At 47.1% G+C, this 258,031-nt stretch overlaps 5 protein-coding genes and 1 long non-coding RNA gene across 16 annotated transcripts; 1 reads left to right on the forward strand and 5 right to left on the reverse strand.

The window, feature by feature from the left end:
* Positions 1-44,581: 44,581 nt before the first annotated feature.
* Positions 44,582-72,623, reverse strand: LOC144366848 (uncharacterized). 2 transcript variants are annotated; one of them, XM_078021699.1, is made up of 15 exons: positions 72,182-72,623; positions 71,087-71,218; positions 68,847-68,931; positions 68,348-68,561; positions 62,878-63,065; positions 61,191-61,399; positions 60,749-60,954; positions 59,562-59,676; positions 58,094-58,209; positions 57,697-57,927; positions 56,499-56,613; positions 54,110-54,207; positions 53,833-53,943; positions 52,744-52,858; positions 44,582-50,850 (listed from the first exon to the last, which is right to left on the reverse strand). In XM_078021699.1, exons 4-15 carry the CDS (start codon positions 68,387-68,389, stop codon positions 50,645-50,647), a joined length of 1,752 nt encoding a protein of 583 aa, XP_077877825.1. In that variant the 5' UTR covers positions 68,390-68,561; positions 68,847-68,931; positions 71,087-71,218; positions 72,182-72,623; the 3' UTR covers positions 44,582-50,644. The 2 variants fall into 2 exon arrangements, with proteins under 2 accessions (XP_077877825.1, XP_077877824.1); XM_078021698.1 differs by lacking the exon at positions 72,182-72,623 and adding an exon at positions 71,432-72,165.
* Positions 72,624-77,891: 5,268 nt separating this feature from the next.
* On the reverse strand, positions 77,892-146,423 carry LOC144366847 (uncharacterized). 6 transcript variants are annotated; one of them, XR_013425992.1, is made up of 15 exons: positions 143,364-146,423; positions 132,947-133,159; positions 127,909-128,096; positions 126,737-126,942; positions 126,296-126,501; positions 125,108-125,222; positions 123,579-123,694; positions 123,183-123,413; positions 121,991-122,105; positions 119,588-119,688; positions 119,305-119,421; positions 118,216-118,330; positions 85,997-86,211; positions 84,064-85,770; positions 77,892-81,579 (listed from the first exon to the last, which is right to left on the reverse strand). XR_013425992.1 is itself a non-coding variant. In XM_078021695.1 (15 exons), exons 4-15 carry the CDS (start codon positions 132,986-132,988, stop codon positions 116,113-116,115), a joined length of 1,758 nt encoding a protein of 585 aa, XP_077877821.1. In that variant the 5' UTR covers positions 132,989-133,159; positions 143,364-143,457; positions 144,256-144,343; positions 144,434-146,423; the 3' UTR covers positions 115,947-116,112. The 6 variants fall into 6 exon arrangements, 4 of the variants coding, with proteins under 4 accessions (XP_077877821.1, XP_077877820.1, XP_077877822.1 ...); XR_013425991.1 differs by having other exon boundaries at positions 77,892-82,355; XM_078021695.1 differs by lacking the exons at positions 77,892-81,579; positions 84,064-85,770; positions 85,997-86,211 and adding an exon at positions 115,947-116,318 and having other exon boundaries at positions 143,364-143,457; positions 144,256-144,343; positions 144,434-146,423.
* Positions 134,612-237,786, reverse strand: LOC144366850 (adherens junction-associated protein 1-like). Its single transcript, XM_078021701.1, has 12 exons — positions 237,604-237,786; positions 236,591-236,701; positions 228,293-229,087; positions 221,454-222,317; positions 218,414-220,502; positions 216,478-217,696; positions 216,223-216,380; positions 216,045-216,132; positions 215,153-215,246; positions 212,638-212,821; positions 210,841-210,917; positions 134,612-138,894 (listed from the first exon to the last, which is right to left on the reverse strand). Exons 3-4 carry the CDS (start codon positions 229,081-229,083, stop codon positions 222,203-222,205), a joined length of 906 nt encoding a protein of 301 aa, XP_077877827.1. The 5' UTR covers positions 229,084-229,087; positions 236,591-236,701; positions 237,604-237,786; the 3' UTR covers positions 134,612-138,894; positions 210,841-210,917; positions 212,638-212,821; positions 215,153-215,246; positions 216,045-216,132; positions 216,223-216,380; positions 216,478-217,696; positions 218,414-220,502; positions 221,454-222,202.
* LOC144366849 (small ribosomal subunit protein uS5m-like) lies at positions 146,575-167,479 on the reverse strand. Its single transcript, XM_078021700.1, has 12 exons — positions 167,351-167,479; positions 163,475-163,555; positions 159,270-159,407; positions 158,532-158,657; positions 156,296-156,529; positions 154,659-154,693; positions 152,773-152,863; positions 150,455-150,501; positions 150,151-150,208; positions 149,815-149,877; positions 147,969-148,105; positions 146,575-146,968 (listed from the first exon to the last, which is right to left on the reverse strand). The coding sequence occupies exons 1-12, from the start codon at positions 167,406-167,408 to the stop codon at positions 146,744-146,746; spliced, it is 1,293 nt and encodes a 430-aa protein (XP_077877826.1). The 5' UTR covers positions 167,409-167,479; the 3' UTR covers positions 146,575-146,743.
* LOC144366851 (uncharacterized) lies at positions 166,429-179,375 on the forward strand. 3 transcript variants are annotated; one of them, XR_013425994.1, is made up of 4 exons: positions 166,429-167,215; positions 167,308-167,573; positions 169,098-169,167; positions 174,892-179,375. It is a non-coding gene; the product is annotated as an uncharacterized LOC144366851 (long non-coding RNA). The 3 variants fall into 3 exon arrangements; XR_013425993.1 differs by having other exon boundaries at positions 166,430-167,215; positions 169,098-179,375; XR_013425995.1 differs by lacking the exons at positions 166,429-167,215; positions 167,308-167,573 and adding an exon at positions 167,611-167,735.
* Positions 187,747-201,064, reverse strand: LOC144366846 (uncharacterized). Of its 3 annotated transcripts, XM_078021691.1 has the most exons (11): positions 199,638-199,856; positions 198,468-198,673; positions 198,026-198,231; positions 196,839-196,953; positions 195,356-195,471; positions 194,960-195,190; positions 193,772-193,886; positions 191,388-191,488; positions 191,105-191,221; positions 190,019-190,133; positions 187,747-188,118 (listed from the first exon to the last, which is right to left on the reverse strand). In XM_078021691.1, exons 1-11 carry the CDS (start codon positions 199,697-199,699, stop codon positions 187,913-187,915), a joined length of 1,590 nt encoding a protein of 529 aa, XP_077877817.1. In that variant the 5' UTR covers positions 199,700-199,856; the 3' UTR covers positions 187,747-187,912. The 3 variants fall into 3 exon arrangements, with proteins under 3 accessions (XP_077877817.1, XP_077877818.1, XP_077877819.1); XM_078021692.1 differs by lacking the exon at positions 191,105-191,221 and having other exon boundaries at positions 199,638-199,872; XM_078021693.1 differs by lacking the exons at positions 193,772-193,886; positions 194,960-195,190; positions 195,356-195,471 and having other exon boundaries at positions 199,638-201,064.
* Positions 237,787-258,031: the final 20,245 nt, after the last annotated feature.

The raw sequence follows: 258,031 nt of genomic DNA on the forward strand, positions 1-258,031 counted from the left end.
GTATCCTGAATGGAGGGGGAAATGGCTGTTCCATCTTCTGTTTGTTTCTAAGAGCTACAAACAAGCTCTTGGCATCAGTATTTATACTGGGGTTTCAAACACATGGCAGAAAACATCAATAGCATCTGCTCACACCCTGTCACCCTACCCCACTTTCAGCTGATAGCTCTAGCTGACTGGATGGTTAGATTTCTGCACGTTTTTGTACATCAACTCAGCCCTGTAGACTAACTCCAGCAGAATCACTTCAAAACAGTGGCCAAAAGGCTTCAGCCTCACTCCTGAGGCCCAGCCTGCTTGACCAAATTACTAGCCAAAGGCTGTGGACCCTAGTCCAAGCCTCTTTCTGACTTGCTAAAGAACCATGGCAGCTCATCATGCAGAGTCAAAAGACCAAGATCTAAATCATGATTCTGAATTGGCTAACTATGAAATCTTGGTCAAGGACTTTAATTTTAGCTTTTGTTTTTCTTATCTATAAAAAGGGGACTCATATTTGAAGCCTTATGTATTCCACAAGATAAGAACCCCATTTGAGAGAAATTTTCATTGCTATTTCTAATATGAAGTTTAAATAAATATATACTTCCTAGTTTCTGGTCTTTCATTTGTCCCCTGGAGCACATCTATCTCCATATCACATGACAGACCTCTACATATTTGTGGACTGCTGTCATGTGACTCTGGCATGATTACAATGGAAACTCTGCTGTCACCCTTTTCCAAACTGTTATCCTTCTGCTTCATATCTTCTTAGAGGTGGCTGGATTTCTCAATGTACCTGTTGAGATATGGCATTCAAAACTAAACACAGAACTCAAATTGGGGGTTGGATACACATCTAATAGATCCTTTTTCTGTAGACTTCAGAAGTTAGTCCCAAACTGGCCTTAGCTATTTTTGGCATCTAGATCCACTGACCTCATATCAAGATTTTAGTTCATAAAATTCATAGTTCTCTTTTACATCAACTTCATATGCATCCACGTCAGCTTTCTTTTTTAGCTGGAGGTGGGTACCCGGGATTGAACTTAGGGGTACTCGACCACTGAGCCACAGCCCCAGCTCTATTGTATTTTATTTAGAGAGAAGGTCTCACTGAGTTGCTTAGCACCTTCCTATTGCTAAAGGTGGCTTTGAACTCATGATCCTCCTGCCTCATCCTCCCAAGTGCTGGGATTACAGTTGTGCACCACCAAGCCCAGCTTCACATAGCTTTCTATACTTAACGAGTGAAGTGACTACTAACTTTCACCAAGGACTGACTTACACTTGCAAGGAACTCAGCTGAACAGGTTGCACACAATCACTGTGGATCTCTTATAGTAAACTCTTTGGGAAAATTTAATTAATTTCCCTTTGTTACAGATGAGGAAGCTGAGGCTTACAGAAAACGAAGTATAATTTTCTTATGTTGACCTTACATAACTTAATCCTCCTGAGTTCACATTAATTCTAGGAGCTTTAAAAAAATTATTAGGTTTCTTGGCATTTTGTACATGATCATGTTGTTGGCAAATGGGACCGTTTCTTACCTGTCGAATTTTTTTTGTTTGTTTATTTATGTTTCTATCCTTATTGCCCTGGCTAGGATTTTTTAAAATATTTATTATTGATTGTTCAAACCATTACATAGTTCTTGACATATCATATTTCATACATTTGATTCAAGTGGGTTATGAACTCCCATTTTTACCCATATACAGAGTGCAGAATCACATCAGTTACACAGATTTTCAGGACAATATTGAGTAGGTGTAGTGATGTTATAGAACACAAGGTTTCTGCAAAACTGAGGCAGCATGAAGGCCCTTTTCACCCCAATTCTTGCAATCACTCCAGAAAAGATTTCTGACATGCTGCTCAAAAGGGAAAAGGGATAGGGAAAAGGACACCCATAGCACAAGAGTTAATAACAAGAATCAACAAATGGGACTTACTTAAACTAAAAAGTTTTTTCTCAGCAAGAGAAACAATAAGAGAGGTAAATAGGGAGCCTACATCCTGGGAACAAATTTTTACTCCTCATACTTCAGATAGAGCCCTAATATCCAGAGTATACAAAGAACTCAAAAAATTAGACAATAAGATAACAAATAACCCAATCAACAAATGGGCCAAGGATCTGAACAGACACTTCTCAGAGGAGGACATACAATCAATCAACAAGTACATGAAAAAATGCTCACCATCTCTAGCAGTCAGAGAAATGCAAATCAAAACCACCCTAAGATACCATCTCACTCCAGTAAGATTGGCAGCCACTATGAAGTCAAACAATAACAAGTGCTGGGCAGGATGTGGAGAAAAGGGTACTCTTGTACATTGCTGGTGGGACTGCAAATTGGTGCGGCCAATTTGGAAAGCAGTTTGGAGATTCCTGGGAAAGCTGGGAATGGAACCACCATTTGACCCTGCTATTGCCCTTCTCGGACTATTCCCTGAAGACCTTAAAAGAGCATGCTACAGGGATGCTGCCATATGGATATTCATAGCAGCACAATTCACAATAGCTAGACTGTGGAACCAACCCAGATGCCCTTCAATAGATGAATGGATAAAAAAATGTGGCATCTATACACAATGGAGTACTATGCAGCAATAAAAAATGACAAAATCATAGAATTTGCAGGGAAATGGATGGCACTAGAGCAGATTATGCTTAGTGAAGCTAGTCAATCCCTAAAAAAACAAATACCAAATGTCTTCTTTGATATAATGAGAGCAACTATGAACAGAGCAAGGAGGAAGAGCAGGAAGAAAAGACTAACATTAAACAGAGACATGAGATGGGAGGGAAAGGAAGAGTAAAGGGAAATTGCATGGAAATGAAAGGAGACTCTCATTGCTATACAAAATTACATATAAGAGGTTGTGAGGGGAATGGGAAAATAAACAAGGAGAGTAATGAATTACAGTAGATGGGGTAGAAAGAGAAGATGGGAGGGGAGGGGAGGGGGGATAGTAGGGGATAGGAAAGGTAGCAGAATACAACAATTACTAATTGGGCATTATGTAAAATTGTGGATGTGTAACCGACGTGATTCTGCAATCTGCATTTGAGGTAAAATTGGGAGTTCATAACCCACTTCAATCTAATGTATGAAATATGATATGTCAAGAGCTTTGTAATGTTGTGAACAACCAATAAAAAAAAATAAAAAATTTAAAAAAAAGAAAGCAGATAAAATAAAAAAAAAAGAAGCACTTACAAGAACGGAGCAAGGCACAATGCGCAACTGGAACCTTTAAAAAATATTTGGAACTAGGGTCTGACTCTTGCTGTATACAATCCCAATACCATAGACTTATAAGAGAAGCTGGTGCTTCAAAAAAAAAAAAAAAGCAGAAGAAATGTGTCTTCAGATTAGGAACAGCAAAGAAATAAGTAAGTTCCTTCAGTTTTAGGGAAGCTAAGTCAAGTTTCTGAGGGATTTTCAAGCCTGCTGGCTATGTAGCTAAAATTGCACCATCTAATAAATTAAAGGAGATTTATTCTATATATCTTCTCAGAATAAGGTAGCCAAACTAGCCCAAGGTGCCTCTTGCATAGTTTTGAGTATTAAACAGCATGTTATAAATCAACAGATTGCACATTTTATCCTTATCTTAGGCAGAGATCATTGTTACACTTCCAGGAGTCTCTGAAGATTAGATAAATGCTACCCCATGCCAGGCACAAGCTGACTTTATCCTTATATGCCTGGATAAGAAAATCATTAAAAATAGAAGAAGGCTTTAACTGTTAAAAACTGAGAAAGAAGAAAAAAGTGTTAAAATTGTAAAGCATCTGAAATTTTATTCAATTTGCAAGCAATGAATTAACCTATCCAGGTTCATGGATGCTGGAAGAATTCATGATTCCTGGGTAAACAGACAGACAAGAGGCCAAGCCTCCTGACATTGCTCATTGCAAGGCCAGCAGCAGGAGCTTCAGGCTGCATCACTTCCCTGCCTGCCCTGCATCTCCCTGGCTGCAGAGCCTCCCAGCTTAGTGATCTTCCAGTATATCTCTAGTGTAGTATTTAGAAATAGTTCGCAGTGTTTTGAAATGTGTTAAACAGGCCACAAGAAACAGAAAGAGGAGTTACCCGTTCTGGGGTCATCATCTCCAAGCTTGGTTTCAGTCTAGCAGAACTTCTTCAGCAGGTTTCAAGGAGATAAGGGACACCATTTTGAGTGCTTCTAATCAGATTTGGCCTATCTGATTTCATTGTTTTTGACAAGTTGGGCGATATTTCGCTTTCAATTTTGACTTTCATGATTGCTCCGTCAATTCCGTCTTCTTTGCCTCCGTTATTAATCTACTTTTCTTCAATGGGACCATTTCTCCTTTATGTGTAGGTGTCCAAGATTGAATTATTTGAGACATGTTGGAGTGCCGTTCTTATTTATGATATGTCCCTCAGCATAATCCCCTATCTAGAAGCTGTGAATATGTCACCTATAGGTGATGGAGATCTCCAAATTGTCCCTTTCCACCGTTGTAACTGGCACTTGCTTTAAATTTGTGTGATTATGTCGGAGCCGTGCGATTTGAAAGGATAGGACTGACTGGCACAGATACTTTCCTTGCTTTTATGCCTATCTTCCCATCACAGCTCCAAGCATCATTTTTTTTATGTCATGACTGAATATGACAGTGATTTCTTTTTTGCTGTGAATCCAATTAGTCTGTCTGTGCTTCTGAGCTTTCCAATTTTTTATGTGTATGCCTTTTCTTTCCTTTTTGTCTGAAGAAGTTGTTTACTTTCTCAGAATGTTTGTGTTAGATCTTCATGCTTGTCTGCTTTTCAAATTACTTAGCCTTTTATTCCAGCTTCCTGTTATGGGTCTGCTAATGATCACCCTCATCTCTCTATACTCCGGGCTTTGATTTAGTTTTTTCTCTTCACACATGCATTTGATAATTTGAGGTGCATTCAATAGCTCACTTAAAAGAAGCAGAAAAATAATCCTGACAAAGTCTCCACATTGATTTTGTACTCTGTAAAGGTTTACAAGAGCTTAATGTGAATGTTTTTTGAAACCTAAGGAAATCAGACAACTAATTGTTTCAACCAATACTTTTAAGAAAGGAATAAAAACAGACACAAAGAAAATCAGAAGTCATTTGTAAGGACATAGGAAATCTACTGATACAGCATTAGGGAAAGAAAAACAAACAACAACAACTTGGCTGAAAGTCATCTTGATTCATTCCCATTTTCAAAGAACTACAGTAAGGCAATATGTATTAGCCAACATTCAATGGCCCCCAGCAAGGGTAAGTGTTCACACTTCCCTGTGCACTAATGACTGGAAAAGAAATAACGAATAAATTGCTTAGTAAAACTTATGGTAAAGTTTATTTATGTCACATTTTCTTTATCCATTCATCTGTTGATAGGTACCTGGGCTGGTTCCATAACTTGGCTATTTTGAATTGTGCTGCATAAACATTGATTTCCTATTTCTCTGTAGTATTCTGACTTTAGGCCTTTTGGAAAAATACTGAGGAATAGGATAGCTGGGTCCTAAGGTATTTCCATTCTTGGTCTTTTGAAGAATTGCCATATTGCTTTTCAGAGTAATTGCACTAAGTTGCAATCCTATCAATTCCGTATGAGTGTATCTTTTTCCCCACATCCTGCCACCAATGATTATTATTTGTGTTCTTGATAATTGCCATCCAAACTGGAGAGACACAAAACCTAAATATAGTTTTGATTTTTATTTTCCTGATTTTTAGGAAATGTTGAACTTTTTTTTTTCATATATTTGTTGTCCATATATATTTTTCCTTTTAAGAACTGTCTGATCAGTTATGTCAACCATTTATTGATTGGATTATTGATTTTTGGTGTTTTCTGACTTCTTTATATATTCTAGATACTAATCCCCTTTTGTAGAAAGCAGGCAAAGATCTTCCATTCTGTAGGCCTGCTATGCATACTCTTATTTTTCTCCTTTGCTTGCAGAAGCTTTTTAATTTGATGTTGTCCCATTGAGTAACTTTTAGTTTTATTTCTTGTGCTTTACAATTCTTGTTGATATCTGGGACAATATGTTTGAGTGTTTAGTCTCCATTTTCTTCAGGAAGTTGGAAAGTTTCTGGTATAATTCCAAGGTTTTTGTTTCACTTTGAGTTGCCTTTTGCACAAGGTGAAATATAAGGATCTAATTTCATTCTTCTGCACATGGATATCCTGTTTTCTCAGCACATTTTTTAAAAAGGCTGTCCTGTCTCCAACATATATTTTTGGCACCTTTATCAAGTATCAGATTTTGTAAGAATATGAGTTTGTCTCTATGTCTGCTATCCATGGGTCTTCATGATTTCATGACTGCTTTGAGGCTGATATCATGCTGTTTTGTTACTGTAGCTCTGTAGTACAATTTGAGATCAGGTATTGAGATACCTCCAGCATCACTCTTGCTTGGAATTGCTTTGGCTATTCCTGGTATATTTTCCTTCCAGATAAATTTTAGGACTCTTAATTCTAGTTCTGTGAAGAATTTCATGGGTGTTTTGATGCAGAGGGCATTGGATCTGTATAATGCTTTTGGTTGTATGGCCATTTTGACACTGTTAATTCTGCCTGTGCATGAAACTGGGAGGTCCTTGCATCTTCTGAGAACTTCTTCAATTTCTTTCTTCAATGTTTTATAGTTTTTATTGTAGAGATATTTCACCTACTTAGTTATATTTCTTTCCTGATACTTTATTGGGTGTTTTCCCTTTCCTGCAGGATAATAAGTCAGTTTTTTAAGGGTATATGGAATATGAATTTTAACCACAGTGACAATATTGTTTAGTGGTTTGGAAGAGCAAAATACCTTTTAAAGTCTTTGTTTAAAAAATAAGGTGTTATGGCAGATTTGAGAAAGCAATAGTTTAGAGTCTGAAAAATTCTTGTAGAGCTTATTGAACAAGTCATGTAACGTGCAGTGCCTAAAAGAAAACAAAACCACAGTAACAAAAAAAAATACCATTCAATTTATCTCAGTTATATCTCAATGTTCTTGCACGTGTCTCATTTTATACAGAATTTATCCATAGAAAATTCAATTTTTAGATAAAATTATTTTTTTTAGAAATGAAAACATCAAATGTGTCTCAAAGAATATTTTATTTTTTCATCTTCACATGATAAATTCCTATAGGTCTAGGAATATGAAGAATATGACTTTCACATCCTGGCTTTAATATGTTAACTAGTGTAAAACATTGCTCACAATAATGTTAGTGATTTTCAGTTTTTCTAATGTTACAGCTCAGAGAAGACTTCGTTTTTACCATCAATTGGTAGCTACAACAGTGACTTTCAGTCTTGCTCTCTTTAGCTCACCTCTATTCCTGCCTCACCAGAATTTCAGCCCTGGAGCCCTGTGCACTCTGAAATGTCCCATAGGTTATGCTGAAACAACATTTTGGACACTTTGATTTCATTATTCCTCCCTATACATCTTACTAGGTAGGGATATAATGGCATATTGTAGGGTCAATCCTACTGCCATGTTCCTGAAATACAAAACAAATCATCAGAGATGTGATTATTTGGTTGATTTCCAAGCCATTGGATGTCCTAGGTGGGGAACAATTGATTCCCCTTTCCTTTGATCATTGAAAATGAGAAAGGCATAATTTTAAGAATTGGGAAAATAAATGAATGATAAATGCAGTTCCTTTATCAAAGGAATTAGTGAACTTTAATCTTCCATGAAAATAGAATGCATGTATTGTCCCCATTTGTCCCAATAAGTGAAAACCCTGGACACCCTACATAAAAGAAAACTATAAAAATTCTAAAAGTAGGATGCTGGCTGGAGGGACCCTGGGACTTTAGAATGACATGGTGGTGGCTGTTCTGTCTCACATTGCCCAGACTTGGGACTAGGAAAAAGTGGCAACCAGAAAGTCCAATGGGCATTGACAAAAAATGCTTCAATAAAGGCCAGTTCTGCTCAAGGAGGAGGAAAAGTGTAGCCTTGTGAGGCAGAAAATATTTAGGTGCTAACTGCTCTTTTCCAACCAAAAAGAACAAGAAAAAAAATGTTAGCACAGTTTATGTTTCAGCCCACTTAGGGGAAAAATTATCGAATTATAAGATAAAATAATAGAAATAATTTAATCTGGACAGTAGAGAGAGAAAACAGAGACCCAACTGGGAGCAGAATGGGGACTGCCAGTAAGATTTCTTATAGCAACATTCTGTTCCTTAGAGACAAAGGAGAGAAGGAGGAAAGAATTGTAAAACAGTACTTGAAAAAAAATGCCAAAACCTCTTGCTATTACAGAGATAATATAAACCACAGATGCAAGAAAAGGTACTGTCCTCCTAAACAGAATAAAACCAAAAGAAATATACAACAAAATCGTCATTATACATCTAATAATAAAGAAGAAACGAAAAACTTTTGAAAGTAGCTACAGAAAAAATAAGACCTATAAAGTCAAACTATCTGAGAGGCCATGAGTTTCTCATGGCAAAAGACGGCCATAAGAAGGCTTGGTTATTCTAAGTGCTGAAAGAAAGATCCAGAGCCAGGTTCCTACCCAGAAAAAAAAAATGTCCTTTCGCAAAGAAAGGTGAATGAGTGCAATTCACTGTGGTTACTTTGCCAAACCTAAGCATTTGACTCTTCTTACAAGTGGAAAACATACATTTTCGCCTCACCTTGTGTCCAGGAGCCAAGGTGACCCACTTGTCGGCTTCCAACAAATGCCTATCGTATTAGAACCTTGGGGAAGGCAATATCCAAGTTTAAATTTCCATTTTTGGGAACTATCCATTCTTAGCGCTTGCTGCATTTATCCTATCAGGACCTAATAAGAAGCCCAGTAATTCACCTGGTAATCCGCTTTCAGATCACTTCATTTTCTTTTAGTCACTAAGTTGACAGATGTCCCTTTGTGAATTTTTTTTTTCTGAAAACAAAATACTTATTTCCTGAGCTAAGATCCATTAATCTTTAGAGCAATTCACACGTCCGTTTGTGATATGAACTAATTTGTACTTTGTCACGACCCCCTTGCCCGCAAGGAAGACGCGACTCAGGAATCTTCTTTCAGCAGTTTATTCAGGCCCTTGATATTTTTTTAATAATCCTCGGATGCCCCTCCCAGCCTTAATAAAGCACCGCGAACCCCAATGCGAAGCTGCCACGTGGACCCATCTCACAGGGTGTTAGAAAACAACACGCCAACTCTCTCTGATATGGAGTTGTCCTTCACAGACCACAGCGTGTCAGCGCCATCATGTAATGGCGACCACAGTCCACAGGAACGGCTCACCACAGTACTTCACTACTTAGGTAATAAAAAACACAACAGTATGAGCATTAGGGTCTAATAAGGATACACCTTGGTGATTGTTAAGAATTCAAGTAAGAATTAACTGTCCTTAACTACTCGTGATATGTCATTGTCTGACCATTAAAAAAAAAAATCCCCCGGTGAATTATGGCTATGTATAAAAAATAAAAATAAATGAAAACCACAAAATGAATTTATTTAGATGTGGACTATTGTCATGCAGAGACTGAATAGTGAGGTTTTAGGTTTATAGAAAAATCAAAGTTTTACTGTCTGATAGTGTTCAGTAAACTCTCAGAGGTCTTTGGAGGAATGTGGAAGGTTGTAGTGAGGATCCATCCCTTCCCTGTGGTGTCTCCCTTCCTTCTCAGTCCTGTCTAAGGCTTTCTGACAAGGTCATAGACTCCAAATTCACAGGAATGAATCCTCCATGACAGAATATGAAATCTCTAGAAGCTATTGAAAAAAGAGAAAGAAGGTCCAAATAAGAGATACATGCTGCTCTGTATATTGACAGTTGGTATGCAAAGTATTTTGTTAGCATTTTAATTTGATGTTGAGTAAGCAAGGTCATTTTCCCCTAATGTCCCACAGAGGAAAACATGGAAACTGAATTTCATTAAATTCTTCTTCAAAGGTGATTTGAATAACAATGAATCAGCATCTATCCATATGTAATATATATTTACATATACTTATATACATATATATGTATGTATGTATTTTAAGTCAAATAGATTGCAAATTAAGTTTTATTTATTTATTTAACAAATAGCTGAATCTGTTTTGCCCAAAGTCTTCCTTGACAATTAGTAGTAAAAGTTATCAGTACATCTTTTGACTACTAATCATGACAGATTTAACTGGTTTAACCTATATTTTTATTATAGGTAGTAATGGAAGTTATAATGAATTCAAATTAGCATATGATAAATTCAACATTGTATAAGTTTAACATTCTTTCTCTCATTCCTTTAAAGAACAATCACATTGATCTACTCTAGGAGCCTCTTTTCATGGTGAACAATGGAGAAGAGTAAAAAAAAAAAGTGTCATATCACATGCTTTCTTTGCTCATAGGCAAAATATAGGAGGAACTTCTCTGGAAACTGATTTGTAAGGAACGTAGGCATCCATAGCCAGTTAACATCTTTGTAGTAATTAGGATCTGGTTCTTATTAGCTACTTATTTTACACATAAAAGCCAATTTTTAGCCTGCAGAAAACGAGAGTTTGTATTTTATTTTGAATCCTACAATAGTGATAAAGGAAAAAAAAAGTCTTATCATGCTGTGTTGTCACTAGGTCTCAAGGAGATCTCTTCAGAGGCAGAGGAAACCTCTACTAGGACTTTCCAGGGTCTTGACAGATGTCAAATAATCAGGTTTTAGCCCAGAGGAAGAGCTTTGTGAGAAAGCAAAGGAGAAGGTTGCTTTCCCAGAGCAGAATGTGGGCTGTCTTGTGAGAGAGAAGGGCCACCAGGTTTCAGTTTGGGTTTCTGATTAGCGGACATATAGGTGAAAAATGTATGATCCAAGAGGGTTGGACTTTTTTGGAATTGGGAGATATTTGTCAAGATATTGTTTCTCCTTCATGGGGTCTGGTCTGGCAGGTAGGTAGGTGTCAGTATATAGCACTATGGGGTGGTTGATGGAGTGATCAGCCCAGAGGGTCATGGTCTTATCAAATGTTGGCTCTTGGCATCACCAGGTTACTGAGATACTTTTTAGTTGTTTGTTTGTTTGTTTTGCTTTGGACATTCCAGAAAACCTAGAGAGAACTGGGAAGTTACTCAGTAACAAGTGGGTTGTTTGGTCCATCCTTACATTCCGGTTTCTTCCCTTCCCTTGCGAATCCTTCTCCGACTCACAGATTGTTCACAGGCCACCACCAGTTCCATGTTCTAACACAGATATTTATTCTTTGGAGAGGCCATTGTTATTGCTGTGTTTTGTTTTATCTACCCCTAAACTTCTGTCTCAGTATTAGGTGGGCTATCAAGGACTAACAGTTCATCGAAGGAAACAGTTTCAGTAGATTAGCAAAAAGGATTACTCACTTCCCATGGTGTGTTGCATTTCAATGTTTATGTTTTTAAACATAAAGAACATTCTCTTCACTTTCATGCCTGACACAAAGATTTCCAATTAAACAAGGATTTCTATTCTGCATATACCACTAAAAGACCTTGATATTTCAAAGGCTTTTTGGTCATAAATTAGAAATATAAATAGAGGAGTTTTCGCCAGCTTTTTTGCTGCTGTGACTAAAAGGCCCAAACAGAACAATTTATGGGAGGAAAATTTTACTTGGGGGCTCACAGATTCAGAGGTCTCAGTTCCCCCGAGACAGCTGGCTCCATTCCTTGGGGCTCAAGGTTAAGGCTGAACATCATGGTGGAAGAGTGTGGGGGAGGGAAGAGGCTCACATGACGATCAGAAAGCAGAGAGTGGTCTCCACTCACCAGATACAAAATAGATACCCCAAAGTCTTACCCCCAATGCCCACCTCCTCCAGCTACACCCTATCCACCTTCAGGTAGCACTCAGTTCATCATGTCAGGGGATTCACTCACGGACTGGGTTAATACTCCGATAACCAGATCATTTCTCCTCTAAGTCTTCTTCCATTGTCTTGCACAGGAGCTTTTTGGGGAAACCTCATGTTCAAACCATAACAGCTAGGTCCCCCATCCCCTTCACCACAGGACAACTTTGTGCTTCCTTCTCGCAGCACTGTTTCCTGGAAAAGACTACCTTAGAGTAAAGATGGAACACTGAAGTCATCGCTGGGAGATACTGCTTGTTGCCACAACCCGTGCACTGAGGAGGAGACGAGATAGGACAGGAGGATCTGAAAATCTGCCCTTGCCCAAGTTTACTAACCAGCTGTCCCTGCACAGAGGCTCCCTGGTGGCAGTAGGGGAGAAGACAGGGCCCTTCAAGCCCAGCCACAAGCAATCCTTGGCGGGTGAATGGAGCTGCTGGTGTCCCCTCTGGGTTTCCCTCCCTCCTTCCCCTCCAAGGCCTACCTGGCCCCTATTCTATGAGGGTCCCTCCCACTTTGTGTTGCCCAGCTCAGTGCAATGAGGAGAGAAGGGGTGATTTCCTGAAGGTGACCAAACCAAACTCCAGGAAGGAGAGTTGCTCTGACTTGTGCTCAGACTCCCTGGCTTCCCTACGGAACAATCTGACCAGATCAGTACCTCCGAGGCCAAGGGATGATCTGGATATCCAGTCAGCCATTTGCCCCATGTTCCTCTTCAGGTTCCTGACTTGAAAATTCAGCCTCCTGCCTCCAGGCCCAGCTCACGCCTAAGCTCAAGCCCCAACTTTTAACTCTCCTATAGCAACAGCCCTTGTTCTCAGGTTTACACTTGGAGACTGGCCACACGCTAACCCAAAGCAATTCAAATATGAATTTTCCTGAAGCATCCATTCTACTGGCACTTCATTTAAGCTTAAAAGAGAGATAAAGAGAGAGCGTCTTTGAGTAGAGAAGAAACAGCCTACCAAGCTCTCTTCAAAAAAAATCATATCAGTGTTTGCTTTCATAGTAGAAAAACAAAGAGTTGATGAATGAGGAACATGGAGAAGCTGACAATCTAGTCACCATGAGTGATGTAGTGTGTGTCACCAGTCCCTGGCAAGCATCCAATTTGTTCAGGCCCTGATCTAGAACTCCTCTTCCACATCACAGGTTTCAACTCCCACACAGCCTGGAGTGTGACCTCCATTCTAACACTATAGAGAAATCAAGTTGATATTCAGGGTCATCTAGGGGCAGATGCTGATTCACTCACCTGTCCCTGTATCTGTCTCTTGAAATCACATTCCTCACTGAGCATCAGATTAATCAGCTTTACCCACTGACAGTGCGTCCTAGGTTGTAGGACTATGCAAAACTCACCACACCATGGTGCCTGATCAGAATGAGACTATGGTATTGGACAGGCTGCTCCATATCTGCACATGAACATGTGGAGATCCTCGATGACATGACTAAGTAGTGTGGATGCACACTTCACGGTGAGTACCACACTGTTGCAGCACAGAATTGAATGTGGGCAGCGATTCTACCACATGTCTGTTTGCTCAGGAACCATTTTACCTGTCACAGTGTGATCCACGACGCTGCAAAACCTGTACCACTTGGGATTCTGCTAGAAATAGACTCTCAGCCTCCATCCCATAAGGAGTGAGTCAGTATTTTCATTTTCACAGGCTTCTAGGGTAATTCCTATCATATTAAAGTTTACAAAGTACGTCTTTATTCTTCAAACCTTGCTAACCTCTCAGGGATGAAGAATAATGGCCCACCATGTCATAGGCCCTCAGTCTAGACCACATCTCTTCGGTAGACAAATGCCACAATCACCCAAGCTCTCTATGTGTGTGTCTGAGAAAAGGATGTAAACAGATTTAGCACTGCGAAATGAACAGCACCACTGCCCATGGGACATACCTGCTCCTGTGCTGCTCCTGAGAAGGAGTGCATCCACTGGGGACATGAAAAGAGGATGGTGTTTGGTTCCAACTGCCCCATCCTTCCTTATGTTACAGATAGAGCTGAAGATTCATAAGATAGATGGACACAATACTTTTATTTATTGTTTTTGATTTTTTACTCTAATTTGTTATATTTGACAGTAGAATGTATTACAATTCATATTACACATATAAGGCACAAATATTCATATCTCGGGATGTCTACAAAGCATATTCCTTCCATTCAGGTCTTCATACATGTTCTTAGGTAATGATATCCATCTCATTCCACTTTTTTACTCCCATGTCCCCTCCCCTCCCCTCCTTTTGCCCTATCTAGAGTTCACTAATCTTCCCATGCTCTACCTCTCAACCACAATATGCATCAGCCTCCTTATATCAGAGGAAATATTTGGCCTTTGTTTTGGGGGGATTGGCTAACTTCACTTAGCATTATATTCTCCAATTCCATCCATTTACCTGCAAATGCCATGATTATACTTTTTTATTTATATACACAATGTAATATTACATTGTGTATATATACCACATTTTCTTTATCCATTCATCTACTGGAGGGCATATATGTTGCCTCCAGGTTTATCTATTATGAATTGAAGGGGCTGTGTCTCTGTAGTATGCTGTATTTAGGTCTTTTGGTTACAGACAAAGGAGAGGGATAGCTGGGTCAAATGTTGGTTCCATTTCTCCAGTTGTAGTTGAAAAATAAAAAAAGTTCATGAGATATCAGTTCTTAATCCTGGATGCATATTACAAACATAATTATATATATATATATATATACACACACACACACACACACACACACACACACACACACATACACACACTGGTATCTGTGTCACAACCAAAACCAACTAAATCTGAACCTCTGGGGATAGGTAGTTTTGCAGCAGAAATTTTGTTCTAATTTTTTGGGTGATTCCAATGTAGATTGATGTAGTGTTCTAAGCTTTATTTATTTTCTTTGTTTGATCTTCATTATAATAATACCCCATATAGAAAGAGCCAATCTCCAGTTAAAACAGTCAGAAGCTCCACCTCATTTTCTTTGCTATATGCACACACATTCTGTATATCATCTCCACACCCTGTGTACTTCTTCCCCCGCGAGTTCCACTGAACTTGGTCAGTAAGCATGCTGGATTACCATGGACATTTCCTGAGTTTTAAACTTACAGGCTTTTAACCTTCAAAAAAGAAAAACAAATAGAGAACATATAAAACTCACAGTGTTTTGATGTTAAATTTAAAATGACTCCATATGAACTGTATATTTTATTTTAGTCAATGCAAAGACTTGGGCTGGCCATATTAGCTCAATGGTACAGTTCTAGCCTAGAATGAATGATCTTATTCATCTATGCTCAGATCCCAGATTACCGCAATAAATAAATAGATAAATAAATATTCAAAGATGTACATGAACAATTTAAACATCACAAATGGTAGGTACCCAGTTTTTAATGTGTTTACTCAAATTAGGCAGATTTCAACTCTAGTTATGCAGAGGCAGCCTAACAAATACATGTTAGCACTCTAGTGATAAGGGAGGCTTGGAATGCTACCCTTCTGTTTTCAAATTCCAGAGACAGCAGCAGACTTGGCTGCACCTTTGATAAAGGCAGACCCACTGCCACACAGTTTGGAAGGGAAAGGCACACGTTTTCCAACAGGGCATATTTCTCTGGAGGCAGCATTGCTGAATGACCATCTTTTCAACTTACCCTGCTACAGAGAATATGCTAAAACTCCTTAGAAGTCAATCTGCCACTCTGATTCATTTTCAGAATTTTCAAACTTGAAGTTGATTGAAGAGATGAAAGGATTCTCCTGCTAATAAGTTATGTAATGTATGTACCTAAAAGACAAAATCCACCCCAATCTAACTAATTTTCCACTGAAAACTAATCATAGTTATTCTTTAATAGAGAGAGAAAAAATTATTAAATCGAACTTTTGAGGAAGACATAGGAGCTGATTCAAATGTTATTACTTATACCTAGTTAATGAATTCAGATTCCTATCTTCAAAGAACATCTTAAGATGTCAAAGTTTTATGATAGTTACATAAATTCTAATCTCCCAACGCTTTCAAATGCTTGTGTTGATAAGGCTGTTCTTTGAGATAATGTGAGTTTATCTACATTTATCTAGAATGAGCACTTATTTCTGCTTTGAAATTAAAAGACCCTACTTAACATTTTGCCTTAATGAAGCTAATTTTAGTAAACAGAGGTACTATATTTAAATCAGTTGTGGTTTAATTTAACATAGGATCACAAAGAGCAAACAGATTATTCAATATCTTTCCAAGATGTCACATTTATTTTAAGAAAGGAATATGGGTAATGCAAATGAGGTCAGAATTACACAATTTCATTGATTTTCTACTCCATTTCACAATCTATTTCTGTGACTCTGTTTTATTTATGTTATACATGTGCACATAGATGTTAATTTTGTAGGGAAAAGAATCATTTTAGGACTTATTCAATTGTGCTTATTTTTAAACTAATTAAAGCCAAAATTATTTTCTTCTTTGGTAATAATGTTTATGAGGACAATAAGTGTATAATATCATTCTGAATTCAGCTGCTATGAAAACTTGACATAACTAAAATATCAATATTACCATCTCATGTCAAGTAGTCAACATGGATAATTTTCTGATCTTCACAAAATTAACCATAACATATTTAAATGATTATTTATGCAGATTCATATAAAAATAGTTACAAATATAAAAATGTACACAATTAGTTAATTTACATGATTTCTTTTGTCCATCTCTTATTCCTTAACATATATTTTAGATTTCTAAATTTTAAGATTCCAAAATGTTAGATGCATTTTCAGTGATAAATCAGGGACACATTTATAAGCATAAATACTAGCAAATGTGTGGGGAGTCAATCTGTGAGAAGACCTTAAATAAGAAAGCTTTTATTCCAACAAAATTTTTTGTTCTGCTAAAATTTCTGTGCTCTCATATTTAAAAATTAATAATAGAATGGCTAATTGAAGCAATCAAAAATTATGATTTTATTTAACTTGCTGTGTGTGCTTTGAATTTCAAACAGCGAACTTGATTGAGAGGAGTAAGTTTCAAATATCTGATTAAACTGAGATCAAAATTAAAATTAGAGAAAATAAGTGAAAAATAATAGAAATTCCCAAATTACTATTGTGAAAGAGATCATGTCTGTTGACTGACAACAAAGAACATTGAAAATTTTTGTCCCTGTAACTAGATGGGACAAACCCCAGTATTTTACAAAACCATCGAAGCTTCATTATTCCACACTTGATGGCACTGAAATGGGACAGGAAAGAGCAACCAGAGCCGGCAGACATGTCCGCCGTATTTCAACCTGAGCGTGCATCAGTAGTTCTGCTTATTTCTAAACGGGATGTTTATACTGACACAGTTTGAGTCAGAACTCATTATACCTCCTATGAAAATATACTGTGGCATGCTGGTGGTGAAGCCATTGCATTCCATTTTAACAACAATAAGAAATATTAATGTCATTTTACACATGCAGATTTTATTTCTTATCATTTTTCTAATGATAGGAGTGATAGCTTTTTCTTATGTAATTCAATGAAGTAATTTAAGTACAAAACTTCAGGATGATAGAAGCATAAGAAATACACCTAGATGCCCTTCAACAGATGGATGGATAAAAATATGAGACATATATACACAATGGAATATTACTCAGCAATAAAAGAGAATAAAATCATGGCATTTGCAGGTAAATGGAAAGTGTTGCAGAAGATAATGCTAAGTGAAGTAAGCCAATCCCCCAAAACCAAATGCCAAATATTTTCTTTGATATAAGAAGGCTGATTAATAGTGGGATAGGGAGCCAGAGCATGGGGAGAATAGACAAACTCTAGATACGGTAGAGGAGTTGAAAGGGAAGGGAGGGGGCATGTGATAATTAATGATGGTGGAATGTGATGATCATTACTATCCAAAGTACATGTATGAAGACACGGATAGGTGTAAATATATTATGTACACAACTAGAGATATGAAAAATTGTGCTCTATTATATGTAATGAGAATTTTAATGCATTCTGCTGTCAATATATAAATAAAAAAATTTAAAAAAAATACACACACATATACACGCACAGTGGTACAACTACATATATAATGTAATTAAATACTCTGTAGTCATATTATTTAAATGAGAGCTGGGGGTAAATCCTGGCAAATTGTATATCTCTCTGATTAATCTGTATGTGATATGCTGAAGTGATATATCTTCCTCTCTATGTGAAATATGTATCAATACACACTTAAATATGTTGAAATGTCCATTCATCACTGAGTCAGGAGACTGTAGCTTAGTTTGGAATAATTCCATCTGAATTTCTATATATGAATTCTTAGCCAGTGAGTTTGTGTGAAGCTTTATTGAATCCTTAACTTATATCAGTTAGGAACACTTCTCATAGGATTTTTTAAGGGTGGAAGACCTGGGATACAAAAAGAAGAAATGATATTTGTTGAAGAGCTTGCAATCTAAATGGAAAGGAGAAAAACACAGAAAAATAAATAAAATGTAAATGCAGAATGAAATGAGATTTTTTCAACTTGGAAAGAAAAATCAAAGGTGAAGAATTGAAAAACATTAGGAACAGTGAATAGTATAGTTTGAGTAAGAGATGGCTTTAGGGCAGACATACAGGTTGGCGCAAAAATCTAAATCATAGAATTGGAATTTCTTTGACAATAAAATATGTTACAAGGTGGAGAAATTCCATAAGTTTGAGTACAGGCAATTGAAAGCACAGGAACTGAGAGGTGGAAGGTATATTCTAAACAAGGATTGGCAAGAGTTGGAAACCATGTTCAGATTCACTGAATTGTCTCAATGTAGCCTGATTGTTCTTCATTATGGAAAAGATCAACTTGAAGGGAAAAAAATGAGGAAAAGGTAAAGAAAAACAGAAAAATATATAATCAAAATCTGGGTAGACTAGTCAAGATTTTTTTTGGGGGGGAAACAATTTTTGGCTCATGCCCAACTATGGACTTCTCACAAAAAGGTATCATGATTCAGGTTGTAACCCCCTCACTCTGCCACCTCAAATAAAGACACAGAATGTGACAAAACATTTGGTCATTTTTACTTTCATCCAAATTACAGAAGAAATGACAAATAAGTTGCTGAATCCCATGGAAATGAGAAGCAGTTTTAATTTGGAAGAAATAGCAGGAAGGCTATTTTGAGCAGGGGCAGCAGCTGCCTGGTGTCAACACCCCAGAGCAGATGCAGAGAATTTGTGAGCAGAGATGATGCCGAGAGGTTTCTTAATTCATTGTTTTGCTTAAAAATTTTCAGAGAAATATGGGTGTTTGTCACAATGTTGTGAGATGTATTTGACAAAGTATGAAATATTTTATTCTGATTGAGAATGATTTACTGTGAACGGATCCAGTACTGAATACCAAAATATATATATATATATATATATAGATTTAAGTACAAGGAGAATACAGCTGCTCAGTATGCTGACCCTGCCATTATTTCCATTTTGAGTAGTTTAGTGGAAACACACTTTAGCAACACATAGAAAACTATTCTTCACATCACACCTGGCTGAGAAATGGGGAGTAAAAACAAACATGTATGAAATAAGCTAGAGCCCACATCTGAAAGCCCCTGATAAATGTCACCTACACAAAAAGTTTTGTGACATGGTTGTTATTCTTTCCTCAATTTATATAAAGAAATATATAAAACATAAAATTGTGCATGTTATTGGTGAAGTATGCAATACTACAGTACATGCACATGTTGCCTAATGTTTATATTGAGATCAACATATTACTTCATACATTTCTCCTTTCTTGATGGTGTAAACTTTCAGATCCCTGTCCTGTAGCTTTTTGTATAGTACATGACTCTTATCTGTAGTCATCCTTTATAAATGTTTGTAAACTACTTCACATCTCTGCACCCTAAAATTTCTAAGACAGCCAACAAGAGTCAAAGTACCCACAGCACAGTGCTGTTGAGGTGACTTGAAGCCCTGTTTGCAGGTGACACACATTATTGCTTTTCTTCAGTCAGGACACCATTGTAATGAGATCCATTATTGTGCTGCCTGTGGATGTATTACCATATCTATTAATATGGGCATGTGTTTTATAAAGCCTTGTGTTCAATCATGATATTTTGATGTTTGTTTATTTTCTGTTCTTTACAAACCTACTAGAGTAAGAATTCAGAACACAATAACAGGAGAGAGGAGATTGGGAAAAAAAAGTGCCCACGCACAAGCTTAAGCTGGCTCTCAAACTCTCTGTCCTGTTGAGCATTTGTTGGGTGATGCGATGGCCTGACATTTGAACCACGGTGGCGACTAATGCCCTGTCTGCTCTGCTGCCTGCTGCTGTGTGCCTCACACAGCAGGCTGACCTATCAGAGGAATTCTAGAAGCATTTGCTACTTGAATGAAAGGACACAGAGGGTGAGTGGCAATCTGTCCTCCCTAGGAAGACAGACACCCCTCAAACAGAGTGGAGGAGAGTTAAAGAAAAAGAGAACCACAACATATTCTGATGATGATCTGTAGGATCCACAATTCTCAAGAAGAAAACAATAAACAAACAAACAAGAAATAAAAACAGACTGTCAGCAGTTTCATTTATCATTTTTCAGTTTCTCCAACTCAAGTTTCCTGGTGAGGAGAGAAGCAGAGATGCATTCTGTTTGTTAATACGAAATGTGCTCCTGACTGGCTCTTCTCTCAATGGTAAACAAAGGAGTGACAGATGGGACACACAGTGAGAACTTAAATATTTAGGCTCATGACTAAAATCTAAATTAATCATTTATTCAAGAAGCACTTAACAACAAATTTATACAAGCAGTGGGCCTATGTGTGGAATGAGATATGGAGGAAGAGAGGAAATGAAGAGGAGAAATAAGAACTGTCCCATGTCCTTTAACACTGAATTGCCCACCAGGGAAAACAGATGCATAAAGAGGCAAACCCAATAAAATAGGATTAAGAGCAAGTTTGCACAGAGCCTGAAGGATGAGGTAATTCATGCTGCCTTGGGCATGTCATTTATTAACTCACATCTAAAGTTTATTTCTGAGTGAATGATATTAAAAACATCATGCATTCTGGCTATAATTAAATCCAAATTCAAGTGATAACTTGCAAAAAGTACATTACCCATAGCTTGGCTTTAGGGGACCTATTGATGTCTAGACAGAACTTTTACTCTAGTGGCTTTGGGATACCATTAGCACAGAATCCTATACACCTGTAAGTATATCCCTGAGTGTAAAATTAATGTTACCAGAAATAAGCTTTATAGGATTGAGAACAGGGACCAAACAAGTGATCTGGAGGAATTCAGGGGCTGAGTGTTGATCTGTGGTGTGAGGAGTGGGGTATGCATAATTTGTGCACACACTATGTTAGCAGGAATAACTAACTGGACAGGCTGAGCAGCCCAGGAAGTGCATCTAGAGGCCAAGGGGTGTCAGCAAGACCAGGTTCTGTGCAATGGTGATGTTCGGCAAGCTGCCCCCAGCCTGAAAACTGCTTCCTTGACAGAAGAGCAACTGGGATGTAATTACTTCCAAGGTCACTCACCAGTGATGATCTGAGGGAAAGAACAATAGCGTGAAGAGCTAAGCCATACAAATAGAAACAAGCGTTATTTATTTATTTTTCCTGGAAAACAAAGAAAAGAGAAAGGACTGGGATAATGAAAAAGAACTGAAGGGCTATAAGCTTGATAACCTGATATTTTCAAAGATGAGCTCACCAGCTGCAGGGAACGTGGAAAGCTAGCATTGTTTGCGGCTTGCATGGCATCCGTGCTTTTAAGCTGGAGAAAAAACAGAAGGAGGAGGCAAAAATTTGCTGAAATGAGTCATCGCAGCCCTGAACCATGGCCACCATACTGTAGGTAAAGTCAGTGCTTCCTAGATGCTGTCAGAATCTTCTCTAGTCTTCTCCAAAACTCAAAAAGACTAGACTTGACATGGTTTTTAGAAGAATGGAGGATGTGAATAGTACCGGGCAGAAGTAGGGTGGAAGTCACAGAATGTCATCACCATCAGTGCTTCAAGGGCACCGAAAACAAGGGCAGGAGACAATCAGTGCTTTCAAGTACACAAGCTTCAGAGGAGTTGGAAATAACCAGACAGAGCTCAGCCACATGGATGGAGTTCTTCACAGAGGCCACCAGGAGACTCCAATTATAACTGTCACCTTTGCAGAATCCTCACTGTGTTTTTCTTCTTCAATACCAGCCTTCAGCAGAATGAAGTTTACCTGTGTTTGTATTTATTTTTTTTAGTTTTTAATTTGAACTCCTAAAATATCCCCAAATTGAATGATTTAGATTTTCATTCAAGTTCATATTATGTATATACACTTTTTACGTAAAGATATGCCAATTTTACTAAAAATTAAGGAATAATAAGTGAAATATGCCATGTTTAATTCTTAATCATATAAAACTAAATAATCATGATCGACATTAGGAGTACCACAGAAACATCTGCTAAATCAAAAAGTCCCAAACCAAGAGACAGAACTTCCGTCCCTTCTTTACAAATAAATGTCAAAGAAAAAATTTTAGAAATTGAAGATAAAATGCAAAAAACCCCCACTTTATTATTTTAATACATAAAAAATAATATTGTACATATTAATGGAGTTATAAATATGATGTCTTCCATTAAAGATTCTGATTATGTAGCACATTCAATTCTGATATAGCAATCAAATTGAAATTTAATCAATGCAGTAAAAATAATTTTTAACATAAGCTCAAACAATGTAAGATACGATGTCAGTTTTACCACAAATAGCCATTGCTTGAAAAAACAGGAGACTGCTTCCCTGGAGGCAATGCAATTCTTTGTATGGGTGACTTTAATGAGCTAATTAATGTGGAAAATGAGATAATTAATAACTGTGAAAATTACTATACAAGGTTCAATAATAATAACAGAAACTAATGTTTGCTAAACCGTGAGAAAAATCACACCAGTGATTCAGTATTTGAAATTGAGAGTGTGGAGAGGCATTAGAATGCTGGCATACCCCATGACTTCCTCACCTCTTCGTCTTTATAGAGTCTTTAATATTTATGGTGGACCTTGGAAACACCAGTGGTAACTCCTCTCACATATAAAATTAATTCACTAGCAAGGAGGTACCTCCCTAGGCCCCTACCAAACTCTCCGGTACACGGACATCTCCCTTGGGAGAACCCATCAATTTCTATGGAAGGACCCACCATTAATTCCCAGGTAACATCAGGGCAAAGGGCTCTACATTATTAGCATTCTTGTGAGTCACTGAAAAGATGAAATTAAAATTTGAAAGGAATATGTATAAAGAGAAATAAGATAAAATCTTTATGGCCTTAAGTTGGAGGAAGATTTATTTTTAAAAAATATCAGAAACACAACTATCACATCCCTGAATAAATTAGGTCATGTCAAGATTTACATTTTTTTTCCTACAAAACATCACATTTTCAAGTATATAGACAGGGGAGGATATTTGCCCTCATAAAATATGACATACAAGATTCCAAAATGCTTACTATGTAGATTCTAGAATACATAAAGAAGTTTTACAAATCAACAAGAAAAAAGACTATAAAAGCACAGATATGAAATTTATATATAAAAATAGCTTGAAAAGCCAAAAAGGCATATTGAAAAGATGCTTAAATTAATAGTTTTTTCTTGACAAATAAGATTCTTCTTTTTTTTCTTTCCTGCTCTTCTTCCTTTTTATTTTGTTGTTGTTTCCTGTTCTTTTTCTCCCCTCCTTTCTTCTGCCTTTCTAAAAACAAAACAAAACAAACACACAAACAAACAAAAAACCAAACAAAGTACTGGGAAATGGACCCAGGGTGATTGGGAAATGGACCCAGGGTGATCCACCTTTGAGTTAAGTTCCCAGCCTCTTGTGGGGTTGTTCTATAATTTTGAGACAGGGTCTCACTAAGTCTTACTAAGTTCCTGTGGCTGGACTTGGATTTGCCATCCTCCTGCCTCAGCCTCCCAAGTAGCTGGGATTATAGGCATGTGCCACCTTGCCCAGCCCCTTCCTCACATATTTAATTCCAAATTTACTACCTCAGGTGAAGCCAAACAGACATTATCTTCCTGGTGGGGCAGGCAGTGGCATCTCTGTATGGGAAGTGAGACCCTGAGAAATAGAAGATTTTAGAAACAGGAAAGAACGCGTTGGCTTAATAGGTTAATAGAATATGTACAATAAAATCTTCTCAGCACTATCAGTTCCACCTCAGGCTCCTCAGGAGCACTGACCACCAGGCGTGTGGTAGACCAATCTGGGCAGAGGAGGTGATGTTTCCTTCCCCTAAACCCCCACACAGGAGGCCAGGCAAATCCCTCTTTTCTACTTCCCAAGAATAACCCCCCCTTTGCATATGCAGTACCCCAGCCTCTCCTGCTCCAGTCCCACTGTATCTCCCTCCATGTTTCAGTCAGCTTTTTTGCTGCTATAACTAAAAGATCTGACCAGAACAATTTTAAAGGAGGAAAAGTTTATTGGACCGTTCACTGTTTCAGAAGCCTTAGTCTATACAAGGCCGGCTCCATTCCTTGGGGCTTGATATGAGGCTGAACATCATGGTGGAAGAGTGTGGCAGAAGGAAGCAGCTCCCTGGAGATCAGGAAGCAGAGAGGGACTCCACTCTCTGGTACAAATATATACCCCAAGGCCCGCCCCAGTTCCCACCTCCTCCAGCCTCGCCCTACTACTTTGGTGACCACTCAGTTAAGCCCTATCAGGGGATTAAATCACCACTGGGGTCATGAGGCTCACAACCCAGTTGTATTTCCTCTGAACCTTCTTGCACTGACTCATGCATGAGCTTTGCGGGGACACCTCACATCCAAACCATGACACTCCAGCTCTCTCACACATCCTTTCTGTGCCCCTCACTTGCAGTTTGGCCTAGGTCGGACTTTTGTCCCCACAGGGCCAAAGCCGTCTTAGGAAAGATCAGCTGATGGCCTGAGTTCCAAATCTGGCCAGGTTCTCACCTGACTTCCAAGTTTGCTGCTTCTCACCCTCCACCTGCAGCCACCAGCCCTTTTCTTCACACTTTTTGTTGGACACATTCTTCTTTCCCATTTAAACCTTCAGGCCCACCTACAGTTTTCCCCATCTAGATTTTGACCTGCCTCTTCACTGGGCTGGCCCCTCCATATCTGACAGGCTTCATTCTAAATGCAACCTTCTGGGAGCACAGGGTTTGTGTAGATCCTCCCACCATTACTGACACCACTTGCTCATCACAACTATCAAGTAAGGCTTAAATTTGCTTTTTTTTTTCTTTGCTGACATGGAAGAGTAAGAAAGACAGAAAAAGGTCAACAACACGAGGGTAGAATTTTCCATCATTATTGAGGAGTACTCTGCATAAGCTCCCATAGCTAAGCAACCTGGACCAGTGGCTGAGGCATAGCACACCAGCTATAGCACATATCAGAGTTCAATGTTGTTTTAATTGCAATGCATCTCTTCATTATCATTTTAAGTTACTTCTTGATTATATTATAGGAGCAAATATTTAGTGAACATTGACTCTCTTCTACACATAATTTCTAGGCCATCTATTAACACCTGTAATCTTCAAAATGACTTTGAGAATTAGAAGTGATGATGAGCGCCCACTTTACCCATGAAAAAATGGAGGCACTTTATAGTAAGTGAGCAGCTAGGGTCTGATTCTGAGCCACCTGGCCTACTGCTTGATTCCTCAACACTTCACTATACAGCTTTCCTCCTGTAACTTTTGTATTATAAATTCATGAAGTCAGTGATATGGTCTTTGTGAACTTGTCATGGAAAGAGTTAGACCATAGTCCTTATGTCAGACAGCTGAACATCTCTGACTTTACTCCCCTATTGTTTTGAAGAAATTGAAACTGAAAAATATAATTTCTCCAAGAATGTACTTTTCCTCTAAATTGGTTATACTTTAATTATACCTTTTTAAAACCTGAGTGCACATACCTAATTGAACTGTGACCACTCACCTCCTCGTATCATCAACTGGTCCTTTTTATCTGATGAGTACCTAAGTGCCTGTGACATGCATCATATCTGTAAACTGCTAAAAGGTGGAGATAATGTTGTACTGAAATACACCTTACTCTTTCTTACCTGATTTTTTTTTTAATATAACCTAGGATCCTTGACATGCAGCAATGTTCTGTAATGAGTGAAGCCATCGGCTTCTTCTATTAAATGTTCTACTCACTGGGAATGACTTTCCTGGCAGTGTGAACCAAATCAGGCTCATTTCTTTACCCACATGCCAACCATCCTACTGAGCTCACTGATGAGTGCACCATTTTGTAAAGTGTATCCAAATGTGATCTGAATAGCATTGTTAAATATTTATGCCTCTTGCATAAATGTCATAAAAGTTATACAAAACTCTCAGCAGAGAAGACTAGTCTTTTTGTGTTTGTGTTTTTTAAGAGAATAGCCTGTCTTATAATGATGCAGGTGTTAGTAATATACAGTGGTTTTATTGAGAAAGCCACACTGTGTAAATACTAATTACAAAATAAATTTACCATTTCCCAATACATTTTAAAATGATTTTTTAGGTTTTTTTTCCACTTGAAAGAAATCACAGAATTAGTCCCACTGATCTTCCAGGGAATCAAAGATCAAAGTTGGACTCCACAGTCCCCAGAACGTTTATATTCATCTGGATCTTACTTCATTTAGCTTTCTTCATCAATACGAGCCCTTTTGGTTAGAGCGGCACTTCCTTAGCAGTCTGAGTGAAACAGCAAGCTCACTTTCCTTCTTCCTTTGCTCTTCTTTTTATTTCTTCATAGTTCATTCTTTCTCTCATCCAACTAGAAATCAAGCTCCATGCAAACATAATATTGGCCTTTTAGTCACTTTATCCCCAACTCCACGGGACATTGTACAGAACAAACTAGATACTCTAGAAATGTTTGTTCAGTCAATCAAAACAGTGGGGAGGTTGATCTTTCAGAAGTCACCTTTAGTAAGACTTCCTTCTCCTCTGTCCTTCTCCCCATCACCTGCTCGGGAGTTTTCAGGCTTAGGGATGTGCCAGGAAGACAGGATAAAGGAAGGTTGATTTCTGACTTCTTTTCTCTGTGGGCATCAATTTTTGCTAGTCCAGGACCTTCCAATCCTCCTCACCTGGCAGAATTAACAGGACTCCACCCACAGCTTTAATTTCAATTTATCAGCTTAAGTGCCTCAGCAGCTTGGCTGCAGGTCAGAGAGGAGTGCCCATTACCAAGGTTCTAAGTGGAGCATAGAGGAGAGTGCATTTGGGGCAAAGGAGCATCTCACAAGACAAGTGCCATTGCCATCTGGTCTGTTCCCACAGGAGATGGAAGAGGCTCCGCTGACTGGATCTTCCATCCTGGGTCCCTTCCTGAGAGATCTCTTCCTGGTGCCTCTGTCCACAGCAATATTATGGATGCTGTCTGTGGCTCCCCTCCCTGCCTCCCTGGGCCTCAGGTGCTTCTCTCCACACACCTCCCTGGGCCAGCACCATCTTTCTGGGCCAGCATCATCTTTCTGGGCCAGCACCCTCTTTCTGGGCCAATGGCTTTCACATTAACATGCAGGAGAATCAGCTGGAGGCCTTGTGAATCCAAGCTGCTAATCTGAAAAAGCATTTGGATACAAGAATCTGTGCTTGTAATGAGATCCCAAACAATGTTGCTGCTGGTGGTTCATGGACCCCTTTGAGAATCACTGCTCCAGACAATATTCTGCTTACGATGGAGAATGAACACCAGTCCCCTTTGTCTCACAGTTGCCTTTTGTCTAAGGCAGTTGTGATTATGTTCCTTGTGGTGCTGTACGGCAGCTGGCTCAAGGCACAGCCGTTTCATTGAGCACAAGGTCCATCCATGCCTTGGCATATCTTAGTATTTTGTTCCTTTTTGTGTATAAATAATTTTCTTTGTGAGGGTATATCAAAAAAGTTATCATTCATCAGTTGTCAAATATGTGACCTTTGTAGATTTATTTTTTGTTATGTATCATACTTCTGTGAATATTCTTATTCATTTTTTTGTTTGTGGGTATTTTTCAAATTTCTTATGCATATACCTAAAATTGGAATTTTTGATGAATAAGGCAAATCTCCAAGTTTTTGAGGAACTGTCACACTGTTTCCTAAGGAAATGGTACCATTATAATTTCCCAAGAACAATGTAGGAGTGTTCCAGAATGTTTCCAAACATTCTTGTCAACATGTTTATTATTCACTGTTCATTTTATTATTATATCCATTTCAGTGCATGCAAATTGGTATTTTGTAGTTGTTTACTTTCACATTTTCTATTAACGGCATTGAAACATCTTTTTATAAACATATTGTACATCTCAGATAAATATATATTCAAAATGTTTTTCATCTTTATATTTGAGGGTTTTTTCTATTTATTATTGACTTACACAAGTTCTTTACATATTCTACATACTGGGTTCTTATCAGATATATGATTTGCAAACACACTGCCCCCATTGTGTGAATTTTTTTTTAACTTTTTTCATAGGGTCCTTTGAAATACAAATGGTTTTTCGTTCTTATAAATCCAATTTATTTATATTGTAATTAATATCTTATGTTTCTGGTGCTATATCTAAGAAGTCATTGCTTAATCCTGAGCTATGAAGATTACTACCTAAGTCTCTGTAGTTGCCAACTGTATGTGTGTTCACTCCATTTGATTTGGTCTTGTGTGTGACAAGGGTAGTTGCTCAGCTTCTTTCCTGTGCACTTGGGCTTTCAGTTGCTCCAGCTTCCTTTGTTGAAAATACTACTTTTTCTTCTTTGAATTCTGTAGACAAGCTTGTCAAAAATCACCTAGCCATGAATGTATGGGTGTGCTTCTGATCTTCCAGGTCTATTGCTTATTTGTCTAATTCTCCTAAAAGATGACATTGATTACTATAGCTTTGCAGTAAAATTTGAAGAAGTGGAATAAGGTTTGAAATTAGAAAGAGTCTGCCATAGTTCTTTCTTATGATTTCTTTGGTTGTCCTGGGTGATTTGCATTTGTACATGGATTTTAGGATGAGTTTGTCAATCTCTGTGAACAAAAGCCAGTTGGGATCTTGATAGCAATTCTGGTGCATGCATAGACTAATTGGGGAAGCACTACCAAGTTAGAAATTGTATCTCATGAACCATAAATACAGGATGGCTTCCATTAGTTTGATTAATTTTAATAGTCACCAAATGCAAAATAAAACATTTCATTACATTCCGACTATAATGAATCTATATAGTAATAGTTCAAAATTACCTTTTGCTGATCTTGAAAAATGATAAAATTTTGTGTAAAGTGATGGATTTAATAGTAACTATATTGACTATTATACTTCAAACAGTTAAAATAAATGACATGTACTAAAATTTAATAAAGAGAGATATTTTATAACATGGAAAAACATTTATATTTAAACATACCAGAATATATTTCTACCTTAATTTATTTTCAGATTTCCAGATTTCAAAGAAATAGCTGTGTAAAACCCAATAACCAAGTTAAAACATTTCCACAAATTAGAATTAACTCATAGTTTTCAGGAAACAGATTACTTCATAAGGTTTAGAAGAAGTCTTCATGAGTTTATACTTCCTGTGATCTTCCTTATTCTCTGTGATCAGTTGACATCACTGAAACATTCAGCTGAGAGCCCCCCAGAAGGAAAAAGCATTTTGAAGTCATGAGCACAATTGTGTCTTCACTTCAAGGTCAGCATTGGAGGCAAGAACCTGACTTTTATGTCCTGCGATTTCCACCTTGTTAAAATTACTTGGCAAAATGAACAATGTCAGAGTTGGTTCAGAAAAGAGAGTGCATTAGACAATGTTAATTTTTAAATAATGGGATTGCTCTAGTAACTGCCACGGAGAAAGAGTGAGGATCAACCACATAAGGAAACAAGATTCAGGATGTGTTGACTTATATTCTCATGACAAAGCCAAGGAGTTCTACTGTATCACAGACTTTTAATACATTGGCTGTGACTGCAAGATCAACTGTCTTGAGGGACAACCAAAGCTTTTAAGTCTCATGACAGATTCTGTTCCTCATCTGTGACAAAATTGAAGCTGTCGTTACTGTTGCCTCTGCAAATTTCATTGCGGAAAGATTCAACACCATTCTTGTGTTAAGGCTGATGAGTGATCTCTGTTGTGATTTAAAAAAGGAAAGAAAAGCTCAGTATTTACAATTGACTTATTGGACATTGAAAATATATCGTGTACACAAGTGAATGAAAAGTTGACTTTTGACACCTTTGTTACAATAAGCTCAGGAAAAAGAATTTTTTTTCTGCTGATTCCAGTTGCTTGCATTTTCCTCCATTTACTCTAACTTAAAAACTTCAAGTGAAGCGGACACTCCACCAAGGGAATCAGCAGTCAGCATCTTGAACAGCTGATATATCCACCGCCATTCTCCGACAGATCTCAACAACAAAACAGGTGTGTGGCACTCGGCCCATCCCCCATACATGGGGAACTCGCATAAAATCTCTCCTAGGCTTGCTGGGGGAGGGAGAATTAGAGTGAGCCTGCATAAAGACTAGGGGGGAACTAGAGGCACCTGACCTGCAACCCCCCCTACCCATCTGCAGCCAAAATGAAACCTGTCTAGCTAGCGCTGGGGAGGGGCAAGCAGGAAAAATCCAAAGGACAGAGTGCCTGGGATCCCAATTGCCAACTGTGGGACCCCGGAGATCCAGGCCCACTGATTCGTGCGGCCTGCCCTGCGGCTACAGAAGGCTTGGCGCCCCAGGGAAGCCATTAATTAGCAAGCAAGGAGAGGCTCCGCTGCGATCAGGTGGAATCCCACCAGCCAAGCCCGCACTGACCCCCGGGCTGAGTACGGGAGTTTAGACGGGGAAGGAAGCGGTACAGTCCCATCCCCCACAGCGGACACTCCACCAAGGGAATCACCAGTCAGCATCTTGAACAGCTGAAATATCCACCGCTATTCTCCGACAGATCTCAACAACAAAACAGGTGTGTGGCACTCGGCCCATCCCCCATACATGGGGAACTCGCATAAAATCTCTCCTAGGCTTGCTGGGGGAGGGAGAATCAGAGTGAGCCTGCATAAAGACTAGGGGGGAACTAGAGGCACCTGACCTGCAACCCCTCCTACCCATCTGCAGCCAAAACGAAACCTGTCTAGCTAGAGCTGGGGGTGGGGCAAGCAGGAAAAATCCAAAGGACAGAGTGCCTGGGATCCCAATTGCCAACTGTGGGACCCCGGAGATCCAGGCCCACTGATTCGTGCGGCCTGCCCTGCGGCTACAGAAGGCTAGCAGGAGAAACCAGGAGGCTAGAGGCAAGGCCCTCGAGACTGGGCAGCTGGAAATTGCAGGCCCGCCGGCGACAGTTCACCCACTGCCTGCATAGCTGGGCGGTAGGAGAACACCCGGCCGCAGGTGACCGATCACCCGCCCGCGGCCTGTGATACTGGGCGGCTAGAGACCGCCTGCCTGCCGCGACTGGGAGCTGAAATCAAACAGAGACAGTCCAGTCACACCACCTCATCAGGACACCCAGGCAAGGAACTGGGGCCGGTCATAGCAAAGTAGTGTCGTCACTGGAGCTCGGACGTCGGATCTTCCTTCACAGTGGAATCCACGTCAGCAGGCATAGTTTAACAACACTAAGGAGAGGCATCAGAGTAATACAGAACCAAAACAAATCTATAGAAGAGAGTAGAAACACGACAATCAAATAGAGCTGGAAAGCAACGGGGACAACATGAGAAAACAAGGGAAAAAAGGAGTACAAACAATGCAAGACAACTTAATTCTACAAGAGGACATAGAAACATCAGAAGCAGGGATAGGGAAAGAACTCAAGGCATACCTTACTCAAATGGAAAGGAATATTAGAGAAGACATGAGACAGCAAGTCCAAGCAATAAAAATATATTTTGAAAATGAATTAAACAAACAAATTCAAATGGCAAAGAACGAGCTCTACCAGGAGATAGAGATCTTAAAAAAGAATCAAACTATAATCCTAGAATTGCAGGAAACTCTAAACCAAATTAAAAACTCAAACGAGAATATTACAAATAGACTTGATCAAGTAGAAGTCAGAACATCAGATAATGAAGACAAGGTTTATCAACTTGAAAAGAGTATAGTCAACACAGAAAAGATGCTTAAATCCCATGAGCAATCTATTCAAGAGATATGGGATGTCATTAAAAAACCAAATTTGAGAGTCATTGGGATAGAAGAAGGCACAGAGATTCAAACCAAAGGAATGGACAGCATATTAAATGAAATAATTGTAGAAAACTTCCCAGAGATGAAAGATGGAATGGATTGCCAAATCCTGGAAGCCTACAGGACCCCAAACATTCAAAACTATAATAGACCAACTCCAAGACACATAATTATGAAGATAGCCAACATACAGGACAAGGAGAGAATATTAAAAGCTACCAGAGAAAAGAGACAGATTACATTCAGGGGTAAACCAATTAGGTTAACGACTGATTTCTCAGCACAGACTTTGAAAGCGAGAAGATCCTGGAACAATGTATTTCAAACGCTGAAAAATAATGGATTTCAACCAAGAATACTGTATCCAGCAAAATTGAGCTTCAGATTTGACAACGAAATTAAAATCTTTCACGATAAACAAAAGCTAAAAGAATTTGCAGCAAGAAAACCAGCACTGCAAAGCATTCTGAGCAATATACTACAAGAAGAGGAATTGAAAAATAGTGCCCAAAACTAACAACAAGAGGTATCTCAGTAAAGGAGGAGGAAAATAACCAAAAAAGTAAAACTAGCCAAACTAAAATAAATAAATAAAGAAGCATGACTGGAAGTACAAATCATATCTCAATTGTAACTTTAAATGTTAATGGCCTAAACTCACCAATCAAGAGACATAGGCTAGCAACCTGGATCAAAAAAACAAATCCAACAATATGCTGCCTTCAGGAGACTCATATGATAGGAAAAGACATACACAGGCTGAAGGTAAAAGGTTGGGAAAAATCATACCACTCACATGGCCCTCGGAAGCAAGCAGGAGTGGCCATACTCATATCAAATAAAATCAACTTCAAACCTAAGTTAATTAAGAAGGATAAAGAAGGACACTATATACTGTTAAAAGGGACCATCCACCAACAAGACATAACAATTATCAATTTGTATGCACCAAACAATGGAGCTGCAATCTACATAAAACAAATGCTCCTCAAGTTCAAGAGTCAAATAGACCATAACACAATAATTACGGGTGACTTCAACACACCGCTCTCGCCATTAGACAGATCCTCTAGACAAAAACTGAATAAAGAAACTATAGAACTCAACAGCACAATCAATAACCTAGACCTAACTGACATATATAGAATATACCAACCATCATCAAGTGGATACACGTTCTTCTCAGCAGCACATGGATCCTTCTCAAAAATAGACCATATATTATGCCATAAGGCAAATCTTAGTAAATATAAAAGTGTGGAGATAATACCATGCACCATATCTGACCATAATGGAATGAAATTGGAAATCAATGATAAAAAAAGGAAGGAAAAATCCTACACCACATGGAAAATGAACAATATGTTATTGAATGATCAATGGGTTACAGAAGACATAAAGGAAGAGATAAAAAAATTCTTAGAGTCAAATGATAATACAGACACAACATACCGGAATCTATGGGACACAATGAAAGCAGTTTTAAGAGGGAAATTCATATCCTGGAGTTCTTTCATCAAAAAAAGAAAAAACCAACAAATAAATGAACTCACACTACACCTCAAAAACCTAGAAAAGGAAGAACAAAACAACAGCAATTGTAGTAGAAGACAAGAAATAATTAAAATTAGAGCAGAAATAAACGAAATTGAAACAAAAAAAACCATTGAAAAAATTGATAAAACTAAAAGTTGGTTCTTTGAAAAAATAAATAAGATAGACAAGCCCTTAGCTATGCTAACAAAAAGAAGAAGAGAGAGAACTCAAATTACTAATATACGGGATGAAAAAGGCAATATCACAACAGACACTACAGAAATACAGAAGATAATTAGAAAGTATTTTGAAACCCTATATTCTAATAAAATAGAAGATAGCGAGGATATCGATAAATTTCTTAAGGCATATGATTTGCCCAGATTGAGACAGGAAGACACACACAATTTAAACAGACCAATAACAAAGGAAGAAATAGAAGAAGCCATCAAAAGACTACCAACCAAGAAAAGCCCTGGACCTGATGGGTATACAGCAGAGTTCTACAAAACCTTCAAAGAAGAACTAATACCAATACTTTTCAAACTATTTCAAGAAACAGAAAAAGAAGGAGCTCTTCCAAATTCATTCTATGAGGCCAACATCACCCTGATCCCAAAACCAGACAAAGACACTTCAAAGAAAGAAAACTACAGACCAATATCTCTAATGAACTTGGATGCAAAAATTCTCAATAAAATTCTGGCGAATCAAATACAAAAACATATCAGAAAACTTGTGCACCATGATCAAGTAGGATTCATCCCTGGGATGCAAGGCTGGTTCAATATACGGAAATCAATACATGCTATTCACCACATCAATAGGCTTAAAGACAAGAACCATATGATCATCTCGATAGATGCAGAAAAAGCATTTGACAAAATACAACATCCCTTTATGTTCAAAACATTAGAAAAACTAGGGATATCAGGAACTTACCTCAACATTGTAAAAGCTATATATGCTAAACCTCAGGCTAGCATCATCCTAAACGGAGAAAAACTGAAGGCATTCCCTCTAAAATCTGGAACAAGACAGGGATGTCCTCTATCACCACTTCTATTCAATTTAGTTCTCGAAGTACTAGCCAGAGCAATTAGACAGACAAAAGAAATTAAAGGCATAAAAATAGGAAAAGAAGAAATTAAATTATCGCTATTTGCAGATGACATGATAATTTACTTAACAGACCCAAAAGGATCTACAAAGAAGCTGCTAGAGTTAATAAATGAATTCAGCAAAGTGGCAGGATATAAAATCAACACGCACAAATCAAAGGCATTCCTGTATATCAGCAACAAAACCTCTGAAATGGAAATAAGGAAAACCACTCCATTCACAATATCCTCAAAGAAAATAAGATACTTGGGAATCAACCTAACAAAAGAGGTGAAAGATTTATACAATGAAAACTACAGAACCTTAAAGAGAGAGATAGAAGAAGATCTCAGAAGATGGAAAAATGTACCCTGTTCATGGATAGGCAGAACTAACATCATCAAAATGGCGATATTACCCAAAGTTCTCTACAGGTTTAATGCGATGCCAATCAGAATCCCAAAGACATTTCTTGTAGAAATAGATAAAGCAATCATGAAATTCATATGGAAAAACAAAAGACCCAGAATAGCAAAAGCAATTCTAAGCAGGAAGTGTGAATCTGGAGGTATAGCGATACCAGAGCTCAAACTGTACTACAAAGCAATAGTAACAAAAACAGCATGGTACTGGTACCAAAACAGGCAGGTGGACCAATGGTACAGAATAGAGGACACAGAGACTAATCCACAAAGTTACAACTATCTTATATTTGATAAAGGGGCTAAAAACATGCAATGGAGGAAGGATAGCATCTTCAACAAATGGTGCTGGGAAAATTGGAAATCCATATGCAACAAAATGAAATTGAATCCCTTTCTCTCGCCAGCCACAAAAGTTAACTCAAAATGGATCAAGGAGCTAGATATAAAAACAGAGACACGGCGTCTGATAGAAGGAAAAGTTGGCTCCAATCTACATATTGTGGGGTCGGGCTCCAAATTCCTTAATAGAACGCCAGTAGCCCAAGAGTTAATGACAAGAATAAACAAATGGGACCTACTTAAACTAAAAAGTTTTCTCTCAGCAAGAGAAACAGTAAAAGAGGTAAATAGAGAGCCTACATCCTGGGAACAAATTTTTACCCCTCACACCTCAGATAGAGCCCTAATATCCAGAATGTACAAAGAACTCAAAAAATTAAACAATAAGATAACAAATAATCCAATCAACAAATGGGCCAAGGACCTGAACAGACACTTCTCAGAGGAGGACATACAATCAATCCACAAGCACATGAGAAAATGCTCACCATCTCTAGCAATCAGAGAAATGCAAATCAAAACCACCCTAAGATACCATTTCACTCCTGTAAGATTGGCAGCCATTATGAAGTCAAACAACAATAAGTGTTGGCGAGGATGTGGGGAAAAGGGCACACTTGTTCACTGCTGGTGGGACTGCAAAATGGTGAGGCCAATTTGGAAAGCAGTATGGAGATTTCTGGGAAAGCTGGGAATGGATCCACCATTTGACCCAGCTATTGCCCTTCTTGGACTATTCCCTGAGGACCTTAAAAGAGCACACTATACGGATACGGCCACATCAATGATTATAGCAGCACAATTCACAATAGCTAGACTGTGGAACCAACCTAGATGCCCTTCAATAGATGAGTGGATAAAAAAATTGTGGCAGCTATACACAATGGAGTATTATGCAGCACTAAGAAACAACAAAATCATAGAATTTGCAGGGAAATGGATGGCATTAGAGCAGATTATGCTAAGTGAAGCTAGCCAAGCCCTAAAAAACAAATGTCAAATGTCTTCTTTGATATAAAGAGAGCCACTAAAAATAGAACAGGAAGGAAGAGCATGAGGAAAAGACTAACTATAAACTAAGACGAATGGGGGGAGAGAAAGGAAGAGAGAAGGGAAAACATATGGAAATGGTAGGAGGCCTTCAGTGATACACAAAATTATAAGAGGTTATGAGGGGCAAGGGGGTGGGGGGAAAAAGGGGAGAGAATTGAACAACAGCAGAGGAGGTAGAGAGGGAAGATGGGAGGGGAGGGGAGGGGAGGGGGGATAGTAGGGGATAGGAAAGGTAGCAGAATACAACAGTCACTAATATGCCATTATGTAAAAATGTGAGTATGTAACAGAAGTGAGTCTGTATTATGTATTTGGGGAGTTCAAAACCCAATTGAGTCGAATGTATGAAAGATGATATGTCTTGAGCTCTGTAATGTTTTGAACAATCAATAAAAAAAAAAAAACTTCAAGTGAAATTTCTGGGTTGGGTTTAAATAAGAAGAAATAATAAAATAATTTGAAACTTCTTTAGGGCAACCTTTGAGTTTTCCATACATGTCTAGGTCTTAACACAACTAACCAGGGTTAAAAATAGAAGACCATTATCTTCTCCCAGCACACTGCCCCCAAATCAGACTTGTTGAATGGAATGATTTGCAATTACCACAGACTATTGGTCAGAGTGGACATAGGATGATTTGAAATAGTTTTCTTTTGAGGTCTTCCTCATTTGCTCTGATTATTATATTAGCTGTGATGCTCTTGTGTGTGTGTGTGTGTGTGTGTGTGTGTGTGTGTGTGTGTGAGTCTGTGCTACTAGGCACTGAGTGCAGGGGCACACCACAAACTGATATAACCCACCCCATGCCCACCCCACTTTTTTAATTCTTAATTTTTAGAGAGGGTCTCCCTAAGTTGCTCAGGGTGTTCTTAATCTTATTATCCTCCTGCCTCAGCCTCCAGAGTAGCTGGGATTACAGGCAGGCACCCTCACACCTGACTTCTGCTTGTTTTTGTTTGTTTGCTTTTTCAAATTTCTAACAGCAGCTAATGTTCTATGCTAAGTTGTGTGCTGACTGTCCCATGCTCCATGCCTACTGCTAAACCCATTGGGAAATAGCCAAAATGCTGAGTAATGTAATTCCACAAATGCTGAATACTGGCTGTGTTCAGACACAGGGCACTGCTATTGTCTTCTCTCTCTTATGGGGTGTGTGCCTCCGGATGTCATTCCTGGCACATTGTTGAAGGGAATACTGTAAATGGTTCTTGTAGGAAGGCGAGTTTGATGACAGTGAGGGAAAATTCATGGTCTTATCCCAACAAAAAGTGAAAGATCCTGCTCCAATGGGGACAGTGTTTATTATCAAGAACGTCTGAAGAGCAACTGCCACCTGCCATCCATTGATTTGCTTTTGACATGGAAAGCCACAAAGCACAGCAGACACCAGGGTTTGGGCAGAGAAGAATGATTGAGCTTAAACAATTCCACTTAAAACCAGTTAGAAATTGTTTTAAAAATCACGTTAAAATAATTGACTCATATGAAATTGGTTTCACTAAGTCTATGTAACATAGGGTAACACCAGTTTCATTGGTAGGTGTGACACATTTGCATCTTAACAGCACATTTATGGATTACTTTCCAAGTAGGCATCAACTAGAAAATGTTTTTATATATCAAACTAAGTAATCACCATCTTAGAACAATAAAATGTGGAATACATCTACTTATACTCTTCATTTACTTAGTATACACAGGAATTTATAACTTTCATTACCAATGATTCCTTTATACAAAATTTAAATTTATGAGGGATATATATCAAAAAAATCAAGTAGATGAGAAAATAATAGTCAACTATTTAAAGTTAATGAGACAAAGTTTTGATGAACAATTTACAAGATAAAGCTATAATTCAGTAATAGGAACATACATTTATTATTTTAAAAATAACATACTAATTTCCTAAATAGATCACATTTAAAAAAATACTAATTTTTTTTCAATCTTTAAAATAACTATTTGTTCCATGGTGACAAAATCATTATTTTACAATTATACATATATATTGTTCTCAAGGTGCTTACTGGTGGCAATCCATTTCCTCTGTTTGGGACATCAGGGAGGCAAAAAAATCTGGTCCAATAGTCTCGTGAACTCATAACAAACCTCTTCTCCATGAGTAAGCTATCCATGGAGGTGAAGGTACAGTTTTTGTCTGTGAAATGACTTTTCAGGGTAGCTCTTTATTTGGTTGCTTGTGGTAAGCAAATGTAGACTATGGATTTAAAAGTCAAGGCTCCTTGGAGAATACCCTGCCACCTAAATATCTAGGTATAGATATCCCAGATGTCTAAATATCTGTGACGTGAAGACTTTTTGAAAAATAAATTGTTTCTTGTCACTTGAGTGACAGCCCCACACGATGAGACACCTCATCTTTAAATCCAGAAAGCACAAGTGGGCTGTGAGATGACCTCAGCACCTAAGGTTAAGCTTCTAGGGCCCTCGGTGGTCCTGAACTTCTGGTTTCTCGTCATTGGGAAGCTCTGACTCATTCTAGTCTGGTTTGTTTGTCCACTCTGCATCACAGGCTCACTCACTTGCTCACTCATAAATTCAACTCTGTTCTAATTTTCTATTTCTTCCATGATCTTTTTCCTCGACTCACTTTCATCTTCTCTGACCTTATATACATTGGTTAAGCATCTGCTGTGACTTGGCTATTAAAGTTAGGGCTTTATCAGGTAACGGGAAACTTTAACTATCAGCGTACAAAGCCTCTTAACCTATGAACAGTGAGTTAGAATAATTGGGGACTTTTTCTCTTGTGCTGGCTCTTGCTGTCCCACTCAATCTCAAGAATTCCCCTATCTTCTAACCAGATGTGGCGGCACACAACTGTAAACCCATCCACTCAGGAAACCGAGGCAGGAAGATCGCTAGTAGGAGGCCGGCCTGGGATAATTAGTGACACCTTGTCTCAAAATATAATAATAGTAATAATAATAATAATAATAATAATAATAATAATAATAATAATAATAATAATATAATGGTCTGTAGCTCAGAGATGAAGTGCCCCTGGGTTAATTTAAATTCCCAGTACCAAAAGGAAAACAAAATAAACCAGAATTCTCCTATCTTCTAAGAGAAAAGTACTCCTTGTGTGTTGATATTCTAAAGAACAAGCAGACGAGATAGGGATGTCTCTGTTCAGGATGAGGAGTTCATCAGTGTGTCACTACCCACGTGCAAGGGACCTGCTCTCCACACCAACTTCTCTGCATATAGACTGTGTAGATAGTCAACAGAAAAGAAAGGAAGAAAACCTTTGGATTCAATTCATCTTTGAAATAAGGTTTTCCAGCCCTTCTATTTTAGTAATCTCCCACCTCCCTCCCTTGACAGGTATCTCCAGTTCTTGAAACTTCCACCAGGTCAGTAGTGGAAATCAGGCTACTCCTTTTTGATTCACATTTCTAACTACTAATGACTCAGCTAACCCTGGCTTTGGAGAAAGCTAACATATTCATCTGTTTCAGTTTTCACATTACTGACTTGTCCTTGAAATAATTATTGATCGAGCTTCTGTAATCTTTTTTTAAGTTTATGCTGTTTAATAACTTTTTTTAAAAAAAATTGATAAAGTTAACAACAAAAATATGTGTTCTTGAAGGCAGGTTTTGTTCATTTTTCAATGTGATTCCAAAGGATCAATTTCAAGAAATTTAATTATGGAGCCAAACAAAGCACAGGTGAATGTTAAAAATAACTTTTAGGACTTATTGACAAACTAAATGCAAAGCATGCATAAAGATGCACCTCTTCCAGAAATACGTTAAGATCACTTTATAGTCAGATTCTTGTTAGTAATAGATGTTTAGCTTTTAAGAACATATCTCATGATAATTATTTCTGGGTAAATCTTAGATGGTTTCCCCACTATTGAGCACATTAAATTTCTCAAGAACCTTGAGGTGAATGCTTTCATCTATAATACTTTTATAGATGCAAATGTGAGGTAAATAAATGGCAGAGTATTAATTCAAGCCACAGATTGTGGCTCCTTTCTTTAACACTTTATCCTTTCTCGTACAAAGGAACACATGCAGTGTCTTGCTTTGATTTGTGGATTGATGTTGACAGTGCTATTTCTGCTGAATCTTCACATATGTGTACCTTGTGTGTAAGTCAGCTTTTTGTTGCTGTGACCAAAAGACCTGATGATGACAATTTGGAGAAGAAAAAATTTATTTGCTGCTCCTGATTGTAAAAGTCCAGTCTATAGGTGGCTGTCTCCGTGATTCTGAGCCTGAGGTGAGGCTGAATATCATGGCAGAAAAGTATGGAGAGGAAAGCAGCTCCAAACATGGGATCAGGAAACAGAGAGAGCTCTGCTCCCTGGGGACAAAATATCAACCCCAGTAACCCATCTCCTCCTCCAGTCATACCCTATCTGCCTACAGTGATCACCCAGTTAATAAACTCAGTGAGTTGAGACATTGATCAAATCATACTTCTCATAATCTAATCATTTCACCTCTGAATATTCTTGCATTGTCACACAAGAGCTTTTGGGGGATATCTCATATCTAACCTTTTCACCTTGCATGTCTTCATCTCTGCCTTCATTTCAACTCTCTTCTTATTAATCTTAGCATGTCTATTTTTGAGTGCACTTTTCTTATGTTGGTCCCTGAAACATCTGATAGAGGAAGATGTGCCAGACCACAGAGGGTAAGATGACCCCGACATCCTTCTCCACGTCCTGCCAACTGCTAACCTTCTAAGAACTGCACAAGCAAGCACGGGGAATAGCTGGAAAACTTTTATGAATTCTAAAGAGAAATGCTACAAACCCTGGTCCATGGTGTCTTACTTGTCTGTCTGCCAGAAACAGTTAGAGGTCATTAATCTTTCCTAGGAAAAATATTAAAAACACAAGAAGTGTATGCAAGTTTTTAATGCAAACATTACCTTTATCAGAATAAATTCCTGTTTTGTCTAAAAGATATTTAGGCGTAGAAATAGTTCACAAAAATCTACTTAATAGGTATTTTTCCACTTAGTAAATAGGTTGGCTTTCTCTAATTACTAAAACATGATTACTTTTTAGTTACGACAAAGGAGGTAGGAGTAAGACTTCAGAAGCTCTTTCTGGATGGGTATCTACACATGGCATCAATCTCAGGGCTTGTTTACTTTAAGAATAATGAATTAATCATTGTAGCTAATATGCAAATAATACATAAAACATACACAGTTTACATCCATGGAATTTTTGCTTTGACATTGCCATGTCTCTGAAGAAAAAAGTAATAGGCGCTAATTTGCTTTGTACCTTCATAATATGCCCAAATGGTATTATTTATTTGTGTTGAGAAACAGAAGGCAGCCTCTGGAATCCAGGAGTGGTCCCAGCCTTCAAGCAATGTCATGGGACCCTTCCAGGGCCACATTGCAATCTTACAAGCCCTCACCACCAGACGAGTCCCATCTGACACCAGAATGGGTTAAGGGGGAAAAAAGCTTTATTCCATACTTACATTTTAATAAAAAGACAAAATATTTTCCAAACTGCACTATGACTAAAAGTTCCTGTATCCTGGCTTAAGTGACTTCCACTTCTCCATCAGTTACAGCTCTAGTATGTCTTCATTCATCTCAACTTACAGATAACTTTTATGAAAGCACAGACACATTTTTCCTGAAAGCATCTATGATTGACCAGATTCTTGGTTCCTTGATTTCTCCCCAAAATTGCCTAGCACAGGCCCAAATCTTCTAATTCCCCCCTTCTAATAATTGTGATGTGCAGTTTCTCAGGTGGTACTCTCCTTCATTCACCACAATGAGTTATAAGACCAAATTCTTCACCCTCAGATATGTTCCTGGTAGTCTTTGACTCAAGAGCATTTACCAGAAGTGAGTTTTCTATGAGCTACACACTGAATATTCTAAGGTGATCTTATAATCATTCTAGTCCAATCCTCAAATGCCCACTGCAAAGGAAGCACTATTTCATACTTGGTAATGGACAAAAACAGGCTAGCAATAATGTTGAAGAGTTACCAGAGCTTACAACAAGATAAGTTTACTTCAAAAATCTCCCTTAATATATTTTAGTAAATTTAATTAGTACTGCAGAGTCTATAAAAATTCATATTTAATGGTCCTTACTTTACTTACTCCTAAAAGAGTAATAGTCACCACAAGATACAATACCATTGATTTCACATGTACCTGCTACAAATTAATGAGTACTTGGCATATAAATATGTCTAGCAGGATATAAATAGCAAGCTGGAATGCTTCAGATGATTATTGCATTTGCAGTAAGTTGGGGGTTATTTTTTAAAATATTGTTGGCTAACTTGAGTACAGCTATGCTAGACCCTGACTTAGAAAGGAAAGTTAAGAGTTTCGAATGCTTTTATAGATACACAAAATTCCATTAGGTTGTGGGGTCAAAGAGGTTTGTATGTAGGGAAAGGATCCTGATAATGTGTGTTAATGTATTCAATAAGTCATAAAACTTGCTGTATTAGTACATGTTTACACAAAAATACATTTGTACAATATTGAATCATGATCAAATTTGGATACTTTGCCATAGTAATTTTCAATGTGTTGAATATTTTTTTGTAAACATTTGACTCATATTTCACTTCTGGCCCACCTAAAGCTAGAAATTCATAATATTTTAATTTAATAATGTTGACTTTTTACAGTGCCACAACAATCGTCTGGTCCTGAATATGATCTTACCATTTGGGACTAAGTCCATTTTGATCTTCATTTATTAAAATAATATGTTGTCTTATATATACATCACTTAATACCTGCCACAATAAAAAAGTTGCTCTGTTTATATTTATTTCTGTACTTATGCTCTATCATTTCATCTAATTATTATATATAATTAATTAAGACAACACTAATATATAGTGCTTATAGTATTACCATTGTATTCTTATCAAAGATAAACATTATCACTGGGCACATCTACTAATGAAACATAACTAATATGCATATTTGCTTAACACATAATTTCTAATTTATTCTTTTGAGATAATTACATCATTCATAGCTTTAATTTTTACTATATTTCATGTTTTTCAGTATTTTAAAATATGGAAATATAATTATTACATCAAGTGACAATTGTCTAAATATTTAAATCCCCCAAGTTTCCAGAGCAAGAATTTTCTTGCCTCAATGATAAAAATGGATTTTATAAAAATATTAGGTTTTATAAAAATAATTATATATAATTCAGTATAGACCCAGCTAATGCCCTTCTCAGACTATGCCCTGAAGACCTTAAAAGAGTGTACTACAGGGATACTGCCACATAGATGTTCATAGCAGCACAATTCACAATAGCTAGACTGTGGAACCAACCTAGATGCCCTTCAATAGATGAATGGATTTAAAAAATGTGGCATTTATACACCATGGAGTATTACTCAGCACTAAAAAATGACAAAATCATGGAATTTGCAGGGAAACGGATGGCACTAGAGCAGATTATGCTTAGTGAAGCTAGCCAATCCCTAAGAAACAAATACCAAATGTCTTCTTTGATATAATGAGAGCAACTAAGAACAGAGCAGGGAGGAAGAGCAGGAAGAAAAGATTAACATTAAACAGAGACATGAGGTGGGAGGGAAAGGGAGAGAAAAGGGAAATTGCATGGAAATGGAGGGAGACCCTCATTGTTATACAAAATTACATATAAGAGGTTGTGAGGGGAATGGGAAAATAAACAAGGAGAGAAATGAATTACAGTAAATGGGGTAGAGAGAGAAGAAGGGAGGGGAGGGGAGGGGGGATAGTGGAGGATAGGAAAGGTAGCAGAATACAACAGTTACTAATAGGGCATTATGTAAAAATGTGGATGTGTAACCCATGTGATTCTGCAATCTGTATATGGGGTAAAAATGGGAGTTCATAACCCACTTGAATCTAATGTATGAAATATGATATGTCAAGAGCTTTGTAAGGTTTTGAACAACCAATAAAAAAAAACTAGGGAGAGAGGGAGAGCACGCCAGGGAGTGAGCTTTTATTGGTGAATAAACAATTCAAGGGAAAATCCCATCCAGTGAAGGTTAAGGGGGAGCAGAATCCCAAGGTCAAGGACAATGATTGGGTCTTCAGGTCAGTGGCCAGGAGGCATCTGCAGGGACAAGCCCTGGGACCTTGGAAAGGGTGGGGAATGGCTCTGACACATCTGTGTTTGAGCGTCTCTCACTCTGCCAGGGAGGTAAGTCAAATCACGTAGGAGGATGGCCTCTCACAATTGTCGGTGTTTTTTCTTTTTGTTGCTGTTGTTGTTAGAATGAAATTCATAAGTTGGCAGACCATTTTTTTCAGATGTGTAACTAGATGCCATTTAAATTACCCACTCTTAAATGGTAGACATTTTGTACATGAGCACTGACTGTCTGCACCTTTTTGAACAGCCAGTCTGGGCTCAGGAGCCCAAATACCAATGGTCAGCTGGAACATGTTCTTTATTTGGCCTACCCGTCAGTATCCCCTGAGGTCATCTGTTCAATGAGCTTCGTTACTCCTGCTCCCTCACTGGCTTTCATAGAAACCACATACTGTCTATGAATCAGGGACACCAATCCCACAACATTGTGTTCTTTGAGTATCCAAAGTCCCACTTTTCACTTCACCATGCCTGACATAGGCAGTAATATTTATCAGCAAATGTGAGATTTTCAAAGATCCAATTCTGTGTGCTCCTTTCTCAAGGAGCATTAGGCAAGGATATAGCATACATAAATATTAAAAGGCTGTAGTTTTTAAAATGTCATCCATTGAATAGTTGATACATGTCTGAGATACTTTTTATTTTGGAGGAGGTATTATTTAATAGGGAATTCCAACAGTTACATAATAGTGAAATGAAACACAAAGAATAAAATGCATCCATTTTATTCTTTGTGCCTGATGAATTTTATGAGTAAGGATAAGATACTTCCTTGTTCCAATGCAGATGTTGCCCACTTCTGTGAATGGATGTGGGGTGTCACCTGCTACTTGCATGTCTGCATGTTGTGCTTGACATTAATATCGTACTTGGAAGGTGGCAGAAAGTCAATACTGAAGTTAAGCTCTTGTGTTCTAGCAGCTGTGCTGCAGATCCTTGGTGTGCCACCTTCTGCAATTCATGCTGCTCTGTTCGAGTCCTTTAATGACTTCCAGGTGATGAGCATCATGGTCTCCTGGTCTTGAGAATGGCCAAGCATTGCTCTGTGAATGTGGAAGATGGGCATGTGGAAGGCTCCAGGGAGGAGGGATCAATGATCATGTACTCTAATCCATGTGCCTGTTTAATGACCTGTTTTTCTTCTTTGGTTTTAAGGGAGACAAGGCCCTCAGACACTTCTGTGCAGCTGGGAATGCAGGCTTCTGCTTCACCTTGAAGGAAGCGAAAATGCTCTCTAAGTGTACATCATGCTTAATTTTATGGAAGAATTCTACATCTAGCCAAACCACACGAGATTTCAAAAGCCAGCCCAATAACATTTAGAAGATTCATTCTCCAAAGCAGAGTCCTCCCTGTTGAGAGACTTCAATGTAGAGAAAGGAGAGCCCCTCTCTCCTCAGACTCCCTGCTTTGACAACAAGTGCACTGGAGAAGTTTGAATCAAGTGGGAGGCACATGGGCAGGCTTCCTGGATGAGGCCCTATTGAAGGGAGGATGGGATCTGAGGAGTGGACCAGAGAGAGGAAAGATGGGAAAGGGAGGGAAGCTGGCGAGGGCAGGGTGGCAGCATCACTGGAAAAGAGGCCCCAGGAGGAAATGCTACGGACTCTCAGCTGAAGACACCCGTGAGGGCTTGAGGTGTTTTCAAGCACAGCCTTCCTTGCCAATATGTGAGCTTCGTGTTCTGCTGGACTTGGATGAGTTTAGTGATAAATGACATGCAGGGACCCACATGCAACAAACACATTTACTGATGGCACAAGGGCTTCAAAGTGAAACTGTGTCTGCCAGTTATTACACATCATTCTGTGGCACTCTAGTTCAAACAGGGACAGCCACAAATTGCTCACTGGGAACCCTCTTTGCTGCCGCAAGTGGACGCTGCTTGCATGAACCGCTTCTCTTCTGAACTTCTAAAGTTCTCCTGAGCAAGCACATTCAGAACCCACTTCAGGCCCAATAGGAAAAGTGTACCTAGAAGAGAGCCCTTGTAGCTCTGATCACCAACTTTAAAGAGGAAAGCTGCCCTCTGAAGAAAATCCATTTGCCAATGTTTCACTGAAATCAATGGTTCCCCCTTACTCAGAAAACAAAATACAAACGCAGAAGCCTTCATGAGGGGAACCTGCATTTCTAATGGAACATATACTTCAGAGAGAAAGTGAGAGTGCCGGCTCTGAGAAGCAGTTCTGCTTCATGCAGCTTCAACCAGAAACAAAACCCAATGTGCTTACAGAGAACAAGACCGTTCCTTCAATTGGAAGCTGCCTGCACAAAATGCTTCCATTCTGCACTTCCAAGCTTTTCTCAGCCAGCACGTTCAGTCAACACTTTACACCCAAAGTGCAAATTGTGCTACCCAGAGAGCCCTTGGACCTAACATCATCACAAGTATTCACATGGAAAGTTGGATGGTTGACAAGATCAATGGCCCAGAGTTTCATTGAAATCTTTTTCTCAATTTTTTTGAAAACTCACTGGAAATGAAAGGCCCACAAGCAACAAACTCTGCTATATACAAGACACAGAAACTTCTAAGTAAAGCCCGGGACTGCTGGCTCTAAGAAGGGGTTCCAAATCCTCCTAGTTCAACCAAGCCCAAATCCCAATGTGCTCTCTAGGAACACTTTTACATCTTGCAATTGAAGCTGTTTGCATACCCTGCTTCTCTTCTGCACTTCACACTTTAGAGCTGTTTGCACACCCTGGTTCTCTTCTGCACTTCACACTCTTCTCACTGAGCACATTCAGAGAGCAGTGCAGGCTCAATATCCAAAGTGCACTAGCTGGAGAGCCCTTGTACCTTGGAGCAGTTGCTCAGATAGGTCTGATGGGTGGTTCAATTCCTCCATGATTCTTTGGAATCCATTCCTCAAACGGATTCTAAAAACCATCTTGAAATTGCATGAGCCTGACTACAATGACCTCTGCTTTATTGAGCGCATAGATGGTTCCAAGTGAAATGGTACCATCATCTCTGACAAGAGGTTCTGCTTCCTGCATGATCAACCAGGGAAAAATCGCCACGTGTTCACTGAGAACAAAGCTACTTGTGCACAAAATTTTTCTGTTTGCCCTGTACATATGCATCTCAGGATGCACATTCAGAACACATTTCCTGCAAAAAACATGAGAAAGTATCCTTGCAAAAGTCCACTCTGGTGTAGCATCACTAACATTGATTAGGAAATGAATTGCACAGGTTTCATTGTATTCCCTTGGTCTCCTTTTTCTAAAAACTTATTGAAACTGCAGGTGCCTGACAGCAACCAACTTACCATTTACCAAGAGCACAGTTGTTTCCAATGAAAACTGTGCCTGTTAGCTCTCAGAAGCCATTGGATTTAAGGCTACTTCAGCCAGGATCAAAGCTCAATGGGCACGATGAGAAAAATGTCATTTCCTAATGTGGAAGCTGCTTGCCAAAATTCTTCTGTGCTGCACTTCCAAAATATTTTCAGGAAGCACACTCAGAGCACAGTTTCAGCCCATATGCAAAGAGTGCTAGCAAGAGTGCCCTTGGACCTAGGTCAGCAACTTGGAGAACTGTGAGCCCACTGGGAAGAGCAATTCCCCAAGGTGGATTGAAATCCATTGCTCAATTGTTTGTCACAGAATTCACTTGAAATCCAAGTGCCTGCCTGCATTGAACTCGCACTGACCAATTGTACAAACACTTCAAAGGGAAACTGCCACCTCTGAGAAGCGGTGGTTCTTCATGCTAGTTTAAGTAGTGACAAACCCCAATGTGCTCACTGAGAATAAAATGAGCTCCTGAATGTTGAAGCTTCTGAGACTGCTTTACTTTTGCACTCCCAAACTACTCTCAGCAAGCACATTCAGAAGCGAGGTCAGGCCCAAAATACAATGTTGGCTGACAAGAGAGGCCTTGCACCCAGGATCACCAATTTTGAGAAGGCAATGAGGACTGCTGAAAAGATGAACTCCACAAAATTCCATGGAAACCCACTCATCGGACCTTTCTGAGAACACTTGAAATGCAGGTTTCTGCATGCAAGGAACTGTGTGTGACAGATGGCAAAGTTTGCCAAATGCAAACATGCCTACCAGCTCTGAGAAGCCATTCTCATTCACACTTCTTCAACCTGGGAAAAATCTCCATGTGCTCACTGAGAACAAGTTAGCTGTGCTACTTGAAGCTGCTTCCACAAACAGTTTTACTTCTGCACTTCTAAGTTGTTCTCATCAAGCACATTCAGAGCACAGTTCAGGCATGAAACACAAAGTGCACCAGAAAGAGATCACCAACTTGCAAGAGGAAAGAGGACCAGCTGAGAAGATCAGTTCTCCAAAGTCTCATTGACATCCACTTGTCACATTTGTTTACAATATACACTTGAAGTGCAGGTACCCAAATGAGTGAACTGTTTTTGATCAATGGCACAGAGGCTTCAATGTGAAAGCATGCCTGTCACCTGTAAGAAGCAATTTTTCTTTCTTCTAGCTCACACAGAAAAAAACACCATGTGCCTACTTACAACAAAGTTAGTCTTGCAAGTTGAAACTGCTTGCAGCAAATGGCTTCCATTCCCCACTTGCAGCCATCAGTGGTTGACAGATGGCACAGAGGCTTCAATGTGAAACCGTGAATGCCAATCATTACAAGTGCTTCTGACACACTTTATTTGAACCAGGGAAAGCCCAAAGTGGTCAATGAGAACACACTTTGTTCCTGCAAGTGGAAGCAGCTTGCATAAACTGCTTCAGATAGAAAATTCCAAGCTCTTCTCAGCAAGCACATTCAGAAAACAGTTCTGGCCCAATGGAAAAAGGGACCTAGCAAGAGGATCCCATACATATGATTACCTTCATAAGGTAGCTTCCCAACTTCTGTGTGGAACTGTGTTTCTCCTTGGCCCTTATGCTGTTTTGGAGACCACTAGCTCAGCTTTGTGCAGGATCATCAGACCTGGACTTTTGGCAAGACCTGTACAGCCCTCACACATGCTCAGATGCTACAGGACTTTGTAGACCAGTCCAGACAACAGTAGGCATCCATTCATTGTCTACAGTCTACAGATTCCTAGATGCATGGCATTCATTATCATCAAATGCAGAATTTTCATCAAAAACCATATATATATGTGTGTGTGTGTGTGTATATATATATTTCCAATCTGAATCAAGAAAATCAGAAATATCCCCAAATCCAAAGAGTGGATCTCCATTGAAATGCTACCAGTGGAAAATTCCACAGCTGACCTCATGGGATGGTTCACAGTGAAAACACAGCTGCATGAAAAATATTACATGACATGACCTTCTGGTTATGTAGAAAGTGGCATGTGAAGTACACATCATGTCTTCTTCAGACATGGGATTCATTTGCAAGACACCTTATCAATGGAAAATACTCCAAAATGGGAGAAATCAGAACCACATCTCCAAAGTATTTCAGAAGAGACCAACTCCATCTGTGTATCTATCGCTCAGTCAGTGTGTGTGCTCTAGTGTGTGTGTGTGTGTGTGTGTGTGTGTGTGTGTGTGTGCGCTCTAGTGTGTCTTTGTGTGTCTTTGTTTGTATTTGTACCATGATAGCCGATACTTCATTGCCCCCATTGGAAAACTGACTCAGATAATGCCATCTGCCAAACTCCTAAAACCCAAACTTCTTGCTAATATAAGAAAACATTCCGTCCTGTTGGTTTGGATGTGTCCTTTAGGAATCACTGCTACATTTAGTATACTCAAATCATCACAGTAGATCAGGTAACAAAAACATATATATTTTTAAATAATAATATATTAATGGAAACAACAAATACAGGATAGAGTAACAACTATGTTACTAAACAAGGTCAAGGACAATGGCAAACTATAGATACAAACTTTGAAGAAAATAATTATCAATGTAAATATTCCTGGGCTGCCTCAGCCCTGCCCAGGCACACAGCAGCAGAATGGTTTTGCAAGCATCCTCAGGAGGGCTGCAGCCTTCTTTGTAGGATGAGAGGGAGGTTGAGGCTGGATCCACTCATCATTCTTTTGGGAGAGGCTCCTTTTCCTCAGCACGAAGTTGGGTTTTATGTGAGGGTTCTTTGCATAAAATACGTTGGCCTGAGCTGGAATCCTCAGCTCTGGGGAGAGAGGGGTGTACAAAATAAGGTGGCTCAGGAGGTGCTCTCTGGGACACCCCAACATCTGAGAGCCTGTGCCAGAAAAGGCCAGAGTCACACACCTGAGAGCTCTCCAATTCAGCATCCATACCAACAAGACAGCCTCCACAGTCCTCCCTGAGGAAGAACTAGGCAGAGCACTTCCACAGACCTAATGTCGGTTCCTACCAAAGGCTTTGGACTCCAGAACATCCCAGGTCCTCTTACATCTGCCAAAGTATACCACTAGGGTTTGCATCTGAAATCTCCCACAAAAGGCTCCTGTGCCGAAGATTCAGTCCACACATGAGCCATCTTCATGAGTGGGTTTGGAGGGAAGCATTGGATGGTGAGTGCTCTGGTGTCAACATAAAATTCTCATTCAAGATTAATACACTACTGGGAGGTGGGAAGGACTGGAAGAAAGGTTGAGCATGGTTGGAGAAAGACCTAAACAGGGGTGCGCCCTGGGCAATAATACCTTGTTCCTGTAGGCTCCACTGAACCCTCATTCTCCAAGTAGAGGTCCTCCTTCTCCATCTTTCTCTCTCTCCCTCTCTCCCAGCCTTGTTCTCTCTCTCCCAGTTTATGCCTGTTTGGCAAGGGCTGAGGAGCTCTCCACTGCCACACACTAGAGCTTTATGGACAGCCTCAGTACACAACCAAAGAGAAAGTTGTGAAAGCCAGAGAAAAGGCCTAGGATTCCTCAAGTATGGCCACAGTGAGGACAGGCTGACCAGCACAAATACCACATTAGAGCCATGCTTCTGCATTGGTGGAGCCCACCTCCATGTGAACCAGGCTTCTGAGAATGGAGGCCACATTCCAAATGCTGCCCTATTGAGAACAATGGTTCCAAAGGCCAGCAAAGGGAATGCTTCCCTCCAACATGGTGTATAATCCAGTGGTGCCATGACCCCAAGTGGGGGAATACAACAGCCCGCTTCTCCTTCCTCTGAACACGTGTTTCCTGTCACCCTCCTCTAACCTAGAGCCTGTTCTCCATCCCTTCTGGGTTGGATGTGAAGATCTCTGCTATGAATTTCTAAGGCTACCAAGGCCCCAGACAGACTTCCTCTTCCATTGATTCTACTAACCTAACAGTAGGTTAAGATAGGAGACAAATGATTCTAGAACTCATAGGGATGGTGGTCTTCAGCATACATAGGCTGGGATAATGGCTGCTGTGGTGTTTGGCTCACAAAAACCAACCAACCAACCAACGAAAAAGCGCTGGCATTATTATCAGATGAGCTTTGTGGCTACGTGCTGAGGAAGCCCTCATCTGACTTTAGTTAGGGATCATAACCTGGCTATTGTGATCACTCCTTGGCAAGTGAACTCAGGTACAGAAGACCATGGAATTTATGCAAAGACAGATGATTCAAGCTGTCTCCCAGGCTGTGTTTTCTTCCCAATTTCATCCTGTTACTGCTTGCTAGAATCCTGGCAATGCTCTGCCAAGGCAGTGGTTTTCTGGTCACACAGAAGGCTTTCAATCCTACTGCTTCAGTCCACAAAATGCCAGTTCCCTCTTTAGCCCATGCATTCCATGTTCCTCTGAAACCACTCCTATCCCGGACCATGAAAGCATACTGCTCCTGGAAAGAGGCTTTCCTCCTCACTCCTCAAAGATGTCAGTTTGGATGCCTGTTCATGTACAGGGGAGGCACCTGGTGGGGAGCCACAATATCCACTGGGGTATACCATTGGACCTCCAGACCTTCCACCAGCAGAAGTGCAGTTGGCTTTGTGCACGAACCCAATACACCTATTGGAGTGTTCTTGGGGGTCAGAGACTACACTTTGGTGCTAAGAGTTGACCTGAGTCCACATCCTGACCCTTGCTCTCTGCCATCTAATTGTCCCACTTACTGTGACGGTGAGAGATGATTTGGCCCAGCTCATAATCCTCCGGCTTCTCCTGAGTAAGCAAGTGCAGCTCGAGGGCCCTGTGGATGACGACAGGAGCCCGATCTTGGCAGGTCACCTGGAGCAGCATGGGAGACAGGCCTTCAGGAAATGGGCCTTGAAGTGACTACTCAAGGACAGTGGGCAGGGGCATTCTGGAGGCACCTCCACTCTAAATACAAGGGCAACATCCATGACCCTACTACCTGAGGCTGACCTCCTGCTCATCGCATGGGCTCTTCCCATAGGCTACTAGCCCAATCCTTGTACATAGGACTTCTTGGACCTGCCATTGCTCTTTGTGGAGCTGCACTCCTCTAGAAGTGAAAGGACCCCACTACCTGCATACAGATGCAATCTCATCCCACAAGTTGAGAGGAATTGGACAATAGCCTCCAAGATCCCAGGTCCGCCCGAGGATGCAGGCGGCATTGGGAATGGCCTAGGCACAAAACCTACAGGCTTTGGTCTGGATTGCCAGGGCCCAAATCAGACCCAGGAACATGACCACACACAGGAGTGACAAAAGATAGCCACGAGAGCTCCTGGTCTCCAGAGGCTCAGTGCTGGCTGGGGTGTAGGAGGGCACCTCATCCAGCAAGGGTGGTCACTGGGTTACCTGGACATTTAGTGTGCTTGCTCCACATCCATACTGACTCTGCAGAGAGACCCTCTCAGCTCCTTGTTCAAGGAACATGCAGAACCTCACACTGCTGTCCTCCTCCATAGACCTTAGCATCCCATAGAGTGGAACCTGCAATCTAGGTCTTGGCCTGTTCTCATCTGTCACCCATACCTGCCTCTGCCCTTCTGGACTGCATGCTGCCACCTGATACAAAGATTCCCTCAGACATGACGATGGACAAGCTGCTGCTCTCCCTCATCTCAGCTCCAGCCCTTCACACTGACCTCTCCCTTCTTGATTCCCATCTATCCTCCTGATCATCCAGAAGCTCCAAATTCAAGAGGGCATGAGTAGTCCATGGTATTGGACCAGTGTCTGCTCCCCACCCAGGTGTAAGCACCAGGGGACACCCCTGCTCCCAGGCTTACCAGGACCTTCTTGGCCATCTTTGGACTTTGTGTTTCTAAGTGGACATGAATTAAGCAGGTGTCTCCCACCTGGAAAAGCGGCCTGGAGCACTTGCAGGTTGATTCTGAGAACTGTGGGGGATGGAACATCAGCAAACCCAGAAACAGAAAGCTACCCCAGCCTGTCAGTTGGCTCTATGGGCTTCTAGCACATATGTCCAGGTGCTGAGGCTTCTTATTTCCCCAGGTGGGAGTGGAATGGCAGCACAAGTACAGCTTGAATAAGGTAGGTGTTTACCTCCTTTCTCTTGAACTCGGGGCGTTTCCTCACGATGAAATATTTTATCCGCGGATTCATGGACTGATACATGAGTGAGTGGTCAGGGACCTTGATTTCTGCAGAGCAAAGTGGAGAGAATTGTTAAATGGCACTCAAGGATTTTACCACAAAACACACACAACCCCTGAGAGTCTCCACCAGGGTGAGGCTGCACCAGAATTGAGAGCCCTCCAATCCAGCTACAGTGCCACCAAAGACTCCCTCAGTGATTCATCCCTGGAGAAGATGATGTACAAAATTCTAAACCAAAAGAGCACCTGGCAATGGAAACAGCACCTTGGGCCCAGAACTTCTCAGTGCATGTTGGATCTGCCAAAGGGACACTGCTAGGCTCTGCATCAGGATTGGCAAAGGCTCCTGTGCTTAGGCCTTTCTCCCCAGGGCAGCCATGCTCACACATTGGCATTCAGGGAAGCGTTGGATGGTGGGCAAATTTATCCCCTTGCCCTGGATGAATCCACTCATGGATGAATATGCGGAGGGGAGGTGGTATCCATCAGAGGTGTGTTGGGCATGGACATGGGAGGACTTCAGCAGGGTGGTGCCCTGGAGAACTCTATTGTTTTCTAGGTTCGCTCTCCTTCCCCTTGTTTCTCATCATGAGCTGTCTGCTTGGTACTTGTATTCTGGTTCTTGTTCTACTTCTGGCTCTTCTTTCTGTCCTGCATCTTCTTGTAGTTCTTTCTGGGTCTTTTCTTGTTCTTACATGGTTCCTTCTTGTTCTTCTTCTTGTGTATCTCCCTCCACCCTTCCTTCTGTTCACTTCCTTCTCTTTCTTCTTCTTCCTCCTACTCTTCATCATGTGATCCTCTCCCCACTCAGTTGTGTCCTCTTTCTCCTCCTCCTTCTCCTTCTATCTCTGGCAATGGTGGGGTGTCCTGAGGAGTTCAAATCTATCACACTCTTCTGCCCAGATGCAGCCTCTGTTCAGTAGTCCAAGATGAAATCAGTTCTCAATCAATGGCCAGGAGTGAAACCAAGACCAAAGACAAGTGACTTCCTTTCTTTGTCATTGTCACAGTCAGGAAAGACTTCCTAACAGACACCGTATTCTGGATAGGCTTCTACCTGTGGAAGTCTGCACCTCATCTGGACCAGGATTGCTAAAATAGATTCCACCTCCATAAAGCTTCCCCAATAAAAACAAGGTTTTCAAAATCTAGGAGAGGGCCAGCATCACTGCCACCCTCCTGCCATAAGGCATAGATGCCATCACACCTAGTGGGTTCCAGGCCCCCCGTAGTCCTCCCTTTTGACATCTGTTACACACAAACCTCCCCTGGTCTGGAGCCTGCTCTCAACTGATGCTTGGGTTGAAAGTCTGTTTCTGAAATCATCTTCGTAGATTCTCAGTTTGGTAATTCCTTATTGACTGGCTTATTTTTGTACCAGGGATAAAACCAGAGGCACTTAAGCACTGAGACCATTCCCAGGCCTTTTTACTTGGGTACAGGGTCTCCCTAAGTTTCTGAGGCTGTTTGGAAATCCCCATCCTCCTGCACTGCCTCCCAAGTCCCTGAGATTCGCAGACACTGCCCCTTGCCCAGCTCCTTGCACCTCAGTCTTCCTCATGTGTGAGACAGAGGCAACCCAAATGAGGTGGTGTGGGAAAATTGGAAAACTCACTTACGTGCCTGACAGATGGTGGGTTCTATTGTGGACAGGCTGGGATGGTGAAGGCTAGGAGTGTCTGCCTCACAAGAAAAGAAAGAGCACTGGAATTGTGGACAGCTCAGCATTGTGGCCTCTGTTCTTCAGATGCCCTTCTTTGTTGCTGGAAGGAATAATAACCTGGCCATTCTGATATCTTCAGGAGATGGGCACCCAAGCACAGAGGACTTGAAATTGTTCCCAAAAGAACCCAAACAGGCTGTCCCCTAGCCTTGACTTCCTTTTCACTGAGTCCTGTTCCCAGTTGCTGCAATCCTGACATTCCTGTGAGTAGGCATATCCTGGCCATGGATTGGGACCTGTGCTGCTTCTGTCCATAGCAATGCTGATCCAATCAGGACCCATGTTCTCCTCCTCTTCATTTGAAGGCATCCTTATCAGTGAGCCATAAAGCAAACTGATGATGGATTGAGCCTCTCTCTGCCTTGCCCTCATGGATATTAGCTTCGCATTGCCAGACCAGGTCCAGGGGAGAACACATTTAGGGAGGTTCAGCAACCCCCTTGGGCCTCATTGAGCACCTCCACATTGAACACGCCCATCACTGCACTTGGTCTCCTGAACCAGGCCCACAACACTTTGGTATTTTGTGGCCAAGGCCCACTTTCTCTTGGCTGTGAGTTATCCTGAGCCCACACTGGATCATGTCTCCCCACTGTCTGATTGTCCTACTTACTCTCATTCTCAGAAATCATTCTCAGCAGCTCAAAGTTGTCCACATCCTCCTGCTGCAACAAATTTTGGTCCAAGGCCCTTCGGATGAGGCTCGTCACCGTATCCACACAGGTCACCTGGATCAGGGTGGGATAAATGTCATCAGAGAATGGCTTTTAGAGGAGCTACCCAGAAGACTGTGGTCAAACATTCAGGAGAAATCTCAGCTACATATACAAGGGCACAATCTTGTTATCCTGCTACCTGAGTGTAGCCTCCATATACCCCCTGGGTTCTTGCAACGTGCTACTAGAACAATCCTGGTACAAATATCTGCCTGTACCTGCCATCTCCCCTCCCCCTGGGGAGCCACATTCCACTCAGGTCAAAGGACCAAACTGCCTATGCACAGACACACTCTCATCTCACTGAGACGAGAGCAATGGGCCAGGGATCTGCGCACCAAGTGTGCTCTGGGGTGCAGGCTGCCTTTGTGGGTGGAAGAGGCAGACACACTGAAAATTTTGGTCCTGACTGCCACTACACAAAACAGACTCAGATACAAGAGGGTGCACTTGAGTGCTTCATGATAGCCTTGAGAGGCCCTGGCCTCTGGAAGCTCGGTGCGGGTCTGGTTGTAATGATGTACTTGACTCAGTACTGGCAGTCACTGAACGTGTCTCCTCTGCAGCTGGACACCTGCAGCATTAGCGTGTCTACTGCACATCCATAGAAATTCTGCCAAGAACCACTTTAGCTCCGCATTTACATACATGCAAAGGCTAACATTCCGAAGCTTTGGCATGACCCCCCAGGTGATCCCGACCCCAAATTCCCACACCTAGTCATGCTAAGGAGGTTTTCTTCCCTGCTACAAGGAACACATCCCCTCCTATACATGTGACAAGTCACTGCCACCTCCTCTGCTCCAATCTCACTCATTGAGAATACCAAGTTCTAGGCATTGCAGCCTGCACCCTGGACATATCTCTGACTTCATCTGTCCACAGAACTTCCGTCTGCACTTCTGGCCTGCAAAACCCACACTACACACACCCACTCACCACTGGAGCTGGGCATGCTGAGGCTCTCCCTCCTCAGGTCAAGCCCTTAAGATGGACCTCTCTCTTCTTTATTTCCCACCACAGCCCCGGGGTTGGCTCTGTCTCCTGCCTTCCACTGTGTGGACACCCAGGAGGCAGCCCTACTGTCGGGCTTACCAGGATGCGCTTTGACTCTCTCAGGCTCTGTCCCTCTAGGAGGACATAAACAAAGCGGTTGTCTTCCACCTGCTCGCTGGAGTAAAGCAGTGAGGAGCTGCTACTGGTGACTTTTCTCATGCACCACTCATTGCTTTGGGTGGCCTGGGGCAATGGTCCTGCAGCCACTGCAGAGCTGCTGCTCACAGCTGCTGGGGTCCTGGATGCCACTGCCACAGAAGGCTCCAAGAACTGTGGGGGATGACAACATCAGCAAAGCCCAGCACCTGCACCCCACCCAGCCTGGCAGTTGGCTCTGTGGGCATTCTACAACATCCATCCAGAACCTGAGGTTCTTGTCCCCTTGGAGGATGTGGAATGGCACCAGGAGTAAAGACTGAAGAAGGTGACTGTTTACCTCCTTTGGCTTGACCTTCAACGACTTGCTGGCATCTGTTTCCCGAAGAAGAAAGTTATAATGCACTCCTCCAATCAGGCCGTAATATACTTTCGCATCAGCAGGGACCCTCAGCTCTAGAGAGGCAGGGGCAGAGGTGTGGTAGGTGACACTCAAGGAATACACTACCCAACATCCCCCACAACTGAGAGCCTCTGCCAGCTCAGGTCTAACACAGACCTGAGAGCCCCCGAATCCAGCTACTGTTGCACCAAAGACTCCCCACTGATTCCTCCCTGAGGACCCTCTATGCACAGGAGGTCCAGTACAGGAACACCTTTCAAGGAAATAGCCCCTTGTACCCCAGACTCTCTTAGTTCACGTTGGACCCAACAAAGAGAAACAGCTAGACTTTGTATCTGGATTGGTCACCAAAGACTCATGTGTTGAAGGTTTTCTCCCCACTGCAGCAATGATCACAGGTGGGTTTGGGGAAAAGCATTTGATGGTGGGTGCCTCCACCTTGCCAGTGGATTCATCCACTCATACAGGGCTACACTAATTGGAGGGGTATGGTTTGGAGGTGTGTTGAGCATGGGTGGAGGATGTCCACAGCAGGGCTGTGCCATCCAGAGCAATATATTTCTCTTGAGTTCCCCACTACTGCATTTCCTGCTCATGAGTATAATTCTCATTCACATTTTTAATCAATGTATTGTTATACTTCTTGTTCACCTTGTGTTCCTCCTTCTTGTTCTTGTTCTTCTTCATCTACTCCTCATGCTTCTTCTTATAGTCATCTTGAACTTCTTATTCATGGTCTTCTCCTTCAACTTATTTTCATTTTTCTACTCCTCCTCCTCCTTCTCCTCCTCCTCCTCCTCCTCCTCCTCCTCCTCCTCCTTCTTCTTCTTCTTCTCTCTCTCTCTCTCTCTCTCTCTCTCTCTCTCTCTCTCTCTCTCTCTCTCTTTCTCTCTCTCTCTCTCTCTCTCCCTCCCTCTCTCTCTCCAAGAACAGTCTACAAGCTGTGAAGGGTTCTATTCTACTACACACTTCTCTCTAGAAATGGCCTCTGGTCCTAAGTGGACTCAGTTTGCAATGAATTGAAAGATTGGAAGCCAGAAATGATTCTTCATTGAACTTCTTTTCTCATGTACTCATCTAGGTCAGGAAAGGCTGCCAAAGTAGGCACCCTGTGGTTGTCTGTCTTCTTTGACACAAGACAAAGAAGCCTCTCTTCTTGGCCCCTTGTGGATAATAGCTTTGCAATGCCTCCTCAGGCCAAGGAAAGAACACGATAGGCAGGTCCACAGCCCCTGGGGAACATGAAGAACCTGCAGATTTATGCCCCATAATTACACTTTGTTTTGTGCACAAGTCCCACCATACTCTTCCTGGGCATTGGGCCAACGCACACTGTGTTTTGTCTCCCAGTTATCGTGAGCCCACTGTGACTCACTGCTCCCTACCCTCTGATGGTTCCACTTACTCTGATGGTTCCAGACAATATGCAGAAGCTCATAGTTTTTTGGATCCTTCTGCTGGAGCAAGTGTACATCTAAGGCCTTGCGGATGACGACTGGAGTCCTGTCCTGGGAGGTCACCTGAGCAGGGTTGGAGAAAGCTCATCAGAGAGGAAATTTGGAAGTAGCTACCCAGAGGACAGTGCTCAAGGACAATCAGAGACAAGAGAGCTCTCAACACAAGGGCACCATCTTGATACCCTGCTACCTGAGGCCTTCATGTGATCATGTGGGGGTCTTCCTATGAGCCTCTAGTCCAATCTTGGTACAAGAGTTTGCTTCAACCTGCTATGCCCTACAGGGACAAGAGAATAAGGACCAAAAGGCTTTGTACAGACACATTCTAGTCCCATCAAGATGGGAGGAATGGTCCAGTGGACTTCCATATCCCTGCTCTGGTCTGGGATGCAGCTGCATTTTTGTGTGGACAAGGCACAAACCCTAGGTGCTTTGGTCTTGACACCCAGGCACAACACACACTAGGACTCTTTAATGATAGGCATGGAAGCTGCTGGGCTCGAGAGTGTCAGTGCTTGCTGGGGTGTCAGGAGTTTTGGACCCAGCAGGTGCAGTGGTTCAACATGGCTCCCCTGGAGGTGGACACCAGAGTCTCATGATGGATACTCCACACCCAGGAAGATCCTGCAGAGAGACCTGCTAAATCTCTATTCATATACATGCAAACTAGGACACTAATGGGCCCCTCCAAGGCCCCCAGTTCTCTGTGACCCACACCTACCCACCCTAATCATTCTACAATGGCTCCCTTCCCTTCAACCAGCAACATATCCCCTCCCCCACACAAGAAAATGACTGCCAACTCCTCTGCTTCAACCTCCAAGGTTCAATATACTCCTCCTCAATACCAAGATCAGTAGAGGATGGCCTGTACCCTCTATATTTCTCTGACCTCCTCTGAACCCAGCACTCACTCCTGCACTTCTGACCTGCACACCCCCAAACACGCAGGCCCACTCGCACCCAGACCTGGCATGCTGCTGCTCTCCCGCCTCTCTCTTCCTCACTTTCTGCTCTCCTTCCTGGCCTTCCAGAAGCTCCAGTTCAAGAAGACAGGCCTAGTCCAAAGTGTTTGCTGTGGGCTCGGTCTTCCCCACTGTGGGCTCCCAGGAGACTCCCCTTCTCGAAGACTCACCAGGATGTTCCTATACTGTGTTGTCCTTTCGTTTTCCAGGTAGATGCGAATGACGCACCTGCCTCTCATCGGATTGGTATATTTGGGCCATGGGGAGTACTGAGTGGAGACCCCTGATGTCCTGGAATCCAGCTCTGCCCCTTCCCTGGGAGAAGGCTCTGGCTCTGGGGTTGGCTTAGGAGCCATGACAGGAACTGAGCTTGTAGCTAGAGGAGAAAAGATGCCAACATGACTGCCTTGCCCTGACCTTCACACAGACAGACAATACCCCTGCTGCCAGGAAGAACTCAGGCCCTTAGCCCACACAGGACCTCTTTTCAGACTAGGGTCACTTCCTGAATGGACAAAGGCTTATCCTAATTTCCAACCCAACACCAGGCATACAGACTCCCTGCAGTGGAACAACAGTCGAACCTTTCCTCATATACCCTTAGGTACTCACCACAGTCCACCTGGCTCTCAGGCTCTGCCTGGCTTGATATGCCATCTTCAGTTGGGGCCAGCAGGTGGTGTGCTTGGTGCTCCAGGTTAAAGCCACTCAGGAGGAGCCACACATACGGCAGCAGCTGCTGCAGACTCAGAGAGCCTGGAGGCTGATGGGAAGCCTCAGTGTGGAAGTTCACCCAGGTCCCCAGGAAAGAAGATGAGGCACTGTGGGGAGGCAGGTGTGGAGTCAGCAAAACCCTGGCCTTGCCTTCGCCATGGCCTCCAGAGCAAACCTCTGACCCTACCCTCCTGAACCGTCCCTGGTTCTGAACACACCAGTCCACCTCAGGCAAGACACAGTGGCTGTTCAGGCAGGGACAGGACAGGTCGCTAGGCAAAGAACCTTCAACGAAGGAGCGTTAGATTCATGGTATGACCAGCTCTCCCCTCCTCTGGGCAGGCCTGACACTCTACTTCCTCTTGGCTACCTGCTCTCCAACCTGGAATGCACCTTCCGGGAGTGTCTGTCCTCCTGCCCACTCTTCTCAGGGCTCAAGAGACACCTCCTCCCCTGGCGAGGGCTGCAATACTACCTCATTCTCTGTGAGCTCTCACTGAGTCCCCCTGAGTAGCGGTGGACCTCTCTTTTCCCATGAGTGCAGACCACATCTCTGTGGCCCTGAGGGAGGACAGGGAGGTGTAGAGTAGGGGATCCATTATCCCAGGGCCTTCCCCAGAGGACCATGACTACCTACAACTCCCTGCCTTACCCCTCCTACTGTTGAAGCCCCACACCTTACACTGCAGGCAGAAAACTGAATTAGGGAGAGCAGTCTTTCCTCAGCCTTCCAAAGTCAAATCACCTTGCAGGTCCCTACTCTAGAAACAGGAGCCCACCCTCTTGACCCCAAGCCCATTCCATGTTGAAGTTGGTCCAAGGGTCCACCATAGTCACTGAAGAGGACAACGTGCAGTTATGCCCCATGGAATCAGGGATGCAGTCACATGTAGGATATGTACTCATGGCACCTGCGGTTTGAGGCTGACCCCCATGAAAGGGGACACAATGGCAGTCATTTGCACCCCATTATTCACTGAATTATGAAACGTGACTGGAAACGTGTCTTCACACAGTGGGTGCTTTCTCCATGTTCATCAGTGAATGAGCCCAAACTGCTGATTCCCACATATCTCTGGGTGTGGGAGCTGCCATGTCCAAAGCCCCTGTCCAGCTATGTCCCAGCTAGGACGCTCTGTCCCACTATGGAAACTAACATGTCTTTATTAACCCAAAAGTGCTTTTCCCAAGGCCCGAGTTTTGAGACGCCTCTGGCACAGATCTACGTTCTTCACAAAGCCAACATCACACCAGAAAGACCACCTGGCCTCGCTGAGTCCACCTGGGAATGAGCTCAGTGCACACCATTGAGCTGTGGTGCTCACTGTGTGGGGACTGCTCCATGGACCTCTGTGGATCAGCTGGAGTCAGGATGGTTTCTCTGCCTGAGAGGGGAGTTCACTCCCCTTGCAAGGCTGTGGCAGGCACCTCCAGGACTCGTCCCATTTGGGGCTGACATTCCACTATGAGTGTGGTCCTCTATCTCATTAGGTATCACAAACCTTTGGGTCCCTGAGAGGCACATGGCAGCCGCAAGACAGGCATGAGGGGGCTACACACTTGGGCTTGGTGGTCTGGTGCTTACCTTGGGAACAAAAGATCCAGCACCTGCTGGGTGGGGATGAAATCCCAGGAGATTAACCCCATGTTGCTGCTGAAATGTAGGTTTCTCCCACAAATGACAGGCAGGAGCTCATTCCTAAGCTGGTCCTGCCTGTAAGGTTCAAGGCTCTGTACCCTGAAGGGCTCCTCCGTGTTCTCATCATTTTCACCCTGGGTTGGGACCAAGAATGGTGGGTTCAAAATGGAAATGGTGACAAACAGAAAAATGACTTGTGCCAATACACTAGAGTCAAAGCACAATGGGACAGTTCCCATCAGTACAAACACACACACACACACACACACACACACACATACAGAGTCAGAATAGGAGTCCTGGGCCATTCATCAGGGATCAGACTAGAGGGCCTGCTGGGCTCACCTGCCCTGTGCTACTTACTGTTACTCTTGAGCTCCTCTGCGACAATCTCCAGAGGCTCTGGCATCTAAGATGAAGCCTCACCCAGTGCATCCACAAATGGGCTAGTTGGCCCCCCTGAGATTCCTGGGAGCCTGAGGCTCGGCATTGTTTGCAACCACAGGAGAACATCCTTCTCACTCCAGTTTCTCCAACCAAATGAGCTCGGATGGCTTGGTCAGTGAAGTGGGTGCCTGGATACCAGGGTTCCATGTTCTGTTTGATCCATTGTCAAGGCAATGATGTCATTTCCTGTGCCCATACCTGAGCCTCTTTTCACATAAGACCACTTTCAAAAGCCCTATGGGCTGCTGATTTCTCCTCCATGCCTACCCATCTCAGGTGCGCAGGTGTTCACCAACAACTACCCAAACATCCCCACCAAAATCTGCCCTGCTTGGTGCCACTAGAGTTCCAGCTTGGAGCCTTCAAAAATGCACTCACAACCAGTCCTTCCCTCTCAGCAGTTTTGGACCCTGGTCCCATTAATGTGCAACTCATGCTGTGCCCAGTCTTTTCTGGAAAGTAGAGTAGCATCTAATCTCTAGGGTTTATTGTGTCTATTGGCCCATAACACCCTCTATTCTCCTGAAACCAGAGATGGGACTCACAGGTGGCTAAAGCACAAATGTAGAGATGGGACAATCACAAGAAGGGGAGAGACAAAGAATGCACCCCAACTCAATCAGGCCTGTGTCCCACACAGGGACGTGGCCAATGTCCGTCCCATCGTGGCTGCAGTTCCCTCTCTACACCATGGCAAGTTGGAGGGGACTGAGATGCAGAGGCTGCTCCCCTCTGCCATACAACTTCCCAAGGCTTCTCCTAAGATTTCTAAAGGGCCATGTATGTCTAGTGTTGGGGTCTCACAGAGACTCCGAGGTACCACAGCATCCTGCTGCCCAGAACCGGTTCACCCCTCACCTCAAGGGGGCTCAGCCTCTGGATTCATAAGAATTGAAGTGGGTACAGGTGATGGGATATCACCTCCAAGACTGAGTTATGCCAAGTCCATGACCCCTGTCTGCATCCCTGTCTCCAGCAACACTCCCCTCTCTCTCTTTCCTCCTCAGAGCAAACAAATCCATTTAGCAAGTGTGTCCTGTGATAAAGACATGACAGTCACCCATCCTCTCATTGCAAAAACACTGAGGCTCAGCCAACATGGATCCTACCAGGAACACTGGCATAAACTCAGAGTCCGATCCTCCCAGCCGAGCCTCAGTGAAGCCTGGACTCCCAGCCTCCTGAGAAGAGGAAACAGAGGTGCCTAGCCAAGCCACCTTGGATGCAGCCACACACAAACTGAACTCATCAATGCCCCTTGCTCTCAGTTGTGAGTAAGAGGGGAGATGGTGTTTCACAACCCTGGACAACAAATGCAGTCTCCAGGCTTTGGGGTGTGCCCTGGCCTCTCTCTATCTGCCCAGGCCCTCCAACCCATACTGGCCTCTTACCCAACCTCCTCCTAGGGCCAAACTCAATCCTGCCTCTCAATTTCTGCTGCCTTCCCCAAATGGAGAAGGGCTGGCTCTCTGTTATCATGCTGGTGTCAGCAGCAATGCCACCCCACTGACATAATTCTGAGTCCCAACCTAGGCACTCCAGCTGTCTTTGCCACACCTGGCCTGTTTGGGCTCTGGCTCTTGCTCTTTTCTTTCATGTGCATGTGTTTTGAGGTTTTGAGTTTCTCCCACTGCAGAACTGCAGCTGTAGCAGGGTAGAGCTCATGAGGGTGACATTCTGAGACACATCCAATCCCATCAGGACTGTTAACTTGGGTGATGCTGGAACACAGAGATGAGTGAACACATGGGAGGTGGTTGGACCCACCTTGCCTCTGAGTGGCTTCCTTTCAGGACAGGAATGTAGGGATGGGAGCCCCTGGCGTGGGATGCTTTGCACAAGGCGTGACCACGGGCTCTCTTTCCTGGCAAAAATGGCTCCAATCAGCATGGAGAGCACTGTCATTCCTGGTGGCTAACAACAGCCCTGGACCCCAGAAAGGAACCCACACTCAAGATTAACGTCCGAGTGTGCGTGTCCTTGAGGAAATGAGGTCTCCTGATCCCAGGTGCAAAGGGGTAAGTCCTCTAACTCCAGGGGCCATGAAGGGACATCTGAGTTTCCCTTGTCCTTCTTTCCCTCTCTGAACCCAGTGTGTCCTCACACTAACCACAGTTAGGACCCTGGCCTCATTCCCCAATGAAGATCATTAGGCTCCATAAAGGACAGTCTCTAAGATGCTCAGTGGACCAACACCCTCTGCACAACCCATAACCCTATTCACCCAAGAGGCAAGAGGATTTCTATTCAGGAAAACCAGGAAAGGGAGAGCCTTTCTCAAGGACACAAGGACATTAGTGAGTGAGGGAGTGATTAATGGATGGATAACTATTTCCACCACCAACTTCCAGGAGCATATATGGCCCTTTGGAGAATTCTGCAGTGTGTTGGTGATTAAGGAGAATGTGTGAATCCAGGGGTCACTAGGTCCTCTCAGCCAGAAGGAGGGAAACTGCCATAAAGGAACTAGGACAAGGGTGCGAGGAATGCTCACTGGTGGGAGATCGGAAGGAAGGAAAGTTTACTCATTAGAAAAGTGTAGCCTGAAAATTCTTAGCCAGCCAAAAGTCGTGCAAACTTGTGTGGGAAAAGAGTCTTTGCACAGTGATGAAGCTAGGAGCTCACATGATGGAACACAGCATCAACTGGGACCAAATCCAATATCTGATATTCTTGTAGGAAGAGGAGAGTCTGGACCAGATACCAGGGAGACTGGGGGATACCGGCTATGTGAGGTTGGAGCCAGGACGGGATGCCCATATGGGAACCACAGATCGTGGGCAGCAATAGGACAGTGGGCAAGGGCTGGGAAAGTTGGGGGACAGTCCCCTAGGAACCTGTGAGGTGTTTTGGCAGTGGGACCGCCCAACACCTTGTGTGTTGAGCTCCTGGAGCTTGAGAGAAGGCCCTTCCTCTGTTGTTGGCCACCCAGTTGACAGAGTTTGGTTGTAGCAGGCCTAGGACCCAGATGAAGGTCTGAGCATGTTGGCCATGCAGGGTGGATCTGGACCTCAGACACACTCTGATGACTGTAGGGTCTCAGCCCTGCATCAACACAAGCACCAAGTCAGGCCAGGTGGGGAAGGGCTAGGAACACACTCTGGGGGCTGGTGCCTATATTACTAGGAGCACTTCTGACCCCAATTCCCTGATCTGCTGCCAACACAAGCTACAGAGGAGGGTAGAGGGACACAGAGCATGGATCGTCCCCACTCAGTGGGCCCAGGCATGTACCATGGCCAGCAGCCTCGTGCCTTGCCCGGTGAGTCCTGAAGCGGCCCCCTCTACCCTTCCTCATGTGCTACTACCTTTCCACTGTCTCTGGAAATATCTACTTGCTGTGGTCCTCAGGCAGTTTATGATTTAAGTTAAAAAAAAAAAACAGGTCTTGGTGCTCAAAAATATTTTATTTGCCCATCCTCATCCCCCAACCCCAATATTTTCATTATTTCCTCAACATATGAAATTTTACTAGCAAAAAGTTAATTTTGAATTATACAAAGTTGATTCAAATAACATTGATATACATAATCAATCCCCGTACTTTCAATGTTTGTTCTCCTTTCCTGTTAGAAACTGCTCGGAAAAAAGAGAACAGAGGGGGCTGGGGATGTGGCTCAAGTGGTAACATGTTTGACTGGCATGCGCAAGTCAGTGGGTTCGATCCTCAGCACCACATAAAATAAAATAAAGATGTGTCCACTGAAAACTGAAAAAATAAAACAAACAAACAAAGAGAACAGAGGACAGACTCATGGAAGTGCTTGAACTGATAAGAAGCTGCCACTCAAGCTCAGCATTCAGTCCTGGACAGAGTAAGACTGGTCCATTTTGACATCTACTCCAAAGAGTCTACCAGACAGAATCCTCTGACTGATCCCTGACTGAGCCATAGGAACTGGCTAGAAAAGCCTTCACATCCTCAATACATTCTTCACTTCAGAATACTGGACAAGCATTGATATCCATCTCTCATTACCTTGCTCCCCAGCCAACCATTCTTCAACAAATTCAAAGGAGCAACACATGCAAGCACACAGAAAAAGATGTTCACTACACACATCCATGTGCGAAAAAGACAACTGGTATTTTTTGTTTTGGGCTATTTCAAATGAAATCACTTCTGCATGACCTCCACAAACAAAAAAAAAAAATTGTGAAATTCCCATGTAGAAGACAAGATACACTTGCCAAGGAGGCAGTGCCAAGAATTTTGACACTCCAAATGTAGAGTGTGTGTTTGGGAGGCAGTCACAGTTTCCATGAGAGAGTCCCATGAAATCAATTAGAAAGATCCATGCTCTAGCCCTACCATGCAAGTGATGTGACTTGAAAGAGTCACTTAGTCTCAGTAACCATCATCACTAACCACTAAGTCAATGAATAAAGGTCCTCAGGTGTCAAGCTACAAAATGTGGGATGAGCATGGATCAGGATGGGTGGGAGAAGTCTCCCCCTCTAACACAATTAGGGAAGGCTGTGCCTGTCCTCAAGTGGCTGGGGGGCCTGGGATCCTGCCACAGAGGGGGATTCCAAACCTCACATCCCCTGACCCAGGCCAGAAGACCAGGTAGAGTCCAAGAATCCTGGGGTGGCCCAATGGCAATAAAGGTTAAAAGGAACTAGGGATCTGCCTGGACCCTCAATCCCCTACTCTGAGCAGGGCTGCATGACGAGGCCAGAGGCCATCCACAGCAATCTGCCTTTACAGGAAAACAGGGACTGCAGGCTGCCTCTGGCTCACTGAATCAGGGTGGTGTTTTCATAAAGCAAGACCACTTCCTCACATTTGACCAGCAGCTCATGTGCTGACAGCACAATGACTGGCTTGACTCAGGCCCTGATGAATGAAATAGAAAATTCATAGCAAACCCATCTTTAGCTCTTCCACATCATCAGGGGCTCTGATTCAATTCCGTCCAGACCAGAAAGGTATCTGAAATGATTTCTAAACATGCTGGGGACTCACCCGTGTGTGGAACTTTTCAGGAAAAAGGGGATCAAATCTCATGAAGCAACTCTTCTCTCTTCTAACCCATGGGCAATGCAAGGAACCTGCATGATACCAGAGGCTCACTTCTCCCTTCTCGTGTCTTCTGGAAATAAATCATTAATGCGTCCTTCAAGGTGAAGCAGAAGCCTGCATTCCCAGCTGCACAGAAGTGTTTGAGGGCACTGTCTCCCTTAAAACCCAAGAAGAAAAAACAGGTCATTAAACAGTCACATGAATTAGAGTACATGATCAATGATCCCTCCTCCCTGGAGCCTTCCACATGCCCATCTTCCCCATTCACAGTGCAATGTTTGGCCATTCTCAAAGACCAGGAGACCATGATGCTCATCACCAGGAAGTCAGTAAGGAACATGAACAGAGCAGCATGGATTGCAGAAGGTGGCACACCAAGGATCTGCAGCACAGCTACTAGAACATAAGAGCTTAACTTCAGTATTGACTTTCTGACACCTACCAAGTACAATGTTAGTGTCAAGCACAATATCCAGCATCCAAGTAGCAGGTGACTCTCCGCATACATTCACAGAAGTGGGCATCATCTGCATTGGAACAAGGAAGTATCTTATCCTTACTCATAAAAATCGTCATACACAAGGAATAAAATGGATGCAAGACTTCTCATTTCACTATTACGTAGCTGTTGAAATTCCCTATTAAATAATACCTCCTCCAAAATAAAAAGTATCTCAGACATGTGTCAACTGCACAATGGATGACATTTTAAAAATTACAGCCTTTACTTAATAATTATGTATTCGATATGCCTAGTAAGACTCTTTGGGAGAGGAGCACATAGAATTGCATCTTGGAAAAGCTAACATTTGCTGATAAATGTTACTGCTGATGTCAGGCATGGTGAAGTGAAAATTGGATTACTTTAAATACTCAAAGAATGCAATGTTGTAGGACTGGAATCCCTGATTTATAAACAGCATGTGGTTTCTATGAAAGCCAGTGATGGAGCAGGAGGAATGAAGCTGATTGAACAGACGACATCGGGGGATACTGAGGGATAGGCCAAACTGAAGAACATGTTCCAGCTAACTACTGATATATGGGCTCGTGAGCCCAAACCTGTGTTTGATAAAGCACTCATGTAAAAAGGTCTACCATTTAAAAGTGTGTCATTTAAATGGGATCTAGATGCACATCTGATAAAACGGCCTGTAAATTGATGAACTTCATGCAAGCGAAAAAAACAGATGATGGTAGATATAAAGATAAATCCTTGTCTTCACCAGGATGCCTAGAAATAGATTTTATTTGGCTAAGATGCAAATATCTTTAAACAGAATTTCTGAGTTCTCAATGACTTTATTCAATATTATACTGCACAGATCACAATGTTTTCTTTACAGAATAGTCTCTTCTTCTTCAAGCCTCACATAGAAAATGTCTCACAGGACATATGAGGGGAATGATCCAAGGGATGAGAAAATGGCTGGAACCATTCTCAAATGTGCACATTGAGCCTGAAGGTTTGGAAATGGGACAGACACATTGCCTCTTCAAGACTGCACTAGGGTTGCAGGTTACCAACAACTGTCATGACTCCATGTCACTAACTATGCCTAGCTCTCCTCAGAAACCTGAGGACAGCCAACAACCTCAGTTTGAAGGCACCTAAGGTAACCTAAAAGAATTATCACCCTATTGGATCCATGAATTAATACATATCACAACTTGACCACTTAAACCAAATCCCAGAAAACTGGAAACAGATGATCATTTCCTCAGATACCCTGACTTCCATTTCATTGCCCAGAGATATTTTGGAAAGAATAAAATAGAATTTCATGCTTTGAATATATCATCCAATACTTTTCTTCCCAAAATGCCAGCACAATGGGTTCACTTTCTCTTTAGGAATTTTACTAATTGTTTGAAAGTTCTAGAGGGCCTGTGTTGGTCTCATAATGGACAAACAATCCAACATCCCCAGAGAACTTACACGTGCGATAAGAAGAAAACAAGGTCAAGCGGAGGAATGGGCAGGGGGATCCAGAGGAAGCTCATTTTCATGGGAGAGAATTCCCCCAATGAAAAGCATCAGAATAGAAACTAAGAAATATACCAACAAAAACAGTATGCTAGCTATTCAACATGCACAAGTCAGAAACCTAGAGAAGAGAATGCTGGCCATGTATGGACAGGTTGAGCTCTTCAGAAGAGCCACCTGGCACTGCTTAGTCAAAGACGTAAACAGACATTCTTTTACCCAGAAATTCCACCTGTCGTACTTTACCTACATATTGCTTAAGCAAGGGGACATGCATAGGGATATTTATCCTCATGTTCCTTATAGACTTGTCTGTGTTGACAGGGAGTTGAGGGCCATCAGGATGCCCACAGCTGGGAAAGTCAAAAGCTAAACTGTGACAGCTGCCAATCTGGATCTATTCAAAGAAATCAATGAAAAACAGATGGACACATGACAGTCAAATCCCTGAATTCAAGTTCTTGCTATCCTACCTACCAACAATCATGCTTGGTCAACACAGTGGCATACCTCAAGACAAAAAAAAAAAAAAATTTTAAAGAAAATATTGTGTCATGATTACTTTTCTTCAATGCAACAAAGGAAATGGCAATTTTTCCCCATCCGAGATCTGTTACTCTCTTATGCATACTACATGAGATTATTGTGGACATGCTTACAAATAATTATCTACTCAGATACTTTCTGTGACTCACCAAATGCAAATATCTAGGAAGAATTAAAGTCTCCATACGTGAATTCATCATCAAAAGCCTTGAGTCAACAGGTGCTTCACAAAATGGCTTCTTTGCCAACTTGATGACCTCCTCCTCTGGCAATGTTTCCACCTGAAAGATGTCACCAACTTGTTATCATTCGTATTTCCACAGTGCCAGTAAAAAGAAACAAAGTCTGATATTCCATTGAATAAATCCTCAAGTGGACCAACCTCCATACTTCCTTCCATATTTTAAAATTAACAAATGCAACTTCAAGTCAATAACTTGTATTACGCAAAATGCAACCCTAACCTCTTACACTGTACTCTTTTATAGACTCACATGTCCTAGGTTCTGATTTAACTGTCCATTGAGCAGTCAGAACACGTGCTACTTCACATTCCTTATGGTGTCCAATCCATTCTCTGCCAAGCTGAATACAAACCCCTGGTCACAGGAGAAAGAAAGCATATCTCCTCCAACAACATGCATCAGGAAATAGGACTATCCATCTCATGGTTTCCATGGAGTTTCCTAAAGGAATCAGTGCTTAGGCTAGTGTCTGAAACCAAGCATGCAAACAACACATTTTAGCAATCAACCGCCATCACTGGGAATCATCCCATGGCACATATTGCAAAAACTGTCCTCAGGCAACTCTCTCACACACAGTGCAGAAACTGGAGCCCGCAGGACTCACTCCCTTGATTCCTACCCAAAGTCGCTGCTCTTTCCATGGCACTTCCAGGAACTACACTGCTTTGTAGAATCCTTAAAAGACCTTAGGATCTCTTCCCAGTGTTCACCAGGAGCAGGAAGTAAACACGAAAGGGTTTTTAAAGGGAGGACTTAAAACAAAACCCACAGGTGCCACAGGAAAACAAAAGGACACAGAGTCAGAGACACCTGACACCCCTGGGCGGGTCTCCCTTCTAAACCACCTCCTGCCCCCAGGTCACCTGGGCTCCCCCGTCGCCCTCCCCTCTCCAGGGGCCTGCGGGTCAGGCCACCTCTTCTCCTCTGAGGTCCACGGCGCAGGCCACACTGCTGAGGCCACCGCGTCCTGAACAGGACCCTGCAGATCAAACTCACCCGCTGTGACCAGCAGCTCCGCGGAGGAGGGCCCTCAGGTGAGAACCGGGACCGCGGGGTCCGCGGTGGGCGCTGAGGGGACCGCCCCAGCGGCTCCAGGGGACAGACAGCCGGGACCGAGGCTCCAGGGCGGCGGCAGAGTCCTCCGGGTCCCCCCTCGTGTGGGCGCCTAGACCGGGGCGGCTCCCAGCAGCGCACCTTCTCCTGTCACCGACCCAGCGAGCCGGACCCTCCATCCGGGACCTCCAGTCCCGCGGGCGCTACTTCCGGGCTTCTCCCCCTCGGAGCTCCCCGCGACCACGGCTCAAAGTTCCCGCCCTGCATAGGCCACGCCCCCGTCTCCCTGGCGACGGCTCCGCTTCCCCTTTAGGGTTGGCCTGCTGGGGGCGGTGCCCTCCGCGCGCTCCGCCTGCTGGCCTGTCCCCTCAGCTGGGGACCTAGGTTGCCACAAGATCCTCACCTGGATACACACTCCCTGGTGTGAGGCCTGCGGCTGCCCCCTCGTGGCCGTGGGGCCGTGTGACTCGCGCTGATGCTGGGCTTTCTGGTCTGAAAGATCTTGTTACACAGGGTGATAGGACTGCTGCACAGGAGGACAGGGCCCTGGGAAGGCACAGCAGGACCATCTATATCATTGTGTTTGTCTCTGCTTAGTGGTTTTATACTTTCAATGTGTGTCTCCTGAATATGTTGTGTTAACAGGTGGGGACATTAAGAGGTCATTAGGCCATGGAGACTCCTTCCATGAGAATGGCATTAAGGTCTTTACAAAGGAGGCTTCTCAAAGCAGCCCTTGTCCCTCCCTGTTTTACCTTCTGACACAGGAGGTCACAGCAAGAATGTTCTCAGAACGTGGTACCTGATATTGGATTTCCAACCCCCAGAACTTTGAGAAATAAAATCTTTTCTATAAATTACACGGTTTTTGCCATCACAACACAAACAATCCCAAGAGAGTAAATTAACAATTTCTCTAATTTTATAATTGTGTAAAATACACAAAACATCCATTTTGTAATTTTAGCCTTTTTTACGTGCACAGTTCAATGGCATTAAGTACATTCATGTTGCTGCACAGCCATCACCACCATACATCCCCAGGACTCTCATCTTGCTGTCAATACTGAATTCTAGTGCCCTCCCCAGGCCCAAGAAAAGAAAATTATACTTTATGTTTTTATGAACCTGATTACTGGGAATGTGAGATAAGTGAAATTCTAAAAATAATTATGTTTTTGTGGAAACCATCATTGAAATTGGATGCAGTTTACCCCTACTCCTGGGAATGCCAGATCAATTTCAATTCTGCAGGTGTCTCAATTGAATTCTCAGTGACAGGTAGTGGTGACTATGTGCTCTGACCTGTTTGTTCATGTCAGGGAGCAGCTCTGATCATGGGATCAGCCTGTGGGTTCCTTCCTCCTCCAGGTGTCTACAGGCCGATATACAGACATGAGCATGCTAAGAAGTGGGCTGGGGCCATCCCCATGGTGCAGAGGAATCTGATTTTGTCCATCCACACACTGTCTTGTGGGTCATGAAGGCTAGAGGTAGAAACACTACCTGGATTCTCTTGGGATCTGAGTGGGCCCAGTCTGTGGGCTAAGAATTGGTATTGTCTCCTAAAGAACAGGGACTAGGGAGTCCAGAGGGCAGGGCTAATTCAGACCTGAGTGTCTTTAAGCCCACTTTCAGAGGGGGTTACACTGTTCTGATGATCCCTGAGGCATATACACATGCTTCAAATCCAGATAGAAGTGCCCAGGTGCAGCCTGGGATGTTATGTGGACTCCCCACCTCCACACACCTGGGATGTCCCAGGGATCTGAGAAGCAGAGCAGCATGACTAGACTGAAGGAGTCCAGTCTCTTTGCATAAAGGTAAATAGGTTTTCTTCAGGGTCCCCAGAAATTCCACATGAAACTAACTCTGCACCCAGAGACCTGGGCACCTTTTTGAGGCTCAGTCAGTTCTCACACCTGTCTCTATCTGGCAGAACCTTTCTGGCTCCCTTTCTACACATTACCTTGAAGATGAAAACCTGGAGGGTGGGACTTTCCATCATACAAAGGTTCCCAGACATATTCCACAGTGTCACCACTTTCTCTATAGATCTCAACAGTTGACCCCAGCCAGGTAGGGTGGGCCACAAGCCCCCTGGGTTCCATGAACTAACCATAGAAGGACAATCAAGGAACTGTGGCAGGAAAGAGGTAGGACTGTTCAAGGCACATGACAGGGGCAGAGTCCAGAGTGGAATGTAGGGCTCTCACCTGGGATCTTTGCATGTGAAGTGGAGAAATGCTATGCTGTTTGTGGGATGTCCCCCAGGTTCCCGAGGGTCAGGATGGGCTGGGGATGCTCTCTGCATGCTCTTGAAAGACATGGTATGAGGTCCATTGCCCACCACTTGTTCCCATGGAAGACGCCTTAGTGTTGGGGTGCCACATGAGAAAGCCTCACTTCCTTTAAAAAATCAATGTGGAAAAAAAAAATCCAGGTGCACGAGCCAGGGATGCAAGGTCCATATATGCTCCCAGTAGTTTCTGGTGGTGACAGTTCACCATCCATGAATCACTCGCCTATCATGATCCTTGGAAAATTCTCTTCCTTTCCTGGTTTTCTCAAGAGCAAGAAGCTTGGGGTTTGGGGAAAGAGGGACCTGGATTATGCAAAGGGTATTGTTACAATACTCTTCCTGGTATTGTGGGGCAGGTCACTCAGAAAACACACCACGTCCCAGTTTTGTCCCAATTGAAGAGTCTTTATTTAGCCAGACAGCCAGTGACTCTCCCCACACTCCTATCACTGTCTCTGCAAGGAACATCCCCGAGCATGAACATTTTAGGATTTTTAAAGGCAAAAAACCATCTGGGGTGATGTAGCTGCAAGCAAGCAGGTACAGAAACTGAATTAGGCAGTGAGCAAGACAATGCAATAGGCACGTTGGTATTTTCCATGGGACTTTCCAGGTTGGCATAGCAGCAAGCAAGCAGAAGGGAAGTGGGTCAAAATGACCCTAGTTCAGACAAGTTAGAAAATGGTTACTAACGTCTAGACAATCGATCTCTGAGAAGGTACATTGCCCAAGAAAAATACAAACAAACCAAAAAAGCCAATTTTACATTGTATAAGAATTGCTATTTTGTTTGCCAAGTATGTTGTGCTAGGTAATATTAATAGGTACAGAGGCAGGGCTTTCCCATGGAAGAAGCATTTGTTACATGATATGGAGTCTCACTGTAAAATGGCATCTGTTTGGTCATTGCCCATATAGCCTGGCCCATAACACTGGGTCCAGTGAAAGGACTGTCCTTTAGAAATCTAATGATCCACATTTGGGTATGGGGCCAGGGTCATAGCCCTGGCTGAAGTGAGGACAACACTCTGGGTCCTGCAGAGGGAAAAAAGAAACAAGGGAGACTCTGATTTCCCTTCATTTCCCCTGGAATTTAGAAGATTTACTGCTTTTTGCTAGGGACCCTGAGACCTCATTGCCTTGGGAATACCCACACTCAGGTCAAGGTTTTGATTTGGGGTTTCCTCCCTGGGGCATAGTGTTGATGCTGGCCACTAGGGGCTGCAGTATTGTCCATGCTCAGAGGGCCCTGGTCATGGTATGTCCAAAGTGTCCCATGCCATAGGGCCTCCCATCATTAGCATTCCTGTGCATAGGAGGAGCAACTAAGAGGCAGGGGGTTTCTGAATTCATTTCTTCACTCATCACTGTGTTCCAGCGCTCACCCTACCTAAAGGGGTCATGTTGGGCCTGTGCAGGCTCTGAAAGTCACCACCATGAGCCCTACCCTCTGGTAGCTGCACATCTGCAGCTGGAGGTGCATAAAATCACAAAGCAGATGCAAGTGAAAGAAAAGAACAAGAGCCAGAGCCAAAATAGGGCCCGGTGTGAAGGAAAGCTGGAGTCACTAGGTGGAGACTGAGAACCATCTCAGTGATGTGGCATTGCTGCAGGAACTAGAATGACAAAAAGAAGCCAGTTCTGCTCATTTTGGGAACAGTGTGTTGAGGAAGGCATGGCCACATAGAAATTGGAAGTCCTGATTCAGTGTGGCCACAAGAGGAGGATGGATAAAAGACCAATATGGCTGGAGGGTCTGGGCAGATAGGGATAGGTTAGGGCACACCGCACAGCCCAGAGACTGCACTCAATATCCAGAGTTGTGGATAACCACCCCCTAACTCACAACTGAAAGCCATGGGCATTTATAAGGTCAAGTTTCTGTGCAACTGGGTTCAAGGTGGCTCAGCTGGATGCCTCTGTCTCCATGTCCCTGGAGGCTTTGACTGCAGACCCCACTGAGGCTTAGCTGGGAGAATCTGCCCCTGAGCTCTCGCCTGTGATCCTGGTAAAAAACCAGTTTGGCTGAAACTCAACACTTTTCTGATGGGAGGACTGGTCTTTATCACAAAGTTGTATACAAAGACAGCATATCATTTCATTCCTTGGATCAAGATTGGAAGGGAGACAGAGTGGGGGAAAATGCTGGAGAGGGAGCCAGACAGAAGTCAGGCTTCCCATAACTCAATCTTGGAGGTGACAGCCCATCACTTTTGCCCAATTCTATTCCTTAGACACAAGAGTGAAGAGTATGATCCACCTCCAAGTGAGGGGTGTACTGCCTTTGGGAACCAGGAAGCTATGGTATCTTAGAGTCTCTGTGGGTTACCTATCTCCTAGACTGAGAAGAGGCGCTTGGGCCAATGTGAAATCTCACAAGAAGTCTTGGGAAGTTCTATGCTAGAGGGTGACAGTCTCTGAATTCCAATTGCTTCAAACTTGCTATAGATCAGAGTGGGAACTGCAAACAGGAGGGAAAGTGGCATTGCCCAGGTTCTTTAATGAGTTAGGTTTTATTCTTTCTCTCCTTCTTGTAATTGTGAATTCTGTCTATGGGTTTCACAGACAATACAGGCATTTATGGGCACATATGCCCAATTCCATCCTAGGAAGTGGTGTGACAGTAATTCCCAGGGAAGAGTTGGGGACACTGGAGCACCCATAAGAGGCACAAAGGTAGGTCTAGCATCACAAAGCTGGTGAGGAGGGGGACTGGTTATGGAATCCAGTTTTTGAATCCTCAAAGCAGGAGCTCTAGCTGAAGCCAAGCTGGGCAAGGGATGATGGGAGTTGTTAGTGAAAATCTGTTCAGTTGTGTACTTGATGTGGTGTGGGGGACAGTCAGCAGTCCATGGGACTCTGGAGTGGTCTCGTGTGAATAAAAGGCTCAGGTACAGGGACTACAGAAAGTGCTTTCATTGGTTGATGGTTCAAACAGAACATGAAACCCTGGTTAAAAATAAAAAAGGTACCCACTTTCCTCAGAAAGCTGTCCCAGCTCTCTTGCTTGGGGAGGCTGGAGTAAGAGGGATGTTCTGTTCCACAGCATGCTGAGGCTCAGGCCTCAGGAAATCTCGGGGGTTCCCCATCGCCCAAGTGTAAGAACTCTGGTTGGGCCTTTGCCCTAGTTGCCAGAGCCTCTGGCGATTTTTCCAGAGAAGCCCAAGACTAACACTGAGCAGCAAAGGGAAGGTTAGCTGAGGCAGGCCTTCATGTCTGACCACTCATTCATGGCCCAGAATTCCAACTCTCTCTCCTCCCCCACCCTGTATGTGTGTGGTGTGTGTGTGTGTGTGTGTGTGTGTGTGTGTGTGTGTGTGTGTGTACACACTGAGGACAACTGTTCCGCAATGGTTTTACTTCACTTTATTGGAGTCATGTTTCTGTTTGCTGCTATTTCCATCTTTAAACCCACCATTCTTGGCCACCCCAGTGTGAAAATTAGCCCACTCAGAACACGGATGGCATCTGTAGAGACCATTGAGTCAAATAGGGAGGAAGAGCTCATGAAGCAGTCCATGCCTGTCTTGTACGCAGGAACCCAGACTTAGGTACCACCTTTGTGTGCAACTACTCAAGGTTCATCACGACTCAGCAGGTGCTGCGCCTGCGGAGCTCCCAAGCTAAGCTCCCAACCTTCTAACCCAAAGATGCCACCACCTAGCTGAACTTGAGAATGGCCTGTAACTTTCTAAGTCCCAATTTGCTGTGTGAAAACTGAGGAGTTTAGGAGACCATCCTCATAGGGTATTGTCAGGACCAATGGGATGAGTCCTAGAAGTGTCTGCCACAGCCTTGCATCAGAAAGTGGATTCACCTTCTCAGCCAGACTAAACCACCCTGTCTCCAGCTGGGCCACAGAAGTATGTGGAGCAGCCTACTCACACTGGGCCTCACTCCTTGATATTGTGTTCCCAGCTCATTTCCAAGTGGACTCAGTGAGGGCTGTGGGTTTCTCTAGTGTTTCATTCTCATCTGCAAGAAGAAGGTATCTGCCAGGGGCCTCACTTAACTTGGGCAAAGCAATTTTGCATTCATAAAGGATGTTCCAGATTCCATAGAGAGAAATTCCCATCCTAGTTATAGCCAGAGAAGGGCCGGTGGGCTGGCAGCTCCCATGCCCAGTGAGATATGTGGTAAGCAGCTGGTTGGGCTCATTCTTTGAGGAGCATATATAAGAAGCACCTATTGTGTGAAGACGTTTCTCAGCACATCACATAATTTAGTGAAAAATGGGGGGAATCCGTGCCATCTTTCTTCAGAAAGCTGTCCCAACTCTCTTGCTTGGGGAGGCCAAGTAAGATAAAATTGGCATATAATTTTATCAGTTAGACAGAAACCTCGGGTGTCATATTCTAATGACCACATCAACCTGTCCTCTAGGAGACATGGCTACATCTTGTCCTACTCCAGTGAAGATGGTGGACCACTGGATCAACTAAAAATGGAGTGGACTTGGGGTCAAGATGGAGGGCTCCTATCTCCAGTGTGGGGATATATAAAGTTTTGTGGCTTGGGAAGACTGCAAAAACATTGGTTCTCACAATTTTTTTAACATTTTTATTATTATTTTTGAGTTGTAAGTGGACACAATACCCTCATTTTATTTTTATGTGGTGCTGAGGGTCGAACCCAGTGCCTCACACATGCTAGGTGAGCACTCTACCTCTGAGCGGCAACACCAGCTCTGGTTCCCACAATTTTGAGTCCTGCTTGCAGTATAAGGTCTGGAGCCTCAATTGTAGAAGAAGGTAAAAGATGTAGGTGGAATCTTGGTCATTTGGGGAACTAAAAAGACTGTGGCCTCAGAGCCAGCTCATGTGCAAATCAACCCCCCACGCCCATCCCATTCTGAATGCACCACCCCTGTCCTCTCCCCTAGGGCCACAGAAATTTGGAGAGTAGTAGCTCTCATCCCAGGCCTCACTTTTTGGAAATGAGAGCTAGTGTCTTGCTCCCCATGACACTATTCTTCAGAGAGTGCCCTCTAGAAGAATAGTGTCACTTGGGAGCAAGATATACAGATCACAAAGAGTGAGATAGCATGGCAGCAAAAACCTGGGTATGAGGTTCAATCAAGCCCTGACAATGATGGACAGGAGGACAAACCCTCCTGGAGATTGCCAGAATGCAAACAAAAAGAAGAATGTCAGGCCTCTCCCACGGTAGGGGAGAGCTGGTCACACCATGGATCCAGAGTTTGGGTTTTTTTTTTTTTTTTTTTTTGGAAGGAGAGAGACCTGTCTTGTCACTGCCTGTATAGCCACTGTGTCTTGGCTGGTGTGGACTGGCCTGTGGAGAGACAGGGGAGTTACAGAAGTCAAGGTCCATAGGGGTGCTATAGAAGGCTGTGGGAAGGAAAGGCCAGGCTTCTGCTGACTACACACCTGCCTGCCCACAGTGCCATGCCTTTCATTCTGAGCACTGGGATAGAGAGGATTTCCATCAGCCTCCAGGCCTTCTGTGCCTTCAGCTGCTGTTGCCTTTCATGCAGCTCAACATGGGTGGCTTGAACCTGGAGCACTGTGCCCACTACCTGCAGGCCCAGCTTGAGGACATGAAGCGTAGGCTACGAGGCAGAGCCTGAAGGCAAGGAGGCTTAGGGTAGGTACAGAAGGGTAAATGAAGAAACAGTTATATTTTAGCCCCACTGAATGGAATCTCTTAAGTCTGGTGTTGGACTGGGAACAATTATAAGGCTTTGACCACTCAGGCAATGGCCCCAATCTGGGAAAAGGTCCTGAGTGGGCTCTGGGGCTAAGGTCTTCCTTAGCAAAAACAGATAATACAGAGGTATTATCTGTTTTTGCAAAGCTGAAGGCAAGGCAGTCATGCTGGAATCTTTTCTCCTATAGCTGCAGCCTCAGGTCCAGTGCAAACTCTAAAATCACCTGCAGAGAGAGAGCCTTCTCCAGGAGCTGCACTGCTGCCCAGTCAAATGGCAGCACTAACGTCAGATCCAGAGCTCAAGTCAGCTCCAGCATCTCTTTGGAAGCAAGAGGCGGTTCCAGGGTTAGATTTAGTGTCAGCTCCAGAGCTCCAGGTAGCTTCAGCTCTTGCTCCACTGCTGGATCCAAGTCTGTCCCCAACTCTAGATCTGGAGTCCACCCTAGTGCCAGTTCTATCAGTAGAGGCTTGCCAGTCTTATCCTTTGGCCACAGAGAAAGCGCTAAGGGAAGAAAAGCCTCATGTGTTAACATTCCCTCCAGACCTGGGGGCAGAGAGCTTTGTGCTGATGGATGAGGTGTCTTGGCATGGCTGAGCAGGGCGGTTGAACTTCCTTCTGGTCTCTGCTGCCTAGACCTGCTGTTCCCTGCTCCAGAGCCTGTGTTCCTGCCCCAACCCCAGGTTGCCATTGCAGCCAGGGGTGCTCACTCCTGGGAGGTGATGAGGTTCCAAAGGAAATGATATGTCCATGAACTCTGAGCAGGGCAGGTGAATCAGGACAGCATCAATGGCAGTAAAGTGACAGTCCTCCCAATGTCAGTGGGGTAGGTGTGCCTTTGTACCTTCCAGAAGGAGCAGCATGCAGAGAGAGGCAAGGTAACCAAAAGTACAAGCAGCATTTTGGGGGATAAAGAACCTTTAGAAGCAGACCCTGTGCAAAGTTCAGCTTCCCTGTTTGGTGGCAGACTGTGAGGACAATGCTGTCTCTGATTGCATCCTCAATCTTTGTCTAACCCAAGGAGCCAAGATGGCTCAGTGCATGGGTATAATTTCCAGAACTCCCCAAACAGAATTGTGAACCTATGTATCCCGCAGTTTCTGAGATTCTACTGATGTTGCCATCCCCATGTTTCTTGGAGTCAAATTCAGAGTTCTCAGCAATGATGTCCAGCATCACTGCATCTTTGAGCAGCACCTCTTCAGTGTCATCCAGGACCTTTCCCATGGCCATCAAAAGCAACATTGAGTCCAGTATCTCAGGGGTATCCACTAGCACTTCCTCACTACCACATATCCAGTTAGAGGAGCAGAGCATGGAGCGCAAGAGCATCCTAGTGTGGCTGACAGCAGGGGTGTCACCTGGGTGCCCATACTGGAAAAGGCAGAAAACATAGCAAACACCATGGACGAGCCCTGTCCTCAGGAGTGTCAGAGTCTGCATATCCCTTGAACGGGGAATCAGAGGGTCTCTTTGTAGAATTTTTATGGATATGCAGTATATTCCCAATATTCCAGGTGTCCAGCTGCAGAGGAGCCATGTTCAATCCTCCCCCTGCTGACTCACTTGTTTGGTGTCTTGGCTGTCAGGACCAAAGCCTTTAGAGTTTCTACCTGTGATAAGCACAGATTCATCCTGCATCCCAGAGCAAATCTGGCATAGAGGGTGCCACTGGCCCATTCCTCTGATCTCAGTGGAAGTGGAAAGTAGAATGGAACTTCTACTCGAGTGAAATATGGCTCCACATAGGACAATGGCAGGTACAGGCAGTCTTTTGTATGAAGATTGGGCTAGTAGCCCATCAGAAGACCTCATATAATTACATGGAGGCCAGATGCTAGTAGCAGGATAACAAGAAGGTGCCCTTGTATTCATAGCTAAGGTGTCTCCTGAATGTCCCAGGCCACTATCCAGTGGGTATCGCCTCCGGGGCACATACCCTGATGACCTGTCTCCCACCCTGATCCAGGTGACCTGCCAGGGTAGAGGGCTTTGGACCAACACTTGCTTAAGGAGGAGGGTCTGAATAAATTTGAGCTTCTGCAAATCATCTCCAAGCATTAGAGTAAGTGGGACAATCAGATGGTTGGGAGAAATGATCAACGAGCAGGCTCAGGACAACTCACAACCCAATAGAAGAGTGCCTTAGCCTAGAAAAACAGGCAGAATGTGTAGTGGGCCTTGTGCACCAAGGAAACTGCACTGAAGTGGGCCTAAAATCTGTAGTAGATTCTCTGCGCTGCCCCAGGGCCTGTTGGACCTCCCTAACATGTATCCTCCCCTGCACCTGATCAGCCATTGAAAAGCTAACATCCATGAGGGGCAAAGAAGAAAAGCTCCTTCAAGCAGCAGTATACACCATGGGTCACTGATAGGGATGATTTAACAGTAACATGGGAAAAAATGGGCTACAAGTGGAATCAGCACTGATGTGGACTGAAACAGCACATGTTAAAAACCAGGGGTAGGACCTGAGAAGCCCTGCATATGGGGAGAAATGTCAGTATTGTAGCAACTGGGAACAGGACACAATAACACATAAAGGCCAGGAGACAGCCTGTTTGGGCTGTGTTTTGAAAATTCTAAGTCCTTTGTGCCTGTGTGCCCATCTCCAAATAAGATCAGAACAGCCAGGTTATTATCCCTTCCTTTGTCAGCTAAGGGCGTCCTAAACACATAGGCCAAAAAGCTGATGTGTAAGTAATTCCATTGCTGTTTTCTTACCTGTGAGCCAGGAACTCATAGCAGCCACGATCCAAGTCTGTCCACAGTGAAACATACCATCCCTATGGCTCCTATGACCAGTTCTCTAACATTTTCATAAATAACCAAGTCTGAGGTTGGAGTGTCTTACATGCAAGGCCAAGATTGGCTAAGTTGCAGGCATGGTGTCTCATGCCTGTAATCCCAGCCTCTTGGGAGGGTGAGGCAGGATGATCACAAGTTTCAAGCCAGCCTCAGCAACTTAGCAAGACCCTGTCTAAAATGAAAAAAGCTGGGAATATGGACCAGTCGTTAAGGGACTCTGGGTTCAACCCCTGTACCAAAAAAAAAAAAAAAAAAGAATAGGCTAAGAAAGTGGAATCAAAAGTAGACACATCCAATCCATCATTGATTGAGAGCAAGCTCTGGGCCAGTGAGGATTGTGGGTAACAGATGTCCAAAGAAAGGACAAGCTGGATGCATGAAACCCACTTTGTGTTATGACATATGAATTATGGCAGGAGGGTTGCAGTGATGCCAGACCTCTCCTGGTTCTCCTGGTTGTTGGAATGCTTGTTTGCATTAGGGAAACTCTGGAGATATGGCCTCTGCTTTAGAAAGCCTGGTCCAGTTGGAGGTGGTTACCACCAAAAAAGGAAGCATGGTCACAGTGGGGTGCCTGGTTAGTTCATGACTGTGACAAATATTTGAAAAAAATACTTAAAAGAAGAAACATTTCTTTTGGCTTCTGGGTTCACTACTTTCCATTCTTTGTGAACTCATTCCATTTTGGGGTCCTTAACAGAGGCCATACATAGGCAGAAGTGTGTGGGAGAGGCAAGCTACTCAGAGCAGGTCAATAGGTCATAGAGAGAAAAAGAAGAAGGATAAGGGGAAGCAAGATGTGAAGGGGAGGAGAAAGAGGAGGAGGAGGAGGAATATAAAAAGCACATGAAGATATAAAATAACCAGAATAAGATTACAAATCAGAAGGATAATGATGAGGAGGAAGAGGAAGTGGAGCTCATCTAAAAAAATATATAGTTCCTTAAGTCATCCTTCATCCATGCACAAAAGACTTCCAATTTATACCACCTCCCAGGACTGTATTCATTTATGAATGGATTAATCCCCTAAGAAGGTCAAAGCACTCACCATCAAATGCTTCCCCGAAAACCCATGTGTGAACATTGCTTCACTGGGAGAAGAGCTTCAGCACATGAGCCACTGGGGCAAATCCTGATGCAAACTCCAGCAGTGTCTCTTTAGCAGGTCCAACCTGAACTGAGACATTCTGGAGTCCAAGGTGCTTTTTCATTGAAAGGTGGTAGTTTGGTTTAGTTCCTATGCACAGTCTTTCCTCAGGAAAGAATCATTGAGAAAGTCTTTGGTAGAACTGTAGCTGGATCAGAGGGCTCTCAGGTCTATGGCTCAGGCCTGACCCTGGCAGAGACTCTCAGGTGTTGCAAGTGTCCTGTGGTGTACCCCTTGAGAGTCACTTACCACCCACTGGCCCTCTCTCTTCAGAGCTGAAGATCCCTGACAAAGGAAATGTCTTTTATTCCATGAATACTCAAGTCAAATATTCCTTCAGAGAAACAACCCACCAGCAAGTGAGACAAGGTAAAGGGAAGGAAGATAAACACCCTCCTTATTCACTCTTTCCTCCTGGTGCCACTGCACATCCACACGAGAAGGTAAAACCCCTCCGCTCCTGGATATATGTTCTAGGAGCCCCATAGAACAGGCTGGGGTGGGTTACGGTTTCTGGGCTTTGCTGATGTTGCCATATCCCACAGTTCTTCAAATCAACTTTGGAGTCCTCTGCAATAAAACCTAGGTTCATGGCCACCAAATGGATCAAGAAGTCCAGTTTCACTGGAGTCATTATTTGCAGATCCTCAAGGACCTTCTACAATAAGCAGGTGGGAGACAGCTGTTTGGTTCATTTCAGCTCAGAGGAGCAGAGCAGAAAAAAGTACAAGAATGTCCTGGTAAGCCTGGCAGCAGGGGTGTCTCCTGGTTGGCCCAGGGCAGGAAACTAACACATATCAAAGGCCATTTAGAATTGAAGCTTCTGGATGGTCAGAAAGGACAGACAGAAAAAAGAGAGAGGTCAATGTGAAGGGCTTGACCTGAGATGAGGGAGAGCACCAGCATGTCCACCCCACATCTGGGGGAGTCTGTGGTTTAGATCCTGTGCATAATCTTCCTTCAGGGAAGAATCACTGAGGAAGTCTTTGGTGGAACTGTAGCTGGATCAGAGGGTTCTCAAGTCTGTGGCGCAGGCCTGCCCTGGCAGAGACTCTCAGGGGTTGGGGGTGTCTCGTGGTAGAATCCTTGAGTGTCAGCTACCAATCCTCTCCACCTCTCTCTGCAGAAGTTGACCATGCAATCATCTATTTCTCCATGCATCCTCAAATGAAGTATCATTTTCTTGTAAGAAAACATCCCACCATGAAGAGGACCCAGGTCAAGGGAAAGGAGGTAAGCACCCACCTTATTCGTACTGACTCCTGGTGCCATTCCACATCCACACAAGTGATAAGAAGCCTCATATGGACATATGTTCCAGAATGCCCATAGAGCAAACTGGCAAGTTGGGGTGGCGTTCAGTTTCTGGGCTTTGCTGATGTCCATCCCCCACAGTTCTCAGAATCAACTTCCAAGTTGTCAAGGCTGCTTTTAAACAAGCAGGTGGGAGACACTTGCTTGATTTGCATCCGGTTAGAAAAACAAAGCCAAAAGAATGCCAAGACTGTCCTGGTAAGCCTGGGAGCAGGTGTTCCTTCGTGTTTACCCCTAGGCCGGGAACACTCATCCAATACCATGGACTACTCATGCCCTTTTGAATTGGAGCTTCTGGATGGTCAGGAAGGATAGATAGGAATAAAGAAGAGAGAGGTCAGTGTTAAGGGCTTGACCTGAGATGAGAGAGAGCACCAGCATGTCCACCCCCGTGTCTGAGGAAGTCTGTGTGTCAGGTGGCAGTGTGTAGGCCAGAAGTGCGGGGGCAATATGGGTGGGCTCTGATTCAGTTCAGTAAAAAAGATATCTTAAATGGTTTCTAAGCATGTTGGAGACTCACCTCTGTGTAGAACTTTTCAGGAAAAATGTTATAAAATCTCATAAAGCAACTCTTCTCTCTTCTAACCCATTTGCAATGCAAGGAGCCTGCATCATACCAGAAGTTCAGTTCTTTCTTCTCGTGTCTTCTTGAAATGAATCACTACCACTTCGTCAAAGTAAAGCAGATGCCTGCTTTCCCAGGTGCACAGCAGTGTTTGAAGAAACCCTGTCTTCCTTAAAACCAAAGAAGAAACAGCAGTTCATTGGTGGGGCACATGGATTAGAGTACATTATCAATGATCTGTCCTCCCTGGAACCTGCTACATGACTATCTTCCATACTCAAAGACCAGGAGACCATGGCGCTGATAACCAGGAAGTCAATAAGGAACATGAACAGAGCAGCACGGATTGCAGAAGGTGGCACACCAAGGATCTGCAGCACAGCTGCTAGAACACAAGAGCTTAACTTCAGTATTAACTTTCTGCCAACTACCAAGTACGATATTAGCGTCAAGCACAACATGCAGACATCCAAGTAGCAGGTGACACTCAACATCCATTCACAGAAGTGGGAACTATCTGCATTGGAACAAGGAAGTATCTTATTCTTATTCATAAAAATAATCAGGAAACAAAGAATAAAAATGGGTGGAAGACTTCTCATTTCACCATTATATATCTGCTGGAATTCCCTATAAATAATAATATATTTTAAAAACAGTGTTCTTTACTTAATTTTTATGTATGCTATATACCTACCTAATGCTCTTTTGGAAAAGTTTACATTGACTTTGTGTGTGTGTGTGTGGTACTGGGGACTGAACCCATGGCCTTGGGCATGCAAGGCAAGCACTCTACCAACTGAGCTAAACCTCCAGTGACACACTGACTTTTAAAAAACTAGCATTTGCTTGTAAATATTACTGGCTATGTCAGGCACAGCTAAGTGAAAAGTGGGACTTGTGATATTCAGAGAATGCAATGCTGTAGAACTGAGGTTCCTGATTCATAAACAGTATGTGGCAACTATGAAAGCCATGAAGGCAGAAGGAGTAACGAAGCTGACTGAACAGATAACAAAAGGAGATACTGAGGGATATGCCAAACTGAAGAACATGTTCAAGCCAACCATTGGTATGTGGGCTTGTGAGCCTAGATCTTCTGTTTTGAAAGAAAAGAATACAGTGTTGATGCAAAAATATCTAAGAGTTAAAAGTGGGTAATTAAATAAAATGTCATCAAAATACACAACTGATAAAATGAGCTGAAAATTTGTGAATTTAGCTCAAAGAGAAAAACAGATGTTTATAAAGAGAGAAAACCTTTGTCTTGTCCAGGATACTTACAAATATGTTTCATTTAGCTCAGATGCAAATAACTTTAAATAGATTTCTGATTTCTGAATGAACCTATTAAATATTATACTACACAAATAACAAGGTTTTCTTTATAGAGTATTCTTTTATTCTTAAAGCCTCACATATAAAATATCTCAGAGAACATATGAAGGGAATAAGCCAAAGGATGAGAAAATGGCTAAAACCCATTCTCAAATGTGCACATGTAGCCTGAAGATTAGGAAAAGTGACCAGACACATTGTGTATTCAATACTGCACTGAGGCTACAGGTGTATCAGTATGGCTATCCTGATAGTGATGGCACCAAGTCACTAAACATGCCTAGCTTTCCTCAGAAATATGACGCAAAGCCAACAGCCTCAGTTTGACAGAACCTAAATGTTTCCTAAAACAATTACTGTTATGGTTTGGATGTGAGGTGTCCCCCCAAAGTAAGACAATGCAAGAAGGTTCAGAGGACAAATGATTGGGTTGTAAGTATCTTAACCCAATCAGTGATTTAATCCCAATAGGGATTAACTGAGTAGTAACTGAAGTGGTAACGGGTGGCTAGAGGATGTGGGAATTGGGGAGTAGCTTTAGGTTATATATTTGTTTCTAGAGAGTGGAGTCTTACTCTCCCTGCTTCTTGATCACCAAGATGTGAGCTGTTTCCCTCTGCCATGATGTCCAGCCTCATCTCAAACCCCAACAAATGGAGCCAGCCTTCTATGGATTAAGACCTCTGAAACCTCAAATAAACTTTTCCTCCTCTATAATTGTTCTGGTCAAATCCATTGGTCACAGCAGTGATAGAGCTGACTGAAACCACCATCAACCTATTTAATACACTAATTAATACAATACCACATTACCACTTACTCCAGAAAATACAATTTTAAACTGACAACCATTTGCTTTGATACCATTACTTCCATTTCGTTACCCAATGTTGATGAATTCAATACTTCAAGTGATACAGTTTTATTACAGAATGTCTAAGATCTCATATTTTAGCTCTGCCCATGTTATTGTTTAATTATTTTATAAATAATAAAATATAACATCCAAGATCTGTTAAGTCAGATTGTTGTGAACATTTCTGTAAGTCATAATCTACTCAGATACTTTCTATGACTCACCAAACACAAAGATCTATGAAGTATTACAGTTGCCATAAATGAATTTATCACCAATAGCCTTGATAGTCAACAAGAGCTTCACTAGCTGCATGTGTACTTGGCACCCATCCAGCCCTGGTAAAGCAGAATCTGTAGTTTTATAAATTCCCAGGGGAGTTGAGTAAACATCGCAGCCAAAATTTCCAGCAAGGAACATTCTGATGGTGACTCGCATGTTACTAACAGAGTTTCTTCTTCTGTGAGTAGATGTGACAGACCAAGATGTAAGTGAAGAAATTGTGCATATTAAAATTAGAATAAGAAAACTATTTCCAATTAATGTCCACCTACCCTATGCATGGAAGCAGTGTCAGAGGATATGTGATTAGGAATGCATAAAACTCACTATGAGTGTCAAGAAAAAACCTTTATTACAATAGGCAATTTAACACTGACTCCCTAAAATCTTCTAAAACATTTCTGTGATCACATTGTAGAACACCCCTTGACCATAGTTCACACACAGCTCACAGTTTTCAGTATTCGTTGTGAGTCTTATTCTGTGATTCCAGGGAAATTAAGCACAATTGCTATTCACAGTTTAGAGCATTAGCCCACCACAGACACAGTGGTCAGCCTAGGCCCTTCTACTTTCCCTCTCCTCAGGGGATTCCCACAACCACAGTGGTGTCACAGGGTTGTGTGTCCTTCTGATGAACAATCAGTGGCCATGCTGGAACTGACCTCAACACCAAATCAAGCTGGGCCCAAGAGTCACTAGTCTTGGGTACCTTGTCAGAAACATAAAATATCTCCCCCTGCCTCCTGCCACCACATGATATGGCTACTGCCATGGTCTGGGGACATTTCTATCAAAGTTAGAAATACATTACAATTCCTTTGGGTCAGATCTATGGGATCTCCCCGTTAGATGTCTAGCTGACTTAGATGCCCTGGCCAGAGCAGGAGTTCTGGATAGAGCTCTGGACACAATTCCATACTGAGATATTGACCAGGTACCTTATGTCATTGTCTGGTAAACATTTCAATGAACTGAACTAGTTGATATTTAAAACTTACTAAGAATAAAAAATGCTTCATTATTCCCAATAAAAACAAAATAGTTATCAATTGCCATGTTAAAAATGATTCAAAGTTCAAGGCCAACCTCATAAACTTAGCAAGTCCCCATGCAACTTAGTGTCACCCTAATAAAAAATGAAAGGGGCTGGAGATGTGCTCAGTGGTAAAGTACCCCTGTGTTCCATCCTTAGTGTGAAAATTAAAAAAGAAAAATGAGTTGTTTCTGGAAGGTTGACCATTTGTGAGATAAGTGTTCTTTTTTACTAACTCATGATATCTTACTGGTTATTGTCATTAATCCATTTCAATATCCTTTCTACCCTCTTTTGTATCAAGTCTTCACTTTTCTCTTGACTATGATTGTAGAATATAGAACATGAAACTCAGAATCCAGCAGAACTTATTGGAAAGAAATCAGATGACAAAGTTCCAGATAAAGCTATCCATTATACCACATTTGATGTTAAAAAGCAGAAACCATGCCAAAATATTCATCATGTCCTGCTGAAATCATGATATAATTTATGCCTTTGTCATGGGAAAAGGTTTTCATATTTTCTTTTGGTCAAAATAATTTTTTAAAAAAATTGCTGAATCTATTATTGATTCCAACATGGTGGTGGGCGCGGAGAGATCAAGTCTCTGACCTCTTCAGCTGTGCAGGCATAGGGAGTCGTAAACAGCCTAATTCTGTTTGCTCAGGATCACTAGGCAATGCTGAGCTGACGTGGATCTGGAACGAGCAGTCTGGGCCTCTCAGAGCACACACTGAACCTGGATCGGCTGAATTCAAGCTCCCGTTTGCCTGCTTCCCGCAGACAAACAGCTGTGACTCAGCACTAATCCATCCGGCTGAAACAACCGGTCAGCCCTTCTGATCCTACAGAGGTAAATGCCAACCGAGCCTTCATAGGTAGTGGCCACAGGTTTGAAACGGGGCTTGGGAGAGACAGTAAGGACCCACCCGTTGCATTGGTCACCCGGCAAAGGGAAACAAACTGTCGCCATTTGCAAGAGATACCACCATGGCAGACAACTGACGTCATCAGACTGTGGCGGAGGAGATAACTTCATTGAAACCTGCGGCTACAGGTGTGTAATTCCCTAGCCTTCCCTCTCCACACATCGGGGAAACCTTAAGGGCCAATCTCAGCTCTCCTGTAAGGGCCCCTCCTAGCTCTCCCGTGAGCATGGTACCCATACCGAGGGAATTAGAGGTGGCGCGGGACCTGCGGCTCAGGACTACCGCTCCCACCAGTGCTGACAGCTGAGGTCTCTTGCACCAGCTACCGGGGGTGTGGCTACTGGAGGGGCAGTAAAATTCGCTGAGGATTCTCAGCCCCAAGCTCTACAAACTTAGGGTCTGAGGGATTGGCAAACTGGAAGAGTGTGCCCAGCCATTCATGACAACAGGGCTCCCGGGAGCAGAAGACCTGGCGTGTACCCAGTATTGTGGTGAGCAGCACCCGTGAGAGGGGCCTGGCTAGAGGAAAAGTGGGGAAGTGACTAGACACAAGAGGACGCCCTAGGCACCCAGGATTGGAGACTCGCCCAGTCTGGGAGGAGGAGCTGCTGCACAGTGATTGGTTTCTGCGTATTGATAGGAGAAACTTGGCCTGGTGGTCACAGCGCCACCTACTGGAAGAGAAGTTAATCAAACTCTAAGACTGCATTTATTAGTTTTGTTGTTGTTGTTGTTTTTGTTGTTGTTGTTGTTGTTGTTGTTTTTAATTTTGATTTGGGGTTTTCTTTCATTTTCATTTTTCTTTCTTTTTTTTAAAATTTTTTTTTACAATTTTTTTTTAAATTTTTTTTTCCAATTTTAATTTTTTTTATTATTTAAATTTTTTTTCTTTTTTTATTTCCTATTTTTTTCTTCTTTTGTCTTTTCATTTCTTTTCAATTATCTTATCCCCCCTTCCTTGAATTCTACCTGCTTACTCTCATTCTCTTTAGTGACTTTTTCCCTTCCCTTCTAATACCTTTCCTCCCAAGCATCAAATAAATTTATAGGAGTAAACAGTAACTCAGCAGTCAAACAGAACAAGAAGTAACATGAGCAGCTTCAAAAAGCAAGGAAGAAAAGGAGTACAAACAATGCAGGAAAGCCTAAATATTCAGGAGGACCTAGAGTCATCAGAAAAATGGTCATATAAAGAACTCAAGAAACACCTTAGACAGATGGAATGGAACCTTAAAGAGGATACGAGACAGCAAATTCAAGCAGCGAAAGAACACATTGAGAATGTATTACACAAACAGATAAAAGAAGAAGTTAAGCACCTTTAACAGGAGATAGAGATTATAAAAAAGAATCAAACCATAATCTTAGAAATGAAGGAAACTATAAACCAAATTAAAAACTCAATTGAGAGTATCACTAACAGAGTGGAGCAAGTAGAAGCCAGAACGTCAGATAATGAAGACAAATTATTTCATCTTGAAAAGAGTCTAGCCAACTCAGAAAGGCTGGTAAAAAATCACGAGAAAAACATCCAAGAGTTATGGGATAACATAAAAAAGCCAAACTTACGAGTCATCAGGATAGAAGAAGGTACAGAGATTCAAACCAAGAAAATGAGTAACCTGCTGAATGAAATAATTACAGAAAACTTTCCAGAAATAAAAAAGGAAACAGATATACAAATTGAAGATGCATACAAGACACTGAACACACAAAATCACAGTAGACCAACGCCAAGACACATTGTTATGAAGATATCCAATATACAGAACAAAGAGAAAATATTAAAAGCTACAAAAGAAAGGAGACAGATTACATTCAGGGGTAAACCAATAAGGTTAACAACGGATTTTTCATCACAGACACTGAAAGCAAGAAGGTCATGGAACAATGTATTTCAAACACTGAAAGACAATGGATGCCAACCAAGAATTCTGTATCCAGCAAAATTAAGCTTCAGGTATGACAACGAAATAAAAATCTTTCATGATAAACAAAATTTAAAAGAATTTGCAGCCAGAAAACCAGCATTTCAAACCATTTTGAGCAAAACACTACACGAGGAAGAAATGAAAAACAATAACCAAAACCATCAGAGGGAAGTGCCTCGATAAAGACAGAGGGCGAGGGGAAAAATAATCATGGAGAAACAAACTAAATTTTTTTTAAAAAAAAGGATAAATAATCAAACATGGATGGAAGTACAAACCATATATCAATAGTAACTCTGAATGTTAATGGCTTAAACTCTCCAATAAAGCGACATAGGCTGATATCATGGATTAAAAAAACAAATCGAACAATATGCTGCCTCCAGGAGACACATCTGATTGGAAAAGACATACACAGGCTGAAGGTGAAAGGATGGGAAAAAATATACCACGCACACGGTCCTCGTAAGCAAGCAGGGGTGGCCATCCTCATATCGAATAAAATCGACTTCAAGACTAAGTTAATCAAAAGGGATAAAACAGGACATTATATACTGTTAAAAGGAACCATTCACCAACAAGACATAACAATTATCAATATTTATGCACCAAATAATGGCACTGCGACATTCATAAAACAAATTCTCCTTAAGTTCAAGAATCAAATAGACCACAACACAATAATTATGGGTGACTTCAACACACCTCTATCACCATTGGACAGATCCTCCAAACAAAAGTTGAATAAGGAAACTATAGAACTCAATACCACAATCAATAACCTAGACTTAACTGACATATATAGAATATATCAACCATCATCAAATGGATATACTTTTTTCTCAGCAGCACATGGATCCTTCTCAAAAATAGACCATATATTATGCCACAGGGCAACCCTCAGTAAATATAAAGGGGTGGAGATAATACCATGCATTTTATCTGATCATAATGGAATGAAACTGAAAATCAATGATAAAAGAAGGAAGGAAAAATCCTACATCACATGGAAAATGAACAATATGTTACTGAATGATCAATGGGTTACAGAAGACATAAAGGAGGAAATCAAAAAATTCTTAGAGATAAATGAAAATACAGACACAACATATCGGAATCTATGGGACACAATGAAAGCAGTTTTAAGAGGAAAATTCATCGCCTGGTGGTCATTCCTCAAAAAAAGAAAAAACCAACAAATAAATGAGCTCACACTTCATCTCAAAGCCCTAGAAAAGGAAGAGAAAAACAACAGCAAATGTAGCAGAAGGCAAGAAATAATTAAAATCAGAACGGAAATTAATGAAATTGAAACAAAAGAAACTATTGAAAAAATTAACAAAACTAAAAGTTGGTTCTTTGAAAAAATAAATAAGATCGACAGACCTTTAGCCATGCTAACAAAGAGAAGAAGAGAGAGAACTCAAATTACTAACATATGGGATGAAAAAGGCAATATCACAACAGATGCTACAGAAATACAGAAGACAATTAGAAATTATTTTGAAAACCTATATTCCAATAAAATAGAAGATAGTGAAGACATCGATAAATTTCTTAAGTCATATGATTTGCCCAGACTGAGTCAGGAGGATACACACATTTTGAACAGACCAATATCAATGGATGAAATTGAAGAAGCCATCAAAAGACTACCAACCAAGAAAAGCCCAGGACCGGATGGGTATACAGCGGAGTTTTACAAAACCTTTAAAGAAGAATTAATACCAATACTTTTCAAGTTATTTCAGGAAATAGAAAAAGAGGGAGCTCTTCCAAATTCATTCTATGAGGCCAACATCACCCTGATTCCGAAACCAGACAAAGATACCTCAAAGAAAGAAAACTACAGACCAATATCTCTAATGAACCTAGATGCAAAAATCCTCAATAAAATTCTGGAGAAACGAATACAAAAACACATCAAAAAAATTGTGCACCATGATCAAGTAGGATTCATCCCTGGTATGCAAGGCTGGTTCAATATACGGAAATCAATAAATGTTATTCACCACATCAATAGACTTAAAGATAAGAACCATATGATCATCTCAATAGACGCAGAGAAAGCATTCGACAAAGTACAGCATCTCTTTATTTTCAAAACACTTGAAAAACTAGGAATAACAGGAACATACCTTGACATTGTAAAAGCTATCTATGCTAAGCCTCAGGCTAGCATCATTCTGAATGGACAAAAGTTGAAGGCATTCTCTCTAAAATCTGGAACAAGACAGGGATGCCCTCTATCACCACTTCTATTCAATATAGTTCTCGAAACACTGGCCAGAGCAATTAGACAGACGAAAGAAATTAAAGGCATAAAAATAGGAAAAGAAGAACTTAAATTATCACTATTTGCAGATGACATGATTCTATACTTAGAAGACGCAAAAGGGTCTACAAAGAAACTACTAGAACTAATAAATGAATTCAGCAAAGTGGCAGGTTATAAAATCAACACGCATAAATCAAAGGCATTTCTGTATATCAGTGACAAAACTTCTGAAACGGAAATGAGGAAAAACACTCCATTCACAATATCCTCAAAGAAAATAAAATACTTGGGAATCAACCTAAAAAAAGAGGTGAAAGATTTATACAATGAAAACTACAGAACCCTAAAAAGAGAAGTAGAAGAAGATCTTAGAAGATGGAAAAATATACCCTGTTCATGGATAGGCAGAACTAACATTATCAAAATGGCGATATTACCAAAAGTTCTCTATAGGTTTAATGCAATGCCAATCAAAATCCCAATGGCATTTCTTGAAGAAATAGATAAAGCAATCATGAAATTCATATGGAAAAATAAAAGACCCAGAATAGCAAAAGCAATTTTAAGCAGGAAGTGTGAATCAGGCGGTATAGCGATACCAGATTTCAAACTATATTACAGAGCAATAGTGACAAAAACAGCATGGTACTGGTACCAAAACAGGCGAGTGGACAAATGGTATAGAATAGAGGACACAGAGACTAATCCACAAAGTTACAACTATCTTATATTTGATAAAGGGGCTAAAAGCATGCAATGGAGGAAGGATAGCATCTTCAACAAATGGTGTTGGGAAAACTGGAAATCCATATGCAAAAAAATGAAACTGAATCCCTTCCTCTCGCCATGCACAAAAGTTAACTCTAAATGGAACAAGGAGCTTGATATCAAATCAGAGACTCTGCGTCTGATAGAAGAAAAAGTTGGCTCCGATCTACATATTGTGGGGTTGGGCTCCAAATTCCTTAATAGGACACCCATAGCACAAGAGTTAATAACAAGAATCAACAAATGGGACTTACTTAAACTAAAAAGTTTTTTTCTCAGCAAGAGAAACAATAAGAGAGGTAAATAGGGAGCCTACATCCTGGGAACAAATTTTTACTCCTCACACTTCAGATAGAGCCCTAATATCCAGAGTATACAAAGAACTCAAAAAATTAGACAATAAGATAACAAATAACCCAATCAACAAATGGGCCAAGGATCTGAACAGACACTTCTCAGAGGAGGACATACAATCAATCAACAAGTACATGAAAAAATGCTCACCATCTCTAGCAGTCAGAGAAATGCAAATCAAAACCACCCTAAGATACCATCTCACTCCAGTAAGATTGGCAGCCACTATGAAGTCAAACAACAACAAGTGCTGGCGAGGATGTGGAGAAAAGGGTACTCTTGTACATTGCTGGTGGGACTGCAAATTGGTGCGGCCAATTTGGAAAGCAGTTTGGAGATTCCTGGGAAAGCTGGGAATGGAACCACCATTTGACCCTGCTATTGCCCTTCTCGGACTATTCCCTGAAGACCTTAAAAGAGCATGCTACAGGGATGCTGCCATATCGATGTTCATAGCAGCACAATTCACAATAGCTAGACTGTGGAACCAACCCAGATGCCCTTCAATAGATGAATGGATAAAAAAATGTGGCACCTATACACAATGGAGTACTATGCAGCAATAAAAAATGACAAAATCATAGAATTTGCAGGGAAATGGATGGCACTAGAGCAGATTATGCTTAGTGAATCTAGTCGATCCCTAAAAAACAAATACCAAATGTCTTCTTTGATATAATGAGAGCAACTATGAACAGAGCAAGGAGGAAGAGCAGGAAGAAAAGACTAACATTTAACAGAGTCATGAGATGGGAGGGAAAGGGAGAGAAAAGGGAAATTGCATAGAAATGAAGGGAGACCCTCATTGCTATACAAAATTACATGTAAGAGGTTGTGAGGGGAATGGGAAAATAAACAAGGAGAGTAATGAATTACAGTAGATGGGGTAGAGAGAGAAGAAGGGAGGGGAGGGGAGGGGGGATAGTAGGGGATAGGAAAGGTAGCAGAATACAACAATTACTAATTGGGCATTATGTAAAATTGTGGATGTATAACCGACGTGATTCTGCAATCTGCATTTGAGGTAAAATTGGGAGTTCATAACCCACTTCAATCTAATGTATGAAATATGATATGTCAAGAGCTTTGTAATATTGTGAACAACCAATAAAAAAAATAATAATAATAAATTGCTGAATCTTTCAGAAGATTTGGAGAGTTTTCTGTGGGTCAGAAAGATAACATATGTGATGAACAAGTCAGTGAAAAGAACTATTTAAAAAACAATAAATGTAACAAAAGTGTTTCATCAGCCACTACAGGAAAGGGAAGTTTGTGGTCTAAAACCACAAATCACCTGTCCCCAGTTTCCCTCCAGAGTTCTGGCTGATAAGGTAAAAATACACAAAATTTAGCCAGAGGTGGTAAAGACACTTCACAGAAGGCTTTATATATCAGAAGGATTCATTCATTCAAAGATACTTATTGAGGGGTCGTTGTGTACTTGGCAATCTTCAAGGTACAGTTTAAGGCAATGAACACAATCAAACTCTTTTCTTGTGAAAATTACATTGTACTGATGAGAAAAATGAACATGAATAATATATGTTAGCTGGATGTTTTAATATGACACAGGGAAAGGTACTAGGGATTACAATAAAATAATTGAAGGAATCTCTTTTATTCTTCCTCAAAATTATACCTTCGACTTCCTAGGCTTGGTCAGATGATATGCAACAGGGAACCAGAAAAAGACAACAGAGGCCTCTGACCACTTATTCTTCACACAGTGGTCTCAATGCCCAATACCCTTGGCCAGCCAGGCAGTAGCCTCTCCCTGAGTCACAAACCAGTCTCCCATTGATTTGGGTTTGAATGAATGGAATCACAAGGCCACCTGCCTCCTGGCTATTGGTGAACACAATGAAAAGAATAGGCCAACTCTGGACAGGGCAGACGGGTGAGAGGGGAAGAGAGGGCACAGGGTGATGTGGAATGATGGGGACAGCAATGATGGTGGAATGTGATAGACATCATTATCCAAAGGACATGTACGAAGACATGAATCGGTGTGAACATACTTTATATACAAACAGAGATATGAAAAATTGTGCTCTATGTGTGTAATAAGAATTGTAATGTTGTAATGCATTCCACTCTCTCGTTGTTTAAAAAATAAAATCAATTAAATATTTTAAAAATAAAAAATAAATAAAAATAAAAAAGAAGTATATGTCATAATAATTGGAACTTAAATCTCATGAAAGAGAAATAAAAACTCATTCTCAGGGCCCAAATGACCTGGAGAAGAGGAAAACTGCAACTTCAGGCTGTACAGGCTGGCATGGGGGGAAGGGAGATTATGAACCCCTCTAACCTTCCATGTGGAGGAAAAGAAATTCTAAACATGAATCCCCTCTAACTTAGTCCTCTACAACCTAAGGGAAGGGTGGAGGAGGAAGTAAATTTCACTGAGGATGATCAGAATCCCACACACATGCTCTCCAAAACACTAAGTTATAATCCCAGGACCACAGAAAATTCCCTTTCTTCGACATCTTACCCACACATTACTCAAGGCCTATGTATCTGAATTCTTTTAACAAGTACATCATGTCCAGATTTCAAGAAAAAATTATTAGGCAAAAATCACAGCTTGTAGAGACAGTGCATGCATCAGAAGCCAGACTCAGATGGCAGGCAATGATCAGACCAGGACTGTCAAGCAACTGTGACTCATAAGCCAAGCCTGATGATCTGCTATTTATGCCTATGCTAACTCAGGTCTTCGGGAAAAGGGGTGAGGGAACTGAGATCAGGGCAGGCAGAGGGAAGAGGCCTCATTAGCATGAGAGGAAAATACACCTCCTAGGTCAGGGAGAGAAAATATTGAAGGGACATGAGTAACTAAAAATAAGTGAAACTGAGAGGACCAGGAGACCTGTAAGTTTCAGGGTTTAATCAATGCTTAACTTGTATATGTACTGCACTAGAGGAGAGTTAGGAAAAAGACAAAAGGCTGGTCAGTTTGTGTGTTCATTGCACATTCTAATACATATTATGTCCCATGTGAGCATGTGGCTTAATAAACATTTTTCTGATGTCCATCTGTTACAATTCGGGTATGAAGAATTGTAACAGATGGACACACACACACAAAGCTTCTATGTTAACACCACAAATTTCAGAAGTGAAGTGATTGGATTGTGAGAGCTCTGACCTAAAGAGTTCATCCTAGTTGGAATGACAGGGTAGTAACTCTAGGCAGGTGGGATACTACTAGAGGAGCAGGGTTACTGGGGCTGTGCCCTGGCAGAATGTGTTGAACACATGTCCCCTTCCCACTTCTCTTTGCTTCCTGATCCTACTATGCGCTGAGCAGCTATTCTCTGCTGGGCTCTCCTCCATGATGAGCTGCCCCACTCCAGAGAAATCGAGTCAGCCATCTAAGTAGGGACTGAGTCCTCTGAAGCCATGTGACCCCAATAAACTTTATCTCTATCAGTTGTTCTTATTGGCTGCTTAGGTGACAGTGGGGAACAGCAAATGACTACAACAACAACAAAAAATCCAATAGACTGGAGGCAAGTACCAAGATTTTACATAGGTTTGCTAGATTATGGGTCCCCCTGCTGGACACAAAGGATGCAATAATTCTGAATCACCAGATCCTCCCAACCACTTGGAGTCACCTATAGGGATTAAATCTGGAAAACCAAAGTCCATTTGCAGAGGATTAAGAAAAAAAAATCCCATAGACATTTCCTGTCCCTGGAGTGTTATGCAGTGGATGCTTTCTTCTTTCTATAGAGTCATGCTAATTCTCAGGCTTTTAAGTTAGCCTCATTTGGATAAGACACATCCAGAGTGCACATTTTCCAGCACTATCTGGAAAGCAAAGATTTCTGGACACATGTACTAAGTCCCCAGACATTTGGGCTTATGGAATACTAAACAATGACTAATTTATGAGTCAATAAAGCTGTCCAGGTCATGTTTACATCAAAATGGGAAAAATCTTGATTATTCCAATTAGTGAAAAAATGCACACGGACACAATGTCAGATATAAGGAATCCTTAGTCAGAGGAACATTTTTGCATATAATACAAAACAGAGAGAGAAAAAAATGCAACACTCATGTACCCACTGCTTAAGATATCACCAGCACAAGGGGAAGCCAATGGATACCATCTCAGAGAGCATTCCTTTTCCTTCTGTCTGATATTTGTGATTCTCATTCCCATGTAGTTTTGATACTTATTATAACCAAGCTTACAGATTTAAATCATCATACTATAGATACATATTCTTCCCCAAATTTCTTTTTCTGTTGGACACTATGTCTGGCATATTCATCCATGTTCAAACAGAGTCCTGGTTCTTTCACTGCAGTTTAACATTTCAGAAATGAGTAGAATAAACCCGCTTCTCTCTTGGTTTTATCATAAATCATAATTTATTTAGATATCTATTCCCCTATTGCTAGGTGGTTAGGCTGATTCCAAGACTTTGCCCTACCCTCAATGCCACTCTGATTATTGCGACCATGTTGCCTTGGGAGTTTATATCCAGTTTTCCTGGGTATAAACCAAAGTAGGAAATTCCTGGGTCACAGTGCTATATATTTACATACAGCATGACCAGATATTGAACAAAGGCAAAGTAGATTGAACCAGTTTACACTCCCAAAGTTGAGAAAGGTAACCTTTTCACTTCTTGACTGGTCAGTGGTTTAAAGATCTCATTAAAATTCAATACTTTTTTATGATTCTATACCCTTAATATGAATTCTTGTTTTTCAACACTTTCCTCTTTGCAGACATCATTGCCCACACTAAAATACCCTCCTCCCTTTTTAGACCTTAACGTTATTTCACATTCAAATATCTCCTGCTCTTTTTCCAGTAGAGAATGTCATAGACTATAAACCTAAGATACACAGAAATATAAATCTTCAAATTTTTCTATAATTAAGCTTCACTTCTGACTATGAGCCTCATGTTATTAAAAAATAAGAAATCAGGCTGAAATCATGTCCTGGTGAATATGATTAAGTTGACTATTGCTAGATCACTTTGAAAATTATTACCCAAATTCAGAATTTTACCATTCCCTCTCTGTCTTCCAAGGAGATAATCTATATTAAGGGATGGAAAGGAAATAATTGATGTTACTGGGGAAAAAAACTGCATTTAGAAACATGGAGACTACTTGGAAAGAAAATCAGACCAAGATAAAATGGGTCAGCAGCAGCAAAGACAGTGAAGGAGATCAAAAAATTTTGCCCCAACTGTGAGCTGAAAACCATGCCAGAAAGGTAAGACATTTTATATAGAATCTACAGCTAGTCAGCCTCCACAGAAGCAATTAAATAAATCCAACTTATGCCTATGTATAAGGAATTACAAATAAAACCCAAGGTAATGCCTCTGAAATGGGTTTTCTCAGTAATCTTTCTAAAAGGAACTCATTGAGGGATCCTTGCTGGATGAAGGCTATGGAACACCCTTAGTGGGGTGGAGCTGACCCCAAAGCAAATGGTTCCCAGGCAGTGCTAACCCCACCTCGTGCTACAGTCACCACAGGACTCAGGTGAGGGCCAGCCAATTGACACCCTATCCACTTCAGGATAAATGGTAAAAACCAGTGATCTGCAGGATCCAGCATAGAAGCTTCTAAACCACAGAATGCCTGGCCAGCCTGCACCCACAGGTCCTGCACTTGTACACAGGTAGCAAGCACTTAGCACTGCTACACAGAAGCCCCACTGGAGGGAAATAGGTGCACAAGTTCAAAGCTGCCAGTCTCAGGAGCTCAGATAAGAGCAGGTAAACGGACACCCCACCCTAGTCACATATTGATACCCAGGTGATCCTCATCAGCTAGGGTGCGGCTATTATGCCACAGACCACCCACAGAGAGCTGGCATTCACAGGGCCCACAGTTGCAGTCAGACACCAAGGCTACTGCTACTAAGTCGCCCCTGCAGAGGGAATCAGTGCTCAATGTTCCACAGCAGCCAGGGACAGTCCTGCACCCCGCACTCCTGCCTCCAAGGGAAACGCCAGCAGATGTGAGGCCCTCCAAGTATGCAGACTCAGGACGCTGGGCTGACTATCAAGCACCAAGTGGCAGGAAAAATCACAGAAGCCAGGGAAGTAGCTCCTATGATCCAGCACCTCTAAGATGGTCCATGGCTACAAGCCCCAGAATTGCTAGTCAACTTGATTCTCATTCAAACACATGAACTCACAGAAGGCAATGGCTGAGGAGAACCCCAAGCAGCCAGCGGAGAACACTGCACAAACATAACAGCAGTATACCCCACAAAAAGGCTCACAGAGGAGCATCACACAGAAAACAGCCACCACCCAGTGTGCCCAGATATAAGCCCACCAACCTGCATCCTCTGCACTCCAGAGGATGCAAAAACTCAATTCATAAAGGAGAAAACACAACTTTTCAAGCCCAAGTTCAAGGTTTAAAAAACTCATCCAGGAACTGCATGAAAAGAGAAAGGGAGAAAACAGATGAGTCCAGACACTAGATGATGTGGAGCCAGATCCCATTGCTGCAGATGAGGCTGCTCCCATGAAAGCAGCAAAAGTTCCTCAAAACCTGGAGAACTTCAACATGAAATGCAGTTTAGAGGAGCAGAACATTCTTTGGGCAATATCCTTTTACACTTATTAAGTTGTCAACATTTAAAACCTAATGAGACGTGAGAAAACCTATAGCTGGTGTAGATATGGATCCTTAGGTTCCCCGTACATTACTAGTTGAGGTGAAACTTATTTCAAATACTTTGCCATTTGGCAATATCTTCTAAAGCTGAATTGTCATAAATTTTCATGCAGCAATTCATCCCATTTTCCTGTGAGTATACTTTTCACATTCATAAAGAAGACACATATTACAAAGTTCATGGCCAAGTACTCTAATTGCATGAACTCTGGCATGATACCAGTGCCAGTAAGCAGTGTAGCAATCATGGTGAAGTACAATGATACAGATGGGCTTTAGGGAAATAGTAAATGCAAAAAAAGCCCTAATACATCAGAAACAACATGACATGCTATTCATGAAGTTAAAAACTAACATGGAAAAACATTTTCAATGATACTTACAGATGCAACAAAACTTCACACAAGGCAAAGAAATCATGAGCATGAATTTAGGATGATGGTTACCTTGGGTGTGGAAAAGTAGTGGGTGGGATAGGAAGGGGTGGAGACCACAGAGGAAGATGCATATCATTTTTTACATCCTAGCCTTTCTTTTGCATTCACAGCTGATTCAATTACAAATATTTCACTATGATGGAATCAGAGACTGCAAAAGTAAAAGTCAACTTTAGAAAACATGAACTTATTACTTCAGAAAGACAGAACATGTTCTATATTTTAAAGATATATGAAAGAATATTCAGATATCAAGAATGAGCTTTTTAAAATTAAACATTTAAATCCCAAAATAGAGTGGTAAGAAATCAGAAGTCAGTGACATTTCTTAGACAAAATGAAAATGAAAATCAAATGGACAGGGCCCCTGAAAAGGAGCCTGCCATTCTCCTTGTCTGCAAGGGGATGCTGTGACATAGGCCAGGCAGGGAGAGTGGTGGCCCAGAGCAAGGCCCAGACAGAGCGCTGGATGGGCATTGCTTGTAAAATGACTGCTGTGGGTCAGGACGCCAACAACCAATTGCCATCTGCATTAATAGTCATTAGGAAAATATCACTCACAACCATTTTTCTACCTCTATTTTGTGACTGTATTCCATTCCCCATGAGCAAGGTCATGGGCATGTGTTATTCTGTGCTTCCTCTGTTTCTTTGGGCTCCAGGACTGGAAGCTCTCTTACCATAGGGTTTTTTTTTTTTTTTAATTCGGTATATGTGACAGCAGAATGCATTTGGATTCATTGTACACTATTGCAACACAACTTTTCATTTACCTAATTGGACACGATGTAGCATTGCATCCTATGTTACTCATCCATGTACCTGGGGGAATAATGTCCATCTCATTCCACCATCTATCCTGCCCCTATGCGCCCTCCCTTCTCTTCCCTCCTCTTTGGTCAAAATTTCTCCATTTCTCACATTCCCCCTATTTTGGATCAGCATCCAGTTCTCAGAGAGAACATTCAGCCTCTGGGTTTATGGGATTGGCTTACTTCACGTAGCATGATAGTCTCCAACTCCATCCATTTACCTGCAAATGCCATCATTATATTTTCTTTTAATGCTGAGTATTAGTTCATTGTGTTTATATAGGACAATGTTTTTGTATCCACAGCAGAACATCTAGGTTGCTTCCACAGTTTCGCTATTGTGAATTGAGTTGTATAAACATTGGTGTGGCTGCGTTACTACAGTATGCTGGTATTAAGTTCTTTGGTTATAGATCCAGGAGTGGGGTAGCTGGGCCAAATGGTGGTTCCATTCCAAGTTTTCTAAGGAAAGATAGGGTTTTGAACTGGCCATTGGTCACCTGATGGTACTTCATGGGTTCCTCCAAGCCTGGCTTGCAGCTGCCTCCCCCCATTCTCTGGGATGAGCCAGATGCTCAATCGTGTCATCTGCAGTAAAGATGGCTTTCCTATGTCCTGTTCCTCATCAGCTTGCAGTGCTGGGTCTGCCCCCAAGATGGAACTGAGCAGTGGATGCACAGGCATTGCTCCAATGTCCTGCTACCTCCTGAGATGGAAGGAATATCTCTGAGGTTTGTTGTATATCCACCCCTGCCCCTGCATTTGCTGTCTCTCCTTGAAGTCTTAAGTACCCTAATTCCACTTGTTCTAACTTGTTCCCCTTCTCCAAAACAATGACTTTTCTACTCTGATAAATACCCCTCATTCAACACCCACATTTGCAAGTTGCTGCAAAGACGAAAAAATTAGGTGCTGTACTAAAATTCTCAGAACAGATGCTCTAGCATTGAAAATGCTGCAGAGACACTTGGCTATACCACGAACTAGCTCTGCCATTGACTTCAGATCCTTCCCTGCTAGGAAAGGAGGCCAAGTGCTATCCAGGTGCAGCTAATAGAATTATCTCTGTTCTCTGGCTTTGATTCTTCAGAATCAAACACACACACATTCTCTCTCTCTCTCTCTCTCTCTCTCTCTCTCTCTCTCTCTCTCTCTCTCTCTCTCTTTCTCTCTCTCTCAATGAAATACAATTTGGACCACAGCACATATATCAATATGTTAAATACTAATTATTTACAGAAGAAGGTTCTAGACTGTGTGTTTGCTTGATGTTGTTTTTATTATTTTCTCAAGAGGCTAGGAGCAAAGAGGATCCTGTGGCTGTCCTCTTTAAAGTCTTCCTTGGCTCTTCCTTTCTGGAAAATCTCATGGGTTGTACAGCCAGGAAGGGGAATGACTTTGGAGACTAGAGCTAAGGACAGCCCAGCCTGTGAAATCAGATTTGGTGTTTTCTGGCACAGTTTGGAACACTGACCACCTGAGTCCAAAGATTTGTCCAGAGAGTCACCTTTGAAAACACTTGTCATTACACATGGAAGGCACATCTTCAGGGAAAGATTAAAAGAAGGAAATGTGACTTATAATTACTGTTAAGCATGTGTTAACATGGCCCTTGATGAATGCCAAATTTATGCCCTTTTTCCAAACCACACACACACACACGAAAAAAAATTCTAACACTTAAAACATCCATGACATCTTTTCAAATAATATTCAAAAATAGGTAAAATTAAATGTATAGCAAAGGAATTTCAGAATAAGCTGCTGAATTTATAAAATGAATCAATTTTTAAAACACATCAATATGATGTCTCAGGATAAACTATATCAAATATATGTTTATTCAGTGCAAAGTGTTCATTTCCTTCAAGAAAATGTTTCATGATACATATAGGCCAAGAACCAAAACCTGGAGATTTTTTCAGTTGAGAGAAGCCAGGAACTTTGTGTTTCATTGGAGAATTTCTGCCTAAATCTCAGAAGTTGGACCTCAATGACATGACCAGATAGTGGGTTTATTGGAGAATGTCCCCCATTCCTAAAATGATAGTATGGACTATATCCCGCTAGGCCAAGGGTAGTTTTGGCTTCTGCCTTCTATTTGATAATATTTTCCCCTCTCTGCTCCCCCCAGCTCACTCTTGAAAGGCCTTCTGTTCTGCCAGCCATAGTGACATCTGCTGGCGGACATGGGAAGTCACAAATCTGGGGGACCCTCTCAACCAAACCTTGTTAATGTTGCCATTTATCATAGGGGCAGGGGTACGGGCTCTGGAGGGCTGGGCGTCCTGTCATTTCTCCCATACCCTCTCCCAAGAGAGCATCCATGTCTCAAGCAGCCAGTTTCCACCTTCGATTTGCAGAACTGAAAGTCAGGCAGATGCAAACCCCAATGCTAGCGTGGGCCCTGGAGAAGAAGCCACCACTCCAGGTGACAATAGACTTGACTGGATGCTTGGGGACTGAAGCAAGGCAGTTCTCACCCACCTCTTCTCCCTCCTCATTTTCAGCAGGCCTCTGCCTGCGGTTAGGAGAGGAGTGGAGCTCTGTCCCCCACCTGGCCCCACTGTCTCAGCACTGCTTTAAGGGCAAACTTGCAACTAGGTGAGTCCAAAGAGGATTATTCCAACTCAGAGTTTCTTTTCTTCTAAATTAACGCAGTAGATGTCCACTTTGCGTTTCTGAGAAGTTCATGGTGTCCTAAGAACTCCATGTCACTTTTGCTACTCAAAGTGGGGTCCCTTGGTCAGCAGCACCAGCATCCCTGCTCAGAGCCTGTGAGAAACACTGCTACTCAGAGGTGCTGGCGTTTTGCACTGACAGAAGACACTTTGAAAGAAGCCCCGAGGCTATATCTGCACATACCCAAGTTCATGTGCTTGTACTCCACACTGGGTTCCTCACCTTGGCGCCCTTGGCCCATCAGGCCATATCCTTCTTAGTCTGTAGAGGTTTTCCCCGTGCAGTGTAGACATTCAGCAGCACCCATGGCCTCTACCTGAGTTGTGCACCAACACCCCTGACTTGTGATAACTCAAAAGGTCTCCAGGCATTGTCAAATGACCCGAGGGGAGGGGGAAAGTCACCTGTGTTGAGACCCATCAGCTTCAGGGTCACCTGAGACCTTGTTACAAACACACATTCTCAGACCCCACCCCAGACTGGCAAAACCAGGAGCTCCAATGGGGACCAGGAATCTGATTAAACTCTCTGCAAGACACAGGAACTCTGAGGTAGATGAGGACTCAGGAAAGGCCCTGTAGTGAATCACTGTTTGGTGACAGACAAGTCACAGGGGTGCCAAGGTCTGGGCTTGGCACAAGATTCAGGAGGCACCCACACTTTGTAGGTTCAAACAGCAATTCTTTATTCCAGCTCTCACACCGCCTCCACACAGGTCCAGGGGCAATCGCGTTCTGCCGTCTCCCGCACAATCCACCTACTCCACGAGGCTATCTCCAAATCCCATTTTAATCTCACGAGAACTCAACGGGAACAAGCAGCAGGAACACCCTAATCCCAGCAATAATCTTCAACCACCAACTTCCCTAAAACCCATTATCTTAAACTGGCAACGCCTTAAACTCAAGGAGCAGGTTACTTCCTCAAACCTGATCAGCTCTAAACCCGGATCCGCCTTGGTCCTTGAGCAAGGTCACCTTATTAAAGCATGCATGCAATGTCCCATCGAATGTCCTCTAAGCAGCATGGGGTACGCTTGGCAAGGAAATTTCGATGCGTCATTCCTACTTGGTAATGGCTCTCAGCACAGGGGCCACAGCATGACCAAGAGGTTGCAGGCCGTGGGGGATAAAGAGCCCAAAGCTGGAGCCACATGGGAGGGTTTGCAGCCACACTTCCCCCTGTACTATCTCCATGACCTTGGCCAAGCGACCTGATCTGTCAGTGCCTCAGTTGCCACCTATGGACAACAAAAGCACTGTTCCTCCTGCAACTATTGAATGATGAGGAAGTTTTTACGTTAAGGTGCTTAGAAGAGTGCTCCATACCAAGAGCTTCGGACACGTCACCTACTGGTCTCATCTTCACCATCACTTTCCTGTCTTGACCTGGATTGTTAAGTCCCCTACAAGCCAGCCAGGCAGGTGCTTCATTCTCTGCCACATCCTCGGCCGGGAGCCCTAGCCTGGGCTAGATCAGGCTCTCAATGAACATCAGTGGAGAAAGGCATTGCAGTGTGGGAAGTCGTTCTCGCACGTGATTGGGCAGCTCCCTGACTGGGTGTGAGGCCTTCCGGCTAAACTGTGTCAGAACTAATCCCCACCCTTTCTAGGTGCGAGAGCCCATCCGTGTGGGGGTGTGACTGACCATTGACCCTGAGACCAATCACTGACCCTGACCTTGGAATGCTGTCCCCCTCGACCTTCATTGGATGGAATTTTCCCCTGAATTTCTTGTTCCCCAATAAAAGGCCATCCTCTGGCGTGCTCTCTGTCTCTCCTGATAGTCTTGTGTAACCTCACTGCCCACCCGGTGGCTCGAGGCAGGAGCCAGAGGGAGAGCCGTCTCAGACCTGTTGAAAAAAAAAGGTAAATTGAGTTTATGTGTGTTTATTTTGATCTCACTAGTTAACTTCTATGCTTAGAACCTCTAGTATGAGGCTAGCGTGCTGGTTGCGCGGCTGAATTTGCAGTGCCCCCAAGGACATGAGGACACCAGCAGAAGCCCTCTGTCTCAGGGACTTGAACTTTGCTATGGATCCTGTATGTTCTGCAGAGGGACCCCAGCTTCCTGGATCTGATTCTATTAGAAGGTGGCCTTGCAAATGTGGCAACTGGGCAAAACTGAGCTTTTCCGTCCATGTGGATTAGACGGAACCTCAGGTAGATCTACAGGCATGCTGTAACCAACAGTCAATCAACACACGCTTAGAAAATCATGGAAAGGCTAATGATGGGGGCGGGGTGCTTCACAGATGCTGTGTGTTTTCTTCCTCTACTTCTAGGAGTCTCTCTACACTCCTCCTGAAGTCAGTCATACAACTATCCCCATTTCAGATATGCAAATACTGAGGCCCCAAGAGGTTACAGACATGCCCAAGGTCATTGTCTAGTAAGCAGTGAAAGTGTTCTTCTCATGCTGGTCTCTGATTCCAAACCCACACCTGCCTTTCTTCCCAGGGCACTTCCTGGTCTGCACACAGGGATTATATGCCTTAAGATTGGGAGGACAATCCTACTTTCAAACCTTCTACCTCATGTTATGCTGAAGACAATCCTAAGCAGCAGAGCACGTGTCTTATTTGGTTTAAAAACTCCATCTCTGGTAGTAATGAGATCTCTCTGCCACAGCCCCACCAGACAGCCACCTGGGATGAAGGCAGAGTGACCACAGGAGTGTGAAGAGAGAGGACAAGATTCAGGAAATTGCGAGACATAGAAGCAAGAACTGAATACACTAGCACAGACAGGACTTGCAGAGAGTGCAGCTGAGAGACCTGGAGCAGGGTGGGAGCAAGCCAGCGCATTCCACGGGTATTGATGAAGGTCTGCTGTGTTCCTGGCACTATGCTGAGAAGTAGATGCTGCATTGAGTACAGTCTCTGACCTTGCCCTGCTAAAGATCCCAGTCTGGGAATTTAAAGCTGGATGATATTGTCTAGCACTATGCCATTTCTTCACACTCCAGCTGACCTCTAGCCCCCAGCACCATGGCCCATTTGCCTACAGTGAAGGCCAGCAGCAGCTTTCCGTCATGGCTAGCAGGAGTGGGTGGAGAACCCCAGCTCTCTCACTCTGTAGGAAGGCTTCTATTAGTAGCATGATCTACATGGACCCCCAGCACTCCTTAGCAGGACTGTGCTTAGTGGCTCAGTGACAACAACTGGCTGGTACACCCTGTCTTCCAGTTCCTAATCACTTCCTGTTCCCACCTGGAGTTTTCTAGCATCACCTCCTAAGAAAACTACTTGCTAACAAATCTGGATCGCAGGTTCCCTACACTTTAACCTCAGGGAAGCCAGAGCACAAAAGAAGGTTCTAGAAATGTTTGCAGTGATCCCAGTCTATCTAGCCATTTTACCCCTGTTGTTGGTTCTCCTTGGCTGCTCTGACTGCCCTGATAGGTTTAGGAGAAAAGACAAGCTGTATTTTGGCATGTAAAAAGAATTCAGGACAAGTCTCTTTCACACAACTTACCAAGTAGGGGCATATGATGTACCAGAGTTTAGGACTTCAAGGCTGCTGTCAGGTGGTTCCCGGGCTCTTCTGGTCCTCACCCTCACTCAATGTCTTTTTGTTGGTGATGTAGTTCAGCAATGGATTACTGGCCCAGAGACTTGTTCAATATTCCTCAGCAGTAGCAAAACGCTGTTGCCATTATAGGTAGCCAACTCCAGTAGTAGCATGATCTACATGGACCCCCAGCACTTGCCCCCAATCTGCCCCGCAAGCAACCATGCTGTCTAAAATATACATCATGCTTAATTGTGTGGAAGAATTCTACATCTAGCCAAACCACAAGAGCTTGCAAAAGCCAGCCCAATAACATTTAGAGGATTCTCTCTCCAAAGCAAGCTTGCCAATGCCTGAGTGCCCACACACTCTATTGGCACCAACCTCACTTCCTTTTACAATGCACATCCACCAAGATATCATCGCCTGTGGTGGTTGAGCAGGCCTCTCCAACAAACAAGGTGTTTTCAGATGCACATGAATGAACTTACCAAAAATACTGGAAGAAAAAAATTCACTCTCTAAGATATGATGACGGAGCTGCTCTGTGATCTAGACCATCCCCCTCTCCTGCATTCTTTCTGTTTTCCTCTGTCTGGCTGGACCTCCACCTCAGCCCAGAAGGATGTGTCCTTTCTAGTCAGAAGCCCTGTCATGGCTTCCATTTCCAGGCCCTGCTTCCTGGTTATCTGCAGCCAGGTCTCAGTTTCAAGGTAGTCTCTTCAGATCCCTTCCCTACCCTAACCACAGTGTGGGCTTTGGCCCCATCCTTTACTCTCTACACCACCATTCTACATTATAGTCTTTCTGTCCCTCTCTTTGACCCAGGACTACCCATGACTGACTCCTCCAAACAACAAGCTGTTGAACCAGGTGGCATCAGAAGGTAGAAATGACCTGATTGCTAACTTGAAGATTTCACAGAATAGTTCAAGAGACAAGGAATATCCTGAACCAGTGAAATGACATAAGAGGAAGTCAATGAATTCTAACCTCAAGGATAAATTCTACAGTACACTGGCTGTCAAATTCAGCTACACACTGGAGCCACCTGGGAGCTGTGCATAGTACTTACCGCTGGACCACCCACTGGCCCTGGGCTGATGGAATGGCTCTGGGCTAAGATGGGACAGTGGGGTTTGTAAATTACCAGTTGAGTATAATATAAAGCAAACTTTCAGAACACTGCTTTTTCCCCACATGAAGAACTGTGTGCATACAGATGCAGAAGTACACAAATCTGCAGCATAAGGCTCCTTGAGGGCCATAGATTAAAAGCACTGTAGTTACCAGCACCCTGGCTAGGCACACCACCAGCCCCCTGGAAGCCTCCTATTTCCACCTTCCAGGTTTTTGCAGCCCTGCCATCCAAGCATGGAGGAGTCCTCCCTGCTGAGAAATTTCAGTGTGCATAATGGAGAGCCCTCTCTCCTAGGAGTCCCTGCTTTGACAATAAGTGCACTGGAGAAGTTTAAATCAAGTGGGAGGCACATGGGCAGGCTTCCTGGATGAGGCCCTATTGAAGGGAGGATAGGATCTGAGGAGTGGACCAGAGAGAGGAAAGATGGGAAAGGGAGGGAAACGGGCGAGGGCAGGGCGGCAGCATCACTGGAAAAGAGGCCCCAGGAGGAAATGCTACAGACTCTCAGCTGAAGACACCCATGAGGGCTTGAGGAGTTTTCAAGCACAGCCTTCCTTGCCAATATGTGTGAGCTTCCTGTTCAATAGACACTTTACAATTTTTTTTTTTTATTCCAAGAACCACTACCGTGTGGAACTTGAATGAGTTTAGTGGTAAATGACATGGAGGGACCCGCATTTAACAAACAGGTTTACTGATGGCACAAAGGCTTCAAAGTGAAACTGTGTCTGCCAGTTATTACAAGTCATTCTGCGGCACTCTAGTTCAAACAGGGACAGCCACAAATTCCTCACTGGGAACACACTTTACTGCCAAAAGTGGAAGCTGCTTGGATGAACCACTTCACTTCTGAACTTCTAAGCTGTCCTGAGCAAGCACATTCAGAACCCACTTCAGGCCCAATAGGAAAAGTGTACCTATAAGAGAACCCTTGTAGCTCTGATCACCAACGTTAAAAAGGAAAGCTGCTCTTTGAAGAAAATCCATTTGCCAATGTTTCACTGAAATCAATGGTTCCCCCTTACTCAGAAAACAAAATAGAAACACAGGAGCCTTCATGCAGGGAATCTGAATTTCCAATGGAACAGATGCTTCAGAGAGAAACTGAGAGTGCCGGCTCTGAGAAGCGGTTCCACTTCATGCAGCTTCAACCAGAAACAAACCTCAATGTGCTTACAAAGAACAAGACTGTTCCTTCAGTTGGAAGCTGCCTGCACAAAATGTTTCTGTTCTGCACTTCCAAGCTTTTCTCAGCCAGCAAGTTCAGACGACGTTTACACCCAAAGTGCAAATTGTGCTACTCAGAGATCCCTTGGGACATCACCGATATTCACGTGGAACATTGGACGGTTGACAAGATAAATGGCCGAGTTTCATTGAAATATTTTTCTCATTTTTTTTTCTGAAAACTCACTGGAAATGAAGGCGCCCACGAGCAACAAACTCTGCTTTATACAAGACACAGAAACTTCTAAGTAAAGCCCGTGACTGCTGGCTCTGAGAAGGGGTTCCAATTCCTACTAGTTCAACCAAGCCCAAATCCCAATATGCTCTCTAGAAACACATTTACATCCTGCAATTGAAGCTGTTGCACACCCTGCTTCTCTTCTGCACTTCACACTCTTCTCACCGAGCACATTCAGAGAGCAGTGCAGGCTCAGTATCCGAAGTGTGCTAGCAGGAGAGCCCTTGTACCTCGGAGCACTTGCTCAGATAGGAAGCCATGGGACTGCTGGGTGGATCAATTCCTCAAAGATTCTTTGGAATCCATTCCTCAAGCAGATTCTGAAAACTATCTTGAAATTGCATGAGCCTGTCTGCAATGATCTGTGCTTTACTGAGTGCAAAGATGGTTCCAAGTGAAACGGTGCCATCAGCTCTGACAAGAGGTTCTGCTTCCTGCATGTTCAACCAGGGAAAAACCGCCACGTGTTCACTGAGAACAAAGCTACTTTGTGCACAAAATTTTTCTGTTTGCCCCCTACAAATGCATCTCAGGATGCACATTCAGAACACATTTCCTGCAAAATCATGACAAAGTATCATTGCAAAAGTCCATTCTGGTCTAGCATCACCAACATTAATTAGGAAATGAATTGCATAGGTTTCATTGTATTCACTTGGTCTCCTTCTTCTAAAAACTCATTGAAATTGCAAGTGCCTGACAGCAAGCAACTTACCATTGACCAAGAGCACAGTTGTTTCCAATAGAAACTGTGCCTGCTAGCTCTCCGAAGCCACTGGATTTAAGGCTACTTCAGCCAGGATCAAAGCTCAATGGGCACGATGAGAAAAATGTCATTTCCTAATATGGAAGCTGCTTGACAAAATTCTTCTATGCTGCACTTCCAAAATATTCTCAGGAAGCACACTCAGAGCACAGTTTCAGCCCATATGCAAAGAGTGCTAGCAAGAGAGCCCTTGGACCTAGGTTCAGCAACTTTGAGAACTGTGGGCCCACTGGGAAAAGCAATTCCCCAAGGTGGATTGAAATCCATTGCTCAATTGCTTGTCACAGAATTCACTTGAAATCCAAGTGCCTGCCTGCATTGAACTTGCACTGACCAATTGTACAGATGCTTCAGAGGGAAACTGCCACCTCTGAGAAGCGGTGGTTCTTCATGCTAGTTTAAGTAGTGACAAACCCCAATGTGCTCACTGAGAACAAAATGAGCTCCTGAATGTTGAAGCTGCTGAGAGACTGCTTTACTTTTGCACTCCCAAACTACTCTCAGCAAGCACATTCAGAGCCGAGGTCAGGCCCAAAATACAATGTTGGCTGACAAGAGAGGCCTTGCACCCAGGATTACCAATTTTGAGAAGGCAATGAGGACTGCTGAAAAGAACAATTCCACAAAATTCCATAAAAACCCACTCATCAGACCTTTCTGAAAACACTGGAAATGCAGGTTTCATGCAAGGAACTCTGGGTGACAGATGGCAAAGTTTGCCAAATGCAAACATGCCTACCAGCTCTGAAAAGCCGTTCTCATTCACACTGCTTCAACCAGGGAAAATCCCATGTGCTCACTGAGAACAAGTTAGCTTGTGCCACTTGAAGCTGCTTCCACAAACAGTTTCACTTCTGCACTTCTAAGCTGTTCTCCTCAAGCCCTTTCAGAGAACAGTTCAGACATGAAACACAAAGGGTGCCAGAAAGAGATCTCTTGAATCTAGCATCACCAACTTTCAGGGGAAAAGAGTACCAGCTGAGAAGATCAGTTCTCCAAAGTCTCACTGACATCCATTTGTCACACTTGTTTACAACATTCACTTGAAGTGCAGGTGCCTACATGAGTGAACTGTTTTTGATCAATGGCACAGAGGCTTCAATGTGAAAGCATTCCTGTCACCTGTAAGAAGCAGTTTTGCTTTCTTCTTGGTCACACAGAAAAAAACAGCAAGAGCCTACTTACAAAAAAGTTAATCAACAAAGCAAATTGAAACTGCTTGCAGCAAATGGCTTCCATTCCCCCACTCCCCAGCTATTTTCAGCAATCACATCCAGAGTCCAATTCCAGCCCAATATGAAATGTGTGCTCCCAAGAAAGCCTGTATAATTTACATCACCCAACTTGGGGAGGCAAGGGGAATGCTGAGAAGATCAGTTCTCCAAAGGTTCATTGAAATCCAAAACTCCTATTTTTTCATAAAACTCATTGAAAGGCAGGGGCCTCACCTGCAGCCATCAGTGGTTGAATGATGGCACAGAGGCTTCAATGTGAAACCCTGAATGTCAATCATTACAAGTGCTTCTGACACACTCTAGTTCAACCAGGGACAACCCAAAGTGCTCAAGGAGAACAAACTTTGTTGCTGCAAGTGGAAGCAGCTTGCATGAACTGCTTCAGTCAGGAAATTCCAAGCTCTTCTCAGCAAGCACATTCAGAGCACAGTACTGGCCCAATAGAAAAAGGATCCTAGCAAAAGGGTCTCACACCTACAATCACCTTCATAAGGTAGCATCCCATCTTCTGTGTGGAAGTGGGTTTCTTCTTGGCCCTTATGCTGTGGAGGAGACCACTAGAAGCTCAGCCTCATGCAGGACCATCTGACCTGGACATTTTGCAAACCCTATGAAGCCCTCACACAAGCTCAAATGCTACAGGACTTTGCAGAATAGTCCAGGTAACAGTAGACATTCATTCATTGTCTAGAGTCTACAGATTCCTATATGCATGTCATTCATTATCATCAAATGCACAATTTTGATTAAAAATCATATAGCTAGCTAGCTAGATAGATAGATAGAGATATCATTCCAATTTGAATCAAAAAAATCAGAAATATTCCCAAATCCAAAGAGTGGATCCCCATTGTGATGCTACCAGTGGAAAATTCCACAGCTGACCTCATGGGATGGTTCACAGTGAAAACACAGCTGCATGAAAAATATTACATGACATGACCTTCTGGTTATGTGGAAAGTGGCATGTGAAGTACACATGCATGTCTTCTTCAGACATGGGATTCATTTGCAAGACACCTTATGTAATGGAAAATACTCCAAAATGGGAGAAATCAGAACCACATCTCCAAAGTATTTCAGAAGAGACCAACTTCATCTGTGTATCTATCGCTCAGTGAGTGTGTGTGCTCGTGTGTGTGTGTGTGTGTGCTCTAGTGTGTGTTTGTGTGTGTGTGTGCTCTAGTATGTGTTTGTGTGTCTTTGTTTGTGTTTGTACCATGATAGCCGATACTTCATTGCCCCCATTGGAAAACTGACTCAGATAATGCCATCTGCCAAACTCCTAAAAACCAAACTTCTTGCTGATACAAGGAAACATTCCTTCCTGTTGGTTTGGATGTGTCCTTTAGAAATCACTGCTACATTTAGTATACTCAAATTATTACAGTAGATCAGGTAACAAAAACATATATATTTTTAAATAATTATATATTAATGGAAACAACAAATACAGGATAGAGTAACAACTGTGTTACTAAACAAGGTCAAGGACAATGGCAAACTATAGATTCAAACTTTGAAGAAAATAATTATCAATGTAAATATTCCTGGGCTGCCTCAGTCCTGCCCAGGCACACAGCAGCAGAATGGTTTTGCAAGCATCCTCAGGAGGGTTGCACCCTTCTTTGCAGGACGAGAGGGAGGTTGAGGCTGGATCCACAAATCATTCTTTTGGGAGAGGCTCCTTTTCCTCAGCACGAAGTTGGGTTTTGTGTGAGGGTTCTTTGCGTAAAATACATTGGCCTGCGCTGGAATCCTCAGCTCTGGGGAGAGAGGGGTGTACACAATAAGGTGGCTCAGGAGGTGCTCTCTGGGACACCCCAACATCTGAGAGCCTGTGCCAGAAAAGGCCAGAGCCACACACCTGAGAGCTCTCCAATTCAGCACCAATACCAACAAGACAGCCTCCACAGACCTCCCTGAGGAAGAACTAGGCAGAGCACTTCCACAGACCTAATGTCGGTTCCTATCAAAGGCTTTGGACTCCAAAACATCCCAGGTCCTCTTGCATCTGCCAAAGCACACCACTAGGGTTTGCATCTGAAATCTCCCACAAAAGGCTCATGTGCCAAAGATTCAGTCCACACATGAGCCATCTTCACAGGTGGGTTTGGAGGGAAGCATTGGATGGTGAGTGCTCTGGTGTCAACATGAAATTCTCATTCAAGATGAATACACTACTGGGGGGTGGGAAGGACTGGAAGAAAGGTTGAGCATGCTTGGAGGAAGACATAAACAGGGGTGCGCCCTGGGCAACAATACCTTGTCCCTTTTGGCTTCACTGAATCCTCATTCTCCAAGTAGAGGTCCTCCTTCTCCTCTCCATATTTCTCTCTCTCCCTCTCTCCCAGCCTTGCTCTCTCTCTCCCAGTCTATGCCTGTTTGGCAAGGGCTGAGTAGCTCTCCACTGCCACACACTAGACCTTTATGGACAGCTTCAGTGCACAACCAAAGATAAAGTTGTGAAACCCAGAGAAAAGGCCTAGGATTCCTCAAGTATGGCCACAGTGAGGACAGGCTGACCAGCACAGATACCAAATTAGAGCCATGCTTCTGCATTGGTGGAGCCTGCCTCCATGTGAACCAGGCTTCTGAGAATGGAGGCCAAATTCCAAATGCTGCCCAACTGAGAACAATGGTTCCAAAGACCAGCAAAGGGAATGCTTCCCTCCAACATGGTGTATGGTCCAGTGGTGCCATGACCCCAAGTGGGGGAATACAACAGCCTGTTTCTTCTTCCTCTGAACTCGTGTTTCCTGTTGCCCTTCTCTAACCTAGAGCCTGTTCTTTATCCCTTCTGGGTTGGATGTGGGGATCTCTGCTATGAATTTCTTAGGCTACCAAGGCCCCAGACAGACTTCCTCTTCCATTGATTCTACTAACCTAACAGTAGGTTAAGATAGGAGACAAGTGATTCTAGAACTCATAGGGATGGTGGTCTTCAGCATACATAGGCTGGGATAATGGCTGCTGTGGTGTTTGGCTCACAAAAACCAACCAACCAACCAACGAAAAAGCGCTGGCATTATTATCAGATGAGCTTTGTTTCTACGTGCTCAGGAAGCCCTCATCTGACTTTAGTTAGGGATCATAACCTGGCTATTGTGATCACTCCTTGGCAAGCACTCTGGTACAGAAGACCATGGAATTTATGCAAAGACAGATGATTCAAGCTGTCTCCCAGGCTGTTTTCTTCCCAATTTCATCCTGTTACTGCTTGCTAGAATCCTGGCAATGCTCTGCCAAGACAGTGGTTTTCTGGTCACACAGAAGGCTTTCAATCCTACTGCTTCAGTCCACAAAATGCCAGTTCCATCTTTAGCCCATGCATTCCCATGTTCCTCTGAAACCACTCTTATCCCAGACCATGAAATCATACTGCTCCTAGAAAGAGGATTTCCTCCTCACTACTCAAAGATTTCAGCTTTGGATGCCTGTTGATGTCCAGGGGAGGCACCTTTTAAGGAGCCAAAATATCCACTGGGGTATACCATTGGACCTTGAGACCTTCCTCCAGCAGAAGTGCAGTTGGCTTTGTGCACGAACACAACACACCTGTTGGAGCATTCTTGGGGGTTCCGAGACTACTCTTTGGTGATAAGAGTTGAGCTGAGTACACATCCTGACCCTTGTTCTCTGTCATCTGATTGTCCCACTTACTCTGACGGTGAGAGATGATTTGGCCCAGCTCATAATCCTCCGGCTTCTCCTGAGTAAGCAAGTGCAGCTCGAGGGCCCTGCGGATGACGACAGGAGCTCGATCGTGGCAGGTTACCTGAAGCAGCATGGGAGACAGGCCTTCAGGAAATGGGCCTTGAAGTGACTACTCAAGGACAGCGAGCAGGGGCATTCTGGAGGCACCTCCACTCTAAATACAAGGGCAACATCCATGACCCTACTACCTGAGGCTGACCTCCTGCTCATCACGTGGGCTCTTCCCATAGGCTACTAGCCCAATCCTTGTACATAGGACTTCCAGGACCTGACATTGCTCTTTGTGGAGCTGCACTTCTCTCCAAGTGAAAGGACCCCATTACCTGCATACAGATGCAATCACATCCCACAAGTTGGGAGGAATGGGACAATAGCCTCCAAGATCCCAGGTCTGCCCGAGGATGCAGGCGGCATTGGGAATGGCCTAGGCACAAAACCTACAGGCTTTGGTCTGGATTGCCAGGGTCCAAATCAGACCCAGGAACATGACCACACACAGGAGTGATGAAAGATAGCCACAAGAGCTCCTGGCCTCCAGAGGCTCAGTGCTGGCTGGGGTATAAGAGGGCACCTCATACGGCAAGGGTGGTCATTGGGTTACCAGGACATGTAGTGTGCTTGCTCCACATCCATACTGACTCTGCAGAGAGACCCTCTCAGCTCCTTGTTCAAGGAACATGCAGAACCTCATACTGGTGTCCTGCTCCATAGACGCCAGCATCCCATACAGGGGAACCTGCAACCTAGGTCCTGGCCTATTCTCATCTGTCACCCATATCTGCCTCTGCCCTTCTGGACTGCATGCTGCCACCTGACACACAGAATCCCTCAGACATGGTGGTGGACAAGCTGCTGCTCTCCCTCATCTCAGCTCCAGCCCTTCACACTGACCTCTTCCTTCTTGATTCCCATCTATCCTCCTGATCATCCAGAAGCTCCAAATTCAAGAGGGCATGAGTAGTCCATGGTATTGGACCAGTGTCTGCTCCCCACCCAGGTGTAAGCACCAGGGGACACCCTTGCTCCCAGGCTTACCAAAACAGTCTTGGCCATCTTTGGACTTTGTGTTTCTAAGTGGACATGAATTAAGCAGGTGTCTCCCACCTGATTGTGGGAAAGCGGCCTGGAGGACTTGCAGGTTGATTCTGAGAACTGTGGGGGATGGAACATCAGCAAACCCAGAAACAGAAAGCCATCCCAGCCTGTCAGTTGGCTCTATGGGCTTCTAGCACATATATCCAGCTGCTCAGGCTTCTTATTTCCCCAGGTGGGAGTGGAATGGCAGCACAAGTACAGCTTGAATAAGGTAGGTGTTTACCTCCTTTCCCGTGACCTCGTGGCATTTCCTCACGATGAAATAATATTTTATTTGTGGATTCATGGACAGATACATGAGTGAGTGGTCAGGGACCTTGATTTCTGCAGAGCAAAGTGGAGAGAATTGTTAGGTGGCACTCAAGGATTTTACCACAAAACACCCACAACCCCTGAGAGTCTCCGCCAGGGTGAGCCGGCACCAGAATTGAGAGCCCTCCTATCCAGCTACAGTGCCACCAAAGACTCCCTTAGTGATTCTTCCCTGGAGAAGATGATGTACAGGATTCTAAACCAAAAGAGCACCTGGCAATGGAAACAGCACATTGGGCCCAGAACTTCTCAGTGCAGGTTGGATCTGCCAAAGGGACACTGCTAGGCTTTGCATCAGGATTGGCAAAGGCTTTGGTGCTTAGGCCTTTCTCCCCAAGGCAGCCATGCTCACACATGGGCATTCAGGGAAGCATTGGATAATGGGCAAATTCATCCAATTGCCCTGGATGAATCCACTCATGGATGAATATGCGGAGGGGAGGTGGTATCCATCAGAGGTGTGTTGGGCATGGACATGAGAGAACTTCAGCAGGGTGGTGCCCTGGAGAACTCTATTGTTTTCTAGGATCGCTCTCCTTCCCCTTGTTTCTCATCATGAGCTGTCTGCTTGGTACTTTTATTCTGGTTCTTGTTCTACATCTGGCTCTTCTTTCTGTCCTGCATCTTCTTGTAGTTCTTTCTGGGTCTTTTCCTTGTTCCTACATGATTTATTCTTGTTCTTCTTCTTGTGTATCTCCCTCCACCCTTCCTTCTGTTCACCTCTTTCTTTTTCTTCTTCTTCCTCCTGCTCTTCATTGTGTGATCCTCTCCCCACTCAGGAGTGTCTCTTTCTCCTCCTCCTCCTTCTCCTTCTTTCTCTGGCAATGGTGGGGCATCCTGAGGAGTTCAAATCTATCACACTCTTCTGCCCAGATGCAGCTTCTGTTCAGTAGTCCAAGATGAAATCAGTTCTCAATCAATGGCCAGGAGTGAAACCAAGACCAAAGACAAGTGACTTCCTTTCTTTGTCATTGTCACAGTCAGGAAAGACTGAATGACAGACACCGCATTCTGGATAGGCTTCTACCTATGGTAGTCAGCACCTCATCTGGACCAGGATTGCTAAAATAGATACCACCTCCATAAAGCTTCTCCAGTGAAAACAAGGTTTCCAAACTCTAGGAGAGGCCCAGCATCACTGCCACCCTCCTGCCATAAGGCATAGATGCCATCACACCTAGTGGGTTCCAGGCCCCCCGTAGTCCTCCCTTTTGACGTCTGTTACACACAAACCTCCCCTGGTCTGGAGCCTGCTCTCAACTGATGCTAGGGTTGAAAGTCTGTTTCTGAAATCACCTTTGTAGATTCTCGGTTTGGTAATTCCTTTTGACTGGCTTATTTTTTTACTAGGGATAAAGCCAGAGGCACTTAAGCACTGAGACCATTCCCAGGCCTTTTTACTTGGGTACAGGGTCTCCCAAAGTTTCTGAGGCTGTTTGGAAATCCCCATCCTCCTGCACTGCCTCCCAAGTCCCTGAGATTCGCAGACACTGCCCCTTGCCCAGCTCCTTGCACCTCAGTCTTCCTCATGTGTGAGACAGAGCCAACTCAAATGAGGCAGTGTGTGAAAATCGGAAAACTCACTTACATGCCCGACAGATGGTGGGTTCTACTGTGGACAGGCTGGGATGGTGGAGGCTAGGAGTGTCTGGCTCACAAGAAAGGAAAGAGCACTGGAATTGTGGACAGCTCAGCATTGTGGCCTCTGTTCTTCAGATGCCCTTCTTTGTTGCTGGAAGGAATAATAACCTGGCCATTCTGATATCTTCAGGAGATGGGCACCCAGGCACAGAGGACTTGGAATTGTTCCAAAAAGAACCCAAACAGGCTGTCCCCTGGCCTTGACTTCCTCTTCGCTGAGTCCTGTTCCCAGTCTCTGCAATACTGACATTCTTGAGTAGGCAAAACTTCTCATATCCTGGCCATGGATTGGGACCTGTGCTGCTTCTGTCCATAGCAATGCTGATCCAATCAGGACCCATGCTCTGCTCCTCTTCATTTGAAGGCATCTTTATCAGTGAGCCATAAACCAAACTGATGATGGATTGAGCCTCTCTCTGCCTTGCCCTCATCGATATTAGCTTTGCATTGCCAGACCAGGTCCAGGGGAGAACACATTTAGGGAGGTTCAGCAGCACCCTCGGGCCTCATTGAGCACCTCCAAATTGTACATGCTCATCACTGCACTTGGTTTCCTGCACCAGGCCCACCACACCCTGGCTATTTTAGGGCCAAGGCCCACTTTCTCTTGGCTGTGAGTTATCCTGAGCCCACTGTGGATCATGTCTCCCCACTGTCTGATTGTCCTACTTACTCTCATGCAGAGACATCATTCTCAGCAGCTCAAAGTTGTCCACATCCTCATGCTGCAACAAATTTTGGTCCAAGGCCCTGCGAATGAGGCTTGTCACCCTCTCCTGACATGTCACCTAGATCAGAGTGAGACAAATGTCATCAGAAAATGGCTTTTAGAGGAGCTACCCAGAAGACTGTGGTCAAACATTCAGGAGAAATGTTAGCTACATATACAAGGGCACAATCTTGTTATCCTGCTACCTGAGTGTGGCCTCCATATACCCCCTGGGTTCTTGCAACGTGCTACTAGAACAATCCTGGTACAAATATCTGCCTGTACCTGCCATCTCCCCTCTCCCTGGGGAGCCACATTCCACTCAGGTCAAAGGACCAAACTGCCTATGCACAGACACACTCTCATCTCACTGAGATGACAGCAATGGGCCAGGGATCTGGGATGTAGGCTGCCTTTGTGGGTGGAAGAGGCAGATGCACTGAAAATTTTGGTCCTGACTGCCACTACACAAAACAGACTCAGATACAAGAGTGTGTACTTGAGTGCTTCATGATAGCCTGGAGAGGCCCTGGGCTCTGGAAGCTCGGTGCGGGTCTGGTTCTAATGATGTACTTGACTCAGCACTGGCAGTCACTGAACATGTCTCCTCTGCAGCTGGACACCTGCAGCATTAGCGTATCTACTGCACATCCATAGAAATTCTGCCAAGAACCCCTTTAGCTCCGTATTTACATACATGGAAAGACTGACATTCTGAAGCTTTGGCATGACCCCCCAGGTTATCCCGACCCCAAATTTCCACACCTAGTCATGCTAAGGAGGTTCTCTTCCCTGCCACCAGGAACACACCCTTTCCTACACATGTGACAAGTCACTGCCAGCTCCTCTGTTCCAACCTCACTCATTGAGAATACCAAGTTCTAGGCACTGCAGCCTGCACCCTGGACATATCTCTGCCTTCATCTGTCCACAGCAGATGCCTTCATCTGTCCGTCTGCACTTCTGGCCTGCCAAACCCACAATACACAGGCCCACTCACCGCTGCAGCTGGGCATGCTGAGACTCTCTCCCCTCAGGTCAAGCCCTTAATACTGACCTCTCTCTTCTTAATTTCCAACTACAGCCCCAGGGTTGGCTGTGTCTCCTGCCTTCCACTGTGTGGACACCCAGGAGGCAGCCCTGCTGTCAGGCTTACCAGGATGCGCTTTGTCTCTCTCAGGCTCTGTCCCTCTAGGAGGACGTGGACAAAGCGGCTGTCTTCCACCTGCTCGCTGGAGTAAAGCAGTGAGGAGCTGCTACTGGTGACTTTTCTCATGCACCACTCATTGCTTTGGGTGGCCTGGGGCAATGGTGCTGAGGCCACCGCAGAGCTGCTGCTCACAGCTGCTGGGATCCTGGATGCCACTGCCACAGAAGGCTCCAAGAACTGTGGGGGATGACAACATCAGCAAAGCCCAGCACCTGCACCCCACCCAGCCTGGCATTGGCTCTGTGGGCATTCTACAACATCCATCCAGAACCTGAGGTTCTTGTCCCCTTGGAGGATATGGAGTGGCACCAGGAGTAAAGACTGAAGAAGGTGGCTGTTTACCTCCTTTGGCTTGACTTTAAACAACTTGCTGGCAGCTGTTTCCCGAAGAAGAAAGTTATAATCCACTCTGCCATCCAGGGCGTAATATACATTTCCATCAGCAGGTATCCTCAGCTCTGGAGAGGCAGGGGCAGAGGCATGGTAGGTGACACTCAAGGAATACACTACCCAACATCCCCCACAACTGAGAGCCTCTGCCAGCTCTGGTCTCACACACAGACCTGAGAGCCCCCGAATCCAGCTACTGTTGCACCAAAGACTCCCCACTGATTCCTCCCTGAGGACCCTCTATGCACAGGAATCCACTACAGGAACACCTTTCAAGGAAATAGCCCCTTGTACCCCAGACCCTCTTAGTTCACGCTGGACCCACCAAAGCGAAACAGCTAGACTTTGTATCTGGATTGGTCCCCTAAGACTCATGTGTTCAAGGTTTTCTCCCCACTGCAGCAATGATCACAGGTGGATTTGGGGAAAAGCACTTGATGGTGGGTGCCTCCACCTTGCCAGTGGATTCATCCACTCATACAGGGCTACACTAATTGGAGGGGTATGGTTTGGAGGTGTGTTGAGCTTAGGTGGAGGATGTCCACAGCAGGGCTGTGCCATTCAGAGATATATATTTCTCTTGAGTTCCCCACTTCTGCATTTCCTCCTCCTGAGTATAATTCTCATTCACATTTTTAATCAATTTATTGTTATACTTCTTGTTCGGCTTGTGTTTCTCCTACTTGTTCTTGTTCTTCTTCATCTTCTCCTCATGCTTCTTCTTATATTCATCTTGACCTTCTTATTCATGGTCTCCTCCTTCAACCTATTTTCATTTTTCTACTCCTCCTCCTCCTCCTCCATGTCCTCCTCCTCCTCGTCCTCCTCCTCCTCGTCCTCCTCCTCCTCCTCGTCCTCCTCCTCCTCGTCCTCCTCCTCCTCCTCGTCCTCCTCCTCCTCCTCCTCCTGCTCCTCCTCCTCCTCGACCTCCTCCTCCTCCTCCTCCTCCTTTTTCTTCTTCTTCTCTCTCTCTTTCTCTCTCTCTCTCTCTTTCTCTCCAAGAAAAGTTTACAAGCTGTGAAGGGTTATATTCTACCACACTCTTCTCTCTAGAAATGGCCTCTGGTCCTAAGTGGACTCAGTTTGAAATGAATTGAAAGATTGGAAGCCAGAAATGATTCTTCATTGAACTGTTTTTCTCATGTACTCATCTAGGTCAGGAAAGGCCGCCAAAGTAGGAACCCTGTGGTTGTCTGTCTTCTTTGACACAAGACAAAAAAGCCTCTCTTCTTGGCCCCTTGTGGATAATAGCTTTGCAATGCCTCCTCAGGCCAAGGAAAGAACACAAGTTAGGCAGGTCCACAGCCCCTGGGGAACATGAAGAACCTGCAGATTGATGCCCCATCATTACACTTTGTTTTATGCACAAGTCCTACCATACTCATCCTGGGCATTGGGTCAACGCACACTGTGTTTTGGCTCCCAGTTATCCTGAGCCCACTGTGACTCACTGCTCCCTACCCTCTGATGGTTCCACTTACTCTGATGGTTCGAGAGAATTTGCAGAAGCTCGTAGTTTTCTGGATCCTCCTGCTGGAGCAAGTGTGCATCTAAGGCCCTGCGGATGATGACTGGAGCCCTGTCCTGGCAGGTCACCTGAGCAGGGTTGGAGAAAGCTCATCAGAGAGGGAATTTGGGAGTAGCTATTCAGAGGACAGTGCTCAAGGACAATCAGAGACAAGTGAGCTCTCAACACAAGGGCACCATCTTGATACCCTGCTACCTGAGGCCTTCATGTGATCATGTGGGGGTCTTCCTATGAGCCTCTAGTCCAATCTTGGTCCAAGAGTTTGCTTCAACCTGCTATGCCCTACAGGGACAAGGGAATAAGGACCAAAAGGTTTTGTACAGACACACTCTAGTCCCATCAAGATGGGAGGAATGGTCCAGTGGACTTCCATATCCCTGCTCTGGTCTGGGATGCAGCTGCATTTTTGTGTGGACCAGGCACAAACACTAGGTGCTTTGATCCTGACAGCCAGGGCACAACACACACTAGGACTCTTTAATGATAGGCATAGAAGCTGATGAACTCTAGAGTGTCAGTGCTTGCTAGGGTGTCAGGAGGTTTGGACCCAGCAGGTGCACTGGTTCAACATGGCTCCCCTGGAGGTGGACACCAGAGTCTCATGATGGATACTCCACACCCAGGAAAATTCTGCAGAGAGAGCCGCTGATTCTCTATTCACATACATGCAAACTAGGACACTAATGGGCCCCTCCAAGGCCCCCAGTTCTCTGTGACCCACACCTACCCACCCTAATCATTCTACAATGGCTCCCTTCCCTTCAACCAGCAACATATCCCCTTCCACACACACGAAAATGACTGCCAACTCCTGTGCTTCAACCTCCACGGTTCAATATACTCCTCCTCAATACCAAGGTCAGTAGAGGATGGCCTGTACCCTTGATATTTCTCTGACCTCCTCTGAACCCAGCACTCACTCCTGCACTTCTGACCTGCACACCCCAAAACACACAGGCCCACTCGCACCCAGACTTGGCATGCTGCTGCTCTCCAGCCTCTCTCTTGCTCACTTTCTGCTCTCCTTCCTGACCTTCCAGAAGCTCCAGTTCAAGAAGACAGGCCTAGTCCAAAGTGTTTGCTGTGGACTCGGTCTTCCCCACTGTGGGCTCCCAGGAGACTCCCCTGCTCGAAGACTCACCAGGATGCTCCTATACTGTGTTGTCCTTTCGTTTTCCAGGTAGACGTGAATGAGGCACCTGCCTCTCATCCGCTTGTTATATTGGGGCCTTGGGGAGGACGGAGTGGAGACCCCTGATGTCCTGGACTCCAGATCTTCCCCTTCCCTGGGAGAAGGCTCTGGCTCTGGGGTTGGCTGAGGAGCCGTGACAGGAACTGAGCTTGTAGCTAGAGGAGAATAGATGCCAACATGACTGGCTTGCCCTGACCTTCCCACAGACAGACAATACCCCTGCTGCCAGGAAGAACTCAGGCCCTTAGCCCACACAGGACCTCTTTGCAGACTGGGGTCACTTCCTCAATGGACTAAGGCTTATCCTAATTTCCACCCAAAACCAGGCATACAGACTCCCTGCAGTGGGACAACAGTCGGATCTTTCCTCATATACCCTTAGGTACTCACCACAGTCCGCCTGGCTCTCAGGCTTTGCCTGGCTTGATTTGCCATCTTCAATTGGAGCCAGGAGGTTGTGTGCTTGGTGTTCCAGGTTCAAGCCACCCAGCAGGAGCCACATGGATAGCAGCTGCTGCAGACTCAGAAAGCCTGGAGGCTGATGGGAAGCCTCAGAGTAGAGGTTCACCCAGGTCCCCAGGAAGGAAGGTGAGGCACTGTGGGGAGGAAAATGTGGAGTCAGCAAAACCCTGGCCTTGTCTTCGCCACAGCCTCCAGAGAAAACCTCTGACCCTACACTGGGGAGAGCAGTCTTTCCTCAGCCTTCCCAAGTCAAATCACCTTGAAGGTCCCTATTCTGGAAACAGGAGCCCATCCTCTTGACCCCAAGCCCATTCCATGTTGAAGTTGGTCCAGGGGTCCACCACAGTTACTGAAGAGGACAACGTGCAGTTATGCCCCATGGAGTCAGGGATGCAGTCACATGTAGGATATGTACTCATGGCACCTGCGGTTTGAGGCTGACCCCCATGAAAAGGGACACAATGGCAGTCATTTGTACCCCATTTTTCACTGAATTATGAAACATGACTGGAAACGTGTCTTCACACAGTGGGTCCTTTCTCCATGTTCATCAGTGAATGAGCCCAAACTGCTGATTCCCACATATCTCTGGGTGTGGTAGCGGCCAAGACCAAAGCCCCTGTCCAGCTATGTCCCAGCTAGGATGCTCTGTCCCACTATGGAAATTAACAAGTCTTTATTAACCCAAAAGTGCTTTTCCAAAGGCCTGAGTTTTGAGACGCCTCTGGCACAGATCTACGTTCTTCACGAAGCCAACATCACACCAGAAAGACCACCTGGCCTCGCTGAGTCCACCTGGGAATGAGCTCAGTGCACACCATTGAGCTGTGGTGCCCACTGTGTGGGGACTGCTCCACGGACCTCTGTGGATCAGCTGGAGTCAGGATGGTTTCTCTGCCTGAGAGGGGAGTTCACTCCCCTTGCAAGGCTGTGGCAGGCACCTCCAGGACTCGTCCCATTTGGGGCTGACATTCCACTATGAGTGTGGTCCTCTATCTCATTAGGTATCACAAACCTTTGGGTCCCTGAGAGGTACATGGCAGCCCCAAGACCCAGGCATGAGGGGGCTACACACTTGGGCTTGGTGGTCTGGTGCTTACCTTGGGAACAAGAGATCCAGCACCTGCTGGGTGGGGATGGAATCCCAGGAGATTAACCCCATGTTGCTCCTGAAATGTAGGTTCCTCCCACAAATGACAGGCAGGAGCTCATTCCTAAGCTGGTTCTGCCTGTAAGGTTCAAGGCTCTGTACCATGAAGGGCTCCTCCGTGTTCTCATCATTTTCACCCTGGGTTGGGACCAAGAATGGTGGGTTCAAAATGGAAATGGTGACAAACAGAAAAATGACTTGTGCCAATACACTAGAGTCAAAGCACAATGGGACAGTTCCCATCAGTACAAACACACACACACACACACACACACACACACACACACACACACACACACACACATATAGTCAGAATAGGAGTCCTGGGCCATTCATCAGGGATCAGACTAGAGGGCCTGCTGGGCTCACCTGCCCTGTGCTACTCACTGTTACTCTTGAGCTCCTGTGAGACAATTGCCAGAGCCTCTGGCGTCTAAGATGAAGCCTCACCCAGTGCATCCACAAAAGGGCTAGTTGGCCCCCCTGAGATTCCTGGGAGCCTGAGGCTCGGCATTGTTTGCAACCACAGGAGAACATCCTTCTCACTCCAGTTTCTCCAACCAAATGAGCTCGGATGGCTTGGTCAGTTAAGTGGGTGCCTGGATACCAGGGTTCCATGTTCTGTTTGATCCATTGTCAAGGCAATGATGTCATTTCCTGTGCCCATACCTGAGCCTCTTTTCACATAAGACCACTTTCAAAAGCCCTATGAGCTGCTGATTTCTCCTCCATGCCTAAACATCTCAGGTGCACAGGTGTTCACCAACAACAACCCAAACATCCCCACCAGCATCTGCCCTGCTTGGTGCCACTAGAGTTCCAGCTTGGAGCCTTCAAAAATGCATTCACAACCAGTCCTTCCCTCTCAGCAGCTTTTGGACCCTGGTCCCATTAATGTGCAACTCATGCTGTGCCCAGTCTTTTCTGGAAAGTAGGGTAGCATCTAATCTCTAGGGTTTATTGTGTCTATTGGCCCATAACACCCTCTATTCTCCTGAAACCAGAGATGGGACTCACAGGTGGCTAAAGCACAAATGTAGAGATGGGACAATCACAAGAAGGGGAGAGACAAAGAATGCACCCCAACTCAATCAGGCCTGTGTCCCACACAGGGACGTGGCCAATGTCCGTCCCATCGTGGCTGCAGTTCCCTCTCTACACCATGGCAAGTTGGAGGGGACTGAGATGCAGAGGCTGCTCCCCTCTGCCATACAACTTCCCAAGGCTTCTCCTAAGATTTCAAAAGGGCCAAGTGTGTCTAGTGTTGGGGTCTCACAGAGACTCCGAGGTACCACAGCATCCTGCTGCCCAGAACTGGTTCACCCCTCACCTCAAGGGGGCTCAGCCTCTGGATTCATGGGAATTGAAGTGGGTACAGGTAATGGGATATCACCTCCGAGACTGAGCTATGCCAAGTCCATGACCCCTGTCTGCATCCCTGTCTTCAGCATCACTCCCCTTTCTCTCTTTCCTCCTCAGAGCAAACAAATCTATTTAGCAAGTGTGTCCTGTGATAAAGACATGACAGTCACCCATCCTCTCATTGCAAAAACACTGAGGCTCAGCCAACATGGATCCTACCAGGAACACAGGCATAAACTCAGAGTCCGATCCTCCCAGCCGAGCCTCAGTGGAGCCTGGACTCCCAGCCTCCTGAGTCAAGGAAACAGAGGTGCCTAGCCGAGCCACCTTGGATGCAGCCGCACACAAACTGAACTCATAAATGCCCCTTGCTCTCAGTTGTGAGTAAGAGGGGAGTTGGTGTTTCACAACCCTGGACATCAAGTGCAGTCTCCAGGCTTTGGGGTGTGCCCTGGCCTCTCTCGATCTGCCCAGGCCCTCCAAATCACACTGGCCTTTTACCCAACCTCCTCCTAGGGCCAAACTCAATCCTGCCTCTCAATTTCTGCTGCCTTCCCCAACACACTGCTCCCCAAAATGAGCAGGGCTGGCTCTCTGTTATCATGCTGGTGTCAGCAGCAATGCCACCCCACTGACATAATTCTGAGTCCCAACCTAGGCACTCCAGCTGTCCTTGCCACATGTGGCCCTGTTTGGGCTCTGGCTCTTGCTCTTTTCTTTCATGTGCATGTGTTTTGAGGTTTTGAGTTTCTCCCACTGCAGAACTGCAGCTGTGGCAGGGTAGAGCTCATGAGGGTGACATTCTGAGCCACATCCAATCCCATCAGGACTGTTAACTTGGTGATGCTGAAATACAGTGATGAGTGAACACATGGGAGGTGGTTGGACCCACCTTGCCTCTGAGTGGTTTCCTTTCAGGACAGGAATGTCGGGATGGGAGCCCCTAGCGTTGGATGCTTTGCACAAAGCGTGACCACGGGCTCTTTCCTGGCAAAAATGGCTCCACTCAGCATGGAGAGCACTGTCATTCCTGGTGGCTAACAACAGCCCTGGACCCCAGAAAGGAACCCACACTCAAGATTAACGTCTGAGTGTGCGTGACCTCGAGGAAATGAGGTCTCCTGATCCCAGGTGCAAAGGGGTAAGGCCTCTAACTCCAGGGGCCATGAAGGGACATCTGAGTTTCCCTTGTCCTTCTTTCCCTCTCTGAACCCATGGTGTCCTCACACTAAACACAGTTATGACCCTGGCCTCATTCCCCAGTTGGGATCATTAGGCTCCATAAAGGACAGTCTCTAAGATGCTTAGTAAACCACCACCCACTGCACAACCCATAACCCTATTCACCCAGGAGGCACGAGGATTTCTATTCAGGAAAACCAGGAAAGGGAGAGCCTTTCTCAAGGACACAAGGACATTAGTGAGTGAGGGAGTGATTAATGGATGGAGAACTATTTCCACCACCAACTTCCAGGAGCATATATGGCCCTTTGGGCACAGGTCCGTACCCTTTTTTTCCAATCAAGTTTTTCAGAGAAGTGAGGCTGCCTTCTAGATGGCACCTCCACACTAAGGGGGTCTCCTACTTCTTCCACATGTACATATTGCAACGGGCCTCCCACTGTGCATCTGAGAACACTCTGTGGGCATCTGTAGCCTTTCAAGACCCCAGAAACCATGCGGGCACCCCAGCACCAGCAGAGCATTTGTGCACATCACAACAATCACCCCAGGTGAGAACTCTCCATTCCACTCTGTACTATGCCCTGCCATCTGTACTGATCAGTCCAACCCCTCTCCTTCCTGTTTCTTGATTATACTACCATGGTTCCCACACATGGATGCCAGGGTGCTTGTGGCCCCCCCAACCATTTGAGTTCCAGGAATAGTGAAATGTGTTTGGGAACTTCTGGATGACGGGAAGTCCCACCCTCCAGGTTGTCATCTTCAATGTAATGAGTGCAGAGGGAGCCAGGAGGGCTCTGTCAGGTAGAGAGAGGTGGGACCTGATGGAGCCTCAACCAAGTGCCCAGGACTCTGGGTTCAGAGCTGGTGCTATGTGGAATTGTTGAGAGACGTGAAGAAAACCCAGATCACTGTACGCAGAGACAGCAGATGCCCTCACGTGGTCAGGCTGCTGTGCTAATCAGAGCCCCAAGATGTTCCACAGGTGTGGAGGTGGGGAACCCACGTGCCAGCCCAGGCTGCTCCTGAGCACCTCTACCTGGATTCGAAGCACGTGACTCTGCATCAGAGTCCTCACATCAATGTATCCCGGCCCCCCACCCCAAAAGTTCTCTCAGAGACACTGAGGTTCCACTGCTCTGGACTTGCCCTTTTCTCTGGGATTCTGGGGGCCCATTAATTAGGAGGTCACAACAATTCTCAGCACACAGGCTGAGCCTACTGAGATCCCAGGAGTATCCAGGCATTGCTTCTATTTATAGTCCATCATGTCCCACGACACTGTGGACACGTATTGCACTCACCTAAAGAAACCACCAGGCCCAGGGCCTTCATGCCACTGGCCTGCAGACACCTGGAGGAACAGGCAACCTATAGGCTGCGTGGAACCAAAGACCCTAGATCCTGGGATCTGAGCTGGATCACACACAGCTCATGTGCACACAGTCACCACTGTCACTGAGAGTGCAATTGAAACACCCGCAGAGTTAGCAGTGGACCTGATATGCCCATGAGTGGGGGTGAACTGCATCCCTTGAAAATGATCGTGTCCAGAGAAAGGCAAATTTTGTAGGATTTCACTTATCTCAGATTCTCAATTATCAGGTTCATAAAAAGATAAAGTACAATGTTCTTTTCCTGGGCCTCAAGGGCACTAGAATTCAGCATTGATGGCAAGAGTATGTCCACGTGAGTTCTGGAGATGCATGGTGGTGACGCCTATACACCAACATGAACATGCTTAATGCCACTCAACTGTGTCCTCCAAAATGGTTTAATTACAAAACGGATGTTTGGTGTCTATTACCACAATGTAAACCCTTGGGAGACTGCTGATTGACTTATCTTAGCAGAAGTAAATGAATAAAGGTCCTCAGGTATAAAGCTACAAAATGTGGGATGAGCATGGATGAGGATGGGCGGAAATATCCTCCCCCTCTAACACAATTAGGGAAGGATGTGCTGCCCTCAAGTGGCTGGGGGGCCTGGGATCCTGCCACAGAGGGGGATTCCAAACCTCACATCCCCTGACCCAGGCCAGAAGACCAGGTAGAGTCCAAGGACCCTGGGGCAGCCCAATGGCAATAAAGGTCAAAAGGAACTGGGATTTGCCTGGACCCTCAATCCCCTACACTGAGCAGGGCTGCATGATGAGGACAGAGGCCATCCACAGCAATCTGCCTTTACAGAAAACAGGGACTCCAGGCTGCCTCTGGCTCACTGAATCAGGGTGGTGTTTTCATAAAGCAAGACCACTTCCTCACATTTGACCAGCAGCTCATGCGCTGACAGCACAATGGCTGGCTTGACTCAGGCCCTGAGAAATGAAATAGAAAATTCATAGCAAACCCATCTTTAGCTCTTCCACATCATCAGGGGGTGTGATTCATTTCCATCAACAAAGATGTCTGAAATGATGTCTAAACATGCTGGGGACTCACCTCTGTGTGGAACTTTTCAGGAAAAAGGGGATCAAATCTCATGAAGCAACTCTTCTCTCCTCTAGCCCATGGGCAATGCAAGGAACCTGCATGATACCAGAGGCTCACTCTCTCTTCTCATGTCTTCTGGAAAGGATTCATTAATGCTTCCTTCAAGGTGAAGCAGAAGCCTGCATTCCCAGCTGCACAGAAGTGTTTGAGGGCAGTGTCTCCCTTAAAACCCAAGAAGAAAAACAGGTCATTAAACAGGCACATGGATTAGAGTACATGATCAATGATCCCTCCTCCCTGGAGCCTTCCACATGCCCATCTTCCACATTCACAGAGAAATGCTTGGCCATTCTCAAGACCAGGAGACCATGATGCTCATCACCAGGAAGTCAATAGGAACATGAAAAGAGCAGCATGGATTGCACAAGGTGGCACACCAAGGATCTGCAGCACAGCTGCTAGAACACAAGAGCTTAACTTCAGTATTGACTTTCTGTCACCTGCCAAGTACGATGTTAATGTCAAGCACAACATGCAGATATGCAAGTAGTGGGTGACACGGTGCATCCATTCACAGAAGTGGGCAACATCTTCATTGGAACAAGGAAGTATCTTATCCTTACTCATCAAAATCATCACAAAGAATAAAATGGATGCACTACTTCTCATTTCACTATCATGTAGCTGTTGGAATTCCCTATGAAATAATACCTCCTCCAAAATAAAAAATATCTCAGACATGTGTCAACTATTCAATGGATGACATTTTAAAAACTAGGCCTTTACTTCATATTTATGTATGCTATAGCCCTGCCTAAGGCTCTTTGAGAAAGGAGCACATAGAATTGGATCTTTGAAAATCTCACATTTGCTGATAAATATTACCGACAATGTCAGGCATGGCGAAGTGAACAGTGGGACTTTGGATACTCAAAGAATGCTATGTTGTGAGATTGGTGTCTCTGACTCATAGACAGCATGTGGTTTCTATGAAAGCTGGTGAGGGAGCAGGAGTAATGAAGCTCATTGAATGATGACCTCAGGGAATACTGACAGATAGGCCAAACTGGAGAACATGTTCCAGCTAACATTGGTATTTGGGCTCCTGAGCCCAGTCCTGTTTTAAAAAAAGTTGCAGACACGCAGTGTTCATGTACAAAATGTCTACCATGTAAAAGTGGGTAATTGAAATGTCATCTAGGTACGCATCTTATGGAATGGTCTGCCAACCTATGAATTTCATTCTAAGAAATAAAAAGAAAAACACAGACATGAGACATGAAGATAAAACCTTGTCTTCACCAGGATGCCTAAAAATAGGTTTTATTTGCCTCATGCAAATAGCTTTCAATTGAACTTCTGATTTCTGAATGAACCCATTCAATTTTATAATGCACAGATCATAAGGTTTTCTTTACAGAATATTCTCTTTTTCTTCTTCTTCTTAAAGCCTCACATAGAAAATGTCTCACAGGAAATAGGAGGGGAATGACCCAAAGGATGAGAGAATGGCTGGAACCTTTCTCAAATGTGCCCATGTAGCCTAAAGTTTGAAGGCACCTAATTGTACTCTAAAACAATGATGAACCCATTTGATCCATTAATTAATAAATATCACTGCTTTACCATTTGAACCAAATCACAGAAAAATGGAAACAGATGATCGAATTCCTCTTCTCCCATCACCTCCTTGCCCAGACTCCCCCCAGAGGTGGATCTAGTCATCTGTTTGTGAGGGAGTCACCCGTGGTCCCCTGTCTCTCAGAAAAGAAAATCCCCTCAGCTACTGTCCCTAAAGCCAAGTGATGGCTGCAGTTTCCACACTGTGTGGATCTGGAGAGATGCACAGTGCCGCTGGACCAGCCTATGTTCAGGGCTGTGTCTGTGTCCCACAGCTGAAACATGTGGTCCAGGGTCTTCTTTCCACCCACAGGTCCTAAGAACTTGCAGTCAGCACGTGCCTCCTTATTCACTGTGGCCACAGACTTCCTGCCAATGGCCATTGCATTGTACATATCTTATAATTTAACACAGTATTGAAATGAACTTCCTTCTGGGAGCTTCCCAAGACCTGAATTTCTGTGTTGTAGAAAGCATAGCATTGGTGCATTTTTTAAGTTTCATGGATAATGTTAAATGTGCCTCCATAGTGTATGAAAAAAGCTTATCTTCCTATCCCCTCCAAGCACATATTATCAACATCCTTAATTTTTGTAAAAAATAAATAAATAAAACACATCATTTGAGCCTGTGTACATCTTCTTGCCAACTGTGTTCCAGTGACCTCCTCCCATGCATAGTGCTCATCTGTGTTTCTCCTCGTGCCTCCTGTTCTACTGGGTTGCCATTTCCTCCCAATCGGTCCCTCTGTTTTGACAATGTTTGGGGCATATTTCGTTGGAGAGTAGTTTCTAATGTAGATGGTCAATTGAACCATCTTGACAGCTTTGGGTTTTGAGGATTGAAGCCAACCCTCCCCATTTCTAGGCCACAGCCTCTTCTAGATTTCTACCAGTATTCCAGTAAATATTTCATTTAATTTGGTTGGTCTCTGTGTCTGGGTTCAAGACTTAGGTCCTGGACTTGCTAGCAGGGACATTGTGCTTTCTGGTTTGTTGTGTTGGCTTCTTGGGGACACTGTGAGGATCAGGTAGGCAAGGCAGGTAGAGTGGCTGGCCTAGAGCATGGCCCAGAGGGAGCGTTTGATCAACATTATTTGTAAAATAACAGCTGTCAATTATCACAACCAACATGAAAGGCCATCATAATAATCATCATTATTAAAATATTGGTCACAATAATGTTTTCTACTTCTATGGTAAGACTGTATTATACTCTCCATGAGAGAGGTCACAGGCCATGTGTCATTGTGTGCCTGCTTTTGTCACTTAGCCTGGAGGCCCCTGGCATAGTTTGCGCTTCAGGACCGGAAGCTCTTTTACCATACAGTTTTGAAGTGGCCATTGGTCGCCTGATGGTACTCCATGGGGTCATCTGAGCCTGGCTTGCATCTGGCTCCTGCAACCAACATCCTGTTTTGCTAGAAACTCCATCTAAAGAGGCTTGGAACTCCTGCTCTCTTGTTCATCTCTGAAGTTCTGCCATTTCTTCTCAGATGGCTCCATGTCCAAACCTTTCAACCCCCTCCCCTGCTCCAGGGCTTTGAAGTGGTTTCTTTGGGAGCTTCTGCACAGGGTTAAGGACAAGCCATTCCTCACATGCTCCTTCAACAGGAGGAAGGGAGGGACCAGAGGGGCCACAGGGAGCAACCTCCTGCTCTGTTCCATGCAGCCACTTCCAGGCTGGGGCTGCAGCCTGGGGCTGTCAGGATAGCTCTGGCTAAGGGGGAAGCCCTACCCAAGCCTGGGTCACAGCCTCCCATGCCCCAGGGCAGCTGGTGAGCACTGGTGGAGGGTGGAGGGGAAGGCTTGCACCCCAGGAGTCGGGTCTGGACAGCATTTAGGTGGGAAGAGACCACTGGTCACCAAGGGGATGTGAAGCAGGGGGTGACCCAGGGCAGCCATGAGATCTCCTCTAAAGACCACTGTGGTCCCAGCAGTACAAAGGGACTGAGTGACATTATTACTCTTCCCTGTTTTAAGGACAGAGGTGTGGAAGGGATTCCTGAGAGTCACAGAAAACATGGCTCACAGGTTTCATTTTGCCATCTAGGAGTGACCTTGACCACACTGGTGGCAATTCCCTGGACCTTTGATTAGCCCCCTGGCATTCTCCCAGTGAGTCCTCCCAGGCCCAGTTTCAGGGGCAGACAGCTGCTCTGACTGCTCTCCCTGGACCTGAGGATGACATGGGGTTTGAAATTCTTTTTGTTGCTGCACTGGGCATTGAACCCAGGGCCTTGCACATGCTAGGCAAGTGCTCTACCGCGGACCTAACCCAGCCCTGAGGGTGACAGGATTGGAGAGCATTTGCTAACTGAGTCTTGGTGAGGTGAATCCCCATAGCCCTGAAGTCAGCACGTTTCTCTGTTTCTCTACCAGCTGCGTTTGCAGAGTTTAGATCTTAGCTTGAGTTTTGTTTTCCCTTATTTCTTCACTTCTCTCTCTCTCTCTCTCTCTCTCTCTCTCTCTCTCTCTCTCTCTCTCTCTCTTTTGGTACCAGGGGTTGAACCAAGGGGTGCTTTACCACTGAGCCAAATCCACAGCCCTTTTTAAAATACTTCATTACAGACAGAGTCTCACCGAGTTGCTCAGAGCCTCACTAAATGGCTAAGGTTGGCTTCAAACATGCCATCCTCCAGCCTCAGCCTCCAGAGTGGCTGGGATTACAGGCATGCACCACTGCCCCCCAGCTCTGCACTATTCTTAATCAGAGAACCTGTGGGGCTATGTTTACTAGGTATGAATTGAGTTGCCCTCCAGAGAAAAGAAAAAGTAACAAAGCACTGCTGTGTGGGCAAATCAGGGATGACCCCAGGACAGGCTCAGCTTTCTCTCCAAGGAAACCCCACTGCCAAAAAGGAGCCCCTTGGCCAACGCAGTGGTGCGCTCCTGTAATCCCTGCACCTCGGGAGGCTGAGGCAGGAGAATCAAAAATTTCAAAATCAGACTTAGCAATGGCAAGGCACTAAGCAAATCAGTGAGACCCTGACTCTAAATCAAATTCAAAATTGGGCTGGGGATGGGGTTCAGTGGTCAAGCATCCCTGAGATCAATCACCGGTACCACCCCCCACCCCCCCACCCCCCATGAAATAAAAGAGCCTCTGCTAAGGACTTCCATGTTGGCTGAGGCAGCTGCCTGCAGTGGGTATCCTGCAGAATGCAGTCAATCTCCCCAGGCCTGGGCTGTGGGGAGGGGTTGGCCCGGTGACCAGGGGTTAGCCCCCAGCTAATGATCACTTGGTATTGTGGTTTGGATGTCAAATGTCCCCACTGCCCATGTGCTAAAGGCTTGGTCACCAGCCTGTGGCCCTTGGGACATAATAAAAACTTTAGTAGGTGGGGCCTCATGGAAGGAATGAGATCATTAGGGGTGTGAACTTGAAGGGGATATTGGGACCCAGCCCAGTCCTACCCACCCTCTTCCCAGTTACCCAGAGATGAGCAGCCTCCTCTGTCTTGTGCTCCAGCTGCCAGGATGTCCTACTGTGCTGCCACAGGCCCAAAGCAACAGGGCTAAGGTGCCATGGACTGAGACCTATGCAGCCATGAGCCAAAAGAAACCCTGTTTCCTTTTAAGGGGATTCTCTCAGATGCTTTGTCACAGCAACAGAAAGCTGACAGCACCCTTAGTCTGTGACCTTGCTTTATACATAGGGATGCTGAGGGCCCACAGGAAGCTGAGCAGCACCAGGTCACATGGTCCTGTAAAAACAACGATTATCCATTCATTCACTGACTACATGGCAGGAGCTGGACTCCAGATCTCAGTGTTTGAAAAAGTTGTGTTTCCTTCCTGCCCTTTAGTCCCTCGCTCTCTCTTTTTGTATGAAACCAAGAAGGACCTTCAGGAGATTGCAATGCCACCCAGTCATCCTAGCCAGCTTTGTACTTGAACATGAAGTTCATGGGATGTTTCTGCTTCACATTGTGTTAGTCACTAGTCATCAGAGAGCTCTGTGCTTTCACTACAGAGTGCCACCCCACTTCCCTGCTGCAAGGGCTCTTCCCGCCAGGTCACCTGCTGGATGGAGGGCACTGCCCAGTGCCCTAGATCTCTCCTGAATGTCCTGTGACCAACCCACTGCAGGCCAGGCAGACATCCACAGAAAAAACAGCGAGAGGGTCTGGCGCCCCCTGCAGAAAGCACCCCTGTCCAGGTACTGTTATATAGATGCCCAAAGAACATTCCCCAAACCTGCAGTAGCTTGGACTGCATCCAAATGCAACCACAGACCGAGCACAGTGGCACCCACCTGTGATAGAGTGACTCAGGAGGCTGAGGCAGGAGGATTGTGGGTTTGAGGCCAGGTTTAGCAACTTATTGAGGCACTGTCTTAAGATAAAGAATTAAAAGGGCTGAGGATGTAGCTCAGTGGCAGAGCCCCTGGTCCAATTCCCAGTACCAAGAGGAGGTGGAGACACAAGAGATGAAAATTTCTGAGTTGGGTCAATGGAAAGTCCAAGTCCAATGAGACTGAATGCACAGGGGCAGCTCTAACCCGGAAAAGAAAAGAAGGCAGGGAACTTCAGCTCCAGGTAAAGGACTAGGAATTGAACCCGGGTGCCTTACCACTGAGCACACCCCAATACTTTTTATTCTTGTTTTGAGAAGGAGTCTTGCTACGTTGCTGAGGGTCTCACTAAATCACCAAGGTTGACCTCAAGTGATGCTCCTGCCTCAGCCTCCCGAGAATCTCTGGGATTACAGGCATGCACCACCATGCCCAGCAGGAAAGGAACTTTTATCAGTGCAGCCACTCGGGGAAGGCAAGGGGACCCACATCTTAGCCTGTCTTCAGGGAGTGACAATGACTTGGACCTTTTATAGAAAGAGGAATGAGGGCAAGGACTTGGGCTTTGCACAGTTGCCAAAGCAGGTGGTCCTGACCAGGTGAGGTCTGTCCATCATCCCAGGATTGGCCAGGTGGGGCCTTGTCAGGAGAGCTGTGTCACCTGCTTTGGCTCTCAGATGCACATCAATCAGACCTTGTTCCTGCAACATGAAACAGACTGCATGGGGGCGGGGGTCTGGATTCTGAATGAAGAGCAACTTCCTTCTGCTGAAAATAGAGATGGGCTACAACCCCCACGCCCACCTGAGGAGCCAGGAAAGCTAAGATGGGTCCTGCCCTTCCTCAGGCCTGGGGCACAGGCCATCTGCCTAGGCATTTTCTGTGTTTTTCCCATTTTTGCTTTTCTTCAGGCCAAGGAAATTCACGTATGTAGATCACTTGGGTTTTGTTTCTATAAACTGTAACCACTTCTGTGGGTCAGGGGCTTCTTCCAAGCCTTCTGGCTGCTTCTCCCCAATTTGATCAAAGTTCTTTATTTTTTCCTTTTTCTTTCTTTCTTTCTTTTTTTTTTTTTTTTTTTTTTTTTGCCTCTTCCTTTTGCTGGTGGGCACTGATGCAGCCAGCAGCATCCAATAACAAATCCAAGGTGACTCAGGCAAGGGGGATGGATGGGCCATATACTGAGGCAGAGATGCTGCCCTTCTAATTCTGCCTTTAGCCATCCATTGGACGTCGGCGGGTAGAGGTGGAGGGCTGGAGTCCTCTTTACAAACTCCCCAGGACTCAAGTCAGCAAACACTGAAAGCCCTGTCGCCCTCAGGGACAGGGCCCCAGACAGTCCCTCAGTGCCTCCCAAAGGCTGCCAAAAGAGAAGTCACTTGGGGCCCGACTTCAGGAGGATCAGCAAGGGGCGGGACAGGGGGGCTTCAGTTAAAAAGCTGCAGCCAGCTTGCCCTAAAACACCAGCCCTCACCAGCCCCACCCCGTTCCTGGACAGAAAGTCTTCCTCGAGCATCCTCACTGGGTGTCCCTGCAGCAGAACCCCAAGATTGCCCTGCAAAAAGATCTGTCAGGTGGCAGCGACTGATTTCCATGATAGATGCTGCTCAGCTCCAGTATCCCCTTCTCTAGGCTCGGCAGAGTCCCCTGAACCTGCAATGTGCCCAGATGTGCCTGGCCTGCAGCCCTGGCTCTGAACCAGCCTCGTGGAACACTGGGTGCACAGTGGAGGCCCCTGTGGAGTGTCCTCCTCCCAGTGCGCACCTCCTACTCATCCATTGGCACATCCCCAACCCTCTGAGCTCCCGGGACCGCTCAACTTTCTTTCCAAAGGCCTTGGAACCCCAGGCAGGGCTTCTCCCCTTTATCCCCAAAGGATTGATGCATGAGGGAAGGGACCTGCATCTGGAGGCAGAGAGACTTCACTTTAGCATCATGTTGCCTACGTGGTACTTACACCCCTGAAGATCTCGCCCAGCATTTGAAGCAGGATCGATTTAGCCATGCAGCAGGTAAGCACTGCTAAGCTCAAAACATTGCATGGAAAGGAAAGAGATTTCTACTGCAATCAATTTCTACATCATAGTCTTCAGTAAAGGAAGAGACCACTTGGGGGCTTCTCTGTCCCCTGTTGGTTGTAGCTAATTTCAAAAAACAGTTTCAATGAAGGGCAGCAACCTGCACATTTCAAGCACACTCTGCTGAGTTCCAATACTATGCATCAGCTGTGAGGGCACCACAATCAATATAAACAACATGTCTATCACCCCAAAAGTTTCCTCCTGCCTCTCTGCAATCCCTTCACACCTCCACCATCCCCACTCACATCTCCAGGTGACCCCTGATCTGCTTTTTGTTACTAGATACTTTCTAGAAGTTTCAATAAACGGAATCATACAGCATGTTTTTTTTTTTTTTAAATCTGGCTTCTATCAACATAATTATTTTGAGCATCATCAAGGTTAAGTGCCAATAGCTTACACTTTCCTATTTTTGAGTGATCAACTGTCTCTTAAGGTGGGCCTGGGGAGTCTGCATCCACTCACCTGCTGATAGACATCTACACTGTTTCCAGTTCTTGTCTATAAACAAAGCTGCTATGAAAATGTGTATACTAGTTTTGGCAAAGGCAGGTTGTAATTGATGGATTTCTGGAAGCTCAGTAGGCAAGTTGAATATTGAAAACTCCAGGGAGGGAACCCAGTGGGCAGAGCTTGTTCTGCAGAGTGAAGTCCTGAGTTTAACCCCCAGCACCAAAAAAAAAAAAAAAAAAAAAAAAAAAAAAAAAAAAAGAGAAAAAAAAAAAAAAGAAACAAAGAAAGAAAGAGAAAAAAGAAAAAGAAAAACTCAGAACCACCACCAGATCACAGGGGCCCTCCACCTTTGTGGGTTTCACCTGCAGGAGTTCAGTGTTCCCACTGAGACTGTATCCAGGTTCCTCATGTTTCTGGACCTGTCTGACATACGCCAGAGCATTCTGTTCCTAACAAGGCTGCCCTCTAGAGAAACTGCTTTATCAGAGTCTGAACAACTGGGATTCACCAGAGCCTGTGTCACCTGGGGGAAGGCAGGCACCCAGCTCCAGCACCCTGAGTCCTGCTGTTCCACCTAAAAGGACAACAGGGAGAAGCACTGGGGACATTCCCAGCCCAGGATGCAGGCTCAGGAGACAGGGACCCACTGGAGGGGCCACAGAAAGCTTCCCTCCCACTCCTGGACACTCCCCAAGGCCTATTTCCAGGAGCTCCCTTCCCCAGTGCTAGAGTTACAATGCAGACTAAAAGGCAAAGGCCTGAGAGAGGAGCAAGCAGGGACACTAGGACACTAGTCTCCCACCAGGAGGGATGCTGGGACCCTCAGACCAGGAACCCCCCAAACAACCACGACTAACCTGCCAAGGGCTCTCATGGAAAGACAGAGAACAGGCACCAGCAGAGGGGACAAGGCAGAAAGAGATGGAGACACAAAATGCTGGGACACAAATGAGGAAGAGCTTTGATGAGCTCATTAACATACTGGACTCCACTGAGCAAAGAATGTCTCAGCTTCCAAAACAGGAAAGCAAAGCAAGATAGGGAGAGGGAGAGAAAGAAGAGGGAGAGGGAGAGGGAGAGGGAGATGGAGATGAGGGAGACAGGGAGAGGGAGACAGGGAGAGGGAGAAGGAGAGGGAGAGGGAGAGGGAGAGGGAGATGGAGAGGGAGAGGGAGAGAGAGAGAGGGAGAGAAGGAGGGGGCAACAAGGGAGAGGGAGACAGGGAGAGGGAAAGAAAGACATGGAGAGGAGTGGGGAAGGAGAAGGGAGAGGGAGAGGGGGAGAGGGGGAGATGGAGAGGAAAAGGAGGAGAGGGAGAGGGAGAGGGAGAGAGGCTGAGGGGGAGGGAGACAGGGAGAGAAAGAACCAATATCTAAGAACTGTGGGAAGATAAGAGGTGTCATGTAGACAAGATAGGAATCCAAGGAAGAGAAAAGGAGAACTTCCCAAATTAGTACCAAATCAAAGTGGCTCAGAGAACTTCAAGCAGAAGGAACAACAAAAGAACTCCACCCAGCCTCAGCCTCCAGGAATCCAAACTGCAGCACCAAGAGAAAGCCAAGCCAACACCAAAACAGAACCACCATCAAACACACACACCCTAAAGGGGCCATAGGAAGAAGCCAGCCCTCTGGGAACAGAGACACAATATATCCAACTGCTAAGAAAGTATTCAAGGAAGAGCGTGGAGCAAAACACTTAGAAGTGTTGAGGTGAAAGCCCCCCAACCTACAGCCATGTCCTGAAAACTCAGCCTTCAGAGTGAAGAGAAATAGAGACTCTCAGACACACCACGGAGGGACTGTGTCACCAGGAAGCTGCCTGGCAAGAAATGCTAAAAGAAGTCTTTAAAGACAAGGACCATGATCCCGGCCAGAAAGAGACTTACATAAAAAAGAAAAACAACTTAATTTTTCTTGGATAAGTTTGTTCAGAACAAAATTAACAAATGTCCTTGATGAGAACTGTATACGTACATGTGAGATGACAGTGTGACGCGGGGTGGCAGAAGCACCAGGAATGCTTTGTTGCTGTGAGGTACTGACACCAGTCTCGACCCAGCAGTGTCATCTGAAAGTGGACCTGGGTTAGTTGTCAGTATACACTGCAACCACTAAAAAAGGTTTTTAAAAAGAAGTATAACAGGTGTGCTGAGAAATGTGAGTAGATGGAATCAAAAGGCAGGAAAAGAAGAGACAGACAAAAACAGGCACAAAGAACCAGGGCAATTACACAGAACGGTACCAAGCACAGCAGATGCTATTTCAACTGGATCAATAATCACATTATATGTCAGGGGCCTAAAAGTACCAATTATCAGAGATTATCAGAGGGGTTCAAAAAACAGGTTCCACATCTTTGGTGTCTAGAAGTCCACTTAAAATATACAGTAGTACCCCCACCCAGGGATACATCCCGAGACTCCCAGTGGATGCCTGAGCTGCAGATGGCACTGAGCCCTATATACACTGTTTTCCCCTATATCTACATTCTTATGACTGTTATAAATTAGGCACAGGAGGAGATTGACAATGGTAACTAATAGTAAAATAGAATAATTTTAACATAATTCAATAAACTTCCAACCATCGCTCCCCTTAAGCTTTAAGTAAAATCAGGGGTATGTGAGTGTTAGCACTGATACTGCAACAGTCCATCTGATAAGCAAGATGGCTACCAAGAGTGAGTAACAGGCAGGGAGCGTATACAGTGTTGACACACTGGACAAAGGGACAATTCATACCTCAGGGGGACAGTGCGAGACTTCATAGCATTACACACAATGAAATATAATTTAAAACTTAGGAAATTTTTTTATTTCTGGAATTTTCCACTTAACAGTTTGGGACTGCAGTTGACCACAAGTACCTGAAACCTTGGCGAACTGAACCGTGGGTAGGAGGGGACCACCGTAGATTAAGAGTGAAGTGTTGAAGAGGGAAACACGGGGCCAATTCTAGTGAAGGAAAGCAGTAGTCACTGTATGAAGCTCAGACGATATTAACTAAGTGCAAGGAAAACTGCCAATTATATAGAGGGACAGCACCTGAATGATGATGGGACAGTTCTCCAAGATGTACCATCCTCAGGGAGCACGCACTGCACGGCAGAACATTAAAATACTTGAGAACTGCGAGGAGAGGTGGGTGACGCCATGACCAAAGCTGGAGACGGGACCAGCCTGCTGCCAGAAGTGGACAGACCCTGAAGGGGAACACCAGGAGGACAAAGTTAAGCTCAACAGGACACAGCACAGTGCGCTGACAGGATGTGCACAGGTGTCCAGAGGGCTTGCACTTACTGCGGTCGAGGAACGGCTGGTTTGAACTTCCCAGGCTTCTCTTTGGGGCCGCCTGTTCCTTGTTCCCCTTCTCTTCTTTTCCTGCCTTCTCTTGGATTGAGGGTTTTTTGAGTTTGTTCTGTGGTGCTGGGGATGGAACCCATAGCTTCCCACATCGATGCAAGCAATCCACCACTGAGCTGGGTCCCAAGCCTTTTTTTTTCCCCCCAAGAAAATCATTTCTTTAAAAGCTTTAAAAACAAATAATGCTGTTTTGCAAATATGACTTTGCTTAACGAGGGCCACCAACTTACAGCACTGTGATGTCAGGAACACAGAGTGTGCAGGGAAACTAACTAATGCTGCTACAGTTGGGAGATTGGCTGGTGTTGCTGACTGAAGTGTGGGTGACACACATTGGGACTTGTGACCCATCAGATCAGCGTAGTTAATGGTCACCCAACTCCCTGCACAGGCTTGGGTCTGATCACATATTCTGCCTGGATAGACATTTCAGCCTCTTTTGTATATAAAAGACATACACATACTCTCTCTCTTTCTCTCTCTCTCTCTCTCACACACACACACACACACACACACACACACTCTCACACACACATACACTCACACATACATGTATGTCCTGTCATACAAAGTGTAGAATTGTCTGCAAGGGCACACATTAAATAAACAAGTACTACGCACCTCAGGCAATCCTATTCACTATAAATACATACACATTTTTTTGCATTTTGGTTTTTTTGTACCAAATTTCTACATTATCTAGCAACTTGCAAAAGATCACAGTTTTTTTTTTTTCTGATACAAAATGTCTCTAAAGACTTGTTATGTTTAGACTTTAATCAAAGGATATGTGCCATCAACAAATCAAGAGCATTGTATGTTTGCCCAGCCCTTTCTGAGACAGGGTCCTGCTAAGTTGCTGAGGCTGGCCTTGAACTTGCGAACCTCCTGCACAGCCTCCTGAACCTGCACAGCTAGGATTATAGGTGTGTGCCACTGCACCAGCACAATGAGTTATTTTTAAGATTGCACCTCATTCCCTTTGCTGGCTTAATAGCTACAGCTCTGTGTCATGCTAGTGACTCCTTTACAATAGGGTTTCAGTGCACACCTTAACCAGTCCACCTTCAAATGACCCCTTGCGAGAACCACATGACAGCATATTTCCAGGACTCCTCCCTGGTCTCTGTGTTGTTATCATACATTGCACATTTACATGTGTAAAAAAAATGTTGGCATTAATTGTGCTTTAACTACTCTATTGTCTTAAAGACAATAAACAGGAGGACTGTGACAAGGGCCTACCTGGGTAGGCAGAGGATTAGAGGAGGATGGGGGCAGAGAAAGTATTCAAAGAAACAGGAAATGATGATCTGCCCATGGAGAAGGAACATGGTGGGTCACACCCCTTACAGGGGCCTGTGTCCACAATACTAAAGCATCTTTACAACTCAATGATAAAAACACAAATAACTCAATTTTTCAAATGGGCAAAAAGAGGTGAAGAGACATTTCTCCAGACACCACCCAAGCGGTGTCAAGTGTGTGACAAGAGGTTCCTGGTGCTGGCACTTGATGTGCAAGTTGGAACAATGAGGAACTTCCTGCCACCAGGGCAGCCTGGGCCCTGCTGGAGGTGGGTGCAGCTGTGAGGGACAGGGCAGGAGGTCACTTCCCAGGGATGGGTCAGCCCGAGTGGGGGTCGGGCACAGCCACCACAGCCCTTCATGTCCCTGTGCACATTACCCCTGAGTGGGTCTTTTCCTGTCTCCCTGCTCCATTTGCTTTTTCTGGTTTCATGGAGTATTTAAAGTAGTCTTGAACTGAGGTCAGTACATAATGTCCTTGACACACTGCCCGGCACAGATCACGTGATCAATAAATCAAAACTAGAATTATTTATTTGTAAATAAAGAACGTTGAAATTACCTCCAAAAAAAAAAAAAAAGGTAACACAGCAAGATGTGAGGGGGGAGTCCCCAGGCGCCTAGGGCAGCAGGCACGGTGTTGCAGTGGGAGAGCCAGGGGGCAGGAAGATCGGTGGCAGGAAGGTCAGGTGGAGGCCCTCTTGAGACCTGACCAAATAGAGCGCTTCATTCCCTGTGCAGCCTTCACCTCTTCCCAGTCCAGCCTGATGTCGGGAACCTCCTCTTCTGGCTCAGGATCCTTTCTCAAGGCCCCCCGGGGGGAGGCGACCAGGATGGGCAGGGGGCCACATTCCTCCCGGAATTCCACCACATGGAGACCCTTCTTGTCGGCCAGCTGTTGGTGGGTTTCCTGGGCAAGACCAAAGTGAGAACAGCAGTTAGGTCTCCAAGGGTCCCTGTGGCTATAGGAGTGAGAGGCACCACCACAGGGTGGGGTGGGGGTGGGGGTGCAGTACCCACCAGAGAGCTTGGGGGAAAGAGCAGTGCCAGCTGATTCTGGGTGGTTAAACCACAGTGGCTGTCACAGGGGGATGCCTCAGCCCACCTTCCCACCCCAAACTGGGGTACGCCAGGCCTCGCCTTCCAAACTCCCTAAGCACGTGCCTGCTGGGCCAAGCACCAAGCCTGAACCTGGTGGAGCCCTGAGATCTAACAACCAAATCACAGGAGGTCCAGGGGGGAAAGGACATCAAGGACCCCACGGGTGCTCAACCCTGGAAACACCATGGGACAAAACATTTGACTTCTTCAACACAACAGCAGCAAGGGGGGAAGAGGGAGGGACAGACCAAGAGAGACTTAAAAGACACAGGAGAAACTTTAGAAGTGCTGACATCTTCTCAACTGGATTGAATCAAATCAACAAGATTGAATCAAACTGTGTAAAAAAAAATGTTTTTAAATCGGACGAATGGATAGATTTGAATGAACAGATTCGATACTTGATAATACTGAGTCATGATATTTAGGAATGGTAAGGGTACCATGACATTTTTTTTTCCCCAGTGCTGGGGATCAAACCTGGGCCTTAAGTGTTCCTAGCAAGCGCTCTACCATAGAAGTAAATGGATCCTTTACATCCTCTAAAGGATCAGAATCAGAAACCACTTCTCAGATTTCTGATTCTAATCCTTTAGAAATACACTGAAATATTTACGAATGAAATAAAATGGGACCTGAGATTTGGTTCAAAAAGACTCGGTGAGGTGATGTTGAGAAACAAGATTAGCTCTGGTTGGGCAGCAGAGCCCTGGGGTCACTGCAGCAGGTGGCCGTGGGAGCCCCTAGGAGACCCTCAGCACCTTGGTCTGCAGCACAGCCAGACCTGCTCAAACCCCAGGGAAGGTTACCTGGCGGGAGAGCCCATGGAAGAGGCCCCGGGTGAGGTTGAGCATGTTGACGGACCCAGAGACCTTGGCATACATGTCCTTGATGCCAATGAGCCGGCAGATGGTAATGATGGCCCTGTGGCAGCGCAGGCCGTATCCTAGGAGACAGGAAATGGACTGAGCACCTGCCAGCATGCTGTCTTTCGTGTGGCTCTGGGTTTAGGGAATGACATTTTGGCTTCACCACCCCCAGCTGGTGTGACTTCTAGGACGACATTTATTCAATGGTATGCACAAAAATTAAACAGAACATCTACCTTAAACGTAGTGGGGGGGAAACCAGGATATTACTTACATTAAAACTTAAGTGCCTGAAAACTCTTGGCCCTCTGCCCAGGCCAGCTCCCGTGTCCATGCCTGTTTACCATCAAGGGAGACGCCTGTCCTCACCCTCCTAGACCACTCAGCTGCCCTGGCAGCGACACCACTTCCCTCTCCTGGGAACACCTTCTGGCCTAAGTGGCAGCGTCTCCTGAATTGGTGGCTCCTGGAGTGCTTTCTCACCTCCCTGATGGCCTTCAGTGCTGGGGTGGTCTCCTCCCCTCTAGCCACGTGCCCTGCTCTTGGCCACCGGCAATCCCTCCTCCAGAAGAGCTTCAAAAACACAAGCCAGGGCTGGGGCTCTAGAGCAGAGCGCTTGCCCGGCATGTGTGAGGCACTGGGTTTGATCCTCAGCAAATCAAGGCTCCGGGGCACAACCTCTCAATGGCCATTGCTCTCTGAATTAAACAAAGACATCTGCAGGATCTTCCCCCCACAATATCATTATCACTCACACACACACACACACACACACACACACACACACCGTGCCTGACCCCACTTACTGCACTGTCCTCACATGGCCTGTGCACGAGGGCACACTGCACCTGGGGCACGCACCAGCCTGGATCGTTCTCCCAGTCCTGCCCCTCTGCTCCTCTTCCTTCAGGATCTCACTCACACTGCCCCTGCTCAGAGGCCACCTCTGGCCACCCTGATGAAGGTGGCCCTCCTCCTCTTCTTGAAAGCACTGAGGAAGGCACAAGGCAGTAGCTCAGTTGCTTAGGGCCTCACTAAGTTGCTGAGGCTGGCCTGGAACTTGCAATCCTCCTATCTCAGCCTTCTGAGTGTCACTGGGATTACAGGTGTGCACCACTGCGCCCAGCTCCTGACCTGAACTCCTGAGATTTAAAAAACTACAGTCAAATGAAACAGGTTCTTACTACAGAACTGCAAGCAAAATGCAAATCCAAATGTTTAAGAATTCTGCACCAAGAGTGCACTGGGTGTGACTGTCCCCATAACCAACACTGCCTGTGGCCTGTCCACAAGACAAGAAAGGCCATTTCTGCTCACCCAGTGCCTCAATGAATAGAGATCATAGAAGTTCAACAGTACTCAATGGTGAGGGGCTGGGGGAGCTCCGTGACAGCACGTGCTTCACAGGTGTGGGGCTCTGGTTTAATCCCCAGCACCAAATAACAAGCCTAACACCACGACACTTGTAGAGGAACAGCACGTGACTGGCAGGAAGGAACACCGTCCAGCTGGGTGAAGGCTCCAGGAGGAACCATGTGCCCACTCATCCAACCGGACCACCACCACCTGCTCTGCACGCCTCAGCCACTCCAGGAACAGGCCTGGGCCTGTGCAGACCAACCTTGGCTTCTTCCCCAGGAGCCTCACCTTCCTCAGCCTAATTCAGGATTTCCATCTGTCACTCTCAGGATGAGTTCAAGGAGAGGGAAACAACCCCAGGGGGGAGGGTGGGACTGTAGTGGTTTCTCTGCTTTACTTCAACAGAGAGTCAGAGCTTTCCAGTTACCTCTGGGCTGTTTCTTCATCTTGATGTGTGTCCTCTTATATCTCAAGGAGATGTCATGGAATACTGTGGGGTAAAGCAGATACAGGAAGGTCAGGCATGTGGCTTTAATGTCTGCAAAAGTCACAGAGCACTGGGTGCTGCCCTAAGCAGCCAGCCCACAGGACACACAGACTCTGACCCCACTCATCCTCCTGCCACCCCCCCAGGCCAGGCTGTTTCCTCATTTTGCACATTTGTAAGAATGCAGTCAGAGCAACACAAAGACACCCACTGGGCAGAGACACACCACGACACAGTGGCATTCTGCAAATCTTACAAGGAAAGACCCACACTCACTTGTATGGTCTTCATACCGCTCTATGTAATGCAAATAGTGGATGGCTTTGTTCTTTGCCTGAAGAAAAGAAGGAACAAATTCTCCTAAATCTCTCGCTGGGTTTCAAAACCATTTTATAAAGTATTTTATTATAAAAAATTCCACCTATGCACCTTAAAAGATAAGGACTTAGCCACAATATCATTATCACACATACACTGACGATTCCTTCGTGATACGTGACTGTGTGCCTGCAGTGCCCCCATGTGAACACAGAGCTTTTCATCTTCTACTAAATGTTAACAAAGAAAAACATGCACGTACTTTCCTGAAAGCATCCACCCGCTCAGTGGCCTTCCCAATGGCAAAACCTTCAAAAGAAAAAGCAAAACTTATGAAAAGGAAAGCTACTCTGACCCAGCCTGTGCCTCTCCCCAGCTCCCAGTTTGGGCTCTACAGCATTTCACGTCCTTCTTTCAACTGCCCACAGAACACCTGCTCTGCACAACCAGCCATGAAGAAAGCCAGAGATGTGCTCATCTGTTCTGAGGCATTCTACAGACTTTACATTTAGATACATAACATGACCTTTTATAAATCTCTAATAAAATGAAATATACTCAATTTTTAAAATTAAGTATGCTCTATATTTATAAAAGGCAAATGTTTTGGGGCACTTGTGCAAAGAGATTAAAATGACCAGAAGGGATATGGGAAAAATACATTGTTATAGAGTAAAACTATGATTTCAGTAGAATTTCAATTTTAATTAACCAGAAAAATAAACCTAATAGTTTCCAATTTGTAAATGCTTTACCCTAAGAAATGAGGTTTATCACAAGTTGCAGTAATGCTTTCATTATTTGCTGCCACCATTTATTATTTAATTTGAAAAAAGTACTTTGTTTTAAAATTATACACAGGAAAATAAAATAGGCAAGACATCTGAGGCTTGGGATAAAAAGGGCTTGAATTCCAGTTCCTAGTTTAAACAGAACAAAGTAAACCATGGAAGTCCTAGAGGGAAATATGAGTGGACTTACTTATAATCTTCAAAAGGAGATTTTCTAAGCAAAACACAAACCAGAAGTGACCTAGGACTGATAAATTTGCTATGTTAAGGTTTAAAACTTCTGTGGATTTTAAAGCTTCGATGTGGAAAAAAATTCAAAACTACATCAAAATATGATAGACAAAAAAGGCTCATGTCCTTAACTTACAAGAAGCTAATCCCAATCAATAAAGACAAGAAAACCACCCAATTAAAAAAATAGGCAAAGCACCTGAACTCACAGATATCCAAAGGGAAAGCGCAACAGCCAATGAACACGCAAAATGGCGTCGGCACTCTCCAAACTTAGAAAGTACAGGTGTAAACTAGGAGAGATGTTTCAGGGATCATACTGACAATCAGTAAAGTCTGATACTACTCAGGGCAAGGATGGGTGGTACAGAGGGACATAAACTGATGCAACCTTTGAGGAGGAGATCTGGCAATACTTGACATTTACACCCAGTGCGGCAGCAATTTCAAGACATTTCTCCTATTTCTATATTTCCAAAAGTTCAACAAACTCCATGTACAAAAAGGTCAATGTTATTGTTGTTGTTTGTAATAAATGATACAAATTTGGAAACAATAGGGATTGGGTCAAAAATCATGTCTATGCACACACTGGAACACTACGAAACCAATACCAGAAATCTGCTTATGCTAACAGAAGACCTCTGAGGGCAAAACCAAGCAAGAAGAGCAAGGTGCAAATTCATGGCTATAATAAGATCTCTGCTAAGCTTTTTATAAAAAGGTAAAGGGAGGTAACATGGACACAAAATTTCAGAAAAGATATTTTTGAAAAGAGACAACAGTAACTGCTAACCATGGTCTCTTACAGCAATGCACTATCATGTCTTTTGCTTTTGCTTTGAAATTTTCAAAAGGAAGCAACTAACAGTTTTTCAGTTCTTTGTGAACACATTTCAAAAACAAGATGTTCAGTAGGGAAACTTTAAAAGTCTAAAGAAGAAAATTTAAATGACTGACAAACCTGCTAACCCAAGTGAACACTTATCAGTCAGTGAATAGTCTTCTAGTTTTTTTTCTTGCATATAAATGACTTTAAAAAAAAAATCATGATTACATGACAAATTTTTAACCAAAATTACTTATTGTGTAAGTAATTTTTCACAATTCTTTAATGGCTATAGAATATTACTTTGGAGGCCTGTGGTTGTGGCTCAGAGGGAGAGCACTTGCCTGGCATGCGTGAGGCACTGGGTTTGATCCTTAGCACCACATAAAAAATAAAGATCTTGTGTCCACCTATAACTAAAAATAAATATTAAAAAAAAGAATATTATATTGGACAGCTATCCTGTAACCAGGCCCGATTGAACTTGTTCTAATTTTTCACTATTATGCACAATACAATAGTGTCTTAAGCCCTTTAAAATACCCAGTCCTCAGATGTAGGCCTTAAGAGCTTTTCTTTCTTTCTCTGAGAAGCTTCGTGGTTTACCACCAGGTTTGTGAGCCCAGACCTCTAGACGGCTCTATTAGTAGAAAAAGTGAGACTGGCAGCAGGGCCCTGGCTTCCAGCCGGGCAGCCAGGTCTCTTTGTGTCCAGCGTCACCCCACTCACCTGCAGCTCCCTGCCCATTCCCCACAGCCACCAGGACACGGACTGATCTCTTCCTTCCCTCTTTGGCTGTCATATTGAAAACATTTCTGACCTAAAAGACAAAATGCTTCATCAATAGGACAGCTGAAGAAAACTCTGAGGTAGAGGACGAGGACCTGCTGGCTCAGCCACACAAGGCTTGGTGCAGGACCCAGCACCTCCTCCAGTCTGTAGGCACAAAAGCAAACTTCCCAAACAAACCCTCCCTCTGGAGCATTTCGGGAACACAATGGAAATAAGACTTTCTCTTCCTATTTCATTGGGTTATTAGGAGAGTTAACTAAGATAATCTTTAAAGGAATTTACAACTACACAACTCAATATACCCCATCTTAATAAATGTACACAGGAAAGAAAACACTATGGATTAAACTTTGAAATAGTTTAAGACTGATTATAAGACAAATTCCAGTATCAAAGGTACTAAAATATCTTAGAAATGATGAAATGCAACGTAAGGAAAAAACTTCGCAGGACTGGATTGCTATGTTAAGGATCAGGCTTAAACAAGAATACAGAATTTGGAAACACCTATTTATTATAAACTTCAGGAAAATCTCCCATTTTTTCAGCCTATTTTAAAGGCCAGGAATTATGAAACTATTAATAGTTAAACTGCTTAAATGACAGTTGTCCCCTTTCCTTCCTAGGAAGAAGTTTAAGGAAAAGGGAGGCTGAGGCCACACTTTTAAATGATCTTATAGGAAACAACCTATATATGAAAGACTCTTTCAGTGGGATTAACTTTCAAAAGCTATGAACTGGGGTGTGTGTAGGGGCACACGCCTGTAATCCATGTGACTCAGGAGACTGAAGCAGGAAGAAGGCAAAGTCAAGGCCAGCCTGGGCAACTTAGCGAGACCCTTCTCAAAATAAAAAGTAAAAAGGGCTGGGGATGTGGTTTGGTGGCAGAGTGCTTGCTTAGCAATGCACAAAGCCCTGGGTTCAATATTTAGAATTGGGGTGGGGGGAATAACACACAATGGGATACCAACATAAAATACTTGTAAACATATTTTAAAAATTCCATAATATAACTGATATTGAAGAAATAATATACATATTCAGAGAGACTTTGTCACAAATTTGATATATAAATTATTCCACAATTTGGGGAGGTACTGGGAATTGAACTCAGGGCACTTGACCACTGAGCCACATCCCCATCCCTGTTTTGTATTTTATTTAGAGACAGGGTCTCACTGAGTTGCTTAGGGCCTTGCTTTTGCTGAGGCTGTGGAACTCACAATCCTCCCTCCTTAGCCTCCCAAACTACTGGGATTTCAGCTGTGCACCACTGCGCCCGGCTCTGTTCCACATTATTAAACACTGATTAAATGCACAGTGCCAGCTGAAAAGAACACTGGCCATTAGAGAACCACCCTGGAAGGGTGGTTCAAGTACACCTGATACAGGATCTGTGAGCAACCCAGAGACCATTGCCCTAGTCAAATTGGACAGTGGCCATAACCTGAGGCTTTCTGCCCCTGCCCCTGCTCCTCCCAACCTGTTCTCTGATTGTATCCTAGATACAACTGGTGTACAGCTCCACAAGAGGCCACCAGATAGCACACTCTAGCTCCAGGAAGAAGGAACTTAACATAATCTCCAAATTCTGCTCCTGAATTTGCCCCTCACAAACCTCAATTTCATAGTCCCCACAAACCAAGGCAGCAGTGGGGACCACCAACATGAAGGAACTGAACTTCAAATTGTGTTAATTCCTCCCTGAACTTGAGTCTGTGTCCAAGAGATCACTGTGACCACAGCTCTGCTCAGCTCCTCCTGCCCATCCGACCCCGGCAACCTCTCCAGAGGACCCTGGGAGTTGAGCTCGGCAGGCCTACCTCGAGTATCCTGGTATCAAAGTCCTCATAGGTCTCTACAAGGAGAGAAGAAAAAGCACACAGATAAGAGCATCCAAGCTGCTCAAGTGTGACAGCCTTTCCCAGGTGCCCTCAGACTTCTAATGGGAAGAACCTGAGCTCTCTGGTGCCGCACTCCAGGCTGCGCCCCAGTTCCCATCATCCACGGGGACTGCCTGGCCTGGCCTGACTTCACGAGCTCAGCCACGGCTCTCTGACCGCAGCCTCCCCCTCTCCAGCTCCCTGCTGCCGGCTCCCGAGGCACAGGTTCCTGGAGCGCCGACACCTCCAGAGCCTTCATCGCTGCTTTCCCATCTGGTCTCCTGGGGTCTTCATAGCCTCTCTCACCAAAGTCGCTCAAAGACACCAAAGTCCCTCCTCCTCATAGATCTCGCCAACGTCCGCAATCCCTACACTTTTGTCTCTACCGACCTCTCCAGGCCAGAACCCAGGCAGCTGTCTGGTCACAAGTGGCCTGCTGCTGCTGCTGCCGGGAGAGATCAGAGCCTGGCCTATGCTCACCACTCTCAACTGCGGGTCTGACCCGCTCGCGAACTCCCGGCTCCTCAGCTTTCAGTTCTCTTAATTCAGCCTCTGCTCACCACCACAGCTGTTTCCAACACTCCCCAATTCTCTTGCTTTTACTTATTACAGAAAATCTCAATTACGTAATAAAATAGGAGAGCAGAATAAAAGCTTCTGTACCCAGCAGTCGGCTTTGTAATCGGTCAGCTCAAGAGTCAATCTTCTTTCCTGGACACTGCCAGGGTCCCACCCACTGGGTGATAGTGAAGCCAGTGCCAAGTGCCAAGTGCCACCTTCTCATCAAGAAATATTCTGGTGGCCATGTTCACCAATGCCACTATCTGGCTTGATGACTCCTGACCAAAGCTACCAGATACCAGGTGACCTCCCCACCTTTCCACCCCCATTGCACAGGCTCACTCAAACCTGCACCCTGCCCCTGCTGGCTAACAGCAGCCTGTCTGTCTAAACTCTGGATCTGGTTACTGGGGACTTGGCTCGTGGGCAGGTCCTCTCCCTCCCAGACCTCCACCCTCCTGCACTCTCGCCCCATTCTCTCCAGCCCAACCGTTCCTCTACTTTGAGCCAAACTCCTGTTTGCTTCCTCCTCTCCCACTCACTGGCAAGAGCAAGATTTTCAGGTGAATCTGCCTTTGTGGGGAGGGGGAGGCTTTGTTTTCTAATTCAGCCTAAGTGTCGTCAGTTTTTGTTTCATGTTTGCTTTTACGAAGGCTTAGTGACAGGTCTCTGGGGTCTCTCAACTCTGCTGTTAAACAGCACTCCAAGCCTGAGGCCACGTGTTTGGGAAACGCTGTGCCCTACAGATCTATAATGCACACCACCATGTCTAAGGCACCTGCTAAGGCACTGGGACCCAGGCCTTTCCATCCTGTTGGAGGAACATTTCCTGGTTACAGGCCTCTAGTGTCCCACAAATGCAACTGAGATAACAATGTGGAAAGTTAGTCAAAGAGGTCAAATTCTTTTTTCAAAAAGGGTAATCTAAATAGTCAAGTAAACAATAAAATTATTTTCAGAAACACTGTAGGACGATACGTCCTCTACCAAAGGCAAGCAAACCAGGCCTCCATTACCTCCATTGGGTCCAGGGTCCGGGGGACCAAGACTGAGGCCACCCCATGTGTTCCCGCTCCAGCCTCGCTCCCGCTTCACTTTCATCCTCCGCTTCCGGTCCCACTCTTCCCTCTGCTGGAGCATGTCAGCCGCCACCTGCTCCTGCTCCTCCTTGCTCCTCTGGGCAATGGTCTGCACGGCTCCATTTCTCATGAGAGGGGCATTCAGACCCGGCCACAAGAAGCCGTAGCGCCCTGAAGGGTTAAGATTATAGGTAAGTGACAACTTCTAAAAGGTGCTCACTCTTCATGTTGCTAAGATGCCAGGGAACGCGTGTACAGACACCAGCACAGTATTGTGGAGTTGGAGCTGATGGGATCACTTGGCAGGTGACCTTGCACTGTCACAGTTTTATGCACATCTACCCTACAGGCATGTGACCGCATTTTCACTTTTACCAAGAGAAACACTCGTGAGGCCTGTGAGCGCTAAGATGTCTGCTGAAACACGACCTGTAACGCACATAAGCCGAGTCGGCAACAGAGGAACGGCTGAATGCACAGCCAGCAGGTGCCATATCCTGCACAAAATCAAAAGCCGTTGCTCTGGGGCTGGGGATGTGGCTCTCAAGCAGTAGTGCGCTCGCCTGGCATGCGCGCGGAGCGGGGTTTAATCCTTAGCACCACATACAAATAAAGATGTTGTGTCCACCAAAAACTAAAAAATTAAATATTAAATTCTCTCTCTCTCTCTTAAAAAATAAAAAACAAAAAAATGTTGCTCTCTAGGTTCTGATGTGGAATGATTTCTAAGACATGTTATTATTATTACTTTTGGTTCTGGAAATTGAACCCAGTGGTGTTCTACCACTGAGCCACATCCCCAACCCTTTTTATTTATTTTGAGACAGGGTCTCACTAAATTCTTCAGGCGGGCCTTGAAACTTGTCATCCTCCTGCCTCAGCTTCCCCAGTCGCTAGGGTTAAGGGGTTTGCCACCATGTTCAGCCCTGAGACCTCTTATTGGGTTAAAAAAAAAAAAAAAAAAAAGCAGATTATACAATTGCATGTACCATATAGTATAATTATCTTTTTCTTTTCTTTTCTTTTTAAAGACGATATCTATTTCTTTTAGGGAATTTATACAAAAGCGCGCACCAGCACACACAAAAACAACTGAAGGAAATACCAATATGAGACCAGTGGCCCCTCAGGGGAGACAATGGGAATGTGGACGGCAGGAAGGACATCAGGGGCTTTTAGTTTTCTCTACAATCTGCGTTTTTACTGAGAAGGTATGCATACGATTTTTATAATTTGAAAAAATAAATTATAGCCAGACACAGTGGTGCATGTGAGCAGTCCCAGCTAGGTGGGAGGCTGAGACAGGAGGGAGGTTTTAACCTGCAAGTTCAAGACCAGCCTGGCAAGACCTGTCTCAAAAATAATAATAATAATAATTATTAACATTATTAAAAATAAATAACAAATGCTTAAAAACTAAAACAAGATACAAGTAGTAAAAGCACCCAAGCAGATGTGCAATCTTAGAAGTGCAGCACAAGGTGCTTCCTTTATTTCTGAAAGGTTGTTAGTATCAAAAGCGATGAGTCTGCACAACAGTAAAAATAAGCCAATTCAAGTTCACCCATCCTATTTTTGCTTTCAAAAGCACAAGTATAAACAATCACATCAGCACGTGAAGGACCAAGGCCAAGTGCGGCCCACCAGCTGATTTGTAAATAAAGTTTTACTGGAACACAGCTGGGCCTGTCCAACCATGCGCTGTCCAGGGCAGTTTCTGTGTGACAGCAGCCCAGTTGAGTAGCGGCAACAGGCCCTGTGACTACAGATCTGCTCTTGGTCACTGTCTTCTCTGGGCAGGGGAAGCCTGCCAGCTCTCTGCGAGCTCCACCTGCCTGCACTGGGCTGTGTGTAGCACAGGACCTATCACAGCTGTGCCCCATGGAGTACGTGACACTCTGGGGCACCTGGTGAGCCCCCTGGTTGGACTCTAAACCATGGATTCTTATGCACTTAATGAGAATGTTTCCAGTTTGCCAAATATCCATAAAATCTGGGGAAAACACTTTAAAAGCACATAGACTCTTTTTAGAACAAAGTTTGCCGTTGGGCCCTCCCAGGCCTCCCTCAGACCCAGCTTGCTTCCTATTTCTCCCCTTCCCAAGATCATCAGTTTCCCACCCCAAGTTCAGGACCAAATCTGAAAACTGTCAAAACAACCAAACACGTTTACCTTCACCAATGACCTGACCCCTGTTCAGATCCTTCCTTCTCTTTTTTTTGCTTCTTTTGCCTCTTCCTTTTCTTGCCCCAGCACCAGTCTCTGCTAAAGCACCTTTCCAGAGCTCATCTGCTGTCACTGTAAGGAAACGGGGTTTTTAAAAACTCTGTAGTTGTAAAGTAAAGATCTACACTCTCCTAAGAATAAGAAAGGCCAGAAAGCCCAGTTTCATCCATGTCACTGAGGGAATGAAAATAAAATAAAATCATACAGTGAACATAAAACATGATTACATTTGGAAAACACAAGAGGAGACAATTCCACTTTTTTTCCACAAAAGATGGCTAACATTAAATCCCAGTAAGTCCCTGACCAGTAAGTAGACTTGCTTCCCTGATGTCTGCCAATCACAACTCAGGTCTCAGTAGTGACGTCTCTTGAACTTCTCCAAATGATATTTCCTAGCAAAGGCCCAGCTAAAAACAGTAAGGGCCTTCTTGGTGTGACTCTAAATCAGCAGGGTATCTGGGGCACAATTCAATACTTTTAGGCCTTGGGTGCCCCAAATGAGGGGCTCAGATAAACTAGCGCTCTCCAAATACAGCTGTAGCACATGAGATAATTCTAGTTGCATTTTTAGTTGAATAATTACTAAAATGTTAATTCGTTTATGACAGAAGGAAAATTAAGATAGGAAAGCACCCCTACTTTCCTGTTGCAGGAGGTGGAAGTGTGTGCCAGTCTACCTACATTTAGTGAAGAAGCTGTAGGGTCTGTACTGCTGGCCTGACCGGCTGGTGGGAGGAGAGATACAGCACTGTGTCTGTAGCGCATGGCTCAAGCTGGTGAAGTGTCGGCTGTCTCTGGTTCCCTGCAGTGACAAAGGGCCTACAGAGAGATGAAACAAAACCAAGTTAGATGCTCCCTGGCTGTGGAGCTGCCAGCACCAAATAACTGTGACTTGATAAAAATAAGTCACTAAAAATTCTAATCTTTTAAGAATCATATTTTGAGGACAATTGTTATTTAAAAAATAAAACCAAACTTTTAGGAATGAAAGCCACCTAAATGCCCATCCTAGAGAGGTCATGGTTCATTTCCACAGTGGATATCCCAGTCTCAAGAAAGCTCTGTACAGCCAGGGTTTCTGCCCTGCATTATCCAGCCCAAGCTCCTGGGCTGCTCTGGGCAAATGGCGCCCTCTGCTGTATGCAGCTGGGCAGTGGACAAATGAGGAAAGACCTTCAAGTGAAACTGTTCAGAAGAACAAGACTCAATGTGTAGAGGGTACCCTGCCCTTTATGTTCAAAACACAGGGAAGCAGGGAAGGCATGCTGTAGACAACTCCAGAAGATCACGCAAGAAACTGAGGAGCGGCTGCCTCTGTGGAAGAAAACAGGGGCATTTAAGGCTGGATGTGAAAGACCCGCATTTTTGTATTTTGAGGGATTTTTTTTTTTTGACCACATGCATCTATTACTTGAGAAAAGGTTTTAAAACAGCCATGTCTGAGAGGAAGCCATCTGACCAGTCCCAGGGATGGCGGTTTCACGTGAGGAAGAAGGCAGAGGTGACAGGAACAGGTGGTGATGAAGGAGTGGGACAGTGCTGGCAAGATCAGTGCATGCACAGATTCTTGAGCTCTGTGCTTCACTAGAGAAATGACAGGATTAAAACAGCCCTGGAGGGACAGTGGCCTTTAGGGTATTGGCTTGATAAACACAAAACAAAAACCTGATAACAGCTGTTTTCAAGTCTGAGTGAAGCCATGCAGAGGACAGTAACTGCAGATTCATCAGCAGCATCAACCATGACTCACAGGACCAGAGAAAGAAAGCGGGTAAGGACAGGGAGAGTGACATCTAAGGGTGGTAGGAAACCATCGAAATAGTTCCACTGAATACAGAGACCCAAACACAAAGGGATAATCTTTGATTACTGGACAGCACTTAATACGACCATTTTGTTTCAAATGTAGGCCTATGAGATAGATTTGCCAATGCCACAAGGTACTGGATGACTGGATGAGATTTCAACACTAATTTCGATTTCAGATGATTTGCTCACCTGTGGGGAGGGAGATCGCACCAAGCACACAGATGTCCTCTAGATCTGTAGCCCACTTGATGAACTACCAAATAAAATGTAGCCAGAAAACATTGGGTCTTCATTTTTTTTTTAAGTTGTTGATGGATCTTTATTTATTTATATGTGGTGCTGAGGATCAAACCTAGTGCCTCACATGCTAGGCAAGCACTCTGCTACTGAGTTACAACCCCAGCCCTGGGTCTTCATTCTTTAACAAACCAGAACTTTATCATTACAAATCTCATTCTGCTATACACAGCCTTTCTTGTAAACACCTTCATCTTCAACACATATCTAATATTAAAACATTTCATCTTGCTCTGTTCAGCATTATAATCTTTAATGTAGTTCAAGAAGTGTAAAAATTATTAACAGATTTTTTTGGAAAGACTGAAATATCACTCATAGCTAATAATGTACCCAGCCTAAAAGAAACCAAATGTCAAAAATAAAAAGAAATCAACTTTAGAATTTAGAAATAGCCACTTGTTTTTTGTTTGTTTGTTTTAATGGGAGGCAGGGAAGAACTGGGAATTGAACCCAGGGCTTTGTATACATTAGAAATAGTCACTTTTTCTGGGTGCATGGCACATGGCTGTAATCCCAGTGACTCAGGAGACTGAGGCAAAGGATTGCAAGTTCGAAGCCAGCCTTAGCAACTTAGCAAGAACCTGTTTCAAAATAAAACATAGGTCTGGGGATATAGCTCAGTTGCTAGAGTGCTTGCCTTGCATGCACAAGGCCCTGGATTCAATCCCCAGCACCATCAAAACAAATAAACAAAGAAAAAATATATCAAAAGGGCTAGTTATGTGGCTTAGTGATAGGGTGCCCCTCAGTTCAATCCTCAGTACCACCAAAACAACAGTCAATTTTCATGCACACTTGTATAAATGGTTTTGCTTACATTGTGTTACGATTTTTTTTTAATATTGTATTTACATTTTAGTTTTCGGCAGACACAACATCTTTGTTTGTATGTGGTGCTGAGGATTGAACCCGGGCCGCACCCATGCCAGGGGAGTGCTACTGCTTGAGCCACATCCCCAGCCCCGTGTTATGATTTTTTAAAGAAGAAAGTTCAGTAGTTCAGGCTGAGTCACGTTCTGAAGCTCACTTACAGATCACAATCCACCTCACTTATCAACTCTGTTCTGATCCTTTGAGTTCTTATTAAGTTTAGGTCATGAGACCCCAGACTCAGGAAGCAACAACCCTGCGGCCTAAAGTGGGATAGGCCAGAGCCCCTCAGGTGGGGACGGAGAGGCCCCCAGGGTTCTACCTCAGCACACATCACGTCTACACCAAGAACTCCTTCCTTCTCACTTGGGTCTCTTCTAGGAAAACTGGTTGGTGAGAGATTTTAGAAAATTTATTACTAATTTCTGAGTGATTTGTTGCAGCATTTAGAAAAATAGAGTGATAAGGAAAGCAATCAACTTCTTAAAAGTCAGGCAATTATGAATTTCAGGAAAAAATGTAACAGTAGAATACTACCTAGCTCAGCTCTGAATGTGCACAGAATTTAATAACAAAAACAATGCCCAGAGATTCAGTCCAAACTGTGCTTCTACCTATACTGGAAGAAAGTAAGGGTAAGGATAGATTGTTACATCTCCAATTAGCATAACAATGTTGTTTAAAGAAGACTCAACGTATTTAGAAATATAACCAGAGGAAGGTGAAAGAATTAGTGTCCCTAGATGATGGGAAGGAGCAGAAAAGGACTAGGAATGAAAGCTCTGAGCCTTTTACGACCTTTTGGAAACTCAATTTTTTTTTTTTACTTCCGGTGTGGAGCTGGGGATTCAATTGCGGGCCTTGGGCACCCTAGGCAAGGCTCAACCTCTGAGCCGCACCCCCAGCCTGAAAGTTAATATTTTAAGGAACAGCACAGCAACCTGCAGTGAGGATAGCTATCCCTATCAGGCCCTATACCGGCTCAGGTCAGGGCAGTGCCTGGCACATGTTAAGGGGTAAATAAACTGTTTATAAATCAGTGAGTGAATCAACCAAGCAACAAATCAAACTGGTTGATTCACAGTGGGTGTGACAGGTCCTAGGAAATCTGCCATTAGGGAGAAACCCTGTCAGCTGGACTTCTCCCAGGATCTCCAAGGTATGTCACAGGTGGGATTCCAAGAGGAAAAGGCAGGAGACCCACAGGGAAGCCCAGCACTCAGGAGTCCCAGAAGCTCAAGGTGAAAGGGCCAGGTTTCCTTGCACAGCAAGGTTGGCCTGGACTTCCCAGAAGGCAGCTGAAGAGAGGCCCTGCACTATGTCAAGGAAGTCTGTGTCCACAGGAGGGGGCATCACAGCAGCCAGAAAGCTCTGGGACCAGCCCTGCTTCACTGGCTGTGTGATTTCTTTCATTCTTTTTTGGGGGAAGGTACTGGGCATTGAATTCAGGGGTATTTAACCACTGAGCCCCATCCCTAGTCCTTTTTATTTTTATTTTAAGACGGAGCTGGCCTTGAACTTGCAACCTCCTGCCTCAGCCTCCGAAGTCACTGGGATAACAGGTGTGCACTACTGTGCCTGGCCTGGCTGCATGATCTTGAACAAGTCACTTGGCTTCTCAGAGATTCACCTTATCATCTCTAAAATGCAAATAAGCTCATGAAAGCCAGTGTCAGGGCTGAACAAGGTGACATGTTTCAAGCCTAGTGCACAATACCTACTCAAAAATGGCAACCATTATTTTTCAAAGCCTTGAACTACAACAACTGCAGTCATAAAAAATTTGAAAAATACTCAAGACTGAACAATACCATCATCAAGGACATGCCTTGTCCATTCACATTTTCAAATCTACAGAAACTCTTATTAAATCTTATGAGAACAGATACTTCCCCAATGAATCTCACCATTGCTGAAAGTGGTCTTCAGCGCCAAAACAGAAGCTGTTGGAAAGGTGTTCAGGGAAAGCTGCCTGCACCAGAAATGACCTGTCAATTAAAAATAAGTAAATAAATACTTTTTTGGTTCCAGTGCTGGGGTTGAACCCAGGGCCCGGAGCCTGCAGGCACCTGCTTCACCACTGAGCCACATCCCCTCTTCGTTTTTTGAGACAGGGTCTCTCTAAGTTGCCCAGACTGGTTTCCAACTTGCAATTCTCCTGTCTCAGGCTCCCAAGTTGCTGGGATTACAGATGAAGGCCTCTGCACTCAGCAAAAAGTGGAGTTGTTTTGTGGTGTGGGCAATAGAACCCAGAGCATCACATATGCTGGGCAAGTGCTTTACCACTGAGCTATGTCCACAGGCCTCCAACAAGAATAAATAAATAAATAAATTTTAAAGATACATTCCTACATGAAGAGAGACATTTAAAATAATAAGGTGAGCCACCTACTGTGGCACAAACCCGCAACCCCAGATACCAAGGAGGCTAAGGCAGGGGAAGTGCAAATTCAGGCTAAGGCAGGGGAAGTGCAAACTCAGGTCTCGAGATATAAAGGGCTGAGGATGTGGCTCTGTAAAGCAAAATAGGGTGCAATGCCCAGTATCCCAAAAATAAATAAAACAGTAACATTCACAAAATAATACCATCTACAGAATTAAAGAACTAAGAGAAGTGGACGAGTGATTTCCAGGCTTAGTGACCACTGGCCAAGTAGCTGCCATCATGCTGCACCTTCTCTTCACCCTCCCATCAACCAGGCTTCATGCTTGGCAGTCACCTTAAAAATCCCTCTGCCGTGGGCCACACCTCTGCTGTGGTCCTGCTGCCACTTCTTTGTTCAGGCCTTAGCATCACTCAGACACAGGTTCAAGGTTTCTTAATGGGTCTCCCACCTCTCCCCTTGTATTTACCACCTTTCTACAGTAAGAGGCTTCATCAATTAACAGCCCTGACATGTCCTTCCCTGGCTTCCTGCTGCCAAGTTACAAATTCTGGGCACAGCCTGCAGGACTGCCACATGGCCCCAGACTTCCACACCAGCCTCCTGCTGCCCCTGCCCCACCCTCCCCATAGCCATCCAAACACACAGTTAGTCTTGAATTCGCTCTCATACACTTTTGTATATGAGATCCTGGATCCACCAGATCCTGGAGGCTAAGCAGCTCTTGTGAAACCTCCACCCTCTGGAGCCCCCACAGCACCAGGCTGACTGTACCTCCCTGTGCAACCCTTCATACAGTGTGGTTCTCCAGAACACACTTAGACAGCATTTGTGGGCAACTGGTTTTTGGCAGAGGGACCATGACCATTCAATAGGGGAAAAGGAATGTGTTCAATAAATGGTGTTGGAATAACAGGGTGTCAACCTATAGAAGAATGAAGTTGGAGCCCTACCTCACACCTTATGTACAACTTAATTCAAAATGGACTAAAGACCTGAAGGTAAGAGCTAAAACTATAAAACTCCTAGAAGAAAAACAGAGGTAAATTATCATGACCTCGGGTCTAGCAATGTTTCTTAAACATAACTCCAAAAGTACAAGTGATAAAAAGAAAAAAAAGAAAAAACCCATAAACCAGACTTCACCAAAATTTAAAACTTGTGTTTCGGGGATGGGGATAAAGCTCAGCTCAGCGGTAGAAGAACCAGCATGCCTGGGTTCAGTCTCTAGCACTACAAAAACAAATAAACAAAAACCTTGTATGCCTCAAAAAAACACTATCAAGCCAGGCTTGGTGGTACATGCCTATATTCCCAGCAGCTCTAGGGGCTGAGGCAGGAGGATTGTTGAGTTCAAAGCCAGCCTTAGCAAAGCCCTAAGCAACTCAGTGACACCCTGTCTCTACAAATATATATATAAACAAGGGTTGGAAATGTGTCTCAGTGATTAGGCACCCCTGGGATCAATCCTCAGTACAAAAAACAAAACAAAACAAAACAAAACAAAAAAAAAACCACCCACAAACTATTAAGAAAGTTAAAAAACAACATATGGAATAAAATTCTGCAAACCATACATCTGATTAGACACCTTTAGAACTCCTTACAATTCAATAATAAAATGAAAACCCAATTTTAAGAGAACCAAAACACTTGAACAGACATTTCTCAAAAAAACATGTAAAAATGGCTAATAAGCACATGAAAATACATTCATTATCCATCAGGAAATTGCAAATCAAAATTTCAAATTAATACCATTTCATACTCACTAGGATGGCTATAATCAAAAGAACAGATAATAAGAAATGTTGCTAAAGAAAAATCAAAACCCTCACTGTACCCTCAGGTACTTCGAAAACATTCTGGCCATCCCTCAAGTGTGGAATTACCATTTTATCCAGCAACTCAATTCCCAGGCACATACTCAAGAGAAAAGTAAATAGACACACATGTAAAAACATGGCATGCTGATGTTTACAGCAACATTAGGCATAATAGCCAAAAGATGGAAAACAACTCAAGTGTCCCTCAACTGATGAGCAGATAAAGTGTGGTGATGGACACATTACAATTCATCCCCAAGAAATTCAGGATGACACATGTTACAATAAGGATGAATCTTGATGACCTTGCACTAAATAAGCCAGCCATGTATGCGGTTCTACTTATAAGAAATGTCTAGAACAGGAGAGCTAAGAAGAGTGGAAAATAGATCATTGGTGGCTACAGCTAAAAAGCTTCCTTCTTGGAGTGATAAAAATGTTCTAATTAGATTATAATGATAAATGCACAGGTTTGTGCAAATATTGTGCACTTCAAATAGATGAACTGTATGGTATGTGAATTATAGTTCAATAAAGCTGAAAAAAAAAAACAAAAAAAATAGTTATACACAAGAAAACAAAAAAGGGGGGGCGGGGAAACACACTTTGGTGTCAGGAATTTTGGGTGCAAAAACCTATGTCCCTTGCTCAATCTGTGTGGCTCCCTCCACCACCTGTATAAAGAGTGTAATAACAGAATCTACTCCATAAAGGGACTGGGAAGGCAGTGAGGGAAAACGCATGAACAGAGGAAGACAGTGGCTGGCACACAGTTTAGACTCATGAAGGAAGACAGCCTTGAAATAGTAGGAGATGGGGGAAGAAAAATAAAAGGGAAGAGACAATCATAAAGACAAAAGAAAAGAATATTAAGGTCAGATTTTCTGCCAAGATTGCTGGTGAAATTTTTTGCTACAAAATGAGTTACCAAAAAAAAAAAAAAATTGAACCTTGAGGGTTTTAGGGGGCTTTGAGTTCCAGAATTAGAAATGCTGAACTGTGGACTTAACAACAAAATAGGGCAGAGAAGGCAGGCAGCGGCCACGCAGCGGCCCTGGAGCCAACCTTAGGCAACACAGCAGCAGGGCGCCTTCCTAGGGTGCACACAACCCACCAGGGTCAGGGGGACAGGAAAGGCGACACTGCGGGCTGACGTCCGAGTCATCCGTCTCTGCACGGAGGCCACCGGCCAGCTGGAATTAAGCTGACGGAGGCCAGTGCTCTCCGACTCCACCTGGACAACCACCATCACCTTCAGAGCCCCGCGGGCGCCTCTCAGCCCCGAACCCGGTGGGCATCACCATGTGACCCCGGGGGTCGCGCCTGCCCACCGGGAAAGCAAGGCTCGCCAGTTCCCTCCTATTCACCTAAACGAACCGCGAAGAACCCACTGCACTTCACGGTCACGTTACAGCGAAGCGCCCCGACGCCCAGAGAGGTAAGGAACGCGCGCAAGGTCACCCAGCGGTCCCGGGCTGGATGGGAGAGCCGTGGGACGCTGCTCACTTCCCTCCGCCCGGACTCCCGCAGGCCCTGGCGACCCCCGGCTCCCGCGCCTCCTTCCTGCGCTCACCGGTCCACACACCGCACAGCGCAGGCAGGCGGCCCGCAGCGCGCACCGCCGCCGCCATGCTGAAGCGCGAGCCCCGCCTCCTCCCTCCGGGGCAGCCGGTCCTTCGCCTGCCGAGAGGCTCCTCATCAAACCGCGGGCCCCAGCCCTCGGCTGGAGGTGCGAGACCCAAGGACCACGCCGTAGCCCATATCGGGTTGGAAGGATTATCCGGATGGGCCACAGGGTAGGTTGGGTCAGGCGTAGCCGCGGACAGCTCCGCGGGGTCCTCGCGCAAGGGCCCGGGGGCGGGGCTGGGGCGGGGCCAGCCCGGGGCGCGGGTCGGCCAGTTGGAGGCGGCCGCTTGTGAGCGCCCGTTAGGTCCGGCTGGCCCAGCGAGCTCTCCAAGGTACCCATGCCCGAGACCCACGAAGTGTAGGGAGGATCCACAGGGTGGATAAGACAGGGTGGAGAGATTGAAACCCGCTCCAGGAAAGCCCTGGAGTTTTGGAGATGAAGTACTTTGCTCGAGTTTCACAGGCATTTCTGCATTTATTCTGATTCCAACGTGTGGTCGTCACACACGCATATCCCAGGGTTTTCCCGTTCATCTCAGGCTCCGTTTTATGCAGTCTGTTCTTGCACAAATGATGCACAAACCTGCCACAAAGGATGGCAGGAATGTGTTGTGAGAAACGGACTCCTGCTCAGATAGTCTTTAACGATCGATCGGATCAGGCTTAGAATGTTCAGATATACAGAAAAGTAAAAATCGTGGCAGAGCCGACCAAGACCGACATAGTTGGGTTGGGGTTGTGGCTCAGCGGTAGAGCACATGCAAGGCCCTGGGTTCGATCTTCAGCACCACGTAAAAATGAATAAATAAAACAAAGGTATTGTGCCCAACCATAACTAAAAAATAAATATTAAAAAAAAAAGTGACACAGTTGTTGTGCACTGCTGACCTTTGTGTCTAAGTGAGACAAAAGCCAGTTCAGTATGGACAGCCCAGGTCAGATCGGTGGCAACTTTCTGGTCTGTGTTGTGGTCAAGCCTTCAAATGCTGTAAGGTCACTAGCAAGTTTGTTTTTTATTTTGGTTGCCATGTTGTTTATACCTAAATAATTATACATTTGAAATAATTATACATTCACAGGAAGTTGCAAAATGAGTACAAAAAGATACCCATGCACCATTCACCCAGTTTCCTGAAATGGTAATATTTTACAGAAGTATAATGTGAAAACCAGGAAGTTGGCATTGATGTAACCCACTGAGTTTGTTCAGATTAATCAGTTTTGCATGGACTCATCTGTGAAAGTGTGTGTGTGGAGTTCTATGCAATTTTAGCATAAGTAGACTTAGGTAACCACCACCAGAATCAATGTACAAAACTTCTGTCTCCACAAAGATCCCTCCTTTCAGCTGTAGAGACATTCATCCACCCTCCCACCATCTGGAAGATGGCAACCACCAATCTATTTTTCATATCTATAATTTTGTAAACTTGAGAACATTTAGTTATTACCATCCTCACAAAAGAAGAAACTCATGTGTTGACATAAGATGAATAAAATTTATTTATAGATACCATTCAAATGTAGAGAGGAAAAATTGAAATAAAATATGTATTTCATTAAAGATTAAACTGAAACAAATACAAAAATAAAAAATAAAAAAAATAAATGGAGTCACATAGTATGTGATTTTTTTTTAAAAAAAGAGTGAGAGAGAGAGAGAATTTTTTAAATATTTATTTATTTTTTCTTAGTTCTCGGCGGACACAACATCTTTGTTTGTATGTGGTGCTGAGGATCGAACCTGGGCCGAACGCACGCCAGGTGAGCGCGCTACCGCTTGAGCCACATCCCCAGCCCCATGAGTGATGTTTTGAGTTGGCTTTTAGACTGTTGATGTCTATTCAAGTTGGTTTATAGTTTCTTACTTTTATTACTAAGTACTGATTATTACTGCCATTTGTTTAACCATTTGCCCTTTCTAGCATATTTGGCTTGTTCCCAGTTTGGGGCTATTTCAACCAAAGCTATCATAAACAATCATGTACATATTTTAGACATTTAAACTTTAAAAATTGTAGCAAATACATGTAAACTTTACCATCTTAACCATTTTAAGTGTGCAGAACAGTGGCATTAAATAAATTCATATTGTTTTGCTATCATAATCACCTTCTGTTCATAGTATTCATTTCCTCTGTGCTGGGTGTGGTGGCGCACACCTGTAATCCCAGCTGCTTAGGAAGCTAAGGCAGGAGCATCACAAATTCAAGGCCAGCCTTAGCAACTTAATGAGACCCCATCTTGAAATAAAAACAATAAAAAGAGCTAGTGATACGGCTCAGTGGTAGATCACCCCTGGATTCAATCCCTAGCACTGGGGGAAAAATTCTTTACATTTTAAAAAACTGAAATTGTACTTACCAAATGTTAACTCTCCCTCCCTGTCTCTCAGCCCTACTATTCCCCTTTATGCCTCAAGAAGTATGCCTACTCTGAGTACCTCATACAAGTAGAGTCACACAGTATTTCTCCTTTTTCTCCTTGATTTCACTTTAGTAGCATTTGGCAGAATCGTCGTTTAGAGATCAATAACATTTGCATGCACATGCGTGTGCACACACATATAACTCCATATATATGTCATGTATACAGCTGTTGCATATATATAACTCCATCCCTATGGTGTTTATATAGTCACTTGTCAAGGGACAATTGGGTTATTTCCACCTTTTGTCTATTGTGAATAATGCTGCCATGAACATGGGTGTATGAGCATGTCTTTGAGTCCCTGCTTTCAATTCTCTGAAGTGTATACCAACCCCATACCTATTTCTGCATGGGCATAAGATTTCATTTTTCTGGAATATGCCAAGTTCTAAGATTCCTAGATGTATGATCAGTATATGCTCTGTTTTTAAAGAAACTGCCAGCTGGGTGCCATGACACATGCCTGTTATCCCAGTGGCTTGGGAGGCTGAGGCAGGACGATTATGAGTTCAAAGCCAGCTCAGCAACTTAGCAAGGCCCTAAGCAACTCGGTGAGATCCTAGCTCTAAATAAAATATAAAAAAGGGCTGGGGATATGACTCAGTGGTTAAATACCCATGGGTTCAATCCCTGGTACCAAACAACAAACAAAAACCCTGCCAAACTGTTTTTTCAAAGTGGTCTTAGCATTTTATATTCCCATCAGCAACGTGTAAGAGATAGATGCTCTCTGCATGCTCACTAGCATGTAGTATTATCACCATTTCAAAAGCTATTCTAGCCGGTATATAGTGACATCTCCTATGGCTTTAATTTATATTTCCCTAATAGTTAATAACACTGAACTCCTTCCATGTGTGTGTGTTCTTTTCTTAACCATCTATCTGCATATCCTTTTTGGTGAAATGTCTGTTTGTATGTTTTGCTCATTTTCTAGTTGGATTATTTGTTTGTTTTTCTCTTTTTCCCCCCAGTACTGGGGATTGAACTCAGGACCACACACATGCTAGGCAAGAGCTTAACCACTGAGCTACAGCTCCAACCCTGATGATTTCTTTTACTGTTCAGTTACTGTTCATTTCTTTATTTATTCTAGGCGATACCATTTTCAAATAGAAAATTTGCGAATATTTTCTCACAATCCACAGTTTGTCCTTTCATTCTTTTAGCAAGGCCACTTGGCCATTCACCAAGCAACAGGTTTTTATTTTGATAGTCCAGTTTATTAATTTCCCTTCATGCATTGTGCTTCTGGTGTCGTGTCTAAGAACCATATCCCTAATTCATGGTCTAAAGCTTGTCTCCTGTTAATTTATAAAAGTTTTGTAGTTTGGGGCTTTACACTTAAGTCTGTAATCCATTTTATTTTGTTTTGTTTTCTTTTTGTAAGATGTGTGAGGTTGAAGTCGGCTTGCAGAAGTATTCAGACAAGCTAGTCACTTCCTCCCCCAGGAGCCAGGGGTCCCCTTATCCTCATTTCTACAAAACTGCCTCCCACAGCCACTGCTAGTCCACTCTGCACCCACATGCATCCCCATGTTGCCCAGTGGGACATTCTGTGTCTTCCTTTTTTAAACTGCTGTTGAGCTCATCTGTCATTGTGTGGTCAGCCATCCACATGGTCCTGGAGCCATTTTTAGTGTATTCTCAGAGCTGTGCAACATCATCACTGTCAATTTTAGATCACATTCATCACTCCAAAGAGAAACCCCCATACCCTCTGCCACTCCCCTGATCCCCATCTGCTACCCCAGCCTGAAGCAATAGCTAGTCTACTTTCTATCTCTATAGATCTGCCTCTTCTAGAAAATTCCTATCAATGCAGTCACACATGGTCCATTGTGGCTGGCTTCTTTCACTTAGTATAACATTGTTTCGGTTTACCCATGTTGTCACAGGTATCTGTACTTTCTTACATTTTATGGCTGAGTAACATTCTGTTTGCTTGAATATACTACATCTTATCCATTCGTCAGTTGATGTACATTTGGGTTACTTTTACATTTTGTCCATTATAAATAATGCTGCCATAAACATGTATGTACAACTTTGTGTAAACATGCTTTTGCTCTTTTAGATATGTACCTAAGAGCAGAATTGCTAGGTCACATGGTAACTCTGCCAGACTTTTTTTCAAAGTGGCTGCAATATTTTACAGTCCTACCAGCAGTGCTTAGGATTCTGATTTCTCGCCAATAGTTTTGGAGTTCAAGCATTGCTGTTTTAATCTGGTTGTCTTTTATTATCCAGTTTTATTGGTTCTTTGAATATTTTGGATATCAGCCCCTTATTGGTACATGATTTGTAATTATTTTCTTCCATTCTGTAGGTTTTATTTCCATTTCTTAATAAGTATCCTTTGAAGCACAAAGACTTGAGTTTCAGTTGTGTTTTTCTATTTTATTGCCATTGCTTATGCATTTGGTGTCATGTCTAAGAATTTACTGTCAAATCTGAGGTCGTGAAGATTTGATCCATGTTTTCTTTTAAGAGTTCTTACATTTAGGTCTTTAATCTATTTTGTGTTCATATTGGAGAGATGTGGTCCAACTTTATTCTTGTGCATAGGCCCTCCAAGTGTTACATCATCATTGGTTAAGGGAAGAGAAAAAAGAAAGAAAAAGATAAGGAGAAGAAAGGAAAGACTATTTTTTCCCTATTGAATGGTCTTGTCACACCTGTTGAAAATTAGCCGTCCATAGACTGTAGGTATACTTCTGAGCTCTCGATTCTATTTCATTGATCTACAACATCTGTACCACACTATCTTAACTGCTGTTGCTTTGTAATAGGTTTCAAAGTTGTGAAGTATGGGTTTTTCTACTGTGTTATTCTTTTTAAAAGTTATTTTGGCTATTCTTGATATCTAGCAATTCCATGTAAATATTAGAATCAACATGTCAATTTCCGAAAATAATACAGCTGGGATTCTGATAGAGAGTGCTTTACTGTATAGATCAGACATCTTGACAATATCATGTCTTCTGACCATGAACATGGGATGTTTTTCCACTTCTTTTTTATAACTTCTTTAATTTCTTTCAACCAGTGTGTTTAGCTTTCAGAATATAAATATTGCACTTCCTTTTTTATTTTATTCCTAAGTATTTTGTTCTTTTTGGTGACATTATACATGGAATTGTTTTCTCAATTTCATTTTTGGATTTCCTGTTGTGCATGTACAGAAGTAGTAGTGATTTTTGTATATTGATCTTGTTTCTAGCAATGTTGTGGGACTCTTGTATTCTAATAGGTTTTAGTGGATGCTTAGGATTTTCTGTGTACAAAATCATGTCATCTGTGAACAAAGAGGTTTTCACTTTCAGCTAGCTAATTAGCCTCTTAGGACATGTGTTGTTCTCTCCCTCTCACATTTCTTTTTACCACTCTCTTGCTCTGGATCCTGGCATTCTCGAGCTTTTAACAGAAGGGGACACTCACAGTTGTCTTTCCTTAATCACAGAATCTCTGTAGCTCACTTGGATTTATTAGAAGTTCCAATTAAGAAACCTGTCTCATTATTTGTTGATGAATCTTCTCTCAGAACTGAAACTGGAGGTTATCAAGCAGAATACGTGATCACTAATTTGAATTCTCTTTAGAATATAGTCAACCTGAGAGAATGTCAGACCAGATGGCAAAATGTACTGCATTTAGTACACAGAGTTTGTCAACTCACGTGCACTGAGAGTTGGTTTTCGTGGCAGCATCATGTGACTTTAGGATGCTTTGAAAACAAGGAGGGTTTCTTAACCTCTGCTAGAACCCCCATAAAAATGAACAAATTAAGGAACATGTAGATGCAGCTTCCTTCCTTCTTAGAGGAGCGGCTATCATCAGGGCTGTGGCCCATGCAAAGTCAGAATGAGAAATGGCACCATGGATGTGAAAGGAAATGCTCTAGCAAGCAGTTATGCCAAAGTAGCAGCCTCAGCCAAAGTTATGCTCCTAAATGGACCCCAAAGAGTAAATCTAGAGTGATTCAAAGAGAGTATTACACATTCTCAACGTGAAGACCCTGGTTCTGAAAAAAGAATAATATTAAAAATTATAACCTTCACTTGGATAATCTCTAGTGCTCCCAAAATGGCTGCTTTCTGGTATCAGATTATTTCAGATGGATATTATCTAAATTTCTCCATGTAGTTGCCCATCATAATACAGACAACTTGGTCACTATCTTAAATTAGTATTGGAGAAGGAACTTTTAAAAGGGAGCTTTTTAACAGATTATTTTCAGGTTATGGATCACATGTCAGCATAATTCTGGAAATCCTGTAAAGGTGGGGCATGGCCAGGAGCCAAAGCCTCCGGGGCCACCCTGCACACCTTCAGGTGGGTCTTACCCAGCTTCCATTCTTAAAGAGTTGGAATATGTATGCATCAATGTATATCTGTTTTCAGGATGAGCTGAAGCATTTCCTTGCTAAACATGCACAGTCCTTACAACCACTAGCAGCTGCTTGGTTTTTTCCCCCAACCTGAGGCTCCTAACTTTCATATCAAGTGATCAAGGCACATATTTTACAGGAATCATTAGAACTCCATAAGGCATTACCCCATGTTTAAAAATGACACTGTTTTTACCATACATAATCTCCCAGAAAGCTTGAAAGAACCAACATTATTCTTAAATTAAAATGAGCAAATTTTTCAGAAACCCTTGAACTCCTAGCTAAAGGTTTTACTCACAGAATTCCTTATGGCCATAAGATTCACTCATTTGGGACACATCAATTCTTCCCCTGAGAACTGGTACAGTAAGGCCCACTTACTTAGGGGTTTTGCCTCCAATGATAAATCTACACTGCTATTCTCAGGCATGGAAAAGTACTGCAAAGGACTTGGGTCTAGATCCTTCCCACAGCATCTTCCTAAAGACCCTCTTTGTTACATTAAACCACAAGATTTTGTCTATTAAGAGTCACAGGGGAAAGGTCGAACCTCCTTGCAAAGGACCTTTCAAGGAACCACTAACAAAACTATCACTAACTCTGGAATAAGTTATTGACAGCAGCTCTCCCTGGGATACAGATCTGTGTCTTTGTGTTGGCACAGGAAGTGATGGGCTGCTGCATTGCTCTGGATTTCTCATTGGCTTGACGTGGTGGCATCTGCGCTTCTTTCTGAATTTGGATCAATGAACAGGCTAGACGTCACATTAAAGAGAACAATTTGCTCCATTCTTCTGCACGGCTACCATTTCTTATCAGATATTATGAAGATGATATAACAAGATCATGGGCTACGGTGTACATGAACAATGGAACATTCCCCACGTGGTGAAGATAGCATCTCTAGTGGTCCCTGAAGTGGCCAGCCTCTCTCCAGCAAGAGAATGAGCAGAAGGGGGATCCATAAGCACACAAGCGGAAGATGGCCACACCACTGAGCCACAGGTCTGGCTCACACTTTTTCAGCAACCATCCTGGAAGCCAGAAGGTGACGTGTGCAGCAGTCATCTCAGACATGGCCTGAACTTGGTCAATCACTGCAGCTCCTCTCTCTTTTGCCCCCACTACCAACTCAGGACCAACCATGGAAAGTCACATATCTCCCTGAAGCAGCCACATGAGAAGTCCTGCTCCCAGCTAGGTCAGCCCAGTTTTCCACGTCAACAGCTCTCAACCTGGGGCACACCTGAGCTTCCTTTTATTTTTTTTCCATTGTAAAGGTGTCTCACTCCCTGCATGCATTTGCATGTCTGCTGCAGATAGAGGTGGCTGATGACTTGGTTATAGGAACCTCTGAATCATCTCTGACTGCTCTTATTTGAAAGGCCTTTATTTCCACATGGGCAAAGCCCTTCCTCTTCTAGAGAAGAAAACCAAGTCCCAGAGAAGGTCATTGAGGGGACCTCCAAATGTCTTGGAGTATTTGGCACAGATTCCTGTCCCCCTCTTCTTCCTTAGTAATTGTAGCTGAGCTCACTCCTGCTGTGTTAGACAAAGACTTTGGTTTCCAGTCTCCTCAACAGGGAGTCTATAAGCAGGAGTGATACACTGCAGTTGTTTATTGAGGAATGTCTGTAATCTTCATGTTTGTTACATGTTTGTTGGGGACCGCAAATCAAGATGGCGCCTGGCAGTTTGCCAGGAGGAGTGGTTTGTAAGACAACGCCACCGAGCCATTAAGTCGGTGGGGATTCCTTATTGGCTGACTGTTGTATCTAGATAATGCTAATTGAGTCGAGCTGTGTGTAATCAGTTAGGTATTTATACCTCTGCTGTTCTGCAATAAAGCGGCTCTTACTACCTTGGGTGCCCACTACCTTGAGTTCCAGCTCAGTTCCCACTGAGTTTTCCCGAAATGAAGCAGTTCCCGCTTCAACCTTCAAGATGCTTGTCACCTCCCAGTTATTTGGCCCAGACAGACTGCGGTACATGTTTAATTGAATAATAAGTGAAGAAGGATTTTTGACTGATTTGTTTTAAGGTGGGTGCTATGTAATAAAGTATTTGGCCGATCTTTATTGCTGGTTCCTTGGAATTTCCTGAGCAACAAGAGAGCCCTTGGACCATGCATGATATGCAGAGTGGCAGCCTGGCCTTGCCAGAATTACCAACCAAATGATTCGAGGGTTGGGGCTTTGAGCCATGTCGTATCAGTCCATCCTCTAGGGAAAGGAAGGGGGCTGGTGACTGGGTTCAACTGAGGGGTCAAGGATAGAATCCACTATATCTGTGTAATGAAAGTCCAATTAAAACCCTGGACCCTGATGCTCAGGTGAGCCTCCCTGGTTGGCAGTACTCTGTGTATTGTCACACATAAGTGTGCAGGTAGCCTAATGTGCTCCTGGGAAATGACAGGAGCTTTGCATTTGGAAGTTCCTAGACCTTGCCCAATCTACATCTCTTCCTTAGGCTGGTTCTACTGGGTCTCTTTTAGCTATCATTAAATTTATGATGACAATGTAATATTGTATGGTGGTGCATATCCATGATCCAGTGACTCCAGAGGCTGAGGAAGGAGGTTCTCAAGTTCAAAGGCAGACTCAGCATCTTAGAAAGACCCTAAGCAGCTTAGAGAGATCCTGTCTCTGATAAAAAAATAAAAAAGGGTTGGGTTGGGGATGTGACTCAGTGGTTAAGCACACCTGGGTTCAATCCCTGGTACCAAAAACAAGCAACAAAAACATAGCCCTTTGTCCTGAGTTCTGAGAATCATTCTAGTGAGTTATCTAACATACAGGGGTAGTGGGGACCCCTGAATTTGTAGCCAGCTCTCAGAAGTGAAGGTGGTCTGGGGACTCCTCAATCTGTGAGGGCAGCCTTGTAAACTACCATGTTTTTAACCCATGAAGTTTATCCCAATTCTGAGCAGTTGGCATCAGAAACTATTACAGTGCAAAATCTAAAAGCACTCAATTTCTATTACACACACAAAAAAAAAAACACACCACACTATCTTAAAGATGAAACTATGCTAATCTATTTCTGAATTTGAAAAACAGGAAGCACCATTACATTTTTCTAAGGAAATGTTTAATTGGCAGTTTTCTAGAAGGAAAGCATTTCTACTAGTACAAAAATATGAAATCAGCCAGGTGCACTGAGAAAACGTGAGAAAGTCAAATTCTTTTTTCAAAGTAACTCCCAACTGTTGAGAACCCACTGGAAGCTCCCTTCTCAGAGGAAGCATGAGACATGACCTTCAGCAACTGATAAGAGTGGTGAGATGATGAACAGAAAATTACTTAAATGGTTATCACAAGACCAGAGAACCTCTGGAAGGTGTGGTCATTCATTGTGGCTCTCCACACGTTAGAGATTTAGTAATTTACCAAAACATTGAATCATCTTCGTAATTCAGTTTTAGAACACACTTCCCCCCCGTCCCCATAACATTGTGGTCACTCTCATTTGCCATTCTCAGGACACCACTAAATCTCATTTGTCTCTGAAAAATGTCCTTTTCTGGACATTTCCTAAGGATAAAAACCATATAATATGGACTCTGATATCTGCCGTCTTTCATTTAGAATAATGTTTTTGAGGTTTTTATTTTTTATGACAGCCATATTTTAGTGGTTTTCATCTTAAAAGAAGATTTCATTCCAAAAATTCCAAATCTAGTAGCATGCAGTTGCAATGGGAATTGCTTCTTGCTCAGATACAGACTACTTGTGGCCTCACAGAGAAGGTAATGTGCTACAGAGAAACAAGGACACAGGGTGTCCTATATCAAGGGCTTTCAGTCTCATCCCCAAACTACAGCTGAACCCACGGGAGGAGGCCAGCCCAGGAAGGTCTGCAGGGCAATGCTCTCTAAAGATCCATCTCCTTAGCCTAATCATGGCTGGGCTAGGTCACTGATGGCTGTCCACCTGCTCAGCCTTGTCACTCTGGCACCTGTGACACCCCTCCCCGTGATCCACAGGATGTGGTGACCAAGGACAGGCACAGTTAAACACTGGCCTCCACAGGTAGAAGGCACCGGGCAGGCCATTTTCAGCTTCCTTTCAGCTCATGTGGTGGATTTCAAATCTGAAAGGAATTTTCCTCACATTCCTTCAGCTCTCAGGGTTTTTCTCTGGGGTGAAGAATTGATGTATGCCGAGTTCTGAGTTATACTAGTGGGCTTTCTCAGTTTTACCAAATTCAAAGAGTTGCTCTAGAGGTAGGCACAATGGCATGCACCTGTAGTCCCACACACTGAGCAGGAGGATTGCTGGAATTCAAGACCAGCATGGGCAAAACAGCAGGATCCCATCTCAAAACAAAAATCTTAATAATACTAACTTCTAGCATGGTAGACTAGGAGCTTGATAGACCCACTTGCCTAAAAGGTTACTGTTCTAAAAATTATCCAGTATAACAAAGAGCAGAAGAGCCAGCAGAGGCTCCCCACATGGTCCACATTCCAGGGTTGTAACCAGCAGGGGGAGCTCTCCGGCTTCTGAAGGGATGGCTCCACCCCCGACACACACACCCCAAGGTTCTCTCCAGTATGAATTCTCTGATGTGTAATAAGGGGTGAACACTGATGACGGCTTGCCACATCCACACCTCCATCTTTCAAAGGGTATATGGCTTTGAGATTTTTATTTTATTTGTTTTGATACTGGGGATGGAACCTAGGGCCTCACACATGCTTCATAAACTTTAGGATATTTTAAATATAAGATTTAAAGGGACTTTTTTAGATGGGAATTTTAGATTAGAAATAAAGTACAAGTGTACTTTAGGTTAATGATTGGTTAAGAGACTTAGAGTCTGGTTACGTAGCTTGACATTAGTTAATAAGAATATAACATATCTCGGGAAAAATAGTAAATCTTGGGAAAATCTGAAAAATGTAAATTAGTGACATATTTTATTAATGATTCTGTACTTTTAATAATTACATGAAGGTCATATCCTGGAAAAATGTAAATTAATGTTACATTTTTTGTACCCCCAATCATGGTTAAGGAAATGTCATGTCTCAGCAAAGTTTTAAATTATATAATCAATGACGTATTCTGAATCTATAATGATGAGAAAAATTGTAATAAAAGATGACCCAGAGAAAGCTGCATCTCTCTCTGGAGATTGCTCCAATGGAACGACTCCTGTCTTATCTTTTCGCCGACGCCTCTCATCCTTCAGGACTCCCTGGACCCCGCTAGGGCAGGACCCCGGGAAGAATGCATTTGGATTCACTGTACACTATTGCAACACAACTTTTCATTTACCTAATTGGACACGATGTAGCATTGCACCCTATGTTACTCATCCATGTACCTGGGGGAATAATGTCCATCTCATTCCACCATCTATCCTGCCCCATACATCCTTCCCTCTCCTCCCTCCCATTTGATCAAAATTTCTCCATTTCTCACATTCCCCCCATTTTGGATCAGCATCTAGTTCTTAAGAGAGAACATTCAGCCTCTGGATTTATGGGATTGGCTTACTTCACTTAGCATGATAGTCTCCAACTCCATTCATTTACCTGCAAATGGTATCATTATATTTTCTTTTAATGCTGAGCATTAGTCCATTGTGTTTATATAGGATAATGTTTTTGTATCCACAGCAGAACATCTAGGTTGCTTCCACAGTTTAGCTATAGTGAATTGAGTTGCTATAAACATTGGTGTGGCTGCCTTTCTACAGTATGCTGATATTAAGTCCTTTGGGTATAGACCGAGGAGTGGGGTAGTTGGGCCAAATGGTGGTTCTAATCCAAGTTTTCTAAGGAACAATGGAGTTTTGAACTGGCTGTTGGTCACCTGGTGGTACTCCATGGGGTCCTCCAAGCCTGGCTTGCATCTGCCTCCCCCCATCCTCTGGGATGAGCCAGATGCTCAATCGTGTCATCTGCAGTAAATGGCTTTCCTATGTCCTGTTCCTCATCAGCTTGCAGTGCTGGATCTGCCCCCAAGATGGAACTGAGCAGTGGATGCACAGGCATTGCTCCGATGTCCTGCTACCTCCTGACATGGAAAGAACATCTCAGAGGCTTGTTGTATATCCACCCTCACCCCTGCTTTGCTTTTTAATAACTTGATTTATTTATTTATTTATGTGGTGCTGAGGATTGAACCCAGGGCCTTGCACATGTGAGGTGAGTGCTCTACCTCTGAGCCATAACCTCATCCCCTACCCCTGCTTTTGCTATCTCTCATTGAAGTCTTAAGTGACCTCATTCCACTCATTCTAACAAGCCTTTAGACATTCCCCATCTCCAAAACAAGAACTTTTCTCCTCTGATGGATACCCCTCATTCAACACCCACATTTGCAAGTTCCTGCAAAGATAAAAAAAATTAGGTGCTATACTAAAATTCTCAGAACAGATGCTCTAGCATTGAAAATGCTGCAGAGACAACTTGGCTACACCATGAACAAGCTCTGCCATTGACTTCAGGTCCTTCCCTGCTAGGAAAGGAGGCCAAGTGCTATCCAGATGCAGCTAATAGAATTATCTCTGTTCTCTGGTTTTGATTCTTCAGAATCAAACACACACACATTCTCTCTCTCTCTCTCTCTCTCTCTCTCTCTCTCTCTCTCTCTCTCTCTCTCTCTCTCTCTCTGAAATACAATTTGGACCTCGGCACACATATCAATATGGTAAATACTAATTATTTACAGAAGAAGGTTCTAAACCATGTGTTTGCTTGATGTTATTGTTTTTATTATTTTCTCAAGAGGCTAGGAACAAAGAGGATCCTGTGGCTGTCCTCCTTAAAATCTTCATGGCTCTTCCTTTCTGGCAAGTCTCATGGGTTGTACAGCCAGGAAGGGGAATGAATTTGGAGGCCAGAGCTAAGGACAGCCCAGTCTGTGAAATCAGATTTGGTGTTTTCTGGCACAGTTTGGAACACTGACACCTGAGCCCAAAGATCTGTCCAGAGAGTCAATTTTGAAAACACTTGTTTTTACACATGAAAGGCACATCTTCATGGAAAGATAAAAGGAAAGAAATGTGACTTATAATTACTGCTAAGCATCTGTTAGCAGTTGTGTATACTAATATGGCCCATGAAGAAGGCCAAATTTTTGCCCTGTTTCCAAACCTCATACACACACACACACACACACACACACACACACACACAAATTCTAACAACTAAAACATTCATGACACCTACCAAATAATTGTGAAAATGGGAAAATTATATGTATACAAAAAAATTTCAGAATACACTGCTTTTCAGAGCTTTTCAGAAACGCTGCCACTCAGAGGTGCTGGAGTTTTGCACTGACAGAAGCCACATTTGAAACAAGCCCCGAGGCCATACCTGAACACACCCAAGCTCATGTGCTTGTACTCCACACTGGGTTCCTCACCTTGGCGCCCTTGGCCCATCAGGCCACATCCTTTTTAGTCTGTAGAGGTCTTCCCCGTGCAGTGTAGACATTCAGCAGCACCCATGGCCTCTACGTGAGATTTGCACCAGCACCCCTGACTTGTGATAACTCAAAAGGTCTCTAGGCATTGTCAAATGACCCGAGGGGAGGGGGAAAGTCACCTGTGTTGAGGGAGCCCTGCCTGGCCTGGACCAGGCTCTCAATGAACATCAGTGGAGAAAGGCATTGCAGTGCCCATGAGGACATGAGGACAACAGCAGAAGCCCTCTGTCTCAGGGGCTTGAATTTGCTGTGGATCCTGTATGTTCTGCAAAGGGACCCCAGCTTCCTAGATTCGATTCTATTAGAAGGTGTCCTTGCAAATGTGGCAACTGAGCAAAAGTGAGCTTCTCCATCCATGTGGATTAGACAGGACCTCAGGTAGATCTGCAGGCATGTTGTAACCAACAGCCAATCAACATACGCTTAGAAAATCATGGAAAGACTAATGACGGGGGTGGGGTGCTTCACAGATGCCAAACCCACACCTGCCTTCTTAGTCTGTAGAGGCCTTCCCCGTGCAGTGGTAGACATTTAGCAGCACCCATGGCCTCTACTTGAGTTGTGCACCAGCACCCCTGACTTGTGATAACACAAAAGGTCTCTAGGCATTGTCAAATGACCTGAGGGGAGGAGGAAAGTCACCTGTGTTGAGACCCATCAGCTTCAGGGTCACCTGGGACCTTGTTACAAACACACATTCTCAGACCCCGCCCCAGATTGGCAAAACCAGGAACTCCAGTGGGGCCCAGGAAACTGGTTAACTCTCTGTGAGACACAGGCACTCTGAGGTGGAAGAGGACTCGGGAAAGGCCCTGCAGTGAATCACTATTTGGTGACAGACAGGTCACAGGGGCCACAGCATGACCAAGAGGTTGCAGGCCGTGGGGGACAAAAAGCCCAAAGCTGGAGCTACCTGGGAGGGTTTGCAGCCAACACTTCCCCTTGTGCTATCTCCATGACCTTGGCCAAGTGACCTGATCTTTCAGTGCCTCAGTTGTCACCTATGGAAAATGGGGACAACCAAAGCACTGTTCCTCCTGCAACTATTGAGGGATGAGGAAGCTTTTATGATAAGGTGCTTAGAAGAGTGCTTGGCTCCAAGACCTTCGGACAAGTCAACTAACTGGTCTTGTCTTCACCATCACTGGCCTGTCTTGCCCCCGACTGTTCCCCTACAAGCCAGCCAGGCAGGTGCTTCCTTTTCTGCCACATCCTCAGCAGGGAGCCCTGGCCTGGCCTGGACCAGGCTCTCAATGAACATCGGTGGAGAAAGGCATTGCAGTGCCCATGAGGACATGAGGACACCAGCAGAAGCCCTCTGTCTCAGGGGCTTGAACTTTGCTGTGGATCCTGTATGTTCTGCAAAGGGACCCCAGCTTCCTAGATCCAATTCTATTAGAAGGTGTCCTTGCAAATGTGGCAACCGGGCAAAATTAGACGGGACCTCTGGTAGATCTACAGGCATGCTGTAACCAACAGTCAATCAACACATGCAGAGAAAATCATGGAAAGACTAAAGGTGGGGGCGGGGTGCTTCACAGATTCTGTGTGTTTTCTTCCTCTACTTCTAGGATTCTCTCTACCCACCTCCTGAAGTCAGTCATACAACTATCCCCATTTCAGATATGCAAACACTGAGGTCCCAAGAGGTTACAGAACATGCCCAAGGTCATTGTCCAGTAAGCAGTGAAAGTGTTCTTCTCATGCTGGTCTCTGATTTCAAACCCATACCTGCCTTTTTTCCCAGGGCACTTCCTGGTCTGCACATAGGGATTACATGCCTTAAGATTGGGAGGACAGTCCTAATTTCAAACCTTCTACCTCACGTTATGCTGAAGACCATCCTTAGCAGCAGAGCACGTGTCTTATTTGGCTTAAAAACTCCGTCTCTAGCAGTAATGAGATCTGTCTGCCACAGCCCCGTCACACAGCCATTTGGGACCACAGGAGTGTGGAGAAAGAGTGACCACAGGAGTGTGGAGAAAGAGGACACAATTCAGGAAAGCGAAATACGAAGAAGCAAGAGCTAAATATAGAACAGACAGGACCAGCAGAGAGAGCCCAGCTGACAGGCCTAGAGAAGGGCTGGGGTGAGCCAGAGATTTCCACGGGTATTGATGAAGTTCTGCTGTGTGCCTGGCACTATGCTGAGAAGTAGACGCTGCACTGAGCACAGTCTCTGACCTTGCCCTGCTAAAGATCCCAGTCTGGGGATTCAAAGCTGGATGACATTGTCCAGCACTATGCCATTTCTTCACACCCCAGCTGACCTCCAGCCCCCAACACCATGGCCCATTTGCCTACAGTGAAGGCCAGAAGCAGCTTCCCGTCATGGCTGGCAGGAGTGGGTGGAGAACACCCCAGCTCTCTCACCCTGTAGGAGGGCTTCTACTAGTAGCATGATCTACATGGACCCCCAGCACTCCTTATCAGGACTGTGCTTAGTCACTCAGTGACAACAACTGGCTGGTACACCCTGTCTTCCAGTTCCTAATCACTTCCTGTTCCCACCTGGAGTTTTCTAGCATCACCTCCCAAGAAAACTACTTGCTAACAAATCTGTATAACAGAGTCTCCACACTTTACATCAGGGAAGCCAGAGAATGAAAGAAGGTTCTAGAAAGATATACAGTGATCCCAGTCTATCTGGCCATTTTATGCCTGAATTTATAGTTCTCCTTGGCTGCTCTGACTGCCCTGATAGGTTTAGAAGAAAAGACAAGCCATATTTTGGGATGTAAAATGCATTCAGGCCGAGTCACTTTCACACAACCTACCAAGTAGGGGTAGAATCTCATGAAATTTTAAGTACAACAGAATGCCAAATGACTACTCATTCCAGTGAAGACATGCTGCAAATAAGACTTAGAAGACGTGCTACAAACAAGGCTTAGAAAAGTGACCTCAGAGAAGATTGTATCATTCTGCATTTGCTTCTGAAAGTTGAAGCACACAGTTCTAATGAGCCCAGGAAGAGGTTGATACCCAGTTGAGTTGGCATATGATGTACCAGAGCTCAGGACTTCAGGGCTGCTGTCAGGTGGTTCCCGGGCTCTTCTGGTCCTCACCTTCACTCAATGTCTTTTTGTTGGTGATGTAGTTCAGCAATGGATTACTGGCCCAGAGACTTGTTGTAGGTAGCCAACTCCAGGTGAGAAACTTGATAGATGTTAATGCTCACGGCTTCACACCAGCAACCTGCCCCTCAGTGATCATGCTCTCTAAAATATACACCATGCTAAATTGTATGGAAGCATTCTAGGTCTAGCCAAACCACACGATCTTTCAAAAACACCCCAATAACATTTAGAGGATTCACTCTCCAAAGCAAGCTTGCCAATGCCTGAGCGCCCACACACTCTATTGGCGCCAACCTCACCTCCTTTTACAATGCACACATCCACCAATATACCACTGCCTGTGGTGGTTGAGCGGCCTTTCCAATGGACGAGGTGGATGTGAATGTAACACGTGAATGAATTAGCATTTACCAACAACTGGAAGAAAAAAATCCATTCTCTAAGATATGATGATGGAGCTGCTCTGTGATCTAGACCATCCCCCTCTCCTGCATCCTCTCTCTTTTCCTCTGCCTCGATGGACCTCCAACTGAGCCCAGAAAGATGTCTCGTTTCTAGTCAGAAGCCCTGTCATGGCTTCCATTTCCAGGCCCTGATTCCTGGTTAACTGCAGCCAGAGCTCGCTTTCAAGGTAGTCTCTTCAGATCCCTTCCCTACCCTAACCACAGTGTGGGCTCTGGCCCCACCCTTACTCTCTACACCACCATTCCACATTATGGTCTTCCTGTCCCTCTCTGTGACCCAGGACTGCCCATGACCGACCCCACCCAAAAACAAGCTGTTGAACCAGGTGCCATCAAAGGGAAGAAATGACCAGAGATGGCTAACTTGAAGATTTCACAGAATAGTTCATGAGACAAGGAATATCCTGAACCAGTGAAATGACATAAGAGGAAGTCAATGAATTCTAACCTCAAGGGCAAATCCTACAGTACACTGGCTCTCAAATTCAGCTACACACTGGAGCCACCTGGGAGCTGTGCATAGTACTGACCGCTGGACCACCCACTGGCCCTGGGCTGATGGAATGGCTCTGGGCTAAGATGGGACAGTGGGGTTTGTAAATTACCAGTTGAGTATAATATAAAGCAAACTTTGAGAAGACTGCTTTTTCCCCACATGAAGAACTGTGTGCATACAGATGCAGAAGTACACAAATCTGCAGCATAAACCTCCTTGAGGGCCATAGATTAAATGCAGTGCAGTCACCAGCATCCTGGCTAGGAACATCACCAGCCTCCTATTTCCACCTTCCAGGTGATTGCAGCCCTGCCATCTAAGCATGGAGGAGTCCTCCCTGCTGAGAAATTTCAGTGTGCAGAATGGAGAGCCCTCTCTCCTGGGAGTCCCTGCTTTGACAATAAGTGCACTGGAGAAGTTGAAATCAAGTGGGAGGCACATGGGCAGGCTTCCTGGATGAGGCCCTATTGAAAGGAGGATGGGATCTGAGGAGTGGACCAGAGAGAGGAAAGATGGGAAGTACAGCAAGTACATTCAGAGCCAAGGTCAGGCCCAAAATACAATGTTGGCTGACAAGAGAGCCCTTGCACCAGGATCAACAATTTTGAGAAGGCAATGAGGACTGCCTGAAAAGATCAATTCCACAAAATTCCATGGAAACCCACTCATCACACCTTTCTGAAAACACTGGAAATGTAGGTTTCATGCAAGGAACTCTGGGTGACAGATGGCAAAGTTTGCCAAATGCAAACATGCCTACCAGCTCTGAGAAGCCATTCTCATTCACACTGCTTCAACCAGGGAAAATCCCCAGGTGCTCACTGAGAACAAGTTAGCTTGTGCCACTTGAAGCTGCTTCCACAAACAGCTTCACTTCTGCACTTCTAAGCTGTTCTCCTCAAGAACTTTCAGAGCACAGTTCAGGCAGAGAAACACGAAGGGTGCCAGAAAGAGTTCTCTTGAATCTAGCATCACCAACTTTCAGGAGAAAAGAGGACCAGCTGAGAAGATCAGTTCTCCAAAGTCTCACTGACATCCATTTGTCACACTTGTTTACAACATTCACTTGAAGTGCAGGTGCCCACATGAGTGAACTGTTTTTTTTATCAATGGCACAGAAGCTTCAATGTGTAAGCATGCCTGTCACCTGTAAGAAGCAGTTTTGAATTCTTCTAGGTCCACAGGAAAAAAAATAGCATGTGCTCACTTACAACAAAGTTAATCAACAAAGTAAATTGAAACTGCTTGCAGCAAACAGCTTCCATTCTCCCATTCCCCAGCTATTTTCAGCAATCGCATCCAGAGTCCAATTTCAGCTCAATATAAAATGTGTGCTCCCAAGGAAGCCTGTATAATTGACATCACCCAACTTGGGGAGGCAAGGGGAATGCTGAGAAGATCAGTTCTTCAAAACTCCTACTTTTTCAGAAAACTCATTGAAAGGCAGGGTACCCACTTGCAGCCATCAGTGGTTGACAGATGGCACAGAGGCTTCAATGTGAAACCGTGAATGCCAATCATTACAAGTGCTTCTGACACACTCTAGTGCAACCTGGGACACCCCAAAGTGCTCAACGAGAACACACTTTGTTCCTGCAAGTGGAAGCAGCTTGCATGAACTGTTTCAATCAGGAAATTTCAAGCTCTTCTCAGCAAGCACATTCAGAGCACAGTTTTGGCCCAATAGAAAAAGGGTCCTAGCAAGAGGGTCCCACACCTACGATCACCTTCTTAAGGTAGCTTCCCATCTTCTGTGTGGAAGTGGGTTTCTCCTTGGCCCTTATGCTGTGGAGGAGACCACTAGGAGCTAAGCTTCATGCAGGACCATCTGACCTGGACTTTTTGCAAGCCCTATGAAGCCCTCACACAAGCTCAAATGCTACAGGACTTTGCAGACCAGTCCATGCAACAGTAGACATTCATTAATTGTCTAGACTCTACAGGTTACTAAATGCATGGCATTCATTATCATCAAATGCACAATTTTGATCAAAAACCATCACAGTAGATCAGGTAACAAATCATCACAGTAGATCAGGTAACAAAAACATATATATTTTAAAATAATAATATATTAATGGAAACAACAAATACAGGATAGAGTAACAACTGTGTTACTAAACAGGGTCAAGGACAATGGCAAACTATAGATTCAAACTTTTAAGCCAATAGTAATCAATGTATATATTCCTGGGCTGCCTCAGCCCCGCCCAGGCACACACCAGCAGAATGGTTTTGCAAGCATCCTCAGGAGGGCTGGAGCCTTCTTTGCAGGACGAGAGGGAGGTTGAGGCTGGATCCACTCATCATTCTTTTGGGAGAGGCTCCTTTTCCTCAGCACGAAGTTGGGTTTTGTGTGAGGGTTCTTTGCGTAAAATACGTTGGCCTGCGCTGGAATCCTCAGCTCTGGGGAGAGAGGGGTGTACACAATAAGGTGGCTCAGGAGGTGCTCTCTGGGACACCCCAACATCTGAGAGCCTGTGCCAGAAATGAACTGAGCCACACACCTGAGAGCTCTCCAATTCAGCACCAATACCAACAAGACAGCCTCCACAGTCCTCCCTTAGGAAAAACTAGGCAGAGCACTTCAACACACCTAATGTCTGTTCCTACCAAAGGCTTTGGACTCCAAAACATCCCAGGTCCTCTTGCATCTGCCAAAGCACACCACTAGGGTTTGCATCTGAAATCTCCCACAAAAGGCCCTTTGCCGAAGATTCAGACCCCACATGAGCCATCTTCACAGGTGGGTTTGGAGGGAAGCATTGGATGGGAGTGCTCTGATGTCAACATGAAATTCTCATTCAAGATGAATACACTACTGGGGGGTGGGAGGGACTGGAAGAAAGGTTGAGCATGGTTGGAGGAAGACCTAAACAGGGGTGCACCCTGGGCAACAGTACCTTGTCCCTGTTGGCTCCACTGAATCCTCATTCTCCAAGTAGAGGTCCTCCTTCTCTTCTCCGTCTTTCTCTCTCTCCCTCTCTCCCAGCCTTGTTCTCTCTCTCCCAGTCTATGCCTTTGTGGCAAGGGCTGAGGAGCTCTCCACTGCCACACACTAGAGCTTTATGGACAGCCTCAGTGCACAACCAAAGAAAAAGTTGTGAAACCCAGAGAAAAGGCCTAGGATTCCTCAAGTATGGCCACAGTGAGGACAGGCTGACCAGCACGGATACCACATTAGAGCCACGCTTCTGCATTGGTGGAGCCTGCCTCCATGTGAACTAGGCTTCTGAGAATGGAGGCCACATTCCAAATGCTGCCCTCCTGAGAACAATGATTCCAAAGACCAGCAAAGGGACTGCTTCCCTCCAACATGGTGTATGGCCCAGTGGTGCCATGACCTTGAGTGGGGGAATACAAAAGCCAGCTTCTCCTTCCTCTGAACACCTCTTTCCTGTCGCCCTCCTCTAACCTAGAGCCTGTTCTCCATCCCTTCTGGGTTGGATGTGGGGATCTCTGCTATGAATTTCTTAGGCTACCAAGGCCCCAGACAGACTTCCTCTTCCATAGACTCTACTAACCTAACAGAAGGTTAAGATAGGAGACCAGTGATCCTAGAACTCATTGGGATGGTGGTCTTCAGCATACATAGGATGGGATAATGGCTGCTGAGGTGTTTGGCTCACAAAAACCAACCAACCAACCAATGAAAAAGCGCTGACATTATTATCAGATGAGCTCTGTGGCTACGTGCTCAGGAAGCCCTCATCTGACTTTAGTTAGGGATCATAACCTGGCTATTGGGATCACTCCTTGGCTAGTGGACTCAGGTGCGGAAGACCATGGAATTTATGCAAAAACAGATGATTCAAGCTGTCTCCCAGGCTGTGTTTTCTTCCCAATTTCATCCTGTTACTGCTTGCTAGAATCTTGGCAATTCTCTGCCAAGGCAGTGGTTTTCTGGTCACACAGAAGGCTTTCAATCCTACTGCTTCAGTCCACAAAATGCCAGTTCCCTCTTTAGCCCATGCATTCCCATGTTCCTCTGAAACCACTCCTATCTCAGACCACAGAACCATACTGCCCCTGGAAAGAGGCTTTCCTCCTCACTCCTCAATGATGTCAGCTTTGGATGCCTGTTCATGTCCTGGGCAGGGCACATGGTGGGGAGCCGCACTAGCCACTGGGGTATACCAAAACACTTGGAGAGCTTACACCAGCAGAAGTGCAGTTGGCTTTGTGCACGAGCCCAACACACCCTGTTGGAGTGTTCTTGGGGGTCAGAGACTACTCTTTGGTGCTAAGAGTTGACCTGAGTCCACATCCTGACCCTTGCTCTCTGTCATCTGATTGTCCCACTTACTCTGACAGTGAGAGATGATTTGGCCCAGCTCATATTCCTCCGGCTTCTCCTGAGTAAGCAAGTGTAGCTCGAGGGCCCTGCGGATGACGACAGGAGCCCGATCGTGGCAGGTCACCTGGAGCAGCATGGGAGACAGGCCTTCAGGAAATGGGCCTTGAAGTGACTACTCAAGGACAGTGGGCAGGGGCATTCTGGAGGCACCTCCACTCTAAATACAAGGGCAACATCCATGACCCTACTACCTGAGGCTGACCTCCTGCTCATTGCGTGGGCTCTTCCCATAGGCTACTAGCCCAATCCTTGTACATAGGACTTCCTGGACCTGCCATTGCTCTTTGTGGAGCTGCACTTCTCTCCAAGTGAAAGGACCCCACTACCTGCATACAGATGCAGTCTCATCCCACAAGTTGGGAGGAATGGGACAATAGCCTCCAAGATCCCAGGTCTACCCGAGGATGCAGGCGGCATTGGGAATGGCCTAGGCACAAAACCTAGAGGCTTTGGTCTGGATTGCCAGGGCCCAAATCAGACCCAGGAACATGACCACTCACAGGAGTGACGAAAGATAACCACAAGAGCTCCTGGCCTCCAGAGGCTCAGTGCTGGCTGGGGTGTAGGAGGGCACCTCATACGGCAAGGGTGGTCATTGGGTTACCTGGACAATTAGTGTGCTTGCTCCACATCCATACTGACTCTGCAGAGAGACCCTCTCAGCTCCTTGTTCAAGGAACATGCAGAACCTCATACTGGTGTCCTGCTCCATAGATGCCAGCATCCCATAGAGTGGAACCTGCAACCTAGGTCCTGGCCTGTTCTCATCTGTCACCCATACCTGCCTCTGCCCTTCTGGACTGCATGCTGCCACCTGACACACAGACTCCCTCAGACATGGCGGTGAACAAACTGCTGCTCTCCCTCATCTCAGCTCCAGCCCTTCACACTGACCTCTTCCTTCTTGATTCCCATCTATCCTCCTGATCATCCAGAAGCTCCAAATTCAAGAGGGCATGAGTTCATGGTATTGGACCAGTGTCTGCTCCCCACCCAGGTGTAAGCACCAGGGGACACCCCTGCTCCCAGGCTTACCAAAACAGTCTTGGCCATCTTTGGACTTTGTGTTTCTAAGTGGACACGAATTAAGCAGGTGTCTCCCACCTGCCTGTGGGAAAGCGGCCTGGAGGACTTGCAGGTTGATTCTGAGAACTGTGGGGGATGGAACATCAGCAAACCCAGAAAAAGAAAGCCACCCCAGCCTGTCAGTTGGCTCTATGGGCTTCTAGCACATATGTCCAGGTGCTCAGGCTTCTTATTTTTCCAGGTGGGAGTGGAATGGCAGCACAAGTACAGCTTGAATAAGGTAGGTGTTTACCTCCTTTCCCTTGACCTCGAGGCGTTTCATCACGATGAAATAATATTTTATTTGTGGATTCATGGACAGATACATGAGTGAGTGGTCAGGGACCTTGATTTCTGCAGAGCAAAGTGGAGAGAATTGTTAGGTGGCACTCAAGTATTATACCACAAACACCCACAACCCCTGAGAGTCTCCGCCAGGGCGAGCCTGCACCAAAATTGAGAGCCCTCCTATCCAGCTACAGTGCCACCAAAGACTCCCTTAGTGATTCTTCCCTGGAGAAGATGATGTACAGGATTCTAAACCAAAAGAGCACCTGGCAATGGAAACAGCACCTTGGGCCCAGAACTTCTCAGTGCAGGTTGGATCTGCCAAAGGGACACTGCTAGGCTCTGCATCAGGATTGGCAAGGCTCCTGTGCAGTTATGCTCACACATGGGCATTCAGGGAAGCATTCGATGATGGGCGAATTTATCCCCTTGCCCTGGATGAATCCACTCATGAATGAATACGCGGAAGGGAGGTGGTATCCATCAGAGGTGTGTTGGGCATGGACCTGGGAGGACTTCAGCAGGGTGGTGCCCTGGATAACTCTATTGTTTTCTAGGTTCGCTCTCCTTCCCCTTGTTTCTCATCAGGAGCTGTCTGCTTGGTACTTTTATTCTGGTTCTTGTTCTACTTCTGGCTCTTCTTTCTGTCCTGCATCTTCTTGTAGTTCTTTCTGGGTCTTTTTCTTGTTCTTACATGATTCCTTCTCGTTCTTCTTCTTGTGTGTCTCCCTCCACACTTCCTTCTGTTCACCTCCTTCTTTTTCTTCTTCTTCCTCCTGCTCTTCATCGTGTGATCCTCTCTCCACTCAGGAGTGTCTCTTTCTCCTCCTCCTCCTTCTCCTTCTTTCTCTGGCAATGGCAGGGCGTCCTGAGGAGTTCAAATCTATCACACTCTTTTGCCCAGATGCAGCCTCTGTTCAGTAGTCCAAGATGAAATCAGTTCTCAATCAATGGCCAGGAGTGAAACCAAGACCAAAGACAAGTGACTTCCTTTCTTTGTCATTGTCACAGTCAGGAAAGACTAAATAACAGACACCACATTCTGGATAGGCTTGTACCTGTTGTAGTCAGCACTCATCTGGACCAGGATTGCTAAAATAGATTCCACCTCCATAAAGCTTCCCTAATGAAAACAAGGTTTCCAAAATCTAGGAGAGGGCCAGCATCACTGCCACCCTCCTGCCATAAGGCATAGATGCCATCACACCTAGTGGGTTCCAGGGCCCCCGTAGTCCTCCCTTTTGACGTCTGTTACACACAAACCTCCCCTGGTCTGCAGCCTGCTCTCAACTGATGCGTGGCATGGGTTGAAAGTCTGTTTCTGAAATCACCTTTGTAGATTCTCGGTTTGGTAATTCCTTTTGACTGGCTTATTTTTTTACTAGGGATAAAACCAGAGGCACTTAAGCACTGAGACCATTCCGAGGCCTTTTTACTTGGGTACAGAGTCTCCATAAGTTTCTGAGGCTGTTTGGAAATCCCCATCCCCCTGCACTGCCTCCCAAGTCCCTGAGATTCGCACACACTGCCCCTTGCCCAGCTCCTTGCACCTCAGTCTTCCTTATGTGTGAGACAGAGACAACCCAAATGAGGCGGTGTGTGAAAATGGGAAAACTCACTTACGTGTCCGACAGATGGTGGGTTCTACTGTGGACAGGCTGGGATGGTGGAGGCTAGGAGTGTCTGGCTCACAAGAAAGGAAAGAGCACTGGAATTGTGGACAGCTCAGCATTGTGGCCTCTGTTCTTCAGATGCCCTTCTTTGTTGCTGGAAGGAATAATAACCTGGCCATTCTGATATCTTCAGGAGATGGGCACCCAGGCACAGAGGACTTGGAATTGTTCCAAAAAGAACCCAAACAGGCTGTCCCCTGGCCTTGACTTCCTCTTCACTGAGTCCTGTTCCCAGTTGCTGCAATCCTGACATTTTTGAGTAGGCAGGATTTCTCATATCCTGGCCATGGATTGGGACCTGTGCTGCTTCCGTCCATAGCAATGCTGATCCAATCAGGACCCATGCTCTGCTCCTCTTCATTTGAAGGCATCTTTATCAGTGAGCCATAAACCAAACTGATGATGGATTGAGCCTCTCTCTGCCTTGCCCTCATCGATATTAGCTTTGCATTGCCAGACCAGGTCCAGGGGAGAACACATTTAGGGAGGTCCAGCAGCCCCCTGGGGCCTCATTGAGCACCTCCACATTGGACACGCCCATCACTGCACTTGGTTTCCTGCACAAGGCCCACCACACTCTGGCTATTTTAGGGCCAAGGCCCACTTTCTCTTGGCTGTGAGTTATCCTGAGCCCACTGTGGATCATGTCTCCCCACTGTCTGATTGTCCTACTTACTCTCATGCAGAGACATCATTCTCAGCAGCTCAAAGTTGTCCACATCCTCATGCTGCAACAAATTTTGGTCCAAGGCCCTGCGGATGAGGCTTGTCACCCTTTCCTGACACATCACCTAGATCAGGGTGGGACAAATGTCATCAGAGAATGGCTTTTAGAAGAGTTACCCAGAAGACTGTGGTCAAACATTCAGGAGAAATGTTAGCTACATATACAAGGGCACAATCTTGTTATCATGCTACCTGAGTGTGGCCTCCATATAACACCTGGGTTCATGCAACGTGCTACTAGAACAATCCTGGTACAAATATCTGCCTGTACCTGCCATCTCCCCTCCCCCTGGGGAGCCACATTCCACTCAGGTCAAAGGACCAAGCTGCCTATGCACACTCTCATCTCACTGAGATGACAGCAGTGGGCCAGGGATCTGTGTACCAAGTGTGCTCTGGGATGCAGGCTGCCTTTGTGGGTGGAAGAGGCATATGCACTGAAAATTTTGGTCCTGACTGCCACTACACAAAACAGACTCAGATACAAGAGTGTGCACTTGAGTGCTTCATGATAGCCTGGAGAGGCCCTGGGCTCTGGAAGCTCGGTGCGGGTCTGGCTCTAATGATGTACTTGACTCAGCACTGGCAGTCACTGAACATGTCTCCTCTGCAGCTGGACACCTGCAGCATTAGCGTGTCTACTGCACATCCATAGAAATTCTGCCAAGAACCACTTTAGTTCCGTATTTACATACATGCAAAGGCTGACATTCCGAAGCTTTGGCATGAGCCCCCAGGTGATCCCGACCCCAAATTTCCACACCTAGTCATGCTAAGGAGGTTCTCTTCCCTGCCACCAGGAACACACCCCCTCCTACACATGTGACAAGTCACTGCCAGCTCCTCTGCTCCAACCTCACTCATTGAGAATACCAAGTTCAAGGCACTGCAGCCTACACCCTGGACATATCTCTGCCTTCATCTGTCCACAGCACTTCCGTCTGCACTTCTGGCCTGCCAAACCCACAATACACAGGCCCACTCACCGCTGCAGCTGGGCATGCTGAGGCTCTCCCCCCTCAGGTCAAGCCCTTAAGACTGACCTCTCCTTAATTTCCCACCACAGCCCCAGGGTTAGCTGTGTCTCCTGCCTTCCACTGTGTGGACACCCAGGAGGCAGCCCTGCTGTCAGGCTTACCAGGATGCGCTTTGTCTCCCTCAGGCTCTGTCCCTCTAGGAGGACGTGGACAAAGCGGCTGTCTTCCACCTGCTCGCTGGAGTGAAGCAGTGAGGAGCTGCTACTGGTGACTTTTCTCATGCACCACTCATTGCTTTGGGTGGCCTGGGGCAATGGTCCTGCAGCCACCGCAGAGCTGCTGCTCACAGCTGCTGGGATCCTGGATGCCACAGCCACAGAAGGCTCCAAGAACTGTGGGGGATGACAACATCAGCAAAGCCCAGCACCTGCACCCCACCCAGCCTGGCATTGGCTCTGTGGGCATTCTACAACATCCATCCAGAACCTGAGGTTCTTGTCCCCTTGGAGGATGTGGAGTGGCACCAGGAGTAAAGACTGAAGAAGGTGGCTGTTTACCTCCTTTGGCTTGACTTTAAACAACTTGCTGACAGCTGTTTCCCGAAGAAGAATGGTATAATCGACTCTGCCATCCAGGGCGTAATATACGTTTCCATCAGCAGGGATCCTCAGCTCTGGAGAGTCAGGGGCAGAGGCGTGGTAGGTGACACTCAAGGAATACACTACCCAACATCCCCCACAACTGGGAGCCTCTGCCAGCTCAGGTCTCAAACACAGACCTGAGAGCCCCCGAATCCAGCTACTGTTCCACCAAAGACTCCCCACTGATTCCTCCCTGAGGACCCTCTATGCACAGGAGGTCCACTACAGGAACACCTTTCAAGGAAATAGCCCCTTGTACCCCAGACCCTCTTAGTTCACGTTGGACCCACCAAAGACAAACAGCTAGACTTTGTATCTGGATTGGTCCCCAAAGACTCATGTGTTCAAGGTTTTCTCCCCACTGCAGCAATGATCACAGGTGGGTTTGGGGAAGAGTTCTTGATGGTGGGTGCCTCCACCTTGCCACTCATAAAGGGCTACACTAATTGGAGGGGTATGGTTTGGAGGTGTTTTGAGCATAGGTGGAGGATGTCCACAGCAGGACTGTGCCATCCAGAGATATATATTTCTCTTGAGTTCCCCACTTCTGCATTTCGTCCTCATGAGTATAATTCTCATTCACATTTTTAATCAATTTATTGTTATACTTCTTGTTCGGCTTGTGTTTCTCCTTCTTGTTCTTGTTCTTCTTCATCTTCTCCTCATGCTTCTTCTTAAAGTCATCTTGACCTTCTTATTCATGGTCTCCTCCTTCAACTTATTGTCATTTTTCTACTTCTCCTTCTCCTCCTCCATGTCCTCCTTCTCCTGGTCCTCCTCATCCTTGTCCTCCTCCTCCTCGTCCTCCTCCTCCTCCTCCTCTTTCTTCTTCTTCTTTCTCTCTCTCTCTCTCTCTCTCTCTCTCTCTCTCTCTCTCTCTCTCTCTCTCTCTCTCTCTCTCTCTCTTTCTCTCTCTCCAAGAAGAGTTTACAAGCTGTGAAGGGTTCTATTCTACCACACTCTTCTCTCTAGAAATGGCCTCTGGTCCTAAGTGGACTCAGTTTGCAATGAATAGAAAGATTGGAAGCCAGAAATGATTCTTCATTGAACTGCTTTTCTCATGTACTCATCTAGGACAGGAAAGGCCGCCAAAGTAGGCACCCTGTGGTTGTCTGTCTTCTTGACACAAGACAAAGAAGCCGCTCTTCTTGGCCCCTTGTGGATAATATCTTTGCAATGCCTCCCCAGGCCAAGGAAAGAACACATGATAGGCAGGTCCACAGCCCCTGGGGAACATGAAGAACCTGCAGATTTATGCCCCATCATTACACTTTGTTTTATGCACAAGTCCTACCATACTCATCCTGGGCACTGGGTCAATGCACACTGTGTTTTGGCTCCCAGTTATCGTGAGCCCACTGTGACTCACTGCTCCCTACCCTCTGATGGTTCCACTTACTCTGATGGTTCGAGAGAATTTGCAGAAGCTCGTAGTTTTCTGGGTCCTCCTGCTGGAGCAAGTGTGCATCTAAGGCCCTGCGGATGATGACTGGAGCCCTGTCCTGGCAGGTCACCTGAGCAGGGTTGGAGAAAGCTCATCAGAGAGGGAATTTGGGAGTAGCTACCCAGAGGACAGTGCTCAAGGACAATCAGAGACAAGTGAGCTCTCAACACAAGGGCACCATCTTGATACCCTGCTACCTGAGGCCTTCATGTGATCATGTGGGGTCTACCTATGAGCCTCTAGTCCAATCTTGGTACAAGAGTTTGCTTCAACCTGCTATGCCCTACAGGGACAAGGGAATAAGGACCAAAAGGCTTTGTACAGACACACTCTAGTCCCATCAAGATGGGAGGAATGGTCCAGTGGACTTCCATATCCCTGCTCTGGTCTGGGATGCAGCTGCATTTTTGTGTGAACCAGGCACAAACCGTAGGTGCTTTGGTCCTGACAGACAGGGCACAACACACACTAGGACTCTTTAATGATAGGCATGGAAGTTGCTGAGCTCGAGAGTGTCAGTGCTTGCTAGGGTGTCAGGAGGTTCGGACCCAGCAGGTGCAGTGGTTCAACATGGCTCCCCTGGAGGTGGACACCAGAGTCTCATGATGGATACTCCACACCCAGGAAAATTCTGCAGAGAGAGCCGCTAAATCTCTATTCACATAAATGCAAACTAGGACACTAATGGGCCCCTCCAAGGCCCCCAGCTCTCTGTGACCCACACCTACCCACCCTAATCATTCTACAATGGCTCCCTTCCCTTCAACCAGCAACATATCCCCTTCCACACACAAGAAAATAACTGCCAACTCCTCTGCTTTAACCTCCACGGTTCAATATACTCCTCCTCAATACCAAGGTCAGTAGAGGATGGCCTGTACCCTCGATATTTCTCTGACCTCCTCTGAACCCAGCACTCACTCCTGCACTTCTGACCTGCACACCCCAAAACACGCAGGCCCACTCGCACCCAGACTTGGCATGCTGCTGCTCTCCCGCCTCTCTCTTCCTCACTTTCTGCTCTCCTTCCTGACCTTCCAGAATCTCCAGTTCAAGAAGACAGGCCTAGTCCAAAGTGTTTGCTGTTGACTCGGTCTTCCTCACTGTGGGCTCCCAGGAGACTCCCCTGCTCGACGACTCACCAGGATGCTCCTATACTGTGTTGTCCTTTCGTTTTCCAGGTAGACGTGAATGAGGCACCTGCCCCTCATCCGCTTGTTATATTGGGGCCTTGGGGAGGACGGAGTGGAGACCCCTGATGTCCTGGACTCCAGATCTTCCCCTTCCCTGGGAGAAGGCTCTGGCTCTGGGGTTGGCTGAGGAGCCGTGACAGGAACTGAGCTTGTAGCTAGAGGAGAAAAGATGCCAACATGACTGCCTTGCCCTGACCTTCGCACAGACAGACAATACCCCTGCTGCCAGGAAGAACTCAGGCCCTTAGCCCACACAGGACCTCTTTGCAGACTGGGGTCACTTCCTGAATGGACAAACGCTTGTTCTAATTTCCAGCCCAACACCAGGCATACAGACTCCCTGCAGTGGGACAAGAGTCGGACCTTTCCTCATATACCCTTAGGTACTCACCACAGTCCGCCTGGCTCTCAGGCTTTGCCTGGCTTGATTTGCCATCTTCAATTGGGGCCAGGAGGTGGTGTGCTTGGTGTTCCAGGTTCAAGCCACCCAGCAGGAGCCACATGGATAGCAGCTGCTGCAGACTCAGAAAGCCTGGAGGCTGATGGGAAGCCTCGGAGTAGAGGTTCACCCAGGTCCCCAGGAAGGAAGGTGAGGCACTGTGGGGAGGAAAATGTGGAGTCAGCAAAACCCTGGCCTTGCCTATGCCACGGCCTCCAGAGAAAACCTCTGACCCTACACTGGGGAGAGCAGTCTTTCCTCAGCCTTCCCAAGTCAAATCACCTTGAAGGTCCCTACTCTAGAAACAGGAGCCCACCCTCTTGACCCCAAGCCCATTCTATGTTGAAGTTGGTCCAGGGGTCCACCATAGTCACTGAAGAGGACAACGTGCAGTTATGCCCCATGGAGTCAGGGATGCAGTCACATGTAGGATATGTACTCATGGCACCTGCGGTTTGAGGCTGACCCCCATGAAAAGGGACACAATGGCAGTCATTTGCACCCCATTTTTCAATGAATTATAAAACGTGACTGGAAACGTGTCTTCACACAGTGGGTGATTTCTCCATGTTCATCAGTGAATGAGCCCAAACTGCTGATTCCCACATATCTCTGGGTGTGGGAGCCGCCATGTCCAAAGCCCCTGTCCAGCTATGTCCCAGCTAGGATGCTCTGTCGCACTATGGAAATTAACATGTCTTTATTAACCCAAAAGTGCTTTTCCAAAGGCCTGAGTTTTGAGACGCCTCTGGCACAGATCTACGTTCTTCACAAAGCCAATATCACACCAGAAAGACCACCTGGCCTCGCTGAGTCCACCTGGGAATGATCTCAGTGCACACCATTGAGCTGTGGTGCCCACTGTGTGGGGACTGCTCCACGAACCTCTGTGGATCAGCTGGAGTCAGGATGGTTTCTCTGCCTGAGAGGGGAGTTCACTCCCCTTGCAAGGCTGTGGCAGGCACCTCCAGGACTCGTCCCATTTGGGGCTGACATTCCACTATGAGTGTGGTCCTCTATCTCATTAGGTATCACAAACCTTTGGGTCCCTGAGAGGCACATGGCAGCCGCAAGACAGGCATGAGGGGGCTACACACTTGGGCTTGGTGGTCTGGTGCTTACCTTGGGAACAAGAGATCCAGCACCTGCTGGGTGGGGATGGAATCCCAGGAGATTAACCCCATGTTGCTGCTGAAATGTAGGTTCCTCCCACAAATGACAGGCAGGAGCTCATTCCTAAGCTGGTTCTGCCTGTAAGGTTCAAGGCTCTGTACCCTGAAGGGCTCCTCCGTGTTCTCATCATTTTCACCCTGGGTTGGGACCAAGAATGGTGGGTTCAAAATGGAAATGGTGACAAACAGAAAAATGACTTGTGCCAATACACTAGAGTCAAAGCACAATGGGACAGTTCCCATCAGTACAAACACACACACACACACACACACACACACACACACACACACACACAGTCAGAATAGGAGTCCTGGGCCATTCATCAGGGATCAGACTAGAGGGCCTGCTGGGCTCACCTGCCCTGTGCTACTCACTGTTACTCTTGAGCTCCTGTGCGACAATTGCCAGAGGCTCTGGCGTCTAAGATGAAGCCTCACCCAGTGCATCCACAAAAGGGCTAGTTGGCCCCCCTGAGATTCTTGGGAGCCTGAGGCTCGGCATTGTTTGCAACCACAGGAGAACATCCTTCTCACTCCAGTTTCTCCAACCAAATGAGCTCGGATGGCTTGGTCAGTTAAGTGGGTGCCTGGATACCAGGGTTCCATGTTCTGTTTGATCCATTGTCAAGGCAATGATGTCATTTCCTGTGCCCATACCTGAGCCTCTTTTCACATAAGACCACTTTCAAAAGCCCTATGAGCTGCTGATTTCTCCTCCATGCCTAAACATCTCAGGTGCGCAGGTGTTCACCAACAACTATCCAAACATCCCCACCAGCATCTGCCCTGCTTGGTGCCACTAGAGTTCCAGCTTGGAGCCTTCAAAAATGCATTCACAACCAGTCCTTCCCTCTCAGCAGCTTTTGGACCCTGGTCCCATCATTGTGCAACTCATGGTGTGCCCAGTCTTTTCTGGAAAGTAGGGTAGCATCTAATCTCTAGGATTTATTGTGTCTATTGGCCCATAACACCCTCTATTCTCTCTGAAACCAGAGATGGGACTCACAGGTGGCTAAAGCACAAATGTAGAGATGGGACAATCACAAGAAGGGGAGAGACAAAGAATGCACCCCAACTCAATCAGGCCTGTGTCCCACACAGGGACGTGGCCAATGTCCGTCCCATCGTGGATGCAGTTCCCTCTCTACACCATGGCAAGTTGGAGGGGACTGAGATGCAGAGGCTGCTCCCCTCTGCCATACAACTTCCCAAGGCTTCTCCTAAGATTTCTAAAGGGCCAAGTGTGTCTAGTGTTGGGGTCTCACAGAGACTCCGAGGTAACACAGCATCCTGCTGCCCAGAACCGGTTCACCCCTCACCTCAAGGGGGCTCAGCCTCTGGATTCATGGGAATTGAAGTGGGTACAGGTGATGGGATATCACCTCCAAGACTGAGTTATGCCAAGTCCATGACCCCTGTCTGCATCCCTGTCTCCAGCACCACTCCCCTCTCTCTCTTTCCTCCCCAGATCAAACAAATCCATTTAGCAAGTGTGTCCTGTGATAAAGACATGACAGTCACCCATCCTCTCATTGCAAAAACACTGAGGCTCAGCCAACATGGATCCTACCAGGAACACAGGCATAAACTCAGAGTCCGATCCTCCCAGTCGAGCCTCAGTGGAGCCTGGACTCCCAGCCTCCTAAGTCGCCGAGCCTCAGTGGAGCCTGGACTCTCAGCCTCCTGAGTCAAGGAAACAGAGGTGCCTAGCCGAGCCACCTTGGATGCAACCGCACACAAACGGAACTTATCAATGCCCCTTGCTCTCAGTTGTGAGTAAGAGGGGAGGTGGTGTTTCACAACCCTGGACATCTAGTGCAGTCTCCAGGCTTTGGGGTGTGCCCTGGCCTCTCTCTATCTGCCCAGGCCCTCCAAATCACACTGGCCTTTTACCCAACCTCCTCCTAGGGCCAAACTCAATCCTGCCTCTCAATTTCTGCTGCCTTCCCCAACACACTGCTCCCCAAAATGAGCAGGGCTGGCTCTCTGTTATCATGCTGGTGTCAGCAGCAATGCCACCCCACTGACATAATTCTGAGTCCCAACCTAGGCACTCCAGCTGTCCTTGCCACATGTGGCCCTGTTTGAGCTCTGGCTCTTGCTCTTTTCTTTCATGTGCATGTGTTTTGAGGTTTTGAGTTTCTCCCACTGCAGAACTGCAGCTGTGGCAGGGTAGAGCTCATGAGGGTGACATTCTGAGCCACATCCTATTCTATCAGGACTGTTAACTGGGGTGACTGCTGGAACACAGTGATGAGTGAACACATGGGAGGTGGTTGGACCCACCTTGCCTCTGAGTGGCTTCCTTTCAGGACAGGAATGTAGGGATGGGAGCCCCTAGCGTGGGATGCTTTGCACAAGGCGTGACCACGGGCTCTTTCCTGGCAAAAATGGCTCCACTCAGCATGGAGAGCACTGTCATTCCTGGTGGCTAACAACAGCCCTGGACCCCAGAAAGGAATCCACACTCAAGATTAACGTCTGAGTGTGCGTGTCCTCGAGGAAATGAGGTCTCCTGATCCCAGGTGCAAAGGGGTAAGTCCTCTAACTCCAGAGGCCATGAAGGGACATCTGAGTTTCCCTTGTCCTTCTTTCCCTCTCTGAACCCATGGTGTCCTCACACTAAACACAGTTAGGACCCTGGCCTCATTCCCCAGTTGGGATCATTAGGCTCCATAAAGGACAGTCTCTAAGATGCTTAGTAAACCACCACCCTCTGCACAACCCATAACCCTATTCACCCAGGAGGCACGAGGATTTCTATTCAGGAAAACCAGGAAAGGGAGAGCCTTTCTCAAGGACACAAGGACATTAGTGAGTGAGGGAGTGATTAATGGATGGAGAACTATTTCCACCACCAACTTCCAGGAGCATATATGGCCCTTTGGGCACAGGTCTGTACCCTTTTTTTCCAATCAAGATTTTCAGAGAAGTGAGGCTGCCTTCTAGATGGCACCTCCACACTAAGGGGGTCTGCTACTTCTTCCACATGTACATATTGCAACGGGCCTCCCACTGTGCATCTGAGAACACTCTGTGGGCATCTGTAGCCTTTCAAGACCCCAGAAACCATGCGGGCACCCCAGCACCAGCAGAGCATTTGTGCACATCACAACAATCACCCTGGGTGAGAACTCTCCATTCCACTCTGTACTATGCCCTGCCATCTGTACTGATCAGTCCAACCCCTATCCTTCCTGTTTCTTGATTATACTACCATGGTTCCCACACATGGATGCCAGGGTGCTTGTGGCCCCCCCAACCATTTGAGTTCCAGGAACAGTGGAATGTGTTTTGGAACTTCTGGATGACAGGAAGTCCCACCCTCCAGGTTTTCATCTTCAATGTAATGAGTGCAGAGGGAGCCAGGAGGTCTCTGACAGGTAGAGAGAGGTGGGAGCTGATGGAGCCTCAACTAAGTGCCCAGGACTCTGGGTTCAGAGCTGGTGTTATGTGGAATTGTTGAGAGACGTGAAGAAAACCCAGCTCACTGTATGCAGAGACAGCAGATGCCCTCACGTGGTCAGGCTGCTGTGCTTCTCAGAGCCCCAAGATGTTCCACAGGTGTGGAGGTGGGGAACCCACATGCCAGCCCAGGCTGTTCCTGAGCACCTCTACCTGGATTCGAAGCACGTGACTCTGCATCAGAGTCCTCACATCAATGTATCCCGGCCCCCCACCCCAAAAGTTCTCTCAGAGACACTGAGGTTCCACTGCTCTGGACTTGCCCTTTTCTCTGGGATTCTGGGGGCCCATTAATTAGGAGGTCACAACAATTCTCAGCACACAGGCTGAGCCTACTGAGATCCCAGGAGTATCCAGGCATTGCTTCTATTTATAGTCCATCATGTCCCACGACACTGTGGACACGTATTGCACTCACCTAAAGAAACCACCAGGCCCAGGGCCTTCGTGCCACTGGCCTGCAGACACCTGGAGGAACAGGCAACCTATAGGCTGCGTGGAACCAAAGACCCTAGATCCTGGGATCTGAGCTGGACACACAGCTCATGTGCACACAGTCACCACTGTCACTGAGAGTGCAATTGAAACACCCGCAGAGTTAGCAGTGGACCTGATATGCCCACGAGTGGGGGTGAACTGCATCCCTTGAAAATGATCGTGTCCAGAGAAAGGCAAATTTTGTAGGATTTCACTTATCTCAGATTCTCAATTATCAGGTTCATAAAAAGATAGAATACAATGTTCTTTTCCTGGGCCTCAAGGGCACTAGAATTCAGCATTGATGGCAAGAGTATGTCCACGTGAGTTCTGGAGATGCATGGTGGTGACGCCTATACACCAACATGAACATGCTTAATGCCACTCAACTGGGTCCTCCAAAATGGCTTAATTACAAAACAGATGTTCGGTGACAGTTACCACAATGTAAACCCTTGGGAGACTGCTGATTGACTCATCTTAGCATAAGTCAATGAATAAAGGTCCTCAGGTGTCAAGCTACAAAATGTGGGATGAGCATGGATGAGGATGGGTGAGAGAATCCTCCCCCTCTATCACAATTAGGGAAGGATGTGCTGCCCTCAAGTGGCTGGGGGGCCTGGGATCCTGCCACAGAGGGGGATTCCAAACCTCACATCCCCTGACCGAGGCCAGAAGACCAGGTAGTCCAAGAACCCTGGGGTGGCCCAATGGCAATAGAGGTCAAAAGGAACTGGGATCTGCCTGGACCCTCAATCCCCTACACTGAGCAGGGCTGCATGACGAGGCCAGAGGCAATCCACAGCAATCTGCCTTTACAGGAAAACAGGGACTGCAGGCTGCCTCTGGCTCACTGACTCAGGGTGGTGTTTTCATAAAGCAAGACCACTTCCTCACATTTGACCAGCAGCTCATGCGCTGACAGCACAATGGCTGGCTTGACTCAGGCCCTGAGAAATGAAATAGAAAATTCATAGCAAACCCATCTTTAGCTCTTCCACATCATCAGGGGGTGTGATTCATTTCCATCAACAAAGATGTCTGAAATGATGTCTAAACATGCTGGGGACTCAGCTCCGTGTGGAACTTTTCAGGAAAAAGGGGATCAAATCTCATGAAGCAACTCTTCTCTCCTCTAGCCCATGGGCAATGCAAGGAACCTGCATGTTACCAGAGGCTCACTCTCTCTTCTCATGTCTTTTGGAAAGGATTCATTAATGCTTTTTTCAAGGTGAAGCAGAAGCCTGCATTCCCAGCTGCACAGAAGTGTTTGAGGGCATTGTCTCCCTTAAAACCCAAGAAGAAAAACAGGTCATTAAACAGGCACATGGATTAGAGTACATGATCAATGATCCCTCCTCCCTGAAGCCTTCCACATGCCCATCTTCCACATTCACAGAGAAATGCTTGGCCATTCTCAAGACCAGGAGACCATTTGCTCATCACCAGGAAGTCAATAGGAACATGAACAGAGTAGCATGGATTGCACAAGGTGGCACACCAAGGATCTGCAGCACAGCTGCTAGAACACAAGAGCTTAACTTCAGTATTGACTTTCTGTCACCTGCCAAGTACGATGTTAATGTCAAGCACAACATGCAGATATGCAAGTAGTGGGTGACACGGTGCATCCATTCACAGAAGTGGGCAACATCTTCATTGGAACAAGGAAGTATCTTATCCTTACTCATCAAAATCATCACAAAGAATAAAATGGATGCACTACTTCTCATTTCACTATCATGTAGCTGTTGGAATTCCCTATGAAATAATACCTCCTCCAAAATAAAAAATATCTCAGACATGTGTCAACTATTCAATGGATGACATTTTAAAAACTAGGCCTTTACTTCATATTTATGTATGCTATAGACCTGCCTAAGGCTTTTTGAGAAAGGAGCACATAGAATTGGATCTTTGAAAATCTCACATTTGCCGATAAATATTACCGACAATGTCAGGCATGGAGAAGTGAAAAGTGGGACTTTGGATACTCAAAGAATGCTATGTTGTGAGATTGGTGTCTCTGACTCATAGACAGCATGTGGTTTCTATGAAAGCTGGTGAGGGAGCAGGAGTAATGAAGCACATTGAACAGATGACCTCAGGGAATACTGACAGATAGGCCAAACTGGAGAACATGTTCCAGCTAACATTGGTATTTGGGCTCCTGAGCCCAGTCCTGTTTTAAAAAAAGTTGCAGACAGGCAGTGTTCATGTACAAAATGTCTACCATGTAAAAGTGGGTAATTGAAATGTCATCTAGGTACACATCTGATAGAATGGTCTGCCAACCTATGAATTTCATTCTAAGAAATAAAAAGAAAAACACAGACATGAGACATGAAGATAAAACCTTGTCTTCACCAGGATGCCTAAAAATAGGTTTTATTTGCCTCATGCAAATAGCTTTCAATAGAACTTCTGATTTCTGAATGAACTCATTCAATTTTATAATGCACAGATCATAAGGTTTTCTTTACAGAATATTCTCTTTTTCTTCTTCTTCTTAAAGCCTCACATAGAAAATGTCTCACAGGACATAGGAGGGGAATGACCCAAAGGATGAGAGAATGGCTGGAACCTTTCTCAAATGTGCCCATGTAGCCTAAAGTTTGAAGGCACCTAATTGTACTCTAAAACAATGATGAACCCATTTGATCCATTAATTAATATATAGCACCGCTTGAACCAAATCACAGAAAAATGGAAACAGATGATCGAATTTCTCTTCTCCTATCAGCTCCTGGCCCAGACTCTCCCCAGAGGTGGCTCTGGTCATCTGTTTGTGAGGGAGTCACCCGTGGTCCCCTATCTCTCAGAAAAGAAAATCACCTCAGCTACTGTCCCTAAAGCCAAGTGATGGCTGCGGTTTCCACACTGTGTGGATCTGGAGAGATGCACAGTGCCGCTGGACCAGCCTATGTTCAGGGCTGTATCTGTGTCCCATAGCTGAAACATGTGGTCCAGGGTCTTCTTTCCACACACAGGTCCTAAGAACTTGCAGTCAGCACGTGCCTCCTTATTCACTGTGGCCACAGACTTCCTGCCAATGGCCATTGCATTGTACATGTCTTATAATTTAACATGGCATTGAAATGAACTTCCTTCTGGCAGCTTCCCAGGGCACGTCCCAAGACCTGAATTTCTGTGTTGTAGGGAGCATAGCATTCGTGCATTTTTTAAGTTTCATGGATAATGTTAAATGTGCCTCCAAAGTGTATGAAAAAAACTTATCTTCCTATCCCCTCCCAGCACATATTATCAACATCCTTAATTTTTGTAAAAAATAAATAAATAAAATACATCATTTGAGCCTGTGTTCATCTTCTTGCCAGCTGTGTTCCAGTGACCTCCTCCCGTGCATAGTGCTCATCTGTGTTTCTCCTCGTGCCTCCTGTTCTACTGGGTTGCCATTTCCTCCCAATCGGTCCCTCTGTTTTGACAATGTTTGGGGCATATTTCGTTGGAGAGTAGTTTCTAATGTGGATGGTCAATTGAACCATCTTGACAGCTTTGGGTTTTGAGGATTGAAGCCAACCCTCTCCATTTCTAGGCCACAGCCTCTTCTCCTAGATTTCTACCAGTATTCCAGTAAATATTTCATTTAATTTGGTTGGTCTCTGTGTCTGGGTTCAAGACTTAGGTCCTGGACTTGCTAGCAGGGACATTGTGCTTTCTGGTTTGTTGTGTTGGCTTCTTGGGGACACTGTGAGGATCAGGTAGGCAAGGCAGGTAGAGTGGCTGGCCTAGAGCATGGCCCAGAGGGAGCGTTTGATCAACATTATTTGTAAAATGACAGCTGTCAATTATCACAACCAACATGAAAGGCCATCATAATAATCATCATTATTAAAATATTGGTCACAATAATGTTTTCTACTTCTATGGTACAACTGTATTATACTCTCCATGAGTGAGGTCACAGGCCATGTGTCATTGTGTGCCTGCTTCTGTCACTTAGCCTGGAGGCCCCTGGCATAGTTTGTGCTTCAGGACTGGAAGCTCTTTTATGATACAGTTTTGAAGTGGCCATTGGTCGCCTGATGGTACTCCATGGGGTCATCTGAGCCTGGCTTGCATCTGGCTCCTGCAACCAACATCCTGTTTTGCTAGAAACTCCATCGAAAGAGGCTTGGAACTCCTGCTCTCTTGTTCATCTCTGAAGTTCTGGCATTTCTTCTCAGATGGCTCCATCTCCAAACCTTTCAACCCCCTCCCCTGCTCCAGGGCTTTGAAGCGGTTTCTTTGGGAGCTTCTGCACAGGGTTAAGGACAAGCTATTCCTCACATGCTCCTTCAACAGGAGGAAGAGAGGGACCAGAGGGGCCACAGGGAGCAACCTCTTGCTCTGTTCCAGGCAGCCACTTCCAGGCTGGGGCTGCAGCCTGAAGCTGTCAGGACGGCTCTGGCTAAGGGGGAAGACCTACCCAAGCCTGGGTCACAGCCTCCCATGCCCCAGGGCAGCTGGTGAGCACTGGTGGAGGGTGGAGGGGAAGGCTTGCACCCCAGGAGTCGGGTCTGGACAGCATTTAGGTGAGAAGAGACCACTGGTCACCAAGGGGATGTGAAGCAGGGGTGACCCAGGGCAGCCATGAGATCTCCTCTAAAGACCACTGTGGTCCCAGCAGTACAAAGGGACTGAGTGACATTATTACTCTTCCCTGTTTTAAGGACAGAGGTGTGGAAGGGATTCCTGAGAGTCACAGAAAACATGGCTCACAGGTTTCATTTAGCCATCTAGGAGTGACCTTGGCCGCACTGGTGGCAATTCCCCGGACCTTTGATGAGCCCCCTGGCATCCTCCCAGTGAGTCCTCCCAGGCCCAGTCTCAGGGGCAGCCAGCTGCTCTGACTGCTTTCCCTGGACCTGAGGATCACATGGGGTTTCGAAATTCTTTTTGTTGCCGCACTGGGCATTGAACCCAGGGCCTTGCACATGCTAGGCAAGTGCTCTACCGCGGAGCTCACCCAGCCCTGAGGGTGACAGGTTTGGAGAGTATTTGCTGAGTCTTGGTGAGGTGAATCCTCATAGTCCTGAAGTCAGCACGTTTCTCTACCAGCTGCATTTGCAGGGTTAAGATCTTTTTTTTTTTTTTTTAATATTTATTTATTTTTTTTTTTGTTTCTACGGACACAACATCTTTGTATGTGGTGCTGAGGATCAAACTTGGGCCGCACGCATGCCGGGTGAGCACGCTACCTCTTGAGCCAAATCCCCAGCCCCAGGGTTAACATCTTAGCTTGAGTTTTGTTTTCCCTTATTTCTTCACTTCTCTCTCTCTCTTACTTTTGGTACCAGGGGTTGAACCAAGGGGTGCTTTACCACTGAGCCACATCCCCAGCCCTTTTTAAACTACTTCATTACAGACAGAGTCTCACTGAGTTGCCAGAGCTTCACTAAATGGCTAAGGTTGGCTTCAAACATGCCATCCTCCAGCCTCAGCCTCCAGAGTGTCTGGGATTACAGGCATGTACCACTGCCCCCCAGCTCTGCACTATTCTTAATCAGAGAACCTGTGGGGCTATGTTTACTAGGTATGAATTTAGTTGCCCTCCAGAGAAAAGAAAAAGTAACAAAGCACTGCTGTGTGAGCAAATCAGGGATGACCCCAGGACAGGCTCAGCTTTCTCTCCAAGGAAACCCCACTGCCAAAAAGGAGCCCCTTGGCCAACGCAGTGGTGCGCTCCTGTAATCCCTGCACCTCGGGAAGCTGAGGCAGGAGGATCAAAAATTTCAAAATCAGCCTTAGCAATGGCAAGGCACTAAGCAACTCAGGGAGACCCTGACCCTAAATTAAATTCAAAATTGGGCTGGGGATGGGGTTCAGTGGTCAAGCATCCCTGAGATCAATCACCGGTACCACCCCCCCGTGAAATAAAAGAGCCTCTCCTAAGGACTTCCATGTTGGCTGAGGCAGCTGCCTGCAAGTGGGTGTCTTGCAGAATGCAGTCAATCTCCCCAGGCCTGGGCTGTGGGGAGGGGTTGGCCCAGTGACCAGGGGTTAGCCCCCAGCTAATGATCACTTGGTATTGTGGTTTGGATGTCAAATGTCCCCATTGCCCATGTGCTAAAGGCTTGGTCACCAGCCTGTGGCCCTTGTGACATAATGGAAACTTTAGTAGGTGGGGCCTCGTGGAAGGAATGAGATCATTAGGGGTGTGACCTTGAGGGGGATATTGGGACCCAGCCCAGTCCTACCCACCCTCTTCCCAGTTACCCAGAGATAAGCAGCCTCCTCTGTCATGTGCTCCAGCTGCCAGGATGTCCTACTGTGCTGCCACAGGCCCAAAGCAACAGGGCTAAGGTGCCATGGACTGAGACCTATGCAGCCATGAGCCAAAAGAAACCCTGTTTCTGTTTAAGGGGATTCTCTCAGATGCTTTGTCACAGCAACAGAAAGCTGACAGCACCCTTGGTCTGTGCCCTTGCTTTATAGATGGGGATGCTGAGGGCCCACAGGAAGCCGAGCAGCACCAGGTCACATGGTCCTGTAAAAACAACTATTATCCATTCATTCACTGACTACATGGCAGGAGCTGGACTCCAGATCTCAGTGTTTGAAAAAGTTGTGTTTCCTTCCTGCCCCTTAGTCCCTCGCTCTCTCTTTTTGTATGAATCCAAGAAGGACCTTCAGGAGATTGCAATGCCACCCAGTCATCCTAGCCAGCTTTGTACTTGAACATGAAGTTCATGGGATGTTTCTGCTTCACATTGTGTTAGTCACTAGTCATCAGAGAGCTCTGTGCTTTCACCTACAGAGTGCCACCCCACTTCCCTGCTGCAAGGGCTCTTCCTGCCAGGTCACCTGCTGGATGGAGGGCACTGCCCAGTGCCCTAGATCTCTCCTGAATGTCCTGTGACCAACCCACTGCAGGCCAGGCAGACATCCACAAAAAAAACAGTGAGAGGGTCTGGCGCCCCCTGCAGAAAGCACCCCCGTCCAGGTACTGTTATATAGATGCCCACAGAACATTCCCCAAACCTGCAGCAGCTTGGACTGCATCCAAATGCAACCACAGGCCGAGCACAGTGGCACCCACCTGTGATAGAGTGACTCAGGCGGCTGAGGCAGGAGGATTGTGGGTTTGAGGCCAGGTTTAGCAAATTATTGAGGCACTGTCTTAAGATAAAGAATTAAAATGGCTGAGGATGTAGCTCAGTGGCAGAGCCCCTGGTCCAATCCCCAGTACCAAGAGGAGGTGGAGATACCAGAGATGGGAACTTCTGAGTTGGGTCAATGGTAACTCCAAGTCCAATGAGACTGAATGCACAGGGAAAGCTTTAACCTGGAAAAGAAAAGGAGGCAGGGAGCTTCAGCTCCAGGTAAAGGACTAGGAATTGAACCCGGGTACCTTACCACTGAGCACACCCCAATCCTTTTTATTCTTGTTTTGAGAAGGGGTCTTGCTACGTTGCTGAGGGTCTCACTAAATCACCAAAGTTGACCTCAAGTGATCCTCCTGCCTCAGCCTCCCGAGAATCTCTGGGATTTCAGACATGCACCACCATGCCCAGCAGGAAAGGAACTTTTATCAGTGCAGCCACTCGGGGAAGGCAGGGGGACCCACATCCTTCACCTGTCTTCAGGGAGTGACAATGACTTGGAGCTTTTATAGAAAGGGGAATGAGGGCAAGGGCTTGGGCTTTGCACAGCTGCCAAAGCAGGTGGTCCTGACCAGGTGAGGTCTGTCCATCTTCCCAGGATTGGCCAGGTGGGGCCTTGTCAGGAGAGCTGTGTCACCTGCTTTGGCTCTCAGATGCACATCAATCAGACCTTGTTCCTGGGACATGAAACAGACTGCATGGGGGCGGGGGTCTGGATTCTGAATTAAGAGCAACTTCCTTCTGCTGAAAATAGAGACGGGCTGCAACCCCACGCCCAACTCAGGAGCCAGGAAAGCTAAGATGGGTCCCGCCCTTCCTCAGGCCTGGGCACAGGCCATCTGCCTAGGCATTTTCTGTGTTTTTCCCATTTTTGCTTTTCTTCAGGCCAAGGAAATTCACGTATGTAGATCACTTGGGTTTTGTTTCTATAAACTGTAACCACTTCTGTGGGTCAGGGGCTTCCTCCACGCCTTCTGGCTGCTTCTCCCCAGTTTGATCAAAGTTCTTTATTTTTTCCTTTTTCTTTCTTTCTTTCTTTTTTTTTTTTTTTTTTTTTTGCCTGTTCCTTGTGCTGTGGGCACTGATGCAGCCAGCAGGGTCCAGTAACAAATCCAAGATGACTCAGGCAAAGGGGATGGATGCGCCATATATTGAGGCAGAGATGCTGCCCTTCTAATTCTGCCTTTAGCCATCCATTGGACGTCGGCGGGTAGAGGTGGAGGGCTGGAGTCCTCCTTACAAACTCCCCAGGACTCAAGTCAGCAAACACTGAAAGCCCTGTCGCCCTCAGGGACAGGGCCCCAGACAGTTCCTCGGTGCCTCCCAAAGGCTGCCAAGGGAGAAGTCACTTGGGGCCCGACTCCAGGAGGATCATCAAGGGGCGGGACAGGAGGACTTCAGGTAAAAAGCTGCAGTCAGCTCGCCCTAGGACCACAGCCCTCACCAGCCCCAACCCGTTCCTGGACAGAAAGGTTTCCTCGAGCATCCTCACTGGGTGTCCCTGCAGCAGGGCCCCAAGATTGCCCTGGAAAGGGATCTGTCAGGTGGGAGCGACCCATTTCCCTGATAGATGCTGCTCAGCGCCAGTATCCCCTTCTCTAGGCTCGGCAGAGTCCCCTGAACCTGCAATGTGCCCAGATGTGCCTGGCCTGCAGCTCTGGCTCTGAACCAGCCTTGTGGAACACTGGGTGCACAGTGGAGGCCCGTGTGGAGTGTCCTCCTCCCAGTGCGCACCTCCTACTCATCCCTTGGCACATCCCCAATCCTCTTCGCTCCCGGGACCCCTCAACTTTCTTTCCAAAGGCCTTGGAATCCCCAAAGGATTGATGCATGAGGGAAGAGACCTGCATCTGGGGACAGAGAGACCTCACTTTAGCATCATGTTGCCTAGGTAGTACTTACACCCCTGAAGATCTCGCCCAGCATTTGAAGCAGGATCAATTTAGCCATGCAGCAGGTAAGCACTGTTAAGCTCAAAACATTGCATGGACAGGAAAGAGATTTCTTCTGCAATCAATTTCTACATCATAGTCTTCAGTAAAGGAAGAGACCACTTGGGGGCTTCTCTGTCCCCTGTTGGTTGTAGCTAATTTCAAAAAACAGTTTCAATGAAGGGCAGCAACCTGCACATTTCAAGCACACACTGCTGAGTTCCAATACTATGCTTCAGCTGTGAGGGCACCACAATCAATATAAACAACATGTCTATCACCCTAAAAGTTTCCTCCTGCCTCTCTGCAATCCCTTCACACCTCCACCATCCCCCCTCACATCTCCAGGTGACCCCTGATCTGCTTTTTGTTACTAGATACTTTCTAGAAGTTTCAATAAACGGAATCATACAGCATGTTTTATTTTTTTTTTAAATCTGGCTTCTTTCAACATAATTATTTTGAGCATCAAGAAGGTTAAGTGCCAATAGCTCACCCTTTCCTATTTTTAAGTGATCAACTGTCTCTTAAGGTGGGCCTGGGGAGTCTGCATCCACTCACCTGCTGATAGACATCTACACTGTTTCCAGTTCTTGTCTATAAACAAAGCTGCTATGAAAATGTGTATACTAGTTTTGGCAAAGGCAGGTTGTAATTGATGGATTTCTGGAAGCTCAGTAGGCAAGATGAATATTGAAAACTCCAGGGAGGGAACCCAGTGGGAGAGCTTGTTCTGCAGAGTGAAGTCCTGAGTTTAACCCCCAGCACAAAAAAAAAAAAAAAAAAAGAAAGAAAGAAAAGAAAAGAAAAAAGAAAGAAAGAGAAAAAAGAAAAAGAAAAACTCAGAACCACCGCCAGATCACAGGGGCCCTCCACCTTTGTGGGTTTCACCTGCAGGAGTTCAGTGTTCCCACTGAGACTGTCTACAGGTTCCTCATGTTTCTGGACCTTTCTGACATACGCCAGAGCATTCTGTTCCTAACAAGGTTGCCCTCTAGAGAAACTGCTTTATCAGAGTCTGAACAACTGGGAATCACCAGAGCCTGTGTCACCTGGGGGAAGGCAGGCACCCAGCTCCAGCACCCTGAGTCCTGCTGTTCCACCTAAGAGGGCAACAGGGAGAAGCACTGGGGACATTCCCAGCCCAGGATGCAGGCTCAGGAGACAGGGACCCGCTGGAGGGGCCACAGAAAGCTTGCCTCCCACTCCTGGACACTCTCCAAGGCCTATTTCCAGGAGCTCCCTTCCCCAGTGCTAGAGTTACAAGGCAGACTAAAAGGCAAAGGACTGAGAGAGGAGCAAGCACGGACACTAGACTCCCACCAGGAGGGATGCCGGGACCCTCAGACCACGAACCCCTCAAACAACCACGACTAACCTGCAAAGGGCTCTCATGGAAAGACAGAGAACAGGCACCAGCAGAGGGGATAAGGCAGAAAGAGATGAAGACACAAAATGCTGGGACACAAATGAGGAAGAGCTTTGATGAGCTCATTAACATACTGGACTCCACTGAGCAAAGAATGTCTCAGCTTCCAAAACAGGAAAGCAAAGCAAGATAGGGAGAGGGAGAGAAAGAAGAGGGAGAGGGAGAGGGAGAGGGAGATGGAGATGAGGGAGACAGGGAGAGGGAGACAGGGAGAGGGAGAAGGAGAGGGAGAGGGAGATGGAGAGGGAGAGGGAGAGAGAGAGAGGGAGAGAAGGAGGGGGCAACAAGGGAGAGGGAGACAGGGAGAGGGAAAGGGAGACATGGAGAGGAGTGGGGGAGGAGAAGGGAGAGGTAGAGGGGGAGAGGGGGAGATGGAGAGGGAAAGGAGGAGAGGGAGAGGGAGAGGGAGAGAGGCTGAGGGGGAGGGAGACAGGGAGAGAAAGAACCAACATCTAAGAACTGTGGGAAGATAAGAGGTGTCATGTAGACAAGATGGGAATCCAAGGAAGAGAAGAGGAGAACTTCCCAAATTAGTACCAAATCAAAGTGGCTCAGAGAACTTCAAGCAGAAGGAACAACAAAAGAACTCCACCCAGCCTCAGCCTCCAGGAATCCAAACTGCAGCACCAAGAGAAAGCCAAGCCAACACCAAAACAGAACCACCATCAAACACACACACCCTAAAGGGGCCAGAGGAAGAAGCCCGGCCTCTGGGAACAGAGACACAATATATCCAAATGCTCAGAAAGTATTCAAGAAAGAGCTCAGAGCAAAACACTTAGAAGTGTTGAGGTGAAAGCCCCCCAACCTACAGCCATGTCCTGAAAACTCAGCCTTCAGAGTGAAGAGAAATAGAGACTCCCAGACACACCACGGAGGGACTGTGTCACCAGGAAGCTGCCTGGCAAGAAATGCTAAAAGAAGTCCTTTAAAGACAAGGACCATGATCCCGGCCAGAAAGAGACTGACATAAAAAAGAAAAACAACTTAAGTTTTCTTGGATAAGTTTGTTCAGAACAAAATTAACAAATGTCCTTGATGAGAACTGTATACGTACATGTGAGATGACAGTGTGACGCGGGGTGGCAGAAGCACCAGGAATGCTTTGTTGCTGTGAGGTACTGACACCAGTCTCGACCCAGCAGTGTCATCTGAAAGTGGACCTGGGTTAGTTGTCAGTATACACTGCAACCACTAAAAAAGGTTTTTAAAAAGAAGTATAACAGGTGTGCTGAGAAATGTGAGTAGATGGAATCAAAAGGCAGGAAAAGAGGAGACAGACAAAAACAGGCACAAAGAACCAGGGCAATTACACAGAATGGTACCAAGCACAGCAGATGCTATTTCAACTGGATCAATAATCACATTATACATCAGGGGCCTAAACGTACCAATTATCAGAGATTATCAGAGGGGTTCAAAAAACAGGTTCCACATCTTTGGTGTCTAGAAGTCCACTTGAAATATACAGTAGTACCCCCACCCAGGGATACATCCCGAGACTCCCAGTGGATGCCTGAGCTGCAGATGACACTGAGCCCTATATACACTGTTTTCCCCTATATCTATATTCTTATGACTGTTATAAATTAGGCACAGGAGGAGATTGACAATGGAAACTAATAGTAAAATAGAATAATTTTAACATAATTCAATAAACTTCCAACAATCGCTCCCCTTAAGCTTTAAGTAAAATCAGGGGTATGTGAATGTCAGCACTGATAGTGCAACAGTCCATCTGATAACCAAGATGGCTACCAAGAGTGAGTAACAGGCAGGGAGCGTATACAGTGTTGACACACTGGACAAAGGGACAATTCATACCTCAGGGGGACAGTGCGAGACTTCATAGCATTACACACAATGAAGTATAATTTAAAACTTAGGAAATTTTTTTATTTCTGGAATTTTCCACTTAACAGTTTGGGACTGCAGTTGACCACAAGTACCTGAAAATTTGGCGAGCTGAACCATGGGTAGGAGGGGACCACCGTAGATTAAGAGTGAAGTGTTGAAGAGGGAAACACGGGGCCAACTCTAGTGAAGGAAAGCAGTAGTCACTGTATGAAGCTCAGACGATATTAACTAAGTGCAAGGAAAACTGCCAATTATATAGAGGGACAGCACCTGAATGATGATGGGACAGTTCTCCAAGATGTACCATCCTCAGGGAGCACGCACTGCACGGCAGAACATTAAAATACTTGAGAACTGCGAGGAGAGGTGGGTGACGCCATGACCAAAGCTGGAGACGGGACCAGCCTGCTGCCAGAAGTGGACAGACCCTGAAGGGGAACACCAGGAGGACAAAGTTAAGCTCAACAGGACACAGCACAGTGCGCTGACAGGATGTGCACAGGTGTCCAGAGGGCTTGCACTTACTGCGGTCGAGGAACGGCTGGTTTGAACTTCCCAGGCTTCTCTTTGGGGCCGCCTGTTCCTTGTTCCCCTTCTCTTCTTTTCCTGCCTTCTCTTGGATTGAGGGTTTTTTGAGTTTGTTCTGTGGTGCTGGGGATGGAACCCATAGCTTCCCACATCGATGCAAGCAATCCACCACTGAGCTGGGTCCCAAGCCTTTTTTTTTCCCCCCAAGAAAATCATTTCTTTAAAAGCTTTAAAAACAAATAATGCTGTTTTGCAAATATGACTTTGCTTAACGAGGGCCACCAACTTACAGCACTGTGATGTCAGGAACACAGAGTGTGCAGGGAAACTAACTAATGCTGCTACAGTTGGGAGATTGGCTGGTGTTGCTGACTGAAGTGTGGGTGACACACATTGGGACTTGTGACCCATCAGATCAGCGTAGTTAATGGTCACCCAACTCCCTGCACAGGCTTGGGTCTGATCACATATTCTGCCTGGATAGACATTTCAGCCTCTTTTGTATATAAAACACACACACATACTCTCTCTCTCTCTCTCTCTCTCTCTCTCTCTCTCTCTCTCTCTCTCTCTCTCTCTTTCTCTCTCTCTCACACACACACACTCACACATACATGTATGTCCTGTCATACAAACATGTAAACTTGTCTGCAAGGGCACACATTAAATAAACAAGTATTACGTGCCTCAGGCAATCCTGTTCTCTATAAATACATACACATTTTTTTGCATTTTGTTTTTTTTTGTACCAAATTTCTACATTATCTAGCAACTTGCAAAAGAAAAGTTTCTTTTTTTTCTGATACAAAATGTCTCTAAAGACTCGTTATGTTTGGACTTTAATCAAAGGATATATATAATCAACAAATTAAGAGCATTGTATGTTTGCCCAGCCCTTTCTGAGACAGGGTCCTGCTAAGTTGCTGAGGCTGCACTTGAACTTGGGAAACTCCTGCACAGCCTCCTGAGCAGCTAGGATTACAGGTGTGTGCCACTGCACCAGCACAATGAGTTATTTTTAAGATTGCACCTCATTCTCTTCGCTGGCTTAATAGCTAGAGCTCTGTGTCACGCTAGTGACTCCTTTACAATAGAGTTTAAGTGCACATCTTTACCTTAACCAGTCCACCTTCAAATGACCCTTTGAGAGAACCAAGTGACAGCATATTTCCAGGACTCCTGCCTGGTCTCTGTGTTGTTATCATACATTGCACATCTACATGTGTAAAAAAAATGTTGGCATTAATTGTGCTTTAACTACCCTATTGTCTTAAAGACCATAAACTGGGGGACTGTGACAAGGGCCTACCTGGGTAGGCAGAGGATTGGAGGAGGATGGGGGCAGAGAAAGTATTCAAAGAAATAGGAAATGATGATCTGCCCATGGAGGAGGAACATGATGAGTCACACCCCTTACAGGGGCCTGTGTCCACAAGACTAAAGCATCTTTACAACTCAATGATAAAAACACAAATAACTCAATTTTTCAAATGGGCAAAAAGAGGTGAAGAGACATTTCTCCAGACACCACCCAAGCGGTGTCAAGCGTGTGACAAGAGGTTCCTGGTGCTGGCACTTGATGTGCAACTTGGAACAATGAGGCACTTCCTGCCACCAGGGCAGCCTGGGCCCTGCTGGAGGTGGGTGCAGCTGTGAGGGACAGGGCAGGAGGTCACCTCCCAGGGATGGGTCAGCCCGAGTGGGCGTCCGGCACAGCCACCACAGCCCTTCATGTCCCTGTGCACATTACCCCTGGGTGGGTCTTTTCCTGTCTCCCTGCTCCATTTGCTTTTGCTGGTTTCATGGAGTATTTAAAGTAGTCTTGAACTGAGGTCAGTACATAATGTCCCTGTCACACTGCCTGGCACAGATCACGTGATCAATAAATCAAAACTAGAATTATTTATTTGTAAATAAAGAAGGTTGAAATTACCTCAAAAAAGAAAAAAGAGGTGACACAGCAAGATGTGACGGGGGAGTCCCAGGCGCCTAGGGCAGCAGGCACGGTGTTGCAGTGGGGGAGCCAGGTGGCAGGAAGGTCAGGTGGAGGCCCTCTTGAGACCTGACCAAATAGAGCGCTTCATTCCCTGTGCAGCCTTCACCTCTTCCCAGTCCAGTCTGATGTCGGGAACCTCCTCTTCTGGCTCAGGATCCTTCCTCAAGGCCCCCCGGGGGGAGGCGACCAGGATGGGCAGGGGGCCACATTCCTCCTGGAATTCCACCACATGGAGACCCTTCTTGTCGGCCAGCTGTTGGTGGGTTTCCTGGGCAAGACCAAAGTGAGAACAGCAGTTAGGTCTCCGAGGGTCCCTGTGGCTATAGGAGTGAGAGGCACCACCACAGGGTGGGGTGGGGGTGGGGGTGCAGTACCCACCAGAGAGCTTGGGGGAAAGAGCAGTGCCAGCTGATTCTGGGTGGTTAAACCACAGTGGCTGTCACAGGGGGATGCCTCAGCCCACCTTCCCACCCCAAACTGGGGTACGCCAGGCCTCGCCTTCCAAACTCCCTAAGCACGTGCCTGCTGGGCCAAGCACCAAGCCTGAACCTGGTGGAGCCCTGAGATCTAACAACCAAATCACAGGAGGTCCAGGGGGGAAAGGACATCAAGGACCCCACGGGTGCTCAACCCTGGAAACACCATGGGACAAAACATTTGACTTCTTCAACACAACAGCAGCAAGGGGGGAAGAGGGAGGGACAGACCAAGAGAGACTTAAAAGACACAGGAGAAACTTTAGAAGTGCTGACATCTTCTCAACTGGATTGAATCAAATCAACAAGATTGAATCAAACTGTGTAAAAAAAAATGTTTTTAAATCGGACGAATGGATAGATTTGAATGAACAGATTCGATACTTGATAATACTGAGTCATGATATTTAGGAATGGTAAGGGTACCATGACATTTTTTTTTCCCCAGTGCTGGGGATCAAACCTGGGCCTTAAGTGTTCCTAGCAAGCGCTCTACCATAGAAGTAAATGGATCCTTTACATCCTCTAAAGGATCAGAATCAGAAACCACTTCTCAGATTTCTGATTCTAATCCTTTAGAAATACACTGAAATATTTACGAATGAAATAAAATGGGACCTGAGATTTGGTTCAAAAAGACTCGGTGAGGTGATGTTGAGAAACAAGATTAGCTCTGGTTGGGCAGCAGAGCCCTGGGGTCACTGCAGCAGGTGGCCGTGGGAGCCCCTAGGAGACCCTCAGCACCTTGGTCTGCAGCACAGCCAGACCTGCTCAAACCCCAGGGAAGGTTACCTGGCGGGAGAGCCCATGGAAGAGGCCCCGGGTGAGGTTGAGCATGTTGACGGACCCAGAGACCTTGGCATACATGTCCTTGATGCCAATGAGCCGGCAGATGGTAATGATGGCCCTGTGGCAGCGCAGGCCGTATCCTAGGAGACAGGAAATGGACTGAGCACCTGCCAGCATGCTGTCTTTCGTGTGGCTCTGGGTTTAGGGAATGACATTTTGGCTTCACCACCCCCAGCTGGTGTGACTTCTAGGACGACATTTATTCAATGGTATGCACAAAAATTAAACAGAACATCTACCTTAAACGTAGTGGGGGGGAAACCAGGATATTACTTACATTAAAACTTAAGTGCCTGAAAACTCTTGGCCCTCTGCCCAGGCCAGCTCCCGTGTCCATGCCTGTTTACCATCAAGGGAGACGCCTGTCCTCACCCTCCTAGACCACTCAGCTGCCCTGGCAGCGACACCACTTCCCTCTCCTGGGAACACCTTCTGGCCTAAGTGGCAGCGTCTCCTGAATTGGTGGCTCCTGGAGTGCTTTCTCACCTCCCTGATGGCCTTCAGTGCTGGGGTGGTCTCCTCCCCTCTAGCCACGTGCCCTGCTCTTGGCCACCGGCAATCCCTCCTCCAGAAGAGCTTCAAAAACACAAGCCAGGGCTGGGGCTCTAGAGCAGAGCGCTTGCCCGGCATGTGTGAGGCACTGGGTTTGATCCTCAGCAAATCAAGGCTCCGGGGCACAACCTCTCAATGGCCATTGCTCTCTGAATTAAACAAAGACATCTGCAGGATCTTCCCCCCACAATATCATTATCACTCACACACACACACACACACACACACACACACACACACCGTGCCTGACCCCACTTACTGCACTGTCCTCACATGGCCTGTGCACGAGGGCACACTGCACCTGGGGCACGCACCAGCCTGGATCGTTCTCCCAGTCCTGCCCCTCTGCTCCTCTTCCTTCAGGATCTCACTCACACTGCCCCTGCTCAGAGGCCACCTCTGGCCACCCTGATGAAGGTGGCCCTCCTCCTCTTCTTGAAAGCACTGAGGAAGGCACAAGGCAGTAGCTCAGTTGCTTAGGGCCTCACTAAGTTGCTGAGGCTGGCCTGGAACTTGCAATCCTCCTATCTCAGCCTTCTGAGTGTCACTGGGATTACAGGTGTGCACCACTGTGCCCAGCTCCTGACCTGAACTCCTGAGATTTAAAAAACTACAGTCAAATGAAACAGGTTCTTACTACAGAACTGCAAGCAAAATGCAAATCCAAATGTTTAAGAATTCTGCACCAAGAGTGCACTGGGTGTGACTGTCCCCATAACCAACACTGCCTGTGGCCTGTCCACAAGACAAGAAAGGCCATTTCTGCTCACCCAGTGCCTCAATGAATAGAGATCATAGAAGTTCAACAGTACTCAATGGTGAGGGGCTGGGGGAGCTCCGTGACAGCACGTGCTTCACAGATGTGGGGCTCTGGTTTAATCCCCAGCACCAAATAACAAGCCTAACACCACGACACTTGTAGAGGAACAGCACGTGACTGGCAGGAAGGAACACCGTCCAGCTGGGTGAAGGCTCCAGGAGGAACCATGTGCCCACTCATCCAACCGGACCACCTCCACCTGCTCCGCCCACCTCAGCCACTCTGGGAACAGGCCTGGGCCTGTGCAGCCCGACCTTGGCTTCTTCCCCAGGAGCCTCACCTTCCTCAGCCTAATTCAGGCCTTCCATCTGTCACTCTCAGGATGAGTTCAAGGAGAGGCGAGGCCTTCCATCTGTCACTCTCAGGATTAGTTCAAGAGAGCAGTGGGTAGCCATTCACCGAGGGTGACTCCTCAAGGGTACGAAGGACACAGAAACCTAGTGGCACATCCCCTGCTCAGGCACCATCTCCCCAACGCAGTCCAGGCCAGGTGGCTGCAGGTGACCTTGGGCCTTCGACTCCATCAGCATCTCCTTATGCTCACGATGGCATCCGCCCTTCCCACGGTCGACCTGATCCAGGCTCAGAACAACCCGTGAGAGAAACCACCTCCCAACCATGCTGTCCAGGAGGCCGAGGCCCCACGAGGTCACAGCCAAGGACAAGCGCTGGCCAGCCACGGTGGGGAGCCTGGGGGTGCAGTGGGCCGGGCAGGCGCTCTCACCTGCACCAGGCGCCCCCCCTGCAGGATCTCCATGGCCAAGTCTGAGCCTCTGTCCCCAGGAAAACTGCAGCTTCCCCCTGCAGAGAGAAACTTCTGGAAAGAAAAGCTTCCCCCTCTGTGACGCTGATCCTCACAGCCTTGCAGCAGGCTGCAGGACAGAGACTCACTGACCCACATGCAGAGCAGAGGCCTCGCACCTGCCCAGGGCTCCTCAGTCCACCACCCGAGTGTCTGATGTGACTTTGGTGGAGTCTTGGACCTGGACGGCTGCAGCTGGCGGGGAGGCCTCCAGTGTCACCGGGAGCTCACCTGCTGCAAGGTGAGGGCGGTGCGTCTTTTGCGGGAGCGTGCCCGTTGGCCCCTTTCCAACTGCACGTCACTAGGCAGGCCACTCCTGGGGGCTTGGGACAGGGGTGACCCCTAAGGAAAGATTACTCATCACCCCAAATGGCAGCTCTAAAGTCCAGTCCAGAGCATTTCCTGCCAACCACTGAGCTCACTGTCAGGCCCCCAGGACGGCCTGCCCTGGACATGAGGAGGGCCACCCTGGGAGGGCCACCCTGCCCCCGGCATTCACCTTGTAATGAGAAGAGAATGAGGAGGGGCTTGTGCAGGCCACTGCCCTAGCTGTCCACAGGTGGCATCCAGGGGCCACCCAGCCTTACATCAGTTTAGGGCTGGGAAAGGGACTTCCAGGTGGTCTTCTCCAGCCTCTGGGGCCAGGACACTGGGTTCCAGGGCTGAAGCCCAACTCAGCTCCTCGCAGGATCCAGGCTTGTGGAGGCTCTGCCCACTCTGCCCACCTGCCTGCCACCTCTGCACAGCATCTCTCCCTGGGCCACCCACCCCTTCCATCAGAACTTGGCCCCTGGAGGCCTGGTCTGGCCCCTGCCACCCACAGCAGACCCTTCTTCCTCTGACTACCGCTGCCGGAAAAATTGGACAATCGATGACACTGGCTTCGTGACATTTCCCGCACTGTCCTTGCTCGTCGGCTCTCTCGGTAGGGATGCGTCCTCATCTATCTTACTTGGCCAAATAAGCGTCTAAACCCCTTGAAGAGATGGAGGGGCCCCATGCCCCCAGCAGCTCGCCCTCCTACCCGGGCGGGCACTTTAGCACCGACTAAGTATAAAGTTGGCGGTTCATTGCATAATTGATCAAGAAGCCAGAAATTCTAAAACTGGTCCTTTTAACACAGTCAAATAAAAATTCTAAAAATGGTGTTCTGTCTAATGTTCAATCTCAGCGCTCAGGATTGTTCCCCTGCACGCAGATGAAATCATAAATTCAATCCACAGAACGTCAGACAGCTCTGTCATCCGGCACTGCGTGTCCCACACACAAGGCCAGGGAAGACATGTTCCACAGGAGCACTGGCACGGCTCCTCCCCACCTGCTCGGCCAGTGACCCCACAGTCCCTTAGAGGAGACCAGAGCCTAGAGGGAGTGTCACAGAGGCCCCTCCCTGCCCCATACCCCAGGCAGCAGCAGCATTTGAGAACCTGGCAAGGGAAGGGAGCACCGGAGAGTGGCCTTCCCGGGCCCTGAAGAACTGGCCCTGTCTCTGCCGCTCTGTGGAGAAGGACGAGGCCCTGGGGATCAAAAACGCTTAAGAGGCACTAACTGCACTAAGCCAGAGCAGCACGTGGGGAATGGGAATGAAAGGAAGAGGAGTCTCCAGGCAGAGTCAGGGCGGACTTCACGGGTCCACTTGGTGTGAACCGGCTTCGCTCAGCAGAAGCACAGGGAGTTCCCTAAGGGCCACACAGCCCCAAGGGCTGGCGGCTGGCACCCGTCTCCACCTGCGATTGTGCTCAGTGTGTCCTTGGTCACCAGCCAGAACCGTGGCTCTCAGGATGTGCCAGGCCACCCCTGCTTCTGAGACAGTCCCAATTAAGACTCTAAAGACCGGCCTCGGTGTCTGCCAAGTTCAGGGTGCTGCAGGAACTCCAGCCGCTCATTTGTTCTGTGATGCTCTTACCCCAATTAAGCTACTCAAAACTTTTGAAGTTCATGAGTCATTTGCTTCAAATATCTTTAAATTAAGGAGAGATTCACTTTCCTGGTAGCAAACACCCAGCAACTTAATTAAAAGGGGTTCAGCATTTAAGCTGCCACTAAGGCTTTTGACGGAAGGGAAAGGAGCCCGCTTCTCCCTGCTGCTCTGCGCGGATTCCCTTCCACTCCGACTCTGGCATTTAGGAGGTATTTCACTGTCACAGACTCGCTCCCAGGGTTGGCTGGCACCCACCGCTGCTCAGGTCAGCTGGCCATCAAGGTGCAGAGGAAGTAAGGCCAGCCTCCCTGCTTACATGCCTAAAGGACACTGAAGGCCCCCTGGTGACACAAACAAAGCAACTTTCCAACTGGCCTTGGGGAAACGCCTGAGTGAATTGCAATGTAAAAATTACCAGGCAGGGCTCTGGTGACATCTGAGCCGCTGCGACCTTGAGCTGCTGATGTCATGGACAGGACTGATTAAATGGAGACAAGCCTTGAATGACACTGGGGACCTGCAGGGCTGCATGGCCCCTCGTGGGTGGTGCACCTCCCGAGAGAGACCCAAGCTTGCTCAGCTGGGGAAGTCGAGATTCACCTGAGCAGGCCAGGGAGGCCCAGGGCAGGTGCCAGCAGGCAGGGTCCGAGATCCTTCCCGAGCACTGACCTTGCTAAGCACAGGCCGGGGCCAGGCTTCCTTGCCGTGGCCTGTCCAGTAACCAGAACCAGGCGCCTTGACACGCACACACTCGCCATGAGCTTTAAGACCAGCACTCAAGGAACTGCCCTCTGGCTCTCTCCTACCAGACACTGTGACTCCAAACTCAGCGTATGACAGGCAAGAGGCTGACACAGGCAGACGGGTCACACTGGGGCCTCCTGATAGAGCCTCAGGTGAACTTCTGACCCATCTGACGTCCATCCTCTGCCAGCACTTGAGAGAGGCTGAGCTGCGTGCCTCTGCGAATCCACGCCAGGTGATTTTCCATCCCAAGCAGCTCCCAGCTAGAGCTCTAGCTATACCTCTGCAGGAAGCACCAAGGTCAGAGACAGGCCTTGGGACCTGTGAAATGATCTGTCAAAGCTGGTAGCAGAAGATCAGCACATTAATAGCAACTGACATCATCGTTATCATCACCACCACCCTCACCACCATCATTATCACCATCATTATCACCATCACTACCAACACCACCATCACCATCACCACCATCACCACCACCCTCACCACCACCCTCACCACCATCATTATCACCATTATTATCACCATCACTACCAACACCACCACCAACATCACCACTATCACTACCACCATCACCACCAACATCATCACCACCATCACCACCACCCTCACCACCACCCTCACCACCATCATTATCACCATCACTACCAACACCACCCTCACCACATCATTATCACCATCACTACCAACACCACCCTCACCACCATCATTATCACCATCACTACCAACACCACCAACAACATCACCACCATCACCACCACCATCACCACCACCCTCACCACCATCATTATCACCATCACTACCAATACCACCATCACCACCAACATCACCACCACCCTCACCACCACCCTCACCACCATCATTATCACCATCACTACCAACACCACCCTCACCACCATCATTATCACCATCACTACCAACACCAACACCAACATCACCACCATCACCACCACCATCACCACCACCCTCACCACCATCATTATCACCATCACTACCAACACCACCCTCACCACCATCATTATCACCATCACTACCAACACCAACACCAACATCACCACCATCACCACCACCATCACCACCACCATCACCACCACCCTCACCACCATCATTATCACCATCACTACCAACACCACCCTCACCACCATCATTATCACCATCACTACCAACACCAACACCAACATCACCACCCTCACCACCACCCTCACCACCATCATTATCACCATCATTATCACCATCACTACTAACACCACCATCACCATCACCACCATCACCACCACCCTCACCACCACCCTCACCACCATCATTATCACCATCACTACCAACACCACCACCATCACCACCATCACCAACACCACACCAACATCACTACTACCATCACCACCACCCTCACTACCATCATTATCACCATCACTACCAACACCACCACCACCATCACCACACCCTCACCACCACCCTCACCACCATCATTATCACCATCACTATCATCATTTTCATCATTATCACTACCAACACCACCATCACCATCACCACCATCACCACCATCATTATCACCATCACTACCAACACCACCACCATCACCACCATCACCACCACCATCACCACCAATATCACCACCATCACTACCACCATCACCACCATCATCAACACCACCCTCACCACCACCCTCACCACCACTATCACCACCACCATCACTACCACCATCATTATAATTTCTAGAATTATAGCATTATCATCACCACCACGAGCACCACTACCAACACTACTACCATCATCATCATCAGTGCCACCATCACCACTACCATCACCACCATCATCATCACCATCACTACCACCATCACCACCATCATTATGTGACATCACCACCACCATCATCATAATTACTAGTATTATAGCATTACCATCACCACCACCATCACCATCACCACCACCATCATCATCATCACCATCACCACCACCATCACCATCACCACCACCATCATCATAATTACTAGTATTATAGCACCATCATTACCACCACCAACACCACTACCAACACCACCACTATCATCATCACCATCACCACCACCATCATCACTGTGGTCACCATCATTGTCATCATTACCAACATTACCATCACCACCACCATCACCATCACCACCACCATCATCATAATTATTAGTATTATAGCACCATCATTACCACCACCAACACCACTACCAACACCACCACTATCATCACCACCATCACCACCATCATCATCACTGTGGTCACCATCATTGCCATCATCACCAACATCACCATCACCACCACCATCACCATCCTTCTGCTCATATTAACAGCAGCTAACACTTATTGAGCAACCCCCGTGCGCCAGAAGGTCAGCACATGACGTGCACTGTCTCCTTTAACCTTTGATGACAATGTTAGGAGATGGTCAACGCTACTGTCTAACTGAGGCACAGAGCAGACAAGCAGGTTGCCCAGGTCACACAGCTAATATGAGGACTACGAAGCCGGGCAGCGAGGGGCTTAACCATTATCCTAAAATCTGGAGAAATGTCCCAGTTATTTCACCTGCAGGGTGATTCCTGAGGGAGGGGCTTTCCTTGGAACCTGATTCCACTTCCACGGCTACACAGCAAGTGGGTCTTCAGAGGAGGCGACGGGGGGCACCTGCTGCGTCTACTGAGGTCAGACTCTCAGAGCCCCTGACCAGAGCTACGGGCGCCATGCTGGGGTGGCTGAGGCAGGCCCCGGGCCCTCCAGGGAGCTGCCGGCTCCTGGCCTTGGCCTGGCATGGGGCTCCGGCTCCCTGGACAAGCTGCTGTCCAGGGGTGACACGAGGCACACACCGTCTTGTCCAGTGAAGGGAGGAGGAAAATGGTGAGCTGAAGGGCCAACACCGGCCACCCCACAAAAACCTGTCCCCGGCTGCCGGCTGCCTGCCTGGCCAAGGTCAGGGAACCTTGCAGGACCCGTCCAGGCCCCTCCGCATCGGGGAGCTCTCCACAGCACTTCTCCTGCCCCTGGATCCCGAGGAGCCCCAGGCGGGGTTGGTGGCGCCCAGACCTGGGTGTGGAGGAGCCCTTCCCCCCACGGCCGACGCCTCCCACAGCTGCTGCGGGAAGTGGGGGGGGCTGCGACTCCGGGTGCCACTGGGCCACAGCCTGTCATCAGAGGCCAAGGAGTCGGGGCACCAGCTGCTGGGGCAGGGACAGGCACCCAGCCGTCCCCGGGAAGCCTCCACCCGCCGCCTGTCCGCAGAGCTTCAGTTGCCAGCACTGGGCTCTTCCTACGGCCTGGCCTGGCCGCTGACAAGGCCACTCCTGGTCCGGGACCAGCTCCCCTGGCGGGGCCTCTCTGGGGCCTTGGAGGTTTCTCAGGACTCCGTCCAGGCCTTGCTCCGGCAGTACCAGTGTCCGCGTCCACTCCCAGGTGGATGGGAAGGAGGGAGGCCCCCTTTTCACGTCCACCTGCTTCCCCAGTCCTGCTGACTGCCTGGGTGTCCCGACACGGGACGCCATCTCTCCCTGCGATCCTGCGCCTGACCCCTGGCCTCTTCCTTTTCAGTCTGGCCCCCGTGAACCGCCCTGCACACCTCGGAGTCCCTCCCTCCCAAGCCGCACACGTCCCAGCCCCCAGACAGACCCAGAGCTCCGTGGTGGCCGCCTACCTGAGGTCTCCCCCAGAATCCGGGGGGGGCTTGCTGTCTTTCCCATTGTTGCTGGGCCTGGGAGAAGGCTCCGTTGTGCTAGCCCCAGCGGGGATCCTTCTCCGGGGATCCGGGGAGGCAGTGACCCCCTCGGTCTGCAGCGAGATGGAGGTGGCCGTGGTGGCAGCGATGGTGGTGGTGGCCACAGTCGTCTTCCGTGTTTGTAAGATGGGGACCGTGGTGGGGCCAAACACGCCTGGGAAAGTGTTGGCCTCCGGGGCCTCCTCGTCCCCCGTGGGCCCCCAGGCGATGAACTCTGTCTCTGTCGTGGGCCTGCTGCCCCTGAAGTCGAAGCCACTGAGACCAGTGTCCTGCACGTGCCTCTTCCCCCGCCGCAGGAGACTCTGGTGCTCGGGGGCCCCTCCGGCCACCGCGGAGGATGAGGACGAGGAGGAGGAAGTGAGGGACGGGCTGGATTTGGCAGCAGCTGGGGGCTTGGCGAGACCCCCTCTGGGCACGAGGGAGGCCACCTGGTCTCTGGGCCTGTGGGCTCTCCTGGCACGGGGCATCTGCCCATGGGCCCGCTCCGCCCGGGGCGCCCGAGGGCTCCACACAGGGGCAGGGAGCCGAGACGGCTGTCCACTCCTCAGGCTCCACAGCCGCGGGGGCCTCTGCGGTGGTCGGGGCAGGAGGTGGAACTCGGGGCCTGGGCCCAGGGACTCACAGGACGGGAAATCCACAGCAAGCTGCAGCATGGCTATCAGGATCCAAGCATGGCTTCCAAGGGAGCGGCCCGGCCAGTGGATGGACATGGAGCTGCGAAGGAGAGAGAGGAGAGTGGTCAGCAAGGCGGGCAGGGCTCTGCGGGGCCAGGTCATCACCCTCCATCAGGACAAGGCCAGTCTTCTCTTGCAGGAGGAGCTCAGCCTCAAGGGCAAACCCCTCCCTCTGAGGGTCACTGGAGCATCTCCCTCTCCACCTTGAGAAGACCATGCCCTCCAGGTCCCCAGAGGCTGCCCCCAGTCAGCTGACAACCACAGGGCCCATCTCCTGGGAGCAGGACCAAGACCAACGGACCCCATCATCCCCGATGTGATGACCTGCCAGTCCCCTTCTTTTGCCCATAATGACAGGAGGCACCAAGAGGACACAGACTGAGAACCGTGGGACTGGCCAGCCTCCGGCCGGACTCCAGGCCCAGGTGCTCTCCTCTAGGAAGCACAAGAGGCTCATGGCCATTGGCCATCGGCTCTCCCAAGGCCTGGTGGGACGAGGTCTGACTCGGGCAAGGAGCAAACAGTCGGTGGCCCCTGAGCACCACCTGCATGCACTCTGCAAGTCCCCTGGCCCCGGCCCTGGCCCCTGCCGTGGCCCCTGCTGTGGCCCCTGAGGTGAATGTGACTGTCTTAGAGCTGCCAGGGCCTTCCTCCCTGGACGCCAGCCGCCCGGGCTGGGCCTCTGCCGAGGTCGGAGGGACCTGAGACCTGCTCCAGATAAGCTGGGGGTTCACTGATGCCGAAGTGTGGTCCTGCTGACATTCCCACCTGTTTGTCCCGGGTGCAGGTGGCCTTGAAGCCCTCTGTCCACCTCCTCAGCCCCAGGAGCTGGAGAAAGGACAAACCCTGCAGAGCCTGGGGGAGGCCGAGCTGCGGAGGCCGGAGCCCCAGGGAAGCGTGGTGTCCACGGCCCGTGGAGCACTCCACAGAGAGCCCAGGCCTGGAGCCATCTCCAGGAAGGTGGACGCTGGAGCGTCACGGGAACATCCGGAGCACAGCACAGAACCACATGGCAGGCTGGGGGACGCGGGCCCACGTGCCCTCTCCCACGGCACGGATAACTGAGGACTGATTACAGGTGCCATTCAAACTCAGCTCTTGTCACAACCTCAGGTCTGAAAGTTAAAATGAATCCCAAAACTCCATGCTGCTGTGGTGGGGGTGGGCAGGGCGGCAGAGCCTCCGGGACACGCAGGCCACTTTTCCTTATAGGTGTCATGTGACTTTAAAAAGGACGGGATTGGGGTGAGTGTGAGCACCCTGTCGAGTGTGCACACACACCAGTGTGCAGCAGCGTGTGCATGCATGTGTCAGTGTGTGTGCTGGGTGTGACTTCGACAATCCTGTGTGTGTCCTGTCGCGAGGAAGAGACTGTGTGCAGTGTGTGTGTGTCAGCATGTGTGGGTGTGAAGATGCGTGTGGCTGTGTGTCCGCAGATGTGAGTCAGCCTCACGCACACCGTGCCTGTGTGTCCGTGTGAGACAGGAATGCGCTGTTGTGCCCCGTGTGCCCCTGCATCTGCCCATGGGCACCTGCACATGCCCACGTGTGAGACTCTCTGGTGTGCCTGCATGTCAGTGAGTGTGCAAGGCGTGTCTGGGAGTGTGTCAGTGTGTGCAACTGTAACTAGGTCCCAGTGTGTGCACAACTCTCCGGGGCCGAGGCCTCTTGGCACTTGGGAATGAGCTGGTCCCCAGGGGTCATTGAGATGTTGAGAGAAAGAACCTCACATTAATGAGCATTAATTATCAAAAAGGGCTAATCCCCAAATAATAAGGCCCTAGTTTCTTAATCAGAATCAAAGTGCTTTGCTCCAGAAATTAGGAAGTGTTCATTATGCTAATACCTCCGCCCTGGGTTGCTGTGTTGTGCAATTTCCCTGCACAAGCAGCCGAGCTTGGTGCAGGGACCAGGGCCATCATCACTGCACGGGGACATCTAGGTCAGTGTGAAAGCCCCCGCACGTGCTGAAGGCAGCTCCTCTGGGGCTGCTGGCGACCTAGCGAGGGTGGGAGATGGTGGAAAACACAGCTTTCTCCCCTGCAGCTGGGTAGGAGTCTGGCCCCAGGGGAATGAGATTCTGCTTGGAGTAGGTGCTGGGCCCCACCAGGCCCCACGGGGCCCCTCCAGGCGCCTCCAGGCCCCACCAGGCCCCACAGGAAGCCATGAGACCCTCCCCCAGGCCCCACTAGGACTCATGAGGTCTTACCAGGCCCCAGGCCCCCAGGCCCCCAGGCCCTACCCAGCAAGCTGCACTAAGAGCGAGCAAGGGCACACCTGCCGCCATCCAGGCTTGGAGAAATATCGCCCCAGGAAATTAAAACCACAGCACCTCATCCTGGGCCTGCCTCCCCGGCATAACTTCACACACAGGATATTTCTGTGATTTTTCACCAATCACGAGCTGTAATTGGTTACCATAGAAACCCCTCATTTCCTAGACACCCAGCTGTTATGCAGAAAACCAGCCATGGCCACGTGGCAGGGGAGGTGGATTCGCTTCTCCCCAAGTCCAGCTTCTTTTTAAAGTGACACATTTGTTCAGAGGGAAAATAGAGGGCTGGTGGGCGAGTCAGGACCCAGCCTCCCCCTCCCCGGCATCCAGGAAGCCCCGCAGGGACCTGCTCCCCCAGGAAGGCCCAGGCTGATGGCGTGGCCTGCGCAGAGGCACCAGGGGCCCTGTACAGGGGCCAAAGGCCCCGGACTCTGCCTGGCCCCGGGCCCAGCCTGGCCCTGAGTGCTACCAGGAATTTCTTGGTCTGGAGAGTGCCCTCCAAGGACCCTGAGCGGCCCCATGCCACTTCCCTGTGGCCCCCAGCCAGCTCTGAACCAGGCCGAAGCCCAGGATGCTCTCTGACCTGCGCAGGGCTGGACGCCCCCGGCTGCTCTCACTTCATGAGGAAGCCGTCTCGGAGGCTTGGAGGGGCTCACCCAGGGAGGGACCATGGCGCTGTCAGCCAGGCACCGAGAGGTGGGGGACACCCACACCCCAGGAGGGAGGCCTCGAAGCACGGCTGCCCTCTGTAGTGGCCCCAGAGGCAGGCAGAGGTGGGGTCAGCTTCCCCAAACTCCGGACCATCCACAGACCCCTTAAGAACATGTCACGGCCTCACACCCACAAGGAGAGCACCCAGCAGAAGGTGGACAGTGGTCAGTGCTGCAGGGGGCGAGCCCGTCACGGCAGTGGGAATGCACGCGGGCGGCGGGAAGCAGCTGGGTGAGTCCTGGAAAGGAGTTAGCGCTGCCCAGCAGCTCCACTCCCAGAGGCCCACGGATGTCCAAGGCAGCACCTCAGTGACCCAGAGAGAAAGCTGCCCCAGTGCCCATCCAAGCGCACAGTAGGTACAACAAAACATTGTCCAGACATGGATAGGGCAGGAAGACTTGGCCAGGGACAAGGATGGACCCTGAAAATACTGCCCTTGGTGAACCCACATTGCTGCGCGTCGGCTGGTTGCTCCGTGCAGAACGTTCAGAACAGGCAAATCCAGACAGGAAGTAGGCTGTGGCTGAGGGTGGGGAGGACGGGAGCCACTGGGATTGATGCGGTGGCTGTGTATCCCTAAGAGCATCCTCAGACCGCTGGCCTGACTGCTTCCTAGGGTCCACGTGACACACGTCCATCAAAACCCAATACCAAGAAAGGCAACGGGCAGAGGAGGGGTGTGTGCAGGGGTGCTGAGGGGCCAAGGTGGACACGTGTCGACCCTGGACCCTGGTCGGCAGGTGAGAGGGAGGCCAGCCCGGCCTCCCTGACCTTCAGACACGGCCACCACGGGCAGCCTGGACCTGCAGGCTCCTTCCCGCAGTGCTCCCTGGGACTCCAGGAAGGAGAAGGACCCCCTTCCTGCTCAAGGGCAGCACCAGGCCACGCCCTGCAGGGCCCGGCCAGGGTGGGCTCGCCTGGCAGCCTCTGATGGACACTTTTCAAATGAAGAATGACACCGGCAGGCACCCCGTGCCCAGGGGGAGCTGCCCATCTCTAGTGTACAACAGTCCTGCTTCCTTTTTTATTGAAATTTCCTTTTCCCAAGAATCATTTAAGAAGATCCAGAGAACTGAGATTCAATTCGCTGCCTCCATAGGTTTTCCCCACAGAAGAAAATCACTGTCAGTTAAGGGAGACAAGGTCAGCTCTGTACCCAGGGTCGCACCTTACTGGAGACCTGTGGCTAGCGGCGAGCGTGAGCCTTCTAGAGGCTGCTGGTCCCTCTCATGCTGGGGCATCGGGGCAGGGAGGATCCAAGCTGGGCGAGCCCTGGGATTGTGCAGCCAGGGGCCACCTCAGACTCTTCAAGGTGGGACGAGACCTCAGAGCCCTGCAGCAGGTGGCCCGGTCCACCCAGTTCTCTGTGGATTCCTGCTCCCCTGCCTCTTCACACCCTGGCCCTGAGCCCCTGTGAGGTCAGAGCTGTGTGTTGGGGAGTCAGCCAAGCCTGGGCTTGCTGCTTCACTCTGCCACCCCCAGTGTGCTGGTCCTGCCCAGGGGACACTACAACAGGTGTCTGTGTTCTCCTTCCCTGGGATGGACAGTTCTCAGGGCAGAGCCAGGAACAACCCGAGGCACGCTCAAGGACACGGTGCGCAGCACAGACAAGTGTCGGTCAGTCCGTCTTCCTCTGTGGAGTCCCCACACCTGGCAAGGAGGACCCCTCACCTGGTGCACAGGACTCACCTGGGAAACTTCTGGTCCTACTACCCAGTCCCCAGGACCCTGTACCCCACCGGACTTCCCCCCACCCACTTCAGCGAGCTTGCTAAACAAACTTTTTCATCTTAGAATAATTTTTACACAAAAATAAGAAGAGAGCAGGGAGTGCCTGGGACTCAGCTCCCAGTCCCCCTGGGGGTCATCTGGGTCCCTGTGTACCTGTCACCGCTCGGGGGCCAACGTCAGGACAGCGGGCCGCGTGCTCAACCACACAGCTTGCCCAGGTCTTGCTAGTCCACCACGCATCCTGTGCCTGGCCCAGGTCCCCGTCCAGGACACGTCACCTTCTGTCCTGGGGCTCCTTGGGATGCTCTGGGCCATGACGGTTCCTCAGACTTTTCTGCAGTGGGATCTTGGTGACTGTGGAGTCCTGGGGAGCTGCTCCCTGCCTGGCCTTCCTGGGGTTCACCTAGCACTTTTCCCACATCAGCCTGGGGTAACGGGCTTGGCAGGTGGCCACGGGGGAGGCATCCTCGGTACCCCTTCCCATGCAGGGCATCTGCCCACTAAGGCCCCTTCCTGTTGAGGCCACCTGGGCCACTACATGGAGGTCACCTCTGCACCACTGGAAAGCACCCCTGCTCTCATCTTGGGGACAGGCCACTGGCACAGTACACACAGGGGTTTCCTGCCTCTTCGTGATTCCCCACTGAGAGCCAGGCCAGGCAGGAGGCAGGATGGGAACTGTCCCCACAGTAGGTGGCGCCCAGGGGCACAGTTTTCCCCTTATTTAGTCTTCCCCAAGTGTCCCTGTGCCTTGGGAAGTCCCTAGGGAGTCAGCAAGGAGAAGCCCAAGCCCCAGGGCACCTCACTGACCCGGACTTGGCCAGGGAAGTGGCGGAGGCCTGGGAGGGCGAGGCCCGTGCAGAGCCCTTCTCCTGGAAGTGGCAGTGGACTGTGCTCTCTGCAAAGACGAGACAGAAAGGGGTGGAGGCTGGAGTCCAGGGGCTGGATGAAGAAGTGACTTCTGAGGTCCGGGGAACGGTGGCCACCACGCCCAATGCTAAGCTTTGGGAGAGTGAAGCCTCCAGGTAGGCGGGCCTTCCTACCGCTGGACCTGAATGACCCCGGAGGCCCACATGGGAGAGCTGAGCCCCAGCTTGGTGCTGCTGGGAGCGGGTGGGACCCTTAAGAGGTGGGGCCTGGTGGGAGGTCTTTGGGTCGTGAGGGGTGTGCCTGAGGGGGCCTGCAGGACCCCAGTCTCTTCCTCTCTCTCTTCCTTCCCGGCCACGGCCTGAGTGGTCTGGCTCCACCCCATGCTCTCACCATGATGTCCTGCCACAGGGCCGTCCACCATGGACTGACCCCAGCGCCACGAGCCAACAAGCTCCAGTGTCTGGGTGGGGAGCTGGGTCCTCCCGGCCTCTTCCCTCCATGCTGACCTCTGAGAGAGGTGTGTTCCACGGGGACGGGAATCTGTGCCTGAGGGGAAGCGAGGCCTCGGAGATTGGAGGGGAGTGGACCCACCACCCCTCCCCTCTCCTCAGAGCCCACGCTGCCCAGGCCCCAGAACTTCTGTGCCCGAGAGCAGGATGCCACTCCCCAGCACCTGCCTTTCCCCTCCACACAGGAGGCTCCGGCTGCCCCGGGCCAGAGGGTCCCCCAGGCTGCCCGTCCAGGAGGGCGCAGGTGGCCGCCCACGGGAGCCCGGGCAGCCACCTCCCTGCCCTGCTCAGGGACACCGCCCTGCAGCTGGCTCAGAGGGAAACACACTTTCCTCTGGAGGCAGCGCGAGGCTGCTCCTCCCTGATTCATCCTGACATCAGTCCGCGTCCCGTCAGCGCCCACCGCGCCTCTCTGCCTCCCGTTGAACATGATGGAAAACATCCCTCCCTTCCAGGACGGAGCCACAGCAGCCTCACACGCCAGATGTGCAAGCCACGTGGGACTCCCGGGGAGGCAGCGGCACAGGGTGACACAGTGGCCGCAGATAGGAAGCTCCGGAGTGGCCAGAGGCCTTCCGAGGCCCCTCCCGAGGGTCGGCCCTCTTCCCCCTCCTCACCCCAAGTCCTGGGGTCATCTCAGCACCACCCCCCTGATGGCTGGTCCCAGTCCTGCTCCAAGGTCAAGGCCCAGGACTTCCCCTGCTTCAGAGGTAGCTCAGAGCCAGGGGTCATGGGGCAGGGACGGGGCACACACTGAGGGCAGCACGGGCCTCCCCCGACTCCAGTAGCTGAGCCAGCACCTGTGGGAGGGTGTGCTGCCGTGGCTTGTCACCTCCCCTGGCAGTCACAGGATGCTCCAGCTGAAAGGGACAAGAACAGCGGTCCCAACCGGCCTGCTCCAAGATGAGCTCCTTACCCTGGGGCCCTGCTCCCAGCGGGCTTGTGAGCCTCAGCCAAGGGCTCCACACCACGTTCGGGGGGCCGTGGGCCAGGCAGGGGCTCTGAGTTCTGCACGTGAAGCCCCACATTCTGCCGAGCACGAGCCGGGAAACAGCTGCAGACCAAACCCTCAGAGCCAGACGAGGCCCCTGTGAGACCCACAGATGGACGGCCTGGCTGGGACCCCAGCATGGTGGCCTCCGATCTGGGCCCGGAGTCCAGGACCCAGGAACCCTAAGATCTCTGTGCTCAGGAGCTAGATCCCGGGCATCTCTACCTGCAGGACGAGGGACCTACGAGAGAAACCAAAACCCAAACCATAACCTGGAAGTGGGAGACCACTCCTGGGCAGTCTGCGTGATGGCATGGTACCTGGGAGGTACCTGGGGTGTGCACAGCACCCAGGGGACATCCCCATCCAGTGGCACAGCAGGCCTCAGCAAACTACCCCATAGCCCCGTGCAGGCCGTAATGCAGGGCATCCTGTGGACACACCGCTGGTTCTCACCTAGGAGTGACTCTGACCCTCCAGAGCACATGTGGAAACGTCTGCGGACACGGTTGTCACTGTCTGGGGGTCTGTGGCATTCTGTGGTGCAGCCAGGAGGGCAGGGAACCCCTGCAGAGCAGAAAGCCCTACCTCAGAGACTTCTCCCACTCCAAATGTCCCCAGGGCCAAGGCTGTCTCCTGTCCCTCTCACGCCTGACCAGCCAGAGTGGTCATCTCATCCTCAAGAGGAGGGAGGCCCGCAGATGACCCAGCTCCAAAGCCACATGGTGTGAGGTCTTGGCATCTTGGCACTGAAGACTACTGGCTGTGTGAGCTCGGGTGCTCCTATGACCACTCTGTGCCTCTGTTTCCCCACCTGAAAGGCAGCCTCAATGCCTGTGCCCTGGTGGCAGCGTGTCTTTGGGACAATGCAGCCTGGCTCTTTCTAAGAGAGCCCGCGGGACCCTGTGGTCCCTCTACCCTTCTGAGGAGCCGCACATGTGGAGGAGCCCCTCCCTTTCCTGGGTGCTGGAGCAGGGAGCCTGCAGGGTGCTGGGCCGGAGGCTGCTCCACAGCCTTCGCAGGGGCTCGAAGGAGAAGAAGGATAGCAACGCGCTGGCGTTCTGGTTGCCTGGGCAATGTGCCCGCAAGCATTCTGGGGGAGTGAAGTGGTGACAAGCTGTGGGTGGGCAGGACAGTGGGTGGCAATGTTCTGGGGCCCAAGTCGGGAGTCTGGCTTCTGTGTCTAGCTGAGCCCCCGCCACAGTGACCCCACCATGGCCCCAACGGAATGCCACGGCGGTCAGCAGGCAGGCCACCAGCTCCTCGTGCGGGTCTCCGGGTCTGCTGCACCTCCCACATCCTCTCGCGTCTGCGCTCTTGGGGCAGCTGCCCAGCTCCACCTGGGCCTCCCCGCCAGGAGCCCTGGACCACGCCTCCTGGGCTCCTGGCAGTGAGGACCAAGGTCCAGGACTGGCCCCTGCACAAGCTGGCCCATCCCAGGGTTGGGCCCTGTCCCTTCTCCATCTTACCCTAAGCAGACAGACTTGGATCAGGGCTGGACCGTCTCTGCTGATCGGTACTTCGCTCCGGGAAGCCAGCTTGGAACGGGAATCTCGGGGCCCTACTGAGGCCACGTGGGTTCTGCACAACCCCACAGAGTTCTGGGCTGGGGCTTCCCGGGGATCCTGGGGAGCGGAGGGCCCTGTTCAGCAGACGCAGGACCCTTGTCCCAGGAAGGCTGGCGCAGCAGCTCCGGGGAAGCCCAGCATGAGTGTGTCTGAGGCTCCTGGGGGGCACTGGGGGAGAGCTGGGCACCATGAGACCCGGCCCCTCCCAGAGCCTGGGTCCCCTGGCCAGGGCTGTCTGGCCAGGAGGACGCTCAGCAGAAGGTTCTGAGCCATCGCGCAAAGACCCAGGAGCCACCGCAAGGATGCATATTTAACTACAAGAAAGCAAACCCAGGACCGAGGGTGGAGGGAGAGATGGTGGGGAGCAAAAATACACCCGAGGACGCATGGAGCCTCGCCCGGCACGGAGCCCGCGCCTCGCGGGAGCGGCTCCTGAGGTTCTCTCAGGAAAAGCGGCTGCTACTCTCCCCCGGCAGAGAAAATAAACACACCAAAATAGTAGCCGTGCCTCTCTGCAAGGACGCCTCTCAAAAATACGCGGAAAGAGGGCGGTGCCCGGAGGACCCAGCTAGCCACAGAAGTCCTCCCGCAGGGACGCAGGACACCTCCCGGTCTCGGGTCCTGGGGTGGTGCCCTCCTAGTGGACAGAGTTTTGTGCCTCACTGAGGCTGGCCCTGGGGACAGCCTTGTCGCTCATCACTGAGATTCTGTCCCTGAAGAGGGGACTGAGAGGGTGTAGATGTCAGGGTTTCGCCAACTTCCAAAGCACCCGCCGCAAGCCCCACATCTTCACGGGAAATGTCTACTTTGGGTTTGGGGCCACTGTCCTGCTGGTATTTACGAAACTGCGTCTGCTTGCCAGGCCCCCATAAAGCCAGCCACGGAGGCTGCAGGGAGAAGGGTCCCTCAGAGCTCACGGCTGCCTAGGGCCTTCAGGATCTGCGGAGACAGGAAAGGGGCAGTACTGACCGAGGCGGGGTGCTGGCGAGGGGACCATGAGCGAGAGGCTCCAGGGAGACACTCAGGGCCAGGTGGGTTTGAGCCGACAGCCCTGGCCACAGAGAGTGCCCTGACCACTTGCCTGGGGTGTGTCCCTTGGCCTCTCCTGGCACCTGGTGGGTGTGACCGTGCCCAGACGCTGGCAGAGCCCTTGCAGAGGCCCAGCTTCACGTGTTAGGAAGGGAGGTGAGGTTCTGGACTCTGGCCACAGGAGGCTGCGGTTCCCAGAGCAGCTGCATGCCCAGTGCTGGAGGGACAGTGGCCGAGGCAGCAGCAGGAAAGCTAAGGCCGGGCACCCTCAGTTCTCTGCTCTCCAGCCAGCCCTGCCCACGCTGCTCCTGGGCCTCCACAGTGTCCCGGGGACCATGGTGGGAAAAGCAGGGAGGGAGGGGGGCTTCATTCTGGGTGCCGCTGTGCCTGGCCCCCAGGTGGGGAGGCAGGTCTGTGCTTTAAGACCTCAGGCTGGGCCAGGAGCGGGTGGAAAGGGGCTGAAACCTCAGAGGGACGCTGGAGGGACTCAGGACCTCTGGGGCTGTGACGCTGAGCACCATGCGGGAAAGCCCGCCGTCCAGCTGGGGCAGCCGAGGGCTGAGAACCCACAGGTCCTGCCAGTCGGTGGTGACAGAGGGGACGGCGAGTCGGGCCCTAAACGCCCAACACAGTGCATCCCACCCTCAGGGGGTGCTTTCTGCCCTCGGGCACCGCACCTCGGGCCCTTGCAGCCACTGAGGACAAGCACAGCACCACGGAGGTGCCGAGGCCACATGTCCCTAGCCCCAGGACCCCTTGGGCCCCACCTGTACCCACTGAGCAGGGTAGGGAAACGGTGGCGGGCAGCGGCTGGAAGGGCTGGTCAGGGCCCATCTTGGCAAACCATGCACTGTGGGCCGCTCCGCCTCATCCTCGGCTGGAAGGTCCGGTTCCCACCAGGAGACCGAGTGGGAAGGAAGGAAGCCCTGCTGCTTCCCGGCTCTCGGGGCGCTGGCCTGTCCCCGGGGTCTGCTCCCCCAGCCTGCCTGACACCCCACACTCGGGCAGCAGGGGCCCACAGGGCTCAGTGGGTCCCGGACTCCTGCTTCTCCTCTGGCCACCAACATGCTGGCAAGGCAGGCGCAGGCTGAGCCCATCCGCTCTGGTCACCGGGACGGGCCCCAGGCTTTTCCAGTTGCTCCCAGGGCCGCTCAGACCCCCCCCCCCCATGAGCCCCAGCCTCCAGACAGAAGCGGTTTCTTCTCCTCCGCTAAGTTCCGAGAGGCAGCACCCTGAGGGCCCTGCCTCCTGCCTGAGGGCCCCAGCTCGGGTGTGCTGCCCCCGGGGCCTAGCCCCTTGCAGCTGCACAGGTGAGGCAGGCCACGGGCAGGCCAGGGAGGAGCCACCCGGGCAGCCACGCCCACTGTCACCACCAGCAATGGCTTCTCAGTCTCTGCTTGAACACACACGATGGCTTGGGCTCCCTGCTTCCACAGACACCCTGTGACGAGAGGCGGCCCCTCAGAAGAGCCCTCCTGTGACGCCGGCTTGGCTTCCTGTGACCCCTGCCCCAGTCCAGGCACCCCGGGTTCAACTAGCCTCGCTGCCCTGTTCAGCTCCCCGTGTCCACGTGACCCACGTGTGTGCACACAGAGCACAGGCCAGCGGTCACACCTGCACACAGACGCCACCACGCGCACACACAAAACACAGCTGCCCTTCTCCACTTCTCCCAGGGTCCCCTCCCGTGGCCAGCTGTGAAGTCCCTCCATGCTGGCCACCATCAGCCAGCACAGGCCGCCCTCACACCAGTGAACACGGCTTCTCGGGGACCTGCTGTGCTGGCGCCCGCTGGCATGGGACCTGGAAGCTGCAGGTTGGGGAGTTTCTCCCCAAAGGAACATGGCGGAGCTGGCCCAGGTGGCCAGGCACGGTCACTCCCCAGCCTGGAACTTGCAAGGCTTCCTGAGGACACAGCCACGTGTTCCTGGGATGTGGGTGTCAGGGTCCCCCCAGAAGTTCCACTCGGCCCTGAGGCTTCTGGGCTGAGACTTGAAGGGGAAGCGCCAGCTGACCTCTGGCCCCCCCTGCTTTCCGCTGACCAGGGGCCATGCCGCCCACCTACACCCAGGCACCTGAGCTCCAGGACCTCGGCTCTGAGGAAGGGCCCCTCCATGGCCCCCGAGCCCTCCCGCGGAGTGTGGTTCAGAAACTGAATGCTGCGCTCCAGGGGCCCTGACGCCGCTCTGGGGAGTTCTAGGGCAGAGTCCCTCCTGCGTGTGAGTTCCAAGCTCCAAACAGAATTCCCAGCAGGCGGAAATGGCTGCTCCCGTGTACAGATGGGATGTGGGGCTGGAAGGTGACCAAGGGTCATGTGCAGGGAGCTCTCGGGACAGAATGGGAATCTGTCACCTGGCCCACCTTCACCTGTCACCTGGCCCACCTTCACCTGTCACTTGGCCCACCTTCACCTGTCACCTGGACCACCTGCCAGCGAGGTAGTTGCCTCCCAAGGTGCTGGTGGCCTCTCATCGTGCCCTTAGCATCACAATCACAATCAGGAACTGCAGGACGCAGGACCTCGACAAGGCCACCCATCCAAAGCAGACCCTGGGCAGGACGGGAATGAGTGACCTCCTGAGGACCAGTGGCCTGGCCGATTTACCCAGGAGGAGGGGGAGGGTGGCTGTCCACTGAGAGTGTCCCTTCCAGGCAGGTGGGGCACTGAGCCCCCGCTTCATGGGGAAGACACCTAGTGCTGTGGCACAGTGACAGTGCCACTTGCTGCTTGGGCCACAGGACCAGCTCTCCCGGGCTCACGGCCACCCTGCGCCCCACTTGCTCCAGCCTTCTCTGACCAGCCCCCTCACCCACTCTATGGGAAGAGTCGAGGTCACTCACAACTGCCACACCTCCAAGCCCCATGATGGGCCTCACCGAGTTGACCTCTGTACTGACCTCCCCTGGCCAGCCCTGGCCTAATGACCCTCAGGGCTGGCTCAGAGCAGAAACCCAACAGAGCCCTCAAGACCCTTGTCAGCTTCAAGGTGTCACAACATGGGTGTGCCCAGGGGACACAGCCATCACTAGGCAGCACAGCCAGACATCTGCAGCCACGCGACCCGGCTGTCCTCCCCACCCCAGAGCACACGGCCTTCCCTCCTCCATGGGGGCTCTGGGCCTCTGCACTGGGGGGTTTGGGCAGGACTTCTCTTGGCTTGTGAGACAATGCAGGACACCCTGGAGGGACATGGCTGGGTTAGGAGAGCCTTGACGCAGGGTTAACTGGGGGTCACCACCGGCAGGTGGGGTGTGGCGGAGGAGGCAGGTCATTGGGCTGTGCCTTTGGGTTTGGATTCTGTCTGCGGTGGGTTCTTGGCGGCCACATCCTGAGCTGCTCTCCTCCTCCACACTCTTCCACACCTGGGCCCTGGGGAATGGCCGCGGCCATCTGTGGACAACCTCTGAAACCCTGAACACCAGGTCACCCTTCCCTCCTCTAACTGTTCTTGTCGGGCCTTCGGTGACAGCGATGAGGAAGCTGCCTACCCGCAGCGGAGGCGTGTCCCAGGCGCTGGACGCTGCAGGCCCTCTGGCGCTCTTTCTGCTCCCACGAGATGACGACACAGTCCTTCCCCCGAGCCCCCGAGCCAAGGGCACCTGTCCCTGGACTGGGAGAAACGTGTCCCCGCGATGGCTCCCCCGATGGTCATGACGCAGCCGACTCCCCCGTGAGCCTGGGGAGGGGTGTTTGGCTCCAGGGCTGGAAAACGACTGTTCTCTTTACAAGTCACCGGTCTGAGGAGCTCTGCTGGGCAGCAGGAGACGGCAGAGCAGGCTCCTGAGGATGGGGACGTGCGCAGGGGGCCGGCAGCTGCCCTGAGGCTCTGTCCTCAGAGCGGGAGGTCACCCGAGTGGCTGGACAGCTCTCTGTCTGCAAGCCCTGCTCAGCCCCGGGGGCCTCGGGGTGGCATGGGGGTGGCACGGGGGTGGCCGGCAGCTCTGCTGAGGGGACAGCGAGGGACGGCAGGTTGACCTCAGACTGGGAAACCGTCCTGTGTGGGCCCACGGGCAGCCCCTGCTCAGCTGCCCAGGGGAAGTCCCGAGCTTCCCTGGTGGTGGGCAGTGGGGTGGTCCTGCCCAGGCTCTGTGTCCCTCCAGGGAGGGGACAGATGCACCTTTGTGCGAGTGTGGGAAATAGACCGGCAATGGCCAGGTGGGTGCCAAGTCCCCACTTTTGCCAGGGACTAGGGGACTTTTCAGGGTCATGGGGGGGGCAGCCATGGAACCCAGACGCGGCCCCAGGCCTGGCAGCCTGGCTGCGGGACTTTTCCTGGTCTGAAGGAAAGTCTCCTGCTTGACCTGGGCAGGTGTGGACCCGGAAGGGGCAGCACCCCTTCACCCCCCCCCGGACCCCCCGGGGCTCGCAGGTACAAGGGTCCTTCACCTGTGCCAGCTGCTTCCCAGCTGCGAGAGACATGGCCTTCACACTCATGCCCGATGTGACCGCCCGGGAGCAGGGTGGGCCCTGCAGTCCACATTTCAAGTTGAGCAAACGAGGCTCAAGTCCCCCCACCGACAGGTGACACCACCCAGGGACTGAAGCCATGCCAGGTCCTCCTCCCCATCTGCTTCCTGTCCCCATGCCACCTGCCCCCATATCCAGCCTGGGGTCCAGGGGAGGGAGCTGGAGACCGGGGCCATGGTTGCCCTCTGTCCTGCTACATTCCTGGGACTCTGTCCACCCTTGGCCTCTCCTGGGTGGGCTGCTGGAGGCTCTGTCCTCCTTGACATTAAGTCAGAAAGGAGGTATTTTAGGTGCCACCAATTGGTTCTCAGTGGTGACCGGGCAACCCTTCAGCAGGGGAAAAGGACAGAACCACCTCAGTCAGCGGAATTCCTACCAGAGCGTCCTCTGATGGTCAGTAACAGTTTCTGAAGCCTCTTTGGGGACAGGGATGTCCCTGTGCTTCTCTTCTGTCTGTCAGGGACTGTTCTAGACCTCCCTTCCCTGTACCTGACCTCAGGGACATCCTGAGGACACAGCCCCTGGGCTGTGCTCAGTCGGCAGCCCTGCCCACCCAGAAGAGGGGTGGGCAGGAGAGGACCTGACTCAGCCTGAGCCCACTTCCTGAGGCGCCTGCTGACCCGGCGCTGGCCCATCTGTGGAAGGGGGACTGGGGTGGACGATGAGGGACCTCCCTCATATCTATGAATCTCTAGGAGGAATCTTTGCAGGCGGAACGGCCAATCAGGGTCCTTGTTTCCCGAGAATTCCACTCTCATGCTGATCACTTGTTTGTTTTCAAGTAAGAAGCTGCACCTTAAATGTTCTCACTAGGTAAGGCCGTGCTCTGTGTCCGTCAGGGTGTCTGGACTGTGTCTGTCAGGCGGTCTGGACAGTGTCGGTCAGGCTGTCTGGACAGTGTCCGTCAGGCGGTCTGGGCAGTGTTGGTCATGCAGTCTGGACTGTGTTGGCCAGGCAGTCTGGACAGTGTTGGCCAGGCTGTCTGGACAGTGTCAGTTAGGCTGTCTGGACTGTGTCCGTCAGGCGGTCTAGACAGTGTCCATCAGGCTGTCTGGACTCTTCACAGGCTGCAGTCCCCCAGGATGTCCGTCTCCTCTCCCTCCCCATCTCTGCCATCCCCTCACACTCCTCCCCTTCTCCCTCTGTGCTTTCTGGTCACCAGGCTCCAGGTCACCTACGACGTACTGGTTGGGCCTGGGCCTGCCAAGACCCTGGACAGACCCCGAGAGGATGATGTGGGGTACAGGAGGGCAAGGACCTCGGCCAGGAGGCTGCTGGAGCCTCCACAGCCTGCAGCCCTCTTCTGCACCCCAGCCACGGGTGGAAATACCCTTCACTCCTCAACAGCCACTCAGAGCCACAGACCCTGCCTCAGCCGCAGCCAGCGTTTGTCCTCAGCCTCCTCATGGCTCAAGGTCTCTGTTCACCTCAGTGTCCCCCAAATCAGCACACAGACGGGTCGACAAAGGGGGGTTGGGGTGCACAGAGACATGGAACTCAGAGGGGGGCCTGAGTCCACGCCTCACAGGAAGGCCTGCAGCACGCTGCGGGCATGGACGCCCCAGAGGGGAGCACGCGGTCCTGCAGGTGCAGACACACCAGGCACCACAGGACGTCAGTGTCCCCAGGAAAAGGCAGCGGTTCCCAGACCACAGGAGAGTGGACCCTCAACCCAACACGTGTCCAAACCAAAACTCTAGACCTAAGCCCACCTGGGAACTGCCCAGAGCTAACAGACCATGGGACAAACCAAACCAAACTCCCCTAACCACACCCAGCACCACCACTGACCCTAAGACGGGAACTCCCCCAAATCCAACTCCAAATAGATCCCTAAAATATGGTACATCTCAAATGCCCCGTCTTTAAAGTAAAGCTGGCCTGAAACCTAATGGTAAAGCGAGTAATGACACTACCCTCCGAGAACTGAAGATAACAGGTTAAAAAAATAGCATAAAACCAAACTTCAACGAGTCCTAAATCTACGAATCCTAAACCCTCGCCCTAGGATTCCTCCTGCAAAAACAAAAACCTGAGATGACCTTAAGACTGAACACACACACACACACACACACACACACACACACACACACCTAGGCCTAGAACTAGCCCCAGGCCTAACCATAAACCTGACCCTAGAATTGGCCCTAGTCATGCACCTAGACCTAGCCCTAACCCTGGCCCTAACCCTAACCCTTGGAGCCCCAGCCCTGCTCCAGCCCAGCCCTGCTCCAGCCCAGCCCTGCTCCAGCCCAGCCCTCACCCCAGCCCCAGCCCTGCTCCACCCCAGCCCTCACCCCAGCCCCAGCCCTGCTCCACCCCAGCCCTCACCCCAGCCCCAGCCCTCACCCCAGCCCCAGCCCTGCTCCACCCCAGCCCTCACCCCAGCCCCAGCCCTGCTCCACCCCAGCCCTCGCCCCACCAGGCCACCCCACACCCTTCTGCCTCTCTCCGCGAGGAGAAGCACAGCTGACTCAGCACGCGGTGGCCGAGGAGCCGCGTCAGGCGTTTTCTGCTTTCTCACGCTGCTCCTCCCAGGACACTTATCTCCACACATCAGCTGAGACAACAGAGAGTTCTGGAGACCACAAATTGATCCACAGCTTCCCAAAATAAACCCCCCTGGTGTTCCACTAAACGGTGGCGGTGCCCACGCGGGCTCCGAGGCGTTTTCGGGTCCTCGAGCCTAGATTCTCCCCGTGATCTCCATCGTAAACGTGAACTAATTCCCATGCTGCTGGAATGTTCTGCAAAGAGCAGAAGAAAGGCAGACGGGGTGCCAAGATGCTTAAGGGTGGCCAAGACAGAGGGCCCGGGGGACCAGCAGCACCCACCACCATCTGGATCCCGCCACCATCTGGCTTGCGGGGAGGACCCAGCCCTGAGGGGTTGGCTGTGTCCAGCGGCTGAAGGGGCAGCCATGGTCAACTCGGGACAGAAGCTGGAGAGGGCCCTCTGCGTGGCAGGTGACATCTGAAAGAAGAGCTCAAGGCCAGGACATTGAGAACCAGAGTCCTGACCCTGAGACCAGAGGGCATGTGACATCCACAGTGGGGAGGAGGACAAATGGACAAAGGGGAGCCTGCCCTGAAGCCCATGCCTGGGGCGAGGTGGTGGCCACAGCCACAGAATGCGGGGACATTCCTGAGCAATGGTACTGTCCACCTGAGCCCCTTCCTTCCTCACCTCAAGGCACCGTGATCACTTGGCCAGCAGAGGGGACAGATTCCTAACCAACCCTCCTGCTAAGAGAGCTGGAGAGGCCTGGGATGAGCTCAGCCCCAAGGACAGGGTTGTCACTGCATCCACTCGAGGGAGCCCAGCATGGAGATGGGCTTCCTGAGGCCAAGGCAACTGGCCAGAAAGAGCACCTGAACACAGCTCCCTGAACCCAGTCCAGCTGGGGGAAGGACAGGGTGACCAAGGCCAGGACCTGGACCCTGCCGCCTGGCGGTCCTGGGCTCCCTGGTTTATGGTAGGCCGTCTGCCCCTTGTGACCCTCGGCAGCGGCACCTGAGTATACACGTGAGGGGTGCTGCCCTGGGGGCTTCAGAAACAGCAGGAACGATGGGTGCCAAGTCTCTGGCTGTTGCAGGTTCTCCATGTGACGAAGCCATCGTACATCAGACTGAACAGGGGTCCCCAGAAGATAGATCCACTTCCTAGACCCCTGATTCTGTGAAAGTGATGTTATTTGGAGACAAAAAGGGTCTTTGCATATATAATGAAGTTTATGGAGGGGTCTTGAGATGACACCCACCTGTTATCCAGGTGCACCCCAAGCCCGAGGACAAGTGTCAGGGAAAGACAGGGGGAGGCCATGAGAGGACAGAGGCAGCGCTGGGAGCCGAGGAGCGCCTGGTGTCTGCGGGGGCTGGGAGACACAGGAAGGCCCCCCCCAGGGCCCTCAGGGAGAGGACCTGAATCTTCCTCTGGTTGGCTGAGCCTGAGTCCCTTCTGAGAAGTCTACCCTGTGGAATTCTGCCTGCTGTGACACAGCAGGAGCTCTGGAATTCCCACATAAAAGGAGGTCTTAGAAGAGTGGAAGGGCTGTGGGATCATGGAGGGACAGAGTCATGAAGCAAGCCCTTTGTCTCAGAGCTTCAGGACTTCAGGCTCTCTCTGAAGTCAGTGAGGACTGTTGAAGGCAGCAGGGCCAGCAGGCCTGCCCAGTGCAGGCCGTGTGCCTTGGACACGCAGGGCATGCACGGAGAGCCCGCTGGAAGGAGGCTGGACGGTGCTGGGGAAGAGTCAGGGGCACGTTCTGTTGGTGTCCAGGTGCTGCCCTGCCGACTTCTGTGACCTCAGGACAGCGGCAGAAGCCCCTCTGCCTCAGTTTACCATATGGGAAAGAAGGCCAAGGCCACTTCCTGAACCTGACCTCGACTGTGAGGTTTTAACTGAAGTCTGTGAGCTGCCTGGCAGCTGAGGAGGAGGAGGGCAGACCCGCAGTGGGTGGTGACATCCCAGGTCACGGACACCGAGCAGGCAGACACACACCCACCCTGCACGTGGCCCTCACACCACTTCCCCTAGTGATGGAGGAGTCCCAGCCTCACTGACACACAGGTTCGGCCCCCACAGGGGCTACGGAGCCCACCACCCTCTTGACATTGGGGGAGGAGCCAAGTGTCCTGTGTCTTCCCTTGACGGAACGTACGTAGGTACTGACCAGGGCTGCTGGCCCCACCTGGCACCGCAGGCTCCTCCCCAGGCTCCACCCCAGGTTCCTCTCCAGGCTCAGCAGCACGGCTTAGGAGGAGAAAAGCAGTGGGGGGGAGCAGGCTGCCTCTGGGTGACCAGGTCCCCGGGAAGCCACTGGGGAGCTTTGAGGGTGGGAGGACAGCGGGGGCCCAGGGAAGGAAGGGCCCGGCCCGACAGCAGCTTCCCCACGGGGCCTCAGACACCACTGCAGCCCGGGGCCGGGGGCATGGGCCCCTGGGACTCGTCCCCGTCACAGCCCCCAGGCTGCCTTTCCTGCCTCTGGACTGCGGTGTCCCTGGACCCCAGGCTCTGCCTCCCTGCTTCTCCAGGCCTGCTCAGTCCACCCTTGCACCTTCCCGGCCAGGGCCGTCTTTCTTTCCCTCTGGACACACTCAGGCCCAGAGCCACCCCTCCTCGCCGCGACCCCCGTAGCCCGCAGTCTCCAGGACCCAGGCCAGGGCCCAGGACCTCTCCAGCTGCCTCCCTTCCACTGCCCCATGTGCCCAGCGCCGCACGCTCCCGGGCACCTGCCTCCTCCTGGGGGTGGGCGGGGCATCCTGGGCAAGGTGTGCAAGTGCCTGCTCCCACACTCACAGCAAGTGTGCAAAGGTGCACTGAAGCCACCCTGCCCGCTGCCTGGGTGTCCCTTCCTTCCTCTTGGGCCACCTGGCTTCCCTCCACCCGTCCCCTGAACCTTGGGCCCAGAGTCTCTCCCTCCAGGAAGTCCCCAGAGCTCCAGGGGGCTCCTCCCAGCTCCTGCGAGTCCATCTGCACCTCCCCGCCCACTGCCCTGGAGACTCCGGAGACACCAGGACGTGGGTCCTCCTCCTGCCCAGCACAGTGCAGGGCTCAGCCAGATCACCTGCGTCTGCCAGGTCCACAGCCAGCTCCTCCCTGGACAAAGCTTGCCTGCGGCCTGCCTGGCTCTTGTCAGGGACCGCAGGCCCTGAGAGCCCCCTGGGTGGCTGGTGCTACAGAACCACAGCCCTGCCCTCTAGGTGAGACCTCCCCAGGGACACATGACGGGGGGCGGGGGGGGGGGGCGCCGTAACAGGTCGGGTTTGCAGGAGTAGCCGGCTGCTGTGGAGAGAATCAAACTGCTGCCAAGTGCTGAGCGGGGGGGGGGGGGGGGGGGGGGGGAAGGAGCTGCAGCCTAGGACTCCCAGAGGCCCTCTGGGTGGTGCTGGGAAGGGGACCAGCCCATTTCCAGGGCTCCAGCAACAGCCCGGGGCCCTGGCAGCCTGTGGGGGCCAGGCCACAGCACCGGGGGACTAATGGGGCCAGTCCACCAACATTTTCTGGGATTTTGAAATGCAGTGTCATAAAAATAAACATGCTTACTCTTGTCTTGCATAATTGGCTCCCTAAAGAATCCTTGCGCCCGGGAAGCCGCTGTTCACCCAGGAAGCTGATAAACCCAACCTGATCTTTTATTAAATTGGGAGCCATCTTGCCACAAAGCGATGAAAAGCTAATTTCGGCTTTACTATAAATTACTGCAAATTCTGAACCTGCTTGGAATGCCTGCCCGTGCCTTGAACTCACCCATGCCTGGCTCTCTGACCAGATAGCAGCCCTCTCTGAAACTTTAGTGACGCCTCATAAATATTGGCCTTCCCTGGCCAGACAACGACCCTGTCTGAGGCTCTAATGGTCTTCATAAATTCTGATGTTGGAGCCAGCAAAAAATGTAAACTACCATTAGTGTGATGCTTGTCAGAGTTCTGTTATCTGTAACCCCCCTTTTGTGTAACTTTCTGGGCTATAAAGCTGGGCTGTAGGAAAGCTGCGGGGCTGTCTTGTTCCTGCCGTTTTGGGAGGAAAAGGCAGTCCGGCCGGTCGAAATAATAAGCTTGCTTTAACTTGATTTTAATTGGAGTCAGTGGTCTTTTCTTGCGTCCTGGTCTAACAAAGCACGGCTCTTGTCAGCATCTGGATAGAGTCCTGACTCTTCGCCGTGAAGTCGAGGGGTGGGGCCTGGCTGAGCACTGCCTGCTTCCGGGGGGGGGGGGTCGTCCCCCTCCTGATGACAGCTCTTTCCCATGGGGGAATGTCGGCCTCCGCCTCTCCAGAAGTGAAGGCTCATCTCAAAGACTGGCCTGGTGACCTCTTGCTGAGACCCTGCCTAGGAGTGGACTCTTAAAAACAAATACCCTCCCCCCAAAACCAGGGCTGCACTCCCCTCGTCTGGACGGCTCCTGTGACAACTCACAGTGGAACTTCCCTCCTCCTCAGGGTGGGCGCTCTGGGAGGGTGGCCACGGGACACTGACGTCCAAGGTGAGCCCCACTGCTCTGACGCTCCCGAGGAAGCACCTTGGCACCCAGTGAATGTCACCATGGTCAGGCCCAGGAAACGGAAGCCAGGGTGGGCTGGGCCCGCCCCACACCTGCTCTCCCAAGAGCCATTCCCGGCCTGCTGGGTGGCACTGCAGACCCACAGCTGGCAGGTGGGCCCCGGTGGAGGACCCCCAGCAAAGGTGGGGAGAGCTGAAGGGACGTCCCCACCTGGCTGGCCTCAAGCAAGAGCAGCCCACGTGTCCCAGGCCAGGCCTGACGGACACTGCCCTGACCACCAGCACGGGCTTCTGCTGTCCCTCCACCAGGCTCAGGCCTTCAACTCTGTGTCCTGAACTCTCTGTGTGTAGCTGGGCTCAGCCTGGGGGACATCATGTTCCTCAAAGACATTCAAACCCGGTGGGTCACCTTCTAGAACAGGAAGCTCAGGATGTCCCGGTTGGGAGGATGATGCTGGAGCCCACTGCCTGGGGCTGAGTCCTGGCTCTGCTGTGTGCCTGCTCTGTGACCTGGGACAAGTCCCTCAACGTCTCTGTGCCTCCCTGGGGGGAGGGGGAGATAACCAAAGCACCTGTGTCACAGCAGTGTTGCAGGGGTGAGCTGGGACATGCAGGGGACATAGAAGGGTGGTGGCCTGCAGGGTCGCCCCCCACATGCCCTCTGGTATACTGAACACTTGCCCCTGCGCCCGGCCCTCCTGCACAGGAAACCATCTCCCACCTGTGCCCAGCCTGGACAGGACCATGGTCTACAGCATGTCTCCCTCTCCACGCCCCAAGACCTCAGGGTCCTTCTCAACCTGGGGCTGCCCCGCAGTCCACAAGGGGCAGCAGGTTAAGATGTCCTCTAGCCCCAGGCCTAGAGACCCTGTCCACACCCACTGACAAGCCACAGCCAGGGCCCTAGGGCAGCTGGACCCTGACCCACTCTATACATGAGGGGCCAGCCCAGGAAGGCCACCAGGAGCCCACCGCCACCCCAAAGCCTGAAAGCCAACGTGGCCAGGGCCGGGGCCTTGTCCTCCCTCCCAAGATGCTCCTTATCTGCTTCCACTTCCTCGTCTAAGAAAACAGGCTCCTGTATCGTCCGCCACTGGAGCCCACTGCGCATGCGGGTGAGGGAGCCTCCAGACCTGCTGCAGGACGGGGCAGCGAGACCTGAGCTCTGGACCAGCCTGCGACCCACCATCGCCTCTTCCCTTAAAGAGGACTCTATGGGACAGGGTCCACAGTGGCTTCCTCCCAGGACATCCAGCCTGGGTCCCAGAGCCCCACACCCATGTGGGGGGAGAAGGCCTGGTGTGTGTCCTTTAAGAGTGGCCACACGAAGCCCTTCTTCCCATGAGTCCCAGTGTCCCCACCGCAGCGTCTCTGTACCAAGGCAGAATGGAAAGTTTTGCCCTTGTCTTTGTGTCACCGGGACACTGCACCGTGGAGCTCACACTTGTCACCCAGTAATGTTTACTGAATGAGAAATGAGGACGGGGCCGCGGCCAGTGCGCGCACGGGGAAGGGGCGGATCTGGCACAGAGGCGCGACCAGGCACCAGGAGCGCTGTGGCTGCAGCGTCCACAGCGTCCACCCCAGGGCAGGGAGCGCGCAGGCGGCAGGAGAACCCACTGGTTCCCGGCAGCGCCCGCACCAGACCCGAAGGGAACCCAACCGCAACGTCCACCAGCGCCTGGAGGGACACACCGCAGTGTCCACCGTGTCCACAGTGGAGCCTGCCCCGGGCATGGAGGAGTGACGTCATGCACCCCAGGGACCCCAGGCCACGGAGAAGGAGGCCGGGGAAGGACCGCAGGTGCCCGCTCCACCCCCGACGGGACGGACGGTGGGGACAGGCAGGTGAGCGGCTCGGAGGCCAGGAGGGACGGAGGGGAGCGGGGCAGAGGCCCGGCCAGGGCTGCGGATGCGCCACAGGGACAGCGCCCAGCACTGGGCACACTCACCCGCAGCCGACCACTCCGCACCTGGCCGTGCGTCAGGAGCGCTGTCCCGAGCCCTCGTGGATTCGGCGACATGTTTATTTTTAATTATTAAGTAGACTGAGCGGGAGGATCCGTGTCACGGAAACGTCTTCATCTCCCCTGGCATTTCCTTAACTCTTGGCCATGAAGTCAGCTCTCATCTGGAGAAGCCTCTGACTGACACCTGGGGGTGGGGAGACTGGCCAGACCCAGGTGCTGACTGGCTCAGGAGCAGCAGCTGTTGCTTTTATCTTTTATTATTTTTTTAAACTTTGTTTTCTTTTCCCCAAAAGGACCATGTGTAACTTAATAGACAGTTTATATAAAACAGAAATAGAAATGGATTTTATCTAAAACAGGAGTGCCACAGGGGATGGAAGAAAGTGCATAAATGGAGTTGGGAGTCCCCGAAATCTGGATTCAAATCCCAGCCCTCCCTCCAGTAGCTGTGTGACCTGGGGCAAATTACTCTACCTCTCTGAGCTTCAGTTTCATGCCGTGTAGAATGAGAGCAACAATTTGAGCCTCACAAGGATCACGTGCCTGGACGGCAACCACTTAGGTGGGGTGGGCAGCTCAGTGCATTTTGATCACCTGCCACAAAGCCTTGGTTATGGAAAGTCCTGGAAACATCGCTGGTTTGGGCACCTCCAAGCTGGGTGGGAAGACAGGAGGAGGATGAGAGGCACCCCTGGTAAGAGCTAGAGGCCCACGGCTGGATGAGTGGTGGCACCGGGCTCTGCCCCTTGCTCACAGGGCCCCGCCCCAGTTCTTATCCTTCAGACCCAGTGAAGTGAGGAGGGCAGAGCCGGGAACCAGCGCCTGCCTCTGACAAACCCGCAGCCCTGGCTTCACTGAACCAGAAAGAAGAGGCCCCGGTCCCTGCCTTTGGCTCCGGATCCTCCAGCCTGGTCTCGAAGCACCCTGCACGCCAGCGTGGAAAGTGGGACTGACCCCGAGCAGCCTGCTCTATTTTCGGAGCTGACCTGATTTACGTAAGGATCTGGACAGCTCCTCTTATCCCATAATTATGCACCGGGTCATTTATTACTGTCACTGATGATGGATCTCCCAACAGCAGCAACGTGCACACGCTGCACCCTGTCCCCAGAGCTGTGCAGACGCCGCCCAGGCTCCTGCCAAGGCTTTGCAGTGCGCTGGCTGCCGGGGAAGCCATGCCCACTCCCACATCACCGCTGACCGCGTTCCCCAAGAGGGAAGCACCGCGCACCTGTACACGCCCAGCTCCCCGCCAGACGGCAGAGAAGCCTGCAACCACGCTTGCCTCGTCTGCCAACTGTCAACTCAGGGACCTGCAGACAAGCACTCAGCCAGCCCTGCACCTCTGACCCCCCCCCCCCCCCCGGCTCCCCTAGTGGGAACATCTTGCAAAAACACAGTAAATGATACAATCAGGTCATTGACAGGCAGGCGGTAAAGGTGACATCTCCACGGCCACAAAAGTCCCTCCTGTTACCCCACCTTGGTATCCCTAGAAATCACTGTTCTATTCTCATTCCTAGGACTTTGCCACTCCAGTGCTGTGGGAGCACCACACCATCTGCCCCCTTTGGGAATGGCTCCTTTCTCACTGGGCGTGGTCCCTGGAGGTCCGTGCAGACAGACTGTTGGGTGCACCAGTGACCCTCGTTCTTACCATGGAGCAGGGCACCAGGGGAGCCGCCACAGACTCTGTTGCTCTTCCGGGCAGCCAGAGCACCTTCCTTCCCCACCAGCACCCTCAGCACCATCTAGTTCCTCTGTTCCCTGCTGGAACTTGGTGGTCAGGCGGGTTTTGCTCCTGCCCTCCAGTTCCTTTCACTAGTGGCCAGTGGAGCCCAGCATCTTCCCACCACTCTTTGCAATCTGAGTGCCTCCTCTGTGGAACATCCTTCTGATTTCTCTCCTCCCATGAAGAGCCCTTCATACATCCCCGATGCTACTCTGCATCAGATGTGCAGTTCAGAAATACCTCCTGCTCCGTGCGTTGCCTTCTCAACTGAGGAGTCCTCCATAAGGTGCATTTCATTCTGAGGAGGTCCAATTTATCAATTTTTCCATCAATGGATGTTGTTTTGGGTGTCAAGTCTAGAAACTCTTTTCCTGAAGAATTCTTCCTGTTTTCTGAAAGTTTATGGCTGTATATTTTGCACTGGATTCTAGGATCCGTTCTGAGTTAATTTCTGAAAAAAGCATGGGACTCGAGGTGCATTTGATTTTCTTTTTGGTGACGGATGTCTGGTAGCTCCGGTGCCCTTTGTTGAAAAGGACACCTCTTCCCCACTGGTCTGGCAAATTTAGTTGAGCACCCTTGCAGCGTCCCCTTCTGCCTGTTCTGGTTCACAGATCTCTGCTCCTTCACTGCTGAACGCCATCCCACCTTCTGCTGCTCCACAAGTCTCACAATCTGCTGTTCTTGTCCCTTTGCCTCTACCTATGAGTTTTAGAATGATCTTTCTTCTATGTATGAAGTTCTTGCTGAGATTTTGCTGTAAGAATGGCATTAAATTCTCCTGCAGTTAGACAAGCAACATCCTGGGTGTGACGCATCCTCCAATCCATGAACATGGTATGTCTTTCCATTGACTTACAATCTTAGATTTCTTTTATCAACTTTGTGCCATTTTCAGCATAAAAAATAAACTCAGGGTAGCTTTTGTTGGTTTCTTGCTACCACCAAGCATTTAATCTGGGCAGCTATAAATGACGTTTGTTACAGGCTGCATCCAGCATGTCTGCCAGAGGCCCCCAGGTTGGCGCTGTCGGGAGGAGGTGGAGCCTTTAGACGGTGGGGCCTGCTGGGAGGAAGTGAGGTCCCTGGGGGCATGGCCTTGAAGGGGACCCAGGGACTCTGCCTCTCCTTGCTCTGTGGCTTCCCAGCTGCCGTGCCCGGGGCATCTCCTCTGCCACACCATCTGCCATGGTGCACGGTGCTTCCCAGGCCCCAGCAGCACTGGGCAGAGGCCTCCGAAGCCATGAGTCAGAATAATGTCCTCCGTTCAGGCTGATTCGTCCAAAGCTGGATCTTTGGTGTTAGTTTCTGATCTTCCTGCTTGTTGACAGAAACACAACTGATCTTGTACAATTAGCTTGTGCTCTGTGACCTGTGGAACCGCTGGCCAGGGTTTTGCTGAGACATGGTACAGTCCTTCCATTGCCCAGGTGGGCAGCTGCATTTTTCTGCTGGCCCTCGTCCCTCAGTGTTCCTGTATCACACCGGTTAGGAAGTTGTCCTGGTCTCCTGGTAAATGAGCCGTTTCTCACGACGAAAAATGGAGTGTGAGCAACAGGTCTGACAGGGGTCCCCCGTGGGGTTGAGGACGCGCCCGTTCCTACTGCACTGAGGGGTGCCGTCGCGAGCACAGGTCGGCTGTGCTCACTGCCTTCTCTGGGCCAACCGATGTGGCTCCCTAACTCTCTCTGTAGATGTTTGACATGCAGACAGCACTGACTGATTTCCCAGTGTCAAACCATCCTTGTATTCATGGGATGAACCCCATGTGGCCACGGCGTGGACTTCTCTTGGCATATCGCTGAGTTCTATGTACTAATATTTTATTAAAAACTCTTTGCCTTTGCCTGTTTTCACAAACAATATTGCTGTGCTGCTCTGTGGTTTGATGTTTCTTGTGCTTTGGTTGGGCTTTGATTTCAAAGTGATGCCAGTTTCATCAAATGAGTTGAAGACATTAATGTTTAATGGCATCTCCTGGTGCCAGGCTCTACCCATGGGGATTTTCCCCTCCTTCAGCCTAAACATCTTCCAAAACCAGGCCTTCCAGGAAACAGCGTGAACGCACCCCACAGCCCCCTCACACCATGGCTCCTCCGCCAGCACGGAGCCCTTTGGAGACCCTGCTCCTGGAGCAGCTGGTACCTGAAGCCTTCATGGCCCTTCAGGACGACAGACAGCAGGATCCATGTGTCATTCAGAGAAGGTCTTCACATCAGCCCTTGCTGTCAGAAGTGGCTTGGTTTGATGCTGTCACAAGGATCCATAAGTTCAAATCCCAGGGTCTCAGTGGGAATCTGCCCTGCTTAACCCAGTTTGGTGCATTCAAAATAATGTAAATCAGATCAATATGGAAGCTATCTCAGACCTTAGAGAGCTTCTGTTTAAATCAGATACAGCTCCAAATGGGGGGTTTTTCCTTCAATACAAATTACTGGTACCTAAGGAAGGGCGACCATGGGGGATCACATGGTCCCCACAGCAGAGGCCCTGGGAACCCATGCTCACTCAGCCCACCGTTGAAACGCCACCTCCTGGGGGCAGTGTCTGGCATCAAGCTACCCATCTGGTGGGCAATACCACTCACCATGACAGCCCACTGTCCTACCCAGCCCTGGCCAGGCTGGTGGGACCAGGTGTCCCTCTGGTCCTAACCACGCCTCCTGCCACGATTCTTGGTTCAGATTCACAGAAGGAGCACTGCAAGTTTGCAATGCAACCCTGTGAGGGCCGGGAGATTTGAAGAACTTGTGGTTCACTTGGCGACAGGGTCCCTGGTCATGTCTGCACCGATACCTAGGACCCCAGCTCCTCACACGACGTGCTCACCTGCCCCCCCACACACTCACACACAACACACGGGCACACTCACACGTACACAAAAGTGCCCGACCAAGTTCCTGGCGCAGGCTCTCAGGAGCTGACATTCAAACCAGGCCTCTGTGCCCCTTTGCCACGTCTCCTCCTCCTGGAGGCCCCACACGGGAGTCTCTGGGCCTCTGTGACGTGCTGGGTTCAGGGGACAGGACCAAGCTGAGCCTGTGCAGATGAAGCTCAGGGACCCTGGGACGTCTGACCCCTGGGGCATCCACTCAGGAACTGTGTAGTGCAGGCCCAGTGCTGCCTGGGATGCCCAGGGGAGCACACGTGCCCTCAGAGAGGCCAGCTCTCCTTTGGCAGCCAGCCCAGCCTCTGACCCACCTTTGCACCTGCTGGTCTCACCGTCAGCCACCTGACCCCTCCCTCCTGACTTCAGGAAGCCTATTACACTGAGCAGTCTTCCACCCCCCACCCCAGGATCCTGTGGCTATGCTCCTTACACACTGGTGGGAGAGGTGCCCAGAGGGTGCAAATGCTCAGCTGGCACAGCTCTCTGGGCCACAGGCCTCAAAGATAGCAGCCACAGCTCCCCTTGCTGTGCTGCTCTGGTGCTGGCACACCCTGGATAGCACGGGTGCTCACAGTCACCCCAGCGGGTAAGGAAGGAAGCTGCCCTGGTGGCCTCCAGCACCCACACTGGACAGGGACAGTGCTGAAGGCAGACACTCGGGGGTGTCTCAAGAAATCACTGGTCCTAAAGACACCGCTTCTGGGTTTCCCTCGGAAATGTCTGAACTGACCCGACACTCACCAGTCCCGAGTGGCAATCAGGAAACCGGAAACGCAGATGTATTCTAAGAATAAGTCACACACCTGATCCCAAGGCAGCGAGGGACAGTGGACACTCAAGCCCAATAACACCGTTTCTCCTGGGTTCACATCGAAATGACCACAGTTGGGTGGGATTGGGTTAGATTAGACACATTTCCAATCTTTTCCATCTGTGTTCTCATGCAGCTCCTGAGAGTTGGGAAGCACCGACGGCTTGTGTCTCTGTCTGCAGGGAGTGCTGGTCTCTCCCCGGGGAGGAAGACTGTCCCCTCCCTGAGGGCAGAGACCGGCTGGCCCGTGCGTCTGCCGTGCGTCTGCTGAGGATGGTGGGTGCCCCCACCCGAGCACCGAGGAAGAACGCAGGGGAGGATGAGGCTGAGAGCAGAGGCCAGTCCCCAGGACGGGGGACACGGAGGGCAGCCGTTTGTCCAAAGTGACTTCTGAGGCTCCTGCGGGGCCCGGGAGCCGGCAGTTCAGAG

This window comes from Ictidomys tridecemlineatus, chromosome 9 (assembly GCF_052094955.1).
Source record: "Ictidomys tridecemlineatus isolate mIctTri1 chromosome 9, mIctTri1.hap1, whole genome shotgun sequence".
NCBI lineage: Eukaryota > Metazoa > Chordata > Mammalia > Rodentia > Sciuridae > Ictidomys > Ictidomys tridecemlineatus.

Bases quoted from the DNA above. Each gene is read 5' to 3' on its own strand.
- LOC144366848 (XM_078021699.1), bottom strand. From the start codon at position 68,389: ATGAGATTTGATCCCCTTTTTCCTGAAAAGTTCCACACACGG. The intron at 60,955-61,190 runs GTGAGTACCTAA...TTTCTCCTCTAG, and splicing joins TGAGAGCCAGGTGGACTGTG to CTACAAGCTCAGTTCCTGTC. The intron at 54,208-56,498 runs GTAAGTAGGACA...TTTGCTCTGCAG, and splicing joins AATGATTTCTGAGAATGAGA to AAATCAAGGTCCCTGACCAC.
- LOC144366847 (XM_078021694.1), bottom strand. From the start codon at position 132,988: ATGAGATTTGATCCCCTTTTTCCTGAAAAGTTCCACACAGAG. The intron at 126,502-126,736 runs GTGAGTACCTAA...ATTCTCCTCTAG, and splicing joins TGAGAGCCAGGCGGACTGTG to CTACAAGCTCAGTTCCTGTC. The intron at 119,422-119,587 runs GTAAACACCTAC...CATCCCCCACAG, and splicing joins ACGAGGTCACGGGAAAGGAG to TTCTCAGAATCAACCTGCAA.
- LOC144366850 (XM_078021701.1), bottom strand. From the start codon at position 229,083: ATGTCCATCCACTGGCCGGGCCGCTCCCTTGGAAGCCATGCTTGGATC. The intron at 222,318-228,292 runs GTAGGCGGCCAC...ATCTTTCCTTAG, and splicing joins GATTCTGGGGGAGACCTCAG to GGGTCACCCCTGTCCCAAGC.
- LOC144366846 (XM_078021691.1), bottom strand. From the start codon at position 199,699: ATGGGGTTAATCTCCTGGGATTCCATCCCCACCCAGCAGGTGCTGGAT. The intron at 198,674-199,637 runs GTAAGCACCAGA...TCCTCCCCACAG, and splicing joins CTGGATCTCTTGTTCCCAAG to TGCCTCACCTTCCTTCCTGG. The intron at 198,232-198,467 runs GTGAGTACCTAA...TTTCTCCTCTAG, and splicing joins TGAGAGCCAGGCGGACTGTG to CTACAAGCTCAGTTCCTGTC.
- LOC144366849 (XM_078021700.1), bottom strand. From the start codon at position 167,408: ATGGCGGCGGCGGTGCGCGCTGCGGGCCGCCTGCCTGCGCTGTGCGGT. The intron at 156,530-158,531 runs GTAAACGTGTTT...TTAACCCTTCAG, and splicing joins GGGTCAGGTCATTGGTGAAG to GGCGCTACGGCTTCTTGTGG. The intron at 152,864-154,658 runs GTAGGCCTGCCG...TTTGTCTTTTAG, and splicing joins TTGATACCAGGATACTCGAG to GTCAGAAATGTTTTCAATAT.